The sequence below is a fragment of the Eleutherodactylus coqui genome, chromosome 3, assembly GCF_035609145.1.
Source record: "Eleutherodactylus coqui strain aEleCoq1 chromosome 3, aEleCoq1.hap1, whole genome shotgun sequence".
In the NCBI taxonomy this organism is placed as follows: Eukaryota; Metazoa; Chordata; class Amphibia; order Anura; family Eleutherodactylidae; genus Eleutherodactylus; species Eleutherodactylus coqui.
The window spans coordinates 137,539,654-137,828,011 of record NC_089839.1 but is presented as its reverse complement, the minus strand read 5'-3'; the positions used below and the strand labels follow the sequence as shown (position 1 = coordinate 137,828,011).

The 288,358-nt window shown below is 44.9% G+C and overlaps 1 protein-coding gene across 1 annotated transcript; it reads left to right on the top strand.

The window, feature by feature from the left end:
• Positions 1–148,838: 148,838 nt before the first annotated feature.
• Positions 148,839–263,460, top strand: LOC136620989 (dihydroxyacetone phosphate acyltransferase-like). Its single transcript, XM_066596142.1, has 16 exons — positions 148,839–148,979; positions 153,143–153,334; positions 162,505–162,681; positions 164,204–164,333; positions 168,771–168,898; positions 190,975–191,050; positions 197,275–197,426; positions 197,509–197,639; positions 197,745–197,968; positions 214,691–214,936; positions 221,105–221,184; positions 233,141–233,278; positions 245,924–246,023; positions 253,951–254,044; positions 258,465–258,526; positions 262,336–263,460. Exons 1-16 carry the CDS (start codon positions 148,956–148,958, stop codon positions 262,371–262,373), a joined length of 1,992 nt encoding a protein of 663 aa, XP_066452239.1. The 5' UTR covers positions 148,839–148,955; the 3' UTR covers positions 262,374–263,460.
• The last annotated feature ends 24,898 nt before the right edge of the window (positions 263,461–288,358 follow it).

Sequence of the window (288,358 nt, the reverse complement as noted above, 5' to 3'; positions counted from 1 at the left end):
TCACTTTGATGCTATGTGGCAGGAAAGAGCACATCAGCCTACCCGAGGAGAAGCTGCCTAGCGGTGCTTGAGTTACAGACAGTGATATCATTATGCTGGAGTCACAGGCTGCTTGGATCGCTACTGGCAGGAAGAGTGTGACAGGTCCAGGACGCACACAGACTCGCCCAGGACGACGGGACAGCAATTGAAAATCGGGACTGTCCCGCTATATCCCGAAGGGTTGGGACTAGAGATGAGCGAGCATACTTGCTAACAGCAATTGCTCGATCGAGTATTGCCCTTAGCAAGTATCTGCCCACTCAGGAGCAAAGATTCGGCTGACGGCAGCGGGCGGGGAGGGCGGGGGAGAGCGGGGAGGAACGGAGGGGAGATCTCTCTCTCCCTTCCACTTCCCCCTGCTCATGGCCGCAACTCATCTGTCACCCACGCCGGCAGCCGAACCTTTTCATCTGAGCGGGGAGATACTCGCTAAGGACAATGCTCGATCGAGTAATTGTCCTTAGCGAGTATGCTTGCGCATCTCTAGTTGGAACGTATGGCTAGTTTTGTGCATCCTGTTTCATTTTATGGGGTATAAGAAAAATCTGGATGTGACTAATGCTGAACGTCTAGAAGTCTTACTGCACTAACATTGACTTTTGCACTGTTTTTATTCTGTAAAGTATTGCACGTCTTGTTAATGTAGCGTTGTTCTTTGTTTTTAAATAAAGCCTTGCTTAAAAAAAGAGCTAAACTTCAATGGTTTCTAAATATGTAGTTTGACTTTAAATTAGTATAGAGCCAATGCCAGTAGTGGGAGAGGGACAGGAATGTGGTAGTGAAAAAAACCACATGGCATCTGTGACCTTACAGTGTGACAAGTGGTGAAGCCCAGAAAACCTGCGAGCAGACTACTAATGACATAATTCTTCAAGTCTCTTTTAATCAGTTTAATTGTTGTTCCAAAACATGGCTTATATTGAAGGTTATTTGAAAAACTACACATAAGTCAAACAAAATGGGTTAATAGGCAAACACCAATAAAATGCAACACTGCAGCCTGCTGGGGCGTTCATCTTGAATGAGATTAGGAGAAAAAGTGACCAGGGAAGAAAATGACAAATATTCATAATTAACTTTGGAGAATGAGTATTTAGTTGAATCCCACCTACTGTGTGTTTTTCTACAAGCTGCCCTTGTCCTTCCGTATTCTATTGACATCCAACACTTCTGCTTTATAAGAATGAGATTATGTACATAATAAAGCAAAATGTTAATGTAAAGACATCTACTGTAGGCTCCAAATGATTGTTAGGATATGTTATAATTAGAGATGAGCGAGCACCAAAATGCTCGGGTGCTCGTTACTCGGGACGAACTGTTCGCGATGCTCGAGGGTTCGTTTCGAGTAACGAACCCCATTGAAGTCAATGGGCGACCCGAGCATTTTTGTATTTCGCCGATGCTCGCTAAGGTTTCCTTGTGTGAAAATCTGGGCAATTCAAGAAAGTGATGGGAACGACACAGCAACGGATAGGGCAGGCGAGGGGCTACATGTTGGGCTGCATCTCAAGTTCCCAGGTCCCACTATTAAGCCACAATAGCGGCAAGAGTGGGCCCCCCCCCCCTCCCAAAAACTTTTACTTCTGAAAAGCCCTCATTAGCATGGCATACCTTTGCTAAGCACCACACTACCTCCAACAAAGCACAATCACTGCCTGCATGACACTCCACTGCCACTTCTCCTGGGTTACATGCTGCCCAACCGCCCCCCCTCCCCCCCACAGCGCACAGCAAAGTTTCCCTGCGCAGCCTTCAGCTGCCCTCATGCCACACCACCCTCATGTCTATTTAGAAGTGCATCTGCCATGAGGAGGAACCGCAGGCACACACTGCAGAGGGTTGGCACGGCTAGGCAGCGACCCTCTTTAAAAGGGGCGGGGCGATAGCCCACAATGCTGTACAGAAGCAATGAGAAATAGAATCCTGTGCCACCGCCATCAGGAGCTGCACACGTGGGCATAGCAATGGGGAACCTATGTGCCACACACTATTCATTCTGTCAAGGTGTCTCTGCATGCCCCAGTCAGACCGGGCTTTTTAATTCATAGACACAGGCAGGTACAACTCCCTATTGTGAAGTCCCTGTCGACCGACAGCATGGGTGGCTCCCTGGAACCCACCGGCGATACACAAAAATATCCCATTGCATTGCCCAACACAGCTGAGGTAGTAATGTCGTGCTTAATGCAGGTGGGCTTCGGCCCACACTGCATGCCCCAGTCAGATTGGGGTTCTTTACAAGTGGAAACAGATGCATTTATAATTCCCTGTGGACCCACAGCATGGGTGGGTGCCAGGAAGCCACCGGCGGTACATAGAAATATCCCATTGCAGTGCCCAACACAGCTGAGGTAGTAATGTCGTGCTTAATGCAGGTGGGCTTCGGCCCACACTGCATGCCCCAGTCAGACTGGGGTTCTTTACAAGTGGACACATGTAGGTTAAACTCCGTGTGCACCTACAGCATGGGTGGCTCCCTGGAACCCACCGGCGATACACAAAAATATCCCATTGCATTGCCCAACACAGCTGAGGTAGTAATGTCGTGCTTAATGCAGGTGGGCTTCGGCCCACACTGCATGCCCCAGTCAGACTGGGGTTCTTTACAAGTGGAAACAGATGCATTTATAATTCCCTGTGGACCCACAGCATGGGTGGGTGCCAGGAAGCCACCGGCGGTACATAGAAATATCCCATTGCATTGCCCAACACAGCTGAGGTAGTAATGTCGTGCTTAATGCAGGTGGGCTTCGGCCCACACTGCATGCCCCAGTCAGACTGGGGTTCTTTACAAGTGGACACATGTAGGTTAAACTCCGTGTGCACCTACAGCATGGGTGGCTCCCTGGAACCCACCGGCGATACACAAAAATATCCCATTGCATTGCCCAACACAGCTGAGGTAGTAATGTCGTGCTTAATGCAGGTGGGCTTCGGCCCACACTGCATGCCCCAGTCAGACTGGGGTTCTTTACAAGTGGAAACAGATGCATTTATAATTCCCTGTGGACCCACAGCATGGGTGGGTGCCAGGAAGCCACCGGCGGTACATAGAAATATCCCATTGCATTGCCCAACACAGCTGAGGTAGTAATGTAATGCTTAATGCAGGTGGGCACCGGCCAACACTGCATGCCCCAGTCAGACTGGTAATATGTACCTTAACAGTAACCGCGTTGGTGGTAATGTGGTGGTGACTGCGGACCTAGTAGCACGGTTTTATTTTGTTGGTTTTCGGAATGTGGCCAGGATTAAGTGGGCCGTGGCGGGGATGTTTTGGAGGCACTACGTGTCCTCTCCACGTGTCCGTGGTTATATGCACCTTAACAGTAACAGCGTTGGTGGGAAATGGCCTCGCCGCCATCATGTCTTTGGGAAGCCTCTGTTTCCACACCCCAGAGACATACCATTAGCAGCGGTATAGGCAGTGCCCAGAATTAGTAACATTTCAGCCGTAGCATTAGCGACAGGCCCCACTAACATATCACTAGCAGCATTATAGGGGGAGCACAGTCTTAGTTCCATTTCAGTAATAGTAGCAGCCTACACAGGCCCCAGTAACAATTCCGAAGCAGCAGTATAGTGGGAGCGCAGTCTTCGTTCCATTTCAGTAATAGTAGCAGCCTACACAGGCCCCAGGAACAATTCCGAAGCAGCAGTATAGGAGGAGCATAGTCTTAGTTCCATTTAAGTCATTGTAGCAGCCTACACAGGCCCCAGGAACAATTCCGAAGCAGCAGTATAGTGGGAGCGCAGTCTTAGTTCCATTTCAGTAGCTGCAGTATAGCCAAGGCCCAAGTTACATTTATGTAGCTAAAGTGTAGGCCAACCCCACACACACTTCTGTACCATGAGTGCAGGCGAAGAACATACAAATTGCTATGATTACACTGTAGGTGAGGGCCCCAAAACATTGGTGTACCAACAGTACTAATGTACCTCAGTAAAAATTGGCCATGCCCAACCAAGATGGCAGGTGAAACCCATTAATCGCTTTGGTTAATGTGGCTTAAGTGGTAACTAGGCCTGGAGGCAGCCCAGTTTAACTAAAAATTGGTTCAAGTTAAAGTTTCAACGCTTTTAAGAGCATTGAAACATATAAAAATTGTTTAGAAAAATTAGATGAGTGAGCCTTGTGGCCCTAAGAAAAATTGCCCGTTCAGCGTGATTACGTGAGGTTTCAGGAGGAGGAGCAGGAGGAGGAGGAGGAATATTAGACACAGATTGATGAAGCAGAAATGTCCCCGTTTTGGATGGTGAGAGAGAACGTAGCTTCCATCCGCGGGTGCATAATACGTATTGCTTAGGTATTGCTGCTGTCCGCTGGTGCAGAAGAGAAGTCTGGGGAAATCCAGGCTTTGTTCATCTTGATGAGTGTAAGCCTGTCGGCACTGTCGGTTGACAGGTGGGTACGCTTATCCGTGATGATTCCCCCAGCCACACTAAACACACTCTCTGACAAGACGCTAGCCGCAGGACAAGCAAGCACCTCCAGGACATACAGCGCGAGTTCAGGCCACGTGTCCAGCTTCGAAACCCAGTAGTTGTAGGTGGCAGAGGCGTCACGGAGGACGGTTGTGCGATCGGCTACGTACTCCCTCACCATCCTTTTACAGTGCTCCCGCCGACTCAGCCTTGACTGGGGAGCGGTGACACAGTCTTGCTGGGGAGCCATAAAGCTGGCAAAGGCCTTGGAGAATGTTCCTCTGCCTGCGCTGTACATGCTGCATGATCTCTGCGCCTCCCCTGCTACCTGGCCCTCGGAACTGCGCCTTCTGCCACTAGCGCTGTCGGATGGGAAGTTTACCATCAGTTTGTCCACCAGCGCCCTGTGGTATAGCATCATTCTCGAACCCCTTTCCTCTTCGGGAATGAGAGTGCAAAGGCTCTCCTTATACCGTGGGTCGAGCAGTGTGTACACCCAGTAATCCGTAGTGGCCAGAATGCGTGTAACGCGAGGGTCACGAGAAAGGCATCCTAACATGAAGTCAGCCATGTGTGCCAGGGTACCTGTACGCAACACATGGCTGTCTTCACTAGGAAGATCACTTTCAGGATCCTCCTCCTCCTCTTCCTCCTCCTCAGGCCATACACGCTGAAAGGTTGACAGGCAAGCAGCATGGGTACCGTCAGCAGTGGGCCAAGCTGTCTCTTCCCCCTCCTCCTCATTCTCCTCATCCTCCTCCTCCTCCTCCTGAACGCGCTGAGATATAGACAGGAGGGTGCTCTGACTATCCAGCGACATACTGTCTTCCCCCGGCTCTGTTTCCGAGCGCAAAGCGTCTGCCTTTATGCTTTGCAGGGAACTTCTCAAGATGCATAGCAGAGGAATGGTGACGCTAATGATTGCAGCATCGCCGCTCACCACCTGGGTAGACTCCTCAAATTTTCCAAGGACCTGGCAGATGGCTGCCAACCAGGGCCACTCTTCTGTAAATAATTGAGGAGGCTGACTCACACTGCGCCGCGCAAGTTGGAGTTGGTATTCCACTATAGCTCTACGCTGCTCATAGAGTCTGGCCAACATGTGGAGCGTAGAGTTCCACCGTGTGGGCACGTCGCACAGCAGTCGGTGCACTGGCAGATTAAACCGATGTTGCAGGGTCCGCAGGGTGGCAGCGTGCATGTGGGATTTGCGGAAATGTGCGCAGAGCTGGCGCACCTTTCCGAGCAGGTATGACAAGTGGGGGTAGCTTTTCAGAAAGCGCTGAACCACCAAATTAAAGACATGGGCCAGGCATGGCACGTGCGTGAGGCTGCCGAGCTGCAGAGCCGCCACCAGCTTACGGCCGTTGTCACACACGACCATGCCCGGTTGGAGGCTCAGCGGCGCAAGCCAGCGGTCGGTCTGCTCTGTCAGACCCTGCAGCAGTTCGTGGGCCGTGTGCCTCTTGTCTCCTAAGCTGAGTAGTTTCAGCACGGCCTGCTGACGCTTGCCCACCGCTGTGCTGCCACGCCGCGTGACACCGACTGCTGGCGACGTGCTGCTGACACATCTTGATTGCGAGACAGAGGTTGAGGAGGAGGAGGAGGAGGAGGAGGGTGCTTTAGTGGACAAAGCATACACCGCCGCAGATACCACCACCGAGCTGTGGCCCGCAATTCTGGGGGTGGGTAGGACGTGAGCGGTCCCAGGATCTGACTCTGTCCCAGCCTCCACTAAATTCACCCAATGTGCCGTCAGGGAGATATAGTGGCCTTGCCCGCCTGTGCTTGTCCACGTGTCTGTTGTTAAGTGGACCTTGGCAGTAACCGCGTTGGTGAGGGCGCGTACAATGTTGCGGGAGACGTGGTCATGCAGGCCTTTGACGGCACATCGGGAAAAGTAGTGGCGACTGGGAACCGAGTAGCGCGGGGCAGCCGCCGCCATCATGCTTTTGAAAGCCTCCGTTTCCACAAGCCTATACGGCAGCATCTCTAGGCTGATCAATTTTGCAATGTGCACGTTTAACGCTTGAGCGTGCGGGTGCGTGGCGTCGTACTTGCGCTTGCGCTCAAACTGTGGCGCTAGCGACGTCTGGACGCTACGCTGAGAGACATTGCTGGATGGGGCCGAGGACAGCGGAGGTGAGGGTGTGGGTGCAGGCCAGGAGACGGTAGTGCCTGTGTCCTCAGAGGGGGGTTGGATCTCAGTGGCAGGTTGGGGCACAGGGGGAGAGGCAGTGGTGCAAACCGGAGGCGGTGAACGGGCATCGTCCCACCTTGTGGGGTGCTTGGCCATCATATGCCTGCGCATGCTGTTGGTGGTGCCTCCCCAGCTGATCTTGGTGCGACAAAGGTTGCACACCACTGTTCGTCGGTCGTCAGGCGTCTCTGTGAAAAACTGCCACACCGTAGAGCACCTTGACCTGTGCAGGGTGGCATGGCGCGAGGGGGCGCTTTGGGAAACAGTTGGTGGATTATTCGGTCTGGCCCTGCCTCTACCCCTGGCCACCGCACTGGCTCGGCCTGTGCCCACACCCTGACTTGGGCCTCCGCGTCCTCGCCCGCGTCCACGTCATATAGGCCTACCCCTACCCCTCAGCATGGTGTATTACCAGTGATTTGATTTCCCAGTGATTTGATTTCCCAGTGATTTGATTTCCTGCAGCCAAAATAGAATTTTTTCCCTTGTTTTTCAAAGGACAAGCCACACTGCGTGTATTCAATGAATACTACTAAGTTTAATAACTGTGTTGTGGCCCTGCAAATGTGTCAGAGAACTGCAGTGATGCAAAGTTATTCGTTCCAGCAGATCAGGGATTTCCCATGCAGGAAAGAAATTGGCGCAAGCCTGCAGCCAAAATAGAATTTTTTCCCTTGTTTTTCAAAGGACAAGCCACACTGCGTGTATTCAATGAATACTACTAAGTTTAATAACTGTGTTGTGGCCCTGCAAATGTGTCAGAGAACTGCAGTGATGCAAAGTTATTCGCTCCAGCAGATCAGGGATTTCCCATGCAGGAAAGAAATTGGCGCAAGCCTGCAGCCAAAATAGAATTTTTTCCCTTGTTTTTCAAAGGACAAGCCACACTGCGTGTATTCAATGAATACTACTAAGTTTAATAACTGTGTTGTGGCCCCGCAAATGTGTCAGAGAACTGCAGTGATGCAAAGTTATTCGCTCCAGCAGATCAGGGATTTCCCATGCAGGAAAGAAATTGGCGCAAGCCTGCAGCCAAAATAGAATTTTTTCCCTTGTTTTTCAAAGGACAAGCCACACTGCGTGTATTCAATGAATACTACTAAGTTTAATAACTGTGTTGTGGCCCTGCAAATGTGTCAGAGAACTGCAGTGATGCAAAGTTATTCGCTCCAGCAGATCAGGGATTTCCCATGCAGGAAAAAAATTGGCGCAAGCCTGCAGTAAAACGTAGCTGGCTGCGTCTGATTTTTTTTAACGTTCTGCACGCAGCACACACGTACCGAGAGCCCTGAGGACTGTCAGAGGCAGGCGAAATAGAATTTTTTCCCTTGTTTTTCAAAGGACAAGCCACACTGCGTCTATTCAATGAATAATGTATGTCTTCTGGCCCTGCCTACACAATTCTATCCCTGTAGTATTAATGCCTGGTGCAATGGTCTGCACAGCCGGTTTTGAGAAAAAAAAAAAAAATGCAACACTGCTAACAGCAGCCTGGACAGTACTGCACACGGATAGATGTGGCCCTAGAAAGGACCGTTGGGGTTCTTGAAGCCTACACTCACTGCTAACACTCTCCCTGCCTAACCACCACTTCTGTCCCTATTGCAGGGCGCAATGCTCTGCAGAACCAATTTTGAAAAAAATAAAAAATACAGTGCTAACACAGTACTGCACACTATTAGATGTGGCCCTGAGAAGGACCGTTGGGGTTCTTGAAGCCTACACTAACTCCTAACGCTCTCCCTACAGCAGCTCCAGCACGATACCACTGTCCCTCAGCTAACTCACAAGGCATCTGAGCCGAGCTGCGGGAGGGGCCGATTTTTATACTCGGGTGACATCAGATCTCCCCAGCCACTCACAGCAGGGGGGTGGTATAGGGCTTGAACGTCACAGGGGGAAGTTGTAATGCCTTCCCTGTCTTTCAATTGGCCAGAAAAGCGCGCTAACGTCTGAGAGAGGAAACTGAAAGTAACCGGAACACTGCGTGGTACTCGTTACGAGTAACGAGCATCCCGAACACCCTAATATTCGCACGAATATCAAGCTCGGACGAGTACGTTCGCTCATCTCTAGTTATAATATTTAGATATGGGATACTTTATAACAAGTGGGTGCTCCATGTGGGCAATGTCTAGATGGAGAGTTGTCGCTCAGAATGCATTCTTCTGGTGGACTCCAAGAACTCCAATCAGACATTGAGTCCAATTATTAGCATCTCTGCCACAATTATGTGGTCCAGCAGTGTCAGAATATCCACTTCCGGCTTGGTACCAACCCCAGATCAATCGGACTTCTGTTGCCCATGATGCTATCGCAGGGGCCTGGTTGTTCTGCTCATTTCAATAACTAAATCAGCACTGCATCGGTTGTGACAGAGAAGGTGGCTGGCTTAGTTATGTGAAGTATCCTATACTGCTGGGTGAGTATCTCCCATCTCAGGACAACCCCTTTAAAGGCTCATGCCCACAAAAGTATTGGTAAAACACTTTGGGTCCCCCCCAACCCCCCGCAGCATTCTACCGATGTTTGCTAACACTGGTGTTTGCAAACACTGCAGAGATGGCATATGGCTGTGAGTGCACTTCACATGCATACGTATCATACACACACAGACTTGTGCAGTGTGACTCTCTTTTTTTTAAGTCCACACTCTGATTTAGAGCAGGGATACATATGAAAACTTTACCCATACACAATGTTGTGCGTATGGACAGCATTTCATATGCAAACTATACAAATTTGTAGGGCTCATGTTGCATGGTTCGCAGAGAAATACGGAATGCTATGATCTATTTCTCGTGTATATCGATACACACTGTCTACATGCTCATGTGCATGGATCAATGAAAGTCCATTGACTTTCATTGTCTCCATTCACCGCATAACACTTGGCTGTGCAACACACACGTAAGACATGGTGAAACCACAGTCATGAGGCCTAAGGGCTTAAATACACTGGCGTGTTTTTGTCCCGTTATATGGCCTGCATAATAGGCCAAAATGAAACCATTGGTTTCAATAGTTTTGTTTTCACTAGCTCTTTTTTCCAGCGTGAATATTATGCGCTGTAAAGTTTGGCAGGACCTATCTTCTCAGTTTTTTGTTAAAACTTCTGTGTTATGGTGTGGAGTTTGCAAAACCAAAGAATAGAAGAAAAAACTGTTCATGCGCAACTACGCTCAGTATTGGCGAGCATAGTTGCGCATACGGCCTGTCTAAAATTGCCCTAAGGATGAACTAACATTTTTTAATAAATGTAGCCCACTTTTGCATATTTTTGGCCCTTAAAACAGTGTTTCCATTGTACATATTTACGCTATATTCACATAATATGCAAATCAAAACTGGGATTAAATTTGTTTAAAAATAACAAAAAAACTATAAAACTGCTGATCAGGGGTGTAAGTATAGGGGATGCAGAGGATCTTGTTTCACCCGGACCAATGAGCTTTAAGGGGCCCAAAAGTCCTCTCCACTCCCTATAGCAGTGATGGCGAACCTTTTAGAGACCAAGTGCCCAAACTGCCACCCAAAACCCAGTTATTTATCGCAAAGTGCCAACACGTCTGGGGGCAGGGCTTATAACGACATACGATTTTACCTCCGTTGTTATAAAAAGGGCAGGGCTGCTTCAAGATAGACAGGGTGCAGATTTTAACTGTTTTCTGGATCCAGAAATACTGCAGAATGGCCTCAGCGGAAATTACTGTGGAAAATTCTGCAGCATTTCCGCATGCAAAAAGCAGTCAAAGTCTGCACGTTGTTTATTTTCAAACAGCCCTGCCATCCCACAGCGGTCCCCAGAATAATAGTGACATCCCACAGTGGCCCCAGCGGTAATAGTGACATCCCACAGCAGCCCTCAGAATAATAGTGACTTCCCACGGCAGCCGCAGCGGTAATAGTAACATCCCACGGAGGCTCCAGCAGTAATAGTGACATCCCTTGGCGGCCATCTGTGTAATAGTGACACCCCATGGCGGCCCCTGCAGTAGTAGCGACATCCCACGGCGGACCGCACTGTAATAGTGACATCTGACGGCGGCCCCAGCGGTAATAGTGACATCCCACAGCAGCCCCAGCAGTAATAGTGACATCCCACAGCGGCCCTCAGAATAATAGTGACTTCCCACAGCAGCCCCAGCGGTAATAGTGACATCCTACTGCGACCCCAGCGGTAATGGTGACATCCCACTGCGGCCCACAGAATAATAGTGACTTCCCACGGCAGACCCAGTGGTAATAGTGACATCCCACAGCAGCCCCAGCGATAATAGTGACATGCCACGGCGGCCCCAGCGATAATAGTGACATCGCTCTGCGGCCCCCCGTGTAATAGTGACACCCCATGGCGGCCCCAGCAGTAATAGTAACATTCCACTGCAGCCCCAGTGGTAATAGTGACATCCCACAGTGGCCCCAGAATAATAGTAACATCCCACGGAGACTCCAACGGTAATAGTGACATCCCTTGGTGGCCCCCATGGTAAAAGTGACATCCCACGGCGGCCCCAGCGGTAATAGTGTCATCCCACAGCGGCCCCAGCCGTACTTGTGACATGCCACAGTGGTCCGCAGAATAATAGTGACTTCCCACAGCAGCACCAGCGGTAATAGTGACATCCCACCGCGGCCCACAGAATAATAGTGACTTCCCACGGCAGCCCCAGTGGTAATAGTGATATCCCACAGCGGCCCTCAGAATAATAGTGACTTCCCACAGCAGCACCAGCGGTAATAGTGACATCCCACAGCGGCCCCAGCAGTAATAGTGACATCCCACAGCGGCCCTCAGAATAATAGTGACTTCCCACATCAGCACCAGCGGTAATAGTGACACCCCATGGCGGCCCCAGCAGTAATAGTGACATCCCACTGCGGCCCACAGAATAATAGTGACTTCCCACAGAGGCCCCAGCAGTGATAGCGACATCCCACAGCGGCCCCAGCGGTAATAGTGACATCCCTTGCCCCTCCCCCCTGTGTAATAGTGTCACCCCATGGAGCCCCCAGTATAATAGTGACATCCCACGGCAGCCCCAGCGGTAATAGTGACATCCCTCGGCGGCCCCCCGTGGTAATGGTGACATCCCTTGGCGGCCAACGTGGTAATGGTGACATCCCATGGCGGCCCCCCGTGGTAATGGTGACATCCAACGTTGGCCCCCCATGGTAATAATGACATTCCACAGCCGCCCCCCGTATAATAGTGACATCCCATGGCAGCCCCAGCGGTAATAGTGACATCCCTCAGTGGCCCCTCTGTGTAATAGTGACACTTCTCCTCCACTCACAGTTGTGGTGCGCTCTCCTCCTATTCCTCAGCCTCTGCCACTGCAGCTTCCAGGATCGACGCTATCCTCTGTCCTGGCACTCCCAGCCTCGCCGCTCTCCTGTATGCTGCGGCAGATGGGCATGCTCCGGCGCTCCTGGCCTCGGGCCTGTCGCTCTCAGTCTTGCCGCAGGCCTCAGCCCCCAGCCAATCAGAAGCTGGGGGAGTGAATCAGTTGATTGACTGGTGCATTATGACGCCGCCCCGTACTTCAGGTGGCAACATGGCACAACAGTACCGAGAGCATATTAACTTTTTTCTCAAGACTTCTGCCCTATTCAGTAATTCCAGCAACCTGATTGGTTGTTTGGGTTGGCTGAACTGATATTATTGGATGTTTCAGCTCTCAGAACTTTCTCAACAACGAAGGCTACAACAAAGCCATACTTAAAGAGCATCTGCATTTCACAGAGCCATGTCAAAAGTACTGTATGTGAGGGTCTTGCTATTGAGACCCATGCTGATCATTAGAACAAGGGCTCACCCAAGCCCTGTGCCCCCTTGGCTCTGCTCACTGCTTCCTATACACTTCTATGAGGCCATCCTCAGCTGAAAATGAGTGAAAACAGCCAAGAGGATACAGAGCTCAGTAAGTAATGTAGCCCCCTCATTCTAGCAATCAGTGAGTGTCTCAGCAGCAGGATCCCAACTGATCAATATTTTTGACATGTCTCTTTGACATGTCAAAAGTTTTACTGAAGATGCAGGTACTCTTTAGTAATACAAAGATACAATGGCAGGTGCAAACACCAGTACCCAGCAGCATACGGAAGGCAAAATGCATAACAGGTGAGTAAGTGGTTGTTCATCAGTATTTTGCTCCTGTGCTACTTTCCCCATATAGCATTTTGTCTTCTGCATGCTGCTGGGCCCTGTTATTTGTACCTTTGTGTAAAGGTGCATTAACACAAGCCTGTGTAAACATAGGTGCGCACAAAACCGTGCACCCACGTACGTGCACAAGCACACGTGAATGCAGGTCCGTGCAGCATTGCTTTCAATGAGGCCGCGGCTCCTGCGGCAGCCCCATTGAAGGCAATTGGATGCCGACAACCCCTGCAGTGATTTTCAGGGAAAGGCTTGAAATATAAGCCCTTCCCTGAAAATCATCCCTGGTTTATGTTAAAAAAAAATATATATATATTTAAAAAATAAAAATAAAAAATTATATATATATTATATATACACACACTCACCTCTCCGCCGCTGCCATGTAAATAATCCCTGCAGAGAGTCCCCTTGTCACTGAACACTGTGACAGTGTCTCCGTGGGGCTGAAGAATCTGTGACAGCTGTGGCAGAGAATCGCAATGTTCTCCCATTTCTTTCAATGGGACTGGCGCTTCTGCATTCAATGAATGGCTGAGTGCTGCCTGTGATTGGCTGAGTGCTCAGCCAATCAGATACAGCCCTTTCAGCAGGCAAGGATTTTAAATCCCCGGCTGCTGAAAGACATTCAGAGCAGTGCAGGGAGAAGACACAGCTGGACGTGCCTGAGCCCCAGCAGCTGCGGAGAGGTGAGTATATATTTTTTATTTTTAACACATTCTAGGGATGATTTTCAGGGAAGCGCTGGTCCCATTGAAAGCAATGGGAGAACATCTCCTAACAATTTGGTCAGAATGGCCCAGGTTGGGGACAATTCGTTGATATGGCCATGCAGTTTCTTACATCCCTATAATGTGCCCCCTCTCAGACTCTGGTGACAACTTCTTCTAGACGTGGGGTTGTTTTTTTTCTAACAATAAGTATAGATTGTTGTTTAGTATCTTTCTTATCCTCAGCACCCGGGGTGCTGTCTCTTTGGAGAAAAGGTGGCACTCCACTTGGAGGGGAGCAGAGAAGACAGAGATGACAGAAGGGAAAGTCTAATGCTTCTTTCAGTGTACCAAGTAAGTTGTAAAGAAGTAGGAATCCACTGAATCCTGGCTTAAAGTAACATTAGAGTCTTCCTCCTGACAAAAGAGTGGGGTAACCATTCCAGAGTAATTGTAGTATCCTCCAAAATAACATACCAACTGGAGGAGATGGGCAACCCTGCATTGCTGATGCTGCTACTACTAGCAAGTGAGTGGCTGCTGCTATTAGTACTGGGCCTGGACACATAACTGGTAATGGTACCAACATCCTTACTGCCAAAGCATGTGGCATGGGTGTCTCTTTCCTCTACCTGTCCTTTTTTTTACCAGACATTTTTATTTCTAAATTCGAGAAGATGCACGCCGCTGTGTGTACTGCCCGTAGCTGCCCCAGGACTGCAAACTGCTGAAGAAAAGAAATAATTGTTGAATAAATGACACCTGCCCACATTTAATTGGCTGGGAGTGCTATTTGCAATGCATTATAGGCTACCATGAGGTCATGTGCTCCTCCTCCTATCTGTCATGTGGTGGCCGCCATCTTAGTTGGTTCTGTCGAGTATAGTTTGACCCGAATTTGGGATCTATGGATTTGGTTTGCTCTTCTCTACTAAATAATGTGCAAGGCAATTACTTTTCAATGTAAAGCAGGGTAATTGCAAAGTCAATTCCAGTTACTAAAGTAGTGAGACTGAATTTTAAAAACAAGCTATATTTCCTATGATGAGCACCCTGAAAGTGATCCTAGCTAAGACTTCATATGATTCTGTATCGCAGGCTGCAAGGATATAAAGGAGTGTACAGACTATCATCAAACAGACAGAGCTAGACTTAAACACAGCTCAATGCTACCAGTTCTACATGACAATTAAGCCGTAAATAGATTTGAGAAAATCTCTACCATTTTATATTTTGAATCTGCACAGAATTTTACATCTATAACAATTCATTATTTTTCATACTATCTTTGAAATAAGTCACAGTAGGAAACTTCAATAGTATACTCAATTTTTGGGTGATGTAAAATACTGATGTAAAGTATGCCATGCATGACCTAGTATAAGGAAGAGGAAACTGTCTAACATGTCTAGCATGCTGTGCCAAATTTAGCATTACGCAAGCACGATTCTAATAAATTTAGTGCTACTTTGCACAGTTTTTGCCATCTTATAAACTACACATTTTATAACAGTAGTAATAAACCTCCCCTACCGTGAATTGTTGATATTTATTTTGTTAGAAATTCCTCATTACCTCCATTCACTGACTAAATGCAATTAAGCCCTCCCACAGACTGCCACCTGACTATTGCTTCTGTGCTTACACAGGAGGAATAGTCTTTAACCCCTTGAGTGGCGGGTTTCCTACCACCCTGTCGTGCCCACCAGGGCAGGTTTTTTAAAATGGTCTAATCATTGAATTTCAACTAATTTTGCAGTTGCGTCTCAAGAGCCATAACTTTTTCATTTTTCCATTGACATGGCCATATAAGGGCTTGTTTTTTGCGGGACAAGTTGTGATTTTTTTAAACAGGGGGGAGGAAAAAAAGAAATGGGGAAAAAAGAAAAAAAGGGGCCATGTCATTAAGGGGTTAAATAATGTATTAACTTTAGAGATGAGCGAACACCAAAATGCTCGGGTGCTCGTTACTCGGAACGAACTTTTCGCGATGCTCGAGGGTTCGTTTCGAATAACGAACCCCATTGAAGTCAATGGGCGACCCGAGCATTTTTGTATTTCGCCGATGCTCGCTAAGGTTTTCATGTGTGAAAATCTGGGCAATTCAAGAAAGTGATGGGAACGACACAGCAACGGATAGGGCAGGCGAGGGGCTACGTGTTGGGCTGCATCTCAAGTTCACAGGTCCCACTATTAAGCCACAATAGCGGCAAGAGTGGGCCCCCCCCCCTCCCAAAAACTTTTACTTCTGAAAAGCCCTCATTAGCATGGCATACCTTTGCTAAGCACCACACTAGCTACAACAAAGCACAATCCCTGCCTGGATGACACTCCGCTGCCACTTCTCCTGGGTTACATGCTGACCAACCGCCCCCCCTCCCCCCCACAGCGCACACCAAAGTGTCCCTGCGCAGCCTTCAGCTGCCCTCATGCCACACCACCCTCATGTCTATTTAGAAGTGCGTCTGCCATGAGGAGGAACCGCAGGCACACACTGCAGAGGGGTTGGCACGGCTAGGCAGCGACCCTCTTTAAAAGGGGCGGGGCGATAGCCCACAATGCTGTACAGAAGCAATGAGAAATAGAATCCTGTGCCACCGCCATCAGGAGCTGCACACGTGGGCATAGCAATGGGGAACCTATGTGCCACACACTATTCATTCTGTCAAGGTGTCTGCATGCCCCAGTCAGACTGGTAATATGTACCTTAACAGTAACCGCGTTGGTGGTAATGTGGTGGTGACTGCGGACCTAGTAGCGCGGTTTTATTTTGTTGGTTTTCGGAATGTGGCCAGGATTAAGTGGGCCGTGGCGGGGGGATGTTTTTGAGGCACTACGTGTCCTCTCCACGTGTCCGTGGTTATATGCACCTTAACAGTAACCGCGTTGGTGGTAATGTGGTGGTGACTGCGGACCTAGTAGCGCGGTTTTATTTTGTTGGTTTTCGGAATGTGGCCAGGATTAAGTGGGCCGTGGCGGGGGGATGTTTTTGAGGCACTACGTGTCCTCTCCACGTGTCCGTGGTTATATGCACCTTAACAGTAACCGCGTTGGTGGTAATGTGGTGGTGACTGCGGACCCAGTAGCGCGGTTTAATTTTGTTGGTTTTCGGAATGTGGCCAGGATTAAGTGGGCCGTGGCGGGGGGATGGTGGGGGGGCTCTCTTGTAGTGTCGGTAAAGGTGAAATTCTTGGACTGCCACCAGACGAACCAATGCAAAGGCATTTGCCAAGAATGTTTTCCCTGTTGGAGGAGGAGGGGGATGTTTTTGAGGCACTACGTGTCCTCTCCACGTGTCCGTGGTTATATGCACCTTAACAGTAACCGCGTTGGTGGGAAATGGCCTCGCCGCCATCATGTCTTTGGGAAGCCTCTGTTTCCACACCCCAGAGACAAACCATTAGCAGCGGTATAGGCAGAGCCCATAATTCGTAACATTTCAGCCATAGCATTAGGACAGGCCCCACTAACATATCACTAGCAGCATTATAGCGGGAGCGCAGTCTTCGTTCCATGTCAGCAATAGTAGCACTCAAGACAGGCCCCAGTAACAATTCCGAAGCAGCAGTATAGCGGGAGCGCAGTCTTCGTTCCATGTCAGCAATAGTAGCACTCAAGACAGGCCCCAGTAACAATTCTGAAGCAGCAGTATAGTGGGAGCGCAGTCTTAGTTCCATTTCAGTAGCTGCAGTATAGCCAAGGCCCAAGTTACATTTATGTAGCTAAAGTGTAGGCCAACCCCACACACACTTCTGTACCATGAGTGCAGGCGAAGAACATACAAATTGCTATGATTACACTGTAGGTGAGGGCCTCAAAAAATTGGTGTACCAACAGTACTAATGTACCTCAGTAAAAATTGGCCATGCCCAACCAAGATGGCAGGTGAAACCCATTAATCGCTTTGGTTAATGTGGCTTAAGTGGTAACTAGGCCTGGAGGCAGCCCAGTTTAACGAAAAATTGGTTCAAGTTAAAGTTTCAACGCTTTTAAGAGCATTGAAACATATAAAAATTGTTTCGAAAAATTAGATGAGTGAGCCTTGTGGCCCTAAGAAAAATTGCCCGTTCAGCGTGATTACGTGAGGTTTCAGGAGGAGGAGCAGGAGGAGGAGGAGGAATATTAGACACAGATTGATGAAGCAGAAATGTCCCCGTTTTGGATGGTGAGAGAGAACGTAGCTTCCATCCGCGGGTGCAGCCTACGTATTGCTTACGTATCGCTGCTGTCCGCTGGTGGAGAAGAGAAGTCTGGGGAAATCCAGGCTTTGTTCATCTTGATGAGTGTAAGCCTGTCGGCACTGTCGGTTGACAGGTGGGTACGCTTATCCGTGATGATTCCCCCAGCCACACTAAACACACTCTCTGACAAGACGCTAGCCGCAGGACAAGCAAGCACCTCCAGGGCATACAGCGCTAGTTCAGGCCACGTGTCCAGCTTCGACACCCAGTAGTTGTAGGGGGCAGAGGCGTCACCGAGGACGGTCGTGCGATCGGCTATGTACTCCCTCACCATCCTTTTACAGTGCTCCCGCCGACTCAGCCTTGACTGGGGAGCGGTGACACAGTCTTGCTGGGGAGCCATAAAGCTGGCCAGGCCCTTAAAGACTGTTGCACTGCCTGGGCTGTACATGCTGCTCGATCTACGCACCTCCCCTGCTACCTGGCCCTCGGAACTGCGCCTTCTGCCACTACCGCTGTCGGATGGGAATTTTACCATCAGCTTGTCCGCCAGGGTCCTGTGGTATAGCAACACTCTCGAACCCCTTTCCTCTTCGGGAATGAGAGTGGGCAGGTTCTCCTTATAGCGTGGGTCGAGCAGTGTGTACACCCAGTAATCCGTAGTGGCCAGAATGCGTTGAATGCGAGGGTCACGAGAAAGGCATCCTAACATGAAGTCAGCCATGTGTGCCAGGGTACCTGTACGCAACACATGGCTGTCCGCACTAGGAAGATCACTTTCAGGATCCTCCTCCTCCTCAGGCCATACACGCTGAAATGATGACAGGCAAGCAGCATGGGTACGGTCAGCAGTGGGCCAAGCTGTCTCTTCCCCCTCCTCCTCCTCCTCATGCTCCTCCTCCTCCTCCTGAATGCGCTGAGATATAGACAGGAGGGTGCTCTGACTATCCAGCGACATACTGTCTTCCCCCGGCTCGGTTTCCGAGCGCAAAGCGGCTGCCTTTATGGTTTGCAGGGAACTTCTCAAGATGCATAGCAGAGGAATGGTGACGCTAATGATTGCAGCATCGCCGCTCACCACCTGGGTAGACTGCTCAAAGTTTCGAAGGACCTGGCAGATGTCTGCCAACCAGGCCCACTCTTCTGAAAAGAATTGAGGAGGCTGACTCCCACTGCGCCGCCCATGTTGGAGTTGGTATTCCACTATAGCTCTACGCTGCTCATAGAGCCTAGCCAACATGTGGAGCGTAGAGTTCCACCGTGTGGGCACGTCGCACAGCGGTCGGTGCACTGGTAGATTAAAGCGATGTTGCAGGGTGCGCAGGGTGGCAGCATCCGTGTGGGACTTGCGGAAATGTGCGCAGAGCCGGCGCACCTTTACGAGCAGGTCTGACAAGCGTGGGTAGCTTTTCAGAAAGCGCTGAACCACCAAATTAAAGACGTGGGCCAGGCATGGCACGTGCGTGAGGCTGCCGAGCTGCAGAGCCGCCACCAGGTTACGGCCGTTGTCACACACGACCATGCCCGGTTGGAGGCTCAGCGGCGCAAGCCAACGGTCGGTCTGCTCTGTCAGACCCTGCAGCAGTTCGTGGGCCGTGTGCCTCCTATCTCCTAAGCTGAGTAGTTTCAGCACGGCCTGCTGACGCTTGCCCACCGCTGTGCTGCCACGCCGCGCGACACCGACTGCTGGCGACGTCCTGCTGCTGCTGACACATCTAGATTGCGAGACAGAGGTTGAGGACGAGGAGGAGGGTGCTTTAGAGGAAGAAGCATACACCGCCGAACATACCACCACCGAGCTGGGGCCCGCAATTCTGGGGGTGGGTAGGACGTGAGCGGTCCCAGGCTCTGACTCTGTCCCAGCCTCCACTAAATTCACCCAATGTGCCGTCAGGGAGATGTAGTGGCCCTGCCCGCCTGTGCTTGTCCACGTGTCCGTAGTTAAGTGGACCTTGCCACTAACCGCATTGGTGAGGGCGCGTACAATGTTGCGGGAGACGTGGTCGTGCAGGGCTGGGACGGCACATCGGGAAAAGTAGTGGCGATTGGGAACTGAGTAGCGCGGGGCCGCCGCCGCCATCATAGCTTTGAAGGACTCCGTTTCCACAACCCTATACGGCAGCATCTCAAGGCTGATAAATTTGGCTATGTGGACGGTTAACGATTGAGCGTGCGGGTGCGTGGCGGCGTACTTGCGCTTGCGCTCCAACAGTTGCGCTAGCGACGGCTGGACGGTGCGGTGCGAGACATTGCTGGATTGGGCCAAGGACAGCGGAGGTGAGGGTGTGGGTGCAGGCCATGAGAGTGCCTGTGTCCTGAGAGGGGGGTTGGATCTCAGTGGCAGGTTGGGGCACAGGGGGAGAGGCAGCGGTGCAAACCGGAGGCGGTGAACGGCCTTCGTCCCACCTTGTGGGGTGCTTGGCCATCATATGTCTGCGCATGCTGGTGGTGGTCAGGCTGTTGGTGGTGGCTCCCCGGCTGATCTTGGCGCGACAAAGGTTGCACAACACTGTTCGTCGGTCGTCAGGCGTCTCTGTGAAAAACTGCCAGACCTTAGAGCACCTCGGCCTCTGCAGGGTGGCATAGCGCGAGGGGGCGCTTTGGGAAACACTTCGTGGATTATTCGGTCTGGCCCTGCCTCTACCCCTGGCCACTGCACTGCCTCTTGCAACCTGCCCTGCTGCTGCCCATGCCTCCCCCTCTGAAGACCTGTCCTGTGTAGGCGTTGCACACCAGGTGGGGTCAGTCACCTCATCGTCCTGCTGCTCTTCCTCCGAATCCTCTGTGCGCTGCTCCCTCGGACTTACTGCCCTTACTACTACCTCACTGCAAGACAACTGTGTCTCATCGTCATCGTCCTCCTCACCCACTGAAAGGTCTTGAGACAGTTGCCGGAAGTCCCCAGCCTCATCCCCCGGACCCCGGGAACTTTCCAATGGTTGGGCATCAGTGACGATAAACTCCTCTGGTGGTAGAGGAACCACTGCTGCCCAATCTGAGCAGGGGCCCGAGAAAAGTTCCTGGGAGTGTTCCCGCTCCAGAGCATGTGTCATTGTAATGGAGTGAGGAGGCTGGAAGGAAGGAGGAGCAGCAGACAGAGGATTCGGATTTGCAGCAGTGGACGGCGCAGAACTGTGGGTGGATGATAGCTTGCTCGAAGCACTTTCTGCCATCCAGGACAGGACCTGCTCACACTGCTCATTTTCTAATAAAGGTCTCCCGCGTGGACCCATTAATTGGGCGATGAATGTGGGGATGCCAGAAACGTGCCTCTCTCCTAATCGCGCAGCAGTCGGCTGCGACACACCTGGATCAGGAGCTCGGCCTGTGCCCACACCCTCACTTGGCCCTCCGCGTCCTCGGCCGCGTCCACGTCCTCTAGGCCTACCCCTACCCCTCAGCATGCTGTATTACCAGTGATTTGATTTCCCAGGCAGGAAATAAATTGGCGCAAGCCTGCAGGCCAAATATAATTTTTTCGCTTTTTTGCAAAGGGAAGGCCCCACTGCGGATATTCAATGAACAATACGTTTAATTAATAACTGTGGTGTGGCCCTGAAAAAGTGTCACACAACTTTAGTGTAGCAGAGTTATTAACTCTGGCAGAGCAGGTATTTGCCAGTCAGGAAAGACAATGGCGCAAGCCTGCAGTAAACCGTAGCTGGTTGCGTTTGATTTTTGTACGTTCTCCACGCAGCACACACGTACACGGAGACCTTAGGACTGACACAGGCAGGCCAAATGTAATTTTTTCCCTGCTTTTTTGCAAAGGGAGGGCCCCACTGCGGATATTCAATGAACAATACGTTTAATTAATAACTGTGGTGTGGCCCTGAAAAAGTGTCACACAACTTTAGTGTAGCAGAGTTATTAACTCTGGCAGAGCAGGTATTTGCCAGTCAGGAAAGACAATGGCGCAAGCCTGCAGTAAACCGTAGCTGGTTGCGTCTGATTTTTGTTCGTTCTCCACGCAGCACACACGTACACGGAGACCTTAGGACTGACAGAGGCAGGCCAAATATAATTTTTTCGCTTTTTTGCAAAGGGAAGGCCCCACTGCGGATATTCAATGAACAATACGTTTAATTAATAACTGTGGTGTGGCCCTGAAAAAGTGTCACACAACTTTAGTGTAGCAGAGTTATTAACTCTGGCAGAGCAGGTATTTGCCAGTCAGGAAAGACAATGGCGCAAGCCTGCAGTAAACCGTAGCTGGTTGCGTTTGATTTTTGTACGTTCTCCACGCAGCACACACGTACACGGAGACCTTAGGACTGACACAGGCAGGCCAAATGTAATTTTTTCCCTGCTTTTTTGCAAAGGGAGGGCCCCACTGCGGATATTCAATGAACAATAACTGTGTTGTGGCCCTGCCTACACAATTCTGTCCCTGTAGTATCAATGGAGGGTGCAATGCTCTGCACAGACGATTTTTTGAAAAAAAAAAATATGCAACACTGCTAACAGCAGCCAGCACAGTACTGCACACGGTTAAATTTGGCCCTAGAAAGGACCGTTGAGGTTCTTGAAGGCTACACTCACTCCTAACACTCTCCCTGCCTAAGCACCACTTCTGTCCCTAATACCGGGTGCAATGCTCTGCACTGCTGATTTTGAGAGAAAAAAAAAAAAAATTTCCACTGCTAACTGAAGCAGCCTGCACACACGTAGATGTGGCCCTAAGAAGGACCGTTGGGGTTCTTGAAGCCTACACTCACTACAAACACTCTCCCTACAGCAACTCCAATAGAAGAGCACTTTCCCTCACTAACTCACACGGCATCTGAGCCGAGCCGCGGGAGGGGCCGACTTTTATACTTGGGTGACATCTGATCGCCCCAGTCACTCACAGCAGGGGGGTGGTATAGGGCTTGAACGTCACAGGGGGAAGTTGTAATGCCTTCCCTGTCTTTCAATTGGCCAGAAAAGCGCGCTAACGTCTCAGAGAGGAAACTGAAAGTAACCAGAACACCGCGTGGTACTCGTTACGAGTAACGAGCATCCCGAACACCGTAATATTCGCACGAATATCAAGCTCGGACGAGTACGTTCGCTCATCTCTAATTAACTTCCTTCTCTGGGTCATTAGGACACATGGATACCACATGTGTGATTGTATTTTTGATTTTTTACAAAGTAAAGGGAGACAAGTGTTTTTATTATTTTTTTAAATAATTTTTTACCTTTTTTTTTTAATTTTTTATCCCTTTAGGGGACTTCCACAGGGACCCATCAGGACCCCTGATCACATTCCAGGGGTCCGATGGTGACAGCCCTTTACATGCTGCAGTGACAGCCCTTTACATGCTGCAGTCACATAGACTGCAGCATGTAAAGGGTTAACACAGCAGAGATCGGAGGTTTTCTCTGATCTCTGCTGTAAGAGCTAGTACCTAGCTGTCCTCTCACAGCCAAGCACCAAGCTCTCCCTGCCACAGAGACCATCGGCTTGCTTCTGACAAGCCGATGGTCTCTATGGCAACCTGTAAACAAAGCAGGAGGTTGCCGACATATCGGCAATATCTTCTGCTGGTTTTTCAAAGCTCTTGCACTGCTCTGTGTGGGTCTGTGCAGGCAGAGCACACTGTCACAGCTTGTGGCATTGTGCTCTGCAGCTCCCATAGTGATACATAGCCCGGAAATCTTCCGGGCTATGTCACTATGAGCAGTGGAGCTCGTCCCGGAAAATTTCCGGGCGTGCCACTCAAGGGGTTAAGTGAATGGAGGTGGATCGCTTCACCGGCCCTCTTCCATTCGCAGTAATTAGGAGTTGCTCAAGCATTGAGCGTCTCCTGTTTAAATGGACTAATGGTTGTGTGGTTTTTAGTTTTGCTAAAAACCAAACAAATTCGATAAGTTAGCGATTTCTTGCTTAGAGCACGGTCAACGCCATGATGTACACTGGAAAATCTTCACTGGAATGCACTGTTTCAGGCAACAGTTCCCTGTGTAAAGTACCCTCTAGGATCTACATGTTTTGGTCATATCCTGTTTAACCAGCTTTATTTTTACAAGAAAAAATGTAATTTATAAAACCGGTTGGTATTGCTGTAGTCAGTAGTTGTGTTGATACATTCCAGTTTTGCACAATCTAAAACATCCTATTTCCTCTGTTTGGAATTCATGTTGGTTAGGTCATATTAGTGTATACCTCAACAGTGCTCACAAGCTACCACTTTACTGAAGATCAATTTTATATTAGTCCTGTAATGTCAGTCCATGATAGTAATGTATACAACATGTATACATTGCAACCATCTGCCACTAATGTTTTTACAATTGGCTTTACAAAAAATAGTTACGTCTAATGTGAGATGCTGCACTGTATACTATAGTGGGTGATTTCCTTTACAAATACTAACACAGATGTATTTTGCAAGGAAACTTGCTGAAATTTTTTTGCTCATATATACTCTTTGCCAAAAAAATCAAGCCCCTTGAAGAAGTTGTTGTTTTGCTACAAAACTCCATCTCAGGGTGGCTTCACATGAGTGTGTGCATACGCACGCACAAAAGCACGCGTCTATTATAACCAATGCATTTCCTATGGTGTGTTCACATGTCCGTGTTTTACAGGTGTGTGCCTGTAAAGATAGGACGTGCGTGCATCAAAGGGAATGCACACATTGACTTCAATGAAGCCGCGGCTGCTGCCGGCGGCTCCATTGAAGGCAATAGTCTGCTAGCGCCCCTTAATTGTTGTTCAGGGAAGAGCTTTAAATATAAGCCCTTCCCTAAAAAACAACCATTTTAGTGTAAAAAAATAATTATATACTTATATATACTTACCTGTCCGCTGCTGCCGTGTCCCCCGCGGGGATACAGAACACATCTGCCACATGTGGCAGTTGTTTTCTTCATCCCCAAGGGGAATAAAAAATTCCCCGCTGCACCTGTCACAGATGTGACAGATGCGGCAAAGGAGTTCTTCATCCCCGCGGGGAATAAAGAATTCCCTACCACAGCTGTCACAGATGACAGCTGCGGTAGGGAATCCAGCTTCTGGCACCCATTAATTGTTTTTCAGGGAAGGGCTTTAAATATATGCCCTTCCCTGAAAAACAAGGCAAACTAGTATAAAAAAAACAAAAAACCACATACTCACCTTCCTTCAGCTGCCGGGGCTCAGCCGCGTCCTTTCTGCACTGTCCCCGACTCTGCAATGCAGTTCTTTAAGCAGGGGGGGAATTAAAATCCCTGCTGCTGAAAGAGCTACTTCTGATTGGCTGAGGTGCTCAGTCAATCACAGGCAGCTCTCGCCTGTCATTCATTCAGGGAGAGCTGCCTTTGATTGGCTGAGCACCTTAGTGAATCAGAAGCAGCTCTTTCAGCAGCAGGGATTTTAATCTCCCTCCTGCTCAAAGAACTGCATTGCAGAGCCGGAGACAGTCCAGAGAGGACGCTGCTGAGCCCTGGCAGCTGAAGGAAGGTTAGTATGTGTTTTGTTTTTTTACACTAGTTTGCCTTCTTTTTCAGGGAATAGCTTATATATAAAACCCTTCCCTGAAAAACAATTATGGGGTGCCAGCAGACCATTGCCTTCAATGGAGCCGCCGGCAGCAGCCGCGACTCCATTGAATGCAGTGCACACCTGCATACATGCGTATTTTTGCGCATACAGGGGTGCACACATATGTATGCACAAAAAAGCGTTTGTGTGAAGCCACCCTCAGGCAGATATGTAAATGATGAGAATTGTGGCGTGATTAGATGAACGATCTTGTCCCCTGAGACCCTAAAAGTGGGTTCCCCCTTGGTCTATAAAAGGCTCTCAGAGGCTGCGTGTATGCAGTGTCCTCTTCTTCCACTTGTGTAGAGCTTGTTGACCACTTCTCTATGTCGCAGAGAAGAGATTTCACCCCGTTACCAGAGTCTGAGAGATTATTATTGGGATGTGAGAAGCTGAATAGTCTTATTTAGGAATTGCTGCCACCTAGGCCATTCTGACCAGACTGTTAGGAGCTGTTGGGACCAGTGGATGCATGAGGGCACACACACAAGCTGACTGGGCTCAACAGACCACCAGTAGAGAGGATCATCTGATCAACCGACAAGCACCAGCAGCTTCAAGTGTTTCATTGATCGCTATCCAGAGACAGGTGGAATCATCGTTACACCCCTGTGTTAGAACAATTTACAGGCGTTTGGCCGAAGGATATTTAATCTCATGGCGCCTATTACATGTATTGCCTTTGACACCCACCCATCATTCACTACACTGTTTGCAGTGTTGTGGTGAATAACAAAACTGGGCTGCTATGAAGTGGAACCAGGTAGCTTCAGTGATAAAACCAGGTTTAGTTTGAGCACTGATCACAGCTGTGTCTGGAGACCTCGGGGTGAGCACCACAATCCTGCCTTTGCTGTGGAGCGGCACACTGCCCCCACTGCTGTTGTGATGGTCTGATGGACCATAGCATCTGACAGTCGATCAATCCTAGTAGTGGTTCAAGGGATAATGACACTTCAGTGATATGTTCAGGCCATCCTGTAGCCACATATTTTGCCTCTCATGACAGGATAATGCTTGGCTGCACACAGTAAGAGAATCACAGGACTCCACAACATTGACACACTTCTGTAGCTTGCCCGGCCACCAGATTTATCACCAATAGAACATATATTGTACCACCTGGGATGCCAACATCAAGAGTTTACGAGTTTACACAATCTAGAGGCTTAGTTACAGCAATTATAGACCACAGGATATCATATGGAAACTTTATTCCTCCATGCCCGTTCGTGTCACATCTTGCATCCAAGCTATAGTAGGCCCAACAGGTACTAGAGCCTCCCTTCAAGGGATCAGTTTTCCACAATACAATAACCTTATATCAACGTTGCAATCACATAGAAAGTTTCATTCAATTTGGACAGCTCCTTCTAAGTGATGGATTGTTTTGACAATGAGTGTATATCTAAAGGCCCATTTACACGCAGCGATGATCGCTTAGATCTCGCTAAAAAGCGATTGCTTGAGTGATAATCATCTAAATGCACGGCCATCGTGCACTGCTAGCTGATTGTTAAATTCAGTCCAACCTAAAAATCATCCTTCAGCCTTATCAGTAGCCTTATCAGTACCTAAGCAGGTAGTGCTGATAGCATTGTTTCCCACTGGAGAACAAAAGAACTGAAAGCAGATAAGAGCCCTCATTTGCACACTTAATTGCTCTTAAGTAGCTGAGTAGCTACTTAATAGTTTATGCAAAATGATCGCTTAAAGCTGTCACTCAAACTGTTGTTTGAGCGATCATCACTCTGTGTAAATGGGCCGTAAGTGAATTGTTCTAATTTAAATTGTTTTGAAATGTAAAGCCATTGTCTCACTAAAACCATTTGTTTTCTTATGCGCTCAACTTATCCATATATTACACAGATGACCATTTATTTAGGCAGCCATCACGTAATACTACGTTTTTCCTGCTGTGGCCACTGTATTATATGTCTGGCCATTGCTTTTCTCTGCAATAGCAGGCTTGGTTTTTAGAAGGCAGATTCATGGTGATCAGCTGATTGCCAGGTTGGTTGCATTTCAAAAATTAGTTTTCATGTTTGTAGAGCCTTTTAAAGTTTATTTATACTGTTGAGCAAACCTTTGAAAAGTTTGTCCGGTTCGCCAAAGTTTAGTAAAGCATTTAGATCGGTCCAAATTGGCTCGAACTAAACCAGAACTTCATCAATACACTTAAAACTGCTGTATGTATAACACTATCTAAAAACCATAAAAGGTCTTCTATTTCTCTGTCTTCACCTCCTCTTCCCGCTCATTCTCAAGCAATGTATGCTCTATATAATTACAGGTAAATTACACAGAAACCCACACAAACACAGAGAGAACATACACACTCAATACAGTAGGGGGTTCTAGGTTCAAATCTGACCAAGGACAACATTTTCATGGTGTTTGTATGTTTGCCCTGTGTTTTTGTGGGTTTCTATGTAATTTACCTTTTCATTATACATACATTTAGTGGGTGGTGGTAAGTAGGTGATTTTGGTCCTGTGTGTATTATATGCCTAACCATCCCACAATCCCACTGTAACCATACATCATCTCTCTCCCAAAAAGAAAGGGAAGCTTTATTTAGCAAACAGTGCCCGAATGTATCAGATACACTTAGTACACGTTTCAACCCTAACTAGGTCTTGATCACCTGGCAAATAGTAGTGAACATACTTACCTGTGTAATAGTAATTGGGATTGCTATCCCTCAAAAAAAAACGAGGCACCGTCATCGAAGGTAGTTATCCATAATCCCCACCCAAACTGTCTCAAGTGCCTTTACATGGCCTATCTATGACTATCAAGTTAGATCCACACCCTTTGCCACATCCACTGTTCTATCTGAAGCTGTGGAGGGTACAATATAGGAGTAATATCCGGGGTGCCTATGATCAGAGCTCCCCAGGTTTACTCAATAGAGTGTTTTTTGTTTGTCTGGTCACCTACGGATCTGCACTTCTTCTGAGTGAGATCACATGGGATTTATGTGTGTGCTCTAGACCTATTTTTAACTTAGTATTAATACATTTTATCATTTTAGACGTCTATTCTGTGAAAGGCATTCAAAATTGATTTATAGACTGTTCTGCCTCAGTGAATACAGTTCTTGAAATACCATTTATGTATATTGAATATAGCTTGATTTTTTTAAGTGTCACATTGCATTGATTATATGTAGGGATGAGCGAGTATACTCGCTAAGGCACTACTTGCTCGAGTAATGTGCCTTAGTCGAGTATCTTCCCGCTCGTCCCTAAAGATTCGGGGGCCGGCGCGGGGTGGGGAGCTGCGGGGGAGAGCGTGGAGGAACGGAGGGTAGATCTCTCTCTCCCTCTCTCCCACCCGCTCTCCCCTGCTCCCCGCCGCAACTCACCTGTCAGCTGCGGCAGCCCCCGAATCTTTAGGGACGAGCAGAGAGATACTCGGCTAAGGCACATTACTCGAACGAGTAGTGCCTTAGCGAGTATACTCGCTCATCCCTAATTATATGTAAGTAAATAGATATTTTTCATTTTTAAAAAAATGCTATTAAAATCTTGTCCGCCACTATTGATCGTCATTAAATAGGCAGCACAATCATGTGGATCCTTGGGTTAACTTTCTGAAAAACAGTGATCTCAGAATATTTGTTCTGCTATACTGTCAAATTGACTGGAGATGAGAGATAAACAAAAGGATTGGGACTTGTTAGTCAGAAGTGTCTATATGAGACTATAATGACTGTCATTGGCGGACATGTTCTTTACTTTCTCTGTGAGTGATTGGCACGACCAGCTGATGTAAATGCTGATTATCTTTGCTTCTACATCCATCTCTTCGAGCAGATGTTTTTATCTTTTCTTTAAGGTATATCTTCTACAACCAAACTGCTTCAACATCTGCTTCTGTTTAGACAGATGAGGAGATACTTGAAACTAGTGCCTCAGCCACACACTTGGAATTGTTTAATTGATGGCTTAAATTGCTTACAATACTCCATTACAACTTCAGGACAGTTTCCTTAAGGATAGTTTAAAATGTTCACTAAGTTGTTGAAGATGAATAGTTTACATCTGTTTTTTTTTTTTTTAAAGCGTTAATCTCTTTACTAGGCTGCCTCAGATTCTGCAACCTTCCTGCCACACTTATACATTTGTATACAGCTTGTGATTAAAATACCTTAGCACACATTATTAGGTTTTGTAACATTGAAATAAACAATTTTGGTATACTTTAATTCACATTATGAAACATGCATATAATATGGATTACAGTGTAAAAATGAACATGGAAGCAATATGAACAGGAAAGTTGAGAAGTGAAGGTACTAATATTACTTCCTTTTTCATATGCACTTTTAAGTACATTTTAAATTGTATAATATGTGCCTTGAATATATTATGTGAAATGATGAAGTTCGCTTGGGTACTTATAAATGGAGTCAAAACAGAATAAGAAGAAACTGTACGTCCATAACAGATTTCAAACAACAAGCATCAATTAAAAAAAAAAAAAAACGCTTCAAGGATAAAAGATATCCAGATTGTCTGGTAAATGCTGCTTATGACAGAACACTAGAAGAAAACAAGAAAAAGATGAAGAAAATAAAGGAGAAAAGAAGAAAATAAAAAAACAGAATTACAAATAACAAAAAACAGCATTTATAACAAAATACAGTACCCAACACCATAATATAAGAAGTATTTTAGCAAAAAAAAAAGGAAATTAAAAAAAAAGACCCATATCTAGAGAAAGAAATCACAAAAAACACCATACTGATATTTAGAAGAAATAAAACACTACAAAATATTCTTGCCCCATCCCGCCTACACAGAAATAAAAGGAAAAATATGAAAATCATCTGTTTGCATTACGTATCATAGGAGCATACAAATGTGGAAAAACAAAGCGCAAATGTTGTCCTTACATAGAACACAGAAGAAGAGAAATAAATCTAGATCATAATCAGGATGAAATTAAATTACAACAAGTAATGAACTGTGGAACTGATTTTGTGATATATTTATTGGAATGCCCCTGTGGGAAAAGATATGTAGGAAGAACAAAGAATCCTTTAAGAATATGCACAGCTAAACACCGATTTAATATAAAAAATAACTTTAAAAAACCACAGTGTATCATGCCACTTCTCCTCCATACATAACTGTGATCATTCGGGGCTGAGTAACCCCATTGGAACATATCAAGTCAAGATCCTTCTCTGACCTTAAAAAGAAAGAAATGTTCTGGATCTTTAGTTTAAATACCCTTACCCCAAACGGCCTCAACGAAATACTAGGAAAAATAATGTGAACATTTTTATAAATCATGTGTTACCAACAACTCTGGATAAAATAACTGGATAAAAATAGGGGGTTAATTAACCGACCGACCTAGCTTTATGTATACAATTTTTTTAAACAATAATTTACTTCTTATTGTTTTTCAGGGAAGGTGGGCTGTACCTTCATAGGGGTCTCCCGCCCGACACCAGGTGAGTCCTCTTCTCTGAATGCACCTATATAATCACGCACTTTTCACTTATGAATTTTAACTAAGGCATATTACAAGGCACTGTTCATCTGTTTTCCATTATCAACTATGAGATCTCTAATAAAAATCACATCGCACTCGCATGCTATGCAATTTGCATGCGAGTGGGATGCAGCTTTTACCATTGGAATCTATTAAAAGCACTTGCAAACTTTATATGCATAAAGAAGTGATTCCAGAATGTGACCCCAAAATCAAGTGAGGACAATCTGTGTACAGCACTGCGGTATATGTATGCACTGCATAAAAATGAGTAAAATTTAAATAAACTATTAATAAATGTCTAATCAGAATCCTCTCCAAAAGACTATCTGCAGATAGCTGTTTCACGGTTCTTGCCCCTTGTTAGTATAAAGCAGGGTACTGGTTGACCGGTGAGAGGTCTTTGATGAGGGTTTGGTGGGCAGGTTTTGATTCTATGGACTGTTTAGATTCAATATTTCCAGACCTCCTTATTTTGTGTTGTGGGTAGCCTGCTAACAGGAGTAACATCATTGTCAGAAGCTCACTGTCCTCTCCAAAAGCAACAGGAACATTTCCTGGTCACCAGAGAAAATGTAAAACATGGCCATAAATAATGACCACACTGGGTGAAAACTAACAACTATGGAGGAAGTGCCCAATGACTTTCAAAATCCTTTAGATACACCAATAATACTGCAGGAAGTAACAAAGAAAATCCAATCAATAAAGTGCAAAAAAGTGGGTGGCCTAGATAGGATCCTAGCTGAACACAGCCCACCAGATGTACAAACTGTATTAACCAATCTGTTTAACATCATGTTGAGTGCTAGTTACTTCTCCAAAACCTGAAACCAAGGCCTCGTAACTCGCATACACAATAGTGGAGACAGGTATGATCCAGCCAACTACCAAAGGTAAACTGTTCAACAACATCCTGAATAAGAGGATTCTCCACTTTCTCACTCAGCACAACATCCTCAGCAACATCCAAGCAGGGTTCATGCCAAACCACCGCACCACGGACCACATCTACATCCTGCACAGCCCCATCAAAAGCTATGTGCACAGCACAAAGCAGGAAAAGATTTACGCCTGTTTTGGGGATTTTAACCCCTTAACAACATAGGATATACAGTAATGCCGTGTGCGTTCGGTGTTTGCTTGGAGGGGGATTGGGAGCCAATCCTGTCTATACAATGTGGGTTCAGGCTGTTTCTCACAGCTGACACCTACCGGCAACAGCTGTGATCAGTGCGAATGGCTGTTAACCCTGCAAATGCTGCAGTTCTGACAATGGCATTTAAATCCTTCGATCTTTTTTGTGGGTTCTCAAATGCCCCCCTCTCCTGTGATGAGGATTTAATGTGCCATTCGGTTGCCATGGCAGCCTTGGACCTTCTGAAAGCCCCCAGTACTGCTATGGACCGCCTCTCAAGTCACAGTATAATGTAATACTGTGGTGTTGATCGCAAGCTCAAGTCCCCTTTGCGAACTAAAAAGAAAGAGAAATTAGTTTTAAAAAGTTTTAATTAATTAATACAAATTATAAAAAGTATTAAAAGTAAGGAAAAACCTTTTCTATATTTCTAATTTAAAAAATCAAAACAATAAAAAAAACAAATACATCAGGTATTTTTGCATCCATAAAAGTCCAATCTATTAAAATAATAATGAACATCAACTGGGGGAAAAAAGGAACTACATCAGGATTGTGCTTTTTTGGCTACCCCATCGTCCAAGAATAAAAGTAATAAAATCAAAAATTTGTACGTACTCCAACTGCTCCTGGCGGCTGCATTGAAGATAATGGTCTGCCGGCACCCCTGAATTGTTTTTCAGGGAAGAGCTTTACATATAAGTTCTTCCCTGAAAAACAAGAATTTCATTGTAAAATAAAAAAACAATAATAAAAAAAAAACTTACCTGTCTGCTGCTGCCGTGTCCCTGCGGGGATGAAGAGCACATCTGCAGCATGCGGCAGATGTTCCTTCATCCCCGCGAGGAAAAAGAATTCCCTGCTGCACCTGCCACATCTGTGACAAATGCAGCGAGGGAATTCTTCATCCCTGCTGGGAATAAAGAATTCCCTACCACAGCTGTCACAGGGGATCGAGCTGCCGGCATCCTGTAATTGTTTTTCAGGAAAGGGCTTTAAATATAAGCCCTTCCCTGAAAAACAACAAAAAATGGTGTTATCACGAATTTATGAATGGGTGAGTGCTTCCTCTGATTGGCTGAGCACTGTGACCAATCAGCTGAGAGCTGCCTTTGATTGGTCCCTGCGCACAGGCAATCAGAAGCAGCTCATTGAGCAGGCGGGGATTTTAAATCCCACCTTCTGAATACTCCTCCGAGCATGTGTTCTACATCCCCGCAGGGACATGTGTTCTTCATTCCCGTGGGGACACGGCAACGGCAGACAGGTAAGTTTTTTTTTTTTACACTGAAATTCTTGTTTTTCAGGGAAGGGCTTATATGTAAAGCCCTTCCCTGAAAAACAATTCAGGGGTGCCGGCAGACCATTGCCTTCAATGGAGCTACTAGCAGCAGCCGCGGCTCCATTGAAGGCAATGCATGGATATATGCGTGTTTTTGCATGTACATAGGTGCGCACCTATGTACGCACCTATGTACACACAAAAACACGCTTCTGTGAAGCCACCCTAAGTAGGTAAGAAACGGGTCAGTGGTAGAAAGCAGAAAGGGGTTACAAATGTTACATCCTCTAATTGGCTCACCGTTACTAGTGGGGTACCATATGGGGACAGTACTGGAGGGGTTACCCTTACAAGTGGATGTGCAGAAAAACACGTCAACAAAGCTCCGTGCCAATTGCTTTCAATAGGGCCGCCACTGTTGCCGGCGGCCCCATTGAAAGCAATGGGCTGCAGGCACCCCCAGCAGTGATTTTCAGGGAAGTGCTTTAAATCAGTGTTCCCCAACTCCAGTCCTCAGGGACCGCCAACAGGTCATGTTTTCAGGATTTCCTCAGTGTTGCACAGGTGATGTAATTATTGCCGGAGCCTCAGACATTGCCACAGCTGTTCTTGCCATAGGATATCCTGAAAACATGACCTGTTGGTGGTCCCTGAGGACTGGAGTTGGGGACCGCTGCTTTAAATCATCCCTAGCATGTGTAAAAAAAAATAAAAATATATATACACTCACCTCTCCGCCGCTGTCGGGGCTCAGAGCATCTATCCGCTTGGTCCACTGCACTGTTCTGAAGCTCTTTCAGAAAGGGTTGTGTCTGGTTGGCTGAGCGCTCAGCCAATCACAGGCCATGGTTAGCCATTCATTAAATGACAGCTGAGCGCTGCCTGTGATTGGTCACAGTGCTCAGCCAATCACAGGCAGCGCTCAGCCATTCATAATTCAATGAATGTCTGAGCGCTGCCTGTGATTGGCTAAGTGCTTGGCCAATCAGACACAGCCCTTTCAGCACAAATCCAATATGCAGATGTCCAGCAGCACTCAAGAACGGATCCCAAAATAGGGTGAGGTCTAATTATGCACAGCCACCAAAAAGTGGGATTGTGGACCTTCAATCCCCAAGATCAATCCATAATAATAAAGAGATGGCGGCAGCATCAAGGGTGTAGAGTAAAATCCAAGTTCCTTTATTTTTCCATGTCATTAAAAAGGCAATATTTCGACTACATGTCTTTATTAAGCCTAAACATTGCTGGTACATACCGTCTTATATACAAATAATTTACACACAATACACCTAATCAACTTAAACACTCCACCCACGAGTGAATCATAATTCATTACACCTGGGAACACTGACGTGTAGTGGGTGGATGACGTCCCCACGATCAAGATCTCCATGTCTCCAGTCTAAGAGTAGCGTGCCCAGAGAGAACTGCATAAGTACGGGCTTAATCAAGCGTCATCAGAGCGCTGTAAGGACCGTACAAACGCGGAAGTAGAGGAGTATCGTGATCATGCACGGGGCCGGCAGATCAACGTCACCATCAGGTCTTGCCACAACTAAGAAGGCCACCACAACCTTCACTGCGCATGCGTCAAGACGCCAATCGCTTAAGCGAGAATCTAATGAGATGGCATAAGAATATCAGCAACAGCTCATGCCACATCTAGGATGGCCGGCTCATCCTCCAGCGCGCATGCGCCACAGCGCCGAGAGGCATTCTAATAGTGTCAATATCTATGCAGCCCTTTATAACGAATGTCACATACAGTGTGTGATCATCCAATATAGCCTCTAAGCTTCACATATAAATACACTAAAACTAAGGCCCCTCATCATCAATTTTACCAGACATAATTCCATAAAACATCTAGGCACTATGTTTTCAATATGGGCAAATAAAGAATACACATCCATAATCTAATTAAAGTGTCATCCACATTGTGATCACCATAGTGGTAAGTAAACAATGTTCTGTTGATTGAATAAGGGCCAATCTTGATCTTGGGGAGGTCATCCACCCACTACACTTCAGTGTTCCCAGGTGTAATGAATTATAATTCACTGGTGGGTGGGGTGTTTAAGTTGATTAGGTGTATTGTGTGTAAATTATTTGTATATAAGACCATATGTACCAGCAATGTTTAGGCTTGATAAAGACATGTAGTCGAAACGTTGCCTTTTTAATGACGTGGAGCAATAAAGGAACTTGGATTTTACTCTACAGCCTTGATGCTGCCGCCATCTCTTTATTATTACAGCCCTTTCAGCAGGCAGGGATTCTAAATCCCTGCCTGCTGAAAGCACTTCAGAGCAGTGAGAGGGTCCAAGCTGCTAGATGCGCCTGAGCCCCACAGTGGCGGATAGGTGAGTATATATGTTTTTAATTTTTTTACACATGCTAGGGATGATTTTCAGGGAAGGGCTTATATTTAAAGCCCATCCCCGAAAATCACTGCAGGGGTTGCCGGCATCCCATTGCTTTCAATGGGAGAACATTGCGATCCTCTGCCATAGCTATCACAGCTGTGGCAGGGGATTCTTTACTCCCCACTGGGAGTGCCATCATTACTGAACACTGTGACAGTACTGTCACAGTGTTCAGTGAGGAGAGGACTCCCCGCGGGGAATATTTACATGCAACACGGACCTATGGTGCACGCATTTCCAATCCTTTGTAGGTGAGTGGGTTTGCACACTTGAAAAACACGGACATGTAAACACGCCACAGGAAACCAATGGTTCTAATAGATGTAAGGTTTTGTGTGCACGTATGTACACACACAGACAAGCTCGTCTAAAAGAGGCCTCAGGAAGGCAGATAGAAGGAAAATTGCTGGTTTTGAACTATGGTGCTGGAGAAGAATGCCGTGTATACCATGGTCAGCAATGGCCACCAACAAGATGATACTAGAGTGTATCAAACCAAAAATATCGCTAGAGGGCAAAATCACTGAACAGCGGCTCTCATACTTTGGACATATCATGCAAGCCAATTTCCTGGAAACAACATTGATGCCCGACACAGTTAGTGGGTCACAAAGAAGATGACAAAGAACACGCTGGCTGAAAGCAATCACGGTGGATGCAAACATGCACATGGAAGAACTGAAAGAAGTGTCAACGATAGGAAAGCATGGAGAACGTTGATCCATAAAGTGACCGAACGTCGGTTTTACTTGAATGGATAATCATCATCATCATTCATGTTATCTTGAAAACAGATTAAGATTAGAGATGAGCGAACACCAAAATGCTCGGGTGCTCGTTACTCGGGACGAAATTATCGCGATGCTCGAGGGTTCGTTTCGAATAACGAACCCCATTGAAGTCAATGGGCGACTCGAGCATTTTTGTATATCGCCGATGCTCGCTAAGGTTTCCATTTGTGAAAATCTGGGCAATTCAAGAAAGTGATGGGAACGACACAGCAACGGATAGGGCAGGCGAGGGGCTACATGTTGGGCTGCATCTCAAGTTCCCAGGTCCCACTATTAAGCCACAATAGCGGCAAGAGTGGCCCCCCCCCCTCCCAACAACTTTTACTTCTGAAAAGCCCTCATTAGCAATGCATACCTTAGCTAAGCACCACACTACCTCCAACAAAGCACAATCACTGCCTGCATGACACTCCGCTGCCACTTCTCCTGGGTTACATGCTTCCCAACCCCCCCCCCCCCCCCCCGCACGACGCAGTGTCCACAGCGCACACCAAAGTGTCCCTGCGCAGCCTTCAGCTGCACTTATGCCACACCACCCTCATGTCTATTTATAAGTGCGTCTGCCATGAGGAGGAACCGCAGGCACACACTGCAGAGGGTTGGCACGGCTAGGCAGCGACCCTTTTTAAAAGGGGCGGGGCGATAGGCCACAATGCTGTACAGAAGCAATGAGAAATATAATCCTGTGCTACCACCATCAGGAGCTGCACACGTGGGCATAGCAATGGGGAACCTATGTGCCACACACTATTCATTCTGTCAAGGTGTCTGCATGCCCCAGTCAGACCGCGGTTTTTTATAAATAGTCACAGGCAGGTACAACTCCGCAATGGGAATTCCGTGTGCACCCACAGCATGGGTGGCTCCCTGGAACCCACCGGCTGTACATTAATGTATCCCATTGCAGTGCCCTTCACAGCTGAGGTAACGTCCGATTAAATGCAGGTGGGCTTCGGCCCACACTGCATACCCCAACCTGACCGGGGTTTTTAATTCATAGACACAGGCAGGTACAACTCCCTATTGTGAAGTCCGTGTGGACTCACAGCATGGGTGGGTGCCAGGAAGCCACCGGCGGTACATAAATATATCCCATTGCATTGCCCATCACAGCTGAGGTAATGTCATGTTTAATGCAGGTGGGCTTCAGCCCACACTGCATGGCCCAGTCAGACTGGGGTTCTTTAGAAGTGGACACATGCAGTTACAACTCCCTGTGGACCCACAGCATGGGTGGCTCCCTGGAACCCACCGGCGGTACATAAATATATCCTATTGCAGTGCCCATCACAGCTGAGGTTATGTCCGATTAAATGCAGGTGGGCTTCGGCCCACACTGCATGCCCCAGTCAGACTGGGGTTCTTTAGAAGTGGACACATGCAGTTACAACTCCCTGTGGACCCACAGCATGGGTGGCTCCCTGGAACCCACCGGCGGTACATAAATATATCCCATTGCAGTGCCCAGCACAGCTGATGTAACATCAGCTTTAATGCAGGTGGGCAAAAAATTAATTGGATTACACTGTAGGCGAGGGCCCCAAAAAATTGGTGCACCAACAGTACTAATGTGCGTCAGAAAAATTGCCCATGCCCAACCAAGAGGGCAAGTGAAACCCATTAATCGCTTTGGTTAATGTGGCTTAATTTGTAACTAGGCCTGGAGGCAGCCCAGTTAAAATAAAAATTGGTTCAGGTGAAAGTTTCAACGCTTTAATGAGCATTGAAACGTATAAAAATTGTTTACAAAAATTATATGACTGAGCCTTGTGAGCCTAAGAAAAATTGCCCGTTCGGCGTGATTACGTCAGGTTTCAGGAGGAGGAGCAGGAGGAGGAGGATGAATATTATACACAGATTGATGAAGCTAAAAGGTCCACGTTTTTTTTTTTTTTTTTAATATTGAATTTTTTATTAGAGATTCATGCAATTTACATACAAAAGAGAAAAGAAAATATATTGTTGTCAATAGATTATCATTGAGTTGTTACAATCAAATATTTGCTTCTTTTCGTTTACATCACAACATATCATAACATGTTCAAATCTCATTTTTTATATACTAATTAGACAATACCATTTTTTAATAACTAAACAGTTAAACCCTTGGCACTAACATTACTTCTTGTAGGTTCAATTTATTGTTCCCCCTTATCTCCACGCCTCCCATTCCTCCTTATGTTTCTTAAGAGAGTTGTTTCGTAGCGCCAACCACCCCTCGAACACCCGTTGTTCAGCCATCCGGTTGCTGAATTCCCCTACTGTTGGAGAAGTCATATTTTTCCAATATTTGGCAATAAGGGATTTAGCTGTCATTAGTGCATGCCCTAGAAGATATCTGCTGTTTGGGGGATAGTTGTTCAGGCCGATAAGTAACAATATTAGTTTGGCCTTCTTTTCTATTTTAAACTTTAATGAAGCTTCTAGTAGGTTGATAATTGGACCCCAGTAATTGTTTAGAGCTGGACATGACCAAAAAATGTGGGTTAAGGTACCTCTCTGTCCACAGTTTCTCCAACAATTGCCATCTAAGTTGTGAAATCTACTAGCTAGTAGGCAGGGCGTATAGTACCATCTCAGATTTATTTTTTGTTGTATTTCTAGGATACCCAAGCCTCTAGTGGAGCCGCATGCTGTTTTGTAAGCTTTTTCCCAGTCCTCTATTGGTATTTTTTCTCCCAGTTCTTTTTCCCAATTGAGCATGTTCATTTTTTTTTGGAGAAGAATGTTATTATCAGTCAAAGCATCATAGAAGTATCTAGTATCTGATTTACCTAGCGGGATAGAAGGCGTTGTGATTCTTTTCAGTACTGTAGTTGGGATTTTTGTTTTATGGATAGCTGAATTTTTTAAAAAGGTGATTACTCTAATGTATTTGTAAATTTCCTTTTGAGATAGGTTATATTTTGAGCTTAAGTTCTCGAAAGGCTGTATCTCGTCTCCTATTGTTAAATCTTCTATCTTTTTTATCCCTTTTTTCCTCCATTCGTCTAGGTTTATGTCTATGTTGAATAGACTCACTATTTCCAGGGGTACATTTGGTTTTGTGTGTGTGTCGTATTTTGCTACCTTCGCGGTGTACTCCCTCCATGCGTTCAAGGAAGCTAAAACAGTGGGAGGTGGATTTTTTAGATTTATTTTTGTTTCCGGGTTTTTTGTCATTGTTTCAAGGGAGGCTGCTAATAGTAGTGCGTTCCCTTTTTTGGTATTGGTGAGGCATGTTTCCATGCCCACCCAAGCCATCGCGTTTTCCGTTGTTATCCAGTTCTTGGTTTGATTTAAGATGTTTGCTTTGTAGTATGCCTCTAGATTAGGTAGGTCCGCCCCCCCCTTTTTACGATGTAGGGTTAAGATTGGTGCGGCTATTCTCGATTTATTTCTTCCCCAAATAAACATTGCCAGTTGTCTTTGTAATTTTTTGAGTGTGTTTTTAGATATGGGAATTGGTAGTACTCTAAAGAGGTATAAGATCTTTGGTAGAATTTTCATTTTGTATGTCATAATCTTACCCATCCATGACAAGTTTATATTTGATAGATGATCCAGCTCCTTCTGAATTGTTTCCTGGAGAGGTATAAAGTTTATTGTTTCTAATTTATTTATGTTTGCTGACATTAATGTACCCAAATAAGATATATTTTCTCTTTCCCATTTGAAGGCAAATTCTGTTTGAATTATGCGTTCTAAATCTTTTGGAACATTTATACCCAATATTGTTGTCTTATCAACATTGAGTTTATAGTATGAAATGTTGCTGAATTGTTCTAGTATTTGATGAGCGGCTCTCAGGGATTCTAGCGGGTTGGAGAGGGTTAGAACGATGTCATCGGCAAATAGGCCGATTTTATGTTGACGAACGTTCAGGGGTATTCCTCTTGTGTCTATGGATGATCTTATTAGCTCAGCAAGCGGCTCCACCATGAGGACATATAAGATCGGGGACAATGGGCACCCCTGGCGTATTCCATTTGTTATTTGGAATTTCTCAGAGAAAACCCCATCCACCATCACTTTTGCTGTCGGACAGGAGTACAGGGCACGGATAGCGCCAATCATCTCCTCCCCCATGCCAAATTTCTCTAAAACTTTAAATGCGTAACCCCAGTGAACCCTATCAAAAGCTTTTTCAGCATCTAGGGCCATGATTACTGCTGGTAATTTTGTGCTGTTCATACTATGAATGAGATTTAAAAGTTTCCTGGCGCCGTCCGAGGCCTGTCGCCCCTTTACAAAACCGACTTGGTCGGAATGCACTATCGTTGGAAGTATGTCCAATAACCTGTTTGCCAATACTTTAGCATAAATCTTCACATCTGCGTTAAGCAGTGATATCGGTCTAAGGTTCGCTGGATCGTCCGGTTCTCTACCAGGCTTAGGAAGTACTATTACTGTGGCTTGGAGCATTTCTTCTGGAAACCTTCCTTTCTCCCTAGCTGAGTTATACATCTTTGTTAACCAAGGAGTCAGAGAACCTGAAAATATTTTATAATACTCAGCCGAAAACCCGTCAGGGCCTGGCGCTTTTTGTTGTTTCATAGAGGATATTGCATTCATTATTTCAATGTTTGTTATTGGGTCTTTTAATTTATCTGCTTGTGTTTCATTTATTGCGGGTAAGTTGATTTTACTCAGGAAGTTTTCTATGTCATTGGCTTTAGGGTGGGTAAGCTCTGTGTCGTTTTTTAAATTATACAATTTGTTATAAAAGGCGCAAAATGCTTCTAATATTTGTTTTGGGTGGGTTATTTTGTATTCTTTTTTTTTGGAGTTCCACAAAAATGGGATATTCGTTTTTGCCGCTTTCTTTTGAGGGTTTGTTGAGTGACGCGTATACATTTGCACGATTAGATGTAATTTCCCTGTCGTGGTCCCCTTGAAGAACTTTACGCAGTTCCAATCTAGTTTTGAACAGGACATTATAATGGTGTTGGGATGCTGAGGATTGCAGCTGCTTTTCTAGGGTATGGATTTTGTTTAGTAGTGTTTCCATTTTGGATATTTTTTCTCTTTTGTTCCTGGCTCCTATTTTTATGAGAATACCCCTCATGTAAGCTTTGTGGGCTGTCCATATTATTTCTGGGCTAACTTCGTCTGTGTTATTTAATGTGAAATATTCCTCAAGTGCTTCTTGTATCTGCTTTTGTATTTCAGGTATTTTCATTGTATATGTGTTGTTTCTCCATAGCTTGGTGAAGTGGCGGCCCTCCCCGAATGCGAAAGATGTCATTATTGGTGCGTGATCCGCCCATGTTATTATGCCTATCTCTGATTTAATTATTGTTGTGATGAGAGATTTGTCTACCAGACACAGATCTATACGTGAAAAGGTCTTGTGTCGTGCAGAGAAGAAAGAGTACTCCTTGGCAGATGCGTTCAAGCATCTAAATGTGTCGTAATATGCATTGTTTTTTATCCATTCACCCAAGGGCGCTCCCCTCCTCATCTCTTGATTGGTGGTGTCTATGTTTTTCTCTGGCACTAAGTTAAAATCGCCGTTTATAATGATTGCTCCTTTAGCCACTTTTTTTATTCTTTTTTGAATTTTGTTTAGAAAGTGTATTTGCTGTGAGTTGGGGACATATATGTTGGCTAATGTCACTGGTGTGTTTTTTAGTGTGCCTACCAATATTATAAAACGGCCTTTTGAGTCGCATATTTGTTTCTCTATACTAAATGGAGTTGTGTCCTTAAATGCTATTAAAACCCCTGCATGTTTTTTTGGGGCACATGCGTGTATGATCTGTGGGTATTTTTTGTGCTTCATCCTTACAGTGTCTGTGTGCAGCAAATGTGTCTCCTGGATACATACGATTTCAGCATCTAGTCGTCGAGCTTCCTTCCACACTGAGCTTCTTTTGAAAGAGGTGTTCAAGCCGTTGGCGTTTCGTGACATCAATTTTGTAGCCATTTTCTTGTTGGTGCGAAGATATCCAAGGAGACGAGGAGGCGACAGGAACCATGCATATCTGCCAATGGGTACAAAACACAAGAACAGACAAAAACAACATAGCAAGCTATTTTTACGACTTTGTTTTGCACAGGGCATCTTCCCTCTAACAGCAAAAAAGTGACGCAACTTGTGGTCAAGTAAGCGAGGGGAGCTCGCATGTGCATGAAAATTAGTCGCATTAAAATCATGGCGCAAATTTCTTTTCTTTTAAACACGCGCTTGCACAAGCTTATGCTTGTGATTCGGTTGGGGAGCAAAGTCATCATAACGAGAGGGCTCAAAATGTCTCTTTTTAAGGCGGATTGCGAAATTTAAATTCCACTTAGTGGGGTAAAATAAGGCACTTGGATGGGTTCCTTCTTTCAGGTTTTCCCGAGTCTGCCTGGGGCTGATGTTCCAGATGTGGTCTTCTCGCGGGTTGGGACTTTAATGCCCCATGCGTTCAAAGTCTCTGCTGCTGAGTTAGGATTGTGAAAGATGTGGGTTATATTTGCTCTGGTAGCAATAACTTTTGTGGGGAAACCCCATTTATAGGGGATATTTGCGTCTCTCAAGGCTGATGTCACCTCTGCAAAGCTTCTTCTTGCTTCCATGGTTGCCTGAGATAAGTCAATGTATACTCGTATCTCAGAGTAGGGACTGGGGAGTGTCTTTAGTTTTCTAACAGCACTCATAAGTGCCTCCTTCGTGCTGTAAAAGTGTATGCGCACTATTATATCTCTTGGGGTGTCCATTTTGAGGAATTTCGGGAGAGGCAGTCTATGAGCTCGATCGATTTTTAGCTCTTCCTCTGGGGTGTCTGGCAAAATCTTACGGAGAAAACGCGTCACGTAGCTTACAATTTCCGCGTTTGCTATTTTTTCAGAGACGCCTCTTAGCTTGACGTTATTACGCCTATTCCTATCTTCTAGGTCTGTTAATGTTTGTTGCAATTTGGTTACAGACCCCTCTAAGTCATAGTGGGCATCTGTCAGAGAATTGTGGGATTTAACCAGCTCCCCCATTTTTGACTCTGTCTTCCCCATGCGTTCTTTAACTTCTTGAACTGTTGTACCAACATATGAGGTTAAGCTTCTTATATCAGATTGTATATTTGCATGCAGCGCCATTACAATCTCTTTAATGTACAGTTCTGAAGCGGGCTTGTTAGAGGCTGTCAGATTTGCTAGTCCACTTTCTCTTATTATGTCATTTTCATCATGACTGGTTAGGTGACTTTCGTCTGTTGTTTTTTGCCTCTGTTTTGCCGGGCTATCTGTGGGGGATGGGGTGCTTTGTGGCAACGTGTCCGGCGCCATCTTGTGTCCCCTAGACTGTTTAAGCGCTGTGTGCTGTTTAGTGTTGTCCCCAGCCCCTTTCTTATCCTTTCCTGCTGCCGTTGTGCCTGGAGTGCCTGCAGGCTTCTCTGCTATGTCTGCCGTTCCCCCTGCGTCCCGCGGCTCACCTGCCTCTGTTTCAGCTGTATCCTCCAGCGCTTCTTCCAGTGCAGGGACCCCGGCCGAATCTTCTCCTGTCTCCATGCCGTGCGAAGTGCCGCGCACCGGGAAAAAGTCTTCTAGCCTCGCTGGTTTCGTTTTGGACGTTCTTCTCCTTGACATCGCTGGCTTCTTAGTAAGTTCCCACGTCCTTTTCTTTTGTTTTTTACCGCCTTCCGTTGCTTATTTGTGGCTTTTGAGCCTATTTGAACGGAGCCTCAGGCAAAAGCGTCCGTCCCGATGCCTCTCTTGGCCACGCCCCCAAAGGTCCACGTTTTTGAAGGTGATAGAGAACAATGCTTCCATCCGCGGGTGCAGCCTACGTATTGTTTAGGTATCGCTGCTGTCCGCTGGTGGAGAAAAGAAGTCTGGGGAAATCCAGGCTTTGTTCATCTTGATGAGTGTAAGCCTGTCGGCACTGTCGGTTGACAGGTGGGTACGCTTATCTGTGATGATTCCCCCAGCCGCACTAAACACCCTCTCTGACAAGACGCTAGCCGCAGGACAAGCAAGCACCTCCAGGGCATACAGCGCAAGTTCAGGCCACGTGTCCAGCTTCGAAACCCAGTAGTTGTAGGGGGCAGAGGCGTCACGGAGGACGGTCGTGCGATCGGCTACGTACTCCCTCACCATCCTTTTACAGTGCTCCCGCCGACTCAGCCTTGACTGGGGAGCGGTGACACAGTCTTGCTGGGGAGCCAGAAAGCTGTCAAAGGCCTTAGAGAGTGTTCCCCTGTCTGTGTTGTACATGCTGCCTGATCTCTGCGCCTCCCCTGCTACCTGGCCCTCGGAACTGCGCCTTCGGCCACTAGCGCTGTCGGATGCGAATTCTACCATCAGTTTGTCCGCCAGGGTCCTGTGGTATAGCATCACTCTCGAACCCCTTTCCTCTTCGGGTATGAGAGTGGAAAGGTTCTCCTTATACCGTGGGTCAAGCAGTGTGTACACCCAGTAATCCGTAGTGGCCAGAATGCGTGTAACGCGAGGGTCACGAGAAAGGCATCCTAACATGAAGTCAGCCATGTGTGCCAGGGTACCTGTACGCAACACATGGCTGTCCTCACTAGGAAGATCACTTTCAGGATCCTCCTCCTCCTCCTCAGGCCATATACGCTGAAAGGATGACAGGCAAGCAGCATGGGTACCCTCAGCAGTGGGCCAAGCTGTCTCTTCCCCCTCCTCCTCATCCTCCTCCCTCTCCTCCTTCTCCTCCTCAACGCGCTGAGATATAGACAGGAGGGTGCTCTGACTATCCAGCGACATACTGTCTTCCCCCGCCTCTGTTTCCGAGCGCAAAGCGTCTGCCTTTATGCTTTGCAGGGAACTTCTCAAGAGGCATAGCAGAGGAATGGTAACGCTAATGATTGCAGCATCGCCGCTCACCATCTGGGTAGACTCCTCAAAGTTTCCAAGGACCTGGCAGATGTCTGCCAACCAGGCCCACTCTTCTGTAAAGAATTGAAGAGGCTGACTTCCACTGCGCCGCCCATGTTGGAGTTGGTATTCCACTATAGCTCTATGCTGCTCATAGAGCCTGGCCAACATGTGGAGCGTAGAGTTCCACCGTGTTGGCACGTCGCACAACAGTCGGTGCACTGGCAGATGAAACCGATGTTGCAGGGTGCGCAGGGTGGCAGCGTCCGTGTGGGACTTGCGGAAATGTGCGCCGAGACGGCGCACCTTTCCGAGCAGGTCTGACAAGCGTGGGTAGCTTTTCAGAAAGCGCTGAACCACCAAATTAAAGACGTGGGCCAGGCATGGCACATGCGTGAGGCTGCCGAGCTGCAGAGCCGCCACCAGGTTACGGCCGTTGTCACACACGACCATGCCCGGTTGGCGGCTCAGCGGCGCAAGCCAGCGGTCGGTCTGCTCTGTCAGACCCTGCAGCAGTTCGTGGGCCGTGTGCCTCTTCTCTCCTAAGCTGAGTAGTTTCAGCACGGCCTGCTGACGCTTGCCCACCGCTGTGCTGCCGTGCCGCGTGACACCGACTGCTGGCGACGTGCTGCTGCTGACACATCTTGATTGCGAGACAGAGGTTGGGAGGGCAGGGAGATATAGTGGCCCTGCCCGCCTGTGCTTGTCCACGTGTCTGCTGTTAAGTGGACCTTGGCAGTAACCGCGTTGGTGAGGGTGCGTACAATGTTGCGGGAGACGTGGTCGTGCAGGGCTGGGACGGCACATCAGGAAAAGTAGTGGTGACTGGGAACTGAGTAGCGCGGGGCCGCCGCCGCCATCATACCTTTGAAAGCCTCCGTTTCCACAACCCTATACGGCAGCATCTCCAGGCTGATAAATTTGGCTATGTGCACATTTAACGCTTGAGTGTGCGGGTGCGTGGCGGCGTACTTGCGCTTGCGCTCCAACACTTGCTCTAGCGACGGCTGGATGGTGCGCTGAGAGACATTGGTGGATGGGGCCGAGCACAGCGGAGGTGAGGGTGTGGGGGCAGGCCAGGAGACGGTAGTGCCTGTGTCCTGAAAGGGGGGGTGGATCTCAGTGGCAGGTTGCGGTGCAAACCGGAGGCGGTGAACGGCCTTCGTCCCACCTTGTGGGTTGCTTGGCCATCATATGTCTGCGCATGCTGGTGGTGGTGAGGCTGGTGGTGGTGGCTCCCCGGCTGATCCCGGCGCGACAAAGGTTGCACACCACTGTTCGTCGGTCGTTTGCACTCTCAGTGAAAAACTGCCAGACCTCTGAGCCCCTCGGCCTCTGCAGGGTGGCATGGTGCGAGGGGGCACTTTGGAAAACAGTTGGTGGATTATTCGGTCTGGCCCTGCCTCTACCCCTGGCCACCGCACTGCCTCTTCCAACCTGCCCTGCTGCTGCACTTGCCTCCCCCTCTGAAGACCTGTCCTCAGTAGGCGTAGCAAACCAGGTGGGGTCAGTCACCTCATCGTCCTGCTGCTCTTCCTCCGAATCCTCTGTGCGCTCCTCCCTCGGACTTACTCCAATTAATACTACCTGAGTGATAGACAACTGTGTCTCATCGTCATCGTCATCGTCCTCCTCACCCACTGAAAGCTCTTGAGACAGTTGCCGGAAGTCCCCAGCCTCATCCCCCGGACCCCCGGAACTTTCCAAAGGTTGGGCATCGGTCGCGACAAACTCCTCCAGTGGGAGAGGATTCGGAACCATTGCTGCCCATTCTGGGCAGGGGCCCGAGAACAGTTCCTGGGAGTCTGCCTGCTCCTCAGAATGTGTCATTGTAATGGAGTGAGGAGGCTGGGAGGAAGGAGGAGCAGCAGCCAGAGGATTCAGAGTTGCAGCAGTGGACGGCGTAGAACTCTGGGTGGTCGATAGATTGCTGGATGCACTTTCTGCCATCCATGACAGGACCTGCTCACACTGCTCATTTTCTAATAAAGGTCTACCGCGTGGACCCATTAATTGTGAGATGAATGTGGGGACGCCAGAAATGTGCCTCTCTCCTAATCCCGCAGCAGTCGGCTGCGATACACCTGGATCAGGAGCTCGGCCTGTGCCCACACCCTGACTTGGGCCTCCGCGTCCTCGCCCGCGTCCACGTCCTCTAGGCCTACCCCTACCCCTCAGCATGCTGTAGTACCAGTAGTGCAGAAACAGAACGCTGTAATTAAATGTGCCGCTTATTGGCCTGTGGTTGAAGGCTGACTTCGCTTACGGAACGCACAGCAGAGCCAGGAAACAATTTTGCGCACGCCTGTAGTAAGACGTAGGTGGGTATGACTGAGCTAGTGGAATTCACAGCGCAGAAGCAGTCAAGTGGCCAAAGGCCAGTAGTAGGCCTTAAGTATTTTGCTTCTATTTTTTTAAAATGCTGAGCTGATACAGCAGACAGATACTGTAGGCAGCGAATAATATTATGTATACTGTTTCCCTCTGGCGGGATGACAGCGCTAATGTAACAGAGACAGCAGATCCAGGAAACAATTTGCGCAAGCCTGCTGTATCGCTTAGCTGCGTATTAATTAGGACTACTACCCCCAGCAGATAGATACTGTAGGCAGCGTATAATATTATGTATACTCTTTCCCTCTGGTGGGATGACGGCGATCGTGTAACAGAGACAGCAGATCCAGGAAACAATTTTGCGCAAGCCTGCTGTAACGCTTAGCTGCGTATTAATTACGACTACTACCCCCAGCAGATAGATACTGTAGGCAGCGTATAATATTATGTATACTCTTTCCCTCTGGCGGGATGACGGCGCTGATGTAACAGAGACAGCAGATCCAGGAAACAATTTTGCGCAAGCCTGCTGTAACGCTTAGCTGCGTATTAATTAGGACTACTACCCCCAGCAGATAGATACTGTAGGCAGCGTATAATATTATGTATACTGTTTCCCTCTGGCGGGATGACGGCGATCATGTAACAGAGACAGCAGATCCAGGAAACAATTTTGCGCAAGCCTGCTGTAACGCTTAGCTGCGTATTAATTAGGACTACTACCCCCAGCAGATAGATACTGTAGGCAACGTATAATATTATGTATACTCTTTCCCTCTGGCGGGATGACGGCGATCATGTAACAGAGACAGCAGATCCAGGAAACAATTTTGCGCAAGCCTGCTGTAACGCTTAGCTGCGTATTAACTAGGACTACTACCCCCAGCAGACACACAGTAAACTGAAGACGGTCACAGGCAGCCCAAATATAGTATTTTTCCCCAATTTTGGGGAAAAAGCCCACTGCCTATATAGCCTGAATATCTCTTTCCCTGCCTCACCAGTACTGGCCCTATACTCTGTACAATGACTGCAGACTGCGGACGCAATGCTCTGCACGGCCGATATACAAAAAAAAAAAATTGTGCAACACTGCTAAAAGCAGCCTCAACAGTACTGCACACGGTCAGATGTGGCCCTAAGAAGGACCGTTGGGGTTCTTGAAGCCTAAAATAACTCCTAACACTCTCCCTATAGCAGCTCCGGCACCAGCAGCACTTTCCCTGATCTCTGTCAGAATGCATCTGTGGCGAGCCGCGGGAGGGGCCGATTTATATACTCGGGTGACACCTGATCTCGCCAGCCACTCACCGCAGGGGTGTGGTATAGGGCTTGAACGTCGCAGGGGAAAGTTGTAATGCCTTCCCTGTCTTTCTATTGGCCAGAAAAGCGCGCTAATGTCTTAGAGATGAAAGTGAAAGTAACTCGAACATCGCGTGGTACTCGCCTCTACTAACGAGCATCTCGAACATGCTAATACTCGAACGAGTATCAAGCTCGGACGAGTACGTTGGCTCATCTCTAATTAAGATACATATTAAAAATGTCAGTCTGATTTGCAGTAGGAATATAACATAAAAAGTCAACTTAGTGGACTCTTTCAAGACTTGGAATTTCTTTTAGCGCACATCTGAGTAATTGCTTCTTTAATGAGTTGAAACAATAAGGATAACAAACCTTTATATAATTTTATCGAAGCTTTGGAAAACATAGTCGCATGTTAGGTGCTAAACCAAAATATTTGGCACCTATTTTGGTGGTCCAAGGCACAGCATTTTTGTAATCAATAAGTTCACTTCCTTCAGAGGTTTATGTCAAATGTGACCTACTTAAAGTGACTGAAGGCGGTCTTTTGCAGAATGTATAAACACTCAACACACTTTTCTTTCTTCAAGCGGGAAGATGCACAATAGTCCAGAGGGAACAAGCCACACATCTGTTCTTCTGGGGACATCTGCTGGCTGCCTTAAGTGCTGTACATTGTCTGAAAATTACAGATTCGAACAGTTGATGAATCTATTAGGTTGTATACACTATTGTATAAGGCTACTGCACGACTGTGCTCATCATTCTGCAAATTAGGTTAGCACTGTATCTATAAAAGACTACTAATACTGTTTATTATTATATCACTGGCAGGATAACATTGGAAGTGTATTACTGAATATTATCTAGTGTGTTCCACACTATTTTTCATCAATAAGATTTCCCTAAAATAAGCTCCTTAAATAGTAAAGTTATATTATTATTATTTATTTTCTTCCTGAAACTCACTGACACAAGTATTACTGTCCATAATGCATAGAAAAACATTACCATATATGTTGTATAAAATGCTGGTAAATTGCTTAGTAGTTGAGAAAAAAAGAGATGTGCTTGAAATTATTTTGGTTTTTCTACATTAGAATTATTATTCTGCATCTCTTTAGTCAGATCTTAAGTGTTAACTTTCCAGACTTTAAACCCTTCTATAAGTCAGATAATAAGTATTAAAAAAATCAAAATTGGGAAATGTATAATTAGACATTGCATTGCATTTCTGAATAATTTAGGAAATAAACTGAGTGTTTCTCACAGATTTGCTTTTTTTAATGACAGTTTATTAACAGGAGAAGAAGTGTCCTAACAAATTCAATGCACATAAATCAGTGCAGGATTCTAACAGATGGGACGTGTTTGGAACCTCTTTATAACTGTCCTAGAGAGAGGTTCTCAGCAAAATTGCATTTATAAAACCCATCAGCCTGAGCAGACATCCCCATTCATTTGCATTTAGGCACCCTTGGTTAAAGCCTCCCTCATTTGGTAGCAGCAAGTGGCAAACTTAAGGAAGCAGAGGGTCATGGGAAAGGTCCAATTAGATCAGTGGGAGCACACTCTAAACAAATACAGACACATGGATGCACACATTAGGAACACAGCCCAAGGGAATATGTGGACATATGTTCAGTGTGGATGATCAAGGCTGGCTTGAAGCCTTTATAAACCGTGGTAAAAAAAATTCCATCAATCAGATTCTAGCTCTGTGAATTATATGAATCATTACTGTTGAATCATTACTGCGAGGGTGCATGTCCTATTCTTTCTTTCACAATTTTTTCTTATCTTTGTTTCTGTTCTACCCAGCTGCCTATTTTAGCTTGTCTAAAGACTGCCTGGGGACAGTCATCCTCAAGGGATCTATGCTGGTGAGCATGAGTAGAAGCACATTAGTATACTGCTGGTACGTAATAGTTACCTTATTATTTAGGACACAAGAAAAGAAAAATACTTATAGAATTTCTTCTGTTTACTATTGCACAATTTTAAGAAATTTTAGATTGCTACAAATTTGTGGCGCAATAAAATTAAAATGCTGATTTAAAAGTGATGCCACTTAACTTTATTTGGGGTAACATTTTCATTTCAGTGAACTTTTTTATCAGCCTGAGACAAGTTTCACATGGCCAAGAAAACCAAGCGAGATTTGTGCGTTGCGCGACGCACAAATCTTGCACAAATATTCTTTTGAATGGGGGCCACATACAAGAGCGATTTTTTTTCCTGCATGGCACAATTAGAGATGAGCGAGCACCAAAATGCTCGGGTGCTCATTACTCGGGACGAAATTATCGCGATGCTCGAGGGTTCGTTTCGAATAACGAACCCCATTGAAGTCAATGGGCGACTCGAGCATTTTTGTATATCGCCGATGCTCGCTAAGGTTTCCATTTGTGAAAATCTGGGCAATTCAAGAAAGTGATGGGAACGACACAGCAACGGATAGGGCAGGCGAGGGGCTACATGTTGGGCTGCATCTCAAGTTCCCAGGCCCCACTATTAAGCCACAATAGCGGCAAGAGTGCCCCCCCCCCTCCCAACAACTTTTACTTCTGAAAAGCCCTCATTAGCAATGCATACTTTAGCTAAGCACCACACTACCTCCAACAAGGCACAATCACTGCCTGCATGACACTCCGCTGCCACTTCTCCTGGGTTACATGCTGTCAACCCCCCCCCCCCCCCCCGCACGACGCAGTGTCCACAGCGCACACCAAAGTGTCCCTGCGCAGCCTTCAGCTGCCCTCATGCCACACCACCCTCATGTCTATTTATAAGTGCGTCTGCCATGAGGAGGAACCGCAGGCACACACTGCAGAGGGTTGACACGGCTAGGCAGCGACCCTCTTTAAAAGGGGCGGGGCGATAGCCCACAATGCTGTACAGAAGTAATGAGAAATATAATCCTGTGCCACCGCCATCAGGAGCTGCACACGTGGGCATAGCAATGGGGAACCTATGTGCCACACACTATTCATTCTGTCAAGGTGTCTGCATGCCCCAGTCAGACCGCGGTTTTTTATAAATAGTCACAGGCAGGTACAACTCCGCAATGGGAATTCCGTGTGCACCCACAGCATGGGTGGCTCCCTGGAACCCACCGGCGGTACATAAATATATCCCATTGCATTGCCCATCACAGCTGAGGTAATGTCATGTTAAATGCAGGTGGGCTTCGGCCCACACTGCATGGCCCAGTCCGACTGGGGTTCTTTAGAAGTGGACACATGCAGTTACAACTCCGTGTGGACCAACAGCATGGGTGGGTGCCAGGAAGCCACCGGCGGTACATAAATATATCCCATTGCAGTGCCCATCACAGCTGAGGTAACGTCCAATTAAATGCAGGTGGGCTTCGGCCCACACTGCATGCCCCAGTCAGACTGGGGTTCTTTAGAAGTGGACACATGCAGTTACAACTCCCTGTGGACCCACAGCATGGGTGGCTCCCTGGAACCCACCGGCGGTACATAAATATATCCCATTGCAGTGCCCAGCATAGCTGATGTAACGTCAGCTTTAATGCAGGTGGGCAAAAAATTAATTGGATTACACTGTAGGCGAGGGCCCCAAAAAATTGGTGTACCAACAGTACTAATGTACGTCTGAAAAATTGCCCATGCCTAACCAAAAGGGCAGGTGAAACCCATTAATCGCTTTGGTTAATGTTACTTAATTTGTAACTAGGCCTGGAGGCAGCCCAGTTAAAATAAAAATTGGTTCAGGTGCAAGTTTCAACGCTTTAATGAGCATTGAAACGTATAAAAATTGTTTACAAAAATTATATGACTGAGCCTTGTGAGCCTAAGAAAAATTGCCCGTTCGGCGTGATTACATCAGGTTTCAGGAGGAGGAGCAGGAGGAGGAGGATGAATATTATACACAGATTGATGAAGCTAAAAGGTCCACGTTTTTGATGGTGATAGAGAACAATGCTTCCATCCGCGGGTGCAGCCTACGTATTGTTTAGGTATCGCTGCTGTCCGCTGGTGGAGAAGAGAAGTCTGGGGAAATCCAGGCTTTGTTCATCTTGATGAGTGTAAGCCTGTCGGCACTGTCGGTTGACAGGTGGGTACGCTTATCTGTGATGATTCCCCCAGCCGCACTAAACACCCTCTCTGACAAGACGCTAGCCGCAGGACAAGCAAGCACCTCCAGGGCATACAGCGCTAGTTCAGGCCACGTGTCCAGCTTCGACACCCAGTTGTTGTAGGGGGCAGAGGTGTCACAGAGGACGGTCGTGCGATCGTCTACATACTCCCTCACCATCCTTTTACAGTGCTCCCGCCAACTCAGCCTTGACTGGGGAGCGGTGACACAGTCTTGCTGGGGAGCCAGAAAGCTGTCAAAGGCCTTAGAGAGTGTTCCCCTGTCTGTGCTGTACATGCTGCCTGATCTCTGCGCCTCCCCTGCTACCTGGCCCTCGGAAATGCGCCTTCGGCCACTAGCGCTGTCGGATGGGAAATTTACCATCAGTTTGTCCGCCAGGGTCCTGTGGTATAGCATTACTCTCGAACCCCTTTCCTCTTAGGGGATGAGAGTGGAAAGGTTCTCCTTATACCGTGGGTCGAGCAGTGTGTACACCCAGTAATCCGTAGTGGCCAGAATGCATGTAACGCGAGGGTCACGAGAAAGGCATCCTAACATGAAGTCAGCCATGTGTGCCAGGGTACCTGTACACAACATATGGCTGTCCGCACTAGGAAGATCACTTTCAGGATCCTCCTCCTCCTCCTCCTCCTCCTCCTCAAGCCATACACGCTGAAAGGATGACAGGCAAGCAGCATGGGTACCCTCAGCAGTGGGCCAAGCTGTCTCTTCCCCCTCCTCCTCATCCTCCTCATGCTCCTCCTCCTCCTCCTCAACGCGCTGAGATATAGACAGGAGGGTGCTCTGACTATCCAGCGACATACTGTCTTCCTCCACCTCTGTTTCCGAGCGCAAAGCGTCTGCCTTTATGTTTTGCAGGGAACTTCTCAAGAGGCATAGCAGAGGAATGGTGATGCTAATGATTGCAGCATCGCTGCTCACCATCTTGTTAGACTCCTCAAAGTTTCCAAGGAACTGGCAGATGTCTGCCAACCAGGCCCACTCTTCTGTAAAGAATTGAGGAGGCTGACTCCCACTGCGCCGCCCATGTTGGAGTTGGTATTCCACTATAGCTCTACGCTGCTCATAGAGCCTGGCCAACATGTGGAGCGTAGAGTTCCACCGTGTGGGCACGTCGCACAGCAGTCGATGCACTGGCAGATGAAACCGATGTTGCAGGGTGCGCAGGGTGGCAGCGTCCATGTGGGACTTGCGGAAATGTGCGCCGAGACGGCGCACCTTTCCGAGCAGGTCTGACAAGCATGGGTAGCTTTTCAGAAAGCGCTGAACCACCAAATTAAAGACGTGGGCCAGGCATGGCACATGCGTGAGGCTGCTGAGCTGCAGAGCCACCACCAGGTTACGGCCGTTGTCACACATGACCATGCCCGGTTGGAGGCTCAGCGGCGCAAGCCAGCGGTCGGTCTTCTCTGTCAGACCCTGCAGCAGTTCGTGGGCCGTGTGCCTCTTCTCTCCTAAGCTGAGTAGTTTCAGCACGGCCTGCTGACGCTTGCCCACCGCTGTGCTGCCATGCCGCGCGACACCGACTGCTGGCGACGTGCTGCTGCTGACACATCTTGATTGCGAGACAGAGGTTGCGTAGAAGGAGGAGGAGGAGGGTGGTTTAGTGGAGGAAGCATACACCGCCGCAGATACCACCACCGAGCTGGGGCCCGCAATTCTGGGCGTGGGTAGGATGTGAGCTGTCCCAGGTTCTGACTCTGTCCCAGCCTCCACTAAATTCACCCAATGTGCCGTCAGGGAGATATAGTTGCCCTGCCCGCCTGTGCTTGTCCACGTGTCCGTTGTTAAGTGGACCTTGGCAGTAACCGCGTTGGTGAGGGCGCGTACAATGTTGCGGGAGACGTGGTCGTGCAGGGCTGGGACGTCACATCGGGAAAAGTAGTGGCGACTGGGAACTGAGTAGCGCGGGGCCGCCGCCGCCATCATACCTTTGAAAGCTTCCGTTTCCACATCCCTATACGGCAGCATCTCTAGGCTGATAAATTTGGCTATGTGCAAGTTTAACGCTTGAGCGTGCGGGTGCGTGGTGGCGTACTTGCGCTTGCGCTCCAACACTTGCGCTAGCGACGACTGGATGGTGCGCTGAGAGACATTGGTGGATGGAGCCGAGCACAGCCGAGGTGAGGGTGTGGGTGCAGGCCAGGAGACGGTAGTGCCTGTGTCCTGAGAGGGAGGTTGGATCTCAATGGCAGGTTGGGGCACAGGGGGAGAGGCAGCGGTGCAAACCGGAGGCGGTGAACGGCCTTCGTCCCACCTTGTGGGTTGCTTGGCCATCATATGTCTGCGCATGCTGGTGGTGGTGAGGCTGGTGGTGGTGGCTCCCCGGCTGATCTTGGCACGACAAAGGTTGCACACCACTGTTCGTCAGTCGTCTGCACTCTCAGTGAAAAACTGCCAGACCTTTGAGCACCTCGGCCTCTGCAGGGTGGCATGGCGCGAGGGGGCGTTTTGGGAAACAGTTGGTGGATTATTCGGTCTGGCCCTGCCTCTACCCCTGGCCACCGCACTGCCTCTTCCAACCTGCCCTGCTGCTGCACTTGTCTCCCCCTCTGAAGACCTGTCCTCCGTAGGCGTAGCAAACCAGGTGGGGTCAGTCACCTCATCGTCCTGCTGCTCTTCCTCCGAATCCTCTGTGCGCTCCTCCCTCGGACTTACTCCAATTACTACTACCTGAGTGATAGACAACTGTGTCTCATCGTCATCGTCCTCCTCACCCACTGAAAGCTCTTGAGACAGTTGCCGGAAGTCCCCAGCCTCATCCCCCGGACCCCCGGAACTTTCCAAAGGTTGGGCATCGGTCGCGACAAACTCCTCCAGTGGGAGAGGATTCGGAACCATTGCTGCCCATTCTGGGCAGGGGCCCGAGAACAGTTCCTGGGAGTCTGCCTGCTCCTCAGAATGTGTCATTGTAATGGAGTGAGGAGGCTGGGAGGAAGGAGGAGCAGCAGCCAGAGGATTCAGAGTTGCAGCAGTGGACGGCGTAGAACTCTGGGTGGTCGATAGATTGCTGGATGCACTTTCTGCCATCCATGACAGGACCTGCTCACACTGCTCATTTTCTAATAAAGGTCTACCGCGTGGACCCATTAATTGTGAGATGAATGTGGGGACGCCAGAAACGTGCCTCTCTCCTAATCCCGCAGCAGTCGGCTGCGATACACCTGGATCAGGAGCTCGGCCTGTGCCCACACCCTGACTTGGGCCTCCGCGTCCTCGCCCGCGTCCACGTCCTCTAGGCCTACCCCTACCCCTCAGCATGCTGTATTACCAGTAGTGCAGAAACAGAACGCTGTAATTAAATGTGCCGCTTATTGGCCTGTGGTTGGAGGCTGACTTCCCTTACGGAACGCACAGCAGAGCCAGGAAACAATTTTGCGCACGCCTGTAGTGAGACCTAGGTGCGTATGACTGAGCTAGTGGAATTCACAGCACAGAAGCAGTCAAGTGGCCAAAGGCCAGTAGTAGGCCTTAAGTATTTTGCTTCTATTTTTTTAAAATGCTGAGCTGATACAGCAGACAGATACTGTAGGCAGTGTATAATATTATGTATACTGTTTCCCTCTGGCGGGATGACGGCGATCATGTAACAGAGACAGCAGATCCAGGAAACAATTTTGCGCAAGCCTGCTGTAACGCTTAGCTGCGTATTAATTAGGACTACTACCCCCAGCAGATAGATACTGTAGGCAGCGTATAATATTATGTATACTGTTTCCCTCTGGCGGGATGACGGCGATCATGTAACAGAGACAGCAGATCCAGGAAACAATTTTGCGCAAGCCTGCTGTAACGCTTAGCTGCGTATGAATTAGGACTACTACCCCCAGCAGATAGATACTGTAGGCAGCGTATAATATTATGTATACTGTTTCCCTCTGGCGGGATGACGGCGCTGATGTAACAGAGACAGCAGATCCAGGAAACAATTTTGCGCAAGCCTGCTGTAACGCTTAGCTGCGTATTAATTAGGACTACTACCCCCAGCAGATAGATACTGTAGGCAGCGTATAATATTATGTATACTGTTTCCCTCTGGCGGGATGACGGCGATCATGTAACAGAGACAGCAGATCCAGGAAACAATTTTGCGCAAGCCTGCTGTAACGCTTAGCTGCGTATTAATTAGGACTACTACCCCCAGCAGATAGATACTGTAGGCAGCGTATAATATTATGTATACTGTTTCCCTCTGGCGGGATGACGGTGCTGATGTAACAGAGACAGCAGATCCAGGAAACAATTTTGCGCAAGCCTGCTGTAACGCTTAGCTGCGTATTAATTAGGACTACTACCCCCAGCAGATAGATACTGTAGGCAGCGTATAATATTATGTACACTGTTTCCCTCTGGCGGGATGACGGCGATCATGTAACAGAGACAGCAGATCCAGGAAACAATTTTGCGCAAGCCTGCTGTAACGCTTAGCTGCGTATGAATTAGGACTACTACCCCCAGCAGATAGATACTGTAGGCAGCGTATAATATTATGTATACTGTTTCCCTCTGGCGGGATGACGGCGCTGATGTAACAGAGACAGCTGATCCAGGAAACAATTTTGCGCAAGCCTGCTGTAACGCTTAGCTGTATATTAATTAGGACTACTACCCCCAGCAGACACGCAGTAAACTGAAGATGGTCACAGGCAGCCCAAATATAGTATTTTTCCCCAATTTTTTGGAAAAAGCCCACTGCCTATATAGCCTGAATATCTCTTTCCCTGCCTCACCAGTACTGGCCCTATACTCTGTACAATGACTGCAGACTGCGGACGCAATGCTCTGCACGCCCGATATACAAAAAAAAAAATTGTGCAACACTGCTAAAAGCAGCCTCAACAGTACTGCACACGGTCAGATGTGGCCCTAAGAAGGACCGTTGGGGTTCTTGAAGCCTAAAATCACTCCTAACGCTCTCCCTATAGCAGCTCCGGCACCAGCAGCACTTTCCCTGATCTCTGTCAGAATGCATCTGTGGCGAGCTGCGGGAGGGGCCGATTTATATACTCGGGTGACACCTGATCTCGCCAGCCACTCACTGCAGGGGGGTGGTATAGCGCAGGGGGAAGTTGTAATGCCTTCCCTGTCTTTCTATTGGCCAGAAAAGCGCGCTAACGTCTCAGAGATGAAAGTGAAAGAAACTCGAACATCGCGTGGTGCTCGCCTCTAGTAACGAGCATCTCGAAGACGCTAATACTCGAACGAGTATCAAGCTCGGACGAGTACGTTCGCTCATCTTTAGTGCCCACATCTTCGGCCGTCAGGTTATCATTGCCCATTCGTCTCTTTCTCTGCGTTTCCCCCAGAGTGGGGATACAACCTGCTGAACTGCCCCTCTCCATTGTCCGCCACCACAATCTCTGCATGCCTCTCCTGATATTCTCTGCCCTGGGTATAAGTGCATGCATCTGTCTGCCTCTCTTCTCTGCCTGCAATGATACAGGTCGTAGACTTTTATAGTGCACCTTGTGGCGCCAAAATCTTTTCCAGGTTCTGGAGAGGCAGAAGAGGCCTAGCCCACACTATTCCTCACATGAGGCAGAGTCTTCATAGTGGGAAGAAGCTAGCCACTAGGCGGGTAGAGATTCTTCTCTTCAGCCTCACTGAGACTACAACAAGATGGCACCACCCAGCACACTACAACATGGCGCCTGAAGCTCCTTTATGGGTCCCCTCTCCCCCTTCCTGACCTACTGAGGGAGCTTGCAGCACAGTTCTTGTCAGAGCAACTCTTCTCCTTCCCCAGGGCCGGGGCTTAAAGGGGTTGTCCCGCGCCGAAACCATTTTTTTTCTTTTTCAATAACCCCCCCCGTTCGGCGCGAGACAAACCCAATGCATGTGTTAAAAAAAAACAAACGTTTAGTACTTACCCGAATCCCCGCGCTGCGGCGACTTCTTCCTTACCTTACTAAGATGGCCGCCGGAATCTTCACCCACGATGCACCGCGGGTCTTCTCCCATGGTGCACCGTGGGCTCTGTGCGGTCCATTGCCGATTCCAGCCTCCTGATTGGCTGGAATCGGCACACGTGACGGGGCGGAGCTACGAGGACCAGCTCTCCGGCACGAGCGGCCCCATTCACCAGGGAGAAGACCGGACTGCGCAAGCGCGTCTAATCGGGTGATTAGACGCTGAAATTAGACGGCACCATGGAGACGAGGACGCTAGCAACGGAACAGGTAAGTGAAAAACTTCTGTACGGCTCATAATTAATGCACGATGTACATTACAAAGTGCATTAATATGGCCATACAGAAATGTATAACCCCACTTGCTTTCGCGGGACAACCCCTTTAACCTCGCAGCTGTTGGATGCTCTGACAGCGGCTGTAAGCTGCTCTAACCCGTAAGGGGATATGCTGCAGCATTACCTCTTACACCCTCATCTCAATGAACAGCGCTATCATTTTATGATGCTCTTCAAAGGTAACAGTTTTCCTTTAGGCTAACCTGGGGCTAGGTACAAGGGGAACTTGGCAGCAGGAACAATAAGGTACCTGGAGGTGGGGGCAGCAGGGATAATAGAGTGAGGCAACAATTAGTGTAGAGGGGAGCACAAACAAGGGAAAGAAACACTGTGACAGCTTACCTGGGATTCTGAGGTGCTGCCCCGGCATCAGTGCAGGGGACCAGAAGAGGATGCCAGCTGACGTAACTTGGCTGCACTCCACACAACAAGCGACGGGATCCCCTGAGCAGCGCTGAAGGCAGGGATCCCCTTTGCAGATGAGGTTTCAGGGCAATTGTCCAGTTCATCCCCCCAGCGATGGTCCTGACAGTACGTGTGATCCAGGATGAATATGCCTGTAGATAAAACATGAAGCTATAGAGAGTAATATACCATCTCTGCCTATCTTACACAGATTTCAGCATGTGAATCACTTGATCCATTAACACTAGGAGCGGCTCTCCAGTTGTGGACAAACAAAGATGACCGCACCAGCTTCTCTGACACACACTGTACATTAATATGCATCATTGGTCTAACACACACTACACCTTCATTAATTGACCAGTGCTGTCCAGCACCATGAGCATGTGTAGTGTCTTAGACCAATGCGTACTATGTTCAGAGTAGCGGTGTGACCTTCTTTGTTTCTTCAAGCCCAGAGGGTCACTTTAATAGAGCACATCATGTGCCATCAGAAGCATTGTGTTCTTAAAGGGGTTGTCCCGTGAAATCAAGTGGGGTTATACACTTCTGTATGGCCATATTAATGCACTTTGTAATATACATCGTGCATTAAATATGAGCCATACAGAAGTTATACACTTACTCACTCCGTTGCTGGCTTCCCCGTCTCCATGGCTCCGACTAATTTCTGCATCTTCTGGCTTCTTTAGACGCGCTTGCGCTGTCCGGTCTTCTGCTCTGTTGAATGGGGCCGCTCCGGTGTGCTCGCGCCGGAGAGCTGGTCTTCTCCGTGTCATCGTAGCTCCGCCTCCGTCACGTGGTGCCGATCAGCCAATTAGGTGGCTGTAATCGGCAGTGGAACGCAAGACATCCACGGTGCACCATGGGAGAAGACCCGCGGTGCACCATGGGAGAAAACCACGGTGCATCCTTGGGAAAGGACCAGCGGCCATCTTTAAAAGAAGAAAAGAAGAAACTGCCCGAATGGGGATGCAGGTAAGCGATTTTTTTTTTTTTAAATAACAAAGGGATTGTTTTTAACGGGGCACAATGTGGGAGTATGTAGAAATAAAAAATTTTGATTTCGCCACGGGACAACCCCTTTAACTTACAACAATTTTCACTGAAATAGTGAGCAGTTTATTTTGGTGAGGCAAAACAAAAAGACACTTTATATGCCCCCACGCAATAATAATACCCTCTTTATATTCCCAGTTTTTAATAATGCCTTCTATTATGCTTTATAAAGGGGAATTTCGGGCATATAAGCCCCTGCAGTATTGATGACCTATCCTGAGCATAGATTATCAATAATTACATCCTCCAGTCTACCATCCAGGCTGGAGGTGCTGCTGCATCTCTCTCTCTCTCCTCTTTCATTCCACTTTGAATTGGGGTTACTCCTCTACTATCATCAGCATAGGATTAGACAGCAGATTGGGTACTAGACTAGCCTAGACCATTCGTTCTACTGCTTTTATTTTTACCCATTAGGGTTTATTTCTCCTAGCAGTACTTCTCTTAGAGTGTTCGGGTCACCATTAGCCCATACTACTCAGTGTTCTAAGTGCTTTGTCTTGATACCTACCTGCCACCACGCAGGAAAGAGAAGGCAAGGGTGCACATTCCAAACGGTCATTACCTGGCCACTGGTTTTGGGATCGCTGCATGCCTCCTATCTGTTAGATACGGCAGCTTTTTCTTGCACTGTTGTATGGGCGTTCATGCCCATCCTTTAGATGACAATTTTATTAGGTTCCTGATGAGTCTTTTGCCAGAAACGCATTGAACCTACTAGCATTTGTGAACCGATTTAATCTGTGGTCCGTTTTTTTCTGGATACACACCTCTCTTTTTGATCATCTGCCTAATTTTTAACTGGGCTTGTTTCCCAGTATCAAGAGTTTTATTTATCTGAGATATCTATGAGTTGTTGACCATCTATGGGCCACTTGCCCTTAACCACAACCGGTTTAGACTTAATACATTAAGCAGCATCTAGTATTCAGCACTGCCTCCTTTATTGGTTACCATCCAACATAAGCCAATACCTTTCCGTGGGTTACTGCGCACTAGAGGGCCTGTCTCATAGTGTCTTTATTGTTTGCTCCCATGCTGAGCTTACATTAGTTTTGTGTGTTCGTCTCTTTACGTGATGTCGTGTCAATGAGGCACTCAAAGTTTTTAAGTTTTGTTTATTAAAGGTTATATTTTAAAGAAATACACACAGTGAATATTTTCAAAAAAAGACTTTTGTCCTTCCCGTATTCCTCTGCCTCTGTGATTTCTAGATTATCAATAATTAGTCGTGCGTGGGACATTGTTCTGGCCCCCCGGTGATCATCTGATCTTAGCCACCCCACTCACTGCAGTGGGGCCGGATGTTAAATAACCAACACGAGCAATACTAAGCAGAACTGAGGCAGATAGAAAAACCTGGCAGATAATAGCAAAGTATAGCAGACAAGATGACAGAAGCAGGAGACCAACAGAGGCAGACTAGCTAGCACACTGAGGGAAACCAATAATTGGCAGTGATTGCAAGTCTCTGCCAGACCTTTAAACAAAAGCTTCCGCCCAGGGGCAGAGAGAGGGAGACAGCCAACTCCCAACAGAACCTAATAAAAGGGAGCTCGTGCATGGCAACTGCGCTCACAGGGGCACGCGCGCACAGCGCTGCGCGCCAACAGCACTGCACTGGACAGGCATCCACGCCACCGGCAGCTGGACAACAAGCCGGGGGGACGCGCCCCGACCGCGGGGCCCCGCACACCGCCGCCCCTGGAGGACCAGCAACCACCGCATGGTAACACTTTCACATGAGTGATGTTTTGTAGCTTGAAATAACCCATTGTAAACCATGGGCTTCACATTGTAGTGATGAATTTGTAGTGAGATTTTGTAGCCTGTGCGGATGCAGCCTTAGGCTCCATACTTCCTCCTGGGCTAGACTGGTGAGATTCGAGGTAGAGTTTACTTTATAACGCTGCATTTTACCTGACATTTCATTTTCTTCTGTAAACACACTGGAGAAAAAAACTAATAAATTTGTTTTCTTATTACCCTGTCCAATTTCTCCTACATTATTTTCATAGGGCCAACACTTTCAGTATTAATCTTTTTTCTATTTACATAGTTGAAGAACAGTTTAGGGTTAGTTTTACTCTCTTTGGCAACAGGTCTCTCTGTCTCCATCTTTGCTGTTTTTTATCTGATTTTTACATAATTTATTTTTTTCCTTAAGGCCTCTTTCAAAATCGCATGATTTTGAAGTGCTGCAACAAAGCTACAAAATGCATGTATGTGAAGCCCATGCTTTCCTATGGGTTCTTTTAGGCTACAAAACATCCGTCATGTGAAAGAACTCATAGAAAAGCAAGGGCTTCGCATACATGCGCTTTGTAGTGATGTTGCATCGCTACAAAATCGTATGATTTTATAGCTTCGTTGTTTTAGTAGTTTAAATGCTTTTTTTTTGCTGCTTATTGGCCCCTTTACATCTTTATTAAGCAGCATTGGTTTTCTCCTATTACCAAGGCCGCCTGCACACGGGCGGAAATCCCGCGGCGGGATTTCCCGCGGGATTTCCGCCGCTCAAAGCCTGTATAGGAGTGCATTACAATACGCACTCCTATGCAGACGAGCGCGGTTTGGCCGCGCGAAATCTCGCGCGGCAAACAAACCGCGGCATGTCCTATTTTTGTGCAGGGCTCGCAGAGCCTCGCACAGAACCGTCACTCACCCGGCCGCCGGCTCCGGCCGGCACATGAAAGAGCCGGGGCCGCCGGGTGCAGGTGAGTACGCGCTCGTCTCTGCAGGCGCTCGGGTCGGGTCTCGCGGCGAGAAATCTCGCCGCCGGATCCGACCCGCTCGTCTGAAGGCGGCCTAAGTCTTTTATTCCTTTAAGGTATGAACCTCTCATAGTAAGTATTTAAGATGCCTTTAAAAATGTCCAATTTCTTATCTGTATTCTTATATTTAAGGACATTGTCTCGGTCAAAAATATTAAGGACATCTCTGAGGTGATCAAACTTTGCCTTCCTAAATATTAGTATTTTCATAGCTCCCCAATAAAACATGTTATTTAAAAACAAGTGTAAAATTATTATATTATGGTCACTAAATCCTAGGTGCCTGGCCAACCTGCACCCCTGTTATTCAGTCAGGTCTGTTAGTTCATATTAAATCCAAAATGGCCATCCCTCTAGTCGGTTCCTGTGCAAGTTGGGAAAGCTAATTATCTTTAGTTATTGATAGAAATCCACAGGTTTCAGTTTCCCAGTTTATATTCGGATAGTTAAAGTCCCACATAATAATCACTTCCCTATAAACTACATTACAGATTCACATTGCAGTCAATGTCAATTTAAATTGTTTGGATTCCAAAATGGATTTTGGTGTGGAGTCTGCACCAAAAATAAGCCGTGTGAAAGAATTCTGAAACTAATAAATTCTTTGAACAACGGCAATGAGGGCCCTGCTTGTAAGAGCTTATAATTCATAAGAAAACAGGTAAAGGTGCTTGTTCTCTACAATGGTGTAGCTATCTTTAACTAAATAGGGTGCCCAACAAATGAGCCAAACTTTCTCCAACTTCAAGTTTAATTACTAAATGTCTGCTGCACTTAACATTTCCCTACCTCAACCTGTAGTAGCAGATCTGAAAGAGTTCCTTTTCTTCTGTTGGGTCAGAAATCACATAAAATTCCTAGGCATACACCTAACCACGGATACAAAAGACCTTTATTCAGCTAACTATCCAGGCCTTCTGGGTGAGATTAAAACAAACTTGAACACTTGGGTGAAGGGTCTAATCTCATGGCTTGGTAAATGTTTGATGTTTAAAGTGAACACCCTGCCAAAACTTCTCTACTTTTTTCAGGCCCTCCCAGTCTCTATACGATCAAAACTTTTTAAACCTCTTAATGAACAAATTTATTTGGGCAGACAAACCTACTCAAATAACTTGTGCCTCACTTGTGAGGCCTAAACTGGAGGGAGGATTGGGTCTTCCAGACATAAAGGCATATCATCAAGCATCCCATTTACTAAGGGTGGTCGACTAGCATAAACAGTGGGACACCAAACAATGTGTCTTCATAGAAGAGGGGGCTTAACAGCTGTGCCCTTGACAGCTCTGCCCTAAATATAAAGTGACCTTCCCCTCAAGGTCAAAGACCACTCCATAATTGGTCCTACAATGAAGCCAACCCTTAGGCTCTTTCAGAGACAGAATATTTTCCCTGCCCCTTCTCCTCTATTTCCAATATTAGAAAACTCCTCCTTTCCACCGGGACTAGAGAGCAGAGTCTTCTACAGATGGATAGCCAACAAAATTTAGAGGTAGTTACTTCATATAAGATGCTTTTTGGCTTTCAGTCAAGTCTTTAGCTGATGCCTTGGAGCCAGCTTCACTTTCTTCGTGGCATGCCCTTCAACTTTGATACTTCTTTACATCCCTTTCTCATCCCTGAGTATATAAAAAAGGTATATTATAAAACAGACCCAATGGTCCGAGGTAATATTAAACCTTTTATTGCAATCCGGATCCTGGAGCGCAGAGAAAAACTTTTTTATATATACTTGGATTTCTTCAATCAAGCCCCATGGAACTCCAAAGGGATTGCTGACTCCTAGACGCTTTGCCAGTAACTCTGGAAATTGGATGAGGACGACCACTCATACTACAAGCAAACGTGGACACATGGTGCAGGTGGGCCCCCACTTCCCTGTGGGATTCCCCACCTAGCACCGGGTGAGTGTTTACAATCTTTATTACTCCCCATGTAGATTTCACAATATTAGAGTATTGAGGCGCTGTTCTAAAATATTGTTATCACTTTTCTCATCCCTGAGGTTTCACCTGCCCAAAGACACCTTTCAAACACCTATGCATGGAAGGGGGCCCATCTCGGCATAAGCCTTCACAAATTTATAACCTATTAAATTCTCAGTCTGACCCACCAGCCCTCTCATATATATGTAACTGGGAAAGAGGCCTGTTGATTAAACTTACAGCAGAACAGAAGTGCAGGATTTTTACAATCACACATAAATCTTCTATTTCTAGTAAAATTAAGGAATCGGGATTCAAGATCCTCATGAACTAGTATAGGGTGCCTTCTCGCTTGCATGCGATGTTCCCTTCCATTTCTCCTCTGTGCTGGAGATATGGTGGAGAGCAAGGTACAATGCTATAGATATTTTGGGAATGTCCAGTGTTAGCTAGCCTTTGGTCTGTGGTGTGGCGATTCACTTCCAAATTCACAAGCTTTGGCCTACCCAAATCACCCACTCTGTTCCCGTTGCACCTCAATGACATGCCTTTGGCCACATACAAACATTCAGTTGTGTGCCATCTGGTGAATGCAGCAAGAGCATGAATCCCTAGTTCATGGCAGCAGGCTGTGTCTCCCTCTATTTCAATTTTGTTGTTTAACATAGTTGAAGAGACTATGGAGATGGAGGACCTGATGGCATTGGTAAAAAGTACACGTGGTAATACTTGATCGAATTCGAAGACTCTATGGAATTCCGTAACATCTACAATTTCTAAATGCACAAGAGCACTGACTCGTTCTTAGAATCACATAGATTCGTCTCTCTGCATCAAGGCTTTGCCCCTTGCTGCCTGGTCAAAATCCTTAGTTCTTACTTACTTACTAATCTTACTTCTACTTCCCCCCCCCCCCTTTTTATTTTTATTTTTTTAGTTTTTTGTGCTTTCTTCCTCCTTTATTATCTTACTTTTTCCCCTATTAGCTGTTTACCTGAGGAGGATATCTTTCTCTAAAGGCCCATTTAGATGCCCAACACTCATCCCCACACATACTCGCTCTCATGCTGCTGCATGAGAGCTAGTATTGCTGGCTCAAAGCGGGCGGTTGGAGGAGATTTCTCTCCTCGCTGTCCCCTGCCCCTCTCCATTGACTTAACATAGCGGCCGTTCAGTACCGAATGGCTGCTATTTACACTGAACGATCAGCGTTTAGCTCATTGTCCACCATTTATGCTGCATAAATGATGGCCGATGAGCATCCAGTGTAAATAGCAGCCTTCAGTATTGAACGGCCGCTATGTTACGTCAATGGAGAGGGACGGGGGAGTGCAAGGAGTGAAATCTCCTTCAGCCTCCCCGCCCCCTGCTGACCGCTCTGTGAGCGAGCCAGTGATACTAGCTCCTGTGCAGCAGCACGGGAGCGAGTGTCGGGGATCATTTGCCCTACACTCATCCCATCTGGATGGGTCTTTACAAGGGAATAGATGTGGTTCATAAGCAGAATAGGGTTATCCATGAGCGTGAGATAGGTGAGGAGTGGATGGGGGATCTCCCTTTTAATGGGGGTCCCCCTTCCCCTGTGTCAGGGGTTGGAAATACTGGCCCATGCAAAAGCGTGTATCACCCTCGAAATACCCTATTTACCAACTGAACAACCACACCCCCTGGGGTTTACTATAATTTCTCTCCTGTATTGCATTTTACTCAAGTAATGGAGGTTTGTACCCCCATTTCTGTTCTGGTTTGTTAACATTGTTGTACGACTTAAGGCCTCCTGCAGACAGCCGGGTCGGATCCCGCTGCGAGAATTCTCGCAGCGGGGTGTGAGCCGTGCCCCTGCAGTAACCACCGCGGCTCACCTGCTCCACCGCCTACTCCGTTCTGCTATGTGCTGGCTGAGCAAAGACGGTGCGTCAGTTGTGACGTTTCTGTGCGGGCCTCTGCGAGGCTCAGACAGAAGTAAGACATGCTGCGATTTGTTTACCGCACGAGTTTTCACACGGTCAAATCACGGCTGTCTGCCTATGATTCACTGTTAGGCCTCCTGCACACGGGCAGACATTCTGTGGGAAATCCCGCCATGGAATTTCCGCCCGTGTGCAGGAGGCCTAACAGTGATACCCATGTTGTTTTGAAAAATGAAAAACCTTACAAATAAAGAAAAAAAAAATAGATCTATCCTAGGAGACAAATAAATAGTAAATATTATATGTGTAAACTAGATGGACCATGGGTTCTTTTTCTGCCATAAATTTTCAATGTTTCTGTAGACAACCCCAAAGAGCATGTCTTTTCGGGGGAAGGAAATATGGGGATTAACTTGGTTGTCTAGTGTAACGCATTCCAGAGTACTCGTGCATTTCAGGAAAAATCTTGGTACTTTAACATAGATAGATAGATAGATCGATATGAGATAGATAGATAGAAAGTTACAAATGTTCTATGATTGAGCCTTTTCACAAACATGTTCCATTTGCTCCAGATGTTTCCCAGAACTTTTTGCTTTCCATAAACAACCAGTGTTCTAAAATTTCTTGCTCCACAGACACTCACATTATGCAGATGTTACAAGAAGTTAGAGCAGCAAAAACTTTCATCCCAACACTTTGCTACTATGCATATTGCGAATCTACCTGTTTGACCCTATATAAAGTTAAATGTGTCTATTTCTTTTATATGATACATTATTTTATGTTTTACAATATTATATATATACTAGCGTACCCGTCGCGCGTTGCTGCGAAGACATACATACATACATTCGTTTTTATATATCTAGCCGTTGTGTGGAACATCCAATTTATCCGGCTGCTGTGGCTTCTTGGGAAGATAGCCTAGTACATGTTTGCCCACTTCCAACTCCAATGGAGACTGACTGTAAATGGCTGGCGTGCTCTAGTATTTATGGTTCCAAGCTGTACGTGTCATTGCATACAGTCTATCTATCTATCTATCAGGGTTATTGCATACAGTCTATCTATCTATCTATCAGGGTTATTGCATACAGTCTATCTATCTATCTATCTGTCTGGGTTATTGCATACAGTCTATCTATCTATCTATCTATCTGTCTGGGTTATTGCATACAGTCTATCTATCTATCTATCTATCTATCTATCTATCTATCAGGGTTATTGCATACAGCCTATCTATCTATCTATCTATCTATCTATCTATCTATCTATCTATCTATCTATCTATCTATCTATCTATCTATCAGGGTTATTGCATACAGTCTATCTATCTATCAGGGTTATTGCATACAGTCTATCTATCTATCTATCTATCTATCTATCTATCAGGGTTATTGCATACAGTCTATCTATCTATCTATCTAGCTATCTATCTATCTATCTATCTATCTATCAGGGTTATTGCATACAGTCTATCTATCTATCAGGGTTATTGCATACAGTCTATCTATCTATCTATCTATCTATCTATCAGGGTTATTGCATACAGTCTATCTATCTATCTATCTAGCTATCTATCTATCTATCTATCAGGGTTATTGCATACAGTCTATCTATCTATCTATCTATGACATCAGGAAATGAGAGAATTAAATTCCGTACATAAAATTTGCACGCTAATTCTTTTGCGCTTAGAATTGAATAATCGAGTTGGAATGAGACATAAGGCCTTGCCCATAAGCATTCCCCAACCTCCAAGAACTGAACCTACCTACCTGAATGAGATTTTGTAGGCCGCTGCTTCCCCCTTGCGGGCTGAATAAAATAGCCGTTGGGTGGAACATCCAATTTATCCAGCTGCTGTGGCTTCTTAGGAAGATATCCTAGTACTTGTTTACCCACTTCCAACTCCAATGGTAATTGGCTGGCGTGCTCTAGTGGTTCCAAGCTGTACGTGTCATAATACAGCCTTAATGACATCACAATGCAGCTTTATAGAACATGTTGGGGCATGTTCAAGGGCGTCCGATGTTGATGACATCAGTGATGACATCACAATAGCAGGTGGCTTACTTATTCGATCTACGTGGGGGGGGTGTAACTTTCGACGACGCTCGCACGCGCGCCATTTATCGTAGGATATTTGTACTATGCCTATAATCTTCCCAGGAGTGTACTTAACAACTTCCCAAAGTTTCATGGCGATCGGATGAATGGTGTAGTAGCGCATAAAGGACAAACAGACACGCACGCACGCACGCAGACACGCACGCAGACAGACATACATTCAATTATATATATATAGATATATATATATATATATATATATATATATATATATATATATATATATATATATATTTAATGTTTGAAATTCAATTATTAAAGTAGCCACTAGAGGGCCAAAATATAGAAGGCTACAATAGGATGTGCTGAAATTATGAAATGGCCGGCTGATACGTGGTAATGGACTATTTTATGAATTGTGAAGTCTTAGCATTAGGCCTATTGTAGTGAGGCATAAAATGCAAAACACATATAATCTTCAAATATTTCAATACTTCATCCAATAGTTTCAATAAATGCAGCCAAGCTGATCATGCAGTGTGAACAAGTTCCATAACTTGTTTAAAGCACAGTCTGAGGTATGGGAGGCAGGATCATACAAGCAAGCCTGAACAACTGAAAAAGTGAGAACTAGTCTGCTATTGCATGCATCAACTATATATTTAAATGTGCAAAACATTTCAAGAGGTCGGAGGAGCACTTTGAGCCCTACTTTGTTAAAAGATGACTTGGTTTATCAACAGAAGTATTCATTGTGTAATCGCCACTCTCTGCATTTGATGTTACTGATTGTGCAACATTTACAAATTGCAATTGAACGGGTACATGGAGAAATTAAAAAGTGGAGCAGAAACTGCAAAGAGTGTTTTCCATAGAGGAATTTTCAAAATCAGTAAGGGAGGGGTGAGAGATAGCTTAATTAGGTGTATTACTTAGAGAGAATATAACGTATTGACTCACCCTGACGTACCAGAGTCTTCCTTGGTTAAGGGAGCTCCGGTATGTCCACAATCCTGGTGAGCAAGGAAAAAGAGTTTACACACGCTGGTCCTCAGGACATCCGATCACGAAGAGCATATAGAGGCACCCCTGTGAAGTAAGTGCTTCACATTTAATAATCCTAGTTTACAACCTGGAGCGCTGGGTGTTTTAAGGCTTTGACCTGTGTTGTTTGTTGTTCCATAAAGGAATGTGATTGGATTCAGGTAGAACTAAAAGGTAACATTGCTAAATTAAAAGTTTCTATTCTGCAAAGCAAATTGAATACATTTGGAAAGGGACACAGGTGATTGTTTCTTTAATTGTGCATATACATAAGCAGAAGAAAGACAGAAACTTTGTAGGAATTTGCAATTGAAAAGTGGTTATACTACTACAGAGTTATCATCAAGTGAAGGGGAGAGGAAAGCAACCTTTAAGAAAAGCATCTGAGAAAGATAATAAGAAAAAAAAATCCCCATTTTTCAAGAGGTCCACAAATTATAGAGGACACTGATTCATCCAATGAGGGGGGCTCCACACAAAAGATAGTTACAAGAGTGACTAGTTAAAAATAAGGCCTCTTTCACACAGGTGACAGCGATATCGCTGAGAGAAAATTGCCTGTGTCCTGTGCAATGTCACTGCGTTTTCTCATGGCGATATCGCAATTTTGTCACTAAATCTTGCTAAGACTTTCGGGAAAGTGTGGGGGGGGGGGTTTGAAATATAAGCCCTACTCCGAAAACAAGCCCTGGCTGCACAAAAAAACCACACTACATCACCTAGCAAGCGCTGTGTGCTCAGTCGCACTTCTCCTTGCAGGTCCCCGACGCACCTGCTTGTAGTGTGTGGCTCTGACTAGTTCTCGAGCACCGTGGCTCAGCCAATCACTGCAGCGCTCGATAAACCATTCAATGTGATGGCTGTGATTGGTTCATCAAGCACTGCAGTGATTGGCGAGCCAATCAGAGAAGCGCTGACAGAACAATTCAGACAAGTGCTGGAGCTTCGGGAGAAGTGCAGCTGAGCAAGACAGCACCTGTTAGATATTGTATTGTGTTTTTTTTAATGCAGCTAGGGCTTATTTTAGGGGAAACAGTAGGACTTCCTACTGTAAAAGTTGTATCACACCACACAAAAACTACATTTTCATGCTATGCGATGCAGCAGAAAGGAAGGCTCCATAGGGAAACATTGGCTACAAAGCATTGCAAATCACGGCAATATTTAGCATGCCTCAATTTTCTTTCTCACAATGTAGCAGGCTACAAAACATCGCTAATGTAAAGGAACCCACTGGACATACATGCGATTTGTAGCGCTGTTTCATCATAAGAAAATCACACGATTTTGTCGCCCGTGTGAAAGTGGCCTAAAACAAAGAAAAGATGAGTAACTGAGGTGTGAATATTTCATCCAGAACACTAATGATGGTGAAGTTTCCGTGATGGATAAGGGGCTGGATTCTGAGCCCACACAGTCACTAAAAAATTTGATTTTGTGGAGTCAGGTTGATTTTGTGGTCTGTTACATTACTGCAGCAAATTGGTAATAGTGGCCTGCATTCTATCAGTGGTTCATAACCTGCCTCAGCCAGGCCAACGGATTCTGCCAATTCTTTGATTCCATTTAACCTCTGGGTAGTCCCTATTGGCAGTATGAAAATCTTATCTTGCCTTGGGGCATTGTCTTGTAGTCATGAGCTTGTAGTTAGCTTGGATAAAGTATTTTTCTCTGAGCGAATGACCTTCCCAAAGTGTGCTTTAAAGTAGGCCTGTAAGATGGTAGTCACTTCTGAACAAGTGTCAACAAGGCTTTGAACTAACTTTAAACTGAACAAACAGGGCATCCTGAAACAAGATCTTCAGACCATTGCTTCCCATTCTGATCCCTGGTTTACCCCATAGTACAACCCACTACTGCAAGTAGCTCTAGTTTAATGCATCCTCACTTCGGTAGCCAGCCACTTACGGGATTTCCACCTCTTCTTTGGTTTCACCTGTAGTTGACGGAATCAGGGGCCCCACCTGCCGTAGGCCTCATGTAAACTTTGAACATTCTTTCATTCTGGTATTCCTGAAGTCCTTTTGCTGTTTTTTCTCATACTTCTTCCTGATTCTTTTGTCTTTCCCATTCTGCAGTTTTCAGCTTTTTTTCATGCATGCCACTGCTTCAGCTGGTACTTGATGGAACTTGAAGGTTGCATCAACCAAGGGTCACTCTTGTAGTATCTGCCTGAAGAGTACACTTTTTATTCAAATAATGAACTGATCAATCCGGATTCTGTCTACTTTCCCCAGGGCCCCTATACTCATTGAGTCCTTGTTTTGAATATGCAAGAGCATTTCCTGTAGAGCATTCCTATACTGAGGAATGTTCTCATCTTCTCATTGAAAGCTTGTGAAAAATCAAGCATGCAGGCTACCAGCATTTAATATCTCTCCATGAATATCTTCCAAAATTTCGACAATGGCTGCAAAAGTCTTCCGCTTCTTCTCGGGTCTCAACATTACAGTCTTGCAAGCATGCGCCTCCATCGTGCTTAGAGCAATTTCAACTTGGATCTTGGGTGTCACATGGTATAACCTCACTTTCCACTTCAAATGGTTTGCCCAGTCGGACAACATCATATTCTGTCCATTGAATACGGGTAAGTGGTTTAAAATCGACCCCAATGGTAACACAATACTAGATGTTCTGCCATTAGCAGCATTGGAGGTTGTAGCCATTTCAGTTTTACCCTCTCTCTCAGCTGACTACGCCATTTTTTTTGTTTTGATTTTGTGATAACAATGGTATTTGCATGAAAATAATTCACAGCTTAAGTCAAATAAGTTCAGCAAAAAATTTTCTAGACTCTGAGTCAGTGTCTTCAGTCAGCAAGGCCTTACTAGAGATATTTCTACTTTATTTATTCCATAGAACAACATGTCTTTAAGGAATATACAAGTAACAATTAAAACAATTAAAAACAATATATGTATACGGGTTACGATTTTAATTTGTTCTGTGACGGAGCTCTTAACCCAAAACACTGGTAAGTCAAGTCAACTGTCCCCATTGAAATGAATGTAAAAGCTATTAATCCGTTTTGCATCGCGAAGCTCTCACACTGATTTCAATGGGGATGGCATTGCCCTATTGAAGGCAATAGGATGCCGGCACCCCACAGTGTTTTTCTGGGAAGGACTTTAAATATAAGCTAGAGATGAGCGAACGTACTCGTAATGAGTACTTACGCACCCGAGTACCGCCATTTTCGAGTACTTCAGTACTCGCGCGTAAAGATTCGGGGGGCGCCGGGGGGCGGGGAGAGGCGCGGCGGTGCGGGGGGTAGCAGCGGGGAACAGGGGGGAGCCCTCTCTCTCTCCCTCTTCCCCCCACTCCCCGCTGCAACCCCCCGCGCCGCCACGGCGCCCCCCAAATTTTTTCACCCGAGTACGGAAGTACTCGAAAATCGCGGTATTCGGGCGAAAAAGGGGCGGGGCCGAACACGTTCGCTCATCTCTAATATAAGCCCTTCCCTGAAAATCATCCCTAGCTATAGTAAAAAAAAATAAAAATACATATACTCACCTGTTTGCCAGGCTCAGGCGCATCTAGCCACTGATTGTTTTCCATGCACAGCTCTGAAACTTTTCAGCAGGCGGGGATTAAAAATGCAGGGAGAACAAGCATCTGCTAGACACGCCTGAGCCCCGGCAGCAGCGGACAGGTGAGTATATATTTTTTACTACAGCTAGGGATGATTTTCAGAGTAGGGATTATATTTAAAGCCCTTCCCCGAAAATCACTCCAGGCGATTGCTTTCAACGCGGCCACCGGCAGTAGTGGCGGCCCCATTGAGAGCAAGGCTTGTAACCCAAATTTTTGCTCTTAAGTCAGAGCAAAAATTCAAGAGAGAGCCTGCTCACAAGTCAAAAAGCTTGTAAGCTGAGGCACTCTTAACCCAAGGTATCACTGTATATGTATTTTGGAAGATTCTTGAACTATTAGTCCTACTCCAAAATTAAGCCCTAGTTACAGTTAATAAAAAAAAGTAAATTTAAATAGTGTCCACGCAGCTATACAGTTACTCCCTGACTTGCGAACAGGTTCCGTTCCGGGAGCCCGTTCGCAAGTCCGTTTTGTTCGCAAGTCGAACAAGTAGTAGTATGGAGCGGGATCGCGGATGGATCCCACTCCATACAACGTCGGGTGCCGGCTGTTCTTACAGCGGGCACCTGGCGGCAGCAGTTCCGACGAGCCGCGCCGCTTGTCGGAACTGTTAACACTTTAAATACCGCTCTGACAGCGGTATTTAAAGTGTTAACAGTTCTGACGAGCGGCGCGGCTCGTTGGAACTGCTGCCGCCGGGTGCCCGCTGTAAGAAACAGCCGGCACCCGACGTTCAGGGGGCCCGTACAGCGTCCCACGATGAGATCGCGGGACGCTGTGTGGTTGCTAGGCAGCCGGGGGCCTCCTGAAAGGCCCCAGGGCTGCCTATGCAGAGCGCCCATAGAGCGCACGGCTTGATAGGCGCTCTGCATAGTCAGCCCTAGGGCCTTTCAGAAGGCCCCCGGCTGCCCAGCAACCGCGAGGTGACCGGACAGGCTTCTATCAGGCTTGATAGAAGCTTGTCCGGTCCCTGCACAGTACGATGTAATGCCATAGCATTACATCATACTGTGCAGGACAGATAGTTCGTATCTAGCGAAATTCGCAAGTCGAATGTTCGCAAGTCTTACATGTAAAAAAGTTAAATCTTTTGGAGCAATAATTAATATAAGACCCCGTCTTATTGTCGGGGAAACAGAGTATATATTTGTTTCAATCAACAAAAAACAGGCTGTGCAAAACTTCAGCTCAGTCAGACAGCTGCTCGGTGACCCTCAAATGTCTTGAAGTTGGAACATCGTATACACATTATGCAATGATTAATTCCTTTTAAAAGCGGTATACTCTTCCCTATCTCGACCATTTTCTTTTTTCTTCTTAAGCAAAATTTATGTGGCCACATCCAGGCAACCACAGCAATTGTTTAAAAACATACTGAATCAAATTTCCCAAAAGGTAATTCCAAAAGAAAATTGTGGCATGTCCTATTTCTGTGCGAGCTGGCTCTGCTATGCAGAGCCAAGAGAGAAGCTGCCAGACAGGTAAATGGGAGGTCGCTGCAGGGGCACAAGTCGCATCCCGCTGTGAGAATCTCGCAGTCAGAATTTGACCAGGCTGTGTGCATTAGGCCTATAAGAGGAATGCATTCTTATTTACAGCAATAACTTCTATAGAATCAAAACATAATGTGAACGAAGAAACATTAAACATTTTTTTTTTCCTAAGAAAAGGTTTAATACCGTGTTTCCCCAAAAATAAGACACTGTCTTATGTTAATTTTTGCCTCAAAAGAGGCACAGTATCTTATTTTCGGGGGGGGGGGGGAGTCTAATAATACTTACCTAGCAGCCGGTGTTCGGGTCCCTCGTGCTGATCTCCATTGCTGCTGCAGGCTTCCGTGTCCTCCTGAACACTGACAGAGCAGTTCTTCCTGGTAGCAAGGCTTGAATACCCCCTTCCCCCCTGGAAATTAGGGTAGGGCTCAGGGGCATACGTAAAGGCTCAGGGGCCCAGGTGCAAAAGTTCAGCTGGGCCCTTCCCCTCCATATGTACCTTTACCTATACCTAAACCGTGCTAATTTACATGCATGATCTAGCGTAATCTTTCTCAATATGACTCATTTCCTGGACTACTTTAAAATCTGTTGGTAATGTCTTAGGCTGCTTTCACGTGGCCGTGAAGATCGTTCAAGATTTGTGCTTTGCAAGACGCACAAATCGCACATGAATATGAACCCCATTCTTTTGAATGCGATCATACACAGGAGCGATGTTTTGTTTTTCCTCTGCCTCACACGGGAATATGATGATGTGATGTGAGCTGGTTTTAACACAACAAACCCTCACATCCGTGTGCACAGCACACGTTGGCGAGTGTGATATGGGGCATAGTTTCACGGCCCAATATCAGACTCACCCGTGTGAAATTAGCCTAAGGCCGGCTGTACACGGCTGGATTTGCATTGCAGAATATTGAGCGGGCATCCGCCTACGGATTCGGCAGCATGTACCGCCCATAGCATGGTATTGAAAAGCGTTTTTTCCTCTACATGAGTGGAAAGCAATTGCGGTTTTCAGCTCACAGAGGAAAAATCACAGCATGCTGTATTTTATTGCAGATTCTGCACGGACAGCCTCCATTAAACTCAATGCAAGCCGTCCGACCCACTGCCCTGACATTGTGTAAAAGTCGCGGGCACCCGCGTCATTGCCTAGCGATAGCGCTTCAAAGTCAGTGCTTAAAAAAAAAAGTACTGTGCAGGTCTCACGGCTCGCCTTGTGGACCATCCGCAGTACAGGAAAAATAAATTACAGGTATGCGCGAATGCCAGCGGGGCACAGGGTTGGATTCAACTGCGGGCTCCCGCATGCGGAATCCGACCGAGTTGTGTGCAGCTGGCCTAAGACTGTGTTCATGTATTTTGTTGCATTTCTGAACCACAATTATACATCTCCTGCATACAGTGATATCGGCCATGCTGTAATGCTGGTCTCACATCTGTTTTGAGACTTCTGGCTGGAGATTCCGTCACAGATCCGGCATCAAATACCGGGGAAAAAAGTGCTGCGTGTCACGCTTTTTTCTTCTGTCCAAAAGCCGTGCGGAAATCGGACGGACCCCATTATAGTCAATGTAGTCCTTCGGTGCTGTTCGGTTCTGTCCACAAACAGATCTGTTCGTCCGCAGGGATTCCACTTTCCTGCTTCCCAAACGGAACAGTAAAGCAGAATTCCCCAGTGCAGGTGTGAAACCACCCAAAACTGGGTATCTTCTGTATATAATTATTAGAGATGAGCGAGCACCAAAATACTCGAGTGCTCGTTACTCGAGTCGAACTTTCAGTGATGCTCGAGAGTTCGTTTCGAGTAACGAACCCCATTGAAGTCAATGGGCGACTCAAGCATTTTTGTATATGACTGGTGCTCCGCTAAGGTTTTCATTTGTGAAAATCTTAGCAAATCACCAAAGTCATGTAAAAAACACAGGCGAGGAGCAACATGCGGGGTTGCATTTCGGGCTCCGAGGTCTCACTATTAAGCCATAATAGTGGCAAGAGTGAGCGCCCCCCCGCACTGTCAGCATAAAGATCGTTCTCCTCTGCCACAACTGTCACACCTGTGGCAGAGAAGAACGATGTTAGCCCATTGAATTCAATGGAGCCGGCAATACAGCCGGCTCCATTGAAAGCAATGGGCTGCTGGCGAGCGCGGGATGAATTTTCGGGAAGGGCTTAAAAATATAAGCCCTTACCTGAAAATCATCCTAAAATGTGTAAAAAAAAAAAAAAAAAGTATACTCACCTTTCCGCTGCAGCCGGAGTTCAGCCGCGTCTGGCCGGCAGTTCTTCTGAACTGCACTGAGTAGTATTCAGCAGACGGGGATTTAAAATCCCCGCCTGCTGAATGAGCTGCCTCTGATTGGTCACAGCCTCACCAATCAGAGGCAGCTCTCACTCACACCCATTCATGAATTCATGAATGGGTGAGTGCGTGCTGCCTCTGATTGACTCAGTGCAGGGACCAATCAGAGGCAGCACTCACCCATTCATGAATTCATGAATGGGTGTGAGTGAGAGCTGCCTCTGATTGGTGAGGCTGTGACCAATCAGAGGCAGCTCATTCAGCGGGCGGGGATTTTAGATCCCCGGCTGGTGATAGATCAACACATGTTCAGCACCACAGTGCAAGGGACAGCAGGAGAAGACCCGGCTGTGCCCTGGCAGCTGAAGGGAGGTTAGTATCTATTTTTTTTTGTTTTTTAAATCACTTTTAATTCATTTCCAGGGAATGGCTTATATGTAAAGCCCTTCCCTGAAAAAGAATTCAGGTGTGCCACCAGACCATTGTCTCCAATGGAGTCGCCGGGAGCAGCAGCGGGTCCATTGAAGAGAATGCCTGCATTTTATTCTTTTTTACACTAAAATCTTTCTTTTTCAGGGAAGGGCTTATATATAAAGTCCTTCCCTAAAAAGGAATGCAGGGAGCCAGCAGGCCATTGTTTTCAATGGAGCCGCCGGCAGCAGCTGCGGCTACATTGAAAACAATGCGTGCATTCCCTATGGTGCACGCATGTCCTATCTTTGCAGGCACGCACCTGCAAAGTACGGACATGTGCACACAACATAGGGAATGCAGTGTTGTAAATACAAGCGTGTTTTTGTGCGTGCGTATGCACGCAGCAAAACACGCTTGTCTGAACGCACCCTTAGGCCTTAGTCAGACTGTTGTTTTTTCGCACTTTTTGCGCATGCGATTCCTGTTCTCTTCTCTATATGCGCTGGATGAATTGCAGGGAAGAGCTTATATATTTAAGCCCTTCTCGACAATTCATCCCGCGATCGCCCGCAGCGCATTGCTTTCAATGGAGCCGGCTGTATTGCCGGCTCCATTGAATTCAATGCGCTGGACAACTCCGGCCCGTTTCTATTGAAACGTGGCTGGGAGCAGTTTTTTCGGGCGATTTTTCGGCCCCGGTCACGCGATTTGCGGATGCGCATCCGTCATGCGATCCGCAAATCGCGGCAAAAAACGCCCGTGTGACTAAGACCTCAAGGATGATTTTCAGGTAAGGGCTTATATTTTTAAGCCCTTCCCGAAAATTCATCCCGCGCTCGCCGGCAGCCCATTGCTTTCAATGGAGCCGGCTGTATTGCCGGCTCCATTGAATTCAATGGTCAGTGCTCGTTTAATCGAGACGAGTACCGCGTGGTGCTCGTCTCGAGTAATGAGCATCTCGAGCACCCTAATACTCGAACGAGCATCAAGCTCGGACGAGTATGCTCGCTCATCTCTAATAATTATACATGTACAGCTGATATAAGTTATACATTCTGTATATAGAGCATGCTAATATAAAATAGGCCAGGATATACCAGCATGGTCCATATCACTATATACAGGCTGTAGAGCTTCTACCAGCTGTACATGCATAATTATATACAGAAGATACACAGGTTACACCAGCATGGTACATATCACTATATACAGTAAATGTATATCCCCCTGTATATAGTGGTATGTCCCATGCTGGCATAACCTGGAGGTCTCCTGTATATAATTATACATGTACAGCTGTGATAAACTATACATTTGGTATATAATGATATGGAGCATGCTGATATAAACTGGGCCAGGCTACACCAGCATGGTCTATATCACTATATACAAGATGTATAAGTTATACCAGCTGTACATATATAATTATATACAGGAGATACACAGGTTACTCCAGCATGGTACATATCACTATATACAGTAAATGTATATCCCCTTGTATATAGTAGTATTTCCCATGCTGTTGTAACCCGTGTATCTCCTGTATATCTATATATATATATAAAGCTGAAAGCCCTCACTGACTCACTCACTGACTGACTCACTGACTGACTCACTGACTGACTCACTGACTGACTGACTCGCCAAAAGTTTTCCAACTTCCCGATAACGTAAAAACATGAATTTTGGCACAAGCATAGATTATCTCCAAAATAGGAAAAGAAATTGGGTCCCAACTCGATTATTCAATTCTAGCGCAAAAGAATTGGCGTCGAAATTTAACATACATAATCTAAATCACTCACTTCCCAATGTCATAGAAACGGGAAATTTGGCACGAGCATTGATTATGTCATAAATAGGAAAAGTTAATGGGTCCCAACTCGATTATTCAATTCTATGCGCAAAAGAATTGGCGTCAAAATTTTACGTACATAATCTAAATCTCTCACTTCCCAATGTCATAGAAACGGGAAATTTGACAGGAGCATAGATTATGTCATAAATAGGAAAAGTTAATAGGTCCCAACTCGATTATTCAATTCTATGCGCAAAAGAACTGGCGTCGAAATTTTACGTGCGGAATGTAATTTTCTCACTTTCCGGTGGCATAGAAACGGGAAATTTGGCTCGAGCATTGATTATGTCATAAATAGGAAAAGCTAATGGGTCCCAACTCGATTATTCAATTCTATGCGCAAAAGAATTAGCGTCCAAATTTTACGTACGGAATCTAATTTTCTCACTTTCTGGTGTCATAGAAACATGAAATTTGGCACAAGCATTGATTATGTCATAAATAGGAAAAGTTAATAGGTCCCAACTTGATTATTCAATTCTATGCGCAAAAGAATTAGCGTCCAAATTTTACGTATGGAATCTAATTTTCTCACATTCCGGTATCATAGAAACGGGAAATTTGGCACGAGCATTGATTATGTCATAAATAGGAAAAGCTAATGGGTCCCAACTCGATTATTCAATTCTATGCGCAAAAGATTTAGCGTCCAAATTTTACGTGCGGAATGTAGTTTTCCCACTTTCCGGTGTCATAGAAATGGGAAATTTGGCACGAGCATTGATTATGTCATAAATAGGAAAAGCGAATAGGTCCCAACTCGATTATTCAATTCTAGCGCAAAAGAATTGGCGTCAAAATTTTACGTGCGGAATGTAATTTTCTCGCTTTCCGGTGTCATAGAAACGGGAAATTTGGCACGAGCATTGATTATGTCATAAGTAGGAAAAGCTAATGGGTCCCAACTCAATTATTTAATTCTATGCGCAAAAGAATTACCATCCAAATTTTGCGTGCGGAATGTAATTTTCTCACTTTCCGATGTCATAGAAACGGGAAATTTGGCACGAGCATTGATTATGTCATAAATAGGAAAAGTCAATAGGTCCCAGCTCCATTATTCAGTTCTAGCGCAAAAGAATTGGCGTCAAAATTTTACGTGCGGAATGTAATTTTTTCACTTTCCGGTGTCATAGAAACAAGAAATTTGGCACGAGCATTGATTATGTCATCAATAGTAAAAGCTAATGGGTCCCAACGCCATTATTCAATTCTATGCGCAAACAATTAGCGTCCAAATTTTACGTATGGAATGTAATTTTCTTACTTTCCGGTGTCATAGAAACGGGAAATTTGGCACGAGCATTGATTATGTCATAAATAGGAAAAGCTAATGGGTCCCAACTCGATTATTCAATTCTATGCACAAAAGAATTAGCGTCCAAATTTTACGTGCGGAATGTAATTTTTTCACTTTCCGGTGTCATAGAAACAGGAAATTTGGCACGAGCATTGATTATGTCATAAATAGTAAAAGCTAATGGGTCCCAACTCCATTATTCAATTCTATGCGCAAACAATTAGCGTCCAAATTTTACGTATGGAATCTAATTTTCTTACTTTCCGGTGTCATAGAAACGGGAAATTTGGCACGAGCATTGATTATGTCATAAATAGGAAAAGCTAATGGGTCCCAACTCGATTATTCAATTCTATGCACAAAAGAATTAGCGTCCAAATTTTACGTGCGGAATGTAATTTTTTCACTTTCCGGTGTCATAGAAACAGGAAATTTGGCACGAGCATTGATTATGTCATAAATAGGAAAAGCTAATGGGTCCCAACTCCATTATTCAATTCTATGTGCAAAAGAATTAGCGTCCAAATTTTACGTACGGAATGTAATTTTCTCACTTTCCGGTGTCATAGAAACGGAAAATTTGGCACGAGCATTGATTATGTCATAAATAGGAAAAGCTAATGGGTCCCAACTCCATTATTCAATTCTATGCGCAAAAGAATTAGCGTCCAAATTTTACGTACATAATCTAAATCTCTCACTTCCCAATGTCATAGAAACATGAAATTTTGGCACAAGCATTGATTGTGTCATAAATATGAAATGTTAATGGGTCCCAACTCGATTATTCAATTCTATGCGCAAAAGAATTAGTGTCCAAATTTTATGTACGTAATCTAATTCTCTCACTTCCTGATGTCATTTTATATGAAGGAAACGTTGCATGGTTACCTCCACGTGGTGTTTCCTGGGTAACGCAGAGAACTATGCAAAATGGTGAACATATGTTTTTCCTCAGTATCTCTAAAGTAACCACGACTTCATAAGACTTTCCGTGTGAACACCAAATAAACACCAGTACCAAATTAACTCGGGCGAAGCCGGGTATATCAGCTAGTCTATATATATAAAGCTGAAAGCCCTCACTGACTCACTGACTTACTGACTGACTCGCCAAAAGTTCTCCAACTTCCCGATGTCGTAGAAACATGAATTTTGGCGCAAGCATAGATTATCTCCAAAATAGGAAAAGTAATTGTGTCCCAACTCGATTATTTAATTCTAGCGCAAAAGAATTGGCGTAGAAATTTAACGTACATAATCTAAATCTCTCAGTTCCCAATGTCATAAAAACTTCAAATTTGGCACGGGCATTGATTATGTCATATATAGAGGAAAAGTTAAAAGGTCCCAACATGATTATTCAATTCTATGCGCAAAAGAATTAGCGTCTAAATTTAACGTACGGAATCTAATTTCTCACTCCCCGGTGTCATAGAAACTTGAAATTTGGCACGAGCATTGATTATGTCATAAATAAGAAAAGCTAATGGGTCCCAACTCGATTATTCAATTCTATGCGCAAAAGAATTAGCGTCCAAATTTTACGTACGGAATCTAATTTTCTCACTTTCCGGTGTCATAGAAACGTGAAATTTGGCAGGAGCATTGATTATGTCAGAAAAAGGAAAAGTTCATAGGTCCCAACTCCATTATTCAATTCTAGCGCAAAAGAATTGGCGTCGAAATTTTACGTGCGGAATGTAATTTTTTCACTTTCTGGTCTCATAGAAACGGGAAATTTGGCACGAGCATTGATTATGTCATAAATAGGAAAAGCTAATGGGTCCCAACTCCATTATTCAATTCTATGCGCAAAAGAATTAGCGTCGAAATTTTACGTGCGGAATGTAATTTCTTCACTTTACGGTGTCATAGAAACGGGAAATTTGCCACGAGCATTGATTATGTCATAAATAGGAAAAACGAATGGGTCCCAACTTGATTATTCAATTCTAGCGCAAAAAAATTGGCGTCGAAATTTTACGTGCGGAATGTAATTTTTTCACTTTCTGGTCTCATAGAAACGGGAAATTTGGCACGAGCATTGATTATGTCATAAATAGGAAAAGCTAATGGGTCCCAACTCCATTATTCAATTCTATGCGAAAAAGAATTAGCGTCCAAATTTTACGTACGGAATGTAATTTTTTGACTTTCCGGTGTCATAGAAACATGAAATTTGGCACGAGCATTGATTATGTCATAAATAGGAAAAGTTTATAAGTCCCAACTCGATTATTTAATTCTAGTGCAAAAGAATTGGCGTCAATATTTTACATGCGGAATGTAATTTTTTCACTTTCCGGTGTCATAGAAACGAAAAATTTGGCACGAGCATTGATTATGTCATAAATAGGAAAAGCTAATGGGTCCCAACTAGAGATGAGCGAGCACCAAAATGCTCGGGTGCTCTTTACTCGGAACGAACTTTTCGCGATGCTCGAGGGTTCGTTTCGAATAACGAACCCCATTGAAGTCAATGGGCGACCCGAGCATTTTTGTATTTCACCGATGCTCGCTAAGGTTTTCATGTGTGAAAATCTGGGCAATTCAAGAAAGTGATGGGAACAACACAGCAACGGATAGGGCAGGCGAGGGGCTACGTGTTGGGCTGCATCTCAAGTTCACAGGTCCCACTATTAAGCCACAATAGCGGCAAGAGTGGGCCCCCCCCCTCCCAAAAACTTTTACTTCTGAAAAGCCCTCATTAGCATGGCATACCTTTGCTAAGCACCACACTAGCTACAACAAAGCACAATCACTGCCTGGATGACACTCCGCTGCCACTTCTCCTGGGTTACATGCTGCCCAACCGCCCCCCCTCCCCCCCACAGCGCACACCAAAGTGTACCTGCGCAGCCTTCAGCTGCCCTCATGCCACACCACCCTCATGTCTATTTAGAAGTGCGTCTGCCATGAGGAGGAACCGCAGGCACACACTGCAGAGGGGTTGGCACGGCTAGGCAGCGACCCTCTTTAAAAGGGGCGGGGCGATAGCCCACAATGCTGTACAGAAGCAATGAGAAATAGAATCCTGTGCCACCGCCATCAGGAGCTGCACACGTGGGCATAGCAATGGGGAACCTATGTGCCACACACTATTCATTCTGTCAAGGTGTCTGCATGCCCCAGTCAGACTGGTAATATGTACCTTAACAGTAACCGCGTTGGTGGTAATGTGGTGGTGACTGCGGACCTAGTAGCGCGGTTTTATTTTGTTGGTTTTCGGAATGTGGCCAGGATTAAGTGGGCCGTGGCGGGGGGATGTTTTTGAGGCACTACGTGTCCTCTCCACGTGTCCGTGGTTATATGCACCTTAACAGTAACCGCGTTGGTGGTAATGTGGTGGTGACTGCGGACCTAGTAGCGCGGTTTTATTTTGTTGGTTTTCGGAATGTGGCCAGGATTAAGTGGGCCGTGGCGGGGGGATGGTGGGGGGGCTCTCTTGTAGTGTCGGTAAAGGTGAAATTCTTGGACTGGCACCAGACGAACCAATGCAAAGGCATTTGCCAAGAATGTTTTCCCTGTTGGAGGAGGAGGGGGATGTTTTGGAGGCACTACGTGTCCTCTCCACGTGTCCGTGGTTATATGCAGCTTAACAGTAACCGCGTTGGTGGGAAATGGCCTCGCCGCCATCATGTCTTTGGGAAGCCTCTGTTTCCACACCCCAGAGACATACCATTAGCAGCGGTATAGGCAGAGCCCAGAATTCGTAACATTTCAGCCGTACCATTAGGACAGGCCCCACTAACATATCACTAGCAGCATTATAGCGGGAGCGCAGTCTTCGTTCCATGTCAGCAATAGTAGCACTCAAGACAGGCCCCAGTAACAATTCCGAAGCAGCAGTATAGCGGGAGCGCAGTCTTCGTTCCATGTCAGTAATAGTAGCACTCAAGACAGGCCCCAGTAACAATTCCGAAGCAGCAGTATAGCGGGAGCGCAGTCTTCGTTCCATGTCAGTAATAGTAGCACTCAAGACAGGCCCCAGTAACAATTCCGAAGCAGCAGTATAGCGGGAGCGCAGTCTTCGTTCCATGTCAGTAATAGTAGCACTCAAGACAGGCCCCAGTAACAATTCCGAAGCAGCAGTATAGCGGGAGCGCAGTCTTCGTTCCATGTCAGTAATAGTAGCACTCAAGACAGGCCCCAGTAACAATTCCGAAGCAGCAGTATAGCGGGAGCGCAGTCTTCGTTCCATGTCAGTAATAGTAGCACTCAAGACAGGCCCCAGTAACAATTCCGAAGCAGCAGTATAGCGGGAGCGCAGTCTTCGTTCCATGTCAGTAATAGTAGCACTCAAGACAGGCCCCAGTAACAATTCCGAAGCAGCAGTATAGTGGGAGCGCAGTCTTAGTTCCATTTCCGTAGCTGCAGTATAGCCAAGGCCCAAGTAACATTTATGTAGCTAAAGTGTAGGCCAACCCCACACACACTTCTGTACCATGAGTGCAGGCGAAGAACATACAAATTGCTATGATTACACTGTAGGTGAGGGCCCCAAAAAATTGGTGTACCAACAGTACTAATGTACCTCAGTAAAAATTGGCCATGCCCAACCAAGATGGCAGGTGAAACCCATTAATCGCTTTGGTTAATGTGGCTTAAGTGGTAACTAGGCCTGGAGGCAGCCCAGTTTAACGAAAAATTGGTTCAAGTTAAAGTTTCAACGCTTTTAAGAGCATTGAAACATATAAAAATTGTTTCGAAAAATTAGATGAGTGAGCCTTGTGGCCCTAAGAAAAATTGCCCGTTCAGCGTGATTACGTGAGGTTTCAGGAGGAGGAGCAGGAGGAGGAGGAGGAATATTAGACACAGATTGATGAAGCAGAAATGTCCCCGTTTTGGATGGTGAGAGAGAACGTAGCTTCCATCCGCGGGTGCAGCCTACGTATTGCTTACGTATCGCTGCTGTCCGCTGGTGGAGAAGAGAAGTCTGGGGAAATCCAGGCTTTGTTCATCTTGATGAGTGTTAGCCTGTCGGCACTGTCGGTTGACAGGCGGGTACGCTTATCTGTGATGATTCCCCCAGCCGCACTAAACACCCTCTCCGACAAGACGCTAGCCGCAGGACAAGCAAGCACCTCCAGGGCATACAGCGCGAGTTCAGGCCAGCTTCGACACCCAGTAGTTGTAGGTGGCAGAGGCGTCACGGAGGACGGTCGTGCGATCCGCTACGTACTCCCTTACCATCCTTTTACAGTGCTCCCGCCGACTCAGCCTTGACTGGGGAGCGGTGACACAGTCTTGCTGGGGAGCCATAAAGCTGTCCAGGCCCTTAAAGACTGTTGCACTGCCTGGGCTGTACATGCTACTCGATCTCCGCACCTCCCCTGCTACCTGGCCCTCGGAACTGCGCCTTCTGCCACTAGCGCTGTCGGATGGGAATTTTACCATCAGCTTGTCCGCCAGGGTCCTGTGGTATAGCAACACTCTCGAACCCCTTTCCTCTTCGGGAATGAGACTGGGAAGGTTCTCCTTATAGCGTGGGTCGAGCAGTGTGTACACCCAGTAATCCGTAGTGGCCAGAATGCGTGCAACGCGAGGGTCACGAGAAAGGCATCCTAACATGAAGTCAGCCATGTGTGCCAGGGTACCCGTACGCAACACATGGCTGTCTTCACTAGGAAGATCACTTTCAGGATCCTCCTCCTCCTCCTCCTCATCCTCCTCAGGCCATACACGCTGAAAGGATGACAGGCAAGCAGCAGGGGCACCGTCAACAGTGGGCCAAGCTGTCTCTTCCCCCTCCTCCTCATCCTCCTCATGCTCCTCCTCCTCCTCCTCCTGAATGCGCTGAGATATAGACAGGAGGGTGCTCTGACTATCCAGCGACATACTGTCTTCCCCCGCCTCCGTTTCCGAGCGCAAAGCGGCTGCCTTTATGGTTTGCAGGGAACTTCTCAAGATGCATAGCAGAGGAATGGTGACGCTAATGATTGCAGCATCGCCGCTCACCACCTGGGTAGACTGCTCAAAGTTTCCAAGGACCTGGCAGATGTCTGCCAACCAGGCCCACTCTTCTGAAAATAATTGAGGAGGCTGACTCCCACTGCGCCGCCCATGTTGGAGTTGGTATTCCACGATAGCTCTACGCTGCTCATAGAGCCTGGCCAACATGTGGAGCGTAGAGTTCCACCGTGTGGGCACGTCGCACAGCAGTCGGTGCACTGGCAGATTAAAGCGATGTTGGAGGGTGCGCAGGGTGGCAGCGTCCATGTGGGACTTGCGGAAATGTGCGCAGAGCCGGCGCACCTTTACGAGCAGGTCTGACAAGCGTGGGTAGCTTTTCAGAAAGCGCTGAACCACCAAATTAAAGACGTGGGCCAGGCATGGCACGTGCGTGAGGCTGCCGAGCTGCAGAGCCGCCACCAGGTTACGGCCGTTGTCACACACGACCATGCCCGGTTGGAGGCTCAGCGGCGCAAGCCAACGGTCGGTCTGCTCTGTCAGACCCTGCAGCAGTTCGTGGGCCATGTGCCTCCTATCTCCTAAGCTGAGTAGTTTCAGCACGGCCTGCTGACGCTTGCCCACCGCTGTGCTGCCACGCCGCACGACACCGACTGCTGGCGACGTCCTGCTGCTGCTGACACATCTAGATTGCGAGACAGAGGTTGAGGAGGAGGAGGAGGGTGCTTTAGTGGACGAAGCATACACCGCCGAACATACCAGCACCGAGCTGGGGCCCGCAATTCTGGGGGTGGGTAGGACGTGAGCGGTCCCAGGCTCTGACTCTGTCCCAGCCTCCACTAAATTCACCCAATGTGCCGTCAGGGAGATGTAGTGGCCCTGCCCGCCTGTGCTTGTCCACGTGTCCGTAGTTAAGTGGACCTTGCCACTAACCGCATTGGTGAGGGCGCGTACAATGTTGCGGGAGACGTGGTCGTGCAGGGCTGGGACGGCACATCGGGAAAAGTAGTGGCGACTGGGAACTGAGTAGCGCGGGGCCGCCGCCGCCATCATAGCTTTGAAAGCCTCCGTTTCCACAACCCTATACGGCAGCATTTCAAGGCTGATAAATTTGGCGATGTGGACGGTTAACGATTGAGCGTGCGGGTGCGTGGCGGCGTACTTGCGCTTGCGCTCCAACACTTGCGCTAGTGACGGCTGGACTGTGCGGTGCGAGACATTGGTGGATGGGGCCGAGGACAGCGGAAGTGAGGGTGTGGGTGCAGGCCATGAGACGGTTGTGCCTGTGTCCTGAGAGGGGGGTTGTATCTCAGTGGCAGGTTGGGGCACAGGGGGAGAGGCAGCAGTGCAAACCGGAGGCGGTGAACGGCCTTCGTCCCACCTTGTGGGGTGCTTGGCCATCATATGTCTGCGCATGCTGGTGGTGGTGAGGCTGTTGGTGGTGGCTCCCCGGCTGATCTTGGCGCGACAAAGGTTGCACACCACTGTTCGTCGGTCCTCAGGCGTCTCTGTGAAAAACTGCCAGACCTTTGAGCACCTCGGCCTCTGCAGGGTGGCATGGCGCGAGGGGGCGCTTTGGGAAACAGTTGGTGGATTATTCAGTCTGGCCCTGCCTCTACCCCTGGACACCGCACTGCCTCTTGCAACCTGCCCTGCTGCTGCCTCCCCCTCTGAAGACCTGTCCTGAGTAGGCGTTGCACACCAGGTGGGGTCAGTCACCTCATCGTCCAGCTGCTCTTCCTCCGAATCCTCTGTGCGCTCCTCCCTCGCACTTACTGCCCTTACTACTACCTCACTGCAAGACAACTGTGTCTCATCGTCATCGTCCTCCTCACCCACTGAAAGGTCTTGAGACAGTTGGCAGAAGTCCCCAGCCTCATCCCCCGGACCCCGGGAACTTTCCAATGGTTGGGCATCAGTGACGATAAACTCCTCTGGTGGGAGAGGAACCACTGCTGCCCAATCTGAGCAGGGGCCCGAGAACAGTTCCTGAGAGTCTTCCCGCTCCTGAGCATGTGTCATTGTAGTGGAGTGAGGAGGCTGGGAGGAAGGAGGAGCAGCAGACAGAGGATTCGGATTTGCAGCACTGGACGGCGCAGAACTCTGGGTGGATGATAGCTTGCTGGAAGCACTTTCTGCCATCCAGGACAGGACCTGCTCACACTGCTCATTTTCTAATAAAGGTCTCCCGCGTGGACCCATTAATTGTGCGATGAATGTGGGGACGCCAGAAACGTGCCTCTCTCCTAATCGCGCAGCAGTCAGCTGCGACACACCTGGATCAGGAGCTCGGCCTGTGCCCACACCCTCACTTGGGCCTACGCATCCTCGGCCGTGTCCACGTCCTCTAGCCCTACCCCTACCCCTCAGCATGCTGTATTACCAGTGATTTCACAGCCAGGAAATAAATTGGCGCAAGCCTGCAGGCCAAATAGAATTTTTTCCCTGCTTTTTACAAGGAACACCCACACTGCATGTATTCAATGAATACTAAGTTTAATAACTGTGTTGTGGCCCTGCCAATTTGTCCCAGAACTGCAGTGATGCAAAGTAATTCGCTACCTACAGCAGATCAGGGATTTCCCATGCAGGAAAAAAATTGCCGCACGCCTGCGGTAAAACGTAGCTGACTGCGTCTGATTTTTTCTGAACGTTCAGCGCACAGCACACACGTACACAGAGCCCTGAGTACTGTAAGAGGCAGGCCAAATAGAATTTTTTCCCTGCTTTTTACAAGGAACACCCACACTGCGTGTATTCAATGAATAATGTATGTCTTCTGGCCCTGCCTACACAATTCTATCCCTGTAGTATTAATGCCGGGTGCAATGCTCTGCACAGCCGGTTTTGAGAAAAAAAAAAAAATGCAACACTGCTAACAGTAGCCTGGACAGTACTGCACACGGATAGATGTGGCCCTAGAAAGGACCGTTGGGGTTCATGAAGCCTACACTAACTCCTAACACTCTCCCTGCCTAACCCCCACTTCTGTCCCTATTGCAGGGCGCAATGCTCTGCAGATCCAATTTTGGAAAAAAAAAAAAAAAATACTGTGCTAACACAGTACTGCACACTAGTAGATGTGGCCCTAAGAAGGGCCGTTGGAGTTCTTGAAGCCTACACTAACTCCTAACGCTCTCCCTACAGCAGCTCCAGCACGATAGTACTTTCCCTCAGCTAAGTCACAAGGCATGTGTGGCGAGCCGCGGGAGGGGCTGATTTTTATACTCGGGTGACATCAGATCTCCCCAGCCACTCACAGCAGGGGGGTGGTATAGGGCTTGAACGTCACAGGGGGAAGTTGTAATGCCTTCCCTGTCTTTCAATTGGCCAGAAAAGCGCGCTAACGTCTCAGAGAGGAAACTGAAAGTAACCGGAACACCGCGTGGTACTCGTTACGAGTAACGAGCATCCCGAACACCCTAATATTCGCACGAATATCAAGCTCGGACGAGTACGTTCGCTCATCTCTAGTCCCAACTCGATTATTCAATTCTATGCACAAAAGAATTAGCGTCCAAATTTTACGTACGGAATGTAATTTTCTCACTTTCCGGTGTCATAGAAACGGAAAATTTGGCACGAGCATTGATTATGTCATAAATAGGAAAAGCTAATGGGTCCCAACTCCATTATTCAATTCTATGCGCAAAAGAATTAGCGTCCAAATTTTACGTACGGAATGTAATTTTTTGACTTTCCGGTGTCATAGAAACATGAAATTTGGCACGAGCATTGATTATGTCATAAATAGGAAAAGTTTATAAGTCCCAACTCGATTATTTAATTCTAGTGCAAAAGAATTGGCGTCAATATTTTACGTGCGGAATGTAATTTTTTCACTTTCTGGTCTCATAGAAACGTGAAATTTGGCACGAGCATTGATTATGTCATAAATAGGAAAAGCTAATGGGTCCCAACTCGATTATTCAATTCTATGCGCAAAAGAATTAGCGTCGAAATTTTAAGTGCGGAATGTAATTTCTTCACTTTCCGGTGTCATAGAAACGGGAAATTTGCCACGAGCATTGATTATGTCATAAATAGGAAAAACTAATAGGTCCCAACTTGATTATTCAATTCTAGCGCAAAAAAATTGGCGTCGAAATTTTACGTGCGGAATGTAATTTTTTCACTTTCCGGTGTCATAGAAACGGGAAATTTGGCACGAGCATTGATTATGTCATAAATAGGAAAAGCTAATGGGTCCCAACTCGATTATTCAATTCTATGCGCAAAAGAATTAGCGTCCAAATTTTACATGCGGAATGTAATTTTCTCACTTTCCGGTGTCATAGAAACGGGAAATTTGGCACGAGCATTGATTATGTCATAAATAGGAAAAGCTAATGGGTCTCAACTCCATTATTCAATTCTATGCGCAAAAGAATTAGCGTCCAAATTTTACGTACGGAATGTAATTTTCTCACTTTCCGGTGTCATAGAAACGGAAAATTTGGCACGAGCATTGATTATGTCATAAATAGGAAAAGCTAATGGGTCTCAACTCCATTATTCAATTCTATGCGCAAAAGAATTAGCGTCCAAATTTTACGTACGGAATGTAATTTTCTCACTTTCCGGTGTCATAGAAACGGAAAATTTGGCACGAGCATTGATTATGTCATAAATAGGAAAAGCTAATGGGTCTCAACTCCATTATTCAATTCTATGCGCAAAAGAATTAGCGTCCAAATTTTACGTACGGAATGTAATTTTCTCACTTTCCGGTGTCATAGAAACGGAAAATTTGGCACGAGCATTGATTATGTCATAAATAGGAAAAGCTAATGGGTCCCAACTCCATTATTCAATTCTATGCGCAAAAGAATTAGCGTCCAAATTTTACGTACATAATCTAAATCTCTCACTTCCCAATGTCATAGAAACATGAAATTTGGCACAAGCATTGATTGTGTCATAAATATGAAAAGTTAATGGGTCCCAACTCGATTATTCAATTCTATGCGCAAAAGAATTAGTGTCCAAATTTTATGTACGTAATCTAATTCTCTCACTTCCTGATGTCATTTTATATGAAGGAAACGTCGCATGGTTACCTTCACGTGGTGTTTCCTGGGTAACGCAGAGAACTATGCAAAATGGTGAACATATGTTTTTCCTCAGTATCTCTAAAGTAACCACGACTTCATAAGACTTTCCGTGTGAACACCAAATAAACACCAGTACCAAATTAACTCGGGCGAAGCCGGGTATATCAGCTAGTCTATATATATAAAGCTGAAAGCCCTCACTGACTCACTGACTGACTGACTGACTGACTCGCCAAAAGTTCTCCAAATTCCCGATGTCGTAGAAACATGAATTTTGGCGCAAGCATAGATTATCTCCAAAATAGGAAAAGTAATTGTGTCCCAACTCGATTATTTAATTCTAGCGCAAAAGAATTGGCGTAGAAATTTAACGTACATAATCTAAATCTCTCAGTTCCCAATGTCATAAAAACTTCAAATTTGGCACGGGCATTGATTATGTCATATATAGGAAAAGTTAATAGGTCCCAACATGATTATTCAATTCTATGCGCAAAAGAATTAGCGTCCAAATTTTACGTACGGAATCTAATTTCTCACTCCCCGGTGTCATAGAAACTTGAAATTTGGCACGAGCATTGATTATGTCATAAATAAGAAAAGCTAATGGGTCCCAACTCGATTATTCAATTCTATGCGCAAAAGAATTAGCGTCCAAATTTTACGTACGGAATCTAATTTTCTCACTTTCCAGTGTCATAGAAACGTGAAATTTGGCAGGAGCATTGATTATGTCAGAAAAAGGAAAAGTTCATAGGTCCCAACTCCATTATTCAATTCTAGCGCAAAAGAATTGGCGTCAAAATTTTACGTGCGGAATGTAATTTTTTCACTTTCTGGTCTCATAGAAACGGGAAATTTGGCACGAGCATTGATTATGTCATAAATAGGAAAAGCTAATGGGTCCCAACTCGATTATTCAATTCTATGCGCAAAAGAATTAGCGTCGAAATTTTAAGTGCGGAATGTAATTTCTTCACTTTCCGGTGTCATAGAAACGGGAAATTTGCCACGAGCATTGATTATGTCATAAATAGGAAAAACTAATAGGTCCCAACTTGATTATTCAATTCTAGCGCAAAAAAATTGGCGTCGAAATTTTACGTGCGGAATGTAATTTTTTCACTTTCCGGTGTCATAGAAACGGGAAATTTGGCACGAGCATTGATTATGTCATAAATAGGAAAAGCTAATGGGTCCCAACTCGATTATTCAATTCTATGCGCAAAAGAATTAGCGTCCAAATTTTACATGCGGAATGTAATTTTCTCACTTTCCGGTGTCATAGAAACGGGAAATTTGGCACGAGCATTGATTATGTCATAAATAGGAAAAGCTAATGGGTCCCAACTCCATTATTCAATTCTATGCGCAAAAGAATTAGCGTCCAAATTTTACGTACGGAATGTAATTTTTTGACTTTCCGGTGTTATAGAAACATGAAATTTGGCACGAGCATTGATTATGTCATAAATAGGAAAAGTTTATAAGTCCCAACTCGATTATTTAATTCTAGTGCAAAAGAATTGGCGTCAATATTTTACATGCGGAATGTAATTTTTTCACTTTCCGGTGTCATAGAAACGTGAAATTTGGCACGAGCATTGATTATGTCATAAATAGGAAAAGCTACTGGGTCCCAACTGGATTATTCAATTCTATGCGCAAAAGAATTAGCGTCCAAATTTTACGTACGGAATGTAATTTCTTCACTTTCCGGTGTCCTAGAAACGGGAGATTTGGCACGAACGTTGATTATGTCATAAATAGGAAAAGCTAATGGGTCCCAACTCGATTATTCAATTCTAAGCGCAAAAGAATTAATGTCCAAATTTTATGTACATAATCTAATTCTCTCACTTCCTGATGTCATTTTATATGAAGGAAACGTCGCATGGTTACCTCCACGTGGTGTTTTCTGGGTAACGCAGAGAACTATGCAAAATGGTGAACATATGTTTTTCCTCAGTATCTCTAAAGTAACCACGACTTCATAAGATTTTCCGTGTGAACACCAGATAAATACCAGTACCAAATTAACTCGGGCGAAGCCGGGTATATCAGCTAGTAATTATATATATACAACTGGTATAACTTATTCCAGCTATACATATTTAAGTACACTCCCAGCTCTACTCACCTCTGCAGCAGTGTGTGGGCAGCCTGTAAATGTAAGCCCAATCCTTTGATCACAGGTCACAGGTCCTCCTTCACTTTTATGTACATGCTATGCATCCATCGCTCTGGAGTTGAGTAGAGCTGCACTAGCCCCTCCTCTGGTAATCGCTGGCCGGCAGTGACTGATAGACTGCAGCTGTGACCACTCACAGCTGCAGCCTATCAGTGGAGGGCCACGTGCCATGGGAGTCTGCAGCCTGCAATTGGCTGCCGACTCCACGTGTAACAACCCTCCCCTGAATAAGTTTAATGCCTCTTTCTGCAATGTCATTCACAACTATCTTCTCAAGTTTTTTATTTCCACTTTTGTAACCAGGATCATCCCTCAATGTTGAAGGGTCGTTGGCGAGGAAATCAGTGCTGATAGAAAATCTCGTGAAGAAATTAACTACGCTATTTTTAACACAGGAAGAGTACTGCATGCAACGTTATTGTGTCATGTACAAATTGCGTAACAGAATTCACGCATAACATAATCGTATGTTAACTTAGCAATAGGTATGCTACTTAAATTTATGAAAACTCGCATGAATTTCCATTAATAGTGCTTACAAGTGATTATATATAAAGTAACTAAAAAAATTGTATTTAAAAAAAACGAATTTATGGGCAAAAATGTCAAAACTTCCAGTTTAATGAGGGTTGCTTCGCAGTTGTCTGCTTGAGGTAAAATTTTGCACTAATCGCCTTTTTGTCGATTGGAATGAGATGGGGGGGGGGCTTTTTAAAAAGTTGGAAAATAAGGCCCACCCTAATACATATATGGAACTGAGGGTCTAGAAATCTACCCTGGCCAGGGATTCATTTCAATGTGCTTTAAAGGTTAAATCATTTGATGCAGAGTTATTTGTAAGACAACTTGCTGATGACTGAGGAAGTACAAATTCGAGGTATATTGTGGTCTTTCTTATTTCTTCTCTCTTCTATACTGGGGACTTTTTCAGCCCTTTCCCAATTAACATTCACCTCACAAAACAACTATCTGGCACTGTTTCTTTTGTAGCTGAATGTGTGTGTTTCCACCGACACTGCCGGGACACTATAAAAGATCTAAAACACTATCTTTGTCTCCAATGGTTCCTTCAAAGCAAAGGAGTTGGAGAACTGTCTCAGTGGCTAACAAAGTTGGAGAGAGCTCAAGCTGCTGAATGTCCAAGTTACCTCCTTGCATCGCAGAAGACGGATCCTTCTGTTAAATCGGCAGGCAAAGAGTCACAGGTTCTTGATGAACTCAAGTGTAACACTATGAATAATTCCATAGCAAGAAGCAAGGCTTATCCTGTCACCATGGTAACAGTCCAGGCAGCCCCAAGTTTAATCACTTTTATACCACTACACTACAGTTGATAAGATTTAACCAAATAATACAATTGGCATCAAGGTGGAGCACTGTATAAACAGATATTAGTATGCTTCCTTACATGTGTTAGAGTTAGGTACCCATCTGGAAGCAATGGTAACCTGGACGTGGCAGATGGGCCCACGTGTTTTGATTAAATTATGTACTAAGAATATTGCACTTTTATGCTGTTAGTATAAAGAATAGAAGAGTATAAGAATAGAAACAATTTTATACAGAAATTATACATGTAAGCATGCTGAGCCTTGTGTTTTTTCTTGTTGCATTGTCTCAGCCATGCTCACATCACCAATGCACTTAATTTATTTGTAGGAAATACTGACTGAATGAGCTTTTTTATTGCTATCTTGTGGATAGGTCATCAATTTAAAGACCTGGAAAACCCCCTTAACTTCCCTTTCCCTAGGATTTAGGCCTCGTTCACACGAGCGTGGTTTTAGCACAGTATAGGCATGTGAAAAAATTGCGGCTATACTGCACTAAAAATCGTGTGAACAGGCGATTTCCAGCTATTAAGTCTCGAGCTTAATTAGTTGTGAAATTGCCCATTCACATGATTGGGAGGTGCGTGTTATCCAGCTCCCATAGGAGTCTATGGAATTCCTACGCATCACGCATCAAAGACAGGTCCTATCTTTTCACACACCATGGACCTTAGATGCGAGCATTTAGCCATGCCTGTCCTATCTTTGGCAGATGCAAGCTCTTTGCGCGTCCAAAATTCCTTCATGTGAATGCTTTTATAGGAAACTATTGGTTCTATTAGATGCAATATTTTCACGCGCCTATAATGCACTTAAACCATGATTGTGTGAACGAGGTCTCACATATATTCATTAGTTTCACTGCATTGCAACAAGCATTTACTTGCCCGTGTACAACGATCAAGGAACATTAGCTCTTTTAGAATATTACTTTGAATTCCTGAAATGTGATCATAGTGTTATCATCTTCATCAACAGCTGGAAAAGGAGGAAACAAAGATACTAGAAAGCAAGTATATAGCTGTTTAAATTCCGGTTCTGTTATTTCAACCTGATATGGCAAGGCCGACCTTGTTATATGAGTGAAACACAAGATTGGGACATCTGGGTGGTGTGCTGCTGGCTGAAGAAGAGCAGTTGTGTTTTAATTAATCATGTGTCATAATTGAACAGGTTGTAATTAGATATAATTATACTGAATGCACTGTTACTTTTATTTCAACACACAAGTATAAGGTTTGTTATGCTCCTGTGTTGGATTAGTGGAAAACATTTGAGCAGCCATTACAGTAGGCAGTTCATGATATATGCATGTTAGTAGAGATGTACACCGTGTAACATTTAACCATTTCATGGAAATATAAACTACACGTTTATAGATTTGGTTATCTAATGACAGCAAATGGCATATTAAGACAGCAGACCCTGTTCAGATATACAGTATTATCAAAAAGATTTTACTACTCCCTATAAAGTGGTATATTGTCCACAGTGCTTCTTTTACCTTATGTTTATTTTCTATATATTACTGCAGCTGTACGATATTCTGTTACTGTGTCTTTATGGAGTTACCGCTGGATGGCAGCAAGGGCATACGATGTGAGTGACTGTACATATCCGAAGGCATGATTGACAAACGCATGCAAGGTACTGTGTTATAAGAAGATTTCCCCAGCGCAGTGCGGGGAGTGGAGAGAGAGAGTTAGGGCTCCCACCCACTGGCGTTTTTTTTCTCCACTGCGATGCGATTCTAAAGTTAAAGTCTCCCATCGCAGTGCGAGAAAAACGCAGGCAGATACCCAAAAATCGCTGGGATATCGCTGCGACATCGCCAGTCTTTTCAATGGGGCCAGCGGCAGCAGCATTGAAAGCAATGGGATAGCATGCCGCGGACTTCTGCCACAACTGTGACAGCTGTGGCAGGAGTTTCCTTCATCCCCGCAGGGACCGCGGGGATGAAGGAATCCTCTGTCACAGCTGTGACAGCTGTGACAGCTGTGGCAGAAGTCCGCGGCATGCTATCCCATTGCTTTCAATGCTGCTGCCGCTGGCCCCATTGAAAAGACTGGCGATGTCGCAGCGATATCCCAGCAATTTTCTCGCACTGCTCTGCGAGAGTTTTCACTTACTCTCGCAGCGCAGTGGAGAAAAAAACGCCAGTGGGTGGGAGCCCTTACACAGAACTTGCTTCTCTGTGAGGGCTGCACACAAGTCATGTAGTGGGGAATGGTGAGCTGATGTGGTAAATAGGATAGAACTAGAAAAAGTATGGGTTCAGTGCAATACTCCAAAGACAACAGATGATTAAGTACAAACTTCTCCTTTATTTAGTTAAGTGTATGGCCAGCATATGACAACTTGTTTCAGGGCAAAACCCCTTCATTATTTCAGCTGGATAAAATATAAAAACCTAAGGATTGTAAGGTCCAAAATGACTAGGGAAATACTGAGATGCTGATGAGAAATATAGCACCCGGGACCTGAGAACATAAAATGGTTATATGCAACACCTTATTTTCTTGCTTATCTTAGTGAGGGCTCCCGCAGACTTGCGTTTTTCTTGCGGACTTTTTCCACGCGATATTGCTGCATTTTATTCACACGATTGTCAATGGGACTTTCTAATGTTAAAAACGCAATGCACAAAAATTCCAAAGCACCAACTTGCAATGCATTTTTAACATTAGAAAGTCCCATTGACAATCGCATGAAAAAAACATGCAGGAAAAATGCAAGTGTGCAGGAGCCCTTTCCACTAGCGTTTTTTTTAACGCTGCAATATCGCTGAGTTTCTTTCACGCGATTGTCAATGGGACTTTCTAATATTAAAAATGCAGTGCACAAAAATCGCAAAGCACAAACTTGCAATTTTTGTGCGATGTGTTTTTAACATTACAAAGTCCCATTGACAATCGCGTGAAAAAAACGCAGTGATATTGCAGCGTTAAAAAAAGGCTACTGGAAAGGCACCCTTAACCAGAGGTACACTTTGTCAAAAAAAAATCAAGCCACTGTTAGAAATTGTCATTTTCCTGCAAAACTTATCACAGTTTAATCTCAGGCAGATATATAAGTGATTAGAGTTGCAGCGTGATTAGATGAACGGTCTTGTCACTTGAGACCCTAAAAGTGGTTCCCCCTTGGCTTAGAAAAGGCTCTCAGAGGCTCCTTTTGTGAAGTGACCTCTTCTTCCACTTGTGTGGAGCTGGTTGACCACCAGACGTCTCTACAACACAGAGATGAGGTTTCACCCCTTTCTTCTACCTTCATAGAAAATAGCTAGCAGTTAAATGGTTAATAAGCTCAATATTATACCCTGGTATGTGCAAGCAGAATGTTGAGCTATACAACCCTACACATCTTTCTCACATGAAACTTATATAGGGGAGTTGCTTCTTATCTCCTCTCTGGCATTCCTATGGTTCAGGCATGGATATTAACCCCTTAACGACTGGGCCATAGTGTTTTTACGTCCTGCAGCTGCAGGACGTGTATGGAGGGAGGTAGCGCCGCTATCTCCCTCCATACAGCGCGGGCGTCAGCTGTTTATTACAACTGACACCCGCGGGCAATAGTCGCGCTCGGCCGTTCGGCCGATCGCAGCTATTAACCCTTTAAATGCCGCTGTCAATTCTGACAGCGGCATTTAAATCCCCCGAACGCTGTTTGGGGGTCCCGCACGCCCCCCCCCCCCCCCCGCGCGCGGTGAGATCGGGGGGATCCGTGCAGGTGTCATGGCAGCCGGGGGCCTAATGAATGACCCCAGGGCTGCCTTAGCAGACTGCCTATCAAGCCATCCACACAGGGTGGCTTCATAGACTGCCTGTAAAAAAGCAGTATGACGTAATGCTGTAGCATTACGTCATACTGCAGGAGCGATCAAAGCATCGCATGTTAAAGTCCCCCAGGGGGACTTCAAAGTAAAGTTAAAAAAAAGATCAATAAAGTTTTTTAAATTGTAAAAAAAAAAAAAAGTTTATAAAAGTTATAAAAGTTTAAATCACCCCCCTTTTGCCATATCTATTATTAAAAAAATCTAAATCATAAAATAAAAATATGTATTTGATATCGCCGTGTCCGTAAAAGTTCGATCTATCAAAGTAGTGCATTATTTTTTCTGCACGGTGAACGTTGTCCGAAAAAAAAATAAAGAACACCAGAAATGCATTTTTTTAGTTACCCTGTCTCCCAGAAAAAATGCAATAAAAAGCGATCAGAAAGTCGTATTTATTCCAAATTGATACTATCGGAAACTACAGGACATCCCGCAAAAAATGAGTCCTTGCTCAACTACGTCGAGAGAAAAATAAAAAAGTTATCGCGCGCACAAAATGACCGCAGAAAATAATTGAAAAAAATGTAATATCTTAAAAAAAAAATACAAGTACTACAGCAAAAACAATACTATATAAGTTTGGTATCGTAGTAATCGTACTGACCCATAGAATAAAAATATCAGGTCGTTTTTGTTGCAGTTTGTGCGTCGTAGAAACAGGACGCACCGAAAGATGGTGGAATGTCGTTTTTTTTTCCATTTCTCTCCGCTAAGAATTTTTAAAAAGTTTTTCAGTACATTATATGGTACAATAAATAGTGCCATTGAAAAATACAACTCGTCCCGCAAAAAACAAGCCCTCATACAGCGACTTCGATGGATAAGTAAAGGAGCTACGATTTTTTAAAAGGGAGTAGGAAAAAACAAAAATGGAAAAAAGCAAAAAAGCCTGGTCACTCAGGTGTTAATAAAGCCTGTGATAGCTGAGTCTTAGAAATTGTTACATGTGGTTTGTGTGAAAGACAAAGGAAGGCAAGCCCTTCTTCACCACCTGAGGGCTCCGCCCTGGCCATGTCATGGATGATGTTTTCTCCCTATTGCCCCGCCCCTAGATGGTTGTGTTGTTATTGTGGCCAATAGCAGTCTGCATACTTTGATACATGTCTAGTATGTAGTATTCCTGGACCTGCCCATTACCATCGCCCAGTCAGGCCATAGGGGGTCATTCACTTTTGCACTTAGAATTTAATAATCAAGTTGCTACCCTTTATCTTTTCCTGTATAGAACCTAGAATATGGTATTGCCAAATTTCAAGTTTGTACATCACTGAGAAATTAGAAAATCAGATTAGGTACATAACATTAGGAGCTCACTTACTTTTGCACTTGGAATTGAATAATCAAGTTGTAACCCCTTCACTTTTTCTATTTACGCCTAACAAATGGTCATGCCAATTCAAGTTTGTGTGGTACATATGTTTGTTACAAGTTACATTACATAGGGGGTCACTTACTTTTGCGCTTAGATGTGAAAAATCAAGTTGTGTCCTCTTTGCATTTCCTATATAAGACCTAACGTTTTGGACAATACTGGAAAGTTAGAGAATCAGATTAGGTACATAACATAGGGAGTCACTTACTTTTGCACTTAGAATTGAATAATTAAGTTATGACGTCTTCAGTTTTCCAATTTAGGACCTAAAGAATGATCCTGCCAAATTTCAGGTTTGTGCAGTACAGATGTGTGTCATTAGTTACATTACAAAATTAAAGAAATCAAATTGTGACCCCCTTACTTTTTTATACTTTACTTTTGCTATTTAGAACCTAAAGAGTAGTTGTGCCAAATTTAAAGTTTGTACAACACCGGGAAGTTAGAGAATTAGATTAGGTATAATACATGTCGGGTCACTTACTTTTGCAATTAGAATAGAATAATCAAGTTATGACAACTTTACTTTTCCTATTTAGGACATAAACAATGGTCATGCCAAAATTCAAGTTTGTATGATGCTGGGAAGTTAAAGAATTAGATTAGGTACATAACATATGGGGTCACTGACTTTTGCACCTAGAATTGAATAATCAAGTTCTTTACTTTTTCTATATACAACCTAAAGTTGTAACAAATTTCAAGTTTGTGCGGTACAGATGTGTGTTAAGGCCCATTTAGGCACAACGATTATCGCTCAAAATTAGTTAAACGTGTCGAAAGTGAGAGATAATCGTTACGTGTAAATGCGCGCCCATCATGCCCTTTTCATTAGTGATTCGTTCATCGTTGTCTTTCAGTCCACTTAAAATCCATTGTTTGGCAGTTCGCTTTTCACTTGGTTTAAATGAAATTCGTTCAGTTGTTTAGCGATTTGAGAGGAGTGGTTCATCATTTGGTGGGGTGTACATTTTACACAAACAAACTATCGTTCAATTATCGTTAAATTATCGTTAAATTTAAATGCTACACAATGGTATAGCATCACGGTCCTCTGTGACAGCTGTGACAGGGAAATATTTTGTGCGTGCTGCAGACCCCTCATTACTTAATACTGTGACAGTGCTGTCACAGTGTTCACTGATGAGAGAACTCCCCGCAGGGATTAATGGAACCCTCCGGTGTCCCCTATCCCCTGTCACCTCTGTCTTTATAGGCAGCACAGACCTTACCGGCGTACATTCAAGGCATGCATGTCCTATCTTTTGCAGGTGGGAGTATGTAGGTTTCCCCTAATATTGGATTGCCACGTACAAAGACTTTTCAAAGTCCTGCACTGCTCTGTGTGAGTCTGTGCAGGCAGAGCAAATAGTAAAACATAGCCCGAAAATCTTCAGGGCTCTATTGCTATGGGCAGTGGAGCTCGTCCCGGAAAATTTCCAGGTGTGCCATTCAAGGGGTTAAACCTTCTGAGAGACCAAGTGACCTTAGTTAGGGCCTGTTAACTTCCATGCCATAAGGCTGAGTATCTTGAGATTCTCGGACAGCTGGCTGTTCTGAGACACCAGACTGGTGTGAGCCTTCAATAGCTGCCCTAAAATATACTGAGTAACAGTGAAAACCATGCTTTTTTGACCAAAATGGAATTATAGCATTCACTGAGGTTCTGTCTCGCCTGACCTTCTTCAGGAACATGTATGCCAGATAGAAAACCAATGGGATAGAGAAGATATATAAGGCATATAGCTGGTCATGTCAGTACAGCGAACAGCATTTCTTGGCTTTGGCATTGTGTTTTGTTAACATCATGTCTATCTCTACTTGACCTCATCTGGATACCAATTGAGATAGCACCTTCAAATGATGCAACCATTTGCCCGGGACTGGCTGAAGGTGGCTGAGACAATTGGTCCACACACTGAGCACCTCTGAGCGTGTACCACTGATATATCCTTTGCATATGTCCCTGCCCATGTGAACACCCTTGTCACTTCCTCCAGAAGGGTTGGGCACCACATTTCTCACTGCCAGTTTATGAAGGCCACCATTGTGGCATGTGTCCAACTTGACCTTGAGAGCTCTGGTCAACAGTAACTGGTGAAAATAGTGGAACTGTTCCCTATAGAGTGGGATGATAGGGCACTCTCTAATAAAGGCCATTGGCCTTGAGCTTAAACCCTTAGGACGTTGACATTCCAACCTTGAATGGATGCATCCATTGTCAGGACAGTCCATTGTGGGGGAATCATGCTCTTGCAATGCTTGAGATTCGGCCATCAATGTAATGATATCCTGGTCCATTTCAACAGAACGTAACATTGTTCTAGTGCTAATAATTGTGTTCCTTTAATAGTATTCTTTGGAAAAGCCGAAGGTAATGAAGCCACTTGACTAGGGAGGATTACTGAATAATTTTTATTGGTAAAATGTTGAATTTGTATATACTTATATCGTTCAGAAATTGAGAGTTGGAATGAATTTTCTAGAGAGTGAAAGGGAACCAGATTTGAGTCTGTAATTATGCTGCCTAGGGGCTCATTCACATGGGCATATGAGTACAAAGCTGTACTCATCGCAGGGACCCGGCAGAGATGAGTATAGGCTGTGATTGGCACTGCGCATGCCTGGGATTCTGATGTCATGGACATGTATAGTGTGACTTTTTTCTTTTTCAAATTCCCTGCTCTGTGCAGAGCTGGGCTGTGTATTGAAATGCTGCCCCTTCAGAACGCCTGCGAATGAACATTGTTTAATATACAGTCCTTCAAGGGCTGCATATGAAACACAGAGAAATTGAGCATGCTGCAATTTGTTTCTCCTGCATTTATACGCAGTGTCCACTCGCAGCTCCAACGCTGGTGTGAATGGAAGACTACGTGCTGACAATATGCCCGTGTGGATGAGTCCTAAGGGTGCGTTCACATGAGCGTGTTTTTGTGCATACTTAGGTACGTACACACGTCCGCACCTAGATAGGAGCAAAAACACGCATGAACACAGCTGCGTGCTTGTTGTCAATGGAGCTGCGGCTGCTGCCGGCGGCTCCATTGAAAACAATGCTCTACCGGCCACTGCATTCTTTTTCAGGTAAGGGATTTACATATAAGCCCTTCCCTGAAAAAGAAACATTTTAGTGCAAAATAAAAATTAAAAAAACTTACCTCTCTGCCGCTGCCGTGACCCCCGCAGGCATGAAGAACACATCTGCCGTATATGGCAGATGTTTCCTTCACTGCCACTAATTAAAAGAATTCCCTGCTGCTACATCTACCACATCTGTGGCAGATGCAGCAAAGGGAATTCCTCAATTCTCAACCACAGCTGTCACACATGACAGCTGCGGTAGAGAATCCTGCAGCCGGCATCCCGTCAATGGCTTTTCAGGGTAGGGCTTTATAAGCCCTTCCCTGAAAAGCCATTTAAAAAAGTGTATTGAAAAAAAAAATACTCACCTTCTTCAGCTGACGGGGCTCAGCCGCGACTTCTGGCGCTGTCCCCGGCTCTCTAGTTCACAGCTACCAGCAGGCGGGGATTTAAAATCCCCGCCTGCTGGTAGCTGTGATTGTGGTTGGCTTAAGTGCTTCAGCCAATCACAATCAGAGCTACCAGCAGGCAGGGATTTTAAATCCCCGGCCGCTGATAGCTCAGCAGCGCTACAGAGTCGGGGACAGCGACAGAAGTCGCTGCTGAGCCCCGGCAGCTGTCAATGGCTTTTCAGGGAAGGGCTTCATAAGCATTTAAAATCCTCGCCTGCTGATAGCTCTGATTGTGATTTGCTGAACTGCTTTTAAATCCCCGGCTGCTGATAGCTCAGTGCTACAGAGTCGGGGACAGCGGCAGAAGTCGCCGCTGAGCCCCGGCAGGTGAGTATAATTTTTTTTTGCACACTATTTTAAAGGGCTTACCTGTTGGACGCTGCTGTGTCCCCCGCGGGGATGAAGAACAAATAATAACGTTTTTTTTCTTTTGCATCTTTTTAAAAATGTTTTTCTATTACCATTAACAATTTTCTTTATTTATAAGTGTTGCTGTGTGAGGGTTTTTTTGTGGGGCGAGTTGTACTTTTTAATAGTACCATTTTTTTAACCATAGGATTTTTTTATCACATTCTTTTTAGTTTTCTCTGAGGCAAATGGTGAAAATGAGCAATTTACTCCATGTTTTTTGTATTTTTCTTTCACAGCTTGCAGGTTAAATGTACTGAACTTTTAAATTGGGTCATTATGAATGTAGCAATACCAAATTTGTGCTGGTTTATTTTGTGCGTGTTTTTTTTAAATTATATATTAGGCCTCGGTCAGACGGGCGATTTTTCGCGCGATTTGCGCATGCGCATGCGTCTGTCGATTTTATAGAACCATTGCTTTGCAATGGTATCGGACACATGAGCGCTTTTTATGCGCTCGTCCGATTAATTATAGAGCAGAAATCGCAGATCGCACCTATCTGCGATCTGTGATTCCTGTTCTTCTCTATACGTGCTCAATGGGGCCGGCGGCAGCAGCGCCGACCCCATCAAGAACATATACTAGACAAAGCATTCTCCTCTGCCACAGCTGTAACAGCTGTGGCAGAGAAGAATGATGTTTGCCTATTGAATTCAATGGAGTCGTCAATACAGCCGGCTCCATTGAAAGCAATGGGCTGCCGGCGAGCGCGGGATGAATTTTCGGGAAGGGCTTAAAAATATAAGCCCTTCTCTGAAAACCATCCAAAACTGTGTTAAAAGTAAAAAGATATATATACTCACCTTGTCCCGGCAGACGGAGTTCAGCTGCAGCCGGCCGGCAGTTCTCCTGCACTTTTTCCCCTTTTTTTTCCTTTTGTTTCACTAGAAGAATTGAATTTCACCACACTTGATTATTCTTAAAATACACTGCTATACTTCAGTATAGCAGTGCATTATACCGTATAGATTATGAAGCTCAACCAGGGCAGAGCCTCATAGGCAACCAGAGCTAATAGACTCAGAGGCCATTTTCAAGCCTCTGAATGCCATGGCAATGACTACAGGGCTATTATCTGACAGCCGGGCACCTGCTCCCCCTTGCATAAGAGACCCATTACAGTGCAGTAACAAGCTGTATGCATCAGAATAAAGCCTATTAATGGCTGCTGTCAAAAGGCACATGGGCGGTTGTTATGGGGGTTATGGGTGGGATGCTAAACTATGCAGCTGTTTAGACTAAAGGATAAATTTTACTTTTTCTGCATACCCTTAACCCTTTAGTGACCAAGCCTGTTTGTGCCTTTATGACCAGGCCAAATTTTGGAAATCTGACATGTGTCACTTTAACATAGAATAACTCCGTAAAGGTTTTGCATATCCAAGTGATTCTGACACTGTTTTTTCACCACATGTTGTACTTCATTTAGGTGGTGAAAATAGTCTGATAGAATTTGTGCATATTTATTAAAAGCGCCAAAATTGGGAAAATGTTGAAAAAATTGAAATCTTTCACATTTTCAATTGTAATATCTCAAATATGTGCAAACATACTGTACAACTTTTCAAGATATATATTTCTATTTGTTTACTTTATTTTGGACGCACATTTGAAAAGCTTTTGGTTTTTTAACCATTTAGGAGACGTACAAATTTAACATTACTTTTCAGCATTTTGAGGAACACTTTGTTTTCCTGCACCAAGCCAAGATTGCAAAGGCTCATAGGTGTCCAAATGATAGATACCCCCACAAATGACCCCATTTTAAAAACTACACCCCTTAATGTATTCACTGAGGGGTGTCATGAGTATTTGGACCCCATAAGTTTTTTTTCCAGGAGTTAATGCAATTTAGAGGAGAAAAAATAAAATTTCATATCTTTGCAAATATGTCATTTTAAAGGCAGTTTTTTTTTCTACAGTGCACATGAAAATTAGGATTTACACCCCAAAATGGATACCCATGTTTGTCTTGTTTTCAGAAACATATCCCTTGTGGCCCTAATATTATGTTCGCATGCACGACAGGGCCCAAACCGAAAGTAGCAGCCGGAGGCTTTCCGAACAGAGATTTTGCTTGAAGGTGTTTCAGGCCCCATTGCCCGCTTGTAGAGCTCTTGAACGGCCCATTTTGAAAACTAGTCCACTTAAAAAATTAATCTAGGGGTGTACTGTGTATTTTGACCCCACAGTATTTGAATGAATCTAAGCAAAGCACAAGGGAAAAAATTACGATTTTCATTTTTAGGGCAATTGTGTCATTTTAAAAAGTTTTTTTGTACAGCGTACATAGGAATGAAGACTTACACCCCAAAATGGATACCCCTGTTTGTTCCATGTTCAGAAATATACCCATTGTGGCCCCAATCTACTTTCAGGACACAAATGAATAAATTCCAGGCCCAATTGCTCACTAGTGCAGAAAAAAAATCTCTAAAAATAATCCACCCATACCCATTTTTTTTGCTATTCCCCAAATCAATAAAAATAATTATGTAAACTGTGTGGTATGTCCAAAGACGGGGGTAATTACAGAGGCTAGTCAGAATGGGCACATGGGGCAATAAAATCAGGTATCCCTCCTCCTCTAATGCTTTTTTGGGGGGTATTTTTTGACCCTAGTGGCCAGGATGGGATGTAAAGTGGCGCTCTGTGAGGCTTTTTAAGCTTGCTGAGGTGTGGCAGTCTTACACAGAAGGCGCTCAACAAGCTGCTCCTGGAACTGCAGGAAAGCAAGTGTTCCTGGGGCTTCTTGCAAATTACGTATTGCAGGTAGCAGTCTGAATAATGCCGGGCTCACATGGCTGTATGTGGGATCCACTTGTGGAGGCTGTGAGCCCAGTCATGGCCCTGCGTACGGTGCGTAATGTACTGCAAATAACTGCCTACTCACACAGGCGGTCATGCGTAGTACACCATTGATCATACGGGTACCCACAGCCAGTACACAATGCAGTTATGTATGGGCTGCAGGTATATCTGTGACCATAAAGCACAATGGACTCTATGTTATGGATATTCGCAGTAAAATAGAACATGCTGCATTCAGGTTTCTGCAAGTGGATTACATAATTCCGACCCGCTAATGTGAGCGGAATTGTGTAATCCAATGCATTTGATTGATCTGCGGATTACCGCAGATCAAACGCATGCAGAATCCACAATTTCTATCCGGTCATGTGAGACTAGCCTAAGGTAGATCGCTACCTTTTTATCACATGACCAGGGACCGCTCAATGAGGCCACCGGTCACTGCTCCAGGCTCTCAGTGACCGTTGGTAGCTAGGAGCAAGGAGATTTAAAATTTCATGGGCTCCCCGGCTCCTGCGTATGTGTCCGGCATCTTGCTGGCGGGCACATGCGCAGAAGTCAGGGAAGGTCTGTGGAGAGGGATCGCATCAGGGTTCAAAAGTGGAGGCCTTTGGGAAGATGTTTCATCTTCTCTCACTGATCACATCAGTGAGGGGAGATGAAGCTTCAACTTTTTTTTAACCTTTTATGTGACCAATAACTGCACACGGCGGCCCCCGTGACATCTCCAAGCTCTCGGCTACCTTTGGTAACTAGAAGCAGGGAGATTTTAAATTTCCCAGGCAATCCTGGACTTTTGCTAATGCGGCCGCCATTATGCCGACGGGAGCATGCGCCGAAGCCGGGGTAAGGTCCGCAGACATAGGTCCCATCGGGGGACACATCTGGGGACCTTAGTTATGCAATTTCATCTCCCCTCAAGAATATGTTCCATAAGGGGAGATGAAACTTTAGCTTTTTCAATTTTTTAAAAAACTTTTTAACTTTCCATGATCATTGCTTTCCGGTGGATAACGGTGATCATGTGACCGGGAACCACATACAGCAGGAACCGCTGACATCTCACTGTACTCGACTGTCTTTGACAGGGGAATTTTAATTAAATCTCCCGGGTTGTCTGTGCTTTTGCGCACGCGTGCCACATCGGCGCAAGCGCAGAAGCCCAAAGCGGTTCCCGGTCTCTGCCGAACTTCATGGGGGACCGGGGTGAGTATTTTCACCTCCCCTCATGAATCCAATCCATGAGGGGAGGTGAAACTTTAACTTTTTTCACTTTTTTTTTACACTTTCCGTGATCGCTGTTATCCATTGTATAACAGCAATCATGGAACTGGGGACGACTCACCGCGGTCCCCGGTGACATCTCCTTCAGGAGCTGGGAGCCAGGAGATTTCAAATTTCCCGTGGCTCCAGGCCTTCTGACATAATGCCGCCTGGCACGCATGCGCAGAAGGCCGGCGTCTGGTCCCGGAGGACCAGATCAGCGGGGGACAGCACGGAGGACCTGGGTGAGTATTCTCAGCTGCCTCCATGGATCCAATCCATGGGGGCAGATGAATCTTTAACTTTTTAAAACTCTACTGCACTTTAATGCGATCCATTAAATAGCGCTGATTGCATTGCCGGGGGGACTCCTCGTAGCCCAGGAAGACAGCTCCATGCTGTCACCTACCTGCGGGCACTAACAGCATGGAGCTGTCACATCCATAGCCCACATGGCTTTAATCCCTGCAGGAAGCATGTTTTTAAATCCTCAGGGATTAAAGCCCACTTGGGCAGGACGTAAAAACACTATGGGCTGGTGACTAAGGGGTTACGTATTGGGAATGTAGCAAGATTCCCTAGGGTTGTGAAGAACCAGCACCCAAAACAGCACACCCTAAAGAAGAATCTTTTCTGGCAGAAAAATGTAGTCTATTGTATAATGGCAGAATAATGCGTTAGGTGAACTCCAAAAAGTGGATCTACAGATATTTTCGATTGGGATCTCTACCTGTTCTGCCCAGGAGGTTGCTGTAGCACTGGTAGAATGTGCTTGTATCCCCTTATGTTTGGAGAGACTTTCGAGTTCACAAGAGACAGCAATAGCTTGTGTTACCTAACTAGCTATGGAAGTATGGATGCTTTACATCTTTTCCTTGGTCTTTGCGTAAGTACAGTAAGATGATCCATCTCTCACAATTCTTTCATTCGAGGCAGGTAGACCATTAGGCAATGTCCTACATACAGGGACTGTAGATGTTCATCTTGTTCAACCGGGGGGACAACACAAAATAGTCCAGCAGAACCATCTCCTGATTGATGTTCATGTAGAAGGGGCATTTAAGCCTAAATGAAGGTAAGGTTCAGAGTAATGCCTTGCCAGAGTGAAATGTTGAATAAGACTCTTTGGGAGCCAACGCCTGGAGTTCACTGACAACTAACAAGAACACTACCTTTAATGCGAGGTAGGAAAAATCCAAGTCTTGTAAGGGCTTGAAGAGATGATCACATAACCTTCTGAGTATCAATGGTAAATCCAATTTTAGAAAGGGCCTATGCTTTATAAGGCTCAGCTTTTGGCTAGCCACCACAAATCTTTTTAAAGGGGCTTTTACCATCAAGGTGTGTGACCAGGAAGAGTCAATAATATTGAAATCTGCCTTTTAATGGTGTTAGGGCTTAGACCCCTGTCATATCACTCCTGCAAGAATCCGTCAGTTGTTTTGGCTGTCATCCTCTATGAGCACACCCCTTTTTGAAGGTTGTTATTACACTAGCATAGACACTGTTCATTGTAACAGAGAACAAATTTGTAGGGAGATTTGTTTTTTGGATTTCATTTTTACGGCGTTCAGTGTGCAGAATAAATAATGTGATGAGTCACACGATTCCGGCAACAGATAGTTTATACAGTTTTTTTATGTTTTGCTATTTTTGTACATTTAAAACGTTTTTTTTCTTACAGGTCTGCTTTTGTGTCACCACATTCCAGAAGCCGTATTCATTTTTTTTTTCCATTACCAGAGCTCTAGAAGGCCTTGTTTTTTGCAGGATGAACTCTAGTCTTCATTTATCTAATTTTTAGGAACATGTAAAATTTTGATCACTTTTTATTCCATTTTTTCTAGGGGCAAGATTAACAAAATCTGTAATTCTGGCATGTTTTTTATTTTTATTTTTCACTGCATTCTCTGAGCAGTATAAATAATAAAGTAATTCTACAGGCCAGTACGATTATGTCAATACAAAATTGAAATAGTTTTTTTTTTTTTTGCAACTTTTTCACAGATAAAAAAAAAAAAAGTAATAAAAGTTTAAATCACCCTCCTTTTGCCATATCTATAATAAAAATGTAAATCATAAAAGAAAAATACATATTTGGTATTGCCGCATCTGTAAAAGTCCAATCTGTCAAAGTAGTGCATTATTTACCCCGCACGTAGTCCTAAAAAAAAAACAAAAAACGCCAGAAAAGCACTTTTTCAATGCAATAAAAAGCGATCAAAAAGTCATATGTATTCCAAATTAGTGCTAACGTAAACTACAGGACATCCCGCAAAAAATGAGCCCTTGCACAACTATGTCAATGGAAAAATAAAAAAAGTTATTGCGTGCAAAAGATGCAGCAGAAAATAATTTAAAAAATTAAATGTCTTTGAAAAAAAATACAAGTACTACAGCAAAAGAAAAAAAACTATACAAGTTTGGTATCATAGTAATCATACTGACCCACAGAATAAAGACACTGCTGAGCCCCAGCAGCTAAAGGGAGGTGAGTATATATATTTTTTGTTTTTTAAACCACTTTTACTTGATTTTCAGGGAAGGGCTTATATTTAAAGTCCTTCCCTGAAATCAATTGCCGGCAGCAGAATCCTCTATCGCAACTGACATGTGTGACAGCTGCGATAGAGAATTGAAGAATTCCTCTGCTACATCTGCCAAGATGTGGCAGATGTAGCAGCAGGGAATTCTTTTAACTAGTGGGGGTGAAGGAAACATCTGCCGCATGCGGCAGATGTGTTCTTCATCCCTGCGGGGGACACAGCAGCAGCGGACAGGTAAATAATTTTTTTTTTTTTTACACTAAAATGTAAATTATATATTTAAAGTATAAATGTAAATTATAATATGTAAAGATTTTCCCTGAAAAACAATTCAGGTGTGCAAGCAGACCATTGTCTTTAATCGAGCCACCGGCAGCAGCAGCTGCTCCATTGAAGAGAATGCCTGCATTTTTTTTTTTTTTTAAACACTAAAATTTTTCTTTTTAAGGAAGGAGCTTATATGTAAAGCCCTTCCCTGAAAAAGAATGCAGGGAGCCAGCAGACCATTGTTTTCAATGGAGCAGCCAGCAGCAGCCGCGGCTCCATTGAAAACAATGCATGCATTCCCTATGGTGCACGCATGTCCTATCTTTGCAGGCACTCACCTGCAAAGTACAGACATGTGCACACACCACAGGGAATGCATTGTTGCAAGTAGAAGCGTGTTTTTGTGTGTGCGTATGTACGCACAAAAACACGCTCGTGTGAACTCACCCTTAGGCCTCGGTCACACGGGCGTTTTTTCCCGCAATTTGTGGATCGCATGACGGATGCGCATCTGCAAATCGCGTGACCGGGGCCGAAAAAAATCGCACGAAAAATCTGCTCCTAGCCGCGTTTCATTAGAAACAGCCCGAAGCAGTGCAGCACTGTCCAGCGCATTGAATTCAATGAAGCCGGCAATACAGCCGGCTCCATTGAAAGCAATGGGCTGCGGCAGATCTCACGATGAATTTTCGGGAAGGGCTTAAAAATATAAGCCCTTCCCTGAAATTCATCCAGAAATGTGTAAAAAGTAAAAAAAAAAATATACTCACCTTGTCCCTGCAGACGGAGTTCAGCCGCCGCCGGCCGGCAGTTCTCCTGAACTGCTCTGAGTAGTATTCAGCAGCCGGCCACGGCCAATCACATTCAGCTCTTTCAGCAGGCGGGGATTTTAAATCCCCGGCTGCTGATAGATCAGCAGTTCAGCACCACAGTGCAGGGGACAGCAGGAGAAGACGCCGCTGTGCCCCGGCAGCTGAAGGGAGGTGAGTATCTATTTTTTTTGTTTTTTAAATCACTTTTAATTGATTTCCAGGGAAGGGCTTATATGTAAAGCCCTTCCCTGAAAAACAATTCAGGTGTGCCACAGACCATTGTCTTCAATGGAGCCGCCGCCAGCAGCAGCGGCTCCGTTGAAGTGAATGGCTGCTTTTTTTTTTTTTTACCAAAATTTTTCCTTTTCAGTTAAGAGCCTATATGTAAAGCTCTTCCCTGAAAAACAATTTGGTGGTGCCGCCAGCAGAAGCGGCTCCATTGAAGAGAATGCCTGCATTTTTATTTATTTTTTACACTAAAATCTTTCTTTTTCAAGGAAGGGCTTATATGTAAAGTCCTTCCCTGAAAAGGAATGCAGCGGGCCACCAGGCCATTGTTTTCAATGGAGCCGCCGGCAGCAGCCGCGGCTCCATTGAAAACAATGCGTGCATTCCCTATGGTGCACGCATGTCCTATCTTTGCAGGCACGCACCTGCAAAGTACGGACATGTGCACACACCATAGGGAGTGCAGTGTTGTAAATACAAGTGTGTTTTTGTGCGTGCATATGCACGCACCAAAACACGCTCGTCTGAACGCACCCTGAGGTTGTGATTTTGCTATCAAACCAAGTATCCAAGGACAGGTTGGAAAAATGTAAAGAAAGTGTAAAGATCAGTGTTGGAAAATGCTCACAGTCCGAGGTAGTCATATGGACAAATAATGTCCAACTTTCACATTTAAATACCACTGAGGGTAGTGAACGCTAAGCAAGGGAAATACAGCCCACTGGATTGTGAAGAAGAGCCTTCCTATCTTTTTTACCAGTCATATATGATTTCATTATAGACCAATTTTTATCTGGGTTATCTGACCACTAGTGTCTAACCTGTTCAAGGGAAAAAGCTTTTTGATAGTGGGAGAGGTCTGAGACACCCAGGCCACCCACATTGGATGTAAAAAAGTCTACAAATCCCTGTTAAAATGCCATGTTATTGTGATGGGAAAAAATCCAAAAAAGATGACTCATTCCAAATTTATTTCCACCTTCAGGCCTTAGTCACATGGGCGTAAATACGCGCGTATATACACGCGTATATACGCGCGTAAAAAAAACGCGTGACCATGTCCATTGCCACCAATATGTTCTATCTTTTGTAGGTGCGTTTTTACGCGCGTATATACGCACGTAAAAACGCCCGTGGGTTTTTATGCGCGTATATACGCGCGTATTTACGCCCGTGTGACTAAGGCCTCAATGTGCCTTGTTATCTGCACAATCCCATTGAAAAACAAACTGAAACCTTTTAGGTTAGAAAATTTTAAAGAAAAAACTCAAATAACATGGTTGCATAAGTGTGAATATCCTGTTATATTTCGGGATGTGGTTGTGTTCAGAATTAGCCAATCACATTTAACCTCATGATAAATAGTACTCTGCTGCCATTATTTACAGGGATTCTGATTTCCCCCATATAAAGTTTGGCTCTTTTAGGAGGATTTTTTTTTTACATTTTCTTAGTTGGTCCGAAAAGATCTTGTAGCACATCACAGGGATCTGATTGTCGGAAGGTATCAGTCAGGAGAAGGGGACCAAAATATCTCCAAGGCATTACATGCACCATGGCACATTTGGTACAACATCGAAATTGACAAGAACTGGACATCCCTCAAAAATTGCTGAAAAGACCCGAAGAAAATTGGCCTAGGAGGCTGTGAAGACACCGACAGCAACATTTAAGGAGCTGTAAGAATTTCTGGCAAGTACTGCTTGTGTAGTACATGTAACAACCATCACCCATATTCCTCCTACGTCTGGGCTGTGGGGGAGGGGGGCAAAACGGAAAACTTTTCCAACAAAGAAAAACATTCAAGTCCAGCTATGTTTTTCCAAAACCTACATCAAGACTGCCAAAAGTATGTGGGGGCACGAGTTTTGGTCTGATGAGACCAGGATGGAACTTTTTGGCAATAATTCCAAATGGTATGTTTTGTGCAAAGCCAACACTGTGCATCAACAGAAGAATACCATACCCGCAGTGAAGACGGTGGAGGCAGCATTATGCACTGGGCTGTTTTTCTGCTGCTTTAGAGTGGGTAAAGGGAATAATGGACAGTTCCAAATATCAGTTCATTTTGGCACAAAGCCTTGAGGTCTCTGTTGAAAAGTTGAAGACGAAGAGGAATTTTGACCTTTCAGCACAACAATGGTCCAAATCAAACAAAGAATGGCTTCACAAAAAGAAGATCAAAGTTTTTGAATGGCCCAGCCAAAGCCCAGACCTGAATCCAATTGAAGGTCTGTAGGTTGACCTGAAGAAGGTGCTACACATGAGGTACCCTCAGAATCTGGCAGATTTGGAGTGCTTTTGCAAGGAAAAGTGGGCAAAGATTGCCAAGTCAAGATTAACCGTGCTAATAGATACCGACCCAAAAACACTGAATGCCGTCTTAAAGTCAAAGGGTACATGAGTAGTTTGTTTTCAATGGAATTGTACAGATAACGTGTCACATTGGAGGTGGAACTATATCTGAAATGATTCATCTTTGCCAGATTTTTTACATGATAAAAACCTGGCATTTTAACAGGGGTGTGTAGACTTTTTATATCCACTGTAGGTACATGATTTTTTCATTAACAAGAAGGCCAGTCTGGACGTTTGTTCTGCCAAAATAAAATTGTTCATTTGACTATAAAAAGCATTATAAATAGTATCTGGAATTGGAATAATTAGGACACACAAAAAAGAATCAAATTTGGGGCAAAATTAGCTTTTTATATAAAACTATTTTTCTAACAAGGAGCTTTCCAAACACAAGATTATGTTTAACACATTAACTGCCATGTGAGTTTTATTTAACTTATGCTAGATTTGAGCCTGAGGTCCTAAAAGTTATATATAACTCATGCACAAAAACAATAAAAAGTAACACATTTTTTATTAAATTAGAAAGGATCATTTCAAAGTTTATACTCTATTTTTGTAGTAAAACACCGTGGCCCCAAGGAAAATTTTTTCTAGTATTGCATACAATGTGTTAATTCTGATTGAGGTAAACTGAGTCCTAGGTAGAAATTAGTTTTAGCCAAGGTTGAAATTTTTCATGTTAAGTGAATGCATAGTTAAGGTATTTTCTCATCACAACATTCAAATGAAATCTTCTGTTAGCTTATTTTTTGTGTGTGAGAATATAAAAGTCCCAAATCAGTGATTTTGTGGTGTTTACCTTATAGTAAGAAAGGGAGCTAAACAACTCTAATACCCTTACCAATTCAGGCATTAAAGATTCAGGATGGGAAATTGACAAAATGACATAATCTGTGAAGAGATTAATTTTCTGACCAGTGTCTGCCAATTGAATACCTTTTTATATTGGGATTGAGTCTAATTGCCTCAGCCGGAGGTTCCCATTATTAGTGAGAAAATCAAAAGGCATAGGGGATCAACCTTGTTGTGTTTTCTGTTTGTTATATGAAAGGGTCTGGAAAAAATGCCATTAGTCATAACTTTCACTGAAGGAGACGAATAAAAGGCTTTAATTGCGGACAAAATGGGCCATTAAAACCAAAGGCTGATATGTTTTAAACAGGAGCGTAGATAAAGGTTCAAGGACCCGGGTGCATAAGTTCAGCTTGGGGCTCCCACCCGTCATTACTGCACTTGATGACTGTTGGCTGTTGTCTACTCAGAGCTTTCTGCAGCAAAAGTGGGTCTCTTAGGCCAACCCATGCAACACCAACAAACAGGGATGCTGCTAAAGTCTGAAAAAATTAGAGGCATGTCCTACAAAACTTATCAACCCCCCACCCTCCTCCACCAGAAAAAAAGAATACATACACATCCATATCTATCTATCTATCTATCTATCTATCATCCTCTTACAGGGACCATATCTACAAGACAACTTTTATAACGCAGTGAGCTTAGCTCTAGGATCTCGGATACCTCAGAATAATGCAGCCATCATATAATAGTAAGACACGAGCTCTACACGGTGATATTGTTTACATTGCATTTACAGTTACTTTATATGGGGCGACTGTTGGGACCATAAGCACATGACAGCTGTCCCAATGACCATTTCACACAGCAGTGATAGTTATTCAGTGAATAGAGGTGACCCGCGTTTGAGATCTCTTCTGTCCACCTGTGTTAATTCACTGTGAACAGGCAGTTCTTCAAAGATTAACAACTGCCTGTTTACACTGAAAGTGAGTCGCTCATTAGTCATTTAGTGTCAGTGAGCTGAAACAAAGTGACTAGCAACTACTGTGTGATTTCCTGCTCAATACCTTGTTGGGTCCCATTTTACACAAAACAACTGTCACTTAAAATTGTTCATTTGAGCAAATTTTTTTGGCCAATAGTTATTCCGTTTAAAGCTGTCCTTACCTCCTGTGACATCTCTCTGATTGGTGACATCTGTTGTTGTTTATTAATATTTTCCAGATCAATATCCAGCTGAACATCATCCCTCAAAATCCAGAACATACAGTCTGCAGTCACCCCCACCTATACCCATACCTAAACCATATAGTCCACAGTCATCTGCACCTGTACCCATGCCTAAACTATACAATATGCACTAATCTGTAGCTATACCCATACATAAACCATATAGCCTGCAGTAATGTGTACCTGTACCCAAACATAAACCATTGCCTGCAGTCATCTCTACCTGTACCCATACTTAAAGCATACAGTCTCACAGTAATCTGTACCTGTACCCATATATCCTGCAGTCATCTGTATGAGTACCCATGCCTAAACCATACAACCTGCAGTCATCTGCACCTGTACCCATACCTAAACCATACAGCCTGCAATCATCTACATCTGTTCCCATACCTAAACCATACAGCCTGCAGTCATCAGCAAGTGTATACATACCTAAATCATACAGCCAGCAATCATCTGTACCTGTACCCATACCTAAACCATGCAGCCGGCAGTCATCAGCACTTTTACCTATACCTAAACCATATATCCTGCAGTCATCTGTACCTTAATCCATACCTAAACTATACAGCCTATAGTTATCTATACATGTACCCATACCTAAACCATGCTGTTTACAGCTGCAAAACAAATTTACATACATGGCATAAGCTTTTCAAACATGACTCATTTCCTGAACTACATTTGTTTGTAGATATATAACTTATACTAGCTGTATATATAATTATATACAGGAGTCACCCAGGTTATACCAACTTGTTCTAATCACTATATACAGGGCATTGTATAAATATGCTAGCTATACCAGCATGGTCCATATGGCTATATACAAAGATATGTATAACTTATACCAGCTGTACATATATATAAAATTATATACAGTAAATACCTAGGTTATACAAGCATGCTCTATATCACTATATACAGGGAGATGTATATTTTATACCAGCTGTACATATATAATTATATACAGAAGATACCCAGTTTACACCAGCATGCACCATATCACTATATACAGGAAGGTGTATAATTTAAACCAGCTGTACATATATAATTACATACAGGAGACACCTACATTATACCAGCATGCTCCATATTACTATATTCAAAATGTATAACGTATACAAGCTGTGCATACATAATTATTATATATAGCAGCTCGGGTAATGTGGTGTGGGGGGCCATAAGGCGGGGGGGTCCTGTGCTATAGTGGCAAGTGAGGGCCTCTGAATTAGGGGCTGGGTCAATGTTTTCTGTCAAATCCCTTATGTGCATCAAGAAAGGGAGCAGAGAAGGCATCTGAGAGGACTCCGTTGTCGAAATAAGATTGATGAGTCTTCTCGTGCCTACCTGGGACCTGTCTGCCTCTTGAAAACCACCTTGGTCTGGTTTAATTAATGATGGATGAATAGAGAAAAGTCTTTGTGCTAGTAGTTTCTTGAGGAAAAGCTCCACTGTGCATTGTCAAATTGTAAAACCTACAAAAATATGTTGTTAATGTTAAAGTGCTTATCCCATGACTTAAAATTGCTTCACAGCCTCTCTGTCCTTCTTGGTTGCTACTGACCAGGACATGTTACTGCTGCAGCCAATAACTGACCCCAGCAGTGACCTTCTACATCTGGTCATTGGCTGCAGCAGTCAAATGTCCTGATCGGCTGCAACCAGGAAGAACAGAGGGGTTGTGAAGCAATTTTAAATCATGTCGAAACCCCTTTGGACCAACACCGAACAAGAACTAATAAAATTCCATGAGAGATTCAATGCATTCCACCCCACCATAAACCTGACATTAAGCTACTCGTATACAGAAATCAACTTTTTGGACACCCCCATAAAAATTTCGAACAAATCAATACAGACATCCCTATACCGGAAACCAATTGATCGACCCACATATCTCAGATGGGACAGTTCCCACCCTAAACACATCAAAAAGTCCATAGCCAGGCCATCAGATACAACCGTATCTGCTCCAACCCAAAAGACAGAGAGGAACATTTACACAATCTCAAAAAGACATTTTTAAATCAGGGCTATCAGCCCACCTCAATTCATGACCAAATCACCGTAGCCACCAGGATACCCAGAAATCAACTACTCCAATACACAGAGAAAAAAAATGGACGTATACCACTAGTAGTGACATGCAATTCACAGCTACAGGTACTAAGGAAGACTGCAAAGAAACTCCACTATACCCTACACAAGGATGACTGTCTGAAAACCATATTCCCGGACCCTCCCCTCCTATGTTATAGGCAACCTCCTAATTTGAGGAACTTTATAAACAGGAGTGCATTGCCCTCTGACACACAAAAAGGAACGTATCCCTGTAAGGTAAGGAGCTGAAAGACCTGCTCACATATACTGACTGCGAACAGGATACAGATCCCCAACACACAGCAGGACTATAAGATCCATGGGTCATTCACATGTTCCACGTCCGATGTTGTGTACCTGTGCAGTAAATGTCCTGTTGGGGGGCTTTATATCGGGGAAACAGGACAAAAACTGAGAGCTAGGATGAGATCTTATCTCCACTCAATTACAGAGGGGAAAGACTGAACTACCTGTGACAAAACCTTTTTTGTGGTCAGGGACACAGCATATAGCAGATGAGAGTTATTATAAGGCAGGGCAATTTCAAGTCGCAGCATCACAGAAGAATTTGGGAGTACAAATTTATGGCCATGTTTGATACCCTCAAGAATGGAATTAACTTTCCAGGTTGAAGCAGAGATAAGGCACATCATAAAACTGTCCTGAGCTCAGTGGATTGATTTACGATTTATGTCTCAGTTCAGTTTGTCTGTTGCTTTAGGTTTAGAGTGCAAAACAGTCTTAAATTTCTTTGTGTGAACATTTATTTAGATCAAAAGGAATGTGTTCCCCTCCCCTCTGCATCTATATGTTATAATTATGTGCCATCCAAACTGGTTTAACTCATTAGCCTGACAAAGGGGGTGAGATATCCCCGAAAGATCGCTGTAACATCATGTATTTTTGTTAGCCATTAAAAGGTATCATATCTACAAGATTACTTGGTTTCTCTCACTGAGAACATTCACAGACAAGTAAAACATTTTAAAGTAATCATTTGAAAACCCGTCATTGCCTGGAACCTTTCCTAATTTGAGTGATTTACTTGCCTGGGTGATTTCAAGATTTGTTTAGATTTTTCAGCTGAGATTGAGAGAGAGTAGGGAGGCTGAGGGAGCAAAGGAATTCTTCACTTTCCTTTGGGAAAGGATCAGGAATTTGGCGATTCTCCCTCAAATTATACAATTTATGGTAAAAATCACTGAACTTAGTAGCTATTTTTTGAGGGTTCAGTATTTTAGTATTTAAATTGCCCAATAAGGTAAGGAATGTTTGCATTAGGTCTTAATTTTTTTTACTAATTGTTTTAGTTAAGGCAAGTTGGGCTTCAAATAGAGCTTTGTGGGTCGCTAGTGCAGGGGAGCTACTTTGAAGTTGGTCAAGCAATTTAATATTTTTAGGAAGACATTTAAGATTTTTTTTATGTTTTTTCAATTCAGAGAATAATGAGGTAAGGATTGCCCTGATGTAGGCCTTGTAAGAACTTCATAGCGAAAGTAAGCAGAAACATAACTAGAATTAAGAGTGAAATATTCCTATTAATGGGAATTGATATATATTTATAAGGAGCTGGCTTAGTAATTATTAATGTATTACTTTTCAAGGCAAATGGGGTAGATTGAAAATAGATAAAGTGCAGTGTAATTGAAATAGAGGCATGATCTGACCATGTGATGGAAAGGATTGAACAAATAGTCGTTTGTCCGTGAGAATTAAGTCAATATAGTAGTATGCATGGTATGGATTTAAGTAAGATGTCTAGTCTTGTTCAGAAGCATGTAAACACCTCCATGCATCATACAACTGAATTTAGGATAACCAATTATGTAATTTTGGGGGAGGTCTGGTTTGCTTAGTAGCAGTATCAAGTTTTACAACCGATACATTAAAATCACCGCAAAGAATTAGTTTACCTTGAACTATTTTACCAATGTTTCAAATAACCTCTTTATGAAAGATCTAATGTGAATTTAGAGCATACAGATTTACTATAGTATTCAAGAAGTTGTTTAATGTACGAACTAGAGTAAAAAATCTATCCCCAAAAGTCACTGAATTCATGAATTAAATTGAAAAGCAATTGAATTCTTGATAACAATCAGGACACCAGCTTTTACTTGTCAGTGCTGGAATAAAGAATATCTGGAAAGATCTTGTCCAGCCCCTTGGATACATAGAATATCAGCCTGATGGTTTTTGGCTTCCCTCCAGATTAAAGATCTTTTCAACAGTGAGTTCAGTCCCTTAACATTTAAAGAAACAATATTGCTAGGCACTTTTAGGATGCCATAAGCTAAGCCTGGTTAGTGGAGCTATGACCTTTTTGGCTAAAGATAAAGGATGAATATAATGATGACAGAAAGGAAAGGGTGATGGGAAACCAAAATAGTAGTAGCATACCAAATTCAAACTTAATTATGTAGTAACTGGAAACATGTTTTCTAGAACAAGCAGTTACACACATTTCATTGAATCCAGAAGAAAACGCAAAAATTACTCAATGACGAGTAACGAGATTTTTGTGAGATTTCCATTTGCTTGAAAACTTGATTGAGCTAGTAGAATCCAACGAAGAGACAGTAAAGTTTTTATTTGTGGAGACATTTAGCTTTGCAAGAAAACTCCATTTATAGACAACGGATGGAAGTAATCGATGCAAAATTTATTCTAGCTAGGATTGTAGCCTGAGAAAGAGCTGTATGAAGCTTAATTGATTGATAAGGATCAAGTAGTCAATCAAGCATCCTTGCTGCAAGCATCAGCAGATCCTTCACATGATTAGGGATTTGGGGCTATTATGTAAGACTAGAAGTAATAGGATGAAACGGAAAGGGAGGAGACACAGATTGGATATTAGACAGAGAGGGTGATCAATGAGTGGAACCGGTTGCCACGAGAGGTGGTGAGTTCTCCTTTAATGGAAGTCTTCAGAGGCTGGACAGACATCTGTCTGGGATGATATAGTGAATTCTGCATTGCGCAGGGGGTTGGACAAGATGACCCTGGAGGTCTCTTCAAACTCTACCATTACCATTCTAGGATTTTATATCTCTTGGGAGTAAATCTGGAAGTGCTTTTGGCTTAAGCAGCCTATAAGATCTTTCTATTATAAAGTCTTGATGGGAACAAAAAGGCAGAATGGTTTGAATTAAGTGCTGGAGGTATGAGTAATCACGAAGTTCTGAATTGTAGATTGATGCAGGGATCCCTTGACATTTAATACTGTTGTGGCAACTGCTGTGCTTGAGATCCAATGACTTTAATTTCATGGTTTCGAGTTCGTCCTCAAATGAGTCCTAAGCGTCCATTGTGGGCATAAGCAAATTCACAAATTTGATTTTCCATGTGGTTGACACTTCGATAGGATCAATTGTGGCAGTATATTTGTTGAGAGCAGGTGAGAAATTGTTTAGAATTGATGTGCATAAAGCCAAGATCATGTCCTTGAGAAAGGCTTCAAATACATTTTGATTAGAAGTAGGAATATTTTCAAGTGTGTCAGAGTGCTTCTGTGGAAAAATAGAAGGAATTTTCTAGCCCAGCTTTCTATTTAGCTGGACTACGAATCGAGTCGTAGGAGAGATCCACAAGAATTTATTGTGTTGTGGTTACATTTGGTTTCAATAGTGCTGTTAGACTTTCCACTAAGCCTGGGTGGTTGTCTCTTCTAATAAGACCTGTTGATTGGGTATTGTTTCCCTTTTCAGTAATCAGAGGGTTAATGCCATACAGATAGTTTGCTAAGAGAATCTGCATCTGAGTTGTGTGATTCTTTACCTGGGGAGAACTGCAACCATTGTGCAATTGGTCAGAGTATGGAAAAAAAATCTGCACGGTGAAGGGATTTTTTCTTTATGTTGTTGTTATGGGTCATCACTAGTAATTTTGCTAATTTACTGCTTGCAAAGATTGGACCTGTGGGTATGTATACAGAGGATGTTGTTTTTCAGGATCAACTTATAATATTCAAGTGATCACATACTAGAAATAGATTGATATATACTGACCTCTAGTGGTCCAATAAAATATTCTAGTAAATAGGAGGTATTTGTGTTGCATTTATGCACTTCTTCAGCAAACTTAACGGACTTACCTGAGATCAAAGTAAATAGAAAATGAGCAATCAAGGAAGCGTAAAAAAGTTGACAGCTGATCACCCAACAATATATGTATATATGGTAATAGGAGCTTAGTAAGTAATGAACTTCTGTTTGGCCTTAATACTACTAAGGTCCCTTTAATGTCCTTAAGGAATTAATAGTAAACCCCTTTGAATCTGAAGCTTCTATTTATGACCCAACTTCACTCCGGGGCTGTAAATGTGGATGCTATAGTAAACAAATCCTGATGGGAATATAGTCTTTTTACTGTCCCTTGCTGGGACACTCACCTTTGGGTTCAGCTGGTGTCTGTCCCTTTAATGACCTGTGTCCAGCAAGGTGGCATAGTGGATGAAATCTATCACGCTGGGTGGACAGATCGGCAGAATTATTCTCCCAGGAGACTCTGGACTGCAAATGTCCTCTCAAAAAAACTACATTTGGCACTGATGTAGCAATTGTTTCGCAGCCTGGTCACTATTTTTAAAATTAGCTTCAAAAGTCACTCACCAGCTTGTGACAGACCTAAGTGGCTTTCCCGCATATGTTTCCCCACTTCTTCCGGGATAGGGGTTATTATTATGAAACCTGACCTGTCCACTGCAGAAATACTCGAGTCCACAGCTCCAAGCTGTTGATAGGCTGCAATTCTTCTGATGGATTTACAGGACTATGTAACAGTTTTAGGCAGGTGTGGAATAAATGCTGCAAGGTAAGAATGCTTTCAAAAATGGAATTGCTAATAGTTTATTTTTGTTATTAACAAAATGCAAAGTGGGTGAACCAAAGAGAAATCTATATCAAATCAATATTTGGTTTGGCAGTCCATTGCCTTCAAAACAGCATCAATTCTTCTAGGTACCCTTGCACGCATTTTTTGAAGGAACTCAGCAAGGAGGTTGTTCCAGACATCTTGGAGAACTAAACACAGATTTTCTGTAATTTCTGACTTATTGGATGATGTGAGATCAGGACTCTGTGGGTGCCATAGCATCACTTCCAGGACTCCTTGTTCCTCTTTATGCTGACATTGACTGCATGTTTGGGGTTGTTGTCCTGCTGCAGAATATATTGGAGCCAATCAGACGCCTCCCTGATAGTTTTACATCTTCTGCGCTCATGATTTTATGTACAAATTGTACAATTAAATATACCTTGCTGCATATGGTGGAGACTTGATAGTTTCCTTATTTTGGACTGCAAGACCCCTAAGAAGAGCGCAGAAGGGGTCTTCCTTTATATTGTAATTCCCCCCACTGCTTGGTTTGATACCCATTGGGGTTTTACCTACTGCTGCATCTCCTTGGATCAAGGATTTTCGGGGATCCTGCATAAAGAAACATCTTTAGTTCTACAGGCTAATGGGGATCATTGGTGCAAGCGGGTTACTTCCCCAAACGTGGGGATCCCGCTTTGCACCAGGTGAGTAATAAAACCCCCCATTTGATACCTTGGATCTATGTGTGGTGGCACGGATCTGTACTCTGTGATAGTTTTACATGATGGAAGTATCTGCCTGTATTTCTCAGTATTGAGGACACCATTAATCCCGACCAAATCCCGAACGCCATTTTCTAAAATACAGCTCCAAACATGCAAGGAACCTCAGCCAAGCTTCGCTGCTGCCTGCAGACACTCATGTTTGTACCGCTGTCCACCATGCTTCACTGCTGCCTGCAGACACTCATTATTGTACCACTCTCCAGCCCTTTGGCAAATAAACTGACTTCTGTTGCAGCCAGATATTTCAAATTTTGACTCATCAGTGCAGAACACCTGCTGACATTTTTCTGCACCTATGTTTTTGTGCATAGTTGAGTCACTAGGTCTTCTTTCTACATGCCAAAGTATGGCTTTTTGGATGCAATTCTCCCATGAAGACCGATTCTGATCAGACCTGTTGCAGCGGTTCTGGGAAAGGCGTAATGAGCTGTCCTCTATTTCACCTTTCATGCCTGCTGATGGGGAGGAACCCATGAAACTGGGGTTGGTAGCTGGCAGTGTCGGGAGAGAGAAGAAGGTTCAGTTTAGAGGACTGTGCTTCTTCTGCAATCATATTGGACATTTTGTTCAGAATTGCCCTCAGCCTAGGTATCAGCCAGAGACTAGGTGGCTTGCAGGTTAGGGGAGGTTCCCTCAAGGTCCACAGATAGCTTGGATGGCGTACCCCAGGCTGGTTCTTCCCGTTGAGATCCTTCTTAGGGGTGATAGTGATCCGGTCACAGTTTTTCTAGATTGTGTATCGGGTGTCAACTTAATCCACCATGAAATGGTCAAACGTTTAGGGTTAAAGGTAAAATCTCTGGATTTGCCTATTCCTGTGTCCGACATTGACGCCTCTCCATTATCACAGAAGTGTTTGAAGTTTTGTGTTCCGAATGTGTGTTCAAAGATCATATTATTCCATACTGAGACTATCATGCTATATGTCATGGAATCCCTACCAACGCAGGTAGTTTTAGGTTTGTCTTGGTTGCGTTTGCATAATACTGTAGTGGATTGGGAGTAGGGAGAGATCTCTAAGTGAAGCCCTTGCTGTAATCCCTAATAAAGTCCATAGACAAATGACTCTGTGGTTTCATAACTATTGGCAAATGCAGCAACCTCCCAGCAGGGGGATTACGCGGTGATTCTGTTATGGCACAAACCTCACAAGATGAGACAAAACTAAGTATATTTCGTCGTAATGACGACCACCAAACAATTGTGAGTAATTTTTGTCATTTAATAATCCCCGGATCGCGAGTTAACACGGAACTTCATATAGCACCTGCAGTCTCAAATGAACAGGGACAAAAAGCTTTCCCACAGGAAGGTCTTGCCAGAGCTAAATCCTGTGCTTTACAGGCCTGTTAATCCAAATCCAGTGAAAATGCTGATACCACAACCTCCTCAGAAAGAATGGGTGCAGGAAGTTCGGCCGAAACCACTGACAAAAGTCCTCGAAAGGGCATCGGTTTTTACTGTTCTACTGTCAGGACAATATGTAACTACATAGTCGAAATGCGAGAAAAATAGTGACCACCGTGCCTGTCTCGGATTAAGTCTTTTAGCTGACTCTAGGTAGATCAGGTTTTTGTGGTCCGTAAAAACAGTCACCCTATGTCGAGACCCTTTGAGGAGATAATGCCCCTCCTAGAAAGCCTACTTTATGGCCAACAGCTCTCTGTCCCCAATATCAAAATTATGCTCCGTAGTAATAAACTAAAATAAGTGAAAAAAAAGCACTAGGATGCAGCTCTTCCAACATATCGGTACCCTGAGAAAGCAACACTCCAATCAAACCTCCAAGGTGTAACGCGACCATCTCGGTTGTGGCTGATTGTTTTAGCAAAATGTGTCATTTTGTGTCTCTTCCTGGTCTTCCTAATGCTAAAACCTTGTCTAGATTGTTTATTACTCATATTGTAAGATTGCACATGTTACCAGTGAATATCATGTCCAATAGTGCGGTCCAGTTTGTTTCCAGATTCTGTCGTTTTGTTTGCTCTTGGTTGGAAATCCAGCTCTCTTTTATCTCGGCATATTAGCCAGAGATAATTAATGGCCAAACAGAGAGATGTAACCAGAGTCTTTAGTGGAATTTGCAGTGAACAGTAGATCGTTGGAATGGACGTTGGCCTTCTTTTGTAATTTTGGGTTCCATGCATGTTTTTCTCCTTTTTCAAAATAGGTTTCGGAGGTGCCTGAGGAAAATGAGTTCTCTAACAATGAGGCGGTGGGGGAAAATATTCAGAATAATCTTCGGAGGACGGTTCCAAATTTTAAGTGGGAATAACTAATGTGTTTTATAAATCTCTTTTGAAAAAGTTTGCTGATTCTTCAAATGGTTTATCTCCTTCTGCGCTAATCCTGGTTGATGGAGATATTCAATTTGAGATAAGTCACAAAGTGGACTCTCGTTGGTTTAGGAATTCTCTACAGTACTTGGTGCATTGGCGTGGTCATGGTCCTGAGGAGAGGACATGGGTACTGTGTGCAGATGTCCATGCGGATCGTCTTGTAAAAAATTTTCATAGACTCAATCTGAATCAACCTGGTCCTAAGAGTCCTGGAGCCCCTCCTAAAAGGGGAGGAACTGTTGCTGCGGTTCCAGGATCGATTCCTTTCTAGGTGGTCTGCTCCAGGTTAAGTGTGTGTTTATCTGTCTTCTGGCCTGGTGGGAGTGGTGTTAGGTGAGACATGCTTGACCTCACCTGTGGCTTTTGTCAGGTTCAGGTCTAGTTAGCCAGGTTTTGTGCTTACCTCTGAGCTGATTAATCTCAGTCTCGCCCTGGCTTTGGGTGTAGTCAGAGCTAGGAGCTGGAGGTCCTGTTAGCATGTGTCTTCTAAAGCTAAGTACAGCAGTTTATCTTTTCATCTTGTTTGTTGTTTTTCTCCTATCCCAAATAGGGTCAGCTAGTGGCCGAGTATGTTGGGCAGAAAAAAGACACATGTTAGGTAGAAGCCAATTTTCCCTGATTTAATGGAGAGAGATCTCTGTACTGACTTCTGATATATTTATACATAATTATTAGAGCACCCCCTTGTTACAGTTCCATTGTAAATAGATGATAGGACAGATCTCTGTATTGTATCCTGATATATCTATACATACCTATTAGAGTGCCCACTTGTTACAGTCCTGGGTATAATAGACGATGAAGAGATCTCTGTACTGACCTATGAAATTTATATATATATATATATATATATATATATATATATATATATATATATATATATATATATACATATACATAGACAGACAGACAGATAGTTATTAAAGCCCCCCTCGTCCCTTGCCCCCTTGTAAAAGTCTTGGGTATAATAGATGATAGGAGAGCTCTCTGTACTGACCTATGATATATATATATATATATATATACTGTATATATATATATATATATATATATATATATATATATACATACATATACACACATACTTATTAGAACCCTACCTTGTTACAGTCTTGGGTGAAAAGATGATGGGAGAGATGAATTTATGAATGGGTGAGTGACTGCTACCTCTTATTGGCTCAGCAGGACCAATCAGATTGGTCCCTGCGCTGAGCCAATGAGAGGCAGCAGTCACTCACCCATTCATGAATTCATGAATGGGTGTATGAGTGAGATCTGCCTCTGATTGGTCAGGCTGTGACCAATCAGAGGCAGCTCATTCAGCAGGTGGGGATTTTAAATCTCCAGCTGCTGAATACTAGTCACAGCTGTTCAGAGCAGTTCAGGAGGACTGCCACCGGCCGCGCTGAACTCCGTCTGCCGGGACCAGGCGAGTATTTTTTTTATTTTTTTTTTACACATTTCTGGATTAATTGCAGGGAAGGGCTTATATATTTAAGCCCTTCCCGACAATTCATCCCGCGATCGCCGGCAGACCATTGCTTTCAATGGAGCCGGCTGTATTGCCGGCTCCATTGAATTCAATGGGCTAACATCAGTCTGCCGGGACAAGGTGAGTATATATTTTTTTTTAATTTTACACATTTCTGGATGAATTGCAGGGAAGGGCTTATATATTTGAGCCCTTCCCGACAATTCATCCCACGATTGCCGGTAGCCCATTGCTTTCAATGGAGCCGGCTGTATTGCCGGCTCCATTGAATTCAATGGGCAAACATCGCTCTTCTCTGCCACAGCTGTTACAGCTGTGGCAGAGGAGAACGATCTTTATGCTGACAGTGCGGAGGGGGGGGGGGGTCTCACTCTTGCCTCTATTGTGGCTTAATAGTGGGACCTGGGAACTTGAGATGCAGGCCAACATGTAGCCCCTCGCCTGCCCTATCCGTTTCTGTGTCGTTCCCATCACTTTCTTGAATTTCCCAGGCTTTCACAAATGAAAACCTTAGCGAGCATCGGCGATATACAAAAATGCTCGAGTCGCCCATTGACTTCAATGGGGTTCGTTACTCGAAACGATCTCTCGAGCATCACTGAAAGTTCGACTCGAGTAACGAGCACCCGAGCTCATCTCTATTTACCACTTTTAAAATATTCCTCTTTTATTTAAATTGATTTCTGTCGATACTTAGATCCATAGTTTTTTTTTATTATTCCCATCGATTGGGCCATATGAGGGATTGCCTTTTGGCGTGGTGAGCTGTGATATATAGAGTAACATTATGGGGTACATATAACTTTTTAATCACTTTTTCCTTGTTTGTTTATTTCTTTTTAGTAGTTCTGGCACTCCTGCAGTGAAGCACAGCGCTGGTGATGTGTATGGCAACACCGGCTGCTGTTTGCTTCGGTGGATTATAAAAAGAGAGAGAGTCAGAACTACTGGTAAGCTTGCAATAGGGGTGAAGAGACCCCGAAACACCTTGCTCCAAGATTCTACATTCACTACCCAATGCATGTACTTCGGTGTTTGTGAGTTGTCAGTCTTTTCCTTTTTTTTTTCTTTGTTTTTTTCTTTTGGCTTTGTATTTAAGTGAATAGTTTATTTTAAAATGAGCCTTCTGGTCTGCAAACCTCCTTGGATATTTTGGAACTTTTAATTGAAAATCTATACAAGGCGTCACTTCTCCATTTAGGGGGTCTTCATAGCAGGGGACCCCCCACAGAAGTAAGTGAACATCTACCATACATTGTATAGGATTGTTCATCCAAATGAAGGAGTGCAAGATCTCTTTTTACTGTTAATTTTTTATAATTTATCTCTTGGGAGCCATCTTGGTGTCTGGTGTTTGATCCTGCAGCTCTTTGATTTCTGGGGATTTGAGAGTCTGAAAGAAGTTATTGATTGACGTTTGGGGTCATTTTCTGGGTGTAGCGGTCGTCCCAGTATTTCCTGGTTTGACTGCCTGCAATGCTGCTTCATCAAGATTGGGTCTGTCTAAGCACTGTTCTCACACCAGATTCTGGCTTCTTATTTGTGGTGATTTTAATGCAGTTTCAGATGTTAGCGTAGAAACACAACTTCTAAATTGCATAGGTCTATTCAATTCCTAGGTCATATATGATGAAATGTAGGAATATGCCACCAAGCATACGAGAAGGGTTCTATTACGTTCTACTGTTGAGACCTGTAGTACTATGGTTTCTAGCAGCACAGCTACACAGTTGGTGAATGATTGAGCTGCCTGGGTGTGGTGGCTTCCTGCTAGCCAATCTCCTGGGTCTTGGCTCACATATAAACCCTGCTCCTGTCAGTGTCTGTCTAGTGTCCAGGGTGAGCAGTCATGAATCATTGTCTGTTGCAGCGTGCTGCGTGTTTCGTGTCTTGCTGGTTCATGTCCGTTTATACGTTTATTTTCAGTTTTGTGTCAGTTTGTTCTGCAGAGTTTGTTTGCTATTTCTGCGCTAGCGTGGCCCCTGGGGTCATCTAGTAGATGTGTCTTGCTAGTGTAGAGACTGCAAGACATGAGGGGCCTTGCTGGGGCTTGCAGCTTAAGTTCATTGGCCAATGTATGAACTAACACCTCATTTTTATATTCAGTTTTACCATCTTCTGTGGAGTGCGAGGCTGTGTGGTGAGTTTGTACATTGTGTCAGCTCCGCCTGGTTGTGAGTATTCCCCTTTCAGGGAGAGCAGGGCCGAGTTTCCAGCATGGGGCCGCCTTTATAGAAGCGATCGCCCTGCATAGTAAGTAGGGCCTTATCATCTTCCCTGTAGTTCAGGGCCAGTTGTCCGAAACCCGTGCATGTGTATTCGTCTTTTCTTGGTCACGATTGTGTGGGCCCCATGCTTAGTTTGCCCACACGATCGTAACAGGTTCTAAGCATCACACACTAAAGAATGCAGGAAAATTTGTGCAATTCTTCTATCTCCACACTCTGAAAAGGCATTCGACTCCAAAAAATTGGTTGTATGCATGAGCTTTGGGGGAAAGTTGTCTTTCCTCCACACTATATTTGCACTGCATTCAGATCCTTCAACCCGAGTCTTTACAAATGAGGCCCTATCAACTGAATTTAATATTATGAATGGCACCACACAGGGATGCCTACTGTCTCCACTAATATTTATTAGAACCATTATCCCAGGCTCTTGGAGAAAGTCCTTCATTCCAGGGATCTAGATTGGATACCGCACACATTTGATATCATTTTATGCAGATGACATTATATTGACATTAACAGATCCCATACATTCTTTTGATACTCTGCTGGAGGTTATCAAAGAATTTGGTAAGATCTCTTATTATAAAATAAATACACAAGATCGCAGCTTCTGCCTATGAATATCTCATATAGATATACTACATAGAGATGAGCGAACACCAAAATGTTCGGGTGTTCGTTATTCGGAACGAACTTCCCGCGATGCTCGAGGGTTCGTTTCGAACAACGAACCCCATTGAAGTCAATGGGCGACCAGAGCATTTTTGTATTTCGCCGATGCTCGCTAAGGTTTTCATGTGTGAAAATCTGGGCAATTCAAGAAAGTGATGGGAATGACACAGAAACGGATAGGGCAGGCGAGGGGCTACATGTTGGGCTGCATCTCAAGTTCACAGGTCCCACTATTAAGCCACAATACCGGCAAGAGTGGCCCCCCCCCCCTCCCAACAACTTTTACTTCTGAAAAGCCCTCATTAGCATGGCATACCTTTGCTAAGCACCACACTACCTCCAACAAAGCACAATCACTGCCTGCATGACACTCCACTGACACTTCTCCTGGGTTACATGCTGCCCAACCGCACCCCCTCCCCCCCACAGCGCACACCAAAGTGTCCCTGGGCAGCCTTCAGCTGCCCTCATGCCACACCACGCTCATGTCTATTTAGAATTGCGTCTGCCATGACGAGGGACCGCAGGCACACACTGCAGAGGTTGGCACGGCTAGGCAGCGACCCTCTTTAAAAGTGGCGGAGCGATAGCCCACAATGCTGTACAGAAGCAATGAGAAATAGAATCCTGTGCCACCGCCATCAGGAGCTGCACACGTGGGCATAGCAATGGGGAACCTATGTGCCACACACTATTCATTCTGTCAAGGTGTCTGCATGCCCCAGTCAGACCGGGCTTTTTAATTCATAGACACAGGCAGGTACAACTCCCTATTGTGAAGTCCCTGTCGACCCACAGCATGGGTGGCTCCCTGGAACCCACCGGCGGTACACAGAAATATCCCATTGCATTGCCCAACACAGCTGAGGTAGTAATGTCGTGCTTAATGCAGGTGGGCTTCGGCCCACACTGCATGCCCCAGTCTGACTGGGGTTCTTTATAAGTGTACAGATGTAGTAAAAACTCCGTGTGCACCTACAGCATGGGTGGGTGCCAGGAAGCCACCGGCGGTACATAGAAATATCCCATTGCATTGCCCAACACAGCTGAGGTAGTAATGTTGTGCTTAACCCTTTCCAATCCAATTTGTATATGGTTTTCCTAGGGGGCTTACTCTTTTTCTGCCGTTATACAACGGCGCTATATGCTGGCTAAAGCCAGTACTGCATGAGCTGACACGTAGGATAGGCTCCGACAGCAGAGAGGCTGGCAATATACAGTAAGAGAACCCCGACGGACGTCTACCAACAACGGAGCTGTACAGCCTTAAACCCTAATGTCTTCACAGGTCACACAGTGGACTGGAAAGGGTTAATGCAGGTGGGTTTCGGCCCACACTGCATGCCCCAGTCAGACTGGGTTTCTTTATAAGTGGAAACAGATGCATTTATAATTCCCTGTGGACCCACAGCATGGGTGGGTGCCAGGAAGCCACCGGCGGTACATAGAAATATCCCATTGCATTGCCCAACACAGCTGAGGTAGTAATGTCGTGCGTAATACAGGTGGGCTTCGGCCCACACTGCATGCCCCAGTCTGACCGGGGTTCTTTACAAGTGGACACATGTAGGTTAAACTCCCTGTGGACCCACTGCCTGGGTGGGTGCCAGGAAGCCACCGGCGGTACATAGAAATATCCCATTGCATTGCCCAACACAGCTGAGGTAACGTCAGCTGTAATGCAGGTGGGCTAAAAATTAATTTGATTACACTGTAGGCGAGGGCCCACAAAAATTGCTGTATCAACAGTACTAATGTACATCCCAAAAATTGGCCATGGCCAGCCAAGAGGGCAGGTGAAACCCATTAACCGCTTTGGTTAATGTGGCTTAAGTGGTAACTAGGCCTGGAGGCAGCCCAGTGTAACGAAAAATTGGTTCAAGTTAAAGTTCCAACGCTTTTAAGCGCATTGAAACTTATAAAAATTGTTCCGAAAAATTATTTGAGTGAGCCTTGTGGCCCTAAGAAAAATTGCCCGTTCAGCGTGATTACGTGAGGTTTCAGGAGGAGGAGCAGGAGGAGGAGGAGGAATATTAGACACAGATTGATGAAGCAGAAATGTCCCCGTTTTGGATGGTGAGAGAGAACGTAGCTTCCATCCGCGGGTGCAGCCTACGTATTGCTTACGTATCGCTGCTGTCCGCTGGTGGAGAACAGAAGTCTGGCGAAATCCAGCCTTTGTTCATCTTGATGAGTGTTAGCCTGTCGGCACTGTCGGTTGACAAGCGGCTACGCTTATCTGTGATGATTCCCCCAGCCGCACTAAACACCCTCTCCGACAAGACGCTAGCCGCAGGACAAGCAAGCACCTCCAGGGCATACAGCGCTAGTTCAGGCCACGTGTCCAGCTTCGACACCCAGTAGTTGTAGGGGGCAGAGGCGTCACCAAGGATGGTCGTGCGATCCGCTACGTACTCCCTCACCATCCTTTTACAGTGCTCCCGCCGACTCAGCCGTGACTGGGGAGCGGTGACACAGTCTTGGTGGGGAGCCATAAAGCTGGCCAGGCCCTTAAAGACTGTTGCACTGCCTGGGATGTACATGCTGCTCGATCTACGCACATCCCCTGCTACCTTGCCCTCGGTACTGCGCCTTCTGCCACTAGCGCTGTCGGCTGGGAATTTTACCATCAGCTTGTCCGCAAGGGTCCTGTGGTATAGCAACACTCTCGAACCCCTTTCCTCTTCGGGAATCAGAGTGGGCAGGTTCTCCTTATACCGTGGATCGAGCAGTGTGTACACCCAGTAATCCGTCGTGGCCAGAATGCGTGCAACGCGAGGGTCACGAGAAAGGCATCCTAACATGAAGTCAGCCATGTGTGCCAGGGTACCTGTACGCAACACATGGCTGTCGTCACTAGGAAGATCACTTTCAGGATCCTCCTCCTCCTCCTCCTCCTCCTCCTCAGGCCATACACGCTGAAAGGATGACAGGCAATCAGCCGGTGTACCGTCAGCAGCGGCCCAAGCTGTCTCTTCCCCCTCATCCTCCTCATGCTCCTCCTCCTCCTGTACGCGCTGAGAAATAGACAGGAGGGTGCCCTGACTATCCAGCGGCATACTGTCTTCCCCCGCCCCCGTTTCCGAGCGCAAAGCAGCTGCCTTTATGGTTTGCAGGGAATTTCTCAAGATGCATAGCAGAGGAATGGTGACGCTAATGATTGTGGCATCGCCGCTCACCACCTGGGTAGACTCCTCAAAATTACCAAGGACATGGCAGATGTCTGCCAACCAGGCCCACTCTTCTGAAAGGAATTGAGGAGGCTGACTCCCACTGCGCCGCCCATGTTGGAGTTGGTATTCGACTATAGCTCTACGTTGTTCATAGAGCCTGGCCAACATGTGGAGCATAGAGTTCCACCGTGTGGGCACGTCGCACAGCAGTCGGTGCACTGGCAGCTTAAAGTGATGTTGCAGGGTGCGCAGGGTGGCAGCGTCCGTGTGGGACTTGCGAAAATGTGCACAGAGCCGGCGCGCCTTTACGAGCAGGTCTGACAAGCGTGGGTAGCTTTTCAAAAAGCGCTGAACCACCAAATTAAAGACGTGGGCCAGGCATGGCACGTGCGTGAGGCTGCCGAGCTGCAGAGCCGCCACCAGGTTACGGCCGTTGTCACACACGACCATGCCCGGTTGGAGGCTCAGCGGCGCAAGCCAGCGGTCGGTCTGCTGTGTCAGACCCTGCAGCAGTTCGTGGGCCGTGTGCCTCTTATCGCCTAAGCTGAGTAGTTTCAGCACGGCCTGCTGACGCTTGCCCACCGCTGTGCTGCCACACCGCGCGACACCGACTGCTGGCGACATGCTGCTGCTAACACATCTTGATTGCGAGACAGAGGAGGAGGAGGGTGCTTTAGTGGACGAAGCATACACCTCCGCAGATACCACCACCGAGCTGGGGCCCGCAATTCTGGGGGTGGGTAGGACGTGAGCGGTCCCAGGCTCTGACTCTGTCCCAGCCTCCACTAAATTCACCCAATGTGCCGTCAGGGAGATGTAGTGGCCCTGCCCGCCTGTGCTTGTCCACGTGTCCGTAGTTAAGTGGACCGTGGCAGTAACCGCGTTGGTGAGGGCGCGTACAATGTTGCGGGAGACGTGGTCGTGCAGGGCTGGGACGGCACATCGGGAAAAGTAGTGGCGACTGGGAACTGAGTAGCGCGGGGCCGCCGCCTCCATGATACTTTTGAAGGACTCCGTTTCCACAACCCTATACGGCAGCATCTCAAGGCTGATGAATTTTGCTATGCGGACGGTTAACGTTTGAGCGTGCGGGTGCGTGGCGGCGTACTTGCGCTTGCGCTCCAACAGTTGCGCAAGCGACGGCTGGACGGTGCGCTGAACTACACTGCTGGATGGGGCCGAGGACAGCGGAGGTGAGGGTGTGGGTGCAGGCCAGGAGACGGTAGTGCCTGTGTCCTGAGAGGGGGGTTGCATCTCAGTGGCAGGTTGGGGCACAGGGGGAGAGGCAGGGGTGCAAACCGGAGGCGCTGAACGGCCTTCGTCCCACCTTGCGGGGTGCTTGGCCATCATATGTCTGCGCATGGTGGTGGTGGTGAGGCTGTTGGTGTTGGCTCCCCGGCTGAGCTTTGCGCGACAAAGGTTGCACACCACTGTTCGTCGGTCGTCAGGCGTCTCTGTGAAAAACTGCCAGACCTTAGAGCACCTCGGCCTCTGCAGGGTGGCATGGCGCGAGGGGGCCCTTTGGGAAACAGTTGGTGGATTATTCGGTCTGGCCCTGCCTCTACCCCTGGCCACCGCACTGCCTCTTGCAACCTGCCCTGCTGATGCCCTTGACTCCCCCTCTGAAGACCTGTCCTCCTGAGTAAGCGTTGCACACCAGGTGGGGTCAGTCACCTCATCGTCCTGCTGCTCTTCCTCCGAATCCTCTGTGCGCTGCTCCCTCGGACTTACTGCCCTTACTACTACCTCACTGCAAGACAACTGTGTCTGATCGTCATCGTCCTCCTCACCCACAGAAAGTTGTTGAGACAGTTGGCGGAAGTCCCCAGCCTCTTCCCCCGGACCCCGGGAACTTTCGAATGGTTGGGCATCAGTGACGATAAACTCCTCTGGTGGGAGAGGAACCGCTGCTGCCCAATCTAAGCAGGGGCCCGAGAACAGTTCCTGGGAGTGCTCCCGCTCCTGAGCAGGTGTTATTGTAGTGGAGTGAGGAGGCTGGGAGGAAGGAGGAGCAGCAGACAGAGGATTCGGATTGGCAGCAGTGGACGGCGCAGAACATGAGGGTAGACGATAGGTTGCTCGAAGCACTTTCTGCCATCCAGGACAGGACCTGCTCACACTGCTTATTTTCTAATAACCGTCTCCCGCGTGGACCCATTAATTGGGCGATGAATGTGGGGACGCCAGAAACGTGCCTCTCTCCTAATCGCGCAGCAGTCGGCTGCGACACACCTGGATCAGGAGCTTGGCCTGTGCCCACACCCTGACTTGGCCCTCCGCGTCCTCGGCCGCGTCCACGTCCTCTAGGCCTACCCCTACCCCTCAGCATGCTGTATTACCAGTGATTTGATTTCACAGGCAGGAAATAAATTGGCGCAAGACTGCAGGCCAAATATAATTTTTTCCCTTTTTTGAAAACGAAAGGCCCCACTGCCTCTAGTGAATGAATAATCTAAGTTTAATAACTGTGCTGTTTTCCTGCTAATGTGTCACAGAACGTGAGGGTAGCAGAGTTATTAACTGTGGCAGAGCAGGTATTTTTTTTCCCAATTAAGGAAAGCAAATGGCGAAGCCAGGAGTAAAACGTAGCTGGGTGCGTATGATTTTTAAAGGTGTCACACGCAGCCGACACGTGTCCACCGCCCTTAGGACGGACAGAGGCCGGACAAATAGAATTATTTTCCGTTTTTTGGCACCAAAAGGCAGCACTGCGTATATTCTATGAACATGAGAAGTTTAATAACTGTGCTGTGTCCCTGCTAATGTGTCACAGAACGTGAGGGTAGCAGAGTTATTAACTGTGGCAGAGCAGGTATTTTTTTTCCCAATTAAGGAAAGCAAATGGCGAAGCCAGGAGTAAAACGTAGCTGGGTGCGTATGATTTTTAAAGGTGTCACACGCAGCCGACACGTGTCCACCGCCCTTAGGACGGACAGAGGCCGGACAAATAGAATTATTTTCCGTTTTTTGGCACCAAAAGGCAGCACTGCGTATATTCTATGAACATGAGAAGTTTAATAACTGTGCTGTGTCCCTGCTAATGTGTCACAGAACGTGAGGGTAGCAGAGTTATTAACTGTGGCAGAGCAGGTATTTTTTTTCCCAATTAAGGAAAGCAAATGGCGAAGCCAGGAGTAAAACGTAGCTGGGTGCGTATGATTTTTAAAGGTGTCACACGCAGCCGACACGTGTCCACCGCCCTTAGGACGGACAGAGGCCGGACAAATAGAATTATTTTCACTTGTTTTACAAGCAAAAGGCAGCACTGCATATATTCAATGAATAATAACTGTGTTGTGGCCCTGCCTATACAATTCTTTCCCTGCAGTATCAATGGAGGGTGCAATGCTCTGCAGAAGCGATTTTGAGAAGCAAAAAAAAATGCAGCACAGCTAACAGCAGCCTGGACAGTACTGCACACGGTTAAATATGGCCCTAGAAAGGACCGTTGAGGTTCTTGAAGGCTACACTCACTCCTAACACTCTCCCTGCCTATGCAGCACTTCTGTCCCTAATGCCAGGTGCAACGGTCTGCAGAGGCGATTTTGAGAAAAAAAAATTGCCACTGCTAACAGCAGCCAACACACAGCTATCAGTGGCCCTAATAAGGACCTTTGGGGGGTCTTGAAGCCTACACTAACTACCAATTCTTTCCCTACAGCAGCTCCGGTACAAACAGCACTGTCCCTCATCTAAATCACACGGCATCTGAGGCGAACCGCGGGAGGGGCCGACTTTTATGTTCGGGTGACACCTGATCTTCCCAGCCTCTCACAGCAGGGGGGTGGTATAGGGCTTGAACGTCACAGGGGGAAGTTGTAATGCCTTCCCTGTCTTTCAATTGGCCAGAAAAGCGCGCTAACGTCTCAGGGAAGGAAGTGAAAATAACCAGAACACCGCATGGTGTTCGTTACGAATAACGAACATCCCGAACACCCTAATATTCGCACGAATATCAAGCTCGGAAGAACACGTTCGCTCATCTCTAATACTACACTATCTATAAAATAAGTATTCTTTTAACTGGCAATATGAGGATATTAAATATCTGGGCAAAACAATAACTGCTTTACACAAAAACCTATACCAACATTATTCTGAGCCCATGCAAAAACACTGAAGGAGGAATCTCAAAGTCTAAATTCAAGATATCATGGTTGGGAAGGATAGCTTATTTTAAAATGCTCTTACTGCCAATATATATTTTGCATTCTGCCCATTGCTTTACTAACACATTTCTTTATAGCTATGAACCAACTCTTGTCATATTTTGTTTGAGTTGCGTGTAAACCCTGGCTTAGCTAATAAAATACTTACAAAAGACAGATGAGTAGGAGGCCCGAGCCTCCCAGATATACACGTCTGCTATCTATCTACATGCTTCCCAATGAGCTCCATGGTAAAGGTCTGAGATACAGAAGCAATGCATCCACATAAAGAATTATTTAGCGTCTTCCATCTCAATTAAATCTTTACTTGTAATTCCTCTATGGGACTTACCCCTATCTTCCTACCTCTCCCCACTGACCCATATATCTTTAAAAGTAGAATATGTTTTACGACCATGCGAAACCGCAAGTTGTCCTTCCATAGGATAAATATCTTTGGATTTGCTCCCTATTTGAACATTTCCAAACGGGCCTACGGGGTGGCTGTACTTTAGCACAATTAATGCAGAGTCACTCATGCCTTTATGAACAGTTCGTGTCCCAACACCATTTGATTCTAGGAGATCATTGTAAACACCCATGAACTCTCACTGTTTCAGGGTAACCTGAATATATTGAATATATTTTCTAGAAAAATAAAGGGACTAAAACCCATTTACACTCTATTACATTACAGGAATGCGAGAGGGAGCTAACTCAAGGGTTCAGTGACAAAGAATGGAAACAAGCCTTCTTTCTGATACAGAAGGTTCTTAAATGTAGTTCACACGTGGAGACATTAATGAAAATAAAACAGATGGTACTATACTCCGGCCTGAATGGCCCAAATGTATCCTAATTATACAACAAATTGTTGGAAGAATTATGGCATTAGAGGAACATTGTTGCATGTTTTGTGGAGCTGCCTGCTTCTCCAACAATATCAGAACTCTGTGTTACAGATGGCACCTTCTATGAGGGGTTGTGTAGGAATGACAACTTCGTTCCCAGCACTGTTGAATATTAGTTTAGACGCAATCTGTCTTTTTTCAAATTGAGGTGCCCAGAACTGTACTCAGTATTCCAGATGTAAGTTTTATACTTACCTTCCCCATCGTTTCCCAGTTGTCAGCGCTGAAAGTAGCCACCGAATGCATTGAGCTGCACTGTTAAGAAGTCTGCGCATTATAAAATTAGAATAGGCGGACTACTTAGCGGTGCTACTCAATGCATTCAGCATCTAGCATCAATGCATCTAGCAATCACACCAGGGGAATGACAGGGAAGGTGAGTGTGAAAACTTACATCACCAGACTCAGCGGGTCACCTACTTTAAGCTCACAACATTAGCTCATAGGGCTGAAAGTAGCTGACAGTCTCTTTAAATGTTCACCTAATGTACAATTGGTCGTAAATGATATGTAATATGCTATGATTGTATACTTCTGTACATAGAGGCATAGTATGCAAGGCTGAATAAAGACAAATGTCCATCCAGTTCAGTCGGTTTCTACCCCCCCCCCCCCCCCCTTGTTGATCCAGAGGCAGGCAAAAAAAAACAATGAGGCAGAAGCCAATTTACCCCTTTTTTGGGGGGGGGGGAAAATTCCTTCTTGACTCCATAAGGGCAGTCAGAATAATCCCTGGACCAACATTTGAATGTTCCTACCTGACTCCAAGACCCGGATCAACAACCCTGCTGGTTATTTAAGGTCTATATCGTACAATGTTGTAGCGGTCTAAAAAGAAATCTTGTCTCCTTTTAAACTCCTACATTGATTTTGCCATCACCACTTTCTCAGGAAGAGAGTTTCACAGTCTGACTGCTCTTACAGTAAAGAACCCTTCTCTGTAGACGAAGAGGATGCCATCTTGTTATTGTCATAGTCCTGGGTATAAACAGATGATGGGAGAGATCCTTGTATTGTCCCCTAATGTTTTTATACGACTTTTTTCCAGGGTGAATAATCCCAATTTTGATCCCAGCCTCTCTTGGGTATTCCAGTCCTCTCATTCCATTTATTAATTTAGTTGCCCTACTTTGAACCTCCTCAAGCACTGCAACATCTTTCCTGAGCAGTGGTGTCCAGAACTGTACACAGTATTCCATTAGGGGCCTGACAAGTGCCTTATATAGTGAGAGAATAATGTTCTTGTCCGTCACCCCTATACCTCTTTTAATGCACCCTAAGACTTTATTTGCTTGTGCAGCAGCTGACTGGCATTGATTGCTCCAGTTACATCTACAGTCAATTAGTACCCCAGGTCTTTTTCCATTTCACTTTTCCTTAGCAGTACCCCATTTAGTGTATATTGGTGACATCCGTTTCTCCTGCCCATGTGCATAACCTTACATTTATCAATATTGAACTTCATTATATGATATCTTTTGGTTTTCTTTTTCATTTTACTTAGTAAGCCGGGTTCCCACGGCCATAAGCATAAAACGCTGTCTTTTACAGTGTTTTTACAACTGTGGAGTTGGCTGTGACCCTGCTTACTGCCACGTATGGTGGCAAAATTGTACTACTCATGCAGTCATGTGCAACACACCTGTTTTTTTTTGTTTATTTCCCATGCCATTGCTTGGTGTATTGGCATGCGTAGGTACGTGCCCTTAGAGAACAATGGGCGCAATCTCGCGTATATACGCTGCAAAATAAAACATGTTGCATTTTTCTTGCACTCGCATATTACGCAATTCCGGCACACTAATGGGACTGGAAGTGCGTAAGGTAATCCAAGTGATTGCCTGCGAGTTACTGTGTATCACACGGGCGTACAGAGCTCACGTAATACGTGGTAAACATACGGTTATGTGAGCCCAGCCTAAGACAGGAAAGATGGGGTTTTGAGTTTTTAAAAAATATTTGTAACTTTCTTTTCTTTTTTACACTTTTTAAAAAAATGTTTATTTTTGCCCCACTAGGGGACTTGAATTTACTGTATATACTCGAGTATTAGCCGACCCGAGTAGAAGCTGAGTCAATAAATTTTACCACAAAAAATTGGTAAAACTTATTGCTTCGAGTATAAGCCTAGCTAGACTTGAGTATATACTAGTTAAAAAAGGCAATACTCACCTCCCGGTCGGTGGGGGAATTTAAAGCCAAGCAGGGAGATGACAGCGGGGAGAATTCTCAAGCAGCTTGTTGCACCACCGGGGAGACCATAGCACCGGGGACACAGACGCTGGCTGGGAGGGGAGTATTGCGGGGGTTTTTTTTAACCTCACTCGAGTATAAGCCGAGTGGGGCTTTTTTTCACTGTAAAAAAATATGCTGAAAAACTCGGCTTATACTCGAGCATATATGGTAATTAGAAAAGATGATTCTTATAATATACTACAATACTTCAGAACTGCAGCGTATTGCATCGGCTGGCTCGGGCTGGGCCTCATAAGCCACTGTAAATAGCAGAGTCAGAGGCCATTTTCAAGCCACTGGCTACCGTAGTAACCCATCAAAACCCCACAATCACATCATGGGGGTCCAATAGGTGACAGAGGGAGCCTCCTGTCAGCCTTTCTCATGCTGCGGTTGCATAGACTGTGCATGTAGAGAGTTAAACGACTAGGATCAGGGTTTTTTCCGCTCCTGGTTGTTAGAGTTGGAGCCCAGCTGTCATCAGACAGCCGACTTCCCCCAACACAGGAGACCCATGCCAACCTTAATCTGATACACCACAAAAAGGCATATGCATGGGAATGAAGCCCCTTAGTGACCATTAAAAAAAATAACATATTTGTAGACAGTAAAGGGTTAAGATTAGGTTCACATCACATTTTAGTATGCACCCACCCTTTTCATTCCACCGTTCTATCTGGATACCATTTTTGGACCCTGGATGGAACTATAGGGTTTTATTAGTCATATGGAGACCTATAAAACCTCCATTATGATCAGGCCTTTGTTTCAGCATTCGTAATATAAACAGAGCAGCGAAGTGTTATATGCCCTTGTGTCTGGCACAAATACCGGAAAGGAAGAGAAACCCAGTAAGGCTTAGACCACATTGGTCTCTGAACAAATGAAGGCCTATGGTTGCATCTGGATATCGTTCTGGGTGGCCAGCTGTCCAGATCTTCCTGGAGAGTCCCTAAAATATGGGCACTTTTCCCAATGGCTATAAAAAAATTGTGTCTGATTTTTTTTTTAAGCTGGAGGATCCTCCGCAGTTTATTGTCATTGTAATTATCATTTTACAGCTTGTAGTAAATGCGGCTGGTTTCATATTTAGTGTCACTTATCTTTATGATTCTTTATGGTTTTTCAAATATGTCAGTAAAACCTGTTGTCTGTCCGGGATTTTAGGATTCATTATTCAGAAAAAAAGGAAAAATCAGGTTGCAAAGCTGATCCAGTGACCCGAAGACCTCGGGACAGAATAGCTGGAAGTGCACGGCAACACAGTGTCAACACAACCATCAGGCGGTTTCAGACGGCCGTATGTGCAACTATACTCGCCGGTACAGAGTGTAGTTGCTCATGAACAAGGTTTTTTTTTCCCTCGACGGCCGTTCAAACTCTGCGCCATAGCACAGGAGTTTGAAAAAAAGACTGTGGAAAGATAGGTCCTGCCTGATCTTCCTTGCACGTAATTAGTACTACAATTAGGGCAAGTCCTGAAACACATCAATGTCTTTTTACCAATTAGTCCGAGAGAGTGTGAGCACTCAAATGAATGTTTTTTTTCTCAAACGAGTTCTGTCGATCCGGCAGAAAGTCGTGCAAGAAATTCTCCCATGTGAATACAACCTTAGGCTGGATTCAGACGAATGTATATCGGCTGGGTTTTCACGCCGAGCCGATATACGTCGTCTCTCTCTGCAGGGGGGGAGGCTGGAAGAGCCAGGAGCAGGAACTGAGCTCCTGCCCCCTCTCTGCCTCCTCTCCGCCCCTCTACACTATTTGCAATGAGGAGAGGCGGGGTGGGGACGGGACTAATTCTGAGCACTTAGCCCCGCCCTGCCTCCTTTCATTGCAAATAGTGCAGAGGGGCAGAGAGGGGGTGGAGAGGAGGCAGAGAGGGGGCGGGAGCTCAGTTCCTGTCCCTGGCTCTTCCATCCCCCCCCTTCCTGCAGATGAGGACACCGTATATCGGCTCGGTGTGAAAACCGAGCCGATATACAGTCGTCTGAATCCACCCTAAGGGCTCATTCACACGAACGTATTTCCATTCCGTATTACATGCATGATGTACGTGAGTATAATACGCGGTACATCGCATCAATTCAAATACATTGATTTTCGCTGTTACACTCACCTTAATGTTTTTCCATTGTGTGTAAGAAGCACGTAAAAAGAACGCAGCATGTTCTATTATAGGGCTCCATCACACGGGCATATTTTTCGGCAGTATTTTGTGACCCAAAAGCAGAAGTACGTCCAAAATACGGCAGAAATGTAAATCTTTCCATTATACTTTTTGAAAAATACACCTATGTGAAGGAACCCTATTGCTCCCTATGGGTGCATAATTACATTGTGTATGGATGGCATTTATATGCACCGACAGAGCGGGGAATGAAAAAAAAATTAAAAATTAAACCAGGAAGACTGTGTATGACAGACTGCATGCGTGACTTAGGCTGTCATGCGTAGTCCAAAATCGCTGCAGTACATGGCAGTACGCCAGCTCACGAGGCGGTAAAACGCTGCGCAATACATGCAGAGTTTTACACATACGCTCATGAGAGCCCATAGTGATACAGTGGATGCTTTACATTTCAGGGTCACAACATTTGATAATCACGCCGCATAGCGGGACAAAAAGAAACCACTAATTTCAATGGATTTCAACAGTTTGGTATTTACTATTGGGATTCTCGCCAGTAAATACTATGTCTGAGAAAAGATAGGACTTGCCCTGTTGATGATGCCACATGTGGGTGAGATGGGCAGGACCTATCTTCCCGCAGTGTTTTTCAAACTCCTATAGCGCAGAGTTTGAGTGGCTGACGAAAAACCTCGTTCAAGCGCATTTACACACCGTGCTAGCGAGCATAGTTGAACCTACGGCTGTCTGTTTTTGCCCTGAGGGCAAAAATAAGTGGGCGTGTTTTTCTCCCCCTATGCGGCTGTGATAATCATGGCCGCATAACGGGACAAAATGAAACCACTAATTTCAATGGATTCCAGTGGTTTCGTTTTCACTATGGGGATTTCTGTTTGCTGTTACTTTCAAACTCCTGCGCTCTGCCGCGAAGTTTGAACAGCTGGTGAAGAGGAAGAAATTTCTCACGTTCAGGCGCAGCTATGCATTGTACTGCCAAGTGTAGTTGCGCCTATGGCAGTGTATTTTTGCTCCAAACAGTAGGTTTCCACAGAAAATCCACGGCATTCACAACGCACGCCATGCGGATGAGATTTTTTTTTAAAAATCCAGCTTATGTGGAACACATCCGCACAGAATTCGCAGCAGAAATAACACATTCGATCTGCGGCGTGCCACTTGTTTACTGCAGGTGAAATCCACCACAAATGCAGACCAAAATTAGGAACAAAATTCACACCGTTAGGTCCCATTTACACAGGTAAGAGCAATATCGGGCTGGCAAACTCGGCTCAATATTGCGTTTGCCAAACTTTTTTTTTTTACATGAATGCGAGGCGTTTTTCTTTCAACAATGCCTCACATCACTTTTGTGAAATTGCAATCCTTAGGCACGTGTTTCATGCACTGCGGAGGATCGTCAAGTGTTTCCTATTGATTTCAATGGGAAACATCACGCACGCAAATTGCATGCGAGCGCATGCAATGTCTTTAAAGGTCCCATTGAAAACAATGGATGATGCGTTCTAAAAGAACGTCAAAAAAATTGGACAAGCAGCGACTTTTAACACTGCCGTATTGCTGTTAGAGAAAAAAAATTGCTCGTGTAAATAGGTACATTCAGAAGAATGGAGTTCAGATTTGTGCGAGTTCTGTACAAAACGCGCACGATATTCTCGCTCGTTTGTATGTAGTCCGAGGATCAGGTTGTAAATGCTGTGCATTTTCCACAGGAGATCTGACCTGTGTGACCACACCCTAGGCCCCCTGCAGAGCCGGATCCCACATGCAGAATCCCGCAGCGGAACTCGGCTCTGCCCGCAGTGGTGTCAGCACTTACCTGGTCTGTCGCCAGGTAATCTGTACCCAGCAGCTCACCATCAGGCAAGCGCAGTACAGTTTTTTTTTTTTTCTCATGACATTTTTTTCTAGGCAACGATGTAGAATCTGCGACCTGTATGCAATGTTCATTGCGGACGGGCTACAGATAAGATAGCTTCCATTGATTTCAATGGAAAGCGTCCGCGTGGAATCCGTGGAAAAATGGAGCATGCTGCAATTTTTCCTTCACTTGCGGAAACTGCAATTGGTTTCTGCAAGTGTGGAGGAAGTATCGATTTCTCATAGCATGCTATGGGCGCTAATTGCTGCGGGCATGCAGTTTGGAAGCCTGCCACAGATTCTGCAGCAAATATCCACCCCCGTGAGCTGAAGCCCTTAAAGACATACTCCAGCAGTAAGGGGCATTCACACTAGGATTTAGGGATCTGTGAATTGCATATGCTTTTACACAAAAGTATAAAATCATATAGCTTCATGTATCTTCTGGACTTCAATGGGTTAAAATAGTTCAGAAATGCATACTGTTGTCCTCCCAAAGTATTTTTGAACTTTTATTTTCGTGGGATGGAAACATGTAGTTTACTACATTCTTCTGTCCCCGAAAAATAAGGTACGGAGATGTACAGCGGTATGGTGATCCACGTTTAACATCTTTCTGCTATTAAATGCCTGCAGTCTTTTCACACTGGAGTTCTTTTCTGTTTTGCTCTTCCATCGTGGGAACAGCAAACTGGAAGGAAGATGTTTCAGTCTTCCAGCCCATAGAGATGTAGTGAAGCGGAAGGTCTTCAGTTTCCATCTGTGTATTCTCCATCTCCACTCTATTTTTAAGCCTGGAACAAAAACGCTGACTGCTGAGCTTTTGTTTCCAGTTACAAAAACAGACGGATCCACATTTTATTATATTGTACTCAGTGGGAGGCGGATGAAACTGGAGGAGCCTCTTCCAGGAATGTGGCTCAGTGGTTAGCACTGTTGCCTTGCAGTGCTGCGGCCCTCCGTACAAATATCAGCAAGGACAGCATTGACTTTGAAAAGCTCCATGCAGATGTCATCCTTTGAACCTCCAACTCCAGCACTGCAAGACAACTGAGCCACCGTGCTTGCTCTTCCTTCTTGTGCTTCTTCCTCTTTATTGCTCTTCTTCCTCCTCCAGAGGACAAATAGAAAGGAAAGAAGGAGAATAAGAAGATCATATTCTCCTCTGAAGAAGCAGGAGGAGGAAGGACCTTCATGGTTAGCATTATTGCCTTGTAGTGCTGGGGTCTTGGTTCATGTCTGACTATGGACAATATTTGCATGGAGTTTGTACTCATTGTGTTTCTTCTTCTTCTTCTTCTTCTTCTTCTCTTCCTCTGGAGCAGAAAGGACAGGTGTGGTGGCTCAGGGTTGCCCTGCAGTGCTGGAGTTCTAGGCTTAAAGGGGTTGTCCCGCGACAGCAAGTGGGTCTATACACTTCTGTATGGCCATATTAATGCACTTTGTAATGTACATTGTGCATTAATTATGAGCCATACAGAAGTTATCAAAAGTTATTCACTTACCTGTTCTGTTGCTGGCGTCCTCGTCTCCATGGTTGCCGTCTAATTTTCGCCGTCTAATGGCCAAATTAGACGCGCTTGCGCAGTCCGGGTCTTCTGCTTTTCTCAATGGGGCTCCGTGTAGCTCCGCCCCGTCACGTGCCGATTCCAGCCAATCAGGAGGCTGGAATCGGCGATGGACCGCACAGAAGCCCTGCGGTCCACCGAGGGAGAAGATGCCGGCGGCCATCTTCACCGGGTAAGTAAGAAGTCACCGGAGCGCGGGGATTCAGGTAAGCGCTGTCCGGTGTTCTTTTTTAACCCCTGCATCGGGGTTGTCTCGCGCCGAACGGGGGGGGGGGGGGGTGGGTTTGAAAAAAAAAACAAAAAACGTTTCGGCGCGGGACAACCCCTTTAACTCTGATGAAGGATGATCGCTGCATGGACTTTTTTAAAGTCATTGCTGTTCTTGATGATCTTTGAACTGAAGACTCCAGCACTGCAAAGCAACAGTGATAAGCGCTGATCCACAGTAATAGAAAAGGAATCCGCACCGGCGCCACCTTACAGCTTGACCTACACAAAACTGCTCCGCAGGTCTAGCAGGTTACCCCCCCCCCCCCCCCAAAAAAAAAAAACAAAAAACAAAAAACAAATTTGTTTTAAATTCTGAAAACAGAAGTTAAGTGGAAAGCATTTCATACATTTTTATTATGGATCCGTCTTAAATTCTGCAAAAGAAAAAAAGTAAGGAATGCTTCTCGTTCCATTTCCGTTTTTGTGATTTCTGATTTAAAAAAAACAAATACAAAACACTGTTGCCTTCAAGGCAAAAAAAAAACAAAACATGCTCAACTAGAAAACTTTTTAATAAAGTATAAAGTGAAAAACGTAAAGGATTGTTAATGTAACAACAGGCACAAAGGGCTACCCGCCTCAGAGACGTCGGGCATGTTAGAATGCCATCGGTGTGGATACATTGTACATATCCGTTAGTGTGCATACTCCGCGGCCATAAGGACCTGCTGTGGACTGTGAGGCCGGACGGCATTATGTGCCACACAGCAGAAAACAGGTGCCGCAGGCTGCGGGTGTAGAGCCAGCACCAGCATTGCGACACAGCACCGCGCACCCGGCTGCACTCTGCACTGCGAACATTTCAGACTCTGCCCGGCTTCCGTAGACTCTGCTCGGGGGATCACCGGCTGTGAGGCTCCCGGTAACGTCAGGAGCGGCGGGCTGTGATGGCGGGGCCGGAGTTCTGCCTGGTGAGTCGGGGTCCGCACGTAGCAGCAGGGGCTCGTCGGCCGCGGCGGAGACTGGACTCTGATCCGTGAGCTGGCAGCAGCAGCAGCCTCCTGCATGGGAATCCGCCCGTAACCCCGGCCGTCGTGTTAGCAGATCTCCGGGGGTCGAGATATACCGTCCCTCTGCAACCCGTCCTCCCCCAGAGAGTGTATATGTGTGATTATATATCTATCTATATATATACACACACACTCACTGTCAGTAACATCCCTCCGCTAGAAGGAGTATATATATAAAATATGCTCACTGTCAGTAACCTCCCCACCTAGGAGTGTATGTGTGTGTGTGTGGAGATATATGACAGTGTCATATTAATTTTTTACGTATATGACTGCCTGGACGCTATTTAAATTGACTTTTTTGAATTAACTGCAACTAGGGCTTAATTTTTGGAGAGAAACAGAAGATATATATACTCATTGTCAGTAACATCCTTCCCTAGAAGGACTGTATGTGTGTATAATATATATTACACATACATACACACTCACTGTCAGTAGCATCCTACCCCTTGCAGGCACATACATACATACATGCATGCATGCATACATACACTTTACTGTCAGTAACATCCCACGCCTAGAAAGTGTGTGTATGTGTGTGTGTATATATATATATATATATATATATATATATATATATGTATGTGTGTGTGTGTACATAAGTTACATAGCTCCACTAGGAAGCGTGTGTGTGTGAGATATATATATATATATATATATATATATATATATATATATATATATATATATATATATAATATATACAATCACACACACACTAAATAATGCCAGCGGGAGGGCGAGGGAGTTTACTAAGGTCTCCTGCAGACAGCCGGGTTGGATCCAGCTGTGAGAATTCTCGTAGTGGGATGCGAGCCGTGCCCCTGCAGTAACCCCCCCCCCCCCCCCTCCCCGCGGCTCACCTACTCCGGCATCTCCTCCACTCTGCTCCGCCAAGCCAGCACATGCGCAGTGTAGAACTGGCGCGTTAGCAGTGACGTTTCTGTGCCGGCCTCTGCGAGGCTCGCACAGAAATAGAACGAGCCGCAATATGTTTACCAATCGAGTTTTCACGCATTCAAAACGCAGCTGTCTGCATAGAATTGCATAAACTCATGCAATCCTATGGCAGCGGGCACAGGCGGAAATTCTGTGGGAAATCCCGCTGTGGAATTTCTGCCCATGTGCATTCACCCTTAATAATGCCAGCGGGAGGGAGAGGGAGTTTACTAAATAATGCCAGCGGGAGGAGGAAGGAGTCAAGCAGCTGGTAGTACTGGTTATGGATGTCAGATGGATCTATGGCGTGAGTTGAAGGATTAGTGCTACCAGGATGAAAAATATATTCATTCTCTCCCCCAGAACAGTGGCGCATTTTTTCGGTCACTTGTATCCAGGCAGTGTTGAAAAAATGCAGCTAAGTCTCCGTGAAAAATCACCCGTTCATACGATTTCCCGCATCAATAGTCACACTTTTTTTACGCTGCTAACTGCAGCACGGTTTTCACGCCCATGTGAACAAGCCCTTAGCTTTTCTGACACTTGCCCTACAGTTTCTGCAGACCGCATTATATTCTTCTTTAGATATTCCCCTCTTTCTATTTGCTAAACATATTTTTCTTCCATTTTAGCAAGTGTGTAAGTCTGTGTTCATCCATGCTGGTCTCTCTTTAAATGCTTCACATTCTTCCTTCTTTTAGGGATTGTTAACGATTGTGCTTTGAGATTCTCATTTCACAATATTTCCCAACCTTCTTGGACATTTCTGTCCTTAAAGGGGTTGTCCCGCGGCAGCAAGTGGGTCTATACACTTCTGTATGGCCATATTAATGCACTTTGTAATGTACATTGTGCATTAATTATGAGCCATACAGAAGTTATAAGAAGTTTTTCACCTGCTCCGTTGCTAGCGTCCTCGTTTCCATGGAGCCGACTAATTTTCGGCGTCTAATGGCCAAATTAGCCGCGCTTGCGCAGTCCGGGTCGTCTTCTTTTCTCAATGGGGCCGCTCGTGCAGGATGCCGGCTCCGTGTAGCTCCGCCCCGTCACGTGCCGATTCCAGCCAATCAGGAGGCTGGAATCGGCAATGGACCGCACAGAAGCCCTGCGGTCCACCGAGGGAGAAGATCCCGGCGGCCATCTTCAACCGGTAAGTAAGAAGTCACCGGAGCGCGGGGATTCAGGTAAGGGTTGAAAAAAAAAAACCCGTTTCGGCGCGGGACAACCCCTTTAAGTACATCCAGCCATTGGATTCTTCCTACCCTCTTTCTGAGTTCATTAAAATCTGCCTTTCTGAAATCCAACCTTGAGGTCTGAGTTTTCTCAGGTCTTCGCTCCCTTATTTTTCCCAAATTCAAGGCCAGCATGATCACTGCCTCCTATGGACACAGCCGCCCATACTTCCTCAACCATTTCCTCCCTGTTGGTAAGTATTAAGTCCAAGATAGCAGATCCCCTTGTTTTCTCTTCTACCTTTTGGAAGATAAAGTTGTCTGTAAGAGCAGATAAGAATTTGTTGGACCCATTACTTTTACCTAAGAGAGATTCCCAACAAATGTCTGGATAGGTAAAATCTCCCATAATTACTATGTGCTTTTGGAGCTTCGCCATCTGATGTAGAAAGATTGTATCCATAACCTCTGCTTGTCCAGGTAGCCTACAGTAAATGCCTGCAACAGTGTCCTTTCTGTTCTTTCCTTGTATTCTTACCCAAACAGTTTCTACAGAACTACCATGCTCTGAAGCTTGAATCTTTGTGGAGATGATGATTTCCTAACATGCAGTACAACACCTCCTCCGCTTTTATTAAGTTTGTTTCTAAGGGCTCGTTCACACGGGCGACACTGCATTGCCGCGTCAAAATCACTGTGATATCGCTGCAGTTTCTCGCAGTGATACTGCGACTTTGTAGCTCTACAAAGTCGCATGTGGTGCTACAAAGTCGTGCCACTTTGTAGCACCACATGTGAGGATTTTCGGGAGGGAGGTGGGAGGGGCTTGAAATAAGCGCTACCCTGAAAATAAACTAGCTGAAGAAAAAAAAAAAAAAGTATAAATAACCTAGAAGCGCTGTCCTGAGTTCCGCTGCAGCTTCTCCCCAGTCTGGACGGGGATTGAAAAACATCCTCCTCCTGGAAGCGCTGGTTGTGATAAGCTGACGCTTACCCAATCAGAGCCAGTACTCAATGAATGGTTGTGATTGGTTCATCGATCCCTGGCTGTGATTGGCTGATGCTTAGCCAGTCACAGCCAGCGCTTCCAGGAGACCAGAAGAGATGAAGAGAAACAGTGCCGGGACCCGGGGAGAAGCTGCAGCAGCAGCTTATGTGTACTGTTTGTTTTTTTTTGTTTTTTTTTAATTTTATTATTTTTTCCTGCAGTTAGGGCTTAGGTTATGGCTTTGGAAGTAGGATTTCCTACTGTTAAAGTTGCATTGCACTGCACTAAAATCGCGTTTTCTTGCGATGCAATGCAACAGCGAGGAAGGCTCCATACAGAAACATGGGCTACAAAACCACACGAGTCGCAGGCATATCGCCGTACCCGTGAGGTTTTCGTGTCAGGTTGTTGCATGCTACAAAACATTGCATGTGTGAAGTAACCCATAGGAAAGCATGGCTTCACATAAATGCGATTTGTAGACCACGTGTATGAGGCCTAATAAATACGTTGTCGCCTTCAAGCCTTGTGTTCCAATCATGTGTATCATCCCACCAAGTTTCCGTGATGCCTATGACATCATATTTCTCTTCCTGTGTTAGGAGCTCTAATTCCCCTTGTTTGTTTCCCATGCTCTGTGCATTTGTGTAAAAACATTTTAGTTTGTGATCGGTGTCTCTTGCTTCTCTACTTTCCTGCTGAATTGCTAGCACTGCCCCTTCAGATGGCTTCTTCACAAATCATGTTTTGATGAGGGGGTGGTGGGGGCAAGTAGCAGAGTAAACGACGTAATCGTCAGGTAATGGCATGACATCCCATGTAAAGTGCTGCATTGTCACATGACCTAGCGGCAAAGCGAACCTCATAGCCAAAATTCGAAACCGACTCCGTTAATTCTGTCAGGCTCAATCAATTAATTTTTGATACGTAGACAATCCCTTTAATGGTGATCTTTCTTTCAGCAAAAGGAAATAAAAGGCAACACAAGAGAAGTGTTTGAAGATATATTGGAAGAGCGACGCACGTCAAGTGATCTTCGATATGCTTTGAAGAGTTTCACCCCAGTGGTTTATAAGACTCTTACTCCATGCAAGCAAAGTGCCATTAAATCCATGGTCTTGGATTCTCCCAATCTGCAGCACATCATTTTAAAGGTGGGTAGCATGAAACTGATTTTCTATAACCGGTCTTTGTTCAACGGGTTGACAACACATTGTGGGGATTCGTGAAAACTTAAAAACTGTCTTTCTGGCCCGAAATAACCAATCACTGTGCAGCATTCACTACTTATCCTGCTGCTGAAAAATGAAAGCTTTGTGGTAAGTGGCTGCTGTGGGCAACAAAGACAGACTTTCTTTTCACAGGTTTCCTGAATTTGCACCATTGAGGTCCATTTTCTTGGTCCTAGGGTAATGTAACACCGAAGAAAGACATAAGAATGATCTGTGTCCAGTAATCTACCAGCCATAACTTGTAATATTACACTCGAGATAGAAATGCTAGCCCCTTTAATTGCTTCCAGTAGGTTAACCAGCACCACTTCCTCTGGAAGAGTTCGATAGTCGCTTGGTCCTGGGCTTTAATCCTGCCCGTTAGCAAAAGTATGGCGCTGGAATAAAGCTCCAGCAATCATGCAGGTCGGGTCCTTCAGCTATTAGTGACAGTCAAGGACCTGGAGGAGAAAGTGAGCGCTCAATGAGTGCTATGTAGTGCAGAGGGAAAGCGATAGTGTTACTTCCGCTATTCAACCCGGCAATCATGTGACCCCTGGGTGATCCTAATCACAGCAGAGCTGCAGGGTCCTAGCAGACCCTGATTAGCTCTATTAGTGACTGATGTCACTACAGGGGGACGTTTTTCCTTGTAACTGGAGCTCCTATGGTTGCCCTGATTATAGTGGAAAAGTGTCTTTCTTTTAAAAAAGTATCACAATGTGAATGACCTCCAGAGGTCTTATATGACGTCATGGAAGACGTAAACGTTATAAAAAAATAGCCACAAAAATAAATGAGAAAAAAAAAATATATATATATATATAAAAAGAAAACGGCCCAAAACAGTTTCCATATGCGCTCTGTAATCCAAAACTATGCAAATAATATATCAAAACATCTGAAACAAAATGAGGAACCCATTCCGGTATTTTATTTGTTGGGTGGTTTGCCAATGGATGGGTTGGAGTAGTGGAGCTTGATGTAGGAGCCTCTCCCTGCTTTCCTCTTCATTTAGTGGACATCCTCTTAGTAATTCCTGGATAAGTAGATGCTTCCTGTTTTGGAAGCTTTATAACTTTAGATGACCATAAGGAGCACAAAATCTCTCTGAGTTCAGATATGTTTTTTTTCCCAGAAGAGCTGTAAGATTTGCAGTTACTCATAAAATCACCCATCTGAGCCGAATTAAGGATTTTATTGACTTCTTGAAGATTAAGGTGTTTCCACACGTGGCAAAAATATTCCACCACAGAGAAATCTACACCAAAATCCTCACATCTTACATGCAGATTGTGCTGTTGATCCTCCCTGTAGCAAATCCATGTCACATACAGCAATATTCACATGTAAGTGTATGTTTACACAGCAGAATTTTCTGCTGCAAGTTCCAACCACATCAGAATCTGTGGCCTTCTGATGTGGCTTTTGGGGCGGATCCCCATGCAGAATTTCCCCCATTAATGTGCATAATCATAGAATCATAGAATGGTGGAGTTAAAAGGGACCTCCAGGGTGATCTGGCCCAACCCCCTGCTCAATGCAAGATCACTAAATTATCTCAGACAGATGTCTGTCCAGCCTCTAAAGACTTTCATTGAAGGAGAACTCGCAACCTAATCCGCTGGCAGATTTCCAACATGGAAACAATACAGAACCTAGAAAGAATTTGACGCATTTTTTTGAGGCGGACTTCGCTGTAGAAAATTGCACGGCAAAATCTGCTGTGTGACCATATCCATACCACATTTTGGTGTGGATTTGCCCGTGAAAGAATTTCCTGCCACGTGTGAAAAGACCCTTCGCAACATCCATATCAAGGCAAGTCTCACCACACACAAAGTTTATACATTTTACACTGTACTTATCCTGTTCATACACTCTTTAATGTAAAATCACGTGAACATTAACATATCTGTTGAATTTTGGATATATTTATAGATAGATTTTAGTTGACCAAAAGCTCCCTTTAGTTCTTACATGCTAACCAGCATTAACTTTGATAAGTCGACCTATTCCATGACTTTAGTTGCCTGCCTTTATACCCATTGCAAGTTCCTGGCTTCAGAGAAACCAAAATGTGGGGAGCTGCTTTACAGATAACTAATATATTGATTGTTCTGAATAGAGCAATAGCTTTAGTTCGTATTGTTTCAAGCCAGGAACTTGTCTTTCCATCTTGTTTATACCGTGAATGACCATCTTTAGGGAGATCATTCAGTTGGAGCCAACTGGACTACAGGCTTCCATCTGTATCTTCAAATTTTTGATGCGATGAAATTGTCCTCTGTCCCCTATATCTGACTGACCCGTGTTAAGGTAATCAGAATTATCGTTTTTGTTGTCTGCAAAAGATTTTTTTGATGCTCTTTTCCACCTGACTATTTTTTTGGTGGGTTCTGAGCATGAACGCGGCAATGCTTCGTATTCACGAGAATTTATCACATTCTGAGTGCATTCAATCCTAAAATTACCTATCAGTGTATATTACACTTGATTCTTTTTCCTTTTGTTCACCTGGGTGGTATATATAGAATGTATATGTTTGTTTATTTTAAGCCCAGGTTTTTAATTATTTGAATAATAAAAGTTACATTTTAAAGGAATCAATACAGTGAAAAGGTCTCTAAAGGTTCAAAAGTACGTTTAAAAATATTATGAAATTGTAACCTGAACTGCAACAATAGTCTAAAATTATGATTTTTTTTATACATCTCTGCAGCACAGAAAGCAAATTATGGTTTGAAATTGGATGCAAACTATTCCTACAGGTGTCTCAACTTTTGTAAATTATTATATAACCAGTGTTGGAAGAGACAGCATTACAACAACCTCTAAAGCAAGATTTGGACAGTTTTGCTCTTTAGGACAGAGCACATAGTTATCATAATGGCAAGAAAAAAGTAATTAACCAAAGTCAACAGACAATTAGAGCCCTTAAACATGTAGATCTGGCATAAAGAGAAATTGAGAAGAAGGCCAAGGTGGCAGTCAGTACCATCAAAAGGCAAATACAAACTGGAGGAAACTCTGACAGGAAGAGGTCTGACAGACCAAAGGCCACTAAAAATCAGATGACAAATATTTCAGAGTCAGCAGTTTGCGTGATCGGCGCCTCACAGAACAAAACCTCAAAGCACAGCTTAAGGCCTCCTGCACACGGGTGTATTTACATTGTGGAGTCTGCGGCAGATGGGTGTCCGCCCTCCAGACTCCGCAGCAAATGCAGCCCATGGTATTCAATATTGCGATTTGATATTTAACCTTCTACAATCCACTGTCTGACGTTTAAAGACACTATGATTTAAGGCTGTACAGCTCGATGTTGGAAGACGTCCTGTGGGGTTCTCTTACTGTATATTGCCACCCTCTCTGCTGTCAGAGCCTATCCAATGTGTCACCTCATGCCGTACTGGCTTTAGTCAGCATATAGCGCCATTGTATAACAGCAGAAAAAGAGTAAGCCCCCTAGGAAAACCAGAATACAAATTGGATTGGAAAGAGTTAATAGTCTATTGCAATTTTCCGCTCGCAGAGAATAAATCGCGGTATACTGCGATTTTGTGCGGAATACGCATGGCCAACTTCCATTGAAGTCAGTGAGCACTGCTGAAGTATCGCGGGATACGCATCACCCACCCACCCCTCAGCCCCGGAAGCTACTGCGGATGCGCGATGGAGTACCGTCCGGCACTTCCGCAGCATGTGCAGAAGCTGCCAGACAGGTAAGCTGGGGTCACCAGCTGGGCACCTGGTCGAACTTCGCTGCGGCAATCCTGCATGCAGGGTCCGACCCGCCCGCGTGCATGAGGCCTTATGCAGCAAAAAACAAACAAGTTTCCATTTGAAGTATGAAGAGAAGTCTTTTATCTGCATGTCTGACAGCTACACTGTCAGTAAGAAAGCCACTGCTAAGATTGCAAAATATAATAAAAGACTTGCCTGGACCAAGCAGCACCTCCAGTGGACTACTGAAGAGTAGAAGAAGGTCTTATGGACTGAAGAATCAAAATGTGTCATCTTGGTACATCATGTAGGGTTTTTGTATGCCATTGAGTGGATGAAAGGATGGTTCCTGAGTGTGGGACACCAACTGTCAGACATGGAGGAGGAAGAGTGATGGTCTTGGCCTCTCTTGCTTGATACCGAGTTGGCAACTTGCACAGAGTGGCTGGCACACTGCACAAAAAGGGCTACCATGGCATATTGATACACCGTGCAATACTCTGTGATGTACACCTAGTTGGTCAGGGGTTCGTATTACAGCAAGACAATGATCCAAAACATACTTCAAGGTTATGTCAGAACTATGTAAGAAAACAAGAAGAAGCTGGCAGGCTGCAAAAAGTGGAATGTCTTGCACAATTTCCAGGCTTAAACCCCATTGAGCTTGTTTGGGATGAACTGGACAGAAGGGTACTGCTTATCTCTTACGGCAGCTCGCCCGACCATTCACATTACAGCAAAAGAAGTCAAATGACAAGTACATGTGGATGCTGCCCGCGCACAGGGTCGAATTCCGCTGCAGGCTCCCGCATGTGGAATCTGACCCGTTCGTGTGCAGCCGGCCTAAAAGCTGTTATATAAACTAGATTTGTATTCATATTAACTTGTTTATTCTCTGCTTTCACTTCAAAGTACATTTGGGACATTAAACTGCAAATGTCAATTAAAACTGAAGTGGCCTAAAACTTTTGACTGGTAGTATTAGTGCGTGTGTATGTCTATGTATAATATGTATAGTGGCAGTACCTCAGCACAGAAAGACTAGTTCTAAGACAATAGCCAAATTGTGGCTAAAAGCCAGGATCCTGGCAGAGGATGACACCCTGCTTGGGTATGATGGACTTTGTGCATAAGGCACTAGGCCAAGGTTCGCAGGAATGGCGTAAATGTGTGTACTGTGACTATTAACAACAGGACAAAGTTCTGGTCTTCTGTCTTACCAAAATAAATGACCTTCCTGAGTTTTACCAGGAAATTCTGGCAAGAACGTGCGTTACTATGGTGCGATCACCCATCTAGGTGGAGGACAGCTGGCAGTAATAACCTGCCAGTTATGTATGTATATGTTGTTAGCTGTTCGTGATCCTAAAAGCGAGCTCCCTCCATGTTTTTTTTTGTTTTGCACTGCTTACTTCAGTTATGTGATATCCATGCCAGTATCAGCTCTCTCAGTATCAGCCATTGTGTCTTTTGGTGGTCAAGTCTTCTTTTGACACTAATCTGTCTAGGCATTCTAGATTGATCTAGTGACTCTACTTGCATTACATGGCCAAAATGCAGGAGCCTGAGCTCGATCATCTTGGCCTCCCTAAGGCTGAGCCTGGTCATCTTGGCCTTTAAATGACTCTAGAAATACGCATAGAGGTCCAGTCAAATGGGCGGCATTTGGACTTTTATCTGGTAGGCCATTTAAAGCCTCTTGTGTATGTAGAAGAAAATACGCAACATGGTTCAACTGAATCAGCGGATCTTACAATGCTATTAAGAAATAGTAACTGAATTCACTATGGCCGACGAAAACGCCTCCTCCAAAAAAATGCAGACTTCCTCCCAGTCAATACTTTTACATGTTGAAAGTTCACGTTCTCATTATTCCACTAGTTAAGCGAGTGTGTCTATAAATTTGCCTCACCATATATACACTGTGTCAAAAAAAAAAAAAAAAAAAAAAGCACCGCGAAGAAGTTGTCGTTTTGCTGCAAAACTTGGCATTCGGTTCCATCTCGGGCAGATATGCAAATTACTAGAGTTGTGACGTGATTAGATGAACAGTCTTAGCATACCTGGCCCTAAAAGTGGTTCCACGCTTGTCCTATAAAAAGTCTCTTGGCGGCTACTTGTGTGTACTGGACCTCTTCTTTTTTTTTTTTCCGCTTGTGTAGAGCTTTTTGACCACAATGCAATCGAAGAGATGAATTGTCGCCACCTGGGCCGTTCTGAACAAACTATTAGGAGGTGTTGGGACCAGTGGATATATGAGGGCACACAAGGCGACCGGGCTCAGGGCGCCCTCAACAGACCACCAGTAGAAAGGATCGTCTGATCGTCCGACAAGCACGAGCAGCTCCAATTGCATTCGGTGATGAATCCGGGGTTAGTTTGGGCACTGACAGCGGCCATGTTCCAGTCTGGAAACCTCTGGGTGAGCACCTCAATCCTGCCTTTGCTGTGGGGCGGCACACTGACCCCACTGCTGGTGTGATTGGCTGGGGGGCCATCGCATATCTCAGTTGGTCACCCCTAGTAGTGGTACAAGGGACAATGACAGCTCAGCGATGTGGCTGCATAATGTCCTGAACTTATGTGTTGCCTCTCATGGCGGCGTCCAAGAGGCAGCAGGATAATGCTCAGTCGCACACACAAGGGGGTTACAGGAAGTCCCCACAACAAGAGCCACATTCATTCTCCACTGGCGTATCGCCTCCTGCGCCAGTTCACTGTGCATGTTGGGAGTGTTTGGGCTGGATATGTCTATGTGGTTGTGTTATGTTAGTCAATGAGTGTGATGTCTGTCTGTTGTGGTGGATTGTCTGTGATTACAGCTCTGTTGTAATACAAAGTGTTGTTTTCTAGGATGTCTGTAGATGTGTGTGTATTTGTAAGGTGGAATATGTGTGTGTTTGTACTAGTCTACGAGCTCCTAGTGGATCATATTTGCTATTTGATGAGGTCTATGTAAATAGTCTGTCTGCCAAGATCTGGAGGTGACGTGTTGCAGTGTTTGCAACATAATGTGGAATTTTCTGCAAGTGTCATCAGTAAGGGCTCATTCACTCAGCCGGATGTGTAAAAAGTTGGGTGTATTACTGTTGTGTGAGCCGGCAATTGTTGCGTAGGGTAGCGATTGGGCACTGCATATTGTGGCATATCTCACGCCTGTTGTCATGCGCAGTGTAACTAGTTGTTTTTTTTTTAAATTCACCTTTCTGTCTCTTATCGGTTTTGCTTATTCAACGCCACATATACACAATGTAATTGAGTATTTGCCGCATTTATTACGCACCCATAGAGAACAATGGACTCTATTGCACATAATATGTGGTAAAATAGAACATGCTGCGTTCTTTGTATCAAATATTCAGTAGGAAAAAAATGACACAAAGCTTAATTCCGGCTGTACAAACGCATTAACAACATCAGCACAAGTGAAGACGATGCTCACAGAATTAGAGGAACGCTCTGTTTTTATACATACAGAGTCTTCATTCTACATCAAGGCCGCATCCCAGTTGGGTGTTTAACACTTCCAGATTAATGCTATTGGATACATTCACATGTGCAGATGGTCTTCTACTTTTTAAACTTTACAGAGTCAGCAGCTGACTATAAGGACAAACAGTCTGGTCTGGTCAGAGTTCATTTATGGGCCCTCAGTGAGTGTGTGACTAACGCTACCCATGGAATGTGGCCGATGGTGGACAATGTAGTAATATATCAAAATAGGGGACTTTTAATTATGATTTTTCTCCTTCACTGTCACTACTAGTTTTAGGCCCCCTGCACACGGGCGGAAATTCTGCAGCGGGATTTCCCGCAGAATTTCCGCCCGTGCCCGCCTGCATAGGATTGCATTGCAAAACGCAATCCTATGCAGACAGCCATGATTTGTCCACATGAAAACACAGGCGAAAAACAAATTGCAGCATGTTCTATTTCTGTGCGAGTCTCACAGAGGCCTGCACAGAAATGTCAGTAGTGACGGGCCGACTCCGCTCTGCGCCGGCACATAACAGAGACGGAAGACGCCGGAAGCATTCTCGCAGCGGGATCCGACCCGGCTGCCTACACGCGGCCTTAATGTTATGAGATTTTTGTCATGTTTGTGTTGTGCTGCTGTTGCGGTTTGCTTTCATTGTCAAGTTTGTCCCTGTTCTCTCCCTGTAATTGGGCTGTGGTATCACTAGTCGCTACCTTGTTCTTGCCCCTTGCAGTGTTTTACCTTCCTTTTTATCTCATGTTTTACTTTTCTTAATCCTCTTTTTTTCAGGGTTTATGGAGGGAGTATGGTTCACTGATACAATCTTCAGAGCCGAACACTTGCAGCCTAGTCATGGATTCAGAATATTACATGATTCCTACTGTGGCAATGTCTGCATGGGAGGCGAAGGGCTTGGCGACAACACAATGGCTCACTCAGTCCATGTAAAATGTGGAACGCAGCAGCCACTGGCAGCACATACACTTTGTGCTATAAACACAACCGACACTTGTCTGTCAAGGCCCTAACTAAACAGCAGTTTCCTCACTCACTACTAACATCGTGGCCTAGTGCCACTACACATACCCAAAGGGGTGCCAGTCTGGGGGCGTCCTTCCCTGTCAGAATCGTGACCGTACTACTGCCTGGTCTCCCATAGGTGTCAGGCTTTCAGCCTCCTCTTAGCCATCCTCTCAGGGAGCAGCTCCGGCTTTCTCTGATCCTGGCTTTCAGCAGCAGCCCTGCCACGACTTCTTAAGCACTGCTGCAATGGTTTTCAGCAAGGGAATAAATGTGCCTGGAGATTTTAGCTCCTCCAGACACACCCACACAGCTGTCCCTGCTGATTAGCACCCCTTCCAGTACACATAAGGCCTGTTTACAGCCCCTTGCAGGCCATTCTGTAGTGCCACCTTGCTACATTACATATCAACAACCCACACTGGAATTTCTGGTCTTGTATTCCTCTTGTGACAAAGACCAGAATATCACACAAATTTACTGACCATGTGGTGAACATGCGAAAGCCAAACTATTACCATCCAAGTGGGGTAGAAAGTTGACCATTGATATAAAATTTTATATTAACTGTTATAACTGTCTTTGTACACATCCTTGTACAGCTGCCACCTTTTAAATAAGAAAGCCTGAGAATTGTTATAGGATGGAATATATAGAAAACAGCATTGTGGAACTTCATATATGAACCATGATTGTGGTTTTTATACATCGTTTTCATTGCCTGGTCTTCAAAAGTAATGTCAGCAGAGAAATAATGCAGTTTATGTGCAACCGTGTGAAGTTTCCTTCAGTGGGATCGGTGATAATTATCGTAGGCTGGGATACTATGTTATTTAGTAGGATCCGAACTACACTGTTAATATTAGGTCTTTTTGTGTTGGGTCTGCAGATGAGTGTGGAATCTGGCGAACCATTAAACCTCTTGCAAAAACAAGCTGCTCAGATCTTTGATGAAATGAACCACAATTTAAAACTTGGAGCCATCAGACTGTTCGCCCTCAGCTTAAGTAAATTCTTCAAGAGGCTTTACAAGAAAGTATTTGTCAACCTGGAAGGCATACAGAAGGTGAGTGATGTCACAAACTAACATTCCTAAGAGTCCTTACAAAAATCTTAAATCTTTAGTAATCATGATGTGTTTTCTTTTTACAAAGTAGTGCATGTTAGTATTAACCCTCTACGGCTGGTTTTACACCTAGAATTTTTTTGCAAAAAAACCCATGTTTTTTTGCATTTTAATGCAGTGACATTTTTTGTGGCAAACAAATGCTGCATCCAAATTTTTGCTGTGGGACAGTAGTAAAGTATGAAAAGCCCTACAAACATTGCATTTTTTATAGTGATGTTTTTGTCACTTTTGCTGCATTTTTCTAGCATTTATTCTAGCGTTTTTTTATTGGCTTCTCTACAGGTAAAAATGCCACTTGATTGACACTGACAACTTCCATTACCCCCTTGAGGACCAAGCACGGTATATATACGGCGTTTGGTCCTGGGCTTTAATCTCAGCCAATAGCAAAAATACGGCATGGGATTAAAGATTCTTCTCCTGCAATCAAGCAGGAGCAGGTTAGGTGCTCCCCTGTCAAACACAGCTGAAGACCCGGAGGAAAAGGTGGAAGCAGTTTTTAATCTTTACTACTTTTGCAGAATGAAAACATGGTTTTAAAGAAAAACAATTGAATCTGCATCGCTGCATTCTAAGATCTAAAATATTTTTCTTTTTTCGTCAGCAGAGCTCTGTGAGGGCTTTTTTTTTCGTGGGAAAGTTGTCAATTTTATTGGTACCAGTTACGGTACCAATACTGTACAAAGCGGTCATGTCCCGTTTATTTGTGCATGTGACTGCCCAGTCACTCATAGACTTCAGCGGCCATGAAAGAATCATCACTGAAGGCTGTGACTGGATGAGTGGTCACGGGCACAATAAACTGTACATGTCTGCCAGCTGCTTTTTCCGGGTTCCATATGATGAGCTGCAGTGCTGGATGGAGAACTGCCACAATAGAAGAGTATCAATTTTTTTCTTAATTTCACATAATTTTAAGGGCTTATTCAGTCGACCGTGTATCGGCCGGGTTTTTGCGCCCGGCTGGTATACGGTGTCCCTCTCTGCAGGGGGAGGAGGCTGGAAGAGCCGAGGGCAGTACACTGAGCTCCCGCCCCCTCTCCGCCCCTCGCCACTATTTGCAATGGGAGAGGGCGGGACAAGGGCAGAGCTAAGTTCCTTAACTCCGGAATGTAACTCCGCCCCTACCCCTCCCATTGCAAATAGTGAAAACCCCGCCGATATATGGTCGTCTGAATAAGCCCTAAGGCTACAGAATTTTTCTTAATGTCCCAGAAAACTCCCTATAAATGGCGACCCATCAGTTGAATGGGGCCCATGTAGTGCAGCCGAAGTCCTCCAGCGCGGGTGACTTTATAACGGGGAAACCCACTCTGTGATCTCCATATGCCCTGAAGAGGCACATGGAGAGTGGTTGTGGATATGGTTTATCTTTGAGGACACGCGCTCCCAAACGTAAAGAACTTGTTAGGTATAATCAATTAATATATTTAATTCATTTATATTTTATGTTTTGCAGTTGGCTAAAGCTATTCAAGAGCATCCAGTTGTTCTGCTGCCAAGTCATCGGAGCTATATTGACTTCTTGTTAATATCATACATTATGTACACTTATGACTTGGCCATTCCAATCATTGCTGCTGGTGAAGGTAACTACATCTGCATACTCTTCTTATAACCTCATCAGGTGAAGGTGCATTCACACTTTTAGAGTTTTGGCACTTTTTGCCATCTGTTTTTGAAAAGCTGCTGCCTACTCACTCTCCGAAATCCTCGGGTCTGCCTGATAGCACACTCTATTGTGCTGATGTCCAGGACATAGCCAGGATATGACATGGCCATGTGCTGGCATTTCAACTGTATCGTGTGTTGGAAACAAGTAAGAGGACGGAGCTGGTTAATGTGTGCTGGATCAAATGTTACTACTAAGATAAAGGCTTCTAACAATTGGGTTTGAGGGGTATTCTGATCTCAGCTCTTCATAGCCGAGATGGGAAACCGCTGCAAAGGTTATGGACACCAGGCCAGAGTCTACAGAAAGAACCAAGAGCTTAGGGCAATACTGTTTCTGTAGCTCTCATTGAATGAATGGAAACCGTGTTGCACAGTGAGCTGCTCTGCCTCCACTGTTTATGTAAACAGCATAGCACGCTGTGCCATACTTTTTCCGTTGCTCCAATTCACTTCAGTGAGAGCTACGAAAGCAGCGCTGTGCAAAGTGCTCGGCTCATTCCAGCAGTTGGTCGAAACAGAGCTTCCAGGTTTTCCCATCTTGGCCATGAAAAGCAGAGATAGGAATATTCTTTTGATGTCATGTTAATGACACTAATGATACTTAATAAAAAAAAGTTTATTAACCCTTTCCAGCTTCAGGGCGTAATTTTATGTCCCGGCAGCTTTGTACTTCCCGCAACAGGGCGTAAACTTACGTCCTGGGGATAGCACAAGATTATAAGTGATCTCGCGCTATCCCGCAGCGGGAGCCGGCTGTCAGTCATAGCCGGCCTCCTGCTGCAACAACGGGGGTGCATCGGAGATGCGCCCCCCGCTGTTAACACCTTCACTGCCGCGACCTATGTAGATCGCGGCACGGGAAGGGTTCACAGAGGTAGCGCGATATAATTGCAGAGAACCCGGCTGGTTGCTATGGCAACAGGACGCCAGATACCGGTGTCCTGTATTGCCATAGCCTGTGATCGCTGTATAAGCGATAAGGCATGGCAGGACAGAAGTCCTGCCATGCTTCATCACAGCGATCATCAGTGCTGTGCCTTAAGTCCTCCAGAGGGACACAAACAGTGTAAAAAACAAAATAATGAAAGTGTACAAAACAGTAAAATGTTTAAAAAAATGTTTAAAAAACCTGTTTTTGTGCTTTTTGTCATATTAGTGAACCTCGTACGTGTTAACGCAAAACCATATCTCTAAAGACATAGTTGTGGGTAATTAGCATTCGGGTCCAACGCCCGTGAACGTTGGTGGTGGCAGTGATATTGAGCACAGAGCTAGGCGGATTGCTGTAGAGTTGTGACCGAAGGTGACAGTTGCTTGTCCTGTTGATGTGCAGAGTCCCGGAAAATTGGGTACCACTCACTTCACAATTTAAGCCTCCCCTTGCCTATGTAATATATATGGTGGTCACATGTAAAATCTTATGAAGTCGTGGTTACTTTAGAAATACCGGGAAAAAAATATGTTCACCATTTTGCATGGTTCTTTGCATTACCCAGGAAACACCATGTGGAGGTAATGCGACGTTTCCTTTATATAAAATGACATCGGGAAGTGAGAGAATTAGATTACGTACGTAAAATTTGGATGCTAATTCTTTTGTGCTTAGAATTGAATAATCGAGTTGGGACCCATTAACTTTTCCAATTTATGACATAATCGATGCCTGTGCCAAATCTCATGTTTCTACGACAACGGGAAGTGAGAGAATTAGATTCCGTACGTAAAATTTGGACGCTAATTCTTTTGCGCTTAGAATTCAATAATTGAGTTGGGACCTATTAACTTTTCCTATTTATGACATTATCAATGCTCGTGCCAAATTTCATGTTTCTACGACATCGGGAAGTGAGAGAATTAGATTACGTACGTAAAATTTGGACGCCAATTCTTTTGCGCATAGAATTAAATAATCGAGTTGGGACCCAACTTTTCCTATTTATTACATATTAAATGCCGTTCCAAATTTCACGTTTCTATGACACGGGAAAGTCAGAGAATTACATTCCGTACATAAAATTTGGACGCTAAATCTTTTGCGCTTAGAATTGAATAATCAAGTTAGGACCCATTAGCTTTTCCTATTTATGACACAATCAATGCTCGTGGCAAATTTCAACTTTCTATTACACCAAGAAGTGAGAGAATTAGATTCCGTAAAATTTGGACGCTAGTTCTTTTGCGCTAGAATTGAATAATCGAGTTGGGACCCATTAACTTTTCCTATTTATGACATAATCAATGCTCGTGCCAAATTTCGAGTTTCCATGACACCGGGAAGTGAGAGATTTAGATTATGTACGTAAAATTTTGACGCTAATTCTTTTGCGCTAGAATTAAATAATCGAGTTGGGACCTCTTTACTTTTCCTATTTTGGACATAATCTATGCTCTTACCAAATTTCATGTTTCTACAACATCAGGTAGTTGGAGAATTAGTGGCGAGTCAGTCAGTGAATCAGTGAGTCAGTCAGTGAGGGCTTTCATCTTTATATATAGACTAGCTGCTATACCCGGCTTCACCCGAGTTAATTTGGTACTGGTGTTTATCTGGTGTTCACACGGAAAATCTTATCAAGTCGTGGTTACTTTAGAGATGCCGAGAAAAAACATATGTTCACCATTTTGCATAGTTCTCTGCGTTACCCAGGAAACACCATGGGAGGTAACCATGCGACGTTTCCTTTATATAAAATGACATCAGGAAGTGAGAGAATTAGATTTCATACGTAAAATTTGGACGCTAATTCTTTTGCACTTAGAATTGAATAATCGAGTTTGGACCCATTAACTTTTCCAATTTATGACATAATCAATGCCCGTTCCAAATTTCATGTGTCTATGAACCAAGAAGTGAGAGAATTAGATTCCGTAAGTAAAATTTCGACACTAATTCTTTTGCGCTAAAATTAAATAATCGAGTTGGGACCCATTACCTTTTCCTATTTATGACATTATCAATGCTAATGGCAAATTTCATGTTTCTACGACAACGGGAAGTGAGAGAATTAGATTCCGTACGTAAAATTTGGACACTAATTCTTTTGCGCTTAGAATTAAACAATCGAGTTTGGACCCATTAACTTTTCCTATTTATGACATAATCAATGCTCATACCAAATTTCAAGTTTCTCTGACATCGGGAAGTGAGAGAATTAGATTCTGTACGTAAAATTTGGACGCTAATTCTTTTGCGCTTAGAATTGAATAATCGAGTTGGGACCCATTAACTTTTCCAATATATGACACAAGCAATGCCCGTGACAAATTTCAAGTTTCTATGACACCTGGAAGTGAGAGAATTAGATTCCGTACGTAAAATTTGGACGCTAATTCTTTTGCGCTTAGAATTCAATAATCGAGTTGGGACCTATTAACTTTTCCTATTTATGACATTATCAATGCTCGTGCCAAATTTCATGTTTCTACGACATCGGGAAGTGAGAGAATTAGATCCCGTACGTAAAATTTAGTTGCTAATTCTTTTGCGGTAGAATTGAATAATCGAGTTGGGACCCATTAGGTTTTGCTATTTATGACAATCAATGCTTTTGACAAATTTCAGGCTTCTACGACATCGGGAAGTTGGAGAATTAAATTCTGTACGCAAAATTTGGACGCTAATTCTTTTGTGCTAAGAACAGAATAGTCGAGTTGGGACCCATTAGCTTTTCCTATTTATGACATAATCAATGCTCCTGCCTAATTTCACGTTTCTACGACACCGGAAAGTGGGAAATTACATTTCGTACGTAAAATTTGGACGCTAATACTTTTGTGCATAGAATTGAATAATCGAGTTGGGACCCATTAGCTTTTCCTATTTATGACATAAATCAATGCTCGTGCCAAATTTCACGTTTCTGTGACATTGGGAAGTGAGAGATTTAGATTATGTACGTAAAATTTCGACGCTAATTCTTTTGCGCTAGAATTGAATAATCGAGTTGGGACCCAATTACTTTTCCTATTTTGGAGATAATCTATGCTTGTGCCAAAATTCATATTTCTACAACATCGGGAAGTTGGAGAAATTTTGGGGAGTCAGTCAGTGAGTGAGTGAGTCAGTGATGGCTTTCGTCTTTATATATAGAGAGATTTTATTTTTTAATATGCATTTAGACCCCCAAGTACCACAAATAATTCTTATATCAGAAAACCCTTTTAAGGTTAGTGTCACAGAACACAGAAAGCATGACATAATGTAACATTACAAACAGAACAATGAACTTTACAATAATTTTTTCTGGCTATTCCGTTACACTATATAAAGATTAGATTTTTGATTCATGTAAGTTAAGAAAAAAATATTAGAGAAACTTCCTTTTGCTTTTCTTTTTTGTTTCATATTGTAGACCTCAGTCGGATGAAATTTGTTGGACCATTTCTCCGTATGTCTGGAGCGTTCTTCATAAGGCGTACGTTCCATGAGGATAAGCTGTACTGGACCGTGTTCTCAGAGTATGTGAAGACTATGCTTCGGGTTAGTTCTTCTTTCCAATTTTAGTGCTGTATTTTTAACACTTGCTGGTATTATTATTTCTTTCTTTCCAGGATGCTGTTCATAAGAAAGAGGGGTTTAAATACATATAGTAACATAAGATAAAAACAAGTCCAGTAACTCTGAATTAAATGAGCTACAGACCGGTACAGAGGGAGAGAGGACCCCCCCCCCCCCCCCCCCCCGCAAGGCTTACAATTGAAAAGGGAGGGTGAAAGAGACAATAGGCGAGGGCAGAAGCTGCTCATTTGTGCAATGGTATGAGGGTTGTCGTAGGCTTTTCTGAGGACCAGAGATTGTGTTTAGTTATACTCTCCTCAGTATATACACTTAGAGGTCAGTTAGATTCTTCTCAGTATATGTACGAAGAGGAGCGTTAGATTCTCCTCAGTATATGTACGAAGAGGAGCGTTAGATTCTCCTCAGTATATGTACGAAGAGGAGCGTTAGATTCTCCTCAGTATATACACATAGAGGAGCGTTAGATTCTCCTCAGTATATACACATAGAGGAGCGTTAGATTCTCCTCAGTATATACACATAGAGGAGCGTTAGATTCTCCTCAGTATATACACATAGAGGAGCGTTAGATTCTCCTCAGTATATACACATAGAGGAGCGTTAGATTCTCCTCAGTATATACACATAGAGGAGCGTTAGATTCTCCTCAGTATATACACATAGAGGAGCGTTAGATTCTCCTCAGTATATACACTCGGAGGTTAGTTATACTCTCCTGAGTATATGCACACAGAAGTGAGGTAGATTCTCCTCAGTATATACACATAGAGGTGAGGTAGATTCTCCTCATTATATGCACACAGAGGTGAGGTATATTCTCCTCAGTATATGGACACAGAGGTGAAGTAGATTCTCCTCAGTATATACACTTAGAGGTGAGGAGGAGCCTCCTCAGTATATACACATAGAGGTGAGGTGGAGCCTCCTCAGTATATACACATAGAGGTGAGGTGGAGCCTCCTCAGTATATACACATAGAGGTGAAGTGGAGCCTCCTCAGTATATACACATAGAGGTGAGGTGGAGCCTCCTCAGTATATACACATAGAGGTGAGGTGGAGCTTCCTCAGTATATACACATAGAGGTGAGGTGGAGCTTCCTCAGTATATACACATAGAGGTGAGGTGGAGCCTCCTCAGTATATACACATAGAGGTGAGGTGGAGCCTCCTCAGTATATACACATAGAGGTGAGGTGGAGCCTCCTCAGTATACAAATCATTTCCTTTCATTTTATGGTTTTTGAGAAAAGAACTATCTCATGTATTGCAGATTATCACACAGTTTTACTCGCATAGAATTGAATATTGTTGTTGCAACCCATTTACCTTTCCTATTTAGGACATAAAAAATGGTTGTGCTAAATTTCAGGTTTGTACGACATCGGGAAATTAGAGAATTAGTTGTGCGTCAGTCAGTCAGTGAGGGCTTTCACATTAGATAGCTCCATGCAGAATAACTCCATACATACACAATAGAGCCTATGGGACTGCACATGGATGCCGCACACTTTTTTGTATCAAGAGAATCTGTTGCATAGCTGTACAGGCTCTCTGTGAGCCTCGTGTGGCGCAGAGTGTTAAGGCAGCAGAAATGCAGTCATAAGTTTTTATTTTTTTTACCAGGGCAGAAGGAGAAAAAGTACCCCATGATGCGTTACCCAATTGCTCCCGAGCACAGAAATGCCCCATATGTGGACGTAAACTGTTGTTTTGGCACATGGCAGGGCTCAGAAGGAAAGGAGCGCTTCTTGGCTTTTTGAATGCAGATTTTGCTGGAAATATTTTCAGACCCCATGTAGTGTTTACAGTGCCCCCGAGGTACCAGTACATTCGAAACCCCCAGGAACTGACCCTGTTTTGGAAACTAGACCCCTCAAGGAATTTATTAAGGGGTATAGTGAGCGTTTTGAATCCACAGGTGTTTGAGGAATTTTTTAAACAATTTGAGTTGAAAATGAAAAATTCCAATTTTTCCAGTAATGTTTAGCTTTAGGCCCAGAATATTTTTGCCAGAACAAGAAGGGAAAAAAAAGAACCCCATGATGTGTTACCCAATTGCTCCCGAGCACGGAAATGCCCCATATTTACACGTAAACTGTTTGGGCGCAGGGCTCAGAAGGGAAGCATGTGGCTTTATGTAGAAGCTGTGCGAAGTACATCAGGGGAAAACGTCAGGGCAATAATAAAATTTAAATTTCAGGGATGTGTGATAGATCTTAAAATATTTTTTTATACAGAGGCCGGGTTGTGTGGGGCACATTTCACAGTGGTATACAGTGTCTTTTCTTATCCCCTGTTTATAGCAGACTCTGCACCTCTTTTGGATCCTTGCCTTCTTTGCAGTGAAGGGAATTTCACTCGGAAAGTGCTGCCCTGGTACAATCCTCGTGGCCTCGCTTCCAGAAGTACTGGGCTGCCCCCCCCCCCTCTCCTGGTCCCCAAATATTAGGTCCTTGATAACTTCCTCCTGAAATTCAAGGAATGTGCCCCTCTAGCCTGCACCCCGATACAGCACGTAGGCATTGTACAATGCCATCTGTACAAGGTGCACGGCCAGTTTTTTGTACCACACCCATATTTTCCACATAGCATTATACGGCTCCAGTACCTGGTCTGATAGATCAACCCCTCTTATGTACTTATTATAATCAGGGACACAGTCTGGCTTGGTGGTCTCTGTACTGGTACCTCGTACAGGGCAGTGGGTACTGCTGTGGCCGTGGATTGTGGTCGAAATAAGGACATCCCTCTTGTCCTTATATTTGACAAACAATATATTGTCGCTTCATAGTGCCCAGCTCTCACCCCTTTGGAGCAGTTACCCAAGCAGCGTCTTAGGGAGGCTCTTCTGATTTTTTTTTTTTTTTTTTTCCCCCACATGCCACTGTTCTACTGGAAGCGAGGCTCTGAAACGAGGGGACACTAGTATAAAAGTTATCCAGGTACAGATGGTAGCCCTGGTCTAATTGTGGGTGCACCAGTTCCCACACTATTTTTCCTGCTATTCCCAGCACGTGGGAGCTGCCTAGGGACTCAGTTTTGGTGTTGTTACCCTCATAAATGTGGAACTTGTGAGTGTACCCGAATGTGATTTCGCACAGCTTGTACATTTTCACGCCAAACCGTGCCCGCTTACTGGGCAGGTACTGGCGGAATTTTAGCCTCCCTTTTGAAGTGTACCAGGGACTCGTCTACAGATATATTTATCTCTGGGGCATATGCCTGGGCAAACTTTGAGTTAAAATGGTCTATTATGGGCCTGATTTTATATAACCGATCATAATTGGGGTGATCGCTGGGGGGGCACTGCTGGTTGTCATTATAATGCAGGAATTTTAAGATGCTTTCAAAACACGTCCCCGACATCGCCATGCGGAACATAGGAGTGTGGTACAGAATATCTGTACTCCAGCACGCCCTGATCGTTGGCTTCTTTACTAACCACATATTTAATATAAGCCTCCCAAATTTTTTTTAACGCTAATGCATCCACAGGGGGTCCATTTATTGGGTCTTGCATAGCTGGAATTGGGATTTTCTTCTATAAAACACTGGGCATACTAATTAGTCTGGATAACTATGTGGGCAATAAACTCTTCTGAAAAAAAAAAACTTGAAAAAGTCAGGGATCTGGGGTCTGAAATTTTCAGGGGTACTCCACTGAGCATCAGATACTTTGGGGTCAGTGGCAGTCCTTGGACACCTTCTCAGGGGTACAGGGAGTTCAGACTCGCATGATGATGATGACGATAGAAAAGTGGGGTCATCACCACTATCTGACTCTGATGCAATCAGTGCATACGCTTCTTCTGCAGTGGACCTCCTGTGGGCCATGGTAATATAAAAATTTATTGGGCACATGGAAAAAACGTTTATTGGACAGGACACTGCGGGATCACGGGGATGGGGTGACCACGGGACGGGGTCAGGAAGACAGAAGAAACTTATGTGGTGTATTTCACAATGAATGATACGCCAATGCTGCACTGAGCACACGCTGCACGGACTAAGGACATGCTGTTTTTTTGGTTTAGTTTTTTACACGGGCTAACTACACGCTACACGGGCTAACTACACGCTACACTGACTAATGACGGGATGGGTGACTACGAAATGGGACTACAACAGGAACTTGTTTTTTTTTTTTGGTATTTTTTTACACTGACTGATATGCTGACACTACATGCTACACTGACTAACTACATACTACACGGACTAACTATACGCTACACTGACTAATGACAGGATGGGTGACTACAAAATGGGACTACAATAGGAACTTTCTGGGGTTTTTTTGTATTTTTTTACACTGACAGATACGCTGACAATACACTGACTAACTACACTCTACACCGACTAACTACACTCTACACCGACTAACTACACAACACTGAGTAATGACTGGATCGGTGACTACGAAATGGGATTTTCTTTTTTTTTTTTTTATACTGACACTAAACGCTACACTACACTTACTGATCGCACACTACAAGTCACAGCTACACTACACTTCGGATCACACACTACACTACACTTCTGATCACACACCACAGGTCACTCACTACACTGCACTACACTGAACTACTGATCACTCACTACACTACACTGCTGATCACTCACTACACTACACTGCTGATCACTCACTACACTACACTACACTGCTGATCACTCACTACACTACACTACACTGCTGATCACTCACTACACTACACTACACTGCTGATCACTCACTACCCTACACTGAACTGCCGATCGCTTTTTTTTTTAACCAGTTTTCACAGCAGGTGCTCTCTCCACAAGCATCGGGAAGACACTGTGGTGCTTGTAGACAGAGCTCGTACTGTAAGCAGTGTGAACTCCGCTGCCGCACTGTGATTGGTCAGTGACCGCTTCGCTGACCAATCACAGCGATCGTGGGGAGGGACCGCTGTGATTGGTTCCCAGCCCGCAAGTAGTGATCGACTGCTGACTATGTACCGGTACGTCCTGGGGAGGGAAGGGGTTAAAGGATCCTTAAAAATTCAATACTTGCCTATTCCTCCCCAGGCAGCCTTCTTACCAGATCTTTACCTCACCAATCTTTTCCTGGCTCCTCCAGTCCCCCGGGTCACCTCACCTCCAGCTGGCAGGATCTTCTTCCTGTGATGTAGTATACATTCTCGGCATTCTGCATACTGCAGGGCAGTGTACTCAGTCACTAGTGATGTAGCGTTCACTGCCTAGCAGACCATTAGTGGCAGTGACGTAGCCAAAACATCGGCTTTAGCATGACTACGCATGTGCAATGTCTTGCCACTAGTGTTTCATATACTATATGAAACTAGCAGCGAGATATCGAGCATGTACACTAAAGCAGGCAGCCAATATTTTGGCATTCCCTGCTAGGCAGTGATTGCTACGTCACTGCCGCTAATGAACGCTCCAAAACAGAAAGAAGAGGTTCCCGCCGGCTTGCCCGTAACAGGGTGTAAACTTACGTCCTGGGGATAGCACAAGATCATCTTGGTTTCCATTAATGTAGACCAACTATCTGCTGCTCTTCTACAAACCATGTCTTCATACAATATTTCCAAACTCCTTTAAACCAGTCTATGAGGACTTTTGTCTTGAACTATGTTCTAGGAATCTAGGAAGACCTCAATGCTGGCTTTAAAACCATATAGGCAGAATTCTCAGCCTTAGGAGAATGTAACTCCCATATTGAAACAAAAATGGCTGAATTTTTAACGGTGCTTAGTGAACTGGTAATATGAACAGGCTTTAGAAGAGGAGATTTGCGCACTGAGATTAAAATTGACAGACTTAGAAGACTGGTCACGTCGCAACAAGTGTGCACTTTCGAGGTATGCCAGAAGTAACTTAAACTTATCAGCTCGTTGAATTTCTTACTGCGGTTCTACTTGAGATCTACTCAAATCGACCTTTTGATTAACAGATTCCAAATATTTAACCCCTTAAGGACCAGGCTGTTTTGGTCCTAAAGGACCAAACACTTTTTAGGGATTTTACCCATGTGGTGATTTTAGGCCACTTTCACGAAAAATCGGGGGATTTTCTCGCTATGCGACAGTGCTACAAATTGCATGTATGCGAAGCCCATGTTTTCAAATGGGTTGCTTCACATTAGCGATGTTTTGCAGGCTGCTACATTGCGAGAGAAAAAAAATCGTGGCATGCTGAATATTGCTGCAATTTGCTATGTTTTGCTATGGAGTCTTCCTTTATGTTGCATCGTCTTGCACATTAGAAAATCCTACTGTTTCCCTTAAAATAACTCCTCCTGTGTTTCCCTGAAAATAACACACTGTCTTATATTATTTTTTGCCCCAAAAGAGGCACGGTGTCTTATTTTTGAGGGGAAGGAGGGCCTTCTACTCGCCTGGTTTGCGGCGTCCCAATGCCTCGAGATGGTCTCCGGCGGCGCCGCAGCAAACTGCAGTGTCCTCCCAGTCTACCATCTCAGCTTCTTTCTGGTGACGGGGCTTTGAATACCCCACCTCCAGCAAAGCGAGCACTGTGATTGGCTAATCGAGTGCCAGCAGCCAACCGCAGCCAGCGCTCGATGGCCAAATGACAGCCATTCAGTGATGACATTGTGTGATTTTTATTTTTTTTTGTCAGTTTTCTAATAATAACTATTTAAATAAATTAAATAAAGTAAAATACTGTAGAGCAGATATAATCTGCAATCTGCAAGATCAGCTACGTCATTTGGAGTTATGTAAATATGAGCAGGCTCTTAGGAGAATTTGGGCTAAACATCGTGGGCAAGGGGATAAAATCAGTGCACTACTGGATGTGTCTTAAGACTTGTTCTGGCCTAGTATTCTGCTGCAGCATCACCGATTCCCTGGGGATTGAATATTCATCATTGTACTCATTAAAAAATATATGTAATCTTGTAATTAGCAGAACAGGTTTAAAGACACAGCCAGCAGTGCACTGGCTTTATTCCCTTGTCTATGATGTTTAGCCCTAATTCTCCAAAGAACCTGCTCATATTTATAGAACTCCAAATCATGTAGCGGATCTTGAAGACTTAATATCTCTTTCACTGACTGATTTCTTTTTCTGTTCTTTCAGTTTTATTGAGGGTAAAAAGCTAAAAAAATGATTTTTTTTAAAAACATATATATATATATATATATATATATATATATATATATATATATATATATATATATATATATATATATATATATATATATATATATTTTTTTTTAATTTAGTATATTCATGCTAAAATAAAGTATGGGGATGGGTTCTCATTTTTTCCGGATGTTTTGATATATAATGGGTATAGTTTTGGATTACAGGGCACATACAGCGGCTGTTTTGGTTGGCGTCAGCTTAGGGTCATTTTCTTTTTATGTATATATTTTTATCTTATTCTGTAACAATTTTTTTTTTTTAGCATCTATGACCCCCATGTCGTCATAAAGGACGTCTTGCGGTCATTCACGTGATCTTTTTAAAAAATTTTAAGACGTTTTAAGCTGTAAATAGACTGACAACACAGAGGGAAAGGCCTGCAGACAAATATGTACATGGGACCTGCTGCAGGCTGTATAACGAGCCAGATGAAAGACTAACTTGACCGTTACATGTCACACAACTTAAGATACATTTCAGTAAAATTAGTTATTTTTCAGAAAAGTTGAGTGTGGCAAAGGAGTTGACGTCCATATCAATGTCCCAGACCTAGGGTAGAGGGTAAAAAAGAGAGGGAGAGAGAGGAGAAAAAAAGGGGAGGGCGAGGGGAAGGAGGAAAAAAGTCAAAAGTTCAAAGAAGGTAAAGGAGGACTAAAAGTGACCAAAGTGTTTACTTAATCGAGAGAAGGCAGTATAAAAGGTAACGAGCCAACAGAGTCGACCCAATCTCTGAACCTGGTTAATCTGGGAACAGACAAATAAGGATGGAAGGAAAGAAAAAGGGAGCTGGAAAGAGTGGGTAATGGGAAAACTCACACTGGTGAATCCTGGGCTACTGTCTACAGTGGCCTGCAAGACACCATGCTACTTGGGGATGTGGAACAACAAGCGCCAGACAGACCATCACCAGTGCAACCACATGCTCACCAGTTAAGGTTAAAGGTAAGACTAAATCAGTCGGAGGGTCTGGAGGTATCGCACGGAAGAGAGAACTACTGGGAAGGACCGTCTCCGCATCCACCCTGGGGACAGACGAGGGGGTTCGCAAACCGTAGGTCCGAAACCTCTCAAATATGGTGAAGAGAAAGTTCCTCATGTGTAGCAAAGTGTCTTTCATTCTTCAGGTGATATAGAGTGGGATCTTGGAGGACCATTCCCATTATATGGAGTCGGGCATCTGGGTCTGGGAGTTGTTCCCGCCTGTTTCATGGAGATAGGGGTTGTTGTACCGCAAGTAGTGGAAAGACCAGCCAATCGGGGATGGATAGATTCTTGAGCCCCAGGATAAGGGCTAAAGCTGCAGTCCGAGTCGGGGAGTGTAGCTAGAATGTAGTTCAGTTTTTCAGAATAATGAGGTGGAAAGTGTGACCCCACTTAAAAGTCACACCCATTACAGTGAGTTGACATAGGAGGTATTCAGTAGTCGCCTCATTCCAAAGGTGCATCGAAAAACCTCTGGCAACAGCTGGACCATGGTGTTCTGGAAGGCTGTGGGGCCCGTTCTCAAGGCATGTTGTAAAATGTCCTCCTTCTCTTTTGAAGAAGTGAATTCTGCATAGAACATCACGTGGAGCAGAAGATTCAGGGCAGTGAGGTCCTGATAGTCTATGGACTCAATTTAAATCTCCTTAGATTCAGTTTGTGTCAGGATTCTGTTAGGCCTCATGTCCACGGGGAAAATCAGGCCCGCTACGGATTCTTCATGTAGAATCCATAGCGGGTCCCTCCTGCCCCGCGGACATGAGGCCTAAAAATCAGAATAAACTCACCTGCTCCGGACGATGTGGTTCTTCCCTTCTTCGCGGCCGGATCTTCTTTCTTCGGCCCTCTGGATGTGCTCAGCACGCCGGCAGCGTGCCGAGCACATGCGCCGGGCACATCCGCCGGGCCGAAGAAAGAAGATCCGGCCGCGAAGAAGGGAAGAACTGCATTGTCCGGAGCAGGTGAGTTTAATTCTGGTACGGGTCTCCCCGCACGAAAATGGAGCATGTCCATTTTTTTCCCACGCGCTGATCCGCGCCTGACGGGGAAAATGACATCCGTAGGTATTTAACTACCTGCGGGTGTCCAATGCATCCCTATGGGGCGCGGACATGAGGCCTTAAAGATGGTGGTTACCGTGTTTCGGAGATCAGCGGGATGGATGGACTCTGGGATGCCTCAGAGTTTAACATTATTCCTGAGGCCCATATTTTCCTGGTTGTCTAATTCCAGTAGGATTTCCCTGTTGAAGGCATATTGAGCAGCCAGTGTTTCCTTAGTTCTGACCACCCGGTCATTCAGCAGGAGATTGCATTGATGTCTGGAGCAAGCCCAGGGGTTTCCATAGAAAGTGAAAGGGATCGTTGCTGAGGGATAGAGCTTAGGCGGCGAGAGCGCGGGTCTGGGACGGGACTCATGGAATTCCTTCCCTGTCCGTCTACTTGCTGGATTCCAGGGACCCTGTGCTGCCTGAGTCCCTTAATTGAGAGGTGTGCATATTATGTGGCTGCCAGTACATCCTGTGTCCAGCCATTTTTTTAGGCTGGGTGATGGAACTTTGAGATGGGGGGATGTATCCTTTGCCACCTCTCTGTACTTTATTTCTCCCCAGGGCCTTTGTATGCAGGGTCTTCAGAGCTCTGGGCTTCATCTGGGGCTGGACTGGGGGCTATAGTGGCAGGGAAAGAAGTAGAGGATGCATTGGTGTGGGTGGAGAACCACTCTCCAGTCCCAAGACTCCCGGGTGAGGCAGATGTAGCTACAACTGCATGGAACCTCGCGTCGCTGCAGCATCATATTAGAGGCTAAACCCTCCTGACCGTGTCTCAATTGAGGAGGCATCTCATGCCCATGTTGCCGCTCAGCCTTCTGTCCTGCTGTAGCCTCCGCAGGGCATGAGCAGAGAGCTGCCGGCGCATGATACTGGTCGTGGGTTCCGTCGGCTGCTTATCAGCGCTCAGAGCTGTAATGCAGGGAGAGAGAAGCAGCACAGGTCTCTGTGGCTTGTAGCGGGCTGAAGGGGTGAAGTTACCTTGCGATGCTGCTCTCAGCGGAGGAAGTCCCTCGGCGTTCCGACTTCTTTCTCATTCTCTCTAGATGAGAGCGGACCCCCCCATCCCAGTGGTATCTGTAGGCTACTTTAAAGGAGTAGGGGTGTCTGGTTCAGAAGCTCACTAAATGAGCTTCCTCACAGCGCCATGTTCAGGTCACGCCCCATTAGTTGCACCTGTCATCAATACCCATTGTCTGTAAAGAGCGTACAACACATTAAGAAGATCTGATTGCTGAAAGGTGTCATTCAGGAGAAGGGAACCAAAAAATATCCAAGTCATTACATGTATCAGTGAAGATGCTCTTCAAGAAGTGGACATTACCAAGAACTGGATATTCCTAAAACACTGATGAAAAAAACTGAAGAAAATTGGTCCAGGAGGCTTCCAAGAGGCCGACAGCAACATTAAAGGGGCTGCAGGAATTTCTGGCAAGTCCTGGATGTGTGGTGCATGTGACAACCATCTCCCATATTCTTCATATGTCTGCTCTGTGGGTTGGGAATTGGGGCAAGACAAAAGCCTTTACTAACAAAGACAAACATTCAAGCCTGACTATATTTTGCCCAAACCTCCAAGTTTGCCGAAGAATGTGGGAGAACGTATTATGGTGTAGCGATTTCAGGCACTGGGTTGGAGCCTCAGGTGTAATAGCCGTAAGTCTAGAGATTAGTTAAGGAGGAGTCCGAAGTCAGCAACAGAAGGTCATGGTTTACAGTACAGATGGATGCGGCAGGTAACATAGTCAGGAGGGAAGCCAGAAGTCAGTATCAGGAGATCTTGCAGAAACGGCAGAGGAACAGGCAAGTGGAGCTTGACTAACGGTGCCGTAGAGCAGAATAGTCACGCACTGAGGGAGTGGCAGGGCCAGGCTTTTATAGGAAGTACAATCAAGAAAGGGCAAGGTCAGGACCAGGAGGCAGGAACTAAGTAACTGGGATCAAGAAACATGGCTGAGAGTCATGCAGGGGAACTGTCCACAGGCTGGATAGCTCAGTAGTGAGTGCTACTTGACTGCAGCACGGAAAGTCCCAGGTTCAATTCCTAACACATGGTCTGGTGAGACAAAGTTTGAACTTTTTGGGCATAATTCCAAAAGCTGTGTTTGGTGCAAAGCCATCGCTGCACATCACCAAAAGAACCCCATACCCAAAGTAAAGATGGTGGAGGTAGCATTATTCATTGGGGCTGTTTTTATGTTGCTGGAACTGGGACTTTAGTCAAGGGGGAGGGAATTATGAACCGTTCCAAATATCAGTCTATTTTAATCTCTACAAAAAAGCTGAAGATGAACTTCAACTTTTGACATGACACAACAACAACCCAAAGCAGACCTCCAAATCGCCAAGAAAATGACTTCTCTCAAAGATTAAAGTTTTGGAATGGCCGAGCTAGACTTCAGACCTGAAACCCATTGAAGATCTGTGGGTTGACCTAAAGAGGGTGCTACACACGAAATACCCTTGCAATCTGACAGATTTGGCGCTTTTGCAAGGAAGAGTGGGCAAAGATTGCCAAGTCAAGATGCTGATAGACACCTACCCAAAAAGACTGACTGCTGTCAAAGTCAAACAGAATGTCAACAAAGTTTTAATATGTGCATATTTATGCAACCACATTATTTGTGCAGTGCAAATACATTCATCTGAAGCCGGCCTTACTTTTCCACCCTAAAAGATTTCAGTTGCACAGATAACTGGTCACAGATGGAAATAAATCGGAAATTATTCATCTTTGTCAGATTTTTTTCGAGTGCGTAGACTTTTTATAGCCACTGTCTTTTACATTGCATTTTATTGTCTTAATTAAATGTAATAAGGGGATATCAACAGTTTATATAGCTCGATGTAATGGCTCATTGTCAGACTCTCTTGCATGGATCACTGGGAAAAATATTTCGGTTTCTCTGTTAGTGAAAAGGAATGGAATTAAACATTTTTGTTAGCAAAATAGAGTTAAAGGGGTTGTCCCGCGAAAGAAAGTTGGGGTATACACTTCTGTATGGCCATATTAATGCACTTTGTAATGTACATTGTGCATTAATTATGAGCCATACAGAAGTTATTCACTTACCTGCTCCGTTGCTAGCGTCCTCGTCTCCATGGTGCCGTCTAATTTTCAGCGTCTAATCGCACGATTAGACGCGCTTGCGCAGTCCGGTCTTCTCCGTGTTGAATGGGGCTGCTCGTGCTGGAGAGCTGCTCCTCGTAGCTCCGCCCCATCACGTGTGCCGATTCCAGCCAATCAGGAGGCTGGAATCGGCAATGGACCGCACAGAAGACCTGCGGTCCACCGAGGGTGAAGATCCCGGCGGCCATCTTCGCAAGGTAAGTAAGAAGTCACCGGAGCGCGGGGATTCGGGTAAGTACTATCCGTTTTTTTTTTTTTTCAACACATGCATCGGGTTTGTCTCGCGCCGAACGGGGGGGCTATTGAAAAAAAAAAAAACGTTTCGACGCGGGACAACCCCTTTAAGGTTCCATCAGTAAACAAATTTAAATCCTGTGTAAAGCATAATTGCAGATTAGACGGCACATTGGCAAGTATACAATGGGAGTTGCGTAAAATATGTGCCCGTGTACTGTCAGATGAAAGTTGTGCCCTAGAGACTGTGGCACAACTTCCTCTTGACCGTGTGAATGCGGCCTTAAAGGGAATCTGACAGGTCTGTAATACTGCTATGGACAGCACTGTGTATTGAAAGACTCACTGATTTCAGCAGTCTGTCACTGTGTGTGGTTCAGTGAAGCAGTTCTTAAAAATTTGTGGAACTGTGCAGCAAGCGGCCGACCCATATAAGTCAGATGATATTCATGATATCCAGCCGCTGAATGACAGGACTCTCATTATACGTAACAATATGGGGAGAAGTATCAATCAACAACTACGGAGTGGGTGGAGGAGGGGGGTTGAAAATGCATATCATTAGACTCCTTAGGCCTCCTGTACACTGGCGAGAGCAATATTGGGACGTGAGTCACATCCCCATATCGCTCTCGCTATCCTTCTGAAGCCCTGGATACGAGGCGTTTTCACAGGGAAACTGACTTGCATCCCAGCAGGGCTGAAGGCATTTCCTGCTGTTCCTGTCACAGCTGCAGCAGGGGATCGTGATGTTCTCCCATTGTTTTCAATGGGGCTGGCGGCAGCTTGAAATATAAGCCCTACCCCAAAAATAATTTCTAGCTGCATACAAAATAATGTATCACTTTAGAAGCACCGTCATCTCCGGCGCGTTTTCTTGCGGGTCCCCAGCACTCTTCTACAGCATCTCTTCTGGCTGGGGATTGAAAAATCCCTGCCTCCTGAAAGCACTTCCTCTAATTGGTCATGGCGCTCAGCCAATCAGAGGCAGCGCTTTCAGGAGATGGGGATTTTTCAATCCCCAGCCAGAAGAAATGCTACAGAAGAGGATGCGAGGCTGTTTTCACATGAAAACACCTTGCATCCAGGGGGGTCCCATAGATTGCAACAGCAATATTGCTCTCGCCAGTGAGCAGGAAGCCTTACACCAGTTTCTAGCATGAAAAGGTCACAGATTTCTTTGTGCAAAGGTGTATTTCAGCAAACATTTGCGACTTTTCCACTTTCTGCACTGGCCCCACATCTTTTTCAAAAAGTAGGTGGTGCTTGATGGTAGTGGAGGTGGCCACCTCAGACCAACAGTTTTATGTATAATTTACACCAGAAACTGGCGTATGTTTCTGTCTAGGCGCACAGAGCTGCTGTGAATGTGCTCTATACCTGAAGATGCGTGTGCAACGTATGCAATGTATTTAACGCACTGTACACCCAGGGAAATTGTACTAAACCCGGAGTAGCAATTGCTGGGTTTAGTAGATTTCCCTCTATGTATTGTCAACCAAGTCTGATTTTAACCAAATGAATGTAAAATTAAAGTGTACCTACAGTACTGTAAAATTCAAGGTGACTTTTCAGAATAAGCTGTCATATATATGTACATAAAACATAGCACTATTTTGGCATTACAGTATATGACTTCTATGATTGATTTTCACCAGCTTTCCCCTCTGCAGGATCTATTTCTTTTTCTTAGTTTTCTCTGAGCATGTCTGTATATACTTTTATATAGCAGTGCTGAACAATGTAGAGTCTGGAATTGGGATGAAATAAAACACTCAGTAGAAGCTACAGTAATTTCTCCATGTTTCTCTGCCTCCTCTTGTTCTTTTCCATACACTTCTATGGGCAGCATGAAACATGAAACAGCACTTAGCAAAGACCCACCTTCATATTTCTGTAAGCTGTCTAATGCTAAAGGCAGATTTCACGTGACATCCGGGCAGGAGACTCTATATCGCTGCTGCTTTGTTATTTTTGGCTCTGGGCTTATGGGGGTAGAAAGACTAGAAGGTTCTGACGTACTATATGCATCATAGGTAGTCAACATAGCTAGCTTCACCTCGGCCTAGATAGCTAGTCACAGTACACAGTACAGCAGAGGCATGTCTATTATAGACAACCCTTAGTTATATCCAGTCTATTTCCAATGTCCATTTTTGGTAATCAGTTCTGTCTCTGAACCCAGTCATGGTTCCTGATGAGTCCCATATAACGAAATGCGTTGAACTAAATAAACAGAACATCTATAGAACAGAACGTTACATGACAAAGAGTTGCATATGACAGGAGTATATATCTCCACTTGAACGTTACTACTCCATATATGCGGTGGCGGACAGACCTCTGTTGTAGCACCACATATGGAGGAATATCACGGACGTCTAGTAGTCTAGCTGTATTGCAGGCTACGAGAACTGACACATAATTACGTGTTTAACCATTAATCCAAACATAAGACCTTGGCAGAGGCCAGGTCTTCTCTGTGTTTTGGACAATTCTTTATCTTGGCCATTGAGTCATAGATTGTTTTTGTGTTTTTTGTCTTTTCATGTTGGTCCTAATAGGACTTTTTATAAATAACATTAATAAAGGTTATGTTTTAAGGGTCCCACTCAGTAAAAACACATAAATTTATAACTGGGTGTTACCATTCCCCTTGTCAGTTGGGTGACACTGTCTGATACTGTCGGCACTAATTAAACAGTGTTAGAGTTTGGGGCCATTTACATAGTCATGTGTGAGTTGTACCTGAAATTCTTGGGTGCAACTCGCATTGGACAGAGCATGGACAACACATTGCATGTCTGATTTTTGGTCCATGATATGGACCAGAATAGAATACTGTGATTTATTTTTTTTTTTAATTTGTTTGTTTGTTTTTCTCCTAACATCAATTTAGGGACCATAAAACTTTCACATCCCTTCTCTTTGGACTAATTAAGTATTTACTCCTCTGGTTTTGTTTTAAGTGCAAATTAATCACACCATGTCTGTTTTTTTTTGTGATATGTATGTGTGTATATTATATGCCACTTTGGATCTATTCCATTAAGCCTGAAGAAGAACTCTAAGGCTAGTTTCACACGAGCGATCGCGATTTCTCGCTCATGTCATTGGGGGACACAGCAAAGACTGTGGGATACAGCTACTGTAACTAGGAGGCGACACTAAGCAAAAAAAAGTATAAGCCCCTCCCGCCGGCTATATTCCTCCTGCCGACACCCAGCTGATCAGTTTTTACCCAACTGAGGAGGCAAACAGAAGTAGAGCAATCCTTCTGTTAGCCCAACCGAGGAGGCGAACAGAAGTAGAGCAATCTTTCTGTTGTCTGCCTGGCCCCCTCAGAAGAAAAAGGAGGCTGTCCCGCCAGCCATAGAGACCCCCGTTTTGTTGGTCCACATCCCCTCCCTGCGCAGGGCAGGCGATGATAGGGTGAGCCCTCTGCTGGAAGTGATGGCCAGCTGTGGGACCCTCCCCAGGAGCATCAGGATTAGAGATGAGCGAGTATACTCACTAAGGCTAACTACTCGAGCGAGTAGTGCCTTAGCCGAGTATCCTCCTGCTCGTCTGTAAAGATTCGGCTGCGGGTGACAGGTGAGTTGCGACGGTGAGAAGGGAGGAGCAGGGGAGAGAGGGAGAGAGAGATCTCGGGAGGATACTCGGCTAAGGCACTACTCGCTCGAGTAGTTAGCCTTAGCGAGTATACTCGCTCATCTCTAATCAGGATGGTAAGTATTACCCTCCCTCTCTCTCTCTCCCCTCTCTCAAAAGTTTAAGGAGAGGGGTTTTTTTTCCTCTCTCCCTCTCCAAGTCACCTTTGTCACCTTCCTTTTCTCGCTGCTCGGTGACAGGGTCCCAGCCGTCCTCGGAGAAGGATGACGAATCTTTGAAAATGTTATAGGAGTCCTCCTCGGATTCAGATTTGGAGCCGCAGCAGGTTTCCAAGCTTTCAGCTATGGTTGAAAGCCTGATATTTGCAGTGCATGATACTTTTCAGCTATCTGAACAAGTGCCTGCCTCGCTGTCAGTGTCTTTTTCTTTCCATAGGCGAGGGCAACCTCCAAAGACGTTTCCTCCGCATGAGGATTTTGACACGGTGGTAGCCAGGGAATAGAATTCCCCGGAGAGGCGTTTTGCCAGATCAAGGACTCTGGAGGTAATGTATCCTTTTTTCAAATAATTTGATGGTGAAGTGGTCTGTGTCGCCAATGGTTGATCCGCCGGTATCTTGTTTAAATCCTGGCAGGCGGATGCCTCTTCCAAGGGGTCTTTGACTAGTTTGCCTTTTGCGGGTCTAGTCTTTTCGGCGCCAGATTGGACAAATTGATTTCCGAGACCACGGGGGGGAAGAGCTCCCATCTTCCTCAGAACCAACCAAGACAGTCAGCGGCTCCGAGACGGCGGTGATGTTTTATTTTTTGTCCCTTTTGTAAAATGAGTCCGGTTAGGCAGGAAGCCAGGAAGGGTCCCCAAGAACAGTCATAGATGGGGAGGTAATCTTGTAGGCCCAAGTCATCATGGCGGCCAGGCCCCCACTCTGTTAGAACCCTGCACACTAAGTCCTCTGCATGAGGCGCAGCCCAAACCCCTTTTGGACAGGGTGGGGGGGGGGGGTGACTCTCTCGGTTCAGCGAGGTATGGCTGACCCAGATCTCCTGTGTCTGGGTGCAGGAGGTTGTGTCAGACAGTTACTCCATTGAGTTTATAGCTCGTCCCGCTGATCGCTTCTTCAGGTCCAGGACTCCGGGCTGTCCAGAGAAAGCCGGGGCTTTTTGCCAGGTAATCCAGAACTTGTTCTTTCAAGTCATTGTGCAGGTTCCTCCCCCGCAGTGTTTCAAGAGGTTTTATCCCAACCTCTTTGTAGTGCCCAAAAAGAACGGGTCGGTCAGGCCTGTCCTGGATCTGAAGAAGCTGAACCAGTTTGTGAGGGTGTGACATTTCCGTATGGAGTCTCTGCGCTTCGTCATTGCGTCTATTGAAACGGGGGAGTTTCTCTCATCCATAGACATCAAGGATGCGTATCTGCGTGTCCCCATTCACCCAGCACATCCGCAGTATCTGCGTTTTGCGGTCCTGGAGGACCACTTTCAATTTGCAGCTCTTCCTTTTGGACTGGCGACTGCTCCCAGGGTCTTTACAAAGATTCTGTTGGTGGTTATGGCAGTCCTTCACTCCAGACGGATCGTGGCCATACCGTACTTAGACGACATTATGATCAAGGCCCCCTCTTGCCAGGACAACCTAGAAAGCTTGGAGATTACGATGGACACCCTATCCAGATTCGGGTGGGTCATCAACCGCCAGAAATCCTCGCTCATATGATCCCAGTGCATGGAGTTTCTTGGGATGATGTTCGACACCCGCCTGCGCCGGGTGTGTCTTCCCTGGCAGAAGCGCCGGTATCTGCCGGCACAGGTGAGCGCCTTTCAGTCTTGGCGTTTCGGTGACGATCCAGCAAGGAATGCAATTTTATGCCTGCCCCCTGCAATAGTCTATTCTGTCATGATGGGACAAGTCAGTGGCCTCTCTCGATCGCAGGATCATGATCCCGCCGAGGATGTAGCGTTTTGTCCATTGGTGGTTGGACTCCCCAAGAATACAGCGGGGCAGATCTACATTAGCTGGTACTCACAATGGATGCCAGTCTTACTGGATGGGGAGGCACGCTAGGGAGCTGGGTGGCACAGGGGACCTGGTCCAACCAAAAGTCGTGCCTTCCGATCAATGTGTTGGAGGTGCGGGCGGTTCTCAAGACACTGCAGTTTTTTGCACCTCAACTGTCGGGTTGTTCAGTAAAGATCCAGTCAGACAACGCAACCGCTGTCGCCTATATAAATCATGGGCAGAGTATCATCTCCAGGCGTTGTCTGCCTTCTTCATTCCAAGAGTTAAGAACTGGATATCCGATTTCCACAGCAGGGAATCAGTGGATCCGGGGGAATGGGGACTACATCCCGAGATTTTTCAGGCGGTTTGCCAGAAGTGGGGTCAGCCGGACATAGATCTGATGGCGTCCTGTCTCAATCGCAAGCATCATGTCTTCATGGCCAGATTGAGGGACCCGTGGGCCCGGACAGTGAATGCTTTGACAGCCCTGTAGTCAGGAGTGTCATTCCCTTACGCGTTTCTCCTGATTTCCCTCATTCCTCGCTTGCTCCGTAGAATAGGGAGAGAGGGTCTGACGGTGATCCTTAAAGCTTCGGATTGGCCACGGAAGGCGGGGTACGCAGAGCTCGTCGGCCTACTAGCCGACGTACCATGGCGACTTCCTTTACGAGAGGATCTTCTCTCACAGGGTCCCCTTTACCACCCAAGTTAGTCCACGCTACATTTGACGGCATGGCTGTTGAGGCCGCGGTCCTGAAGGCTCATGGTTTCTCAAACTCAGTGGTCCAGACAATGATTAAGGCAAGGAAACTTTCTTCATCGAGGGTGTACCGTCACGTATGGAGAATATTTTTCCTGTGGTGTGAAAAGGGGGGTTTTCATCCCATGTGTTTTTCTGTGTCCCGTCTTCTGTCCTTTCTCCAGGATGAGCTCGAAATCGGACTAGCTCCCTCAAGGGCCAGTTTTTTTCCCTGTCCATTCTTTTTCAGTGGCCTTAGCATGTAGATCAGCGGTGCGCACGTTTATGCAGGGGGTCGCGCATTCCACGCCGGGAATGCGCAGGGATTTAAATTTGGTCCTGGACGCCCTTCAGGCTCATCCGTTGGAACATTTGGAGGAGGTGCCGTGCAGGATGCTGTCCTAGAAAGTTGCCTTCCTGGTTGCCGTTACTTTGATTCGGAGGGTGTCCTAGCTGCACTCTCAGCCAAGCCTCCCTTCACTGTTTTCTACCTGGATAAGGTGGTCTTGTGTCCAGTGCCCTCTTTCCTTCCCAAGGTGGTGATGGCTTTTCATATTAATGAGGACATTGTTCTGCCCTCTTTCTGCCCGGCAGTGGTCCACCCGAGGGAGCAGGCGTTGCATACTTTAGATCTGGTTTACACATTAAGGATCTCTCTAGACCTAACAGCATCATTTAGGTGTTCTGATTCTTTGTTTGTGGTTCTGGAGGATCTGAGGCGGGGCCTTGCGGCCCCCAAGGTGACCATCTCTCGCTGGGTCCGTTCGGCAGTATTGGAGGCATACCGAGTAAAGGGTAGGCCTCCTCCATTGAGGGTAACAGCCCACTCCACCAGGGCAGTGGGGGCCTCGTTGGCAGTTCACAACGGTGCTTCTGCCTCACAGGTATGTAGGGGAGCTACCTGGTCGTCGCTGCATACATTCGCTAAGTTCCATTGAGTACATACGTTCGCATCGGCTGACGCCTCGCTGGGTTGGAAGGTGTTACTGACAGCTGTAATCTGACCGCATGCATATTTCATTTGTGATATTTTCCCACCCTTGAGGACTGCTTTAGAACGTCCCATGGTCTTTGCTGTGTCCCACAATGACACGAGCAAGAAAAGAGGATTTTTTACTCACCGTAAAATCCCTTTTTCGTCTTCTCATTGGGGTACACAGCACCCACCCATCTTTTTTGTCGTTTTCAATAACACCACTTTCCGGTCCTGACTGGGATCTCTGCTCCGTAAGTCTCACATGATGCTGTATTTTAGTTGCAACTGTACCTTTTGGTGTCTTATCGTTACTTTTTTGAACTTCGCTCCCGCATGGTTGTTTTTCTGCTGCTAGTACACAAACTGATTAGCTTGGTGTCGGCAGGAGGGATATAGCCAGCGGGAGGGGCTAACACATTTTTTGCTTAGTGTCGCCTCCTAGTGGCAGTAGCTATATTGCACGGTTTTTGCTGTGTCCCCCAATGATGAAACGAGAAAGGGATTTTACGGCGAGTAAAAAAATCCTCTTTTTACCGTGAGAAAACCACAGCAAAATCGCATCTTTGTTCACTGCGATTTTTGAAAGTGAGAGATGTTTTTTTTTTTTTTAGAGAATAATATCGTATCGCTGCCACCCGTGATAAAATTGTGCGGGTTTTTTTTTTTTGCAAAAGTCAATGGGACTTTAATGTTAAAATCGCATCACAACACATGTTTGTTGCATTGCGATAAAACGCAGGCTCCTTAGGGCATGGGAAAGATAGAGCATAAGCGATTTTTTTTTTTTTTTTTTTTTTTTTTAAATCTCTCAACATTGCATCAGGGAAAACATTGCTGATAGGAAGGAAACCATAGTATATCATTGGTTTCTTAATTTGCTCTTTTTTACTGGCTAAAAAATTTGCTTTTTTATTGCCCAATTTTCTCGCCTGTGTGAAACCACCCTAAGTAGGTTTGAAAGCTTGCTTTAACATTGTGTCTTTTTTTATTAGCCATTAAAAGCTCTCATATCTACCAGATTATTTGGTTTCTCTTGCTCAGAACAATCACGTTTTTTTTTGCATGCGGACCAATGGTCCACGTGAAAAAAACCCTAAATATTCTAAATAGTCTGCTTGGCACTAATGCGTGTGTGCTGTCCATGAACTACATGGACTGAAAATACACCAGGGTGAATGGGCCATTAGGAGGGACACACCCCATGGAGACTAGGAATTAAAAAATGTACCTGTGATTTCAAGCTACTCTTTTTAGAATAAAAACCTAGGCAAATTTATTTCTTGACTTCCAAGTATTCTACGTACTGATGTTATTCCTCAGAGTCTTTACTTACCGCTCATTTCGTAGATGATTTGATTATTTTATTCTGGATATTTTGATTTAAAAGGACTTTGTCAACTTTTATGAACCCGAAAACCAAAAGTTATAGGCTCCTAGGAGCTGGAGCTCTGAGTCCGGGGATGTTATAGTCACCTGCCTCTCCAGTTACTTCTTTGTCCTCCCGCAAAGCCGCCACTCGTATGCAGAGGATTAATTATGCACACGCGGGATGTTTCATTATGAGTACGCACATAAATTGTCCACTGGAATAAAGTAAAGTGGCAGTTGTCAGTGCCGCCAGTGGACATCCATCATAGGACAGGAGAATTCTTGTGCAGAACGGAGGGGGGAGTGGAGGAGCCTAATGCTATACCGTTCTAAACAGTGTAGCCTTAGGCGCTGCCCATTGCCATGCTGCACATAAACTCTCCTGTCAGTGTTATGTTATGCACCGACACCCCCCACCTGCTGCCCTTACCTATTCTTCCTCCAGTTTACACATGAATTCTACCGGTTTCCACAGGCTGCACCGACAGCAGACATTTCATGCCATTCTCTGATAACCCTTCTAGGTAGTAGAACCCTTAATAAGTATAGCACAGAACTTAAAGGGCTTGTTCCATGTGCTATGCTTTTTCCGTAACTCCCATTCACTTCAAGGAGAGTTCCAAAAACCGTGTTAGGCTGCCTCTAGAGCTGTTTCCGTAACACCCAGTGAGGTGGTCTGGAAACAGCTGCGGGTTTCTCATCTCAGCCATGAGACGATGAGATGGAAATACCCCTTTAAGATATATAAGCATCTTTAAACTGCATTTATGGAGTAGACTATATGCTCTTATTTACAGAATGGATATGCGCCACTAGAGTTTTTCATTGAAGGTCAGAGGAGCAGAACAGGCAAGACAATACAACCCAGACTTGGTACGTATAGCTGACCATAGAATGGTTATACCAAAAAGGTTCTCCTTTTATAAAAACAGAATGCTAAATGTACTCAAGATATCATGTAGAGTATTTAACATTTGGAGGCTGCGTTATTAATGTGATATATAACTGATCAGTATGACTACATGACATCCATTTAGGTGGGTCTATGGATGAGCACATGAAAACAAGCATACCCCATTTAACCCCTTAAAGTGTATTCTCAGTTTAGACATTTATGACATTTCAAAAGAAAATCTCATAAATATGTGATAGATGTGTGTCTGTAACTACTTAAAGGGAGCCTGTCTTGTACTTATGCAGTCCTCACTGTGGGCAGCATAAAGTTGTGACAGAGGCGCTGATTTTAGCAGTGTGTCACTTAGGACTCCTGTCCAGGGCCGTGACAGAATATCGCTAGCGATATTCCGCCATGGGGGAGCAGGGGGGAGAGCTGTCAGGTCTCCACGCTGAGCCTATCTGACAGATAGGCTCACCGCAGATAATCGCGGCCTGCTGCGAATTTGAATCCCACGAGCGTAGAATTGCTATGATTCTCCGCTCGTGGACAGCGGGGCTGCGCTTTCCATAGCAACGCTATGGAAAGCGGTCACTTCGTTACCCACGGCTGGATTATCGCCGCAGATAATGCAATGAACTATCGCCTGTGGGCAGGAGCCCTTAGAATCAGGCTGCCGTGATGCGCTACCTTCTCTGGCTGCCTGACTCTGTTCCCCTATGCATCCCCTGTACCAGTGATGGCTTCCCTGTTGAGTCGTTATGTATAACTAATAGAGATGAGCGAACATACTCGGTAAGGGCGATTTCGCAATCGAGCACCGCGATTTTCGAGTACTTCACTACTCGGGTGAAAAGTACTCGGGTGTGCCGGGGGGCAGGGGGGGCGCGGCGGAGCGGGGGGTAGCAGCGGGGAACAGGGGGGAGCCCTCTCTCTCTCCCTCTCCCCCCCCCCCCCCCACTGCCCTCTGCAACCCCCCGGCGCACCCGAGTACTTTTCACCCGAGTAGTGAAGTACTCGAAAATCGCGGTGCTCGATTGCAAAATCGCCCTTACTGAGTACGTTCGCTCATCTCTAATAACTAAGCATACACTTACAGCTTTGGTTATTCTTTAACCCAGCCAAACAAGGTTTTGTCCTCGAAACAATTTTTTTGCTGGCTTTTAATTTTGTCCAATATAAAAAATTCTCTTCTACCTATTTGGTTTGTAATCCGCTTTTTTGGAGGTTTGCACCACAATCCAGTAGTTCTATCTACATCTCTGTCAGTTTCATACCCTGTCCATACCAACACAACTCTGGTTGGCAGCACCTACACAAATCTCTGGATCTAAATCCTCATTGAGACCCTGCTTGGACATCAATGAGGGCATCTAGTCTACACACACCATCACTGGGTCGCTCCACCTTCTTTTTCACTCCAGCATAAAGTACATGACAGGTTCCCTTTAACTCCAATAGACGTGAATAGGAAGAGATGCACACAAGCATAGACCCCTTTTCATTCTCCATATGGATGCAGCTGCCAGACAGGACAGTAGACCACGATTCTGGAAATAGCAGTTGGTCCAACCTCTGAGACCCACACCTATCAGAAATTTATGGCATAAACTGCAAATCCTAAGATGACAATAAGTCAATGACTTTTTTTTCCTTTGTAACTTCATCACCAAATTCCAAAAGCCACAATTTAATTTTTTTCTGCCAACATAACCATGTGAGGGTTACCCTTTAGTGTTTATTGGCTTCACTTAGGCTGCGCTCACATGTGGCTTATTTCCAGTGGAATGTGGCAGAGCAGCCACGGAATGCCTGCCTTGTTTTATCTTGATTCCCTGTGTGAAATTTACCCCCTTATTGAGAGGGGGTGAATTCCACAGTGGAGATGACAACATAATTGGCATGTTGTGGATTTGACTTCTGCGCCGCACGGGTTTTGTGCGGGTTAATTTCGTAGTTTGTGGATGAGATTTTCAAAATCTTGTCCACTTTACTGCTACTGTAAATGCAGCAGAATTTCCATGCGGAAGGTCCGCACGGAGATTGCACAGCAATTCCACTCCATGTGAACCCAGCCTTAGAGTACCTTCTTTACAATTGAAAAAGCAAAGTAAGTCTGCCATTTGGAGGGGAGGAGCAGGGGGTGATTTTGTTTTTACGTTATAAATGACATGTTAATGTTCTGCAATTCATGACAATTACAGCAATACCATTTTTTTTTTTAAGATAACCATTTTATATTTTTTTTAATTTTGCTAGAGGAGTTATAGTTTTAATTGGTAAAATATTAGAATATATACAACTTACAGAATGTGAATGAATAGGGCAAAGGGCAATAAATGGGGAAAAAAGAGGAGAAGAAGAAGAAAAACCTATTTCTAGCCAGGGTAGAATGTTATCTAAATGGACCTTGAAACAGAATCCAAGGAGTGCAAGAGGATAAAAAAGAGGCATGGGTATCTTGTAGCAATGCGGTGAACTCCTCCATTATCTTAATGTCATCGACTTTATGGACCCGGTCAGAGATAGTGGAGGGGTGGATTTCTAGTGAACTATAAATACGATCTGTCAGCACTGATGGGATGTTTCAGCATTGATTTCCGATATGTTCTCTTGAGGCGGTCAGAGAGATGTAGGAGATGTAAGGTGGAAGAGTGATTTGATTAACTTTGTAAGTCTTATAGACTTTTTTTCCAAAAATCAGGTAGCTTATACGGTCCCAGAAGTTGTGTGACAGAGAACTCTCAGCTGTTCTACAACACCAGCAGAAAGGGGAAGCAGAGGGGCACATCTTGTGTAATTTAGATGGTGCATGATACCACCTGGAGAGTAGTTTGCAAGCAGAACTTGTGGGCAACATCAAGGATCCTGTGTCATCTACATGACGTTAGAGAGTTTAACGGGGCTTTGTCATAAAAAAGAAAAAAAAATTCTACACTCACGTATTCTTTCCCAGGCAGACTCCATAAGGCATCTTCTCCTTCCTAATCTTGTCCATTCCCCTGGGTCACCTCACCTCCCTCCGCCGGCTTGGTATGAAGCCTGCATGCCTCGCATTCTCCTTCCTGCAGGTCAGTAAAGGTCTTGTCCCTGTGACATTGCCTTCACTGGCTAGGAAGGAATGCTGATCTATTGCAGAGACAGCACATGTGCACGATCTTTGCAATAGCTCGGCACTCCGTACATTGCAGGAAGAAGATTGCCTGTGAATGTACATAAGGTCACAGGAAGCAGAAGAATCAGCCAGCTGGAGGTGAGGTGACAACCCCCCTGGAACTGCAGGAGACAGGAGACGATCAGCAGAGAGAAGATGAGGTACGTAGACTGCCTGGGGAGAAAAAGGTAAGTATAGAATTTTTATTTTTTTATGACCGAACCATTTTATGGCTGGATTATTTTCAAAAAGGTGGTCTAATATCCATATCTGGAGAAACAAGCAGTACAAATCCACTACAAATGTGTTTAAATGGGGTCAGGAATCTACTAAAACATGCTAGGACAGATAGGCAAGAAAATGCAAAAGCTGGATGGATCTCCAAAAGTGTAGGGTCTATGATATCCATAATAAAACAACCAGCTGCAGAGAAATGGAGCAGCTCTGCATTCGCCTTTGGTGTTCCACTGTCAAAATGGTCTGTCTTCTAAGTCTAGGGCATACTGTGAGTTCCCCAGGATGAGAAACAGTGCGGGAATGGAGAGATCTGAGTTGTAGGGACTTTTAAATAATTTTTGCATTTCATTTTTCTTAGCAACAAAAAGAGAGAAAAAGTTCAATTCTGTTACTACGTTTTTTTTCTGACAGAGTTAATCATGCAGGATTAACAGTGTGATAGTTTACTAAATTGGACTTTTACAAACTTTTAGTTGTTTCTTTTTCTCTATTTTTTAGATGTGGTGACTGGGAAAAATTTTTTTTTTACTTTTAATATATATTTATTTTTTTATAATAATTAAAAAATAGGCAAATAATCAGACAGCCCTGGGGGCCTTCAGAAGTCCCCAAGCTGCCATCACATCCAGAAGACAACCCCACGGTCTTATCATGTGACATTTAAATCTTGATCAGGACATTTACATGCTGTTGTCAGTACTGTCAGTAATGTACAAACTCCACGGGGAACCTAAATAGTTGTATGTGTCATGAAAGGGTGGAAATCCAAATTTACTCTACAGAAGGGTGGTGAAACTCACTCAACCCCCTACAACAGATATCCAGAATCCATTCGTTCACAATAGAAGTTGTAGGCACTAGTTGGAAAAACCCACATTTATTCTACAAGGTGGGTACAGAGAGAGGCAATGCATTTTGGTTTGCTAGGCTAACACCTTTTTGGGACCAAAGATTGAAGATACAACTAGGAGTATTTATTATTCTAGGAGACAGTAAAACTATAAGGTTCCCCCAGAACATCACACGAGAGGTGGGACAGTGTGCCGCCCTACAGCAAAGGCAGAACCAACGAGCTCACCCTTAGATTTCTAGACATGAGCATGGCCATTGTCAGTGCCCAAATTAAACCTGGATTCATCACTGAAGACAACCCAGTTCCACTCCACAGCGTTCAGTTTTGTTCATGACACCACTGCAAACAGAGGCATCAGTGCGTGTCAAAGGCAGAACACCTAATAAGACCAAATGTCCTTCAGTCAAGTGCCTGGAAAGGGTTCTGACAGACACAGGGGTGTAACAATGGCGCCACCTGTCTCTGGATAGCAGACAATGAAAAAGTTGGTGCTGCTCGTGCTTGTAGGATGTTCAGATGACTCTTTTTCTATTGGTGGTATGTTGAGGGCGTGCTGAGCCCGGTCGCCTTGTGTCCATGCCCTCACAGTCTGGTCAGAACGATCCAGGCAATTTGTTGATGTGACCATATAACTTCCCACATCCCAATAATGGGGTGAAATATCTTCTCTGCGTCGTAGAGGCATCTAGTGGTTAACAAGCTCTTCACAAGTGGAAGAAGAGGTCCCTACACACAAGGAGCCTCTGAGAGCCTTTTATGGGCCAAGGGGGGAACCACTTTTAGGTCATCAGGTGGCAAAATCGTTCATCTAATCACACGACAACTCTATTCATTTACATATCTGCCTGAGATGGAACAGCATGCCAAGTTTTGTAACAAAACGACAACTTCTTCTAGGGGTGGGATTGTTTTTGACAAAGTGTGTACATAAGTTTAGTCCTAAATTTTGGATCTTCATGAGGGGCAGTTGGAGAAAAAGCATCCCACAACTTTCCTTGAGTACGGAAGTGTTCCATATTTGGATATAAACTTCTGTTTGGGCACATGGCAAAACTTAGAAGAGAGATAACATAAGATATTAAAAAAACTGGACAGCCCTCCAGCAAATAGTAGGTGCATAAGATATAAGAACCATCTGCTGGTGTGATGGTTATGCCCACTGCAGGCACACTGTCACACGTATTAGCCAGGAAAGACTTAAAGGATCACAGCTGTAGATGAATTGTTGCTTTACCCAATCCTATTGGCACATCCAGCTTAAGGGTATCACAAAGAACCCGGAGTTCTTGGTGTCATACCACTAAAGAAGACAATAGAGCAGTGCCCAGTGGTATGCTTGAGATATAAAAGAGGAACTGTAGTGCAGTATTAATGGTACTTCTATAAAGGGGTAGTGGGCACTCCTATCTACTCCTTCCAGGTTCGCTTATACAGTGGGATTAATGAGTGCCTGCAATATTCCAATCAGCCATCCACCATCCTGAATAAATAGTCCAAAGAGGGCCCATGTTTACAAAACTATAAAAATCAATGTACTCATCATGGCACTGCACTGCCTTTTGGGCTGTCTGGAACCATGGCATTTGACAGGGGATGTCACCGAGCCAGAAGACGCAGTGATGTTCTGGAAACCTGTCATGTGGGCTTCTATTATAGAATTCACCAGTAGGTTTACAGGGCGTCCTCAGCGACATCCCTGTTGGGCGTTCTATTGGCTGCAGTAGTCACGTGGGTAAACAACCACCTAACCGCTGCAGCCCGAAGTAAACTGAGCAGCAGGGGGCAGTGGGAGATGAGTACTGTGTGTTCTCTTTTTTTATCTGTGTCGTCCCCCCCACCACCACCACTACCAAAGTTTTTATATTGCTCTGAAACCCCTTTAAAACTTAATTGAACAGATAAGGGTATATTAACTAAAAATGTAGAACTTATATTAGTTATTTATTGTTTGATTTTAGGCCTTTTGAATGTTGTAACTGAACCTTTCCTCAGAGGAGAAGTGTATGATACTTATCTGGTTCCTATCAGCATCAGCTATGAAAAAACTTTAGAAGAGTCTTTCCACGTACAAGAGCTCCTGGGAGCACAGAAATCCAAAGAATCCACTTCAGTAAGATAACGTTAGGAGCTCCGTAAGCACTGTGTGTTTGAAAACAGTAATTCTTATGTTTTTTCGACCATTTTTCTTGCAGGGTCTGATTAAAGCCAGAAAACTACTCATAGGCAATTTTGGCAATATTCACGTTTACATTGCACAACCAATATCGCTGCGATCAATGGCCTCTGGAAGGATTAACCGTTCTCAGTATAATCTGGCACAGAGGTAAAGGTTTATACATTTAGCATCTTAGGTGGGATTTGCATATACAGCTAACCGCTTGCAGGTTGTGCGGCTTTTTGACACTGAAGAATAGCTTTTATATTCCAGAAATAGTCTTCAGCGACCACCAGAGGATATTCAGACTTTTATTTCTGACCTGGCTTACAAAGTAGAACTTCACCAAATAGCCAACATGGTGCTCAGCCCTGGAGATCTGATAGCAGGGATTTTGCTCCAGAATCTGCCAAGACTGAACTACAATCTATTAGTTGAGAAGATATATATGCTCAGGAAGTTAACAGAAGACTTTGGAGGATGTATAGATTGGCCAGGTATGTATCCAACCCTGTCTGTGCAATCATCTGTGTTTCTCCACGAAGATCTCTAGGACTGTCCACTGCAGGGCTGTAATGACCCCTTTGACCTGATGTGAAGGAAGGTGCTCATTGCGTAATACTGGCTTCTATCATAACTTATAGGCTACGTCCATGTGACTGGAGTCTGTGTTAATGAATGAGCGTTTTCTTCTATAGCCGAGAAAAATGCTCACTAATTTATGAGCGGTGCCTGCCAATGTGCAGAGGCGGTAATGGAATAGAACTGGGAAAAGAAAGGGGAAAATGTGCCATGGTGTGGAGATTTTGATGCGGATGGGCACCATCACTCCGTATGTGTCAGAATATGATGGGGAAGACATGGATCTATGGAGGGGCACGCTTCTGTGTGTGGGAAGGGATACTGTGATGGGGAGACTTAGTTGTATGCAAGGAGGAGACTGTGATGAGGGAGATGTGGTGATGTGGGGTGATTGTGATGGGGAGACATGGCTATGTGGCGAGGGAGTTGATATCCAAGATGCTACAGTTTGTTTTTGTGGAGATCATGCCTCAAGGAAGGAAATTATGTGGGGCAGGGTTAAAGAATAATATGGCCAGTTATATTTTCTTGTTGTATAGAGCAGTTATCTGCACCCCATGGGAGTCTGTTCCCTGTATGTACGTATGTAATTTTCTACTCCCCATAAAGCTTGATCTTGTCCTCTCTACATGCTAGTATTTGTGTTCTTTAAGGTCCTTCTGTTTCCATAAGGTCCTTTTGTTTACTTGTTTTATTTATGCTTTTGACTTATTACATATAAACATAGTATTTAGAGCTGAAAGCAGATCTATGTCCATCTAGTTGAGCCTGTTACCGCCAATGTAGATCCAGAGGAAAAAAAAACCCAATGAGATAGAAGGCAGTTTTGCTCATTTTAGGGGAAAAATTCCTTCCTGACTCCAATCTGACAATCAGAATAATCTCCGGATCACCGACCCTTCTGAAGTAATCATTGATATAGCATGTAATACTGTAACGCTCAAGAAAGGTGCCCAGCCCCTTTTTATACTCTTTTATCGAATTTGCCATCACCACATCCTCAGGCAGGGAGTTCCATAGTCTCACTGCTCTTACAGTAAAGAAACCACTTCAATGTCGGTGTAGAAGCCTTTTTTTCTCTAGACGTAGAGGATGCCGTCTTGTTACAGTCCTGGATATAAACAGATCATAGGAGAGATCTCTGCACTGTCCCCTGATATATCTATGCATAGTTATTAGAGCGCCCCCTTGTTACAGTTCTAGGTAGAAATAGATGATGGGAGAGATCTCTGTGCTCTCCCCTGCTATATCTATGCATAGTTATTAGAGGGCCCCCTTGTTACAGTCCTGGGTATAATAGATGATGGGAGAGATTTCTGTACTGTCCCCTGATATATCTGTACATGGTTATTAGAGTGCCCCCTTGTTGCAGTCCTGGGTATAATAGATGATGGGAGAGATCTCTGTATTGTCCCCTGATATATTATACATAGTTATTAGAGCGCCCCTCAGACATCTTTTTTTCTAAACTAAATTACCCCAATTTTGACAACCTCTCCCGGTATTAGAGTCCGCCAGTTCAATTTCTTACTTTAGTTGCCCACCTTTGTACGCGCTCAAGCTCTGATATGTCCTCCTTGAGTACCGGTGCCCAAAACTGTCCACAATATTCCATGTATGGTCTGACCAGTGACTTGTAAAGAGGAAGATGTTCTCGTCATGTGCCCCAGACCTCTTTTGCTGCACCCCATGATCCTATTTGCTTCGGCAGCAGCTGCCTGACACTAGTTGCTCCAGTTAGGCTTATAGTTAACTAAAATCCCCAAGTCCTCTTCTATGTCAGTGTTTCCCAGTGGTTTCCCATTTAGTGTGTTTTGATGACATGCATTTCCTCTGCCCATGTGCATAACCTTATATTTATCAGTGTTAAATCTCATTTGCCACTTTTCTGTTCCCAACTTATTCAGATCCATGTGCAATCACATTCTGTCCTCTCTTGTGTTAATTACTTTACACAGTTTTGTATCATTTGCAAAGTTTTATATTTTACTGTATCATTCTTCTACCAGGTCACTAATAAATATGTTAAAAAGAATAGGGCTCTATTCTAACCAACCCCTGTGGTACCCCACTACTAATGGTGACCCAATCAGAGTATGTACCATTTATAACCCCCCTCTTCTTTCTATCACTGAGCCAGTTAGTTACCTACATACACACATTCTCACTCAGACCAATCATTCTCATTTTATATGCCAACCTTTTATGCAGCATAGTATCAAACACTTTGGAAAAGTCTAGATACACAAGATCCAATGATTCTCCCCGATCCAATATAGAACTTACCTCCTTGTAGAAGCTGATTAGATTGGTTTAACAGGACCGATCTCCTATAAACACATGCTAATATGGAGTTACACAGCTATTTTCCCTTCGTCATCATGACAGTATACGCTTGGAGGTTGCTCACCTGCTGACCTGATGGGACAGGAAAAGGCAGAGCATAAAAGAAACCTCCCCTCCACCAAACACCAGTGTTTTTCCTGTCCCTTCAGGACAGCAACGGCAGAGCTCCAGCGACGCTGTCCCATGCCGGAGGAGGACTTACCGGCGAAGCGGCGGCGTTTTTCTTCGGGCAGCCCCGGCAACCCCAGTGGGAAGGACCCCATCTGGGCGCTTTCCGGGGACTGCGTGGGCCGGGGTCCAAGTACGGGCTGCCGGCACCACTGCGGCCGTCATTTTGGCGGCGGCCGCCATCTCTGGGTCCAGGGCCGAGCAGCAGCGTTCCTCAAGGGGGCGTGGCCTCAGCGGAGCTCCGGGAGTGACGCAGTGACGTCAGACGCTCCGCAAGGGGGCGTGGCCTAGCGTGAAAGTGGGCGTGGCTTGGCGCGGCTGGCGCCGGATTCAAATTTTTAAAGCTCCTCTACACCAGGGAAGCAGCTGGTGTTTCTTCACGCCGGGAATCGATCCTAAGTACAGGAGTTGATCCCACAAGCAAGCGCAGGATGTCGGCCAGAGAGGACCCAGAGAATCTCCAAACTGTAAGTGGTCCAGTGGGCCAACCTACAGACACCTGCACTACATACACTTCCTTACTAACAGAGTTCCCCCTTGTCATTTCGGGACAGGGATACTCAAAAACCTAGGGAGGCTAGGAGGAGGAGTAAAAAGTGTCCAGTGTGCTTGGCAAACTCGACGACTCCTATACCAAAACATTATGTGCCGTTTGTTCTGCAAAAGTTCTGCAGGAGGAAAAATCTTCCCTCATGTCCGAAATTCGGTCGGTCGTCCGGGAAAAAGTTCAGTCCTCCCTCTCGGACCGCCAACCTGGGCCCTCAGGGGTTACACGAAGGTCTGCTCCGGCTGTGTCAGAGTCCAACTCTGACATGGCGGAAGATTTGGAGTATGATAATCTTGGGGAAGTGTTGCAGGAGGAGAAAAAGTACCCTTTTTCCACCGCTGACATGGATCAACTTTTAAAAGCTGTACGTAGAACCATGCAGGTGGAGGAAGATGTGCAGCAACCCCGCACGCGATATGTTTACAGGATTGCTTCCACAACGGAAATCTTCGTTTCCTGTAAATGCCACGCTCAAACAACTAATCCTGAACGAGTGGCTTTGGGAGACTCCGCTAATCCCTAGGGAGTTCAAGGAGCGCCTTTTTATTTACGGGAAACGAGGTGGCGTTTCTGGATGAAATGCCGAAAGTAGATGCGGCTATCGCTATGGTGTCCAGGAAGTCTGCATTACCATTTGAAGATATGTCCCACTTAAAGGACTTCTTGGATAATAAAGTGGACATGACCATGCGCAAGGCCTGGTCCACGTCCAGCCTTATTATAAAATCCAATATCGCGGCCACTTCTGTGGCTCGCTCCATGGCGGTCTGGCTGGATCAGCTTGTGTCCCTAATCGACCAAAAAGCCTCCAGGCCGCCAGAAGGGCAGTCTGGGTAAAGGAGTGGTCGGGGGACTTAACATCCAAAACAAGCTGTGTGCCCTACCCTTTCGGGGTGCACGCATTTTTGGACCGGACCTGGATCGCCTGCTGGAAAAAGCAGCTGACAAGAACCAGGGACTGCCAGCCATCAGACCGCCCAAAAGACCCTTCACTCCACGTCCCTCGTCTACATACGCTGGGAAAGGGAAGACCGGAAGATGGTCTTATCTGAAGGGTGGAAGGGGTAAGACTCTTATTATCATCCCTCAGCCCGCATCTTCGTGCCCGGTGGGCGGTAGACTGGCTCGTTTTTCCACTAGTTGGCGTAACATAACGACTAACGAGTGGGTGCTACACCTGGTAGCGGAGGGGTACAAGATCGAACTGGAATCTCGCCCCCCTGACAGATTTATTGTAACCTCAATCCAGTCTCCAGCCCTAGAGCAGGCTCTGTTGAGAGGTGTACAGAACCTGCTGGATCTCGGCGCGGTTATCCCCGTCCCCAAAAAGGAACAGGGGAAGGGATTTTATTCCCCCCTTTTTCTGGTTCCCAAACCAGACGGCTCCCACCGCACAATAATTAACCTCAAAGAACTGAATAAATTCATTGAGTATAGAAAATTTAAAATGGAGACTATCAGAACTGCAACTCCCCTAATTGCCAGGGATAATGTAATGGCTACAATTGACCTAAAGGATGCTTACTTTCACATCCCTATTTACACCAACGCGCAAAAGTTCCTGAGGTTTGCGCTGAGAATGGAAGGGGAAATCTGTCACTTTCAGTTTATTTGCCTCCCATTTGGAATTTCCTCCGCTCCGCGAATTTTTTCCAAGGTGGTGATAGAAATGGTTGCCTTTTGGCGCAATCGTGGGATTATTATCATCCCCTACTTGGACGACTTCCTGTTGGTGGCAGATTCCCCGACTATTCTGTGGTCACACTTGGGTTCCACACTTCAACTGTTTAAGGACCTGGGTTGGATTATTAATGATCTAAAATCCAACATGGAACCAGAAACCAGGAAAAAATTCCTGTGAGTCATTCTGGATTCCAGTCTCCAAAATTCGTCCCTTCCTCCTCTAAGGAAACAGCATATTTTAGAGGAATGCTCCACTCTCTATAAAAAATCTAGAGTAACAGTAAGAGACGCAATGCGGATTCTGGGGCTAATGACTTCGTGTATTGGCGTGGTTCCCTGGGCTCAGTTCCATAGTCGCGGTCTCCAGTCACTAATCCTTCAGAACTGGGACAAGTTACAGTCCTCACTCGACCAGACAATCTCTATTTCTGCTAAAGCCAGATCTTCACTCCGCTGGTGGTTGTCATCAGACAACCTGTCACGGGCATCTGAATGGTTCCTGGACCCTGCAATAATAATCCCAACGGATGCCAGCGCCAAAGGGTGGGGGGCCCACTTTGAAGGCGGTTATATACAGGGTACTTGGGACGCTCATGAGAGATCTGATTCGTCTAATTTTAGAGAGCTTAATGCGGTGTGAAAATCCCTACGTAGCCTGCAATCGCTCTTAGGGATGAAGCATGTGAGGATCTTTTCAGATAATATGACGACAGTGTCACTCATTCGCCACCAGGGTACCACCAGGAATCCTCTACTGCAGCAGTTGGCGGGAAGGATCCTTCAGTGGGCGGAACTCACAACCAAGTCACTGTCGGCCTTTCACATAAAAGGAGCCGAGAATTCAGCCGGGGACTTTCTAAGCAGGAAGAAAGTGGACCCAGGAGAGTGGGAACTCCATCCCGAGGTGTTCAGCCTGCTCATGACGAAATGGGGGGTACCGGAAATAGACCTATTTGCGTCAAGCGCAAATACCAAGTGCCGGTTTCTCTTTTCCCGAGGCGCGGAGAAACAGGCCTTGGGCACGGACGCTCTCTCTCACCCCTGGGTTTGGGACTTGGCGTACGCTTTTCCCCCTTTACCATTAATTCCGCTCCTACTAAGGAAATTACTGCGGTCAAGCATGTCAGTAATTCTGGTAGCACCTTATTGGCCCAAAAGACCTTGGTTTCCCCTCCTGAGATCTCTGTCAGTAGGAGAGCCTTTCCACCTTCCACCAAGACCCGACCTATTGCTGCAGGGCCCTCTTCTTTACCCGGAGGTTCACAAGTTCAGGCTTACGGCCTGGATCTTGAACGGGTAAAATTCTTGGGGAAGGGTCTTTCTCCTAACGTAATTTCCACTATTAGTGAAAGCCTTAAACCCTCGACAAAAAAGATCTATTCCAAAGTCGGGGAAAAATTCTCAGAATGGATAGGCCAGGACATCCAGCAGTTAGATCAGCCAGACATCCGTAAAATCCTAGATTTTCTCCAGGCGGGCCTGGATAAAGGGTTGAGTCCGAATACCCTCAAAGTCCAAGTTGCGGCTTTGGGGGCATTTTTTGATCTCGCGCTTGCGGAGCACAGGTGGATTAGGAGATTTCTTAGAGGGGCAAGTAGATTGCATCCATTTACAAGGCTTACGGCACCCCCCTGGGATCTGACCATAGTCCTTCAGGCCTTCTGCGATCCCCCTTTTGAACCTATTAGGGATCTATCCATCGCCTTGCTGACGTATAAGGTAGCCCTCCTTGTGGCAGTCACGTCGGCTAGACGCGTGGGTGAAATCCAGGCCCTCTCACGAAGGGCCCCATATATGACTATTCACCCAAACAAAATAGTATTTTCTTTTAGACCCGTCCTTTCAGCCTAAAGTCTTGTCAGATTTCCACAGAGGCCAGCCAATAGTCATTCCAGCCTTCTGCCAAGATTTTAAAAACGAAAAGGAGCAGAAGCTCCGTAATCTAGATGTCAAAAGAGCTGTACTAGCGTACCCTGAGGCAACGGAAAGTTTCAGAAAGACCGATAAACTTTTCGTTCAATTTCAGGGGCAGGCCAAAGGAAGGGCCGCTTCTAAAGATGCGATCGCCCGGTGGCTCAGGAGAGCTGTCCAGGAGGCTTACAAGGCCAAGGGCATCCCTCCTCCAGAAGGATTGAAGGCCCACTCGACGAGAGCGGTGGCATCTTCTTGGGCAGAAAGAGCGCACGCGTCAATCGAGCAGATTTGTAACGCAGCCACGTGGACTTCTGGCCATACTTTTATTAACCCCTTCATGACATGGCCTATTTTGGCGTTGAGGACCAAGCGATTTTTTTTTTGGTATTTTTCCATCTCCATTTTTCAAAAGCCATAACTTTTTTATTTTTCCGTGGACGCGGCCGTATAAGGGCTTGTTTTTTGCGTGGCGAACTGTAGTTTTTAATCGATGCCAATTTTGGGTACATAGACTATATTGTAAAATTTATTTTTTTTTTTTAATGATAGCAGAGGGAGAAAACGCATCAATTCTGCCATAGATTTTTTTATTTTTTTTTTACACCGTTAATCATGCAGCATAAATGAAACTTTCCATTTTTTCTGCAGACCGGTACGGTTACAACGATACCAAAATTCTAACATTTTTTTTTAGGTTTTCCCACTTTTCTGCAATAAAAACCCTTTTTTTTGGAAATCTTTTTTCTATTCTAAATTGCTGCATTCAAAGTCACGTAACTTTTTTATTTTTTGATGTACAGAGCTCTATGAGGGCTTATTTTTTGCGAGACGAGCTGTAGATTTTATTGGTACCATTTTGGCGTACATACGACTTTTTTGATCACTTTTATTGCGTTTTTAGTGAGGCAAAATGCTAAAAATGAGCATTTTGCCTCAGTTTTTTAGCTTTTTTTTTAGCGTTTTTTCGGTGCACAGTCAAAAGCATGTGCAACTTATTGTACACATCGTTACGGACGCGACAATACCAAATATGTGGGGTTTTATTTTTTTTTTACCTTTTTTTATGCTAATCTTAGAAAAAGCATAAAAAATGTTTTTTTTACTCTTTTTTTTTTACATTTTTTTTAATTCATTTTTTAAATCTTTCTTTTTTTTACACTGTTTGTGTCCCTCTGAGGGACTTTAATCACTGCCCTGATGATCGCTGTCATAAGGCATGGCAGAGCTACTGCTCTCCCATGCCTTATCGCTCATACAGCGATCTCAGGCATAGGCAATACAGGACGCCAGTGTCTGGCGTCCTGTTGCCATGGTGACAGGCCGGGCTCTCGCGATGACATCGCGAGTTCCGGCCGGAGACACAGAGGGAGCCGCGCTCCCGCTGTGAACTCTTCCCCTGCCGCGATCTACTTAGATCGCGGCAGGGAAGGGGTTAAAAGTGGCGGGCGCATCTCCGATGTCCCCCCGCTGCTGCAGCGAGACGCCGGCTGTGACTGACAGCCGGCTCCCGCTGCGGGATAGCGCTGGATCATATGTGATCCCGCGCTATCTCTAGGACGTAAGTTTACGCCCTGTTGCGGGAAGTACCCCCCTGCCAGGACATAAACTTACGCCCTGCAGCGGGAATGGGTTAAACATTACAGGCTGGACTTTAAATGTAGTCAGGACGCAACCTTCGGTAGAAAGGTGCTCCAAGCGGTAATCCCTCCCTAAAAAAGCCCATGCCAGTTATTTGGTATTCCTCCAAGCGTATGCTGTCATGATGACGAAGGGAAAACGGGAATTTTTCTTACCGATAATTCCCTTTCTTGAAGGCATCATGACAGCATACGGGCTTTTTCCCCCCCTACCGACATGGTTACCCTTATTTTGTCTAACACATGAGGTAATGTGTATGCTTATGTTTCTTTGTCTGAGGTGTGTGATGTCAACAAAAACACACCTTCTGCTTAAGTATTCTGTCACTGTGGTTATTTGGAACACACTGGTGTTTGGTGGAGGGGAGGTTTCTTTTATGCTCTGCCTTTTCCTGTCCCATCAGGTCAGCAGGTGAGCAACCTCCAAGCGTATGCTGTTATGATGCCTTCAAGAAAGGGAATTATCGGTAAGAAAAATTCCCGTTTTCCTTGAGGTACACCAGGATAGCATCTCTTAGAAACCCTTAAACATTTTACCCACAATAGAAGTAATACTTTCCGGCCTGTAATTTCTAGGTTCGCTTTTTGAATCCTTTTTGAATATCATCACCACATTGGCTACACGCCAACCCAGTGGTACAGACTGTCACTATAGAGTCCTAAATATAAGAAACCCAGGGTGTATGCCATCGGGACCCGGCGATTTGTGCATTTTAATCTTTATAAGGCCGCGCTGACGCGACTGTATTGTAAAACACTGCATATAAAACGCAGTGTTTTACCGATGTATAGAGCTGCGTATCACGGTGTTTGTGATCGCATATGCCTGCACATGACATCATATCTCACGCACACTGACACTGGCTTCCTGGTTTCTTTTCTTTTTTTTTTTTTTAAGTTATGTTTCCTAGCAACATGCGTAAAAAACTCTGTACATACGCATTGTTTATTATGCACCTGTAGAGAATAATAGGGCTCTTGCGTACGTAATACCTGATAAAATATAACATGCTGCGTTTTTTATTTATAACGACCGTTATATACACAATGAATGTACACAAGTGTGAATGAATCAATGAAAATCCATGTCCTTTTCATTGACTTCATTCACCACATGTTATATGTGGCTACACTGTGCGCGTAACACGCAATTAAATTACGCCCGTGTGAGCCCAGCCTTAGGCAGCTTTGCACTGCTTCCTGGGTTAGACTGGTGACTTTTTTATTTGACATTTCATTTTCCTCTGTGAATACACTGGCAAAAAAATATATAACAGATTTGCTTCCTACTCATCACCCTTTTCTATTTTTCTTCATTACTTTTTAAAGGGCCAACACTTTCCGTTTTAATCTTTTTACTATTTATATAGTTAAATAGTTTAGGGTTAGTTTTACTCTCTCTGGCAATAAGTGTCTCTGTGCCAGCCTTTACTGCTTTAATTTGCTTTTTACATAAGCTATAAAGAAAAAAATACATTTTTAATACTTTTTGGCTGCTTTCTTGTTCAAATAGTTTATATTGCTTTATTTTTGCTGTTTATTGCCCCCTTTACATCTTTATTATACCAGATTGGTTTTCTCTTATTACTGAAGGCCCATTTAGACACGATTATCGCTCAAAATGTACTCAAAAGCAATCTTTTGAGAGATAATCGTTGTGTTTATTTACACAGCAAGATGATCTCTCAAAATTCACTCAAACAGCAATTTGAGTGACAGTTTTGAGCGTTCACTCTACATAAGCTCTTATGTAGCTGATTTGCTACTTAAGAGCTTATTGGTGTGTAAATGAAGGCTCCCGCTGTATACAGCTGCTGTGTTCTTAAAGTGCTCAGCTGGTATACAGCTGAGCGCTCTGAGTGGGGTATGCAGAGGAAGATAGGAGCGCTGTCTTCAGTGTACAGCTCATTTCTTCTCTGCGCTTTCAGCTGGTGTCTCGCAGGCAATTAACTGCCAGCGAGATACCAGCTGAGAGAATCTTATCAACGCTGCCAGCTGAGATCAGCCTGCGCCGCTGAGAAGAATTATCGCTCCTTTTAGAAAACTAGAAGTGAGCGATGAACGACTAGTACACGGAAAGTGCACGATGGGCAGCGTTTAGACGCAACGGTTATCACACAAAAGACAGCTTTTGAGCGAATTTTGCGCAATAATCATTGCATCTAAATGGGCCTTAAGTCTTTTATTTCTGTAAAGTATGAACCTTTCATAGTAAGTATTTAAGATGTTTTTAAACCTCTTCCATTAAAGGGGTTGTCCCGCGGCAGCAAGTGGGGTTATACACTTCTGTAAGGCCATATTAATGCACTTTGTAATATACATCGTGCATTAAATATGAGCCATACAGAAGTTATACACTTACCTCCTCCGGTGCTGGCGTCCCCGTCTCCATGGCGCCGACTAAAGCTGCCTTCTCCTCCCATTAGACGCGCTTGCGCTGTCCGGTCTTTTGCTCTGTTGAATGGGGCCGCTCCGGCGTGCTCGCGCCGCACATGTCTTCTACGCATGCGCAGACCAGCTCTCTGGCGCGAGCACGCCGGAGCGGCCCCATTCAACAAAGCAGAAGACCGGACAGCGCAAGCGCGTCTAATGGAAGGAGAAGGCAGCTTTAGTCGGCGCCATGGAGACGGGGACGCCAGCACTGGAGGGGGTAAGTGTATAACCTCTGTATGGCTCATATTTAATGCACGATGTATATTACAAAGTGCATTAATATGGCCTTACAGAAGTGTATAACCCCACTTGCTGCTGCGGGACAACCCCTTTAATTGTTTATACTCTTATTTTTGAGGACGCTGTCTCAGTCAATAATGTTTAAGGCATCTAGGCTGATTGAATGCTGCCTTCCTAAAGTTTAGTATTTTTGTAGCTCCCCGATAAAACTCCCTATTGAAAGATAAGTTGAAATTTATAACATTAATATCACTATTTCCCAGGTAATGAAAGATGCTAAGAAAAAAGAGGCAGTGGAGCATGTACCTGGAGGTTCAAAGTCTATTAACCGGTGTATTAGTTTAGGAGTTACTCTCTTCTCAGTTTTTTATTATGAGTGAGAAGTGCTTGACTTTTGATGAATATGTAAGGGTGCGGCTAGCCCACAAAACATCACACCTTTCCAGAGGGACGTGCAAATACATGAAGTGAATGTTAGAAAAAAGTGGTTGTAGGTGCAATCCCTTATTTTTTTCTTCCTTAAAGAGGCAGGAGGCGTGATGCTTACTCGCCTACATATTTAAGCTGGGGAGACGCAGCCAGCGCTGATGTGTTCTGCCTAAGGAGTGGAGCTTAACATCACGTCTCATGCCTCTTTAAGGAAGAAAAAAAAGGGATTGTGCCTACAACCATTATTTCCCATGTGCCCCCCGACCTGTACCCCTGTTATGCAGTCTAGTCTATTAGTTGTTAATAAGTCAAAATGGCTGCCCCCCTAGTTGGGTCCTGTACAAGTTGGGTAAGGTAATTATCTTTAGTTATTTACAGAAAGTTGTTACCTTTATGAGATCAGCAGGTTTCCGCTTACCAGTTTATATCTGGATAGTAAACGTCCCCCATAATAATTACCATATTGTGATTTGCTGCTTCATCTATTTGGCTCAGTAATACATTTTCAGGGGCTTCTGTTATATTTGGTATCTATAGAAACCCACTATAAGGATTTTATTATTGTTTTTTCCCTCAGACATAATTACTTCTAGTTTGCCTACTTTATTGGGCAAACTTCTAGCATTAGTCACCATACAGTTTAGAAGGTTTTGGTTATTTTTTACATTAAAGGGGTTGTCCCGCGATAGCAAGTGGGGTTATACACTTCTGTATGGCCATATTAATGCACTTTGTAATATACATCATGCATTAAATATGAGCCATACAGAAGTTATTCACTTACCTGCTCTGTTGCTGGCGTCCCCGTTGCCATGGTGCCGTCTAACTTCAGCGTCTAATCGCCCGATTAGACGCGCTTGCGCAGATGGGTCTTTTCCCTTCGGCTCGGCAGCAGCGGTGTTTTGGCTCCGCCCCCTTGTACGCGTCATCACGTAGCTCCGCCCCCGTCACATGTGCCGATTCCAACCAATCAGGAGGCTGGAATCGGCACATGTGGTGGGGGCGGAGCCAGAACGCCGCTGCTGCCGAGCCGAAGGGAAAAGACCCATATGCGCAAGCGATTAGACGCTGAAGTTAAACGGCACCATGGCAACGGGGACGCCAGCAACGGAGCAGGTAAGTGAATAACTTCTGTATGGCTCATATTTAATGCACGATGTATATTACAAAGTGCATTAATATGGCCATACAGAAGTGTATAACCCCACTTGCTACCGCGGGACAACCCCTTTAAGTGTAACCCTATTAACTGTTCTGCCAGTTTTAACTGTAATTACCCCTCCCACTGCTTCCACCCCCATTTCCAGTACTTAGTCCCAGGTCACTCTCTACACTATCTTCCCCTCTATCTCTCTGGTTTCCCTCCCCCCAGTCCCTAATTTAAACACTCTTCCAACCTTCTAGCAATCTTCTCCCCCAGGACAGCTGTCCTCTTGCCACTTAAGATGCAGTCCATTCTTATGGTGGAACCTGTAGCCAACAGCAAAGTCAGTCCAGTTCTGCAGGACCCCAAACCCCTCCTCCTTGCACCAACTCTGGAGCCACTTTTTTACCTCCCTAATCTCCTACTGCCTTTCTGGTGTGGCACGTGGTACAGGTAGTATTTCACAATATACTACTTTGGAGGCCCTTTGGAGGCCCTTGTTAAGGAACTTACATTCTACTTCCCTGAAATGGTTTTTAAGGGCCTTCCACCTACCTCTAACTTTGTCATTGTTGCCAATGTGCACAATGACCGCTGGATCCTCACCAGCTTCTCCCAAGTAATCTGTCAACCTGATGTGTCAAACTTGAGCGACAGGAAAACAACACACCGTTCGTCGATCTTGGTTTTGTGGCAGATTGCCCTGTCTGTCCCCTAACAGTTGAGTCTCCCAGTACCTGTCTAGTCTGCCCTGCACTCCTAGTCCCCTTCTTACTGGAGCAGACACCCCCTTGGCGGTCAGAGGGCATGTCATGCTGCAGCCATGCTAATCCTGTAATGGCATCCCCCTCATCTGCCAACTTTGCAAACCTGTTGGGGGGTTTCAGTTCAGGACTAGCCTCCCGGGATCTCTTCCCTCTACTCCTCTTCGTGTCACCTAGCTAGCTGCCTGACCATCCTGCTCTCCTGAACTACCGTACCACCCAACCCCCACATCTGCCCCAGCGAGTATCTGCTAAGTGAGCAGCAAACTCCTTTCCAGGTTGCAAATGGATCTCAGTCTTGCAAGCTGCTCATTTAGATCCAGTATCTGGGCTTCCAAACATACAATATGGTCATATCTCGTACAACAGTATGCACCCACTAACAACTGTTCAAGGACCGCATACATGGCACAAGATGTACAATGGACAGCATTGTCAATCATGGAGCACATTCTAAATAGGGATCATACAGATAAAAGTCAAATAATCAAGTAATTTACACGAGTAAAAAAATTAATAATGAATAGATATGTTACAGCCTTCTAAAGTCCCCTGATTTTAAATCACACACACACTTAAAACAGCCACACTTGAAATCAAGCACATGTCGCCACGCTCCAACAATTGTTCCGTTGCTTGGTTTAAATACCTATCAGCAGCAGTAACTCCTGCAATTAATCATTTGTTATTATGAGTGCAAATATTAAGGCAATGTTTATAACTATTCACATCTTGTTATGAGATCTGTATTGGGATATAAGGTTTCTGCCTAATCATAGCAGCAAGAAAACCTTTTTTTCTGTTACTGGAAAAAATACAATACAAGCACAAATGTTGTCTCCATACGATGGCCATATAGTGGTAGACTCCAGTTGCACACATGCACTCCACAGACTATTTTAGTGGCTACAATACAGTTACCTGTAGTGATCATTAGTGACTTCCTCTGTGACTGGAGTAGTACACTTTCCCTTTAATTCTCCATCCAGCCTTAACCGTCATAATGACTTCTCCCAGCCACAGATGTTTGTAATACATATAGATTTTTGGTTCCTTCCCTTACCAGCACTCTTTTTAAGTTCTTAGTGTTCCAGAAAATCATACTACGTCTGGTCCCTCACACAGTAAAGTATCTCTCCTTTTGCCTGCCTGTCAGCCACAGTAAGTGCCTCTATTAGTGACCCCACCCCCACAATAAAAGTGTTTCCTTTTACGTCTCTGCTCAATAATAATGCACTCTTCTGCTCCCAGTCAGCAACCATGCCCCTTTATGCCCCCACTCTTTGATAATGCTCCCTACTCTGATCCCACTTAATACTAGTAATGCTCCCACTCATTAACAGTGCTGCCTTTTATGTCTTTTTAACGAAGTCCCCATTTATGCTGTAAAATAAAAAAACCTATACTCCCCTCTTTCGCTTCACCCGCCTTTAATCCATGCTACAGTGATCCTCCTTCACTTCCGGATAGCATAGTCACTTGCTTTTAAGCACTTGATTGCTTCGGGCAATTCCTGGCAGCCTCGGCTGTAGCAATGCTGAGCCTAGGTATTAGTTGTAGCTAGACCTGAATGACTTTTGGGAGGGAAGCAGAGACTGTCAGGGGAGCGAGAGGTGAGGGAAGAACCGTTCTGTTTTTTTTAAATTCTACTTTCTCACTTTATAAAGAAAAACTCAACTCTGGGCCCTTCTGAGACAACTCAAGTCCCATACTAGGTGTTGCCCCCTTTCGTAGAAACAACCTCCCTGACTGTCTGCCAGCCTCTGAGATCGAGAGAACATTTCTCCCACTCCTCCATGGAGATTGTTTTCAATCATGCAGTGTTGAGGGATTTCTTATGTTATTTGTTTTCTTTAAACTCATTCCCTGCACGTAGGTGAGATTCAGATTTGGGCTTTGACTTTACTTTTCAAAAACTGTTTATTTTTTAAGCCTTTTTCAGTGTCACTGCCATGTTGTAAAGTCACCTTTCTGCTGAGATTCTGTCAGGAGCGGGGTTCTGGGTAACTGGAGGTCCCTAAAACACCACCCGCAACCCCTGTCCCTACCTGCTTGCCCCCCTAGGCTAAGCCCTAGGGCGACAACTGGGCGACAGTCCTTAGGCTAGCTAGGGATGCGGGGCAGGGAGTCAGAATAACGGACAAGCAGGGAAATAAACACACACAAAAGCAGGTCGGGCAATCTGGGTCGGCAACAGGAGAGGAACGCAGTACCAGTAAGGTTACGTCATGTTGCTTTAAGTACCACCCGCCCATGACGTAACCTTATGTCCTGTGACGGGAAGGGGTTAATGTTATTTTAACTTTGAAAAAACTTCTACTGTATAACTGAAGCTGTTTTCCACAAGATAGGATTTTCTGTGGTTGGACTTTGGCCATTGGATCTTTGTAGTGAGTGTTTTATAGGTACTTGAGTGATTTTGGCTATAACCATGTTGTTAATGATATGGTAGGCATAATGAAAAGTGCGTAATCCCTTTTGCCTTAATTTTTGCGGAAAACGGAAAAAGGTCACTTTGGAAATCGCCTCTTCAATTTATGACGTGAATGTAAGTTTTAAAAAGCCAAGTCTTATGATTTTCTTGGTTTTTCTTTCATAGTAATAATAATGATGATAAATATTATTATTTAAATGGTATTTCTCCATTGTATCTAATGGTATATCAGTAGGGTCTCTGCATAGTTTAGATTTAAGTAGCTATGGTATTTTTTCAGTGCTTCCTTCACATCCATGACTCTGGCCCCCCCTTGTGCAGTGAACCACATCACCTCCATAGATGCACAGGAGAAAACATGAAGGGCCCTAGTCCCTTTTAGGACCCTTTTTACACAGGCAGATAAATCGTTTAGATTCCAGCGATCCAATGAGAATCTGATTAATTGTCATGCAGTCTAAATGCATGCACTGACGGAAGAATGAATAATTCAGTCACTTATCACTCGTCATTCAGTTTCTGCATCCATGAAAACTGGTTGATGGATTGGCCAGTGTAAACGGGTAGTCTTTCATCTATGAACGAGGCCTGCTTACTGCGAATGGAGGCGGCCGAAACGATCCCCGACCACCCGCTCTGCCTCCAGTCACTGAGGGATGATCGTTCCTCTGTGAAAACAACAGAACAATCATCGCTGCGCCTGACCTGTCGGTCTGTTTAAAAGGGCCCTTATTCTTTTAACGGGTCTGCGAGGGTCACTGATGTCCGACACCCGCCAATCGCAATGTTGTAGCATATCTTATTGATTTACTATAGCAATCTATAATGGAAATATTCCTTGTAATGTTTTATATGTCCGCAGATACATTTATATTTTCTCTTTTTAACTGTCCTGCAGATAATAAGTCCATCCACGAAGTTGTTCAATACAGCGTATCTCTACATTCAAACTTTATGGCAATTGTGGACGATCACATTGTTTTGCTTGAGCACAATGTTACAAAAGTCTTGACTGAAGAGCTGATCACCAAACAAGCGCTCACTTTTCTGACTGGTGCCTCTTACAGAAACAAAATGGTTAATGTCTTCGTACGCCCCGCACTTGTTGTGTTGGCATGTAAAACGGCTCAGAGCTTCCAAAAAGGTAAAAAAAAATGTTTATGTCCATATAGTTAGTAAATGTTTACCTGCTAATCTCTATTTTCAATATTGTTAACACTCACAAAATCCAAAAGTTTATTCTTGTTACGTCTACTGGAACATTACCAAAGGGATTGCCCAAATTGGCTCTTTCTCTTCTGAAACATTTGCATGATACCAGCTGTCCGTCACAGTCTGCATTAGTATTTAATTGTCTTCTCCTTGTAGCGGGCCTAGAGTCACCCAACCGGTATTGGGTACAATGCTGAGCAAGAAGACAAGTTTGGAGATAACCGTGAAATAATACAGTTTAATTGAAGAACATTAGACATGAGAATTTATGACAAATAAGTGATTTGACACGATAACCAGTTTTCATACAAATTGACAATCACTAATTGCCGTGTTCAATACTTATAGCTCTTAGTTAACCCCTGCACTTCACTCTATCACTAAATAGTTGTTTACAAACAATCTAGCAATGTCCACATGTAATATAATGAGCAACTAATACTTGAACCTCTTTCTAATGAATGAGTCTACAATGTAGTATGACCCACGTCATAGGCCCCTCACAAACTAAGCCACTGATGAGGGGCAAACGCCCTGAAACAGCTGTATGTGCATGCTTTCCTGTCTTGGTTTCCTATCCCCAATCATTGTTAAGACTTGTTAGAAAGTCACTTTGATTTGAAGGAATGCTACCATCCAATGGGTGGTGCTGCAGGGGTATTTTTACATCTTCCTTATTTGCATAAATTACCCAGAGGAGCTATCATGACCTTATAAGTCTCCTTTCTCACCTTTTAGGTGTCTCCATACACTTCTTAAGGAAACACTACATCCCTCCATAGAGTTAACACTGCGTTGCATAACACAGAAGCTCGTCCTTCTATTAGCTTAGAGCTCCCTCTTGTGGTAAGAGCTGATATTGCAGTCCCATAGCGAAACATTTAGGACCAACAAAGAATCTATGTAGTTGAACCATTCAGCCACAGATTGACAGTCTTCTTGGTAACCACAGTATTCCGCAGTTTTACTCGAACATACTAGGTATACATTTGTGTGTCCCATCCAACGGTGTGGTTACTGACGCGAGCTGTGACCATCATAGCAATCTATAATGGTGACAGTTCAGGTCAATAAATCTTGCGGTCGGTCTGGGACATGTACATATTACGGATGCAAAAATGCAGTTGTAATATGCTTATGTGAAACTGGCCTAAGGAGAAAATTGTCAATCAGTAGGTTGGAGAGTGGGCCTGTTTATCATGAGTACATCAGACCGCCTTCTGGCAGCCTTTGGCTTGTGCTGTAAGGAGTACGATGTCACTTCTCAAAAACTGCTGCACATAAGTGACAGACCACTGAAATAAGTCTGGCATTGCTGTGTGCTGCCCTCCTAGAGGACAGCATAATGAGCAAGACACGTAAAAGACCAAGGTACAGAAGTAGTGATCATCAACATGATTGCAGCGTCGTCATAAATCTATTTACAGCATTGTGCTGTATTGTAGTTAACTTATCATAACTAGTTAAACACCAAGTTAATGTTTGTCACATCTGTAACTGCAAACCACATGTATCTAAGAGCACGGCTGTTTGATTAGAGGTGCGCTTCACAGCACTGAAATGTTTTTGGTTTTTTTTCACTATTTTGGGCCCAGACAACGCTGCAAATCTCTCTCTACGTAGAACACATGAACCATCTAGGAATGTGACTTGCTGCTTGGTCAGTTTTCAGGGTTTTGCTGTTAAAAAAAAAAGCATGTTACCGTTTTTGTTTTTTGCATTAAAGTCAATGACAGAGGAAAGTGAACCAAAGGGCTTCCATCTGCCTTTAGTGTTGAACTGATCCATTATATCAGTCCACTGCAAAGCAAAACAATAGGTGACCTCAGTAGGAGGGAAGATGTCTGGATAGCTACCCACAGCTTTGTGGTGTTTGTATGTGCAGGATGCAAATCAACTTTTCCACCACAATCCATAAATGCTCTATAGGGATCATGTTGGGCAAGTGCACAGGCCACACCATTTGAAGGAACTCTCTAGAATGCTTCTTGAACCAATTCTGGGCAACGTAGGCCCAATGACATGGTGTATTATCCTGCTGGAATATCCCATAATTGTGAGGGTACATAAAGTCCATGAATGGCTGCAGATGATCACCAAGCAGTTAAACATAGCAGGCATCGATCACCTGTTTAGGTGGACCCAACCCATGCCATAAGAACATACCCCAAACGAGTATGGAACTTCCAACAGCCTAAATAGTGCCTTGTTGACAACTGGGGTACATAGCTTCATGGGATCTGCATGAACCCTACCGTCAGCCAGAAGCAATCGGCGCCATGACTCATCGGGCAACACCACATGTTGCCAATCCTTTAGGGTCCTGTTAGCAATCTTACAAGTCCAGCTGAGGCACTATGTCTGGCGTTGTGGAGTTAACAAAGGCACTTTGGTGGGTCTTCTGCTCCCATATCCTATGGAAGCTAAGCAGTTCTGCATTGACCTGCAGGATATGTTTGAGGGGCCTCCTGCATTGAATATGATTTCTGCCGGCATAGCTTAAATCACATGTGTCAAACACAAGGCCCGCGGGCCGAATCCGGCCTGCTGCCTTGTGTTCTGTGGCCCGCTGTTACCGCTGTTCCCGGTGCACACTGACGTCAGTGTGCAGCCAGGATCCTCCTCCCGAGTCCCTTGCTCATCAGTTCCGCAGGAGAGTACTCGGGGAGGAGGCATGCCAGGCTACACACTGACAGTGTTCATCCGGGCTAAGGGCAAGCGGAGAGGGAGCAACGCTGACAGGAAGGAAGAGGTAAGTATATGGGTTGGGGAGGTGCTGCTTATTACTGGGGAGATGCTGCTTATTACTGGGGGGGAGGCTGCTAATTACTGGGGGGTGCTGCTTATTACTGGGGGGAGGCGGCTGCTTATTACTGGGGAGGGAGGGGGCTGCTTATTATGGGGGGGGCTGCTTATTACTGGGGGGCGGAGGGGGCTGCTTATTACTGGGGGGGAGGCTGCTTATTACTGGGGGGGGAGGCTGCTTATTACTGGGGGGGGAGGCTGCTTATTACTGGGGGGGGGGCTGCTTATTACTGGGGGAGGGGAGGCTGCTTATTACTGGGGGTGGGAGGCTGCTTATCACTGGGGGTGGGGGCTGCTTATTACTGAGGGGTGGGGGCTGCTTATTACTGAGGGGTGGGGGCTGCTTATTACTGAGGGGTGGGGGCTGCTTATTACTGAGGGGTGGGGGCTGCTTATTACTGGAGGGGGGGCTGCTTATTACTGGAGGGGGGGCTGCTTATTACTGAGGGGGGGAGGCTGCTTATTACTGGGGTTGGGTCTTATTACTGGGAGGGCGGCTTATTACTGAGGGGTGGGGGCTACTTATTACTGGGGAGGGGGTATTATTGGGTGGGGGATGCTTATTACGGGGGGGGCTGCTTATTACTGTGGGGGCTGCTTATTACTGGGGAGGGGGTATTATTGGGGGGGCTGCTTATTACTGGGGGGGAGGCTGCTTATTACTGGGGGGGGTTTATTATTATTACTGAGGTGGGGGCTTATTGCTATTACTAAGGTAGGGGGCTTATTATTACTGAGGGGGGGCTTATTATTATTACTGAGGGGGCGGCTTATTACTTTGCTATGGGGGTTAATATTACTAATTGGGCCACTGTGGGAGTCGTTATTTTTACTAAGGGCCACTATCAGGGTCACTATTAGGTCTTGTTCACACGGGTGTAATTGTATTTCGGTCGCACAAATACACTGCGAATTTGCGCAATCGAAAATCGCTTATGCCTGTATATTTGCGTACGTAAAAAGGAACGCATATGGGCCCACTGAAATGGTGCGCAAATATGCAGTGAATACATAGGTTTCCTGTGCATTCACCCCGTATTTGCGCGGCCCATTCACTCCAATGGCCTATCGTGGTGCGCAGTACATAACAAAATAGGTCATGCTGTGTGAAAACAAAATAGGTCATGCTGTGTGAAAATATACATCATGTGACTGAACTCATTGAAATCAATGACTTCTATTCACTGCATATTATGTACGCAAATACGCTTGTGTCAACGAGCCCTTACTGTACGGTCTTAGGCCCCCTGCACACGGGCGGAAATTCCGCGGCTGTATTTCCCGCAGAATTTCCGCCCGTGGAAGCTGCCATAGGATTACGTTAGAAAATGCAATCCTATGCAGACGGCTGAGATTTGTCTGCGCAAAATCTCACACGGAAAACAAATCATGGCATGCTCTATTACTGTGCGGGGCAGCCGGCACATCACAGAGCCGGAGCCGCGGGAGCAGGTGAGTGCCGCGCTGGTTCCTGCAGGGGGTCGGGTCCCGCTGCGAGAATTCTCACAGCGGGATCCGATCCGGCCGTCTGCAGGGGGCCTTACAATCGGCCCTTTGAAGGTCACCATAAGCCTGATGTGGCCCTCGGTGAAAATGAGTTTGACACCCCTGGCTTAAATGTTCACATGGACAATTCTAGCCAGATCGTGATAATTAAGCACCCGTGGGTGGCCACTGCTGTGTCCACTGTAGGTGGTAATGCCTTCTATAATGTGTTCCCTGTACACACAACACTGGATCAAAAAAAGTCAAATGCCCGCACTACATTAGAATTGGAATTTCCATTCGTCTGGCACCTACTATCATGCCTTGTTTGAACTCCCGATAATTTATGTCATCTTGCATCATATGTCATGAGCATTCTGGCCAGTGTTCAACTTCACAAGATAAGATCTCAAAACTTATACAGGTGTGGGCATTCTCAAGCTGCCACCCTAGGTAATAATAAATAATTTACATTCTCGCTTCCTAGAACTTTCGGTGCGTCCGGGTATTGGTACTGCTTCGCATCATTTGTCTTAGGCTCTTCTTATATGGTGCTTTTTATGTCGAGTGTAAAAGACTGACAGGTACGGAAACTATGTGAGCTGGAGACCTTATTCTGTGTATGGACGAGGGATCCCTGGATGGAACCAGTGTGCGATTTAAAAAAAAGTAGTCTGAAAAGACTTTGATTTAAAATGCTTTTTTCGTTCTGTATTGCTAGTTTTGACTGCTATTTTAACAATCTGTTTAGTTAGCCATTTAAAAGTATTAATTATTGAGGACTGTCATTTTTCATTTTCAGAAAGGGGATTATCTGTAATGAGCAGATAATGCCACTGCTTATGATGTACTATTGTATCTCCAGAAGTCTGGGCATGCAACTCGTGTAAATAAGTTTATTCTCCTTCCTTGCCAAACCTCTATCTGCAACTTGGTAACACTCTTGCAACCAAAGTAAATCTTTCCTTATTACCTAAAAGCCCAGTGTCCTTGATGTTAGCACTCCTTCACATGGTCGTATTTTTGGTCCATAATGACGGGCTGAATTTGCCTATTAAAGTCTATTGCATTGCGTAAAAACACAGCAGATATGCATTTGCATGCTTATGCACTGTGTTTTACGCTTGTTGACAGTAGACATTTAAAAAATAGACAAATCAATTGGGCCGCCTTGTGTTTTTCTTTGTGTGCCTGAAAAAATGCAGTGACTACGTACACAAAAAATGCATATGCACCATATATACATGCAGTAAAAATGCTGCATATTTCATGGACTGAAATGCACATATGCCCGCATGAATGAGCCCTTTAAGCACAAGTATATTATTCAGCTGAAGAATATTAAAACTAACCACGGTCAATTACAAGGCACACGTTTGATTCCGTCGTATAACTTCTCATTAGTATTACATCAGTACATTCTTCTCCTTACGATATGGCTGTCGGGGAAAGGGCTAGAGTTTTTCTTTAAATCAATCTTCTTACCCAGAATTCATCCTAAGAACATTTTGTGAACTACTATACTATTCACATAAGACCTCCTTTCTTTGGAAGAGACCAAAATGAAAGCTACCAAGCCTACTACCTGTTCAACCAAGAGAAAAGAAAAGCAATTTCCTGTCCTGCTACAAAGTAATACAAGTTAATAGCACATTGATCAGACTTACTTACATGCCTGGGAGCTTCAGGGTAGAATAAGCCACAAGTATGAAAGTAGTGGGCATGTTGGGATGTTTTGGGACTGTATATGTATACCTGAGCTGTATAGCACTTGTTAATTTGGAATTTCAACTTTTGACTTCTTTTTTAGATGAAATACGTAGATCATTTTGCTTCATGAGAAATCTTTTTTCCAGAGAATTTATCCTTTGTCATGACAAAGAAGAGCAGGTAAGAATAAAGAAAATAACACTCAGGGAACAAAAAGAAAGACACTTTTATAAACATTACATACTATGAGTGAAATGTTGCACGGGTTAATAAACTATATGCACATTGCTATAAAAATACACACCAAGCAGCACTCTTTACAAAGTCACCAGGTAGATGTTCTTTATTCTTCCATAGTAAGTGCAAGGTTCCAACTGTGTTGATCTTTGTCAAGTATGATATTTTTTTATTATGTTCACTTGACTTTCAGAGTCTCCCATCAAATGTTAAAACCACGGCATAAGTGTGAAGAGTTATTAATAGAGATGAGTGAGCATACTCGCTAAGGGCAATTACTCGATCGAGCATTGCCCTTAGCGAGTACCTGTCCGCTCGGAAGAAAAGATTCGGCTGCCAGCGGCGGGCGGGGAGCTGCGGGGGAGAGCGGGGAGGAACAGAGGGGAGATCTCTCTCTCCCTCTCTCCTCCCCGCTCCCCCCTGCTCACCGCCGCAACTCACCTGTCACCCGCGCCGGCAGCCGAACCTTTTCTTCCGAGCGGGAAGATACTCGCTAAGGACAATGCTTGCTCGAGCAATTGTCCTTAGCAAGTATGCTCACTCATCTCTAGTTATTTGCTTTTGCATTTGAACACATAAGTATAGTATTTTTATACCATACATTAACATAATATATTAAGCCGACAAAAGACACACGTCCATCTGCTTCAGCAGGTTACCCCTAATGTTGATCCAGAAGAAGGCAAAGTGTGTCCCAGTGCACTCAGTAGTAATAATGGTTCCCCAGTGGTAATAATGTGCTCCAGTGGTCTCAGTAGTAAAAATGGTCCCCAGTGGCAATAGTGCCCCCAGGAAAATGTGGAAGGGCAGCAACCCTATCAGGATGTACTTCACCTTCCCTGCATAGCTTCAGTCCATGTACCGCCGAGTATTGCAGGCTCTGACCTTTAACACTTGCTCCCGGGATCTGGGCTGTATGTACGAGAAGTGCAGTGGCGCAGATGCCAGGAGAAAGTGTCGGAGCTCGTGATAGTCATAATCCTGATTTGTTTTGGAAGTAAAAGTGTCAATGCAGCTAGTTTGGCCAGAGACCTGCTGTTTGATCTTTATCAGATTTCTGTTAAAACTGCTGAGATATGGGCAAAGTGAATGTGAACCTTTAGGATTAGCAGATAATTAGGAGGTGAAATTAGTCAGTTTTTTTCAATCAATGGAATAACAATCAGGTGTGAGTGGGGGGGTCTGTTTTATTTAAATAACGGGGATCTATCAAAGTCTGATTTTCACAATACGTTTGTAGAAGTGTATCATGGCAGGAACAAAGCAGATTTCTGAGGAGCTTAGAAGAAGAATTATTAATGTTCATCAGGTTAGAAATTGTTAGAAAATCATCTCTAAAGTGGTTGGACTCCATTAATCCACAGACAGATTGTGTACAAATTGAAAAAATTCAAGACCGTTATTACCAGGTCAATGCAGATGCACAGCTGAATGAAGTTCTCCAGGTTATCAGGGGTCTCCAAACTGGCAAGTTCATCTTTTACCCACTCAGATAATCCCCGGCGGAATTGGCTCTGTTGTGCAGCTGGATTCTACATGGTATCATTTGTCCAGCAACGAAATTCCGCCGTATACTCTGCAACGGAAAGTCGCCCTTGTCGTGGCATAGTGATTCGAATCATCAAAGATTTGGCCCATAGCAGTCATGAAGGTATCAAGGCTGTCTAGGAGATTACTGTTGGCCTCTATGTATGGCGTGATCCATGCAAACGCCTCATCAGTGAGGAGGTTAATGATGAAAAAAGAGGATTTTTTACTCACCGTAAAATCTCTTTCTCGTCTCGTCATTGGGGGACACAGCAAAGACCGTGGGATATAGCTTCTGCCACTAGGAGGCGACACTAAGCACAAAAAGTTAGCTCCGCCCTCTGGCTATATCCCTCCTGCCGACAGCAGGCTAATCAGTTTGTCATGCCAGCAGTTGGAGTAGCCATGCGGGAACCGAGAGACAACAATAGTTAGCAATATGACACATCAACAAAATTTAACTGTAATGAAAAACACATGACCATGTGTGACTTACAGAATCCGGAGTCCGACCAGGACCACCACTGTGTCATATAAAGAAAGAGGGGTGGGTGCTGTGTCCCCCAATGACGAGACGAGAAAGAGATTTTACGGTGAGTAAAAAATCCTCTTTTCTCGCTCGTGTCATTGGGGTACACAGCAAAGACCGTGGGACGTCCCACAGCCGTCCCCGAGGGTGGGTACAAAAATCATAAACGCATGCAGTCAGTTTACAGCCGTCTGTAAAACCCTTTTGACCTAGCAAGCGTCGGCTGATGCAAACGTATGCATCTGATAAAATTTAGAAAAAGGCGTGCAGGGATACCCAGGAAGCCGCCCTACACACTTGTGACACTGAGGCCCCGTGATTTACCGCCCATGAAGCCCCCAGTGCCCTGGCGGAGTGTGCCGTCACCGGAAACTGCGGTGTCTAACCTCTAACCCGGTAGGCCTCCACCACTGCCGAACGAAACCAGCGAGCAACTGTCACTTTTGATGCTGCAAGACCACGTCTCGGACCATCCGGTATCACAAACAGGGAACCCGAGCGCCGGAAGGACGCGGTCTGGTCCAAATACGTCCTCAGGCGTGGACTAGGTCTACGGTATGCAGAGCCCGTCCCCTAGGGTGAACAGTCTCTGGACACGATGGTAGTACAAGGTCTTCATTAATGTGGAAGGTTGACACCACCTTTGGGAGAAAAGACCGCACCGGTCACAGCACCACCCCATCCTGGTGAAAAACCGTAAAAGGTGGTTTTGCCGACAGAGCCTCAATCTCCGACACCCTGCGCGAAGAGGTAACCGCCACCAGGAAGGCAACCTCCCAGGACATCAGCCGCCGCGATATCTCCACTAATGGTTCAAACGGATGAGCCTGTATGGCATCCAGAACCCGTTTTAGGTCCCAGGGTGGCATCGGAGACCGAAAAGGCCGGAACCTATCCCTTAAGGGAGCTGAGGCTCAGGCCCAAGTCCAACCCGTCCTGGAGAAAAGACAAGGAGGCGAGCCAACGAGAAATGCCTCGGGTGTGCCCCCCTCTGCTCGCACCAGCGAAGGGATGTTTTCCACACCCGGTGATATGGTAAAAAATTCCATGCAGGAAAAAGTGTAATCCACGCTTGCCTGCAGAGCAAAATTTGTAATCCTCTCTATTTAGTCATATTTAAAATTGCCAGGTGTACCCATCTCTAACCAGACACGTATTGGCTGCACAGAGCCCTCGTAAGTGGTAGTGAAGTGAGCAAGCTGACAATACAGCACACCATATTCTAGTGTTTGTTCTTTGGAATTACCCGGTGAAATACTTTCAATGACGACGGCTTTCTAGCCCTAATCATTGTTGGAATAACTGGGTCTGAGAAACCCGTGCCCTCAGTACCGTGGCCTCCACCGCCACGCCGTCCAATGCCGCGTAGCCAAATTCTGGTGGTAGAGGGGACCCTGAGAGAGCAGATCTTTTCACAGGGGTACCACCAGGGCACGACTGCTACCAGGTCCACGAGTTCCGCATACCATGTTTCTTGCGGTCAATCTGGGACTAAGAGAATCACAGGTAGCCCTCCTTCCTGTTTCTCCAGAGCAGCCGGGAAATGAGGAGCTTGCGGGAAGACCTAGGGGTAATGACAACCCGTCCGGGGAGCCATTAGCGCATCTGCTGCTAGTGCTCTGGGATCCCTTGACCTGGCCAGCTAGGCTGGAAGCTTCTGTCTGAAGCGGGATGCCATCGGATCCAGTGACTCCTTTGCTGCAGGTCCCGCCCTGATGGCTTATGTAAGCCACCGCGGTCGCACTGGCATTCCCTCCAGCCGATGTGCAAAGAACTGCAAGGTCCGGACTACTGCTTGCAGCTCCAATACATTTATATAGAGACCGGATTCCTGCCTGGACCAGGTTCCTTGTGCCACCGGATCCCCCAGCGCGCACCCTCAGCCTGACATGCTGGCGTCTGTAGCCAGCACCTGCCATTGCAGGCGCAGGAACGACCTGCCCTGCTGAATGCGTGGCCAGTCCAACCATCACTGGAGTGACTGCTGAACCCCAGGTGGAATGCTTATCTTCCGATCGAGGGATCATGCCAACCCATACTGGGCAAATGAAACCGCCTCAGAAAACGAGACCATTAGGCCCAAGACCTTCATTGCATGGCGGATCGCCACCAGTTGCCGTCATAGAAGGGACAGTACTTGCTTCTGCAGCAGCTGGTGTTTTGCCTCCGGGTGAGCCACTCGACCCAGAATCGTGTCGAAGCACATCCCCAGGTACACCATGCATTGTGCTGGCACAAGAGATGCCTCTTGTAATAAATCAGCCAGCCAAACCTGGAAGAGTGTCCAAGGCAATCTGCAGGCTCTCCAGGTTGTCCCGCTGGGTCGGGGCTTTACCAGGATGTCGTCCAGATATGGCATGGCAACGACCCCCCTGGAATGCACGAATGCCATTACTGCGGTTAAGACTCTTGTAAACACCCTGGGAGCTGTTGCCAGCCCGAAAAGCAACGCTGTGAACTGGAAACCATCCGATCCAGTGCCCGAATCGGAGGAAGCGCTGGTGCGCCTGATGAATGGGGATTTGTAAATATGCATCCTGGATATCTATCGAGGAAAGGAACTCCCCTGCCTCCAAGGATGCGAGGACCGGTCGTACAGATTCCATGCGGAAATGACGAACCGCCACCAACTTGATCAATTTCTTTAGAGCCACAATCGGACAGACAGCCACCCTTTTCGGGGACCACCAAAGGATTAGTGTAGAACCCCGCACAGTGATGCTCGGGGAGAGCTTGCACCACCCCCTGCAAAATAGAGAGTGTGGACCGCCTTGAGGATAGCTGCTGCTTTCCCTGGGTCCCTCGGGGTTCTGGGCCGAAAAAAAGGGGGCGGACGTGTGGTTGCATCAGGAACTCTATTGCATAGCCCCTGGACACGACCTCCTGCACCCAGGTATCTGAGACATGAGTCGACCAGACCTGGCTGACCTAGAGAAGCCGACCCCCCACCCTATCCGGAAACAGGTGGGGGCAGTCCCTCATGCGGAGGGCTTTTGGAACTCTTCGTAGGCTGAGGCCCACGCCAAGAGACCTTGGTTTAAAGGGAGTCCTCTTCCTTTATACCCGCTCCTGCGGACGTTTCCTCTCCATCCTGCGAGAACTCGTTCGGCGACAGGGGCAAAAGTCTCTGCTGCGGCAAAAGCGAGCTCCTTTTACCCGTAGAAGTCAACGGGACCTGGGCCTCCCAGGCGGACATGCTGGCTGGGGGCCGCTATCTGACGAGAGCAAGAACATTCAGCTTAGAATGCCCGTTGACCCTCTGAGATGAGCCCGACTAGCTCGGCGCCAAAAAGGCGAGATCCTCCAAAGGGCATATTGATTACCGACCCCTTTGAAGAAGCATCTGCATCCCACGATTTTAACCATAGGCTCCGGCAAGTTGCCATTGATGCTGCAGAGGCCCGAGCCACCTGTTTGGCTGCATCTGCTGTGCTGTGCCTGGCAAATTCCCGGGAGAAGCCCCTTCAAGGACTCCCCCTCGTAACCGTTTTGCCCAGTCAGTAATAGCCTTACTGACCCGGGAAGAGGCAAACACAGGCTTAAGAGCCGACCTAACCGCCTCGAAAACGGTCTTCGCCAACGCCTCGACCTTTCGATCCTTGAAATCCGTGAGATAGGAGGACTCCGCCGTAGGCAGCATAATAGGCTTAGCCAGGCGAGAGATAGGCGAATCAACTAGCGGTGGGATCGACTACTTCTCCTAACTTTTGCGAGAAGAGGTATTTCCCGTCCAAGTAACCAAACTTGGAAGGAACGCTTATCCCGGTGCCTTCCACTCCTTAGATAGGACCTTGTCAAAGGCCTCATGGGCAGGAAAGGTCTTCAGGAAGTGTCTGGGCTGCCTAAAAGAAAAGGATCCCAGACGCCTGTGGCTCTTGCTCAGTGAGCTGAAACGTATCCCCTAAGCTCTCCACCATCGCCGAAAATCTAAGGACCTGATCCTCCTCCATGACAAAGTCTGAGGAGGAGTCAAACCAATCCTCGTCCGAACAGACCTTCTCTGTCGATGATCGACGCGACCTCGTACCCGAGGAGCGCAAAACGGCGAGGAGGATGGAGACCGGGAGGACCGCCGTGAGTCCGGGGGCCTGTCCCGTCTTCGCCGACGGCCGCGCTGCGAGCCATCTCTGTTTCTCTCACATGAACCGGAAGCGTCCTGTGCCAACTTCTCCAAAATCGCACCAGACGCCCGAGTGAGGATCGACCCTGCAAGGGACAAGGAGCGGGCCCACTCCAGCTCGGCCATAAATGGGGGCTGAACGGGGGAGGGGTGCTTTGCACTGTCACTTGTTTCGCTGGGGAGCAGTCTCTACAAAATAGCTCAGCCTGTCCGCATGCGAACTCTAGGGTACGGCGTGAGCAAGCCAAGCGCGTTGCTCTTGCTGTCCCTGGTCCAGCCTTCAGAACTCTGAGGTCGGACATGGTGCTGGGATTTTGACCTGGCAAAAAGCTGCAAACTATCCTCCTCTATGCCAACCGCCGGCAGGAGGGATGAGCCGCAAGAGGGGGAAGATCGCCGCCAGGCAGCTTACCCTGGGTCCTTGTCGAGGTCCGGGGAGCCGCTGAGTCGAGAGCCTGCAGATGCTGAAGAGGCCTCCTGGAACTTTGACTTGTACTGCACACCAGCCTGAGCAAGCACAGCAGCAAGGAGTGGAGGCGCAGGGCGGTCTCAATCTTTGGCGCCGCTGTCTCCCAATATGCTGCTTCACCACATCATCCCTCCTCACAATCCTTGAGAGGGAGGGAGGAAGGGAGGGGCCGGAGAGGGGCACCGTGCATCCCAAAGAGGCCACGCCCCTACGCGCGGCGCCGCGAAGCCACGCCCCCTACGCAGCTAAGCCACGCCCCCTACGCTGCGCCCCGCGAAGCCACGCCCCCCATGCGTGCTAGGGCGTGGTCAAGTCGTAGCCACGCCCCCCATCAGTCCAGAGTGTTGCTGCCGCGCCCAGGGCTGCACAGAGGCCCCCTATTGTGCCCCATATGCTGCAGGAGTGCCCCCAATTGCCAGGAGCCAAAGCCCGGGCGGCACTATGTCAATGCGCTGTGCTACTAAGGTGCCTCGCCGGGACACCACCGCGTGTAGCCATACCAACTCAGCATGCTCGTGCCCTGATACCAGCACCAGAACACCACCAGGTAAGCCATCACCCAGAAACAGCCCCCCGCGCTGCCTGCTAGCTCAAAGGGAGCAGAGGGAGAGATTAACCTGCCAGCCGCTGCACTATAATATGGGCACACTAGCGCTTACCCTACGCCATGCCGCGACATACGGGGAGAGCCAAGGGAGGGGGGAAGGGAAGGTCGCCAGCGCATACTCACCTCTTGCGTCCTTGCTGGTGGAAATAGCGGCTCCCCAGTTCCAGCAGCCTACCCCTGTAACATCGCCTGCCCATGGGAAGGGGATGCGGACCTCTGCACCAAACATGGGGGGCTCTCGCTGGCGGGCTACATGCAGATATATATGATCCGGATGGGCCACCTTTTCTTCTGAGGCGGGCCGGGCAAGAAGCAACCTGGACAAACCCGAGGTTGTTCGCCCTCCTCTCCGTTCGGGTTTGATGGGGAGCGTCCTGCCTCTCCGTCTAACCCTGGCCCTTAAAACTAGCCCTAACGGGCACGACCGTCCTCCTACGAGACACTAAGCTAAAAACTGATTAGCCTGCTGTCGGCAGGAGGGATATAGCCAGAGGGCGGAGCTAACTTTTTGTGCTTAGTGTCGCCTCCTAGTGGCAGAAGCTATATCCCACGGTCTTTGCTGTGTACCCCAATGACACGAGCGAGAAACACTTTCTTCTTGTCGCTGGTAAACAAGGTGGGCTGCATCTGGAAATAAATCCGGCATTGATTACGGACACCTCTATACTGACGACGATTCCCACCGAATTTTGCGGGAAGTGAAATGCGGACATCAGAGCCTGAGTGATGCACATCCAGAAGTTGTCTCTGTAAACTGATTATTTTCTTTTGTTGATGTAGCACCAGTGTCTGTAATCCTGCCAACTTCTCTTGATAGAAGGTACAAAATTCCTGGAGCTCTGAAACTTGCTTCCGCAGTGCAGTCACTATGGACGCCATGTTTGGGCGTGATTATGTTGTTGCGTCTTACCGGCGCTGGGTAGGAGCCACGGGTGTAGTAGCCATGCAGGTCTGGAGAGGTAATCAGGGATGAGCCAGGAGTCAATGGTTGGTCTTGGTATGCAGTACAGAAGGATGAGATTGGTAACGTAATCAGATGGAAAGCCAGAAGTCCGTATCAGGAGGTCTTGTCAAAATGGCAGATGAACAGGCAGAAGTGAAGCTGATCAATGCTGTGGAGCAGAATAATCATGCAATCAGTGGATGGAAGGGCCAGATTTATATAGGAAGTGCTAATTAGCAGCAGGGCGGGGCCAGTGGCAGGAACTAGATCAGGGTCAGGACAATGCTAGGATCAGCAGAGGAGCTTGTCCAGCAAGCTCAATAGCTCACTGGGGGGAGAAACTGTCTGGAGCAGAGGAGGTCCCAGGTTTGATCCCTGACAAGAACATTGCTGCCATGTCTGCAGTTTCCTAAAGAGCACCAGAAAGCTATTGGAGCAGTGTTTTGTTGATGGATGAGACCAAAATAGAGCTTTTTGGCTTAAATGAGAAACATTATTTAGGGAGAAAGAAAAAAAACTGCATTTCAACTTGTACTACAATAAAACTTGTATTACATGTGAAAGCTGGTAATATGGTTTGGGCCTGTTTTGCTACATCTGGCCAGGACAGCTTGCCATCATTGATGTAACAATGAATTCTGAATTATACCAGTAAATTCTAAAGGAAAATGTCCAGACAAATGTCCTTTAGCTGGATCACAAGTCGTACTACAAAACAATGGTTAAAGAAGAATAAAAATAGGACATGCCGCGGTTTGTTTGCCGTGCGAGATTTCGCGCCGCCAAACCGCGGCCGTCTGCATAGGAGTGCGTATTGTAATGCACTCCTATGCAGGCTTTGAGCGGCGGAAATCCCACGGGAAATCCCGCCGCCGGATTTCCGCCCGTGTGCAGGCGGCCTTAGGATGTGTATGAAAATCTGATGCAGTTTTAGGTCAAATATAAGCAGAAAGACATGTGGAAAATTCTGACGGGTTCACAAACTTTCCAGCACCATTGTACAATGTCCCCTCCTGTTTCCTTCCATAATGGACAACTGCCCTTAGGTACCTTATTGGAAATATGGCCAAAGTTAATCCAATAGAATGGTCGCCCTGGACTTGTGAAAGGGAAGCTAAAAGAAGAGCAAGCTAAATTGGTTCTGCTTATTAACTCCTCAGCTACTGGTTTCTTCAGACAGCCATCAAATTCTGTTCTCTGTGTTAGATCTCCTTCACACTGAGATTTGGTCTGCGTGAAAAAAGCAAGTAGAACAAAATGGCTGCATTTGGAAGCATTTTTAACCCCTTCCTGCTCCAGGGTGTACATTTACGTCCTGCAGCGTCGGGGTATGTATGAAGAGAGATCGCGGGGCGACCTCTCTTCATACAGTGTGGGCGTCAGCTGTTTATTACAGCTAACACCTGCGGGCACTAGCTGCAATGAGCCGCATGGCTGATCGCGGCTATTAACCCTTTAAATGCTGCTGTCAATTCTGATGCACTTTATCAGTCACCCTGTCTTCCAGAAAAAATGCAGTAAAAAGCTATAAAAAATTTGTATGTATTTCAAAATGGTACCAACGTAAACTACAGGATGTCCCACAAAAAATAAGCCCTCACACAACGACATGGACAAAAAAAATTTAAAAGTTATTGCGCGCAGAAGATGGCGGCAGAAAATAATTGTAAAAAATTAAATATCTTAAAAAGAAAATACAAGTACTACAGCAAAAAAAACTATACAAGTTTGTATCTTAGTAATCGTATTGACCCATAGAATACAGTTAAAGGGGTTGTTTTTTTTTTTTTTTTTAACCCCCCCCCCCCCCCCCCCGTTCGGCGCGAGACAACCCCGATGCAGGGGTTAAAAAAACAAACCGCTCAGCGCTTACCTGAATCCCGGCGGTCCGGCGTCTTCATACTTACCTGCTGAAGATGGCCGCCGGGGTCTGCTCCCTCCGTGGACCGCAGCTCTTCTGTGCGGTCCATTGCCGATTCCAGCCTCCTGATTGGCTGGAATCGGCACGTGACGGGGCGGAGCTACACGGAGCCGGCATTCTGCACGAGCGGCTCCATTGAAGAGAGCAGAAGACCCGGACTGCGCAAGCGCGGCTAATTTGGCCATCGGAGGGCGAAAATTAGTCGGCTCCATGGGAACGAGGACGCTAGCAACGGAGCAGGTAAGTAAAAAACTTTTTATAACTTCTGTATGGCTCATAATTAATGCACAATGTACATTACAAAGTGCATTAATATGGCCATACAGAAGTGTATAGACCCACTTGCTGCCGCGGGACAACCCCTTTAACATGTCATTGTTGTTGCAGTTTGTGTGCTGTAGAAACAAGACACACCGAAAGATGGCGGAATGTCTTTTTTTTAAATAATATTTCTCCACTTAGAATTTTTTAAAAGTTTTTCATAAAATTATATGGCACATTAAATAGCACCATTAAAAATGCAACTCGTCCCACAAAAAACAAGCCCTTATACAGCGACGTCAATGGATACATAAAGGAGTTACGATTTTTTAAAAGGAGGGAGAAAAAAATGAAAATCGAAAAAAAAAAAAAGGCTGTGTCATTAAAAGGGATTAAGCATACTTTAGACTGGCGAAGGGGGAAAAATGCCAGCTTCAGCATGAAAAACTCCCTTATGATAAATTCCCCCCACTGCACCCAATGTGCTTCTCCTCTTTAACCCCTTGAGTGGCGGGTTTCCGACCACCCTGTCGTGCCCACCAGGGCAGGTTTTTTAAAATGGTCTAATCATTGAATTTCAACTAATTTTGCAGTTGCGTCTCAAGAGCCATAACTTTTTCATTTTTCCATTGACATGGCCATATGAGGGCTTGTTTTTTGCGGGACAAGTTGTGATTTTTTAAACAGGGGGGAGGAAAAAAAGGAATGGGGGAAAAAAGAAAAAAAGGGGCCATGTCATTAAGGGGTTAAATAATGCATTAACTTCCTTCTCTGGGTCATTACGACGCATGGATACCACATGTGTGATTGTATTTTTGATATTTTTTACAAAGTAAAGGGAGAAAAGTGTTTTTATTATTTTTTTTAATAATTTTTTAACTTTTTTTTTTTTTAATTTGTTTTTTTTTTGTCCCTTTAGGGGACTTCCACAGGGACCCATCAGGACCACTGATCACATTCCGGGGGTCCGATGGTGACAGCCCTTTACATGCTGCAGTGACAGCCCTTTTACATGCTGCAGTCACATAGACTGCAGCATGTAAGGGGTTAACACAGCAGAGATCAGAGGTTTTCTCTGATCTCTGCTGTAAGAGCTAGTACCTAGCTGTCCTCTGACAGCTAACAACCAGCTCTCCCTGCCACAGAGACCATCGGCTTGCTTTTGACAAGCCGATGGTCTCTATGGCAACCTGTAAACAAAGCAGGAGATTGCCGACATATCGGCAATATCTTCTGCTGGTTTTTCAAAGCCCTTGCTTTGTTCTCTGTGGGTCTGTGCAGGCAGAGCACACTGTCACAGCTTGTGGCATTGTGCTCTGCAGCTCCCATAGTGATACATAGCCCGGAAATCTTCCGGGCTATGTTGCTATGAGCAGTGGATCTCGTCCCGGAAATTTTCCGGGCGTGCCACTCAAGGGGTTAAATGGGAGAAATAATGTCCAAAATTGCATGGAACAGAAGAGGAGATGAAAAATGTCACCTTGTAGTGTGTAGAAATAATTAAGACTTTTTCTCTTGACAGGACTTTGAAGAGGGCTGCCACCTACTGGCCAAGTTTAATGTTATCAGCGAGACGCCTGATGAAATTTTTATAAACGAGAATAACAGTGTGGCTCAGTTTTTATTCGGAATGTTATATTCAGTATCTGAAGGATACCAGGTACGCATATCCTCTCTACCATATGTGAAACTAATAAACTGAAACATTTATGGATACTGACCGGTTTTTGTTTGTGTGGTTTAATTAACTCTCCTCCCCCCAATTGGCTGGTGCATTTTTGAAATGTCCAGCAGAATAGTCAAGGCATTTGTAAGGAGAACAGAATGTGATTAGTTACCCTATTTGTATAGCTGGGTGATTAAGGTAATTTGATTGATTCACCACTTTAAAGCCACACAATTCCGCTGAATTGTAAAATCTATATTAGGGGCGGGGATAATTTTGGACAGGTGACCTGTCAGCGGGGGACGCTTAAAAGACATTGTATGGCATTCAAATGCCATGTGATGTGCATGCAATTTGAGGTTTCCAATTGAAATCAATAAGAAATGCTTGCAATCCTTTGTGGAACACGCCCCTGAGGACCTCCATCTCACAGAAGCGATGCAAGGCGATTTTGAATCAAGAACGCCTCGCATCAGCGTGAAAAACACACGTTGGCAAACGTGATCTCGTGCTTGCCTGTATGAATTTACCCTTAGTTTGGCTAAAACACTGCTGGATCCATTTAATGTGTGTGTCACCATGTTAAAGGTGATTCTGGGGAAATGTTAAGGTCTTATAACCATGTAAAATGAAGACAAAATGCATATTCACCTACTCTGCTGGCTCCGTGTCCAGTGCTTCTGCCCTGGTGCCCACCGCATAGAGCCTGAAATAAGTGGTGGGTGGTCATGTGCCATTCATTGTGCACAAGACAGGGTTCAGTGGCTGTAGGAGAATCCCTGCTGAATCCTGTGAGTGGCTGAGCAGTCATGTGCACAGTGAACAGCACGGGACCGTCCGCCACTTATTCCCGGTTATGTGCATTGAGCATCGAGGCTCTAGTACTTGCCAGGGAGCCGCTAGAATAGGTGAATATTTTTTCTTCATTTTAAGTGATTTTAAGCCTCTGCAATTTTTTTTTTTTTAAATCAATAATTTTTATTGGCATTTTCGATACATACAACATATACAAGCATAAAATATGTTGATTTTCATCATTGACTCTTAAACATTGCGTGGAGGGGGAGAAGGAGAACCTGTTGGTGGCTAATCAAATCCTGTCGCCATTTTCATTGCCTGGGTCCACACTGCCCAGTCCCTTCAGAACTGCACCAGAGCATCCTCTTGGTGAGCAATTAGTTTCACAATTTAGGGTAACAGTGTTTTGCATTTCTTCTATGGAGGGAGTATATTTAGATCTCCAGTTTCTTACTATAAGAATTCGTGAGGTGTGGAATCTGTGAGACACTATTACTGTATGACTTCTAGGTATGTTTCCTATGCCTATTAGGAGCAAGGCTAGTTCGGGTTCTAGTTTTGTCAAAGTAGGTAACAGATTGGATATGTATTGTGAGACCTTGCCCCGGTATTGGCGTATAAGGGGGCATGACCAGAGTATGTGGAGTAAGGATCCAGACATCCCTTCTCATCTGCGACGACCTTAATAGGGAGCAATACCATCTGGTCAGGATTTTTTGATACTGTTCCCAGTGAGAGGCGCAGGCGGTGGATCTGTAGGCCCACTTTAGGGCTTTGCACCACATCTTTTGTGAAAAGTTTTTGTTCAAGTCCTTTTTCCAGTTTAGGAAATTGAGCGTTTTTTTAAAGACTGGGTGCCAGATAGGCAGGTGCCAGATAGGTTTTGAGAGTTTTTTCTGTGATGTTATGTTTGCATTTAGTAAGTCGTTTAGAGGATTTGGTAAAGTTGAAGAGATAGACTTGTGGGCTCTTAGGAAGTTGCAGATATGTAGGTATGTGTAGTGTTCCGAGCATGCCCCCAAACTTCAAAGGCCTGTTTAGGATAGAGAATGCCACTCTAGGTTTCGCTCTCTTCCATACGAATCTGCTCAATTGTTGGTGAAGTGATAGAAAGATTGAGTCAGGGATGGGCACAGCGATAGTTTTGAAATTTTATACAATATCACCCTGCCCATCCAACTAGGCTCGTATCTGGCCAGGCGGTCCAATTCTTTTTGTATTGAGGTTTTCAGTGGGGGGGGGGGGGGGGGGGAGTTTGCTGATGGAAGGTCATAAGTTGAAGGGGTTAAGACTATGCCCAAGTAGGGCAAAGAAGATGGGCACCATTGAAATGAGAATGTAGTTCTTAGGGACTTTTCGTCTGCTTTGGGTAAGTTAATGCCCATCATTTGTGATTTAGTAGAGTTTACTTTATAGTAGGAGATGGCTCAGAATTGCTGCAGAGTAGACACCACTTGGGGAAGTGAGGCCCTCGGATTTGTTAGAGTTAATATTACATTGTCGGCAAATAGGTTAATTTTATGCATGTTTGTCCCTATAGGAACGCCCTCAATATGTGGGTTGGACCTTATTGCCTCCGCCAGTAGTTCCATCATCATTGAGAATACAAGTGGGATAGTAGGCATCCTTGTGTGTGCCGTTAGTAATTTGAAATGGTTTGGATAGGACAACATTCGTCAGAACAGAAGCTGACGGGGTGGTGTAGAGAGCGGTTATGGCGCATGAACCCCCAGTGCACCCTGTCGAATGCCTTCTGCGCGTCCAGGGCAAGGAGCAGAGAAGGCATCCGCGCAGCGCCAGCCCTGGCTATGAGGTTGATCAGACGTCTTGTTCCATCCGGAGCCCGACGTCCCCTCGTGAAGCCCACCTGGTGGTTTTTAATAAGTTGGGGCAGGATAGGAAACAGTCGGTTGGCTAGTATTATTTCTGTATCATTTAATATCCAAGTTGAGGAGTGAAATAGGTCGGAAATTGCCTGGAGTCTCGGGAGCCTTACCCTCCTTGGGAATAGTAACTATAATTGCTTTTAAATTTTCCGGGGGGACTTTACCTGTTGACATTATGTGATTAAAGAAGTCACACATATACTGGAGCAAAGCTGGTTTGAATAGTTTAAGATATTCGTTCGAGAATCCGTCCTGGCCTCGTGATTTGCCCGTCTTTAATGATGGAATAGCTCGTTCTACTTCTTGCAGTGTAATAGGGAGGCTCAGCTCTTGTGTTGGTTTTTACGGGAGAGATGGGAGAGCTAATGTAGATAGGAATGCGTTGATTAACTCCTCATTAGGTTGGGGGGTATGTTTGTCATGGTTTAAATTATAGAGTGAGTTATAGTATTTGCTAAATTCATCAGTGATTTCTTGTGGGCTATAAACCCTGTTGTTCGTTGTCTGAGATATTAAATAAGGGATTCTCGTGTTTGCTTTTTTTGCTTTAACTCGATTAGCCATTAATTTGCTCGCCTTGTTATGCGAGTGATAATGTTGTATTTTAAATCTTTTTAGGTGGTTCACGTGGTCTATTGCAAGGTGCGCTTGTAATTCCGTTCTTGCTTTTTTTTGTAGGGAAGTAAGTTTACCAACGAGAGATCTGCTTTGTGAATCGCAGCCAGGGTAGAAACTTTAGTTAGTAGGTCTAATGTGGTTGCATTGCGTTGCATTGCTTTTTATAGTACGCTGTTTGTTGGCTGAAAAGGCCTCTTATAAATGCCTTGTGCGCGTTCCATAGCATGGAAGGACTGGTGGAGGGGGGAGAGTTGAAGGCAAAAAATTCAGAGAGCATCTTTTCAGTGGTGCTAGTGTTGTTTTTAAGGGACATAACGTGAGTGTTATTTTTCCAAATAAAAGTATTTGAGGGCGGATAGGACAGTTGGAGGGACAGGGTAATCGGGGCATGATCTGACCAAGTGATGTCTCCTATTTCGCATTTTGCCACCATTGCTAAGAGCCATTTGGTTGTTAGAAACATGTCAATATGAGAGTAGGTGTTATGTCTGTGTGAGAAAAACGTGTAGTCTCTCTCGGATGCATGTTTACATCTCCACACGTCATATAGATCCTTTCTCCGCAACCATTTGGAGAGGTGATGGGGAGACCTGTCGCTTCTCGATGTGGAGTCCAAATCTGGGCTATGGATAATATTAAAATTCCCACATATTAGGAGTTTGCCTTTAAATATGTGCGAGATCTGTTTGAGGACCGCATGTAGAAAGGCAAGATGTGCAGTGCTGGGGGCGTAGACACTCACTATGGTCAGCGTCACATTATTGATCTTCCATACCAGAGCGACAAATCTACCCCTCTCATCTAGAACCTCCTGCAGGAGCTGGAAGGCAACCGTATTTTTAATTGCAATAAGGACTCCCGCTTTTTTCTTTGGACCATTAGTGTAGAAAATTTGGGGGAAATCCCTATTGGTCAGTCTGGTGGTGTCAGATTTTTAGAAATTAGTTTTCTGAACGCAGACTACCTTTTAATTTCTCTCCACAGAAGGGATCTTTTAAATGGGCTATTCAAACCTTTTGCGTTAAGAGACATAACTAGAGATGAGCGAGCGTACTCGGAAAAGCACTACTCGCTCGAGTAATTTGCTTTATCCGAGTATCGCTGTGCTCGTCCCTGAAGATTCGGGTGCCGGCACGGAGCGGGGAGCTTCAGGGGAGAGCGGGGAGGAACGGAGGGGAGATCTTTCTCTCCCTCTCTCCCGCCCGCTCTCCCCTGCTCCCCGCTGCGACTCACCTGTCAGCCGCAGCGGCACCCGAATCTTCAGGGACGAGCACAGCGATACTTGGCTAAAGCAAATTACTCGAGCGAGTAGTGCTTTTCCGAGTACGCTCGCTCATCTCTAGACATAACCTTCAATGCCATGCGGATTGTAATAGTATTGCGCTAAGGAGACCGTAACCTGGTGGTGGCTTCACTCGAGACAACAGATAGTGTAAAATATCAGAAAACGTGCTGTCTGTGAAAAACAAACAATTAGGTACCCTATGGGGAACAAAAAACATTTGGATAAATGTAAATGTGAACAGAAACATAATTGTGCAGTGATTCAAACTGTGCAAACTCAGGGAAAGAATGCAGGAATATGGTGGCAAAACCTGTACTTGTAGAACTAGTAATCAGTGATACAGCCATTCTAAGTTGCCTCTCTCCACTCCTAAGCAAACTTGAGGGAAGAGTTGTTCCTCTGGGTCTGTTTTTTACGCTCTGTGTGGTCCACTCGTTCTCCCAATTCTTCTACTGTCGCGTTTATGCCTGCCAGGCTATTGGCAATGTCTCTTTGTATTGAGATGTGTAGTACCAACATTGCTTCTTTCATGAACCTTTCAGAGGCTGCGTGATTGTGGGCTGGCATATCTTCTAGCGACAGCTCAGCTCAGTTGGTTGATTGGAGCCAGTGGAGTAGCGAGCTTGCTGTTTTAACGGGCTGGACGAGTTTGATTTATTGTTCTTCGTCGCTTCTGAGTTAAGTGGGGAGTGTTGGATGCCTCCTTTGCTGCTTGTCACCACTAAGTTGGCAGACGAGACGTCAGTATGGTTTTTATGAGCCCAGTCCGGCTGATTTTTGTCCGCCAAGAGGGACCTTTTATCAGGCCCCACATGAGGAGAGTTATGTGCAATTGTAAAGGTCTCTTCCCCAGGGACTGGGTTGCTCTCGTTTCTCGTGCAGATGCCCTGCATCAGGGCAACAGCATTTAAATTATCTTTGGGGGTACCCCCTGTTTTAGTTTGGACTCCGACCCCTGGCTCTTGGTAGTTGTTGTCAATTGCCTCAGGGCCTGTAGTTTGGTGTCTGGTCTGTGGTGTGTCATAGGGTGGGGGGGGGGGGACTCCTTGTCAGCATGAGCCCGGGAGGCTGAGCAGGGACGTCCGCTGGAACCTGCAGCGGCAGCAACCTGGAGCGGCCCGGAGGAAATCCACTGCACCCACCTGCATATCCCGCTCCTAGTCCGGTCAGTCAGCAGCACTCGCAGCAAGTGGTGCGGGCAGAGGCTCCACGGCGGATTCCAGGAGGATGGGGGAGCCGCGGTGAGCGTGGATCCAGCCTCCGTTCCCTGTCTCTTCTTGAAGTGCGGCCGGAGGTCCCGCAGGTAAGTCTGGCATGGCGGGGGAAGCTCTGTGTCCCTAGTCTGAGCGGCTTTCGGCGTTGGCAGCAGGGAGTCCCTCCAGGGAGACGGTCGTGGCAGATGCGGGGGGGGGGGGGTTCTCGGCCCCCGGTCTGAGCGGTCGCCTGTCATCTCTTCGACATCCATAGCCAGCGGTCTTGCATGTGGAGAGGCAGTAGGGAGAATTCTCCTACTTGTAGGTGGTTTGGGGAGGCTTTGTCCTCAGCTCCAGCTTGATTCTCCTCCAGCGGGTCCGGTCATGGCATCTGGAGGCTTCTCTCCTCTCACTAAGCGCGGGAGTTCAGGGTCGCCATCTTTAGGCTCCTCTCCTCAGCTTCTTGTAACATAAAAGTCAGTTAGTTTCTTGGGAGATAGCTTTCTCACCCTTCTGGGCCTGGTGTTTGTTGTTAGCCATCTTCAGTAGTAGAAAGGATGTAGTTTAGGCTGATTTACTAGTCGTTATTTCAGTCGCTAAGCAGTTTAGGGGGAGAGCTGTGTTAGCGTGCGACCATCTAGCTCTCCTTCCAAGCCACACCCCCTACAATTTTTTTTTAATGTCCTGGAAAATTTCTTTAATGGAGGAGAACTGGGTAAAATCTGTGTAGAGAACAGTACCAGGAGGGAAGGGGGGAGTAGCTTCAAAGGATAAAACCATCAGCTGGAGGGGGTGGCTGTGGAGGAGATGACCAATGGAGAGGATACTACAGGAGGGGGCTGTGATAACTAGGGGATGGCTAATACATGGGCAGTTGTTATCACTGGGGGTAGAACCCCATCCTTCATGTTTTTATTACTTTGAATCCCATTTTACATACAGTAAGCCATGTGCTTGCACAGCAGTTCTTTAAAGGTAACCTGTTTGCATCTTCAAAGCCATGAAATCACCGGCCCGCCAGCTTGCTAAAGATGATAAAAAGAAGAATATTTATTTGTATAGCGCCAACTTATTCCGCAGCGCTTTCAAGCATGGGAGAATACAGACAAATACAACAATCAGTTTGAAACAAAAGGGTGGTGGGGGTATAGAGGAGGTATAGGAATAGGAGGGAGAGATAAGGCATGGGGGAATTACATGTGGAAATCAGTTATTAGGAAGCAAACGGGGTGGGGCAGTAAGGAGGTACAGGGATAGAGGTCATATGCAATAGGCAGTGTGGAAGGTGTTGGGAGCCGTGGTAAGGGGCAGGGGACTAGGTCAGGAGATTTAGTATGCCTTCCTGAAGAGGTGCATTTTTAGGGCACGTCTGAAATTTCATGCATCGGGGATTGTGCGGATGCCTTGGGGGGTAGTGCGTTCCAGAGGATGGGTGCTGCTGTGGTGAAGTCCTGTAGGTTGGCATGTGAGGTTCGTATTCAGGATATTTAGTCTGTGTGTGTTAGCGGATCGGAGTGTGCGGGCTGGGTGGTGTACGGACAGGAGGGAAGCGATGTACGGTAGCGTGGCGTGGCGCTGTGCAGAGCTTTGTGGATGAGGGTCAGGAGTTTAAATTTCGTTCTGCAGTGGATAGGCAGCCAATGCAGTGGCTAGCATAGTGCAGAGGGATCTGAGAAACTGCTGGATAGAAAAATGAGTTCAGCTGCTGCATTTAGTATGGATTAGAGAGGGGAGAGTCCGGTGCGGGGAAGGCCAATGAACAGTGAGTTGCAGTAGTCAAATCGGGAGTGGATGAGGGTCACAACGAGTGTTTTTAGCGTGTCCATGGTTAGGAATGGATGGATTTTAGCAATATTTCTGAGGTGCAGGTGGGATCTTCGGGCCAGAGATTGGATGTGGGGGGTGAAAGAGAGGTCAGAGTCCAGTGTGACCCCCAAGGCAGCGGGATGCAAGATGTGATACAGGTGGGCATGGGGATGCTTGTACCTTGTTGTACTGCCTCTAGTTTTGATTCAAGATGCAGTACGGGTGGGCATGCAGGCTCTCGTTCTCCTGTTGTACCGCCTCTAGCTTGGTTACAAGATGTGATATGGGTGGACATGTAGGCCCTACCCTGTTGTACCGCCTCTAGCTTGAATACAAGATGTGATACATGCAGGCATGGAGGCTCTAGTATCCTTTGGGCTGCCTCAAGCTTGGATGCAAGATGTGATACAGACGGGCAAAAAGACATACAGGTTCTGAATAGGCATACAGGTTCAGAATCTCCACATTTGCTGCCTCTAGATTGCGCAAACTCATAGGCAATCCAAGTTGGCATTCCAGATACGTTCTAGTGGCAATAAATGTAGTGACTGGGCAGCCATGGGAGTGTGACAATGTTCAATGTTGTGGGGACATTCCTGTGACACCCCCTCCCCCCCCCCCCTTCCCATGTGTGCCGCTGAGCATTATCCTGCTGCCTCTTTGAAACTGCCATGAGAGGAACACATGTGGCTGCAGGATGTCCTGAACATATCCTTGAGCTGTCATTGTCCCTCGTACCACTACTAGAGAGGACCGAAGGTCGTATGTGATGGCCCCGCAGACCATCACAGTAGGGGCCGTGTGCGGCTCCACAGCAAAGGCAGGATTGAAGCGCTCACCCCAAGGTCTCTAGACACAAACACGGCCGCCGTCCGTGCCCAAACTAAACCTGGATTTGTCACAGAAGACAACCCAGTTCCACTCCATAGCAGTCCAGTTTCGTCATTCATGTGTCAAAGGCAGTACAAGTAATGGGCGCCGTGAGACCAAATGTCCTTCAGCCAAGTGCCTGAAAATGGTTCTGACAGACACAGGGGTGTAATGATGATGTCACTTGTTTCTGGATGCCGGACAACGAAACAGTTGAAGCTTCTTGTGCTTGGCGTTTGATCAGATGATCCTCTCTTGGCCTTTTGGTAGGCCTAGGGTGGAGCCACTTTTAGGGCCTCCGATGACAAGACTGTACACCTAATCACGCAACAACTCTCATCATTTGCATATCTGCCTGAAATGTATGCCGAGTTTTAAAGCAAAACGACAACTTCTAGAGGCGAGGTGGTGGTTGGTGTTTTTTTTTTTTTTTTCTTAACAAATAATGTATTTGAATGCACATATGTTTGACATCTATTGAGCTTTAGCACAAGAGCAATAATATTACTGATCAACTAATACAGATTCATTCCAGACTGCCATAGATATATCATGTGAATTGTGATACCGGTATGAATAAAGCACGTCGTGTGGAAATAGACCCGCTTCACCCTACATACCAGTCTTATAAAATTGTATTTCACTGTCCACTATACAGTCTAATACTCCACCCTCCATACATATCATAACAATTCTTGAAGTAAAGAGTTCTATAATTTATTATTATAATGGCTACAATGTATGAGTTAGGAATTATTTGTTCAGCATGGGGATGTCCGATAACCTTAGTACACTAGAGGTATTATCTGATTGACGTTTAATAGCTGTTTGACTACCTATAGAAGACTATATGCTTACGACTATTAAGAACAACAAGTATTCTACCCTCCTTTTAGGTAAAATTACAATCAATTACATATACTGCGTGTGTATATATATATATATATATATATATATATATATATATATATATATATATATATATATATATATATATATACACACACACACACACATAAAAGCAGGGTGATAGTAAGAGTTCTGTCCCTAAACAGCAGGAGTGGCAGCTGTACTATTGCTCTTCTTCCTCTAAAACAATTGTAGTCCACTAGTAGGTTAACATGTCAGTCAATGTAGGAGAAGATCGTCCATATCACAAGTTCTGTCTTTGTGACAATGGTAACAGCTGGTTTACCTCTTCTTTTCCACTGCCGTTGTAATCCACCAATAGGTTAGATGATGTAGAGAAAGGTCTTCAGTAGCAATAGTCCGATTTCTTCCACAATCCATTTTACAATATACCTAATAATAATAATAATAAACTTTATTTGTATAGCGCCAACATATTCCGCAGCGCTTACATAGACAGGGGGGAATACAGAAAGACAAAATACAAACATTACAGAACCATGGTTACATATAGTAATCAGTAGTTGGAAACAATAGGGATGCGGGTCCTGCTCCAACGAGCTTACATTCTACGAATGGTGGGGTGATACAGAAGGTAAAGGGGCTGGAGATGTGCACGGTAAGGCGAAGTGTGAGCGATGTTATACACATAGACAATGGTCAGACATTTAGCCGTGTGATGGCAGAAACGGTATGACTGCAGGAGCGGTTTATGATGGCTAGCAGTGATTGCAGTCACTAGGGCAGAGAGCATGTTATCAGGCGGAGTACAGAGGGGTTTGTTTAGGGAATGCGGTATGCCTCCCTGAAGAGGTGCGTTTTTAGAGCACGCCTGAAGTTCTGCGAGTCCTGGATTGCTCAGGTAGCCTTTGGTAGTGCGTTCCAGAGGACAGGTGCTGCTCTGGAGAAGTCTTGGAGGCGGGAGTGAGAAGTTCGAATGAAAGGGGCACTCAGTCTGGTTTCATTAGCAGAGCGGAGAGCCCGGGCTGGTTGATGGATTGAGATGAGGGAGGCGATATAGGGTGGCGCTGCGCTGTGAAGGGCTTTGTGGATGAAGGTAGCGAGTTTGAATTGAATTCTGTATTTAACAGGCAGCCAGTGCAGTGACCGGCACAGGGCAGAGGCATCCGACGAGCGGCTGGACAGGAAGATGAGCCTGGCTGCCGCATTCAGGATGGATTGGAGAGGGTAGAGTCTGGTGCAGGGGAGGCCGATCAGCAACGAGTTGCAATAATCGAGCCGGGAGTGGATGAGGGCGACAGTAAGCGTTTTTAATGTCTCCACAGTGAGAAAAGAGCGGATTCTTGCGATGTTCTTGAGGTGCAGCTGACATGTTTGGGCCAGAGATTGGATGTAGGGGGCAAAAGAGAGATCAGAGTCAATTATGACCTCAAGGCAGCGGGCGTGTTGTCTAGGAGTTATGGTGGCGCCACACACTGAGATGGAGATGTCAGGATGAGGTCGGTTAGTGGAGGGCAGAAATACCAGTAAGTCTGTTTTAGAGAGGTTTAGTTTTAGGTAGAGAGAGGACATAGTGTTAGAGACAGCGGACAGACAGTCGGTGATGTTTTGGAGGAAGGGTGCAGAGATTTCACGGGCAGAGGTGTATAGCTGGGTGTCATTAGCGTACAGGTGGTATTGGAGACCAAAACTCCTGATGGTTTGTCCAATAGGGGCTGTGTAGATAGAGAAGAGAAGGGGGTCGAGGACCGAGCCCTGGGGGACCCCAACAGCAAGGGGAAGAGGAGGGGAGGTAGAGCCAGCAAAGGAGACACTGAAAGAGCGGTCAGATAGGTAAGAGGAGAACCAGGAGAGGGCAATGTCCTTTAGGCCGATGGAGCGAAGCATACTGAGGAGAAGTTTATGGTCAACAGTGTCAAACACTGCAGAAAGGTCGAGGAGGATCAGTAGGGAGTAATCGCCCCTCGATTTGGCTGTCAGTAGGTCATTGGATACCCTAGTAAGGGCAGTTTCTGTCGAGTGTTGAGGTCGGAAGCCAGACTGTAGGGGGTCTAGGAGAGAGTTCTCTGATAAATACCTTACTAGGCGGGAGTAAACCAGGCGTTCTAGTAGTTTGGAGATGAAGGGGAGGTTTGAGATGGGTCGGTAGTTGGCAGCATCGGTCGCGTCCAGAGTCAGCTTCTTTAGCAGTGGGGATATGATGGCGTGTTTGAAAGAAGAGGGAAAGATGCCAGAGGTCAGAGAGAGGTTGAATATAGTGGTGAGATGGGAGATGACCACTGGGGAGAAGGAACGGAGGAGGTGTGAGGGGAGAGGGTCGCTAGCGCAGGTGGTGGGGCGAGCAGAGAAGTTAGGGAGCGTGACAGAGAAAGAGAGGAAGTTATGATCTGAGAGCGGGAGAGGGGAGTTAGTGAAGTTGGAAACAGAGCAGAGACGGAAGAAGACCAGATCAAGAGTGTTGCCATCCCTGTGAGTGGGAGAGGCTGTGAGTTGAGAGAGACCAAGGGAGGAGGTGAGCGAAAGAAGCTTAGAGGCAGATGGGGAGATAGGGGCATTAGTGGGGATGTTAAAATCACCTAAGATGAGGGTTGGAATTTCACAGGATAGGAAGTGGGGGAGCCAGGCGGCAAAGTGGTCCAAAGACAGGCGAGGAGCACCTGGGGGGGGGGGGGTAGATAACTGCTACTCGCATGGACAGCGGGCGGAAAAGCCTTAGTGTATGTACCTCAAATGATGGGAAAGTGAGTGAGGGTACTGGTGGGGATGACCTGGTAGGTGCATTTCGGGGAAAGAAGAGCACCTACTCCTCCGCCACGCCTGTCATCTGGTCTCGGGGTATGGGAGAACTGCAGGCCATTGTAAGACAGTGCAGCAGGGGAGGCCGTGTCAAACTGCTGTATCCACGTTTCTGTGAGAGCGAGCAGACTTAAAGATTTAACAGTAAAAAAGTCGTGGATGGTGGGGAGTTTATTACATGCTGACTGGCAGTTCCAGAGCGCACATTTAAAGGAGTTCAGGGGAGGCTATGCATGGGCTAGCAGTTGGGCTTGGGAATTTTCTTAGTGAGTCAGGTAGGAGGTGATAGCTAGGAGCAGTGGAGGGTGGGCCAGGATTGGGAGAGATATCCCCAGCAGCTATTTGTTAACGCAATCCTATGCAGACTTGCAGCGGCGGAAATCCCGCCGCGGAATTTCCGCTCGTGTGCAGGCGCCCTTAATCTGAAATCTTTGCAGCCTGTGTTCCTCATGATTATAAGATTAAAGAAATTCTGTGGTGTATTTGCTAATTTTTCTATTTTTGTGTCTTTTTTCAGTTGGCTTGCGCATACTTAAAGCAAAATATAGTTGACAGTTTCACAGATAAGCAATATATCGCTGGAGTGAGGCAGTATGTCTTTAAACAAATTTTAACAGGTATGTAAAGATGTTAATTTTAAGTCCTTTCTTTTTTTTTTACTGAAATTATATTTTTAGACACATTTATACATGTATAAGCATAATATACATAGAACATGGCATTACCCCCCACAAAAAATACAATCATAACTATATTTAAGCAAATCATAATCTCCCTAATCCCCAAACAAAAAAAATAAACACCCGAAAAAACTTAACTGTTCTCCACTTTAACACCTCCCAATCACATCAACTCTTTTACAATACCTGGATGCAACCAGCACACGATGTGAACTATCCATTATATATATCAGACCATCTTCCCCATATTTCTTCAGACTTTGTCAAACAGCCTCTTCTTGGATATATCCTTCTTTCCAAAGATATAACTCTCTTTTTTTGCTATAAAATCTCATAGTATGTGGGTGACGGGGCAGGCTGCATCCAACTGGCAGTAATCCGCTTCTGGGAGTGATGCAATGTTCACTGAATTTCCAGAAGAGTGTACCTATCAACAATAACTAGTATACAAGTTCTGAGATTAAGTCCTTTCTTAGATATAAATAATTGTTAATATATAAATATAATGTATGCACTTAAAAACATCACACCAAGGAGAAAAATCAACTCAAATAACACTGCCAGTGGCCATATACTAATACAAAGATATATACAAGGGCAGGTACAAGCACCACTTCCCAACAGAATGCAGACAGGCAGATTGCTATATGGAGGAGTATTGCACAACTGCAGGATACTAATGGACAGCCACTTGCACGCCTACAATATATTGGGGGGAGTGGCTGCTTAGTATTATACTTTCACATTGTTAAGGCATACAAAGGATGCCAAGTCCCATTGATACATGTGGTGCCCCATGCAGGCTTTCAGCCTATTAATGATGTCGCTTACGATTCAGCTGGGCAGCTTGTCCTGCATCTCAAAGTGAGCCACACTGGTACTGACACCCTGGCTCCCCTAGCGTTTAAAGCCAGGCTGCTCTCTGCAAAGAACAATTCAGTTGCCAAGCCTGTAGGATTTCTAACCTGAAGGTTCAAGGATTAATGAATTCAATAATTTTATATGGGCTAATGATCCTGGGTTCTAATTTAAAAGAACCTTCTCCCCATCTGTAAAATTAGGACCTACTGACCTCCTTTTTGTTGGCTGCTTTTTTATATCCAGAAACAGAACACTAAATGTTCTTTTGGACCTCTTTCCATACAGTAGCAAGACAAGACCAAAAGTCATTCTCCTTAGGTACATCAGAGGCAAAGGCAGTAAAAGAATTCAAATAAGAGTGAAGACTATAATTACAGAAAAACTGTGAAATACTTGTTGATTCAAGAGGTTGATTATTGTGAACTTTGCCAATGCCAAGAAAGATGCCCAATAAAATAGCGCAAATACTGTTCTAAACTTTGATTTGACTTTTGCATTTCACTATTTCTCTCAGGATAGCAAGAAGATAAAAAGGACAACTGAATTTTTAAACTGTTACAAACAGCCAAAACTTTGACACAAATTGTACCCTCCAGTTAGAGACTATGTTTACCGGTAACCCATGCAATTTAACAATATTGCCAATAAATAACTTGGCTAAACCCATGGCATTTAGAAGACCAGGCAAATCAGCCAAGTGGCAGATTTTACTAAAACAATTAACTACCACCCAAGTAGTCATATTCCCATCAGAACTAGGTAGATTTCTAATGAAATCTATCCACAAGTGAGTCCAAGGTCTTTCCGGAACTGGCAGTGGTAACTATTTTCATCCCATAAGATTACATGGAGACTTCGATCGGACATAAACCTTACAGGCTTCCACAAAACTTTCTACATCTTAACGGATAGAGAACTAACAAAACCTTCTGGAAATTAATTTTTGGTATTTAACCCTAGATGTCCTTCTAAGACTGAATCGTGCTTTTCTATGATCAACTAAAAATGCAGTTGAATGGGCACAAATAATTCACTATTTTACAAGGAGCAAGATCAAGAGCCTATTATTTGACCTTCTAAATTTAACAAGAGAGCCAAAACCATCATCCCTTCTGCCATGGGGGGTGGGGGGGGGGTGGTGGTTTTGATGGCTGCTCCCTCCTTGGAGACTATAAGGAAAACACTTCTAGACATAGCATATTTACTTCAAGAGCTATGGGTAACTAAATAATCAAAACTGTCTTGAGTTTACTCTTTTAGCAAACTCCAAATAATCTAGGTTTTTGTGATCTATAATTATGGTAATTTTATGTGAAGCCCCCTCAAAAAATTGTTTCCACTATTCAAATACCCATTTTATGGCCAACAGTTCCCTATTGCCTATGTCAAAATTTTATTCTATCGGCAAGAATTTTCTAGAAAAAAATGAGCACAGTCAAAAATTAGAAATGTTTCTGGGACCCTACGGTAACACTTCTCCTGCCCCAGTCTCTAAGGCATCCACCTCCACTATGAAAGGTTTGGACATATATCCTGCTGAATTAATACCGGTGTGGAAATAAAAGCTTCTGCCCTGTTTCCCCAAAAATAAGACGCGTCTTATATTAATTTCTGCTCCCAAATATGCGCTACGTCTTATTTTCAGGGGGTGTCTTATTTCGCCGCGGCAAATCCGTCTGTGGCCGCTAATCCCTCAATTGGCCAGCTTTGTGGACGAAATTTCTCAGAAATCTCGTCCACATGGGACAGCAAATCTGTCACGGCAAAGCTGGGAGAAGCCAGTGTCGAGGTGCGGATTCACTGGCCACAGAAACGGAAAAGCGTGCAGCCAGGCCGCTTCAAAACAAGCGGCTGAGTGCCGTGGGTTTTGAAGCAGCGCTTTCCCGGCGGAAATCTCGCTGTTTATCGCGTGGCCAAACTGCGAGATTTCTGCTGGAAATACGCTCTGTGAGAACCCAGCCTTAAGAATCACACACAGGTTGCCTGACTCACACACAGAGCCATAAAAAAATAAGGGCTGTAAAGTAATGTACCTGTCTGCAGACAGAAGTTCCTGTACCACTTGTAAGCAGGGATGGTATTGCAGCTTCCGGCCACCAGGGGGAGCTCATCACAGCAGACATGTACAGCAGGAACAGAACGTACAGTATGGACTTTTCCAGCCAGCAAGGGGAGCTCACAACAGCACACTCGTACAGCACAGCAGGGACAGGATAACAGCAGACTGTCTGCAGATCTACCTATAAATCTGAAGGTAGGAGACAATGGGGATGGCAGCAGGGGACAGGCCTCTTGACTTGCCTGCACACTTTACTATGCCTTACTATCGGGGGGAGCCTTATATTTGGGACTTCTGCAAATTTCAGGGGGTGCCTTATTTTCGGGGAAACATGGTAGCAGCAAGCTGAACACTTTCTTAGCAGTGCGAGACCACTTAGGCAGATTCTTGGTCAATAAGAGGCTTAGCTATTTCAGAAAAGTTTCAAATACATTTTCTGTCATTCAGAAATGCAAGAAAGCGTTGAATGGCCTTCAAAGTTTCTTACTGTACCCAGTCCAAAACTGCCTGCACTTTCACTGGATCCATTTTAAATCCTTGAGGATAAATAATGGAACTAAGAAAGGAAATTTCTTGTATTGCAAAAAGACATGTTTCCTTTTTAGCACACGCACTTTTCCCTTAGCATCTGCAAAACCTGATCCTTATGAGACAACAGATTGGAGGAATAAATCAGGATATTGAAACAAAGCAACCATTAAAATCATGAAGAATATCATTAATGAAAAACTGCTGGAGCATTAGTTAACCCAAACGACATCATAAGGATTTCATGGTGCCTTTCATGGGTATTGAATGCTGTGTTCCACTCATCCCCCTCTCGTATATGTATAAGATTGTACGCTCCTTGTTAATGCAACTTGGAAAAATATTGTACCCCTACATCCTTCTTTTTAACAAAGAAAAAAAATAGGCGGCCAATGGGGAATTTGAGGGACTGAGATGCCCCTTTCTGAGGCTGTAATACAATACTCCAATAGGAGGAACACTAAGAAGATACATATAATACAGATTCACATGCTGTCTTCTGTATATGATGGTCAATTCTAATGGCCATTGCCATAGTCTCATCTAAAGTACAGGGTGACGAGATCATCATATGTTTGACCTGATCAGATAATCTGTTGTAAAATTGACTTTAAAGAGCCAGGTCATTTCATTGAGTGTCATGTACATACCACCAAAACTGTAGCCTTCGACCAGACCTTTATCTTGTCATGGAGTACGAATCCTACTCTCAGCTAAAGCCAAACAGTCAAGATCATCATAAAGGAGACCCAGAGCAGCGAAAACATTCCTGAAGTTAGTGCAGTCAAAGTGGGGAAAAGAGAAAATGCCAATAACAATCAAGTATTATCCAAACAACTCAAAATCGACTGTTACCCCAGGCAGACCACCCTCATGCACAGTATTTGTGTTCAAGGCATGGAACAAAACACTAATCAGAACCTCTGAGCACAGGTCCACGGAGCACTGTAAACACAGAGCACAGAACACACTGGCAGAGAGTGCTGGCAGTACACAGGAAGTATAACCGGCAACCATTGAACCAGGGGGCCAGTTTAAATACCTTAACGTAGAATTTCATAGGTTGACTGGGTTGAAAGACAAGCCAGCCAGCCTATCAACACTGGAAACAGAGGAAAATGCCACCCAGCATAGTGACGTCATCCCTAGGTCCAGCTTAAGAAGCCTGGAAATCATGGGCCAGTTAGCAGCATGACCCCATATCTGTATTAAAGCACATTTGAATTGATTCATATCAATGAGATCTAAGGCCTCATGTCCACGGGGAAAATCAGATCCGCTACAGATTCTACATGTAGAATCTGCAGCGGGTCCCTCCTGCCCCGCGGACATGAGCGCCGAAAATAAGAATTTAAAAGTATTTACCATCCGGCGCGGGCGGAGAACATCAGCTGTTCCTCACGGCCGGATCTTCATCTTCGGCCGGCGGATGAATTCCTGACGCCGGCGGCACGTCGCCGGCACGTCGCCGACGTGCCGCGCGCATGCGCCGGGCACATCCGCCGAGCCGAAGCAAGGAAGATGCGGCCGTGAGGAACAGCTGACCTTCCCCGCCCGCGCCGGATGGTAAATACTTTAAATTCCTATTTTAGGTCTCCCGCGGATCCGGACGGCTTCCATAGGCTTCAATAGAAGCCCGCGGGAGCCGTCCCCGCGGGAGACCCGCACGAAAATGGAGCATGGTCCGGATTTTTCCATGCTCCATTTTTTTTAAAATCCCTTTTATTGACGATCCGCGGGTATTTATCTACCCGCGGGTGGTCAATGCATCCCTATGGGATGCGGATCCGCACGCGGGAGATCCGCTGCGGATCCTAAATCATATTTTGCCCGTGGACATGAGGCCTAAATGTTTGTAATGGTTTGAACTTCATGACCAAAAGGGGTGCCCTTCCAAATTACACACATTTGATTAGAAAACACAGACATTTGACTTCCAAGTTGCTGCCTTGCAGATTTCTTATGCTTTCTTCTTACTCTGCTCGCAACTGTTTTTGTTGCATGCTCCATTACTTGCTATAGAAGAACATCTCTTGTCTTAGAGTTTGCCAGGCAGCATGTTAAGTCCAGGTGTAACAGTGTTCTTTTTCATGTTTGCTTCCTCTGTGTGTTTTTTGACTAGGAAAATAAACCGTTGTTCACTTGTGAATGAGTTGCAATGTGAAACACAGCAAAGGAAAAAAAATAATAGCCTTTTTTCACGTTTTCACTTTATCCCCTATGGCTTCTTTATAAGTCGCATAACAGGCCCACAACACTCCCAAAATAGTATAAAAATGTAATCTGGAAATAAAAACACATGCTCAGATGCTGAACAGGCCTGCAATCATGTCTGAAAGCACTGTTCATGTTTTAGGGTCTTTACGTTTGCCTTACTGTTTGTCATGTTTGGCATAGCTATATGTATCTAAAGGGATCCTGTTAGCTCGGACATCCTGTTAAAACTGCAGGCATAATGTTATGGAGCAGGAGGAGCTGAGCAGACTTATATATATATATACACACACACACATATATATAATTTTTTTTTATGGGGAAAGATTTAGTAGAACTTTTACTTTCTGCATTTTAACCTCTACACATTCTGAGCTGAACAGTCTAATGGGCGAAGCTATCAGTGATTGACAGCTACCCCTATATGTGCAGTCATATACGGATACCCTGTCAATCACTGTTAACTCCGCTCACTGGACTGTTCAGCTTAGAATGTGCAGAGATATAAACGAATTAAACACAAGTTCTACCAAATCTTTCGGCATAAAACAATATCTCAATCTGCTCAGCTCCTCCTGCTCTATAACATCATGCCTGCCGTTTAGACAGTATGTTCGAGTTGACAGACTCCCTTTAATTGGAAAATCATTATGGATAGTAGGGTATTTCAACTGAACAAGGTAAGAAAGAAGGTGGCCAACACTCGTCTAAAACATAATATAATCCCTGCCGATAGCAGGTGTACGGTGTGGGATTAAACGTTGTGCTCCTGCAATCAAGCAGGAGCAGGTCGCGTTGTCAGTTGTTAGTCACAGCTGAGGACCCATAGGAGACGGGAGAAACATTTTTTTAACCTCTTCTACTTTCCTAGGTACATAGCGCTCAATGGGCGCTATGTACTAAAGAGTGAAAGTGGAAGTATTACTTCCATAATGCTACCCGGCAATAACGTGACCGTCTGGTCTCCCGTTTACAGCAGAAATGTAGGGTCCTATCAGACCCTGATCAGCATTGTTCATGACTATTGTCACTACAGGGGAATGTTTTGCCCTGTAATTGGGGCTCCTATGGATGCCCCAGCTACAGTGGAAAAGTGTAAAATTAAAAACAAAATACTATGTGAATGACCCTCAGAAGTCTTATACAACGTCATCGTGGTCATAAATGGTAAAAAAAATAAGTTTAAAAAAATTATAGAATAAAATAAAAACATATACATAAAAAAGAAAATGGTCCACCACCGACACCTACCAAAACTGTCGCCATATCCACCTTGTAATCCAAAATTGTTCAAATTATATATCAAAAAGTCAGAAACACAATGAGGAATCCATTCCTGTACTTTATTTTAGTGCAAATATACTAATTAAAAAAAACAGCAACTATAAATTTAAAAAATATTTTTTTTGCCTTTTAACCCCCCAAAAAACTGAAAAACAAAAACACTGTTAGTAAAAGAAGATATGAAAAACAGCCTTATATGTTAGGAAAAAAGAAATAAAACGCTGCAAAAATAATTTTGGTAGTTGAAGGGAAAAAAATAGGGCAGTAAAACCACCACATGGGTAAAATTCCTAAAAAGTATCCGGTCCCTTAGGACCAAAACAGCCTGGTCCTTAAGGGTTTAATCATAGCCGGTATAATGACATACCCTACGTCAGCCACATGCTGGTTGACCTCATGTGCGGATGCCATACTGTAAGCGGAGGCATCGGATTTCCTCTCCACATACGTCGGTCTCGATGCACCGAGATTTCGACAGGTTTGTGAATGACTGACTTAGGAGATGTCACCATGTCAATCAAAGGAAGAGGAGATGGCTTAGGGTGAATTCAACACATGGCTTCCATGGTTTGGTTATGCCTAGCGGACTGCTGAGTGCTAATTTACATATGAACTACTTTTCCTAAGGTATGCAGGACTACAGCACAATTATAAATATATATTTGGAAAGATGTTTTCAAGGATCAAAATGTGGTGGAAACAGTGTAGTATGGTGACAGGTTCCCTTTAAGTTTGACTCATAGTTTGCATACAGTAGCATTTTGATATTACAGGTTGCAGGAAGAGTTTCATGGCTTGATTCCATATTCTCTTTGATGATTAGCAGGTGGATGAATAGTTCATTTTGTTAAGTGTTTGTTATATTTTCAGTTATTCAGCTTCATATAAAATATTTTAGTAAATTATGTAACTTTGCAGGAGCCACCAAATGCTATGATGCCTTATCTTCCGATTTGCTGAAAAATTCACTGGCTTCTTTTGCACAGCTGGGGATTGTAAAAAGCAAAAAAACGTGAGTACATTATTGTTTGTATTACTGTGTTTGCATCTATCGTTTTGTACTGCTTATTACTTTTGTCTAATGCTAACCATATACTCAAATAATCACAGCATGGCAGAAGGGATAACCTTTAGAAAATAAAGTAATCACTGGGGAAACCCTTAAAACTTTTATTGAAAGAAATGTATAGAAAAACATGGGTTGAAAAATCATACATATAACTGAATGACACAATGCAGAAATGCCCAGAAGTGCCAAAAAATATCGCTCCTGGACAGTTTGGTTTGCAAAAACCAAAATAAGATACTCGACTGTCAAGTTGGCTAAACAAATGGTGGATAGAGTGGATGCAAAAACATACCATACTTAACCAAAGCCACCTGATGCCACCAAAGGAAGATCTCCCTAAAGAGAAGACAAGGTGGTTTGCTCCTCAAATATAAAATAATATAAAAAGTCCCTAAACCATATAAACAAATTCGCCAACTCAAAGACAAAATAAAAAACTAAGTCAATAGGGATGCAAAAAACACACAGCACCCGGACACTTTTATATTTTACATATTTGTTGCTTAGACACAAACAAATAAAGATCTCAACCCAGGAAGTACGTCAGTGAAGGGCAGTGCAGCCTGCGCTCTGAGCCTTTCCCGGACGCTGGAGCTGTTCATGTGCAGGAGAGACCAGAACTCTATGATCGCTCAGAATCTTCCTAAGCAGACTAGAACAAAAAGGATTCTGGGTAGGAGGTGATCTGCCAGGATCTATTCCCAGAGAACCGAGAGTGGCAGACCTTCAGACAGGATGATGCATGCTAAGTGCTAGCACAACGTCTCTATGTCTCTATGTGACAATTGAAATGGTAATCTCCACTTTAAGTCAATTTTTGCAAATTTATAAGTTAATTTTATTATAGTTGATGATTCAAAATGATAGCGTAGATGCAGGGACCAATTTCGCTGTGAGCCATCACTGGCAATGATGGTCAAAGAAGAGGTTACACAGGTACACCTAGCAACTTCCTGTGTGATGTTATGAAATTGTAGCCAGACGTGTTCACATTTTTTCTATTTCTTTCTCCCCCTACCCACTTGAACAAAAACTTAATATTTGTATATTTGTGATGACGTAGCCATATGTAATTTTATTTTTGGTGGATCAGATATACCTTTCAGTGGGTGCATTGTACATGTGTAATGTATAGAGAAATATGTACAGTATAGAGTGTGTTGTAATAGTAAAAACCGTAAATTCACCATTTTGGTATGGGTGTTATTTTCACCATTCATATTTTGCCAGTAATAAAGTAAGCTGGTAATAAATGGGACTTTTATGGACGTATCAATAACAATTCTAGTTTTCCTGTTTTACTTCATGTTGTTGAATGTGTTGGCTGTCAGTATAGGGGAATAAATTATACTATTTGTAACATTTTAATAATCATGAAATTTTTATCTATAAATACGGAATGCAGTGGCAGGCTGTCTGCTACATACATTTGCATCAGACATCCATTGTATACATGTATATGGTAGATGTCAATAAGCATTTTAAATAGTTTGTACCCTTTTAAAATCAAGGACCAAATTGAACTCCAGAACTTGAAAATAATCACAATACAACTTGTGTACTGGAATAAATATTGCATGTCTATGGGCCCAAAAGAATAACAGGACTCAGAAAAGAGGAGAACATGGAGGATGCTGAGGAAAAGAGCAGAAATGGCGACCAGCTAACAAACCCAGCCTCCTCTTCCACGGAGACTGGAGGCCAGTACAGATGAGTTCTTAGATGAACCTGGCGCACCTAAACCTTCCCAGTCTGCCACTGTCACATCCATACTACCTGATGGCACAGCTTCAGAGAAAAACCCTGATAGTAGAAAGGAAAAGTTGACCCCCTCTGCTTCTGCCTAGGTAGATTCTTGGGTTGTCTAGTACTTCAGTAGACATGTTAAGGATCCCTTAAGGAGAAGTGTGGGGCCCTACCCTGGAAAGGTGCCAGAGGAACTGCTGCATACCCACACCTGCATGCTCATCCTTATCAAGTCAGTCATTTCACCCAGTAACCACTAGGAATGATTCCTGGCACTTCAGCACTTGCAAGTCAATGGCCATGCCGTACAATCCAGCTAAATGCCCACCCAACCTCCAGCTCTCGTAATTCTAGGCCTCGACAGCCTTCTTATTATAATGTCCTTGGCCTCACCCAGCTTATGACTTTTTAACAATCCCCGCCCCCTTTTTTTCTAGACTATTACACATGTCTGTGGTTCCCAATTTAATCCCGCAATCATACTTTAGTTTTTACACTACTGGGGCATACAATGTGCAACCCCATTATACTGCCTCCTCTTATGGTTCGCAACCACCATCGTAACAGGCCTCTGAATGGTCTGACACCGACACCAGAGAACGAGGATCTGCATCCTCGCCATTCAGATGTCTTGATTTGTAGTTCTCACTTAGAAAAACCTGTGAATTTCAGTTGCCTCTGTCAGTTGCATTTGTATGTGTTGCATGTGTCCATTTCTTTATGTCTGTGTCATCCAACTTTTTCTCGCATGCCAAAAAAAAAAAACTGAAGGGGGCTCTATTATTTTTCTAGAATTGCTTAGCAATAATCTTTGAAAAACATCATTCACATGGAGGGCCCCCCTCCCTTTTTCTTTTCGTGTGTACCCATTGACATGAATGGGTGACCGTCGTCCAAGTATTTGGAGCAGAATAGACTGTAATTGGTAACGGTCTGTCATTGCTTGTGTAAATAGGTTATACAGTTTTAATTTTGTTTCGTTTTTGAAACTATGAAAAAGTTCTAAATAACAGTATGAGTGTCTTGTGTATATTGGAGGGGGAAAGGATGTAATGTTATACAGAAATACCATAGACAACCCAAATGCAGATATATTTTTATAAATTTCTAAAAAAAAAAAAAAAGCTTCCTGTCATCCAAGCGCCTACTTGGAAATGTCCGTATAACATAATCCTTATCCGTAACAAAAAGAAACAGGGCAGATGGAACAGATAACCCGGGCAGTATCCAGGGTTTTAGGACTCCAAGTTGGTTGAAAAGAAGCAGCTGAACCATTCTGAAAGACCTGAAAATAAAAATACTAATTTCTAGTTACAGTCAGCCAAAGCCAACAACACTGCAGTAAGAAAAATTGTGGAAGTGGTGTGGATTTTGCTGCGGATTTTCGGCTGCACAAAGTCCTCCGCACTTCCACTATGGTAAACATACCCTTAGGTGGTTATAAATGGCACCACAGGTTGCCTGCCCAATCTTCCCAATTGTTGTCCTGTCCATCAGGAATTCAAAATGCAAGGAAGAAAATGTGTTCCCAATTGCAAGGAATCTGAAAGCAACAAAATACACCATATAAGGGCCCCTGCACACTTGCTTTTTTTAACGCTGCGATATTGCTGCGTTCTTTTTTAACGTAATTGTCAATGGGACTTTCTATTGTTAAAATCGCATCGCTAGTTTGTGCTTTGCGATTTTTGTGCGATGCGTTTTAAACATTAGAAAGTCCCATTGACAATCGCATTAAAAAAAGCAGCGATATTGCAGCGTAAAAAAAACGCAACTGTGCAGGGGCCTTAATAGATCCACATTCCCAGCCTGCTTATGTTAAAGACCTACACCCTTCCTCAACTTTATATACAGCAACACTACATTTTAGGAAAACAGTGCAATGACTATTATTTCACATGTTTTTTTAAGCATGGCTACTACGAGTACAAAAAGCTGGGCATTGGGTAAAGGGTACAGTGTACGTTGCCATCTGAGGGCAACTTGCAGTAGAAGGTGTGACACTTTTCCAGGTGTTGCCATAAGTCTTCATACAGAGTGTGGAAGTGGTCTTTCAGGACTTGCTGTGAAATGGTTGGATGAACCCCAAATCTTGTCTTCCTCCTTTTGGTTCTTCTAGCATTTAACACGGTTTCCCAAATCTTCTAGAGACCAGCCAAGTCAATTGGATACAGTCTCTTGGTGTCCAGGACAAAGTAGTCATTCCATTCACAGACAGCTCAATGCTCTCTATGTTATAAAAGCTAGAAGTGGCGATGTTGTCATGCTCCCTTTTAGAGGAATGTTTAAAGTGGGTTGGGAGTTATTTGGGCCTGTTTGCGGTTTTCTTTTTTGGGGGGAAAGTGAAAAACGGATGACATATGGAAGGTAAAAAACAAACATATGGCACACAGAGCTGCAGTTATGCATGTGTAATATGTTGCTTATATGTACTCAGAATTCATACTATACATGTAGTATAGTGAAGTTATACTATTCTTATCTGTCCTTGTCACATGATAGGCATACTGTAGGACATAAAGTATAGAACACACCGCTCTAATAACTGTAGAGTAACTGGAATCCGTTATGCACTGGTGTGATTCGCATTGACCATGTGCCCTTATTTCATTACTAGGTACAATGGAACTTTCTTTTCACCAGATGTAGAAGCTGTGATACATGCTACAGCAACACTTGGTAAGAAGTCTGAACAATAGATGTTTGCATAGATAAATATTGTTTAACATTACAGTTTATTTAACTTATCATTTCTCATTAGCTAGAAGTGCATGATTAATCAATGCCTTACAACTTCTGAAGGAATCCTATAACACTATAACTATATATATCAGGATTGAGCAAAATCAAAAAGTTGAAATGCCAGTGTGCCTACAGATGGCCTACTATGGTGATTCTTAAAATGTTCTTAGAAATGAGCAAACGTTTTATAAATTTGCATCACTAATGATTTGGTGAATTTGGCCTCCTGCTTTGAATTGCTTGTCAGTCATCTTAGAATTTTAGAGGTTTTGAGCCTTTCAAGTGATTTTCAGCATAAGGGTTTGTTCATGGTGTATTTTCTGCCTTAGGTTTGCATGCAACGTATTATAGTAGCAGGAAAGTAGATGAGAGTTTCATAAATCTTATTCACATGTTGCATAAAAAGTCTGCAGTTTCACATTTAAAATCCACAATGTAAGTCAATTTTAATTTATGGGGAAATCAAAATCTGCAACAGTTTTAAGTTGATGCAGACACACATGAAATCCACAGACAGGGACAAGAGTGTAATTAAAAGAAAAAAAACTTATTAAAAACATTTACTCACCTTTAATCACCAATCATCAGCCATGGTGCCTTGTTGATGTCAACAAATCTGTTTTCCATCTTGCATATGAGCAGCAGTTTCATTGAACGCCATATATAACATAGGTACAATGTAACCAGAAGACATTTTACAGCTGAGCACAGAGAAGCTGCATCAGGTTTATAAGCCTATATAACAGCAGATAAATTAAACAGGGTGCTACTGTAGGGGGAAGAGAAAGTTACTGCATCATGATTATATGCCCATATGAAATGTGGTCTGTAGATTGGGAGAGGGGACATTTTTGCTGCTGTCCAAGCTGACAGACAAAATAGACTTTGGCGTAGAGAATATTGCAGTTCATGGTTTATGGCCTGAGACGTAATTCATAGTGGCCAGTCAAGCCACTTCAAATTATTTGCAGGCCTCACACAGCTAGCAGTGGAATTTGGGGATTTCAGTTGAACTGCACCAAACAGGGACATCTGTCACAGATACAAGCTATACCCTGTGGCCTTATGTTCTCACATATTGTGCCTCCCAGGGTTGCGGCTTATCTAGTTGGAGGTGTTTTTTAATTAATATAAAACAAAAATAAAACTAATGGGGGAAACAGCAAATACACACAGTGTGTGTGTGTCAGCAGCCTCAGACATTGTTCAGAGCCTCCGGTCCAACCACTATGAATTATTTGCTGGCCTTACACAGCTAGCAGTGGTTTAATGCAAATTACAAAATTAGCTGATAAGTTACATAAAACTACGCTAAAAGTGAACCAAAAAATAAATAAATAAATAAAACGGAAACAGGAAGAAAGCAAGGGGCAGGGGACGTGTCAGTCGAGGTGGTAGAGGATGGGTTAAGGTGGCACTTCACATGGTTCCCACTGAAGCCGCAGCTCCATGTTCTACAGAAGACAAGGCAAGCCCACTGTCATTCCTTAGAAGTGGTTATGCCCATGCTTTTACATCCGCAGCATGCAGAACAGGTCATAGAGTGGATGATGCAGCATGCCACAAGTAACACCACCTCCTCTTCCTCCCAGTCACAGGAACACAGTAGTCAGTCATAAGCATTCCCCGTGCCAAATCCCCAACACCATCCAAAGCAGTCCACATGTATCAGCCTGAGGATCTGTTTAATCATTGTGTCATGGATGTCAACTAGGTAGTCTAAACAACCGGAGTGAAAAGACATTGAATGCACTGATGCCAAGCCATTTTTTCCTCTGAAGAGGTAGATAAGGGTAGGTCAGTGTGCACCATCAGCCCTCCACAGTCAATGTGTACTTGGGGGGATGTGGAAACAGAGTTGCCAGTTCCCAGTGCTCATTGTTACATAGAGCCAACGCAGGAGGAGAAGGATTACAAAGAGGAAGATGAGCGGCTCAACCTTTTAAATGCCGTCATTGCAGGGAGCCGTGCGGGTATTATGGCAGCCGGGGGCCTTCTGAAAGGCCCCAGGCCTGTCTTGGCAGACTGTCCATCAAGCCATGCCCGAGGCATGGCTTGATAGAATGCCTGTTGGATCGCGGTATAATGAAGTGCTATGGCATTACATCATACTGCAAGAACAATCAAGGCATTGCAGGTTTTTAATTAATTATTTATTAATAATTATTTTTTTTTAAAAACAAGCTAATAAAAATTTTAAAATACCTCTTTTGCCATATATATAATAAAAGAATCTAAATATTAAAACAAAAATACATACTTGTTATTGCTGTGTTCGTAAAAGTCTGATCTAGCAAAGTAATGCATTATTTACCCCGCACGATGATAGTCATCAGAAAATAAATAAATAACGCTAGAATTGCACTTTTTTGGTCAGCCTGTCTCCAAGAAAAAATGTAATAAAAGTCTTATGTACTCCAAAATGATATCAACAGAAACTACAGGACATCCCACACAAAATGAGATATTGCACAACTATGTCGACGAAAAAATGAAAAGGTTGTCAGAAGATGGCATCACAAAATTTAAAAAAAAAATTAAATATCTTTGAAAAAAAATAAAAGTAGTACAGCAAAAAAAAAACTATATAAGGCTGCATTCACAAGAACGTATATCGGCTCGAGCCGGTTTTCACGCCGAGCCGATATACGTCGTCCTCATCTGCAAGGGGAAAAGGATGGAAGAGCCAGGAGCAGGAACTGAACTCCCGCCCCCTCTCTGCCTACTCTCCGCCCCTCTGCACTATTTGCAATGGGGAGAGGTGGAAAGGGGCGGGGCTAATTCATGGAACTTAGCCCCGCCCCTCTGCACTATTTGCAATGGGGAGAGGCGGTATGGGGCGGGGCTAATTCATGGAACCTAGCCCCGCCCCTTCCTGCCTCCTTTTATCCTCGAAGGCCTCATTCATGTGTGCGTATTACAGGCTGAATATGCAGTGAATGGAACACGTTTATTTCAATGGTTTCATTCACATCTGCAATTTTTTCTGGCAATTTTCGTTGCGTAAAAAAAATACACATGTCCTATTTTGATGCATATTACGCACCGAAATAACCATAAAAATTAATGGGCTATCACAAATATGGAGTAATTACACGAAATATGAGTATTTACTGCGTATTTGTGCACCAAAAAATGAGCTTTTCTGCGTATATTTTGTACACGTAAATATGCTGGAAATGTTCCCATGCAATAAGACGTAGAAGGGGCCAAATAGCCAGTAAATGGGCTTCACAGACTGAAATACGCTCACGCTTGAGTGAATGAGCCCTGAGTGTGCTGATTCCATGCCTCCTATTACTACACAGTGTGCAGTTTTGCTTGGTCCAGTACACTTTTCCTTGGTCAGCGCTACATCACGCCCGGGCTATTCTGATATGGAGATTGTTTCATGTGTCACATAATAGGAAAAAACTCCTAATTAACTATTCAGTCTCAAGATTAAAAGGTTTGGAAATCTGAAAATTTATTATATCTCCCCCAGTTTTATCACTGTGGATCTGGTTTCTCTCAATACTAGTTGTTGTAACACCACTCTTGTGTAACACCTACTCCTTTGCAGTAGGAGCCGGACGTGGCGTTCTCTCTGCTGCCGCTGAACTTGGGGAGCTCCTTTATGCACATAATAGGGCAGGGATTTGGTTGCTAATCTTAAGTAAATGCTAATAGATGTTGGAACCAAATAGACTCATGAAATGTTGCTTTTTGAAGTACCTTAAATACTGACACAGATCTTTATTTTGCAGAAGTGCCCTCCAGAAAGTTTCCGGCATCAAGACTTTAAGGACTATGGCAAATTTTCCATTTCTTCTAAATGAAATACTGTACTGGCTGTGAACAAAAAAAACTCAATTTCAGGGCAATACAGTTTTCTAGCCAACATAATTACTGCAGTCTAGAAAGTAGAAACTAATACAATACGATAAAGCTGTTTATTTTGCTATGATTATCTTTGAGAATGCTGTAATGGTCACTTAGTACTAGATGGGCTCAATTCGCCTTTTTATAGAATTTTTTTAACAAATGTATAAAGTATGTATAAAGGAAAGCTGTCAATTACTTCATGCTGTGATCGCTGAAGGCAGCACATTATAGCGGCAGACATGCCGATTCTAGCGGTTTCCCTCTTAAGGGCTAATGTGGTTTTTAGGAACTTACAACTTGTTTCTTGTATGATTCTTCGGCTCTTAGCAACAGATGAGTCCGGCTTATTCATGAGGACCAGGCAACCCTACCCTCTTCCGTGACTGGCAGCTTTCTAAGTTTGCAGTAGCTAGAAGACTGTCAGTTGGGGCAGATGAGCAGGGTCACTAGGTCCTCTGAAATGAGCTGGACTTAAGTCTTGCTGAGAGCTGCAGAAAAAATCTGTAAGGGCTCACTCAAACAGGCCTATGTCACGTGCGCAATACGCGGAGCTAAAAGCCCGTTGATTTCTATTTGGCCATTCGCACCTGCATTTTTTTAAGCATACGTCTTACAGCATGTCCTATTTTGGCGCATATTGCGTACCAATATAGGCTATGCAGATTTAACATACACAGTAAATACACATGTACATGCATATTTTCTGTATACTGGCTGTTTTACGTGCCTAAAAAATACGTGTGTAATAAGTAGAACACATACGCCCCTGTGAGTGAGCCCTAAGCTCTCCCAAATCCCTGCATATTACCCTATGAGTAATACACCAGTGGTATCGGTATGTCGGTCACTGTATTCTACACCTGACAGCTTCCCTTTATATCCATCTTTGAATAAAGCTTTTTAGCCAAAGACTAAAGTCATTTTTAACCTAGTCATATACACTGAAAGTAAGATCTGTAAATAAAATGTTAGGATGCAAGAAATAAATTTTTATTTTTAGGTTTAAATTGGTGTATTGCCTCTTTAATAGCTTGCTTTGTTTTATGCATCTTTGTAATACAATACAATTTGCTTGACTATTACAACTCTCCAATTTTACGACAGAAGTCAAATTTAAAGAGTTCTCTAGGCCTACAATGTCTCACATTGAGAATATCCTCCAGTATTCTCTAGCAGAACCCTGTACCACCCATCCCTCAGATTGTATTTGAAACTCTCTAAATGTCCCTTCTGCTGAGTAGGTTAATCTATCAAAGCTTTCTAACAGTACATTTGGCTTGATTTATTGCATATGGAACCAGAGGTGGTTAGGTCTCCTGTCAATATATAAGCAACAGGAAATAAATAAATAGCCATGCCGGGGTCCCCTATGTATTAGGATAACTAGTAAGTGGGCACTGTGAAGCCATGTCAGGGTCCTCTATATATTAAAACAAGTATAAGGGTGCACTGTGTAGCCATGTCTGGGTCCCCTATAAGGACAAGGGCTAAGGGTGCACTGTGTAGCCATGTTTTGGTCCCCTATTTATTAGAACAAGTATAAGGAGTCACTGTGTAATTATGTCTGGGTCTCCTATATATTAGGACAACTACTAAAGGTGCCTGTGTAATCATGTCTGTGTCCGCCTATATATCAGGTCAAGTACTAAGGGTGCCACTGTAGTCATGTCTGGGTCCTCTGTATATTAGGGCAAGTACTAAGGCTGTCTGTGGCATCATGTCTGGGTCCCCCTATATATTAGGACAAGTAGTAAGGGTGCCTATGTAGTCATGTTTGGGTCCCCCTATATATTAGGAAAAGTACTATGGTGTACTGTGTAGCCATGTCTGAGTCCCTATATATTAGGACTAGTACTAGGGGTGCCCTGTGTAGCCATATCTGGGTCCCCTATATATTTGGACAAGTTCTAAGGGTGCACTGTGTAGCTATGTCAGGCTCCTGTATATATTAGGACAATTACTATAGGGGCACTGTGTACCCATAGTTAGTACAAACAAACTATTTGCTATGATATACTTCTGGAGACCAAATTCTTAGAGTTTAAACCAAGCTCGGGAGGTTAACGTCAATCCACACAGCTAGGGATGTGATCCAAAGTTATCTGTTTATTGATTGACAGGCAGCAGTTTTTATAGGGGCACATCCTTCAATTACACTAATTCAAATCTATTATAATTCATTTATTACCATTGGTGAAAGAAACATAAACACAATATGAATATGCAAGATAAGAAAGTTAACATCTAAAATTAAAGGCAAAGACCCATGCAAGTGCAGAAGAATCATACATGAATAACTTCTTAAAGTACAATAAGTATAAACAATAAACTGTTTAGAGAGCAATTGGAGAACAGAGCGCAATGACCCGAGACATTCAATCTAGAGCTTTGGAATGTTCTAATCATCGAGGTCCCTTTTTATTCTTCAATATATTTGAGCTAATCTTGTTAAAGGAAAAGTACAAAACATTGACACAGACTAAATCATACAAAATGGAAGGAGCATACTAAATGACAGACAAGGGAATATTAAGTCACATTCATTTCACTAACTCCATGTCTGGGTCCCCTACATATCAGGACAAGTATTAAGGGTGCACTGTGTAGCCATGTCTGGGTCCCCTATATATTAGGACTAGTACTAAGTTGTACTATGTAGCCATGTCTAGGTCCCCTATATATTAGGACAACTAAGTACTAAGGGTGCACTTTGTAGACATGTTTGGGTCTCCGATATACTGGGACAAGTACTAAGGGTGCACTGTGCAGTCACATCTGAGTTTCCTATATATTAGGACAAATGCTATGGGTGCACTGTGTAGCCATGTATAGATCCCCATATATGTGGACAAGTTTGAAGGGTGTGCTGTGTAGATAGGTCTAGTCCCCTATATATTGTGACACTTAACGATTTCATGCTTTCTTTGGACCTTCCAACACTACAGTGATCCGAAGTATACCTACATCAATGTTTGGCTTCAGAAGAGGTCCTGAAAGATTGTTCCTGGCTAGTTAAGGTAGCTGAGAGCCAGAAGCAGTGACTGAAGGCTACGGTCAGTGGTCCCCGGTCACGTGATCGCTGTTATCCAATGGATAATGGCGATCACGTAAAAATTAAAAAACAGTTGAAGTTTAACCCTCCTTTCGGTTTAAAAATTAAAAAAACGGGCCACAATAGGTATGTTTCTCATCATAGGCCAAACAGGGGTATCTATTTTGGGGTGTAGGTCTTTATTCTTATGTGTGCTTCACAAAAAAAACTTTTTAAAATGACACAATTGTCAAAAAAATGAAAATCGTAATATTTTTCTTCTGCTTTGCTTAGATTTATTCAAAAACTGTGGGGTCAAACATGGCAGGTTTTCACTGCGTCCAGGACATAGGCCTCTGCACAAACCCTCAGCAATCGCGGGCATAGAGCGGCCTCCGATGCTAGCGTAGCTGTGAACGTCTCATTAGCGCTGTATCGCTCCTCTTGTTTGTCCCAATGCAGTGCCTCGGATAGCTGTGGTAACCTGAGAGAAAATGCATGTGGGCTTCAGCCCACACTCCATGCCCTAGTCAGTCTGTTTTTTGTTTTTTTTTAAGTGCCAGGCAGGTACAACGACGCTATGGGAAGTCTGTGTGCACCCACAGCATGGGTGGGTCCCAGAAACCCGAGAGAAAATACATGATGCGCATTGCTGATCACTTGACCCCAAGCAGGAGGAGAAGGTGGCCTTACAAGGCCAAGAAACCGTGACCAGGTCCCGCTGTAGCCTGTGTTGAAAGGATGTGAGCGGGCCTTTGGCCAGGCTCGGTCCCAGCAAATACCTTGTGAGACCCAAGGTGCTGCGACTGACATAGCAATGGGCAGTCCATGTGCCCACACAGTATACATTCTGTCTAGGTGTCGGATAGCTCTATCGACACCGCAAGGGGAAAGCCATTTGCACTATGCACCCTACCCAAGTCAGTCAGTGACTTTGTGCCGGACAGGTAAATCACCGCTATGGGAAGGTCTCATCAATGCAGTAGCGCTCCTCTTCTTTGGCCCACACCAGTGTCTCAGATAACTGTGGTAACATGGGAGAAAATACATGATGCCCAGTGCTGATCCCCTGACCCCAAGCAGGAGGAGGAGGTGGCATTACAAGCCCAAGACACCATGACCAGGACCCGCAATAGTCTGTGTGGGAAGCATGTTAGTGGGCCCAGGGTCAGGCTCGGTTCCAAGCCTCCACCTTTGTGACCAAGGTGCCCTGAGTTACATAGCAACGGAAGATCCATGTGTCGCAACATAGGTAGCTCAACACTGGAAGGGGCAGTCTTTGAGTTCCTTGGCCTAGCCTATGCTGTAAGTGCACAAAGATGGTAATACACAGGAAGAAATCGGAGTGCTTAACCATGGGAGAGTTTCGCCCCACCAAGCAACTTGGCCTCGGCCAGCAATTCTGGCCTAGTCAGTCACTGTATTATTTGTGCCACATAGGTAAAACACCACAATGGGAAGAATTAGTGCACCCATAGTATAAGACAGACCTCTGTAACATTCCTGTAGCAAAGGTATAAACAGACCCTAGGAACATTTCTGTAGCAGCAGTATTGGCAGACCCTTGTAACATTTTTGTTGCTGCAGTATAGGCAGACCCCAGTACCATTTCTATAGTGGAAGTATAGGCAGACTCCAGTAACATTTCTCTAGCAGCAGTATACGCAGACCACTGTAACATTTCTGTAGCAGCAGTATCAGCAGACCCCTGTAACATTTATGTAGCAGAAGCATATGCAGACCCCAGTACCATTTTTGCAGCAGCAGTATAGGGTGTGAGGAAGGAGGAGCAGCAGCCAGAGGATTCACAGTTGCAGCAGTGGACTGCGTAGAAGACTGGGTGCCTGATACATTTTCTGCCATCCACGACAGGACCTGCTCACACTGCTCTGTTTGCAATAAAGGTCTACCACGTAGACCCATAAATTGTGATATGAAGCTGGGATCCCAGAAACTTGCCTCTCTCCTAATCCCGCAGCAGCCAGCTGGGATACACCTGGACCAGGAACTCGGCCTGTGCCGACAGCCTCACTTGGAACTCTGCATCCTCGCCCGCATCCACATCCTCGACCCCTACCCCTCAGCATGGTGGATTACGAATAGAGCAGACACAGACCGCTGTAAATAATTATGGAATTATATGCGTACACTTTCACGCAGAGACCGGAATCGTAACGCTAACTCCAGGCAGAAAAAAATGGAAGGAAGGCCGCAAACAAGCCTAGCAATGCAATAGTGATGCACCAAAACTCCCACCAGGCACCCAGTAAAATGCAGACGGTCAGAGGTAGCCCAACGAAGGAGCTTTTTGGGGGGGTTTTTGGAAAAAGAAGACAGGCTATATACTGTGTATATCACTTTCCCTCTAAGTACTGGTGTTGGCCGTACGCTGAGCATCAAATTCACTGCAGACACAGGCCGGTGTAAATAATCTTGGAATTATGTGTGTAGTCTTTGTCGCTGAGAGCAGTATAGTAAGGCAAACTCCAGGCAGAAAAAATAGTCAGGAAGGCCGCAAAAAGGCCTAAGTGCAATAGTCATGGACTGAAACTCCCATCAGACACCCAGTGAAATTTAAACAGTCAAAGGTAGCCCAACTGAGGAGCTTTTAGTTTTTTTTGGTAAAAGAATACAGGCTATATAGTGTGTATATCACTTTCCCTTTATCAGTTGCTGTGGCCATATGCTGTGCGTCTCTAATTCACTGCAGACACAGGCCGGTGTAAATAATCTTGGAATTATGTGCGTAGTCTTTGCCGCTGAGAGCAGTATAGTAAGGCAAACTCCAGGCATAAAAAAAATAGTCAGGAAGGCCGCAAACAGGCCTAAGTGCAATAGTGATGGACTGCAACTCCCATCAGACAACCTGTAAAATGCACACGCTCACAGGTGGCCCTAAGAAGGACCGTTGGGTTTCTTGTACACAGGATCCTACACTACCACTTTCCCTATCTCAGCAGCGCTGTCCCTATACTATGTAGTACAGACTGCAGCCTGAGAACGCTATAGCTGTAATGGGGCTGCACGCCTGATATACAAAAAAAAATAATTTGCAAAACTGCTACCAGCAGCCACAACAGTAATGCACACGGTCAGATGTGGCCCTAAGAAGGACCGTTGGGGTTCTTGAAGACAGGATCCTACACTAACACTTTCCCTATAGCAACACCAGCACTGTTCCTGATCTCTCCCAGTGTGCGACTGTGGCGAGCCGCGCGCGGCCCCACTTTAAATACTCGGGGGTCACTTGATCTCGCCAGCCACTCACTGCAGGGGGGTGGGATAGGGCTGGAACGTCACAGGAGGAAGTTGTAATGCCTTCCCTGCGTTTCTATTGGCCAGAAAATGGCGCAAAACTTTCAGGGAAGGAAATGGAATTGACTCGAATATCGCGTGGTGCTCGCCTCGAGTAACGAGCATCTCGAGTACCCTAATACTCGAACGAGCATCAAGCTCGGACAAGTACGCTCGCTCATCTCTAAATAAGAACGAACGAACATTGAACATTATTTTTTCCTAAGTGAGGATTCAGTAGCAGTTGGGTACTTTTTATGATCTCTGGCAACGATCTGTAAAACAAATTGTTTCTCAGTTTCATCTTTTGTGAGAATATTATTGTAATCCTGAATTAGTTCGACATCTTTCTGCATCATCATTCACAAGTGTCTTCTCAGGTTTTTCAATTCCACTTTTGTAACCAGGATCATTCTTCCATGTTGAAGGGTTTTTGTCTTCAGTTTATTTTCTTCTTCTTTATATTTGTCTGCTTCCAGCATAACTTGAGCCATGTTTGCCATAGCTGCTGTTGGAACATTGTCATCAAATAAGGGTAGAGCCACAGTTTTGGGAACTAAGTATCAGAGATGGTTGGAAAATGTCTTTGCAGCAGACCTACTGATTTCTGGATTAATAACCTGATAATTATCAGTTGAAGCATGATAGGGAAATCATGATAAGGTGCTTTAATTGCTTCTAATAACAGAAATGAGGATAGAACATACACTCTGTTCTTGCAGAGTTATTTTCCCTTTGAGATAACTGAAATTGATCTTGAAACGGGTATCTCTCGAATGCATAAAATGCCTTTATCATCCACCTACCATGACTTACAGCTCCTGGTATACGAAATGATATCTTGTTTTTGAAATGCCACCAAGAAAGATCATCATTAACTCTGACAATTCTCCGTAACGTGGGGAAAGCACTGCATGCAACATTATTTTGTGATGTGCAAATCGCATAGCATAATTCACGCATAACATAATTGTATGTTAAATCAGTTGTAGCGCTGACTTAACTTAGCAATAGCGATGCTAATTACATAAATGAGAACTTGCATTAATTTCCATTACTAGTGCTTACAAGTGATTATAAAATATAACAAAAAAAAATTTTTGATCTGAAAAAATGAATTTCCAGGTGAAAATTTTAAAAGTTCATGGACTCATGGTCAATGAGGGTTGCCTTACAGTTGTCCGATTGAGCTAAAATTTTGCACTGATAGTTTTTTTGTTGATTGAAACTAGATATCGAGGTGGGAGCTAAACTTTTAGAAAGTTGAAAAATAAGGGCCAACAGGGGCGTGGCCTGATGCAGCAAGAGAAAGACGTGTAGAGCCTCGCTCCGTCTCTAAGACCCTTCTAAAAGCGACTTCCAGCTACCCCAGCAAGATTAAACTGCGTGGAGAGACTCATAAAGCCTTAAAGAGCAACATGCCGAAGCGGAGGAATGCGAGGACACCGTTACACAAGGTGTCGGATTTCTTCACATCCCGCGGCCCGACACAGGCACAACATGCAAGCAAAGATGGCGCCGCTCCGCGCAACAGCCCGGAAGAAGAGAGAGAAGATCTGCAGGCAATAACAGCGTCTCCAAAACCAGCGGAGGCGCAAGCTGTCAGCGCAGAGAAACAGAACGGAGGATCTCCGGGAGCCCGCCGGCAGGGAAGGGTGAGTGACAAAGCCGACAGGCTTCATGACAGCGCGGTAGAATCACTCAAAATGGCGCTGATTAGCCCCCACCTCCCAGTGCCACCCTCCTCACCCTCCATAAGCCCGGAAAAACAGAGACTTCGTCTCTCCCCTCCATCAAATGTATGTCATCAGAGACTCACCTTTGAAGAGGATCTAATACATGATGTTCCCTCTTCTGGCCTCCCAGCATCTGAAGATTTTATTAAAAGTATGATTCTTGCACTGCATGGATCCCTGCAGAGGGACTTCCAAACCCTCTCTGCAACAGTTAACAAATCCATGCAGGATATAGAGACACGTACAGACCATGTTGAAAATAAAATGAGCGAAGTCACAACATCACATAATAACCTAATAGACGCTCATTATGCACTGGAAGAAGAGGTAGAACTCATTAAAAGCAAACTAACTGACATGGAAGATAGGAGTAGGAGGAACAACATCAAATTGAGAGGCATTCCTGAGAGCGTTCCTCAAACAGGCTTAAAACAATACCTCACTAAATTGATCAAAACCGTTCTTCCTGACTCCAACGACCAGGACTGTATAATCGACAGAATTCATAGGCTTGCCAAGCCGAGTTTTCTGCCGGACTCTGTTCCGAGAGACGTGATAGCCAGACTACACTTCTTTCATATAAAAGAGGAATTGATGGCGGCGTCCAGGAAAACCCACCCGCTACCGTCTCCCTATGCCAATATTAGCTTATACACGGACTTATCACAGTCCACAATACGAGCCCGGAAGTCCTTTGCGGCGGTTACTGCAGCTTTGAGATCTGCCAAAATTCCTTATAAGTGGGGCTTCCCGACAAAAATCATGATCCATAAGAACAATGTCATGCATATCATTTCATCCCCAGAAGCAGGAGAAAGAATTTTAGCAAAATGGGACATTCCACTCCAAACCTCGGCGCAGGTGGCCAAGCCTCAGAGATTTCAAGGCTCATCCAACAGACGCTCGCTACCCTCAACGCCACCAAGAGGAGAACAAGTCAGTTCTGAATGAACCACTGCCGACTTGACTAGCCGGGGCTACAAAGCGTGAGTACAAAGAAGGGTCTTACCCTGCAAGGTGGACTTTTATTCCCCCCAAAACACAACAGGTTAAACCTGCTATTTTGTAAAAGTTGACTGTTTGAATTCTCAGGTCTTACTAATATTTGGATAGTAACCAATTGATATATTACTACTCAAAGGAAGACCTATATTTGGTTTAATGCATTATATTTGTATTGTTTTGTTTTTTATTCAGACTGCCAGACAAAATTTTAATACCAAGTACTCTCTAAAAATACATTATGTCCATTAGGATATATTCGCAAAACACAAAAGGACTAAACACTCTATTCAAAAGATCAATGATCTGGAAGGATGCCAAAACGAATAAGGTAGATGTACTTTGTTTACAAGAAACACACTTTACAGAAAGTACCTCCCCTAAGTTTACAAACAAAAATTTTCCCCAGATTTTTTCGGCTAGCGCTCAAAATAAGAAACACGCTGGAGTGCTGATAGCCTTCAGAGAGGGCCTTCATGTCTCCATAGCAGAACAAATATCCAATTCAAAGGGAAGATTTATCATTCTGCAAGGCACAATTGATAATTCACCATTCACGTTAGCCAACATTTACGCCCCAAACAGCTCTCAGATATCTTTTCTAAATAAAATAATAAAGAAGATTAGAAAGATGCAAAAAGGCAAACTAGTTATCTGTGGGGACTTCAACATAATCCCAAATAAAGTACTAGACACCACGGCTCGCAACAGGACTGCCGCAATACTTCAACCTTGGCTACACAAAGAAGGTCTTTATGACACTTTCAGATGCCTTAACACTACATCAAAAGAATTTACCTTTTTTTCCCCGAGACACAAAACCTTTTCCCGAATAGATCTATTTATAGTGGATAGATGGACCCTCACTTCAGTATCAAATTCCTCCATAGGAATAACCACGTGGTCAGACCACTCTCCCACCCACATAACCCTAAATACCAACGCCCCTTTCAATCCCACGAGAATATGGCGCAACGACACTAACCTATTTAAAGCTCCAAACGCCCAAGATCAAATAAAAAAAACATTAACAGAATATTTTGCCTTGAATGAGAGCCCAGATATAAGCAGCTTCACTCTTTGGAACGCTCACAAGGCAGTGATCAGGGGAATTCTGATAAAATTTAAGGCGCAAGAACGAAAAAATAGACAAGCTAAAATTAATACACTACTAGAAAAAATTAAAAAACAAGAAAAAATCGAACAAGACACCCTCCAAAGTAACCTTCAATCAGAGCTAATCCAGCTAAGAAGAGAACTAAGGAAAGTACTACTAGACGACTACAACAGAAACCGTACTTATGCCAAAGCCAACTTCTACGCAAATATTGACAAGCCATCGAAATTAATGGCCAATTTGGTAAAGAAAAGACGAATTAAAGCCAAGATACCTTTTATTAATTGTAGCAAAAATCCCACAATACAGATTTCTCATCCACAGCTAATTGCGGAACAATTTTCAAGATTCTATGCTAGTTTATATAACCTAAAAGATTGTACAACAACCCCTCAACCCACTCCAGAGATCATAGATAGATTTTTGAGCGGATTGGCTCTACCCTCGGTGGGTTCACAAAAAGAAGCACTCAATAAACCAATCTCCATTAGTGAAGTAAACAAAGCAATAACCTTATCTAAAAACCAAAAATCTCCGGGACCAGATGGCCTGTCCAGTGAATACTATAAATTCTTTGCCCCTATATTGTCCCCTTATCTAACCTCTACTTTTAACGAGTCTATGACAAAAGGGACAATGCCCGAGGAGATGCTCCAAGCTATAATAATAACACTACCTAAGCCGGGCAAGGCTCCCACAACACCAGCTAGCTTTAGACCCATCTCGCTCCTAAATACTGATATAAAAATATACTCGAAGATACTAGTTCTGAGACTGCTGGAAGTCTTACCTGAAATAATCCACAGCGACCAGGTGGGGTTTACAAGGGGCAGGAACGCCGCGGATGGTACAAGAAGAACCCAAAACCTGGTGGAAATAATGGGCCTGAGTCGGACGCCTTCTCTCCTCCTTTCCCTGGATGCAGAGAAGGCGTTCGATAGGGTCCACTGGGGGTTCGCATTTGCGGTCCTCCGGAAATTTGGCGTGGGAGAAAATTACCTGCGAGCGGTCCAGGCTCTATACACAAAACCTTCCGCAAAGGTGCTGGTGGATGGAGCTCTATCTTCCCCCTTTTCCATAACTAACGGTACCCGGCAAGGGTGCCCCCTTTCCCCACTGTTGTTCGTGATGGTTATAGAACCGTTGGCAGAATTAATTAGGACAGCCACAAAAATTAGAGGAGTACCAACTAGTTCACATCAACATAAAATCGGACTTTTTGCTGACGATGTTATTTTATCCCTAGAGGATCCCTTAAATTCCCTGAGAGAAGTGCAAGAATGCATATCACAGTTCAGCAACGTCTCCTACTACAAACTGAACTCAGACAAATCACAAATATTGGGGATTAATGTAGACAAAAGACTAAAATTAGACATCCAAAAAGAATTTCCTTTTCAATGGCACACAGAAATACCTTATTTGGGAATTAAAATATGCCAATCTAGAGCAAAAATCATAGCATCCAATTTAGAGCCACTATTAAACAGCTTAAGGGGAGAATTGGAAGATATCGCAAAAAAAGAACTCTCATGGTTTGGGAGAATAGCAATGTACAAAATGCTGATTCTACCAAAGATTCTCTATTTTTTTCGTACATTATCTCATCCTATTCCTGGAAACACAATTGCGACCTTTCAAAAACAATTATCCAAGTTTATTTGGAACAAGAAAAAACCAAGAATAGCAGCATCAATCCTGTACATGCACAGAAAGCAAGGGGGTCTGGGAGTCCCGAACCTTCTAACTTATTATCGAGCAACTATCATAAACCAATCGAGCGCTTGGCTGGGGGAGTCTTGGCTCCCTCCCTGGGCACAGATAGAAAAGTATAGAAATCATAACAGATCCCTAAACTCACTCATATTAGCCTCCTGTCTGACAACCCTATACCCAGAGAGGATTACATCACTATTAGCACGAAATCTCTCCCCAATAATGGAGGAGACTCTGCGCTGTTGGAGCTTCCTCGCATACAAATATAAATCCGACCCTAGAGGTTCGCCTATACAACCCCCTCTAGAAATTCTCTCATATTTCATCCAGGATATAAATATCAAAGAGTGGAATAGAAAAGGGATCAAGTATGTACTGGACCTCTTTGAAATGGGGAAACTTCTCACTTTTAGCTCAATCCAAAGAAAATTTAACCTATCAAGCTCAGAAGCATACTCTTACATAAAGATCTCCTCTTTTCTCAATAGCTCGCACATGGAGAGATGTACTCTCCCTAGGCGGCTGGAGACTCTTATTCAGAAATGTGGTACCTCCCCGACTTCAATGACCAGAATATTATACGACAACATAACTGGAAACATGAATAACATAAAAAAAATGCATTTGGTGAACTGGGAGCGGGATTTAGGGAGAAACTTTCATCCCTCTGAGTGGCTGAGGGCGTTTGCATGGGCAAATGGAGCCACCCTCTCGGCCAACATTCTTCAGACTCACCATAAGGTGATCTCCAGATGGTATTATACACCTGTAAAACTGGCAAGATGCTTCCAGAACGTAGTCAGCGATTGCTGGAGAGGTTGTGGAGGAGAGGGGTCACTTTTTCACTTGTTTTGGTTATGCCCCAAAATTCAGCCGTTTTGGAGAGAAGTTTTTGTCAATCTACAAAATATAATTGAGGTGAGGTTGCCATACTCCCCACAACTGGCCCTCTTACTTCTAAATTGTGATTCTATTCCTAGAGAGAAAAGAAAATGGGCCTGTCATTTTCTCCTGGCAGCAAAAAATGCTATTGCAAAGAGGTGGAGAGTGGATTCCCCTCCTTTGATTAAAGATCTACTGGACACGATGGCAGACCACCACAACTATGAAAAGATATACGCAAAAAATAACAACAATCTGCAAAACTTTGAACAAAACTGGAAATACTGGCAGAAGTTTGAATTAAAAAAGTTGTTTTAAAGTTTGAATGAAAATTTTTTTTTTAGTTTAAAGAAAATCCAACATTTATCAGGTAAAAGTTAAGGCTTACAACACCTCTTACATCCCGATACTTTAGTGCAAATACGCAGAACTCAGGATACAAATTCAGACAACAACGCACGTTGAGAGCTGCAAGAGTTTGTTAAGTCTATTTCATATATGTTAATTTGTGAACATTGTAACTTGCAGACATGTAATCACTAATTTTCAAACGAGAAAAACTACTATGAGAAAATTGTTGATACAAACGACTTACCTTTTCCTGTGAGTATCCATATGTCATTTATGTACAAGCTGTATTATGTTTTACTCTGAAAATGTTCAATAAAAAGTATTGGAAAAAAAAAAAAAAATAAGGGCCAACCTGGTGTATATGCCTGACATAATTGTACTGTGTTGTAAGTGTGATTTGGGATTAGGGACTTTAGGAAAGTAAATTGTGTTTAATTATCTATTTGAATTTTTGCATTTACTACTTTCATCTAATCTATCTGTTCGGTCCCGATTTAGAATGTGCTCCATAATTGATAATGCCATCCACTGTACATCTTGTGCCATGTATCCAGTCCTTGAACAGTCATTCGTGGGTGCATACTGCCGTACGAGTTGTAAGCGTGTGGCGCATTTGGAAGCCTAGATTCTGGATCTAAATGAGCAGCTCGCAGCACTGAGATCCATTGAAAACATGGAAAGGAGTTTGCTGCTCACTGAGCAAGCACTCACTGGGGTAGATGTAGAGGTGGACGGTAGTTCAGGAGAGCAGGATGATCAGACAGCTAGCTGGGTTATAGTTAGAAAGAAGGGTAGAAGGGAGAGAACCAGGGAGGCTAGTCCTGAACTGGCACATTCCACCAAGTTTGCAAAGTTGACAGATGAGGGGGATGCCATTACAGAGTTAGTATTGCTGCAGTACAACATGCCCTCTGACTGCTAGGGGGGATGTCTGCTCCAGTAGGAAGGGGAATAAGAGCATAGGGCAGGCTATACAGGTCCTGATAGTAGAAGACTAAATTATTAGGAGAACAGACATGGTAATCTGGCACAAAGGCCAGAATCATCGAACGGTATGTTTTCTTCCTGGCGCTCGAGTTCAACACATCGCAGATTGGGTTGACAGATTACTGGGAAGGGCTGGTGAGGATCCAGCAGTTTTGGTACACAATGGCACCAATGACAAAGTTACAGGTAGGTGGAAGGCCCTTAAAAACGATTTCACGGAACTAGGATGTAAGCTTAGGGCAAGGACCTCCAAAGTAGTATTTGCTGAAATACTACCTGTACCATGTGCTACACCAGAAAGGCAGCAGGAGATTAGGGAGGTAAACAAGTGGCTCTAGAGTTGGTGTAGGAAGGAGGGGTTTGGGTTCCTGGAAAACTGATCTGACTTTGCTGTTGGCTACAGCTTCTACTATAGGGATAGGCTGCATCTTAATGGGAAAGGTGCAGCTGTGCTGGGGGAAAAGATGGCTATAAGGTTGGAGGAGTGTTTAAGCTAGGGACTGGGGTGAAGAGCAACTAGAGAGATGGGGGGTAGACAGTGTAAACAGTGACCAGGTACTATGTAATGGAAATGGAGTTGGGGCAGTGGGAGGGGTTAGTACAGTTAGAACTGACAAAACAGTGTGTATGGATACACATAATATAAAAAATAACCAAACCTTCTAAACTGTATAGTGACTAATGCTAGAAGTCTGCCCAATAAAGTAGACAAACTAGAAGTAATAATGTCTTTAAAAAACTGTGACCTAGTGGAAATAACAAAGACCTGGTTGGATGAAAGCTGTGACTGGGCAGTGATCTTACATGGTTACAGTCTGTTCAGAGGGGATTGTAAAAAACCCTGTATATGGGAGGAAGTGTGTGTAGTCTCTGTGGATGGAAATACATGGAGGGAAAAACAACAATGACATCCTCTTAGGGGTTTTCTATAGACCACCATATATAACAGAAACTACTGAAAATCTACTATTGAAATAAATTGATGAAGCAGCAAGGATGGTGGTCTTCGGCCCTGCGTTAATTATAGAGCCTTGACCAAGATAATCACCAAGAATCAGTACTCTTTACCCCTGATTCCTGACCTCCTCAACCAGGTTGTAGGGGACTGTTGGTTCTCCAAGCTCGATATTCGGGGAGCCTATAATCTCATCCGTATCAGGGAGGGGGAGGAATGGAAAACAGCGTTTAATACTCCTTTGGGGCATTTTGAATGTTTAGTCATGCCATTCCAGTTATGTAACGTGCCAGCTATTTTTCAAGGTTTTATGAACACCATTTTCCACGACATCCTGGACGCATACATGGTGGTATATTTGGATGACATTCTGATATTTTCGTCTGATTGGGAGAGCCAAGTTAAGCATTTACGGACTGTTCTTTCCTGCCTTCGAGCCCATCACTTGTATGCTAAGTTTGAGAAATGCCTTTTTTGGGGTACAGGAGATTGATTTTCTGGGATGTCATTTCTCCATCAGCCATTCCTCATGGACTCGGACAAGGTCAAGGCCATCCCCGAATGGGTGCAAATCACCAACTTAAAGGCGTTACAATGCTTTTTGGGGTTCTCAAACTTTTATCGGAAATTTATTAAGAACTTTTCGGTGGTGGCCAAACCCTTGACTAACCCTTCACACTTCTCAAGAGGGCTTTTTCCACAGCACCGGTTTTGGCCCAACCAGATTTAGATTGCCCATTCATCAGTGAAGTGGATGCCTCTGAGCATGGTGTGGGGGCAGTCCTCTCGCAGGAATCTCCCTGCCGACCTAATCTCCAACCCTGTGCGTTCTTTTCTACGAAGTTCAATCAGACGGAACGCAACTATGATATTGACAACAGGGAATATTGGCCATAAAATGGGCATTTGATGAATGGAGACATTTCTTAGAGGGCGCTTGTCATGCTATTACGGTCCTCACGGACCATAAGAATTTAGTTTATCTGGAGTCCGCCAAGCGCCTAAATGCTCGTCAGGCTAGGTGGGCAATGTTTTTTTCACGCTTCAATTTTGTAGTCACATATGTGCCTGGGTCCAAAAATGTCAAAGCTGATGCTTTCTCCCGCAGCTTCGGGGTACCTGAGGTAGAGGAGCCTCAGTCGGAGGGTATTTTGGGCCCGGTGTGGTGGTAGCAGCTCTTACTTCCGACACTGCTGCTCTACTCCGGGAGGCTCAGCAGTCCGTTCCCGAAGGCTTCCCTGAGAGGGAGGTTATTTGTTCCCAGGGCCTTGTGGCTTCTCATACTGGAGGAAGTTCATTTGTCGGTCTTGGCAGGTCATCCAGGAGTCCGAGGCACCCTGGAGCTGTGTGGTCGCCTGTATTGGTGGCCACAAATGGCTCGGGATGTAAGGGAATTTGTCAAGTCCTGCTCTATTTGTGCCAGAGGGAAGAGTATATGGAGACGGTCTGAAGGTCCGCTTCTTCCTCTTCCCGTCCCGGAGAGACCATGGACCCATCTGTCGATGGATTTTATCATCCGACTTGCCTGGGGTGCTCGGTCATCTTGGTGGTCGTCAACAGCATTTTACTTCCCTTAAGAAGCTTCCATCCGCTCCTGAGCTAGCCACCATATTTATCAAGGAGATTGTCTGCCTGCATGGGGGTTCCCAAGTATATTGTTTCTGATCGGGGCGCCCAATTTGTTGCCCGGTTTTCAAGGGCTTTTTGTAGGGGTATCGGTATCGGGTTGTTGTTTTCCTCTGCCTTCCACCTGGAATCTAATGGGCAGACAGAACGTATGAACCAGGAACTGGTTCAGTACCTCAGAATGTACGTGAGTAATAGTCAGAGTCTCTGGGTCAATTATCTAGCGTTGGCTGAATTTGCCATCAATAACTTTACACATTCGGCGTCTGGCGTTTCTCCCTTCTTATGTAATTTTGGTTTTAATCCCAGTTTCACAGTGTCCTTCTCCTCCTCCTCTAGCAATCCTTCTGCAGACACTTGGGTCCAGGACCTGCAGGAGATGTGGTAGAAGGTCCGTGGCAACTTGGAGCAGTCCAGGGGTGCGGTGTTAAGGAGGAGCAGAAGTACCTGTACCATTTCGGAATCTTTTTCTGTGGGCCAGTTAGTATACTTGTCTTCCAAGAATTTGAAATTAAAAGTGCCTTCTTTGAAGCTGGCTCCTTGATTTGTGGGCCCTTTTCCAGTCTCCAGAGTGGTTAATCCTATGGCGTACGAGCTGGCCTTCGAGCGTTTTCCACAAGTCGCTCCTTAAGAGGTACGTCCCCCCCTTCTAGCATTTGGAAAATAATATTTCTTCTCACAGTATATGTAAATTGCAGCTTTGTTCCCAGCAGAAATTACACTGTAGAAATGTTTCCAAACTCTAGGAAAAGAAAAACCTATTTACTGACCAGACTAAAGGTAAATGTTATGCTGTGATGCTGGAGAACATTAATAGGAATCATTTAAGAATTACAAAAGAGAAACTTTGTGAGACAATTTTACCCTATTACCTGTTAATTAAGGCCTGAGAGGAGGACAGAAACTATCATCTCCTGTATATCAATAATTACTCAACTATAGAAGGTCTGAGCAGGTACACAAGTAAACTAAACTGTAGGCTTTTCAATGCAGTGCCCCTTAGTGGCACAAATGCATATTTCTCATGTTTGAGAATTGCATTGAGAAGTACAATGTTACTTGAATTCTATTCCAGGATTAGCTTGTCTTCAGCTGAGAGAACTTGCAATAATTTAAGACATTAGGCTGCCTGTCCACAGGCGTAGTGATATCCCACGCCAGATCTCCGCCGCGGGATCCGCCGCCGAGGACATGCAGCCTTACAAAAAGCCTCAGAAATCTTTCATTAAGGTCTTCATGTTATATAGTTTGAATACCATGTCATAGATATATTTAGTATTTGAAAAGAACGTATTCTACACACTTTTCTTTTCAAATTTTCCAGAAAAAATGGCTTTTTTTTCACACTTGTTCAGTTTTTTTTCCAGGCCTTCCCATCTCTAGTCAGGTCTGACGTGTTAACTTGCTAAACAGGAGGCTAGACGCAGGAGCAGGCAGAAATGAGAGGAAGCGATCAGAGCGGGGCACTCTGAACCCTTCCGACAGAACCCACCTCACAGCGGAACACCCGTCTTGAAAGGGATGACCCCGCTACTTCCACAAGGACAGGTCCAGGGTCAGAGGAAAACCAGAGTATGTAAAACCATAGACAAACAGGAACTGACAATAAATAAAAGACGAGAATACAAAATGCAAGACAGACAGAGAGCCAGGTGACAAACCAGAACACAGGAACCAGACAGACAGGAGCCCTCTGGAAGCTTACTTGACCAGGAACACTGAAAATAACCAGCAATTTCCAGCCAGAAAGAGCTGGGTTATATAGGGAAAAGACAGAAGCTGATTGGCTAACAGAACTGTCAATCACCAGGCACTACCTCAGCTAATAGCTGCAGGACTAATTAACCTGAACTAGTAAGCACAGGAGATATTAACCCAAGCTAGTCAGGAGAGAACCCACAGTAGCAAAGGTGTGCTGGCAGAGACTTAAAGGGGTTGTCTCGCGCCAAAACGTTTTTTTTTTTTTTCCATAGGCCCCCCGTTCGGCGCAGGACAACCACAAGGGATGTGTTAAAAAAAAAAAAAAAAAAATTTACTTACCCGAATCCCCACTCTGCGACGTCTTCCTTCTTCCTTCTTCTTCCTTCACCAAGATGGCCGGCGGGATCTTCACCCACGATGCACCGCGGGTCCTTTCCTATGGTGCACCGTGGGCTCTGTGCGGTCCATTGCCGATTCCAGCCTCCTGATTGGCTGGAATCGGCACACGTGACGGGGCGGAGCTACGATGACCAGCTCTCCGGCACGAGCGGCCCCATTCACCAGGAAGAAGACCGCACAGCGCAAGCGCGTCTAAAAATGCCAGAAGACAGCGAAATTAGATGGAGCCATGGAGACGCGGATGCTAGCAATGGAGCAGGTAAGTGAATAACTTCTGTATGGCTCATATTTAATGCACGATGTATATTACAAAGTGCATTAATATGGCCATACAGAAGTGTATAACCCCACTTGCTGCCGCGAGACAACCCCTTTAACTGTGTACTGGCTGTAATGTGACCGTCTGTAAGGGGTTTATTGTTGATTTTCCCATCACATTTGCTGATAGTTCGAGCATCTACTACTTTTTCAATAAAATATTTTCCAATATCGACTCTTATCTTCCCCTCCACTAATTTCAGATTTTGCCCCCTTGTTTTTGTGTTACTTTCTAATAAAATACTTACACCCTGAACCTTATTTGAACCTATAACATATTTAAAGGTATTATTCATGTCCCTCTTTCTCTCCTTTTCTCCATGCTATACAGATTAAGTGCTTTACTGATGACTTTCCAAAAATGTTAGCTAGTCTTTGGACCCATTCTATTTTATCAGTTTCTTTCTGTAGGCGAGATCTCAGTAACTGAATTCAATATTCCAGATGTGGTCTCACCAGAGCTCTCTACAGTGGGATCATACTCTCCCTCTTTCTACTGGTTATACATCTATGATATGCAGCCAAGTATCCTATTTGTTTTCCCTATAGCCTGGCCCCTTTGTGAAGCTGTCAGAAATCAGTACCCTTAAATCCTTATCTTCTGAAGTACTGGCTAACACAGAACTGCCATTGCAATACTTAGACAGAAGATTCCTTCTTCCCAAATACATTATTTGACATCTGGAAACATTGAACTGCCATTTACATTGTTTTGACCATTCATTCAGTAAAGCTGAATCATCTTCCATGTTACAATAAATACTAGGAATTTTAATCCTATTACAAACCTTTGTGTCATCAGCAAACGCACATACCTTACCTATTAAGCCTTTTGCTATGCCACTTACAAGCATATAAAAAATAGGGCCTAGGGCAGAACCTTGTGGTACACTGCTTGTACTATTAACAACAACACTTATATTTTATGCTTTAACCCCTTAGTGACGAAGCCTGTTTGCGCCTTAGTGACGGAGCCAAATTTTGGAAATCTGACATGCGCCGTTCAACGTGGCATAACTCTGTAAAGGCTTTACATATCCCAGTGATTCTGACATTGTTTTTTCGCCACATGTTGTACTTCATTTAGATTGTAAAAAGAGACCGATATAATTTGTGTATATTTATTAAAAGTACCAATATTGGAAAAATTTTGAAAAAATTGTCATTTTTTCACATTTTCAACCGTAATATCTCAAATATGTCCAAACATACTGTACAAATTTTTGATAACATATATATTTCCATCTGTTTGCTTTATTCTGAATGCACACTTGAAAAACTTTTGTGTTTTTTTTTAACCATTTAGAGGACGTACAAATTTAACATTACTTTTCAGCATTTTGAGGAGCACTTTGTTTTCCTGCACCAAGCCAAGTTTGCAGAGGCTCATAAGTGTCAGAATAATATATACACCCACAAATGACCCCATTTTAAAAACTACACCCCTTAGTGTATTCACTGAGGGGTGTCATGAGTATTTTGACCCCACCAGTTCTTTTCAGGAATTAGTTCAATTTAGGGGACAAAAAATAAAATTTCATATTTTTGCAAATATGTCATTTTAAAGACATATTTTTTTCCTATAGAGCCCATGAAAATGAGGATTTACACACCAAAATGGATACCCCCATTTCTCCCGTGTTCAGAAACATACCCATTGTGGCCCTAATCTTATGTCTGGATGCATAACGGGAGCCAAAACTAAAGGAGTAGTCGGTGTCTTTCAGAACATAAATTTTGCTTGAAGGCGTTTTAGGCCCCATAGCACTTTTGTAGAGCTCTTGAGTGGCCAAAACCAAAGAGAACCCCCACAAGTGACCCCATTTTGAAAACTAGACCCCTTAACGAATTTATCTAGGGGTGTACTGACCATTTTGACCCCACAGTTTTTGAATGAATTCAAGCCAGGCAAAAGGAAAAAATTGTGATTTTCATTTTTTTGTCAATTCTGTCATTTTAAAAACAGCTTTTTTTGTACAGCACACGCATGAATGAAGCCTTTCATCCCAAAATGGATACCCCTGTTTCTCCCGTGTTCAGAGACATACCCATTGTGGCCCTAATCTTATGTCTGGATGCACAATGGGGCCCAAAACGAAAGGAGTAGTCGGTGGCTTTAAGAACATAGATTTTCCTTGAAGGAGTTTTAGGCCCATAACACTTTTGTAGAGCTCTTGAGCGGCCAAAATCAAAGAGAACCCCCACAAGTGACCCCATTTTGAAAACTAGACCCCTTAATGAATTTATCTAGGGGTGTACTGCCCATTTTGAGACCACAGTTTTTGAATGAATTGAAGCAAAGCAAAAGGAAAAAATTGTGATTTTCGTTTTTTTGGCAATTCTGTCGTTTTAAAAACTGCTTTTTTGGTACAGCACACACATGAATGAAGACTTGCACCCCAAAGTGGATACCCCTGTTTCTCCCGTGTTCAGAGACATACCCATTGTGGCCCTAATCTTTTGTCTGGATGCACAACGGGGCGCAAAATGAAAGGAGTAGTCGGTGGCTTTCAGAACAGAAATTTAGCATGAAGGTGATTTAGACCCCATTGCACACTTGTAGAGCCCTTGAGCGGCCAAAACGACAGAGAACCCCCACAAATGATCCCATTTTGAAAACTAGACCCCCTAACGAATTTATCTAGGGGTGTACTGTGTATTTTTACCCTACAATTTTTGAATAAATCTAAGCAAAGCAGTAGGAAAAAAATTACAATTTTCATTTTTTTGGCAGTTGTATCAATTTAAAAACTGTTTTTTTTGTACAGCACACATAGGGATGAAGACTTTCACCCCAAAATGGATACCCCTGTTTGTCCCGTGTTCAGAACCATACCCCTTGTGGCCCTAATCTACTTAAAGGACGCATGGCTAGGCCTATAATGGAAGGAGCACCCGTTGGATTTTAGGGTACAACGGAATAAATTCCAGGCCCCATTGCCCACTTATAGAGCCATTGAGCGTCCAAAACGATAAAGAACCCCCACAAATGACCACATTTTAAAAACTAGACCCCTTAAATAATTCATCTAGGGGTGTACTGCGTATTCTGACCACACAGTTTTTGAATAAATTTCAGCAAAGCAGAAGAAAAAAATTACAATTTTCATTTTTTTGGCAATTTTGTCAATTTAAAAACTGTTTTTTTTGTACAGTTTACATAGGAATGAAGACGTTCACCCCCAAATGGATACCCCCGTTTGTCCCGTGTTCAAAAACATACCCATTGTGGCCCTAATCTACTTACAGGAAACATGGCAAGGCCTGTAATGGAGGGAACACCAGTTGGATTGCAGGGCATAACTGAATAAATTCCAGGCCCCATTGCTCATTTGTACGGAATAAAAATTGACTCCCTAAAATCCCCACCCCCCTCCACGCCCTTTTCGGCGTTCCCCAAATCTTAGATAAAAGTAATAATGTGAACTGTGTAGTATTTCCAAAGACGGGTAATTATGGAGGCTGGTTGGGATGGGCACATGGGGCAATAAAACCGGGTATCCCCCCTCCTCTCATGCTTTTTGGGAGTCATTTTTTGACCTCAGTGGCGGGGATGGGGTGTAAAAAGTGGCGCTCTGTGAGTCTCCGTAAGCTTGATGAGGTGCAGCGGTCTCACACAGAAGGCGCTCAACAAGCTGCTCCTGGAACTGCAGGAAGGAGAGCGTTCCCGGGGCCTCTGGTAAACTGCGTATTACAGGTAGCGGTCTGAATAACGCCGGGCTCACACAGCCGTAGGTGGATCCCGGCTGTGAGCCCGGCTGTGACCCTGCGTACGGCCGCGTAATGTACTGCGCATAACTGCGTACTTACACGGGCGGTCATGCGCAGTACACTTTTTTTGTTGTTGTTTGTATTTCCCGCACCGTCGCTTAGCGATGACATGGGTACCTGCAGCCCGTACACAATGTAGTTGCGTATGGGCTGCGGGTATATCCGGGACCATGGAGCACAATGGGCTCTATGTTGCGGATATCTGCGGTAAAATAGAACCTGCTGCGTTCTCTTTTCTGCGAGTGGATTACGCAATTCCAACCCGCTAATGTGAGCGGAATTGTGTAATCCAATGCGATTGATCTGCGTATTACCGCTAATCAAACGCATGCGGAATCCGTAATTCCTATCCGGTCATGTGAGACCGGCCAAAGGTAGATCGCTACCATTTTTTCACGTGACCGGGGACCGCTCAACGAGGCCACCCGCCACTGCTCCAGGCTCTCGGTGACCGTTGGTCGCCGAGAGCAAGGAGATATTAAGTTTCCTGGGCTCCCCGACTCCTGCGCATGTGTCCGGTGTTTTGCCAGCGGTCGCATGCGCAGAATACGGGAAAGTTCACGGAAGAAGATTGCGTCGGGGTGCAAATATGGAGGCCTCCGGTAAAAATTTTTTATCTCCTCTCACCGATCGCATCAGTGAGGGGAGATGAAGCTTCACCTTTTTTTAACTTTTACATGATCGCCATTATTCTTTGGATAACGGCGAACACGTGATCAGGAACCGCTCACCGCGGCCCTCCGTGAAATCTCCAGGCTCTCGGCTAAGTTTTGTAGCCAGGAGCAGGGAGATTTTAAAAAACCACGGCTTTTGCGCATGCGCCTGCCACATTGGTGACGGGCGCGTGCGCAGAAGCTGGGTTGAGGTCCGCGGATAAATCCGCAGGCCTTAGGTACGTCATTTCATCCTCCCTCACGGATATGATCCGTGGGGGGAGATGAAACGCAAGCTTTTTTTAACTTTTTAAAACTTTTTTTTTACTTTTTGCACTTTTTTTTTTTACCTTTTACCCCTTTTTTTCTTTTTTTTTTTTTACTTTTTGCACTTATTTTTTTACTTTACATGATCACTGTCATCCATTGGATGACAGTGATCATGTCCCTGGTGACATCCCTCTGCTCTTGGCTACACATGGCAGCCAGGAGCAGAGCAATTTTGAATTTCCCGGGGCTCGAGCCCCTCTGTGCACGCGCCCGATGTCAATCATCGGGCGCGCATGCGCAGACGGGGATTTCGGGTCCCGGGACATCGGGACATCGCAGAGGACCGGGGGTGAGTATCTTCACCTCCCCTCATGGATCCGATCCATGAGGGGAGGTGAAACTTTACTTTTGTTTTACTTTTTAAACTTTTTCGCGATCACCGCTATCGCAATGGATAGCGGTGATCGCGGGCCCGGGGACCGCTCACAGTGGTCCCCGGTAACACCTCCTGGTTCCCGGCTACCTTCAGGAGCCGGGAGCCAGGAGATTTTAAATTTGCCGGAGACACCCGGGCTTCTGCGCGTGCGCGTGACGTCATCGTCAGGCGCGCATGCGCAGAAGGCCGCCGGCGGGTCCGGGAGGACCAGATCTCCGGGGGACACCGCCGACAAGCCGTGTGAGTATTTTCAGCTGCCGTGATGGATCCGATCCATCATAGCAGCTGAATTACTACTTTCTTACACTGTTTTGTTTACTTTTTTGCGATCGGCGCTATTCATTTTATAGCGCCGATCGCAATGCCGGGGGGGACTGCCCGCATCCTGGGATGACAGCTCCATGCTGTCGGCTACCTGCGGGCACCGACAGCATGGAGCTGTCACGTCCTCAGGCCAGTGGGCATCAATCCAAAGAGGATGCATAAAACTACGTCCTCTAGGATTAAGGCCCACTTTCTGAGGACGTAGTTTCCCGATGGGGCCGTCGTTAAAATTTTCATTTTTTTGGCAGTTGTATCAATTTAAAAACTGTTTTTTTTGTACAGCACACATAGGGATGAAGACTTTCACCCCAAAATGGATACCCCTGTTTGTCCCGTGTTCAGAACCATACCCCTTGTGGCCCTAATTTACTTAAAGGACGCATGGCTAGGCCTATAATGGAAGGAGCACCCGTTGGATTTTAGGGTACAACGGAATAAATTCCAGGCCCCATTGCCCACTTATAGAGCCATTGAGCGTCCAAAACGATAAAGAACCCCCACAAATGACCACATTTTAAAAACTAGACCCCTTAACGAATTCATCTAGGGGTGTACTGCGTATTTTGACCACACAGTATTTGAATAAATTTCAGCAAAGCAGAAGAAAAAAATTACAATTTTCATTTTTTTGGCAATTTTGTCAATTTAAAAACTGTTTTTTTTGTACAGTTTACATAGGAATGAAGACGTTCACCCCCAAATGGATACCCCCGTTTGTCCCGTGTTCAAAAACATACCCATTGTGGCCCTAATCTACTTACAGGAAACATGGCAAGGCCTGTAATGGAGGGAACACCAGTTGGATTGCAGGGCATAACTGAATAAATTCCAGGCCCCATTGCTCATTTGTACGGAATAAAAATTGACTCCCTAAAATCCCCACCCCCCTCCACGCCCTTTTCGGCGTTCCCCAAATCTTAGATAAAAGTAATAATGTGAACTGTGTAGTATTTCCAAAGACGGGTAATTATGGAGGCTAGTTGGGATGGGCACATGGGGCAATAAAACCGGGTATCCCCCCTCCTCTCATGCTTTTTGGGAGTCATTTTTTGACCTCAGTGGCGGGGATGGGGTGTAAAAAGTGGCGCTCTGTGAGTCTCCGTAAGCTTGATGAGGTGCAGCGGTCTCACACAGAAGGCGCTCAACAAGCTGCTCCTGGAACTGCAGGAAGGCGAGCGTTCCCGGGGCTTCTTGTAAATTGCGTATTACAGGTAGCGGTCTGAATAACGCCGGGCTCACACAGCCGTAGATGGATCCCGGCTGTGAGCCCGGCTGTGACCCTGCGTACGGCCGCGTAATGTACTGCGCATAACTGCGTACTTACACGGGCGGTCAT

What these genes read in the sequence shown, in the direction of transcription:
- LOC136620989 (XM_066596142.1), top strand. Translation starts at nt 148,956, where the DNA reads ATGGCGGGGCCGGAGTTCTGCCTG. An exon ending in GTCATGACAAAGAAGAGCAG is followed by an intron (nt 221,185 to 233,140) that starts GTAAGAATAAAG and finishes TTCTCTTGACAG; the next exon opens with GACTTTGAAGAGGGCTGCCA. An exon ending in CTTTAAACAAATTTTAACAG is followed by an intron (nt 246,024 to 253,950) that starts GTATGTAAAGAT and finishes GTAACTTTGCAG; the next exon opens with GAGCCACCAAATGCTATGAT.